Source organism: Caretta caretta, chromosome 9, assembly GCF_965140235.1.
Source record: "Caretta caretta isolate rCarCar2 chromosome 9, rCarCar1.hap1, whole genome shotgun sequence".
Lineage (NCBI taxonomy): Eukaryota > Metazoa > Chordata > Testudines > Cheloniidae > Caretta > Caretta caretta.
Window position 1 is genome coordinate 98514137 of NC_134214.1, and position 268736 is coordinate 98782872.

The 268736-nt window shown below is 43.7% G+C and overlaps 6 protein-coding genes, 2 long non-coding RNA genes and 2 other non-coding genes across 12 annotated transcripts; 7 read left to right on the top strand and 3 right to left on the bottom strand.

The window, feature by feature from the left end:
* The first annotated feature begins 20557 nt into the window (after window positions 1–20557).
* On the top strand, window positions 20558–22577 carry LOC142073314 (uncharacterized). Its single transcript, XM_075132670.1, has 2 exons — window positions 20558–21447; window positions 22036–22577. The coding sequence occupies exons 1-2, from the start codon at window positions 20865–20867 to the stop codon at window positions 22575–22577; spliced, it is 1125 nt and encodes a 374-aa protein (XP_074988771.1). The 5' UTR covers window positions 20558–20864.
* Window positions 22578–43202: 20625 nt separating this feature from the next.
* LOC142073253 (uncharacterized) lies at window positions 43203–47621 on the bottom strand. The gene is made up of 3 exons (XR_012670046.1): window positions 47277–47621; window positions 46055–46411; window positions 43203–43336 (listed from the first exon to the last, which is right to left on the bottom strand). It is a non-coding gene; the product is annotated as an uncharacterized LOC142073253 (long non-coding RNA).
* Window positions 47622–47754: 133 nt separating this feature from the next.
* MOSPD1 (motile sperm domain containing 1) lies at window positions 47755–100956 on the top strand. 2 transcript variants are annotated; one of them, XM_075132575.1, is made up of 6 exons: window positions 47755–47891; window positions 60533–60790; window positions 60984–61059; window positions 66442–66665; window positions 77535–77696; window positions 97172–100956. In XM_075132575.1, the coding sequence occupies exons 2-6, from the start codon at window positions 60637–60639 to the stop codon at window positions 97186–97188; spliced, it is 633 nt and encodes a 210-aa protein (XP_074988676.1). In that variant the 5' UTR covers window positions 47755–47891; window positions 60533–60636; the 3' UTR covers window positions 97189–100956. The 2 variants fall into 2 exon arrangements, with proteins under 2 accessions (XP_074988676.1, XP_048721244.1); XM_048865287.2 differs by lacking the exon at window positions 97172–100956 and adding an exon at window positions 86150–86706.
* LOC142073251 (SCAN domain-containing protein 3-like) lies at window positions 66672–72861 on the top strand. The gene is made up of 2 exons (XM_075132574.1): window positions 66672–71961; window positions 72647–72861. The coding sequence occupies exon 1, from the start codon at window positions 71184–71186 to the stop codon at window positions 71907–71909; it is 726 nt and encodes a 241-aa protein (XP_074988675.1). The 5' UTR covers window positions 66672–71183; the 3' UTR covers window positions 71910–71961; window positions 72647–72861.
* On the bottom strand, window positions 100735–130166 carry LOC125643126 (P2R1A-PPP2R2A-interacting phosphatase regulator 1). 2 transcript variants are annotated; one of them, XM_048865286.2, is made up of 10 exons: window positions 129695–130166; window positions 120536–120614; window positions 111693–111749; window positions 109346–109389; window positions 109209–109263; window positions 108557–108649; window positions 107807–107895; window positions 106425–106489; window positions 104642–104738; window positions 100735–102858 (listed from the first exon to the last, which is right to left on the bottom strand). In XM_048865286.2, exons 1-10 carry the CDS (start codon window positions 130147–130149, stop codon window positions 102699–102701), a joined length of 1194 nt encoding a protein of 397 aa, XP_048721243.2. In that variant the 5' UTR covers window positions 130150–130166; the 3' UTR covers window positions 100735–102698. The 2 variants fall into 2 exon arrangements, with proteins under 2 accessions (XP_048721243.2, XP_074988674.1); XM_075132573.1 differs by having other exon boundaries at window positions 106425–106486; window positions 129695–130109.
* Window positions 130156–134181, top strand: LOC142073252 (uncharacterized). Its single transcript, XR_012670045.1, has 2 exons — window positions 130156–132649; window positions 133579–134181. It is a non-coding gene; the product is annotated as an uncharacterized LOC142073252 (long non-coding RNA).
* Window positions 134182–140193: 6012 nt separating this feature from the next.
* LOC125642716 (PABIR family member 2-like) lies at window positions 140194–156330 on the top strand. The gene is given in 12 exon segments (XM_048864427.2): window positions 140194–140246; window positions 140248–140272; window positions 140274–140740; window positions 142415–142493; window positions 144324–144380; window positions 144873–144916; window positions 144997–145051; window positions 145263–145364; window positions 146155–146243; window positions 147958–148022; window positions 152975–153071; window positions 154342–156330. Coding segments are annotated over 12 exon segments (1284 nt in total). The 3' UTR covers window positions 154493–156330.
* Window positions 151272–151402, top strand: LOC125643257 (small nucleolar RNA U109). The gene has a single exon (XR_007358655.1). It is a non-coding gene; the product is annotated as a small nucleolar RNA U109 (small nucleolar RNA).
* LOC125643256 (small nucleolar RNA U109) lies at window positions 154109–154252 on the top strand. The gene has a single exon (XR_007358654.1). It is a non-coding gene; the product is annotated as a small nucleolar RNA U109 (small nucleolar RNA).
* A 34543-nt stretch (window positions 156331–190873) lies between the features above and the next one.
* On the bottom strand, window positions 190874–199561 carry LOC142073257 (uncharacterized). The gene is made up of 3 exons (XM_075132641.1): window positions 199557–199561; window positions 193203–193308; window positions 190874–191544 (listed from the first exon to the last, which is right to left on the bottom strand). Exons 1-3 carry the CDS (start codon window positions 199559–199561, stop codon window positions 190930–190932), a joined length of 726 nt encoding a protein of 241 aa, XP_074988742.1. The 3' UTR covers window positions 190874–190929.
* Between the last annotated feature and the right edge of the window lie 69175 nt (window positions 199562–268736).

Genomic DNA, 268736 nt, shown 5'->3' on the forward strand with positions numbered 1-268736 from the left:
TTTCTGTACCTTCTCCAACTTTAGAACATCCTTTTAAAAACAGACACCAGAACTGAACAGTGTTCCAGTATTGATCTCACCAATGCCCTATAGAGGCAAAATCACCTCTCAACTTTAGATCTACTGCTGCTGGGATGACTAGATATTGGATAGAACTGCACAGAGCACTTTACAAGAACACATTAACAGCACCTTCAAAGAAAAAGACAACTTCCCAGCCTCTTACAATTAAAAACTTAATTCCATTTAAAGTCCTCCAAGATAAAGGAAATTATCGTTAATTTGGAAAATTGTTCAATTTACTTGTAAGAAAATAGAAATAATATATGGAGTCAGAGTGTCATCTCAAAAGACAATATACAAACTCTGGCCCCAATTCTGAGCTGAGGGTCTTTAAGCAACCTTTACACATCTCTGATTCTGGACCTGGCTGCTGGTGTTACTTATGCTACCTACAAACTTCTCCCTGTCAAGCCACCAGAGAGTCCAGAAGAGCAAGGATGCAGAATGCTCTGGCCCACCCCTGCATTGCATGAGAGTGGTTATAGAAGGCTATTATGCCAACCTTCCAATAACCCAGTGAACCCTTCTGCCCTGCTAGAATTCATCTTGGTTTCAATCACTCTCTTCTGTTGGTGTAGTAAAGAAGCCAGACCCTGGCTCCAAATTAAGGTCATTAACTGTGTGCTGGCCCATTAACATGACCACAGCAGTTGAACTAAGCACTGGATTTCAGGGCCACTGGATTTCTGGACTCTAAAAACTTTAAAGAGTCCTGAATCCCTTACCCCTTCCATTTGTTACTGTTTGTTATTTGTAGTATAATGTTCATCTAGGCTACCAAAAGTTGCCACAGTTACTGCATGTACTGAATTTATGCATGCAAGTGGCAACTAATGATACCAAAAAGCAAGGAGATGCAATTAAAAGGAAGGAAAAAACCTCCATCTGCAGGAGAAAGGATGAAATGCTCTGGATCAAAGAAAGGGAAAAATGCTACTGAGGCCTCAATTCTGCAATAAGCTCTGCACAGGTGGACCCCTGTGCATGCAGTCCCCTGATTTGAACTTATCAGTAGTTCAAACCCTGGTGCTGCCATATACCTACTACCAGTGTAGTGCTAACTAGCATGCATAGCTTCCACAACGAAGCCAAAGAAGCTACGTAGTACTTTGCCCACTAGTAAGTGTTTAGTATTTTTTTGCAAAGAGGTACTGTCAACAATCGCCTTTTAAAGAGATAATTCAGTTATTAATAACACTTTCCACTGAATGGAAACAATTTTTAGAGATAAATATTAATGTCACAATATACGTCCCCTTACTATTTGCACATTAAAAAAAGGAGTACTAGTGGCACCTTAGAGACTAACCAATTTATCTGAGCATAAGCTTTCGTGAGCTAACGAAAGCTTATGCTCAGATTAATTGGTTAGTCTCTAAGGTGCCACTAGTACTCCTTTTCTTTTTGCGAATACAGACTAACACGGCTGCTACTCTGAAACCTATTTGCACATTATGCAGCCTGAACAATTAAAATAGATCAGTCAGTTTCTCTGTTTCTAGTCCATTTCAGTTGACTTTTCTGATGTATTTGATCAATAATGTTCCCTTTCACCAACACTGACAGCATGGGAGAGGGGAGTTAAAATCCCTTCCAAAACGTTTTTAATTGAAAGTAAAGACAAAAATTGTTCATGAATATACTTCTACTCCTACTGATCAGAATCATCTCCGGTGTAACTCCATTGAATTCAGGGATGAATTTGGCCTGCTAGGTATTGTAAATACTCTCTTCATCCCTTCACACACACAAGATCTACATTTTGAACCTAAAACTGGTAAATGTTATTCCTGTCTCTATACTGATTTTATAAAAGTCCCCCCATACCTTTTTAATAACTAGCTTAATTTCTGTATTTATATTTTACACATAATTTAGCAAATTATTTAACAGTCATGGACTATAAAGGGAGAGAACCATTTAAAAAGCTTGTATGATGAAAACAAAAAAACAAAGTTATATTCAAACGTGTGACTTGGCTGCTCCATTTTCAAGAGCCTGACCCAATAGTCACATCTGTGCAATAGAAGTACATCTGTCATTAGGGCTTCTGAATTTTAGCAATTATGATGAAAACACTGAAGGGGGTGAAATATTTTAAAGCAAATTTAGTGCACATGAATGGAGCCAGATTGATAGAATTAGAATTTGAATCCCAAATTATCCAGGCAAGGTACAACACAAGTAGTGCATACTTTCCCACAGTTCCCTGCTAACATGTCTCAGCCTTGACCCTACAAGGACAAATTCTAGGTATGAAAAGGGCACTTCAGTCTTGATTCAGTCCTTCTCTAGAAGATGTCAGCTAACACCAACTGCGATGTACACATTCATCCACCAAGAACTTGTCTGTGACCCTATAGTAATTGCTCACACCAATGAATAGCGATCAGATCAGAACAGATGGTAATCTTTGATCACAGATGAGCTGGAGCAATTCAAACTAACAACCTAGTGGTCAAAGGTTCTGTACCTGCAATGATCCATTAGGCCATGTAAGAGGCTAAAAGATACTACAAACACATAACTCTCCCATGATTCCTTTGACTTGGAGTGGACAGGAACCCAGTTATCTCAGAGTCCTTTCCCACCCTTCCTCATCACAGCAGTTAAAGGTCGAGACAGAAGTATCTTGCTTTCAGTTTCTGAGGTTGATATTTCCAGAAATGGTGGCAGGCAATGCGCTCTCAGATGAGAGCTATGGCTTTTGGAATTTGTTCCAGCTGGAGTCCACCAGAGCTCTCTGAAGTCTAGCAATACTCGGGGCAAAATGCAAGACTTATTTTAGTTTAGATTGATGTGACTTTGATAATGGTTGAAAATAATGGACGCCATGGTTGCTAATGTGCACAGAGACAACAGCAGTATGTGGATACTCTATTCCAGAATAAAAATCACTTTATTCCGGAATAATTTAGTGTGCTTTAATCTGATCCATTTTACCATGCAGACAAGCTGTTATTTTTCTATTCCCTGTCCTGACCTAACTTCACATCTAACAAGATTTTAGCTCTAACAACCTTTGCTTCTTGACCTTTGTATTGCTTCATAGGATACTTTGTTCTCAGCTAGTTTCTATCTGACAGCAACACCAACAAGATCAAAAGATCTGAAAGGCACTAGCCATGCACCCTTGAGCATTAAAGGAACCCAACTTTGGCACCTGATGAGCAGTTAGAGTTTGAAAAGCATTTGATGGATCACTCAGGAAGAAATATTCTAATTTAAATCTCCTTTTGCTGCCAGTTCCTGGACAGGTAAATCCTTCAGTCCACGTTCTATGCTCCCAATCTTGGCCTTGCAATCCAGCCACCCTGACCACTTGTTTGATCCAGCAGCCCTAAATAATTAACACTTAGATCATTTATGTAGAACTTTTAATCTTTAAATCACTGTAAAAATATTAATTAATCCTCACAATGCCTCCCTGGGGTAGGTATTATTCCTTTTATGTGGATGGGGAAACCAACAGAAAGGCTAAATGACTTGCTCAAGGCACTGGTGTCAGTGCCAGAATTAGAATTCAGAAGTGTCTCGCTCCCAGTACTATTTTCATACTAGACCTGCCTCCCACTCTATTTCCTCTCTAGGAGGATGAAATATATTTACAGGAAGTGAACTAAAACATTTGTTTGTGGCTGAACAAGCTTATCCAATTTGAGGAGCAAGAAAAAATTTAGCTAGTACCTCTTTCCTCAGTTCCAGCAACCAGGGGAACCAACATGGCAGGAGCAGATTCTGGAATGTTTAAAGCCTGCAAGGAAGCTACTGGTGATGTTAAGCAAACCAAAGAGGAAGGATGCTCTTTTATGACACTAAACTGTGTCTCAGCACATCAACATTCAATTCTTGGGTCTGCCACAGATTTCCTGTGTGACTTGGGGAAGTCACTTAATTTCTCTGTGCTTCTGTTCCCCCATCTGCAAAATGGGGAAAATATTTTCTCATTCTTTGTCTGTTTTGCGTATTTAAACTATCAGCTCTCTGGGACATGAACTCTGCATGAACAGCACTAAGCACAATGGGACCTTGCATAAATTGTGCGCATGTCTAATCATCTTCTTGCATGTGCTATCAGCAGGACTTGACCCCAGAGCCTATAGCATTAAAATCACAGAGCCTTGCCATTTGAAATTTTAATAGTGTTTTTGTGTGGATAGAGCACTGGACTGTGACTCAGGGGACCTGGGTTATAGTTCCAGCTCTGCCACTGGCTTGCTGAATGATCTTGGGCAAGTCACTTCACTTCTCTGGGCTTCAGTTTCCCTATCTGCATAATGGAGATAATGGATACTGGCCTCCTTTGTAAAGTGCTTTGAGACTGACTGATGAAAAGTGCTATCTCCTATTATCTAGTAGCAGTAGTAGGCAGTTAGCCACTTGTAGACCAGACAGTTGAAGGGGACATGACACGTTATGCCAGTGTATTCCACAGATCCTATTAAAAATCAAGCCCTTATTTTTGCTGTGTGTTGCTGGACTGTGACCCCAGTCATGCTGACTGCACTCATTTTTACTGGCTTTGTAATTACATTATAGACCTCCACACAGTTATTGTTCTGCTGCTAATTTGGAAATACACTTATCCTTTTAAAGATTTTCACTCTCCGTTACATGCTTCATATCTTTGCCTCACCCACAATCTGTACAGTGGTTAAGAACTCAGGGCCTGATCCAAAGCCCATTACAGTCAATGGGAGTCTTTCCATTGACTCCAATAGATTCTGGATCACCTTACATAGCAGTAACTGAAGGCTGGAGATAAATCCCATATTAACTTGATCCTGAAGACTTTTCACATGCAAGTGTCCCATAGACTTCCATGGGAGTTATGCATACACTGCTGAGTTTGTTCTCAGAAGCTCAAGTAAATTAATTTTCAGCACTGAATTATGATGGAGATTATACTACAGGTTTAAATATATCCTGAATTCAGCACATTTCACACTGATTTATAGGCAGTTCATAAATTTGATGCCTACAGTTGGTAACTGTCATATTTATCTATAAATAATGGAAGCAATATATAACAAGTATAAATAATTCAATATAAATAATTCAAAGAAAGACTGGGATTTTCATATTGGCTATCATCCCTTCCACACACTAGTGAAAATGAAGCCTAAAACGGTCATAAGTACAGGAGTAGGGGGATCAGAGTGCACACAGCATTATCCCCTCTTCCTGTCCCAGGCATACTGGAAGCCATTTATGTCGTGTGGTGTGATGTCAGGTGCATGTCCAGCTGATGCGGGGCTGAAGTTAAGAGGATCTGGCAAATTAGCAAGGGGAATGGGCAATATGCAGCTGTAACCACTCTGCTAATGACAGCACAGTCCCTGGAGAGCTACTAGAGACCAGAGGAAAATATGGATTAACATTGCCCAAATAGAGATCCATATGTTTGAGAATAGATTTGACCTAAGTTTCCTGCATTCCACAGAGTTAGGAGAGGAGTCATGACTGACCTTGTTGTATAGCTGCCAACCCCTTCTTCCACATGAGATACCGCAGTAGAGAGTTTTCCTATGGCCCATTCCCACATATTTTTCACATGAAAGGGGCTGACATTGCCTATGGCCCAAAGACAAAAGTCAGATCACTTCAGCCTGCATAACAGCAAACAGTCTAATTTCCAGTTGGCTTTAAAGACCTGAATCAAGGGGATGGGGAAGAGATTGGCTGTCCATGTTCTGAGATCATTGTGCTATAAGGGCAGACAAGCAAAGTCTCAACCAAATATCCCAGAAGAGATAAAAAATTAATCAAAAAAGCAGGATGTCAAAACACGCAGCAGCTGCCCAGACATGGAAAACTTTGTGTGAAGAGTTAGTCTCAACATTCAAGAGAACATCCCCTCAGGAGGAAAAATAGCATTTAAAAACATTGCTGGGAGTTGATGAGAATGGAACAACTGAAAAGTTCAGTGGTTTCTTGACAAAAAGAAATTGAAACCCTCCTTAGTAATTATATTTAACCAGGTTGCCAGGTGTAAGAAGATAAAAGACGAGACACAGGAACATACAAAATTAAACCAGAAGGTGTTTGTTCCAGTTGTACTATATCTTCGTTATCTGATTGCACATAATGCCAGATAAATGTGTCGCTTCTACTTCCGCTCAGCCACTAACTCTATATGTCTCACTCTGTGTCCTTGTGTAAAAATGGGGACGTAATTCCTACTTATCTCTCAGGGACATTGGAAGACAATGGACCCAATTCTTGGGTCCACTGTGGTCCTTTTACACCACTTTACCAACAGAAAGGGGCTGCAAAGCCAGCAGATCTGGACAGTTGGGAATTCCTCCTGTGTACAAACAATCCTGCTCGGTGTAGCAGATCTGTGCCACCTCCCTTGCAGCCCTCAGGGTAAGGAGCACAGAACAGTCAGGGAAAGGGAGCATGGCCAGAGTATGTCTATGCTCCAGCTATTCTCAGCTGTTGGAATGGTCCTTTGGAACCACAGGAAGCAAGGCACACATTATAGTAGTCTTTAGGCTGCCAGGGTATGAACTGACCCCCAGCCGCATTCAGAATTGTGTGAAGCCACTTTTACTTCCTACTCTCTGGTCCTATGCCAAGCACAGCTCGGCCAGTCTTGAGATTCAGACCCAATGAGCTTTGGCGTACTTGGATGAAAGGCGTAGTAGAAGCATGAAGTATTGTTACCCACTGGAAAGCAACCACTTAAATCAAATGAATTTACAGAGTAGTTTTTGGTGACATTATTCAAGCTACGATGTAAGAGATGACTCAATATATCCTGTGGTGATAAAAGCTACATACTTCTCTCCATATTCTTGAGTGGGAGACACACAACCTGTAGTACATCAGTACCCTAACGGATTTCTGAAACTAGGAAAGATTCTTTAAAGAGCCTACAGTCAACAGAGCTCTGTTGTCTAGAGTTGGAAGAGGCATTTCCCTTAACCAGAGCTACAAAATTCAAGGCATAGAGTGACATCATCATCATTATTCAACATTTATATCACAGCAGTGCCTAGCAGTCTCAACCAGGTCAGGGCCACATTGTACTAGAAACTGAAAAGGCATGTAGCAAAGGACAATCCTACCCTACCTTGATTGGATTGTGTTTCCACACGACTGAGCAATGTTGTGCTGTAAATAAGCCTTATGAATAGTACAAATGCTCCTTCATGGAGTCTGAAATTCACTCCAGGGGGAAAAAAAGGTATGTAACCTGCTCGTCAGCATATGTTACACATCCCCTTCTGTAGCTGATTGACAGAGGATATGGGTTTATTTGGGTACATCTACACTGCAGCTGGGAGCTAGTCTCCCAGTCCAGGTAAAGAGACTCACACTTTGAGCAGGGGATTGAACTAGATGACCTCCTGAGGTCCCTTCCAACCCTGAAAATCTATGATTCTAAAGGGACTCGAGTTAGCTAAAAATAGCAATAGCAATGTGAACATTCCAGCTTGGGAGAAAGCTCAGGCTCCCAAGGCCACCAGAAACCCTAGACTGGAAAGCCTGAGCTCCAGCCTGAGACAGATCATCACATTGCTATATTTAGTGTACAAGCTCAAGCCCTGCTAGCGCAAATCTGTCTACCTGGGCCAGGAGGCTTCCTCCAGCAGTAATGTAAGCATACCCTTACAGCTCCCAGATAGAGAGCTTAGCTCTTTAGCACAAGCTGTTGAGACTCATATTTCAGCTCTGGACATTACAGAGATTCCAGATTGAAGAATTGCAGCCAGAGAGAATATGCAAATATCTAACCGCATTTTAGTATATCAGTCTCACAAAACAAGATATAGACAGACACAAAACTCACACCAAAAACCTGAAGGCAAGCCATAGGGGTAGGTGTTATCTGAACATATTCTGGGTGGTTCTCAAATTGAAAGATTCCTAGTCTGATATCAGAAAACTGTTGCATGAGTTAAATTAGGGATGAATACTCCAAATTCTCCAATACCATATCAACAGGCAATGTCGGGATTCAATGAAATGAAATCCTTGTGACCACAGCAATAAATATATTTCATCATCACTATGGTTGCAAGAAAAATACCCACCATAAAAACCAACGTTCAATAGAACTGTGATTTATCATAAGCATTTATTACAAAAGGTCTCTTGGATTAAAATGAGATTATTTTGGAAAAAGAACATTCTTAGAGGATAACAACAGCTGAGAGAATTAATTAATGGTTAGAGCACACATCTAGGAGTCAAGCAATCTGAGTTCTAGCTCTGACTCTGCTACAGACTTGCCACGTGACCTCAGCCGAGTTACATACCCTCTGTACCTCAGTTTCCCCATCTGCATAATGTTATTTATCATTTTAACAACACTGTGTTGGGAACCTCCCAATAAAGACAAAAGACATGAGACCTGCCCTAAAGAGTTTATAAGATAATTTCAGACATGATCGAATGGATAGGTGCAGGGAGGGACAAGAGAAAAAGGCCCATGCAACATTAATAGGATAAAGTGGAAACTCAGCAAAGGCTAGTGCACAGGATAAAAAAATGGTTTTGCTCTATTAATTTATTTTTAAAATATTAATAGACAAAGAAGAAGCAGTTTCTTGAAGCATTGTAGAAGAAATGGGTCTCCAGGAAGAATTTAAATGAGGAGAGGGTGTTGTCTTATTGGAACAAGTTCAGGGTCTGCGTTCCACGTGTGGGTTGAAATGTCAGAAAGGTTGCCGGAGAAGGAATTAAACAGGGTGATGAAGCTGGCATCATTAGAAACAGAGCAGGTAGGGAGGATCAAACTGGTAAGGGACTAAGGTAAGCAAGGAGGGAATGAGTTATGTAGGGCCCTAAAGACAACTTGAACCTGGTATCATATAAAAAAACGGAGCAGCAGAGGTGCGGAGGTAGGTATCATGAAAGGGAAGCAAGATGATCTTACCAGATACTTTTTGCATAGATTTGAGAAGAGATACAATAATACTCTCCTACCCCACAGAGGCATTGTAAGGAGGCCTAGTGTTTATAAGAATCCTTTGAGATGGTTAAAGGAAACAGCTATATAAAAGCAAATTGTGTTTAACCTAATCAAATACACATTGTAATTGGGTCTGGTACCAAGACAGTGCTTTGGAGTTGGGGTCATTACAAATATTTTATGAATTCTTTAAGGGACCATGACAATTGCCTCTACATTTGGAAGGATGATTCAGCAAGAAGTTATCTTGGTTGCAAAAGCCTTTTACGGTGCCCCATACCCCAGAGGGGGAAGAAATGCTCTTTTTCCTGCAGTCCGTACCACACCGCTAAACAAACCTTCTCTCCAACATCCAATTCAAAGACACGTGCAGATTCTTTTCAGCCTCAGTATTTACTCTAGCCCGTCTGGAGTATCTCACTTGAGGTGACACATAGGGGAAAAACAGCAGACTTCACAGCCTGTCTTCAAAGCATACTTTTAACTGTTGGAAGTCTGAAAAGGTCTTTTCTGGCTCATTGACCCATCCCTTCCCGATGTCAGCTAGGGAGAACTGTGTGTGTAACTAAGAACTCATGGGCCTGCAGTCGCCTGTGCTGAGTCTGACTGGCATCCCACCTATCACTTCCATACATGCCTTGGTACTATATATTATTTGTATTATTGTAATGCCTAGGAGCTCTACTCATGAACCGCGGCCCACTGTGCTAGATGCTGTACAAACACTGAACAACAAGATGGTCCCTGCCCCAGAGAATTTACTAGGTGCATCAGTCCTGAACCAGCTTACCTCTTACCAGAGCTACACAAGCTTTCTCTTCAATTCTCATTTTGGCACAAGAATGTGTCCTCCTGAGGAGAGCGAGAGTTTAATATACAACCTAACAGCACGTCACCATGGTGAGATCACACCCATCCCTGTAGGAGAACACACTGGCTCGTTTTCTCTGCTCTCACTTTCTCCCTGATCCTGCTGGTTCCCTCTCTAACTCTTTCCTCTCTCTTACCCCCTTGGCCCCTATGCTGTTTTCCTCACACACTCTATCCAGCTTCCTAGTGCCTTCCATCAGGCTTTCTATCTCCTCTGACCCCCTGGGTGTCTTGCTGCTTTCTTCTTCCAGACACTAGCTCCTACCTGTCACGGAAACATCTGATCCCAGCAGTCCATTGTTCCTCCTAAATGGCCATCACACAGAAGAATCTGTTCAGCTCTCTGTCCAAAGAGCAGCAGAGGGGAAGAATATCACTCTGTGTCTACCCCATTAGAACTCCCCTTACCTGGTATAAGTGGTCTCTCACAGCTGCAGCTCAAACTTCTCCACTATTTTAACTTTAAATTAAATACACAAAAGTTTTCAGAAGGGAGTGTTTCAGGCATCTTTCCTTGGAGCCTTTTACCCCTCTGAACATTAAAGTCTCAAAAGCTATAGCTCTCTGCTACTTTGTCATGATAAGAGAAAAGGAGTACTTGTGGCACCTTAGAGGTTAGTGCCACAAGTACTCCTTTTCTTTTTGCGAATACAGACTAACACGGCTGCTACTCTGAAACATGATAAGAGAGTGACTACCCCTGGGTCTGGAGGTCCTGGGTCACTCCTGTGTTTTAGATTTATGTAGCTGTCTCACTGAGACACATACATGTCTAGCAGTGTCACTGGAGGGTATCTGGGCATCTGCTTTCCAGACACCAGGTCTCAACCTCCTATTTTATCATTTGTGTGTAATTTTTCTTCTTTTAGGAGTTACTGGAGAGTGAATACCCCAGGTGAGAGCATTCACCCTCATACTGTGAATAAGTGCACCTAAGCTATACAGTACTCTATACCTCCTATGACTTAGATAAAACTGAAAAATGGACAGTTAACAAGCTATTGATCCAAACTGTGCTGAACAAAAAGAAAAGGAGTACTTGTGGCACCTTAGAGACTAACCAATTTATTTGAGCATGAGCTTTCGTGAGCTACAGCTCACTTCATCAGATGTTTACCGTGGAAACTGCAGCAGACTTTATATACACACAGAGAATATGAAACAATACCTCCTCCCACCCCACTGTCCTGCTGGTAATAGATTATCTAAAATGATCAACAGGTGGGCCATTTCCAGCACAAATCCAGGTTTTCTCACCCTCCACCCCCCCACACAAATTCACTCTCCTGCTGGTGCTAGCCCATCCAAAGTGACAACTCTTTACATAATCAAGTCGGGCTATTTCCTGCATAGATCAAGGTTTTCTCACATCCCCCCCACCCCCATACACACACAAACTCACTCTCCTGCTGGTAATAGCTCATCTAAACTGACCACTCTCCAAGTTTAAATCCAAGTTAAACCAGAACATCTGGGGGGGGGGGGTAGGAAAAAACAAGAGGAAACAAGGGGAAACAGGCTACCTTGCATAATGACTTAGCCACTCCCAGTCTCTATTTAAGCCTAAATTAATAGTATCCAATTTGCAAATGAATTCCAATTCAGCAGTTTCTCGCTGGAGTCTGGATTTGAAGTTTTTTTGTTTTAAGATAGCGACCTTCATGTCTGTGATTGCGTGACCAGAGAGATTGAAGTGTTCTCCGACTGGTTTATGAATGTTAGAATTCTTGACATCTGATTTGTGTCCATTTATTCTTTTACGTAGAGACTGTCCAGTTTGACCAATGTACATGGCAGAGGGGCATTGCTGGCACATGATGGCATATATCACATTGGTGGATGTGCAGGTGAACGAGCCTCTGATAGTGTGACTGATGTTATTAGGCCCTGTGATGGTGTCCCCTGAATAGATATGTGGGCACAATTGGCAACGGGCTTTGTTGCAAGGAAAAGTTCCTGGGTTAGTGGTTCTGTTGTGTGGTATGTGGTTGTTGGTGAGTATTTGCTTCAGGTTGCGGGGCTGTCTGTAGGCAAGGACTGGCCTGTCTCCCAAGACTTGTGAGAGTGTTGGGTCATCCTTTAGGATAGGTTGTAGATCCTTAATAATGCGTTGGAGGGGTTTTAGTTGGGGGCTGAAGGTGACCGCTAGTGGCGTTCTGTTATTTTCTTTGTTAGGCCTGTCCTGTAGTAGGTAACTTCTGGGAACTCTTCTGGCTCTATCAATCTGTCTCTTTACTTCTGCAGGTGGGTATTGTAGTTGTAAGAAAGCTTGACAGAGATCTTGTAGGTGTTTGTCTCTGTCTGAGGGGTTGGAGCAAATGCGGTTGTATCGCAGAGCTTGGCTGTAGACGATGGATCGTGTGGTGTGGTCAGGGTGAAAGCTGGAGGCATGCAGGTAGGAATAGCGGTCAGTAGGTTTCCGGTATAGGGTGGTGTTTATGTGGCCATTGTTTATTAGCACTGTAGTGTCCAGGAAGTGGATCTCTTGTGTGGACTGGACCAGGCTGAGGTTGGTGGTGGGATGGAAATTGTTGAAATCATGGTGGAATTCCTCAAGGGCTTCTTTTCCATGGGTCCGCTTGTAGAAACTCGTGTTGGAGAGCTGCCGAGCAGCCTCTTGTTCATATTCCGACCTATTCATGATGACAACAGCACCTCCTTTGTCAGCCTTTTTGATTATGATGTCAGAGTTGTTTCTGAGGCTGTGGATGGCATTGCGTTCCGCATGGCTGAGGTTATGGGGCAAGTGATGCTGCTTTTCCACAATTTCAGCCCGTGCACGTCGGCGGAAGCACTCTATGTAGAAGTCCAGTCTGCTGTTTCGACCTTCAGGAGGAGTCCATCTAGAATCCCTCTTTCTGTAGTGTTGGCAGGGAGACCTCTGTGGATTAGTATGTTGTTCAGAGGTATTTTGGAAATATTCCTTGAGACGGAGACGTCGAAAATAGGATTCTAGGTCACCACAGAACTGTATCATGTTCGTGGGGGTGGAGGGGCAGAAGGAGAGGCCCCGAGATAGAACAGCTGCTTCTGCTGGGCTGAGAGTATAGTTGGATAGGTTAACAATATTGCTAGGTGGGGTGAGGGAACCATTGCTGTGGCCCCTTGTAGCATGTAGTAGTTTAGAAAGTTTAGTGTCTTTTTTCTTTTGTAGAGAAGCAAAGTGTGCGTTGTAAATGGCTTGTCTAGTTTTAGTAAAATCCAGCCACGAGGAAGTTTGTGTGGAAGGTTGGTTCTTTATGAGAGTATCCATTTTTGAGAGCTCATTCTTAATCTTTCCCTGTTTGCTGTAGAGGATCTTGATCAGGTGATTCCGCAGTTTCTTTGAGAGCGTGAGGCACAAGCTGTCAGCATAGTCTGTGTGGTATGTAGATTGTAATGGATTTTTGACCTTCAGTCCTTTTGGTACGATGTCCATCTGTTTGCATTTGGAAAGGAAGATGATGTCTGTCTGTATCTGTACAAGTTTCTTCATGCAGTTGATAGATTTCCACTCCATACGGCTAAATGCAGTGCCTTGCATAATGACAGGTTTCAGAGGAACAGCCGTGTTAGTCTGTATTCGCAAAAAGAAAAGGAGTACTTGTGGCACCTTAGAGACTAACCAATTTATTTGAGCATGAGCTTTCGTGAGCTACAGCTCACTTCATCAGATGTTTACCGTGGAAACTGCAGCAGACTTTATATACACACAGAGAATATGAAACAATACCTCCTCCCACCCCACTGTCCTGCTGGTAATAGCTTATCTAAAATGATCAACAGGTGGGCCATTTCCAGCACAAATCCAGGTTTTCTCACCCTCCACCCCCCCACACAAATTCACTCTCCTGCTGGTGCTAGCCCATCCAAAGTGACAACTCTTTACATAATCAAGTCGGGCTATTTCCTGCATAGATCAAGGTTTTCTCACATCCCCCCCACCCCCATACACACACAAACTCACTCTCCTGCTGGTAATAGCTCATCTAAACTGACCACTCTCCAAGTTTAAATCCAAGTTAAACCAGAACATCTGGGGGGGGGGTAGGAAAAAACAAGAGGAAACAAGGGGAAACAGGCTACCTTGCATAATGACTTAGCCACTCCCAGTCTCTATTTAAGCCTAAATTAATAGTATCCAATTTGCAAATGAATTCCAATTCAGCAGTTTCTCGCTGGAGTCTGGATTTGAAGTTTTTTTGTTTTAAGATAGCGACCTTCATGTCTGTGATTGCGTGACCAGAGAGATTGAAGTGTTCTCCGACTGGTTTATGAATGTTAGAATTCTTGACATCTGATTTGTGTCCATTTATTCTTTTACGTAGAGACTGTCCAGTTTGACCAATGTACATGGCAGAGGGGCATTGCTGGCACATGATGGCATATATTATATATATATATATATATATATATATATATATATATATATATTATATATATTATGGCATATATATATATGATGGCTGAAATTGTGGAAAAGCAGCATCACTTGCCCCATAACCTCAGCCATGCGGAACGCAATGCCATCCACAGCCTCAGAAACAACTCTGACATCATAATCAAAAAGGCTGACAAAGGAGGTGCTGTTGTCATCATGAATAGGTCGGAATATGAACAAGAGGCTGCTCGGCAGCTCTCCAACACGAGTTTCTACAAGCCATTACCCTATGATCCCACTGAGAGTTACCAAAAGCAACTACAGCATTTGCTCAAGAAACTTCCTGAAAAAGCACAAGATCAAATCCGCACAGACACACCCCTGGAACCCCGACCTGGGATATTCTATCTACTACCCAAGATCCATAAACCTGGAAATCCTGGGCGCCCCATCATCTCAGGCATTGGCACCCTGACAGCAGGATTGTCTGGCTATGTAGACTCCCTCCTCAGGCCCTACACTACCAGCACTCCCAGCTACCTTCGAGACACCACTGACTTCCTGAGGAAACTTCAATCCATCGGTGATCTTCCTGATAACACCATCCTGGCTACTATGGATGTAGAAGCCCTCTACACCAACATTCCACACAAAGATGGACTACAAGCCGTCAAGAACACTATCCCCGATAATGTCACGGCTAACCTGGTGGCTGAACTTTGTGACTTTGTCCTTACCCATAACTATTTCACATTTGGGGACAATGTATACCTTCAGATCAGCGGCACTGCTATGGGTACCCGCATGGCCCCACAGTATGCCAACATTTTTATGGCTGATTTAGAACAACACTTCCTCAGCTCTCGTCCCCTAAAGCCCTTACTCTACTTGCGCTATATTGATGACATCTTCATCATCTGGACCCATGGAAAAGAAGCCCTTGAGGAATTCCACCATGATTTCAACAATTTCCATCCCACCACCAACCTCAGCCTGGTCCAGTCCACACAAGAGATCCACTTCCTGGACACTACAGTGCTAATAAACAATGGCCACATAAACACCACCCTATACCGGAAACCTACTGACCGCTATTCCTACCTGCATGCCTCCAGCTTTCACCCTGACCACACCACACGATCCATCGTCTACAGCCAAGCTCTGCGATACAACCGCATTTGCTCCAACCCCTCAGACAGAGACAAACACCTACAAGATCTCTGTCAAGCTTTCTTACAACTACAATACCCACCTGCAGAAGTAAAGAGACAGATTGATAGAGCCAGAAGAGTTCCCAGAAGTTACCTACTACAGGACAGGCCTAACAAAGAAAATAACAGAACGCCACTAGCGGTCACCTTCAGCCCCCAACTAAAACCCCTCCAACGCATTATTAAGGATCTACAACCTATCCTAAAGGATGACCCAACACTCTCACAAGTCTTGGGAGACAGGCCAGTCCCTGCCTACAGACAGCCCCGCAACCTGAAGCAAATACTCACCAACAACCACATACCACACAACAGAACCACTAACCCAGGAACTTTTCCTTGCAACAAAGCCCGTTGCCAATTGTGCCCACATATCTATTCAGGGGACACCATCACAGGGCCTAATAACATCAGCCACACTATCAGAGGCTCGTTCACCTGCACATCCACCAATGTGATATATGCCATCATGTGCCAGCAATGCCCCTCTGCCATGTACATTGGTCAAACTGGACAGTCTCTACGTAAAAGAATAAATGGACACAAATCAGATGTCAAGAATTCTAACATTCATAAACCAGTCGGAGAACACTTCAATCTCTCTGGTCACGCAATCACAGACATGAAGGTCGCTATCTTAAAACAAAAAAACTTCAAATCCAGACTCCAGCGAGAAACTGCTGAATTGGAATTCATTTGCAAATTGGATACTATTAATTTAGGCTTAAATAGAGACTGGGAGTGGCTAAGTCATTATGCAAGGTAGCCTGTTTCCCCTTGTTTCCTCTTGTTTTTTCCTACCCCCCCCCCCAGATGTTCTGGTTTAACTTGGATTTAAACTTGGAGAGTGGTCAGTTTAGATGAGCTATTACCAGCAGGAGAGTGAGTTTGTGTGTGTATGGGGGTGGGGGGGATGTGAGAAAACCTTGATCTATGCAGGAAATAGCCCGACTTGATTATGTAAAGAGTTGTCACTTTGGATGGGCTAGCACCAGCAGGAGAGTGAATTTGTGTGGGGGGGTGGAGGGTGAGAAAACCTGGATTTGTGCTGGAAATGGCCCACCTGTTGATCATTTTAGATAAGCTATTACCAGCAGGACAGTGGGGTGGGAGGAGGTATTGTTTCATATTCTCTGTGTGTATATAAAGTCTGCTGCAGTTTCCACGGTAAACATCTGATGAAGTGAGCTGTAGCTCACGAAAGCTCATGCTCAAATAAATTGGTTAGTCTCTAAGGTGCCACAAGTACTCCTTTTCTTTTTGCGAATACAGACTAACACGGCTGTTCCTCTGAAACCTGTGCTGAACAAGAGTCAGTATCGCTTTGCATTTAACAATGTTCGATGTGGGGAATAGTTTGCAGCCACCACACTTTTGGAGGAGGCAGACTGGACAGGGCTCCCTTTTATGCCGTTCCTCAACTGGCCAGAGAAATCACTGCAGAGTGATGGAGCACACTCCCATGCCCCAGGGCTAAGCAGGCTACTTCCTAGCAACATTCCCATCTCTTGCCAGCTTTCAGAGCAAGAGACTGGAACTCATACCTTAGCTTTCCATTTGTCAAGTAAGAGCTCCATCACTTAGACAGTGGACAGGCCTCTCTGAGAACTTTTTAAGTTTACAGTTTACAGTTAATAAATATATGGACTTTTTAGGCTAGATTCTAAAATCCTTACTCTACTGACTTGAGTGGGAGGTTTGCACGATGTATGAATACAAGACTGAACCCTCATGGCCGTATTGTCATACCAGTAATGGCCCCAATTTTGTAAAGCCTTAGGTACATGATCGTTTTACACAGGTGAGGAGTCCTGGACTTTTTTACAATACATATTTATCTGACAGACTAAAATACTACACACTAATCACCACTTCAAACACAGATTAATTTTTAAAAAGCAACCAAAAAAACCAGAGCTTTCCACCCTGGCTCTTACTGGCTTCAAAACCGTAACAGCAACCAAACAGTTTAAAAAAAATACGGACCTTACAAGCATACTAGTCCGTATAAACTTAATCTCAGTTGTTTTGTCCATCTGGTTTAAAACCACTCCATAAATGTGCTCCTCAAGGGTTCAGATTTTCTGTATCAAATATAAGTTTTTTCAGCACATAAATCCTTGTTTTCAGGAATTTATAAATAAAAAGAACACTGACTCTGGAGGTAACTCTGTAAATCAGTATCATTCCAGCAGTGTGGGAGCATAGGATTCTCCTCTAGGATAGGTGACACTAATTAAGACTAACTTCAGCATTGCTTTCTGCTATGTCATTACAAGGTAAATTCAAACCTGAAAAATAGTTAACGTTAACTGTTCACATCTCTTCCTGTTGGCCTTTCTCAATACAGAATGAGTTACTGAGCTTTCCACTCTATCACAGTTCTCTTGCTTTTTGTCTCACCCTTGCAACCTTTAGATTTTTATGCTTCATTATTTCCTATTGCTGGCAAAATACAAGAGCTTTGCAGCCAGGTTCTGCTTTTCGGTTACATGTGTGCAACCTCAGTGAACTGAACAGGGTTGCAAGAACAGAATTTGTCTTTTCACTTCCTTTCTGAAGCTTTCAACAGTTTCCAAGAGCTAAATGCTAGTTATTTCTGTACAAATAGGCAATAACGAATCTTGTAAACTCTGTCATTGTTGGGTAATATTCTTTGATGCTTTTGTCTAAAAAAAGCAAGAGATGTTTGTAATAACAATTAAAAAACAAATAAACCTCTTGGCTGTTATGTACCACCTTAACAGAGTAAAATGTTCTTCACTAGCCAGACCAGTTGTTCTCTGATGTTTTTCTTGTGGACTATTTGTGGACTACTTCTTAAGTTAGAAATACTTTTCGGGAGAACTCCACCATCCAATCCCTCACCTGCCCTGCAGCAACCAAATTGGATGGTTACATAAAAAGGTAATATTATGGTATGTCCCTAGCTTTAGTTACATTGACGGTTGCACTTAAAGCAGGACTAAAATCCCTCTGTTTCACACTTCAGTGTTTGATTTTAGTCTCCAAATTTAATATATTCATTCTTCCTGAGACAATTGAATTCTCTATCATATTTTCTTGGTTAAATATTTTTCTTTAGATTTGTCATTAATAAAGAAAACCCATACAAAGCTCTGAGTGCCCTGACAATAATTAAACTTACATACCCACTCAACAGCAAAAACACAAATAGATTAAAGCCACCAATCAGCAGCCTTCGATAACCAAGTGAAGGTAATAATTTACTTGAGCCAACGGAAAGTAAAATGAAAATAACCCCCAGAAGAGCCTCTCTCAGTCAAATCAGATGCAGGAAAATATTTAATAACTTGTAAGAGGAAACAATTACTAATGAGCCCTTAAAAATACCCCAATTGTATTTTTTTTCCTGGACTCTAGGTAACAATCATAGTTCCTACATACAGTCTTCCCTCTCCCTTTCTCCCCTCGCCCATCTCTCTGAAACACAAACACACACACACACACACACACACCCCACACACTTTCATAACAGCTCAGGGATAGGACAGTTTTAGAACTTAGTGGAGCATGAAGGAAGCTATTCCCCTTATTGAACACAGCCTATTTTGTCTCTGTAAGGAAAAGCCAACTGTAGTGTCAGTTTGTACCAGCTACCTCCAATCTCTGTCATTACTGACCACTTCCCCGATTCTCCTGCTCTGTGCACGCACCACACAGAACCTGAGAAGCCAAGGAAGCAAAGTGGACCTTCTGTGCTCCTACATTCCTGCTCCCTTCAGCCCCATTTAGGGTTGCCAATTTTGAGTGGACGTATTCCTGGAGGTTTCTTCACATGACATAATCTTTAATTAAAGATTAATCTTTAATTCCTGGAGACTCCAGAACAATCCTGGAGGGTTGGCAACCCTACTTCTCCTCCCCACCTCACACATACACATTTACAGCTTCCTCAGTATCTCATCCATCAGCCAGGAGGCAGCAGACATGTACCAGGACATAAGGAGTGATCAAGGCTGGGAACTGAGTGGAGGTGTGTAGGAGGAGAAATGGGAAGCAGGAGAGCTCCAAGCAGGAGACCACAGCTGTAATGGGGACCTGGGATTGGGGGGAATTCAGTGCTTGTAAACCAACCCATTGATGCTTCAAAGGCTTTCCTGACACTGCTGTTACAGGGCAACAGTGCCAGGAGAGTAGAGTGTCTCTACGCTAAGGAAGCAGTGCTTTGAGAGTTCCCCTCAGTGCAGCTACCAGTTTGTTGTACTGGGGAACAGAGGCAATGGTGCTGGAGCAAGCCCTTCAAGTGTCAGTACCTCAGTTCAGATGGTTGCGGGCTCTCCTATATCATGGATTCCAGAGTCCCTGCCTAGCTAGCTTGCGTCATCCAGCACACTGAGCAGCAATGCCATGGGGAGGAGTGAGAATATACAGGAGAATGGGGGTGTGGAGACAAAATGGAGAAAGAGTTTTGTAGGGTAGCATTGAGAAGTAAGAAAAGCAGAGAGGAGAGCAACTCTACTCTAACAAGTCTCCTGTGGGTCATCTGGGAGGAATTGTATTGCACATGATATGTGATTTATTCAAATGACATTGTCACCGTTACCTATGCATACACACAATGACAGCCAAACTAAATGTTGCCCCACACTGTTGTAATGGACAGAAGGATGGAAGCCAAAAAGAACATTTCAAATGGATTTGGTACCAAATAGTTCCACTAGAGTTCCCATTAGACAGCTCATATTTTTCTTTTAAAATATTTCATAATGGTATGTCATATCATAGCACACACCAGTACTCTCAGTCAGAATGAGTTACTTTCTGGAACAACAAAGCAGGAAACAAAGGATGAAGACTCCTCAAGAGAGCACACAGGTCAATCTTCAAAAATCAGCTCTGATTTTGGGTGCCTCTGTTTTTGGGTATCCAAGTTGACACATCTTGGGCTTGATTCATTGGTGCTAATAACTCAGAACTTCAAATGAAGCCACTGGAATCTGCAGTTTCTCAGCATTTGGGAATCAGGCCCAAACCGGACACTCAAACACTGAGACACAAAAAGAATCTAAAATCCACTGAGAATTTGACCCACAGTGTCTCCCCTGGACAATCTGTAAGCCCTGGTCTACACTAGGACTTTAGGTCGAATTTAGCAGCGTTAAATCGATTTAAACCTGCACCCGTCCACACAATGAAGCCCTTTATTTCGACTTAAAGGGCTCTTAAAATCGATTTCCTTACTCCACCCCTGACAAGTGGATTAGCGCTTAAATCGACGTTGCCGGCTCGAATTTGGGGTACTGTGGACACAATTCGATGGTATTGGCCTCCGGGAGCTATCCCAGAGTGCTCCATTCTGACCGCTCTGGACAGCACTCTCAACTCAGATGCACTGGCCAGGTAGACAGGAAAAGAACCGCGAACTTTTGAATCTCATTTCCTGTTTGGCCAGCGTGGCAAGCTGCAGGTGACCATGCAGAGCTCATCAGCACAGGTGACCATGATGGAGTCCCAGAATCGCAAAAGAGCTCCAGCATGGACCGAACGGGAGGTACGGGATCTGATCGCTGTTTGGGAAGAGGAATCCGTGCTATCAGAACTCCGTTCCAGTTTTCGAAATGCCAAAACCTTTCTGAAAATCTCCCAGGGCATGAAGGATAGAGGCCATAACAGGGACCCGAAGCAGTGCCGCGTGAAACTTAAGGAGCTGAGGCAAGCCTACCAGAAAACCAGAGAGGCGAACAGCCGCTCTGGGTCAGAGCCCCAAACATGCCGCTTCTATGATGAGCTGCATGCCATTTTAGGGGGTTCAGCCACCACTACCCCAGCCGTGTTGTTTGACTCCTTCAATGGAGATGGAGGCAATACGGAAGTAGGTTTTGGGGACGAAGAAGATGATGATGAGGAGGAGGTTGTAGATAGCTCACAGCAAGCAAGCGGAGAAACCGGTTTTCCCGACAGCCAGGAACTGTTTCTCACCCTAGACCTGGAGCCAGCACCCCCCGAACCCACCCAAGGCTGCCTCCTGGACCCAGCAGGCGGAGAAGGGACCTCTGGTGAGTGTACCTTTTAAAATGCTATACATGGTTTAAAAGCAAGCATGTGAAAGGATTACTTTGCCCTGGCATTTGCGGTTCTCCTAGATGTAGTCCTAAAGCCTTTGCAAAAGGTTTCTGGGGAGGGCAGCCTTATTTCGTCCTTCATGGTAGGACACTTTACCACTCCAGGCCAGTAACACGTACTCAGGAATCACTGTAGAACAAAGCATTGCAGTGTATGTTTGCTGGCATTCAACCAAAATCCGTTCTTTATCTCTCTGTGTTATCCTCAGGAGAGTGAGATATAATTCATGGTCACCTGGTTGAAATAGAGTGCTTTTCTTCAGGGGACACTCAGAGGAGCCCATTCCTGCTGGGCTGTTTGCCTGTGGCTAAACAGAAATGTTCCCCGCTGTTAGCCACAGGGAGGGGAGAAGGTTGAGGGGGTAGTCACGCGGTGGGAGGAGGCAAAATGCGACCTTGTAACGAAAGCACATGTGCTATGTATGTAATGTTAACAGCAAGGTTTACCCTGAAAGACTGTAGCGACTGTTTTATAAAATGTGTCTTTTTAAATACCGCTGTCCCTTTTTTTTTCTCCACCAGCTGCATGTGTTTCAATGATCACAGGATCTTCTCCTTCCCAGAGGCGAGTGAAGCTTAGAAAGAAAAAAAAACGCACTCGCGATGAAATGTTCTCCGAGCTCATGCTGTCCTCCCACACTGACAGAGCACAGACGAATGCGTGGAGGCAAATAATGTCAGAGTGCAGGAAAGCACAAAATGACCGGGAGGAGAGGTGGAGGGCTGAAGAGAGTAAGTGGCGGGCTGAAGAGAGTAAGTGGCGGGCTGAAGACAGGGCTGAAGCTCAAATGTGGCGGCAGCGTGATGAGAGGAGGCAGGATTCAATGCTGAGGCTGCTGCAGGACCAAACCAGTATGCTCCAGTGTATGGTTGAGCTGCAGCAAAGGCAGCTGGAGCACAGACTGCCACTGCTGCCCCTCTGTAACCAACCGCCCTCCTCCCCAAGTTCCATAGTCTCCACACCCAGACGCCCAAGAACGCGGTGGGGGGGCCTCCGGCCAACCAGCCACTCCACCACAGAGGATTGCCCAAAAAAAAGAAGGCTGTCATTCAATAAATTTTAAAGTTGCAAACTTTTAAAGTGCTGTGCTTAAAGTGCTGTGTGGCATTTTCCTTCCCTCCTCCACCACCCCTCCTGGGATACCTTGGTAGTCATCTCCCTGTTTGTGTGATGAATGAATAACGAATGCATGACTGTGAAGCAGCAATGACTTTATTGCCTCTGCAAGCAATGATTAAAGGGAGGAGGGGAGGGTGGTTAGCTTACAGGGAAGTAGAGTGAACCAAGGGGCGGGGGGTTTCATCAAGGAGAAACAAACAGAACTTTCACACCGTAGCCTGGCCAGTCATGAAACTGGTTTTCAAAGCTTCTCTGATGCGTACCGCGCCCTCCTGTGCTCTTCTAACCGCCCTGGTGTCTGGCTGCGCGTAACCAGCAGCTAGGCGATTTGCCTCAACCTCCCACCCCGCCATAAACGTCTCCCCCTTACTCTCACAGATATTGTGGAGCACACAGCAAGCAGTAATAACAGTGGGAATATTGGTTTCGCTGAGGTCTAAGCGAGTCAGTAAACTGCGCCAGCGCGCCTTTAAACGTCCAAATGCACATTCTACCACCATTCTGCACTTGCTCAGCCTATAGTTGAACAGCTCCTGACTACTGTCCAGGCTGCCTGTGTACGGCTTCATGAGCCATGGCATTAAGGGGTAGGCTGGGTCCCCAAGGATACATATAGGCATTTCAACATCCCCAACAGTTATTTTCTGGTCTGGGAATAAAGTCCCTTCCTGCAGCTTTTGAAACAGACCAGAGTTCCTGAAGATGCGAGCATCATGCACCTTTCCCGGCCATCCCACGTTGATGTTGGTGAAACATCCCTTGTGATCCACCAGAGCTTGCAGCACTATCGAAAAGTACCCCTTGCGGTTTATGTACTCGGTGGCTTGGTGCTCCGGTGCCAAGATAGGGATATGGGTTCCGTCTATAGCCCCACTACAGTTAGGGAATCCCATTGCAGCAAAGCCATCCACTATGACCTGCACATTTCCCAGGGTCACTACCCTTGATATCAGCAGATCTTTGATTGATTGGGCTACTTGCATCACAGCAGCCCCCACAGTAGATTTGCCCACTCCAAATTGATTCCCAACTGACCGGTAGCTGTCTGGCGTTGCAAGCTTCCACAGGGCTATCGCCACTCGCTTCTCAACTGTGAGGGCTGCTCTCATCTTGGTATTCATGCACTTCAGGGCAGGGGAAAGCAAGTCACAAAGTTCCATGAAAGTGCCCCTACGCATGCGAAAGTTTCGCAGCCACTGGGAATCGTCCCAGACCTGCAACACTATGCGGTCCCACCAGTCTGTGCTTGTTTCCCGAGCCCAGAATCGGCGTTCCACAGCATGAACCTGCCCCATTAGCACCATGATGCATGCATTGTCAGGGCCCATGCTTTCAGAGAAATCTGTGTCCATGTCCTGATCACTCACGGGACCGCGCTGACGTCGCCTCCTCGCCCGGTATCGCGTTGCCATGTTCTGGTGCTGCATATACTGCTGGATAATGCGTGTGGTGTTTAATGTGCTCCTAATTGCCAAAGTGAGCTGAGCGGCCTCCATGCTTGCCTTGGTATGGCGTCCGCACAGAAAAAAGGCGCGGAACGATTGTCTGCCGTTGCTCTGACGGAGGGAGGGGCGACTGACGACACGGCTTACAGGGTTGGCTTCAGGGAGCTAAAATCAACAAAGGGTGTGCCTGTACATCAAGGAGTATTTCAGGCAGGACTGCACGGAGGGTTCCAATAAGAAATGGTGCACCTAAGTTATCATTGTTATTGGAACAAGGAGGTTAGCCCGGCCTCTGATTGATACATGGCTAGATTTACCTCGCTGCACCTTCTCTGTGAGTGACTGCAGTGTGATCTAGACAGGGGAGGAGGCAAATGAGTACAAAACAAATCTGGTCTATTTCTTGTTCTGACCCACTCCATCTATCTTTTACATCTTTGGCTGGCAGCAGACGGTGCAGAAGGACTGCATGCCATCCACATCTCATGGCTGCTCGGCAGAAGATGGTACAGTACGACTGCTAGCCATCTTCATCTCTTGCCTGCCTGGCATAAGATGGTACAATACGACTGCTAGGAATCCTCATCTCTTGCCTGCCTGGCAGAAGATGGTACAGTACGACTGCTAGCAGTCCGTATCGCCTGCCCGCTCACCATAAGACGGTTCAATAGGACTGACTGCAGGACTAAAGAGAATGACCTGGTCAAGTCACTCCAAATTTAGTCCCTGCGCCCATGTCTGCCCAGGCACTCCCAGCCGACGTGGCCAGGAGCACCTCGGACACGACGAGGACGACTACCAATCGTATTGCACCGTCTGCTGCCAGAAGGCAATGGGTTGCTGCTACTGTGCAGCAAAGCCGTACCGGGTCTGCCAGCACCCAGGAGACATAGGGTGACGGTTACCTGAGCTGGCTCCATGCTTGCCGTGGTATGGCGTCTGCACAGGTAACTCAGGAAAAAAGGCGCGAAATGATTGTCTGCCTTTGCTTTCACGGAGGGAGGGAGGGAACGGGGGCCTGACGACACGTACCCAGAACCACCCGCGACAATGTTTTAGCCCCATCAGAGTGCTCCATTGTGACTGCTCTGGACAGCACTCTCAGATGCCCGATTGTTTGCCATTGCTCTGACGCTGGGAGGGGCGCTTACAGGGTTGGCTTCAGGGAGCTAAAATCAACAAAGGGGGTGGCTTTACATCAAGGAATATTTCAGGCAGGACTTCACGGAGGGTTCCAATAAGAAATGGTGCACCTAAGTTATTGTCCTTATTGGAACAAGAAGGTTAGCCTGGCCTCTGATTGATACATGGCTAGATTTACCTCGCTGCACCTTCTCTGTAAGTGACTGCAGTGTGATCTAGAAGAATGAGTCCCCTAGACAGGGGAGGGGGGGAAGCAAATGAGTACAAAACAAATCTGGTCTATTTCTTGTTTTGATCCACTCCATCTATCTTTTACATCTTTGGCTGGCAGCAGACGGTGCAGAAGGACTGCATGCCATCCACATCTCATGGCTGCTCGGCAGAAGATGGTACAGTACGACTGCTAGCAGTCCGTATCGCCTGCCCGCTCACCATAAGACGGTTCAATAGGACTGACTGCAGGACTAAAGAGAATGACCTGCTCAAGTCACTCCAAATTTAGTCCCTGCGCCCATGTCTGCCCAGGCGCTCCTGATCGACCTCACAGAGGCGACCAGGAGCACCTCAGACATGACGATGACGGCTACCAGTCGTACTGTACCGTCTGCTGCCACAAGGCAAGGGGTTGCTGCTACTGTGTAGCAATGAGAAAAGGAAAAGGAGTACTTGTGGCACCTTAGAGACTAACCAATTTATTTGAGCATGAGCTTTCGTGAGCTACAGCTCACTTATGAAGTGAGCTGTAGCTCACGAAAGCTCATGCTCAAATAAATTGGTTAGTCTCTAAGGTGCCACAAGTACTCCTTTTCCTTTTCTTTTTGCGAATACAGACTAACACGGCTGTTCCTCTGAAACCTGTGTAGCAATGCTGTACCGCGTCTGCCAGCACCCAGGAGACATAGGGTGACGGTTACCTGAGCGGGCTCCATGCTTGCCGTGGTATGGCGTAACTCAGGAAAAAAGGCGCGAAATGATTGTCTGCCCTTGCTTTCACGGGGGGAGGGAGGGAACGGGGGGCTGACGATATGTACCCAGAACCATCCGCGACAATGTTTTAGCCCCATCAGGCATTGGGATCTCAACCCAGAATTCCAATGGGCAGCGGAGACTGCGGTAACTGTGGGATAGCTACCCACAGTGCAACGCTCCGGAAGTCGACGCTTGCCTCGGTACTGTGGAAGCGCTCCGCCGAGTTAATGCACTTAATGCACTTAGAGCATTTTCTGTGGGGACACACACACTCGAATATATAAAACCGATTTCTAAAAAACCGACTTCTATAAATTCGACCTAATTTCGTAGTGTAGACATACCCTAAGTGAGCAATGACAACTAAATGGCTGCTAAACTCTACACCAGTGGTTCTCAAACTTTTTTTCCGCAGACCACTTGAAAATTGCTCAGGGTCTTGGCAGACCACTTAATGATATTTCCAAATGTTGTTTGTACCATTAGCTAACTATTGTAAGGTTTCAGAGTAACAGCCGTGTTAGTCTGTATTCGCAAAAAGAAAAGGAGTACTTGTGGCACCTTAGAGACTAACCAATTTATTTGAGCATAAGCTTTCGTGAGCTACAGCTCACTTCATTGGATGCATACTGTAGAAAATACAGAAGATGTTTGTTTTTATACACACACATCATGAAAAAATGGGTGTTTATCACTACAAAAGGTTTTCTCTCCCCCCTCCCCCAAATTCTCAGTGGATTTTAGTCTTTTTGTGTCTCAGTGTTTGAGTGTCCGGTTTGGGCCTGATTCCCAAATGCTGAGAAACTGCAGATTCCAGTGGCTTCATTTGAAGTTCTGAGTTATTAGCACCAATGAATCAAGCCCAAGATGTGTCATCTTGGATACTCAAGGGAGTGGGGGGGTGGGGGGTTAGGAAAACAAGGGGAAATAGGCTTGAATAGAGACTGGGAGTGGCTAAGTCATTATGCAAGGTAACCTATTTCCCCTTGTTTTCCTAACCCCCCACCTCCTTCCTCAGACGTTCTTGTTAAACCCTGGATTTGTGCTGGAAGTGGCCCACCTTGATTATCATACACATTGTAAGGAGAGTGATCACTTTACATAAGCTATTACCAGCAGGAGAGAGGGGTGGGGAGAGAGAAAACCTTTTGTAGTGATAAACACCCATTTTTTCGTGATTTGTGTGTATAAAAACAAACATCTTCTGTATTTTCCACAGTATGCATCTGATGAAGTGAGCTGTAGCTCACGAAAGCTTATGCTCAAATAAATTGGTTAGACTCTAAGGTGCCACAAGTACTCCTTTTCTTTTAACTATTGTAAAGCGCTTTGGATAAAAGCGCTATATAAAAAAAACCCTTAATAATTAACTTGTTTTGTTCTACAAATTAAAGCATACAACTCATATTTTAATATCAGTAGTCTTACCTTTCTAATGCGATGGATGTGCCCTCTCTCCCCCCGCCACAGCAGCCCCCGAGCTGGGGCTGGGAAGGATGGGGGCGTATATCTCCCTCTCTCCCCCACTGCAGCAGCCCCCGAGCTGGGGCTGGGAAGAAGCGGGTCTCTCCGCCACCACAGTGCTGAGGCTGGGAAGGAGGGCTGTCTCTCCCTGGCAAGTCTGTGGGAAGTCACCTCTTTCTCTGACTGCCACAGCCCTGCACATCCCAAAATCCTCCCCCTTCTCACCTTACTGCCCCCTCCCACCTACCCTCTATTCCCCCCAGGGCCACCACTTCACCTTACACCTTCTCCAGGGTCCAGGCACCTAATTAGTGGAGCCACGCCTGCGCAGCTCCACTAATTAGATGGGTGGCCCTTCATTCATCCATGGACCACTTTTTGAGAACCTCTGCTCTACACCCAAGGAGCAGTGTAACTTTTGAAACTTTAGAAGAGCAGCCACCAATTTCATAGCTACATGCGCCACAATTATATGTTTTAAATGTGGCACAAGTCTCAGCACGCAGTGCTCTGGTTCCAAGAAAAGAGGCCTCTTGGATCAAGGCAGAGCTGCATGAGGGTATCTGTAGTCTCGGAGGGTCACACCTCTGTGTTAAAGGGAATGCAACTGCAATCTGTTGCGTTACATACAAATGTATGTACATAAATGCAGCCCTCGGGCACATGACCAATTACCAGCACAACCCTCAGCTGGCAATTTGGCTGTCTATGATCAAATGGAAGATTTTTGGAGAGTAGTAAAAACCAAAAACCCTCAATTAGAATTTTTTTTTTAAAGGGGATGCTAAAACTCCCTGGAGTGTACCCTCTGCACTTTGGGTTCCACCAAAGTGGAACGGTTTGTTAGGAGACACACAATCAACAGTGGATAGACCACCAAACTAAAGAGCTAGTTCCAAACTATTATTTCCTTTAGATTTAGAACAATAATTAGTGCACATTCACAGGCTCTGAACATACTCCTAATTATTTTAAATTACAAAAGTAAATACACAGTACTTCATAATCAAATAGTATTATGAACTGGTCATACCTTTGTTATGGGTTAAGACCTCATTGAGATTAGTAGGTGTAAACTAACACTTCAATTAACATAACTGTAAGTATAAACCCTATCTAAGAAAGATCTCACAAAAACTGAGGTCAGACAAGGACAGAGTGAGAGAGGCAGCCTGAACAAGCAGCTAAAAGTGTGAAAAAACATGAGACCAGTGGCAGCAGATGGCACACATATCCCAATTTTGGCCCCGGACCATCTTGTGACAGAGTACTTCAATAGAAAGGGCTTGCTATGGTATTGCGGGCATTTGTGGGTCGTTTCACTGATATCGTCACAGAGCGGTCAGGGAAAGTGCATGACACATGCATCTTCAGGAATGCTGGCCTGTATAGAAAGCTGCAAGTAGGGACTTTCTTTCCAGATCAGAAGATTCCAATGCAGGATGCTGAAATGCCCATACTGATCCTGGGAGACCCAGCCGAACCCTTACCCCCATGGCTCATGAACTCTGACACCAGAAACCTTGACAGCAGCAAGGAGTGCTTCAACAGGCTGAGCAGGTGCAGAATGACTGTTGAACGTGCATTTGGCAGATAAAAGGCTCGTTGGTGCTGCCTTTAGGGCAGGTTAGACCTCCATGAGGAAAATATTCCTGGGGTTATAGCACCCTGCTGTACTCTGCATAATATTTGTGAAGCTAAGGGAGAAAAGTTTCCCTAGGGTGGAGTGTCAACAGCTGGTGGCTTATTTTGAGCAGCTAGATACCAGGACTATTAGAGGGGCTCATGGGGGGCTATTTGAATCAGGGAGGCTTTGACGCAGCATTTTGACAATGAGTCCCAGTAATATGTCTTTATGTAATGCATTCAGCCAGGCCTTGTTTACTTGCCACCTGGAATGACCCTTGTGATAATTGCTTCCTGAGCATAATTTGTAGTCTGCAAATGTGACAATAGCCACTGTGTATGAATTCCACCATGTGTAGGAGAAAAATAAAGATTAATTTTCTTTTTATAAGTTCATTTTTATTAAACACCGATAACCAGCACACAGAATTCAATTTCTTGAAAGGGCCATGACACTGAGGAGCACTCTCTTAATGGACGCTCTCATAGATAAGTCCATCTGTCAATAAGTAACCTGTCTGAAGGAGTGGAGTGAAAGGGGTACTGTGATTGGCTGCGAACCTGCAAGGAATGTGTGGGGGGCGTTTGGGAGGGGCATGGCACACAGTTCTGTATAGGTTGCAAGGGGAGGCGAGCATGCATGTGTTCTGACTGCAGTGCAATCAGGGACTTCAGCATCTCTGTTTGGTCCTCCATCAGTTTTATCATTCGCTCCTTGCCCACTAAAATATGCTCCTGGCCCTGATTCCTCTCCCAGCTAATTTCAATTTTTGTCTCTCTCCACACTCTGTGTTCATGATCTGCGGTGTCCAATGATTGGAGCACCTCCCTAAACATGTCCTTACTCCTGGGTTGCCTCCTTATCTGACAGAGCCACTCCGCCGGTGTGTTTGGGGTTCCCCTCAAAGGACACATCTGCAGAAGCACAAAAAGCAATAAATAGATGCAGTATTGTGAGTGCACTCACAACATTGGATCATTACAGTTAAATACACCTCTTTCTCACTCACTCTCCCTTGGCAAGCACACAATTCAGCAAGCACCCTAAACTTGGTGAGTTCAGCCCCGAGTGTGTGAGTGGGGAGGAGATCCAAGATGGGGCTAAAGGTCTAGGTAGCTTTTTAAGGGGATCACTGCAAGCTAATAGGGACACTATTGTAAATGCTGCCACTATTTTCCACAGGTGGGGATCCTTGAAACTGATATCTCACTCCTGAGGGTAAACAAGGATGCAAGAGTGCATCTCCTGCATGCGTGCGGCTTCAGCTAGTTCCCTATCCTGCTTGCCTGTGTGCCACTTTGGTCCCTGCACAAGTAAGTTTCCTACAGTGGGAGAAGAAACAAAGCAGCTCTGCCGAAGAACTGTCAGTACAGGATTGGCAAATACCTCCAGGAAAGTTTCCTAGAGAGCTCTCTGAGGGATTCCTGTGAAACCTCAGTGCGAATTAACAAACTTTTCCACAGGGCCCCCACTGCGTAGCCGCCCTGGGGAATGGGAAGTGGACACAAACACTGCTAGTCTTGTACATTTCTATCCCTTAACCCATTTCTAGCACATAAAACAAAAGAAAAGCCAGCTCTACCTCATGTAACCAACCAGTAGCAAATCAAAGTGAGCACTTACCAAAGCTCCCATCTCCAGCATCATGCGTGCCAGTACTGGGACTGCCCTGCACCCTCCAGACTCAATAAAAGGTCCCGGATTGCCACACGGCTGGACAACCCAGGCGCCTGTTCCACCTCATCCTTCAACTCCACTTCCTCGTCCACCACTTTGTCCTCGGGGTTCAGTCCACTGGTCACTATCTCCAGTCCCCCTGAAGTATCACAGGGTTCTTGGCGGTGAAGGGGGGGGTTGCCACCGAGGATGGCAACTAGCTTCTTGTAGAAGTGGCAGGTCTTTGGTGCAGCACCAGAGTGACAGTTTGCCTCCCTTGCCTTCTGGCATGCCTGTCTCAGCTCCTTGATCTTCGCATGGCACTGATGCATGCCCCGTTCATGGCCCTTCTCCAACATGCCACAAGAAATCTGTCCACAGGTATTGAAGTTCCTACAGCTGGAGTGGAGCTGGGACTGCATAGCCTCCTCTCCCCAGAGACCCAGAAGATCCAACATCTCTGGTGTACACCAAGCAGGAGAGTGTTTGCTGTGTGGGCCACCATGGTCAGCTGGGAAGAAGCGATGTGAGCTCTCCACAACAAGCAAACATGAAGTGGAATTTCAAAAATTCCCAGCCTTTTAAAGGGGAAGGGGCGGATGCCTGTGTACCTGGCTGCAGGACAACAGAGTTTGAAATGCTAACCCGAGAGGTCAGGATGGGCATTGTGGGACAGCTCCTGGAGGCCATTTATAGCAACATAATCAAGTGCAGTGTCTATACTGACACTGCATCCATCTAACTTTGTTGCAAAAAGCTCTATGCCTCTCGTTGAGGTGGTTTTATTTTGTCGGCATAGCTGCAGAGTTAAATCAGCAGGAGGAGCACTGCAGTGTGTACACCTCCACTGTTTTGTTGTCCAAAACTTGAATCTTGAGGGGGGGGGAGACGGAAGGTGTTTAAACAGTGTTTTTTATTCTGTTTCTCCCCATTGGTCTGAATTATCCATCACATCAAGTCCAAATCATTAGTGGAATACCTCTGCTTGCACTGACCAGAGGATGTTTGGATTCTGATGTCAGCCCAGTTCTACAGTCTGACAGGAATCAGGTGGTGTCCCCAGTGTACAAAGAATTCTTCTTTGCAGCCAACCTAGTCTAACAAATTTTGTTAACTGGAACTGGAGCAGCAAAACAAAGAAAACAAATGCTTCCAGCTTTGTGGGTGAGAGAACTATAAGTGAAGATTATAATGCTGGACATTGACAGCCTTAAACCAGCTGCCTCAGGAATCTGCCAAGAACTTTGCTGAAAATATGTTCCTCATCTTAGCAACGGAGCTAAGACTTATCACACATCTGCCCACCTTTATTCAAATGAAGCTCCTTCTGATCTGACAGCTCAGGCATTGTCAATTTCATCCAGAACAATTTACAAACTTGGAACCTAATCCTGTAAACCCTAAATCATTTGCTCAATCCCATTGAAGACAATGGGACTATTTGCATGATTATGGACCACTTATGTGGACTGGTAAGAATTTCAGGAGTCTGTTCCTATAAAGGAAGTTGAATCCCCTCACTGAAATGCAATGTTGGGGTACAATACCATAAAGCAGTTTAGGATACAGTTCTACTTAAAATTTGTCTTTTAATAAGTCATACATATGCTGAAATGGCTCCTCACCCAACTCCCATATTCCATATAAACAGACTGAATACTACATATTTGTGGAGAAAGTGAGTAGTTAAGCATATTGATTTTTGTATATACAAAGGGGGGTGTCGGAGGGGACGGGGAGAGCGTGGGAGCCCTGGGCTGGGAGCAGGGTGGGGAGGAGTCACGTGTCCCCCTTTGTGTCCCTCCCATGAGTACAGTACCAGTAAGAAATGATTTCTACTTGCACCACTGGCTTCACATATGGTGCAGGAAATCCAGGCTTGGCTATCTCCTGGTCCTCATGAAAGAAGGGTGAGTGTCACCTCTGGGTCATTGCTGCTCCCACTTGGTATCTTGCAGCCAAAATTATCCTAAAGCCAGGTGTCAAGGTTCCTTCCCCACTCTGAACGCTAGGGTACAGATGTGGGGACCTGCATGAAAACCTCCTAAGCTTACTTTTACCAGCTTAGGTTAAAATTTCCCCAAGGTACCAACTATTTTACCTTTTGCCCTTGGACTTTAGCTGCCACCACCAAACGTCTAACCAGTTTTATTTTATTAGGAAAGAGCCCGTTTGGAAATGTCTTTCCCCCCAGTATCCTCACCAAAACCTTGCACCCCCCTTCCTTGGGAAGGTTTGATAAAAATGCTCACCAGTTTGCATAGGTGATCACAGACCCAAACCCTTGGATCTTAAGAACAATGAAAAAAGCATTCAGTTTCTTAAAAGAAGAATTTTAATAGAAGAAAAGTAAAAAAGAATCACCTCTGTAAAATCAGGATGGTAAATACCTTACAGGGTAATTCGATTGAAAACATAGAGAATCCCTCTAGGCAAAACCTTAAGTTACAAAAAGACACAAAGACAGGAATATCCATTCCATTCAGCACGGCTTATTTTCTCAGCCACTTAAACAAATCATAATCTAACGCATATCTAGCTAGATTACTTACTAAATTCTAAGACTCCATTCCTGTTCTGTCCCCGGCAAAAGCATCAAACAGACAGACCGAGACCCTTTGTTTCTCCCCCTCCGGCTTTGAAAGTATCTTGTCTCCTCATTGGTAATTTTGGTCAGGTGCCAGTGAGGTTATCTTAGCTTCTTAGCCCTTTACAGGTGAAAGGGTTTTTCCTCTGGCCAGGAGGGATTTTAAAGGTGTTTACCCTTCCCTTTATATTTATGACACCAGGTTTTATAATCTCAAAGCATCTTGCAGAGGCACATGAGTCTAAAGAGAACCGTCCACTATGGATGGAGCTGTGCAGAACCTCTTAGTTGAGCATTAGGAATAGAGATCTCATAGCAGAGTCAAATCACTGTCTCTTACTATGAGAAACCAAAGGAGACTGTACCAAAAGAGAGCCCCATACTGAACTTCAGATCTTGTCCACATGAGACATTACTATGCGGCAAACTGGTGCAGTGTAGATTCACATCCTGGCTTGCCGCACAGTAACTTGACAAGGAGACAAGCCTTCAGGCTGCATTGTAACAGCAATCTTGGTATCAAGATGTCTAGGAGAAAAATCTATGACATTAACTAAGTATAAAGTCTTTTCTATCCTAAACAATCAAAATCTCAAAGGGGGTTACCTATGAAATTAGAAAACAATGAAAACCAAGGAAAACGGTTACATAATTTCCCAAAGAGGTGCACTGAAGCATCAAGGAGCGCAAATATCTACAGGAGGAGTGCAAGGTGGCCAGCCTGATTCTACAGTCCTTACTCAGGGCAAATTCCCATGTGAGTTATTGGGAATTTCTATGAGAGTTCGAGCTGAGTAAAGGCTGTACAAAAGTGCCTCGTGTGTCTTGGACAGAAACAAAACAAAGAAGCAAAAAGGACTCAACAGCTCTTTCCTATTTCCTGTGCGCTTGTCATTATTTTAGTTTAGCAACATAAGTTAGTTCTATCTATTAACTTCAAATAAAATAATTTGGATTTATACAGTGCTTTTCATCCAAGAATCTCAAGAGGCTATAGAAAACTGGTTTAATTTGTCTATACTCATTTTACTGATAGAGAAACTTTAAAAGTGAAATCAATGGATGTTACAGTTGCTCAGTATCTCTGAAAAACAGGCCCCAGTTTCCTACCAGTAAAATTAGGATAATTGTGCTTACCAATCATTATAAAACTTTCTGAGATTCTCAATTGAAAAGTATTGTATCGGTGCAAAATGTTATTATTACTTCAATGTAAGGTATTTAAGGTAGTAGCAGCTCCTTGACATCTCTGAAAATCAGGACCTAAGTGACTTTTTCAAGGTCACACACAGAGTATAAGGCAGAACCTAGCTTTCCTGACTCCCAATCATGTGTTCTAACTATTCGACAATGCTGTCTCCCATACTGAAATTATAAAATCTGACAACTGAAGGTGGTTCCGGTTTTCTGATTATGTGACCCCAACCATCCTCTTTTGTTGTTGTTCACTCATCCTTTTTATGTAACTGTTCTCCTAGCTGTGAAAACCAAAAAGGTCAGCTTGACAATAAACTGCATCATTTGAAAATGTTAACACTGTAGACATAGAATGGGAGGTTGCCTCCAATTTTCTTGAATTTTGGGAGACAATAGCCTGGCAACTTTGTACTAAACAAAATGGATGTAATGAGCAGAACCCAAACCCCCTCTGCAATCAAATTACTGCTTTACATTTAGTGCAAATCTGGGGAAATTGTAAATAAACTGGAACACTCAGGCTAGTGACTGTACAACCGCAGAGAGAAAAAGTCAACTGTCAGTACCCCTACTTCTTTCAATAAATTCTGTGGGCCAGATTCTAATCTCACATTGATGTAAATCCAGAGTAACCTCGATGGAATTACTGTGGGTTTACACTGGGATAAATGAGACCAGAATCTGGCCCTGTTTTTTTTCTATCCTCTCAGAAAAATTTTTTAGCCTGTGTGACAAGAGCCAGTAGGATTCTACCAATACAGCTATTAAAAATATGGAGAATGCAAAACTCTTGATAGGAGAGAGCCCTAAATCAATGCATAGGTTTTTATGTCTGAATTGCCTGGATCAGATTTTGTCACTAGAGCACAAGCCTGTGTTAAGAGGGCAGGGAGCTGCACTGCCCTGGAGAATTTCTTAATCCTAGTCTAAACTTAAAATTTAGATGTACCTACCTATGTTGCTTAGGAGTGTGAAAAATTCACACTTCAGAGTGCTACAGTTAAGCACTGTGTAGTGTAGATGTGGTTGGGTTGATAGAAGAATTCTCTCAGCCTGGCTATCACCTCTCGGGGAGGTGGATTACTTTGATGAAAAATCCTTTCTATTGCTATAGGAAGCATCTACACTGAGGCACTGCAGTGTCATAGCCGCACTGCTGCAGGTGGTCTGCTGGAGCGCCCATGGTGGAGATATGCCCTGAGAGGCACTGTGTCTCAAGTACAGCCGGTCAAAAAAAATTGAGGAAACAGTTCCTATCAGAAAATACATTTCCATCAAAGTCAAAACACTTTGTGAAAGTCAACGCCTCCCCAATGAAATGTTTCAGTTTTCCGGTCAAAATGAATGTTCATTTTGAATTTTGTATTATATTGCTTAAAATAAAATGCTGAAATTGAAACAATGATTCAATTTTGTTAAAGTGTCTCAATCATTCCTACATTAAATTTGTTCACATTATCTTTTGTGGAGAAGTTTTAAATTGTTGGGTTTCACTCCAAAGTTTCAAAATTTCAGAATTCACCATGAAATGAAATTTCTGTTCTCTGCACAGCTTTAGCCTCAAAGGGCTTTGATGAACTGGCGTTTTCTATTATATTTCTGTATCTGTCTTTGCTGGTTTGGGCACTGGGTGGCGGGCAGCTCTGGAAGTAGACAGAATAGAGTACTGCTCTTGGGCCTGCCTTGGATGGGGAGCCAGGCAAAGCTGAGACCAGCTAAATGCCACCTTGTTAACCCTTGCGTTTACATGCAGCCATCTTTATAGGTTACAGAACCAATGCTCTTAGCTGTCAAAGCTGTCACTGAAGGGTATGTAAAAGCCCTGGGAAGTATAAGTGCACTGCTGTAGCTGCAGCACGGCCAATTGTTGACTAAACTGGCATTGCAACAAATCAGTTAGCTTCCCCAGAGCAACCAACAGTACTTGCAATTCCAGGGCACAAAAGGCAGTAATTTTGTGTGCTGTGTTAACAGGCATGCTAGGAAGCTGAAATAGGGATTACCACACCTAAAATCTCTAGTGTAGACAGGGCCCTCCTGAGATTTATTTTCCAACTTGGTCACAGCTAGTACTGCCCTAGCGAGGTTTTTTGTTTTTTAAACATCCATGCTAACCATCCATGCTAACAAAATCATGCTCCAGACTACACTTCAGAAACTATATCTACACTGGTCTATAGCATGGCTAATGAACACCATTGCAACACAATTTTGCAACTGTTACACCTTAGTTACAACAGCTGTCAAGTTTGAAAACAGTTTCAAGCAGTTATAAATCCCAGTATGTTGAGGGCTTTACATACCATACTCGACCCTTGTCAGGGTTCCTTCCCCACTCTGAACTCTAGGGTACAGATGTGGGGACCCACATAAAAGACCCCCTACACTTATTTCTACCAGCTTAGGTTAAAACTTCCCCAAGGCAAAAAGTCTTTGTCCTTGGATTAGGTAAAACGCTGCCACCACCAAGTGATTTAACAAGCAACCAGGGAAAGGACCACTTGGAGTTCCTCTTCCCCCAGCAATCCCCCCAAGCCCTTACACCCCCTTTCCTGGGGAGGCTTGAGAATAAACAAGATGAGCACAGACCAGACTTCGATTTTTAAGACCAAAAAAACCCAATCAGATTCTTAAAAAACAGAACTTTATTAGAAGAACAAAAAAAGATAAGACAGCAACTCTGTAAAATCAGAATGGAAGATAATCTTACAGGCAGTCAGATTCAAAACATAGAGAATCCCTCCAGGCAAAAACCTTAAGTTACAAAAAGACACAAAAACAGGAATATACATTTCCTCCAGCACAGCAAATTTCATAAGCCAAAACAAAGACAACCTAACACATTTTCTAGCTAGATTACTTACTAACTTTACAGGAGTTGGAGGGCTTGCATCCTTGATCTGTTCCCAGCAAAGGTATCACACAGACAGACAAAAGTCTTTTCCCCCTCTCCGGATTTTAAAGTATCTTGTCCCCTCATTGGTCATTTTGGGTCAGGTGCCAGCCAGGTTACCTGAGCTTCTTAACCCTTTACAAGTAAAAGGACTTTGCCTCTGGCCAGGAGGGATTTTATAGCACTGTTACCCTTCCCTTTATATTTATGACAACCCTATTCAGTATTCCTTACTCAGGATAAACTCTCATTGTCTTCAAAAGGGGTTAAGACTGAGTAAGGCTAATGGCTGGTCTACACACAAACATGCACCAAAATAACTAAATCAGTTTTAACTCACACCTTTTGCTACATCGGTGCAAGTATGTGGACACCCTTATTTTGGAATAAAATTGTCCAAATGCAAAATTGCACCAACATAATAAAGATGTGAATTAAAATTGATATAGATATTTCAGTTACAAGTTTGTATGTGGACCTGCTCTAAAAGACTGAGCCTGAATTGGCTTTTGCTGCTATTTAACTAAGGACTCAATTCTGTAAACGTTACTCACATCAAGTAGTACTTCATCCCACAAATAGTCACACTAATTTCAAAGACATAAATGCTACACAACATGAATAAAGATCATAGAATCAGGCCTTAAAAGAGACATATCAAAAACACCATTTGAAGGATCTCATATTAATATTGTCAGAGCTTCAAACGGAACATTTTTCTTTGCCATTCATTCTGGCAGGTCGTCCTACCTCTAGTGGTAGTACAAGAGAACTGCTGAATAAGTCTTGTTTGGAATTAGTATGTTATAAGTAAGCAGTTTTTACATCCTGGAAATATTACACAAGTGTCTAATGTATATTGTGTGTGAAAAATGAAAATGTAAAACAATTCATATGTTGGTATTCTGCAATTCCCAGACTCTTAAAATCAGGTACTAGATATGAGAAGGCTTTCCAAGTCAAGTGCTATGATTTGCCCAAAGGAGCAAGTAACAGATTTTGGGCATGATCCTGTCTTCCTTATGTACCTACAATGCTCACTGAATCTAGAGAATAAGGCCCAACTGTCAAAAAAAAGTTATAAAAATCCAGGTCCATGATTCATCTCTACAGCCACTCTGGGACTGGGCAAATTGTATGCTATTGTGATGGAGAAGTTATTCAACCTTGGGAAGGATAGACAGCAACACTGTGATTTCTGGTGGGAGTGCAGCTAGTTAGCCTCCCTTATCCACTTACCAACATGTAACATCACTTACATCACCTCTGAATTTGGCCCAAGGTGATTTATTTTATTATCACTTCCTTAATGACCATTGCCACATCCTCATCACTCAGCAAAGACAGTGGGAGCTCCATGTGCAGAGAGCTTCCTGGAATAGGCCTTTACTCATGTGACTCAGAATTTGGTCATCATTTTGTTTTCTTGGAGACAAATTGTTCCCTCCTTTGGAAAAGACCCATGGGAAGAAGTAAGTACACTGGAAACTGTGCAAGATTCATTACATCCCGAAGACAGATTGTTTTCTGACCTCATACGATGGGGTTGAGGGCATCACCTGAAAGGCTCTCGGGGGAAGTCAGGCTCCAACCCCCATCAAAACCCTAGGCAGTAAAATGGGCAGCAGAACACACTGTAATACTACCTTGCTTCCCCCTCCAGATGGCTGCACTGATCCTGAAAGGCCCATAGGAGTTCCACACTTGGAAGGTTTGAAGTACTGAGATGCAAGGTGAATTATATTAAGTGAAGCCTTTAATTCAGTCACTTTTTAATAAGGTTTTGATAATTTATTTTATGTGAATCTGCAGAGTTTGCTTTTATAACATCTAATTGATAAATATATAATCTGGTTTTAATTTAGGATCTGCAGGTATTTCCCAATGGTAAATATTAGATTCTTTATTGCTTTCTTTATTCAGTAATGATAGGGGAAATGTCTGTAAGGTTCCTAGCATCCATTTGTATGCAGATAAAATCATATTTTATGATAGTCGTAAATCTGACAGAATAGCCTCTTGCATTCAAGACAACACAATAAATATCGTGTTGTGGCTGAAGTAAACATGTTTGGAAGAAAAATGAAATAAAGATGTTATTAGAGGTTTAATGAAACAACCATAACTGCTTATTTACAAAAGATGTGTGTATACATCCCTGAGAGGTGCAAAGCCCATGCTGAGTTTGCAGCTTCTTGATGAGCAGGACAATGGAGATTCTCAGCAGGATCCTACAGACTCTGCAGAAATGGGCTTAACACTTCTCAGAGATGATGGCTGCCTATATAATGCTAAACTATCTCTGTCTATCTCAGGTTTTTAAAAGATGTCTATTACCATGGTACCAAAGCATCAATTACAGTATGGCTGCCTTTGTACAGGTGTGCCTGAGCACCCCTTCCCCCAAGCACTGCTGCACATGAGGTAGGCATAATACCAGACACCCAAGCACCACTGAGGGAAGCCCTATACCTGTGTAAGGCATAATACTTCTGTACTCTGAATGCAAAATTGATCCCATTGTAGAAGGCCCATACAAGGACTAAAGAGGGGTTTAAGTGGTAACTAGTCCTTGTGCTGGCCTTGTGACCAAGGGTGAATTTCACCCTGGAAGCACAAGAGAAGAGGTTGACCTGCATTGTCTCCAGTGCAGTAATCTAGAGAGGGCAATGCTCTAGGCCAGTGGTTCTTAACCTTTACTGCAGCCTGCACCCCTTCGGGTTCTCAAAATATGTTCTTGCACCCCTTATCCAAAATCGTTGAAGTAGGTCAGTTCTTTAAACCTAGATATATTTTTTGTTTGTATATTGCAGTAATCGTTAAAAATTTATAATGTTAATCAATACATAGATTTGATGAAACAAAGTACTTGTACTTACGTCTCTGTGCTTAATTTGTGTTTTCGATGATTTACCTTCTAAAAAAATCCGGCATGTCTCGCACCCCCAGAAAGGGCATCTCGCACCCCTAGCGGGTGCGTGTACCCCAGGTTAAGAACTACTGCTCTAGGTTGTATTCACCTAAAGTAGTTTTTGCATATTGCAGCAACAACTGATGCCCAGTATACTGTTCCCCCTCCTCCACTTCTAAGAGGTATTATGCCTCAAACAGAAAGCAAGCTTCCCTCCATTGTGCTTGGGTGCCTGGCTCTCAGGGACCACATTATAACCTACAGAAAACATACACATTGTACCAAAAGTTAAAATTATTGTATAACTCACAAACGACAAAGACCTGGATGTGTGGGAGGCCATCACTGGTGGCTGGAAACTTCACATGCTGCAACATGTACAAGTAAAAAATAAGAAACTCTTAAAGTAATGTTTTGGGTTTCTAAAATGAAAGAACCCTCTATTGTGAATACTACCAGTATTCATTGACAGAATGTACTGGAACAGCTCAGATCACTTTCTGCAGGCATCCAAAATAAAAGAGAATAACACAAACCATTCCCTCTTCCCTTCTGTCAAAGAGAACAAGAAAGATACTGATGCTCTTTCTTCTCTCTCCATCACTGCTATTTGCAGGGAAGAGTGCATTTGTCATCTTGTGCTGCAGAATAGAAAAGAAAACAGAGGACTGCTAAGAAAATGTAAACTCCAAGGATTTATGGCAATATGGCAAAATTCCAAACATAGGGCCTTTTATGATTTGCAGGGAAGAAGCACAAGCTTCTACGGCTTGCACAACAATTAAGAACTAAATATAAAACTCTTGTAAGAGAAATAATATTTAAGTCTTCCCTCCCTCTCCCACAGCTCCCTGCTTTCCCCACCCCAGTTTATAATTCTTTAATTCTTGCCATGTCTCTCGTGTAATAGCCCCAGCTGTTTGCGTTCCATCTCTTGAAGAATAACTTCCCAAGACTCAAAGCATACTTTAAGAAGGCCCTCTCAAAACCTGTAAGATGTTTCACCATCAAGCATTCCAGCTCTTTTGCCACAATGAGTTTCACCCACATCAGAGATGTATAGCATACTGATAAATTCAATATAGGCCCTTTCTGGGGGTTTGGGTGGATCCTGTTTGTGAATCTGTAGTGCCACTTCCACTATATTTGGATGCTGAAGGATTTGATATCCCATTACATACAATAAGTCCTTTTGCCATGACTGACAAAGACTGGAATAAGGGCCTTGCTATACAAGTGTGAAAGGTGGTAGAAGAACTGAGCACAATAGACTATTTCTGACAATGTAACAGAATACTTCACACAGAGAAGTAGTAATGGATCTCCATAATTTTAGACTGTATAAACAAGTGTGTAGTCACCACAGCAATGAAAAAACATGCATGGTGGGATCATTCGGGAGCCTTCTGTGTTTTCTGTCTCCACTCTCACATTTCTTACTTTTTCTACTGTGACCAGGATACGATACTTCACATGCATAGGTGGCAAGTTATATGGGCCCACGGTGTCCGTGCTTCTCGCTCCACCAATGTTTGGGCTTATATTTTCAGAGCCATCCCATCCATAGGACGGACTGGGGCAACTGCCCCAGGCCCCGTGCTTTGGAGGGCCCTGTGCTTCAGGGGGACACAGGGTCCAGGGTGGCCTGGTGCCGGCAGCAGCAAGCAACCCGGCCCCAGCCCAGCCCAGCCCTTTCCCCAAGCCCCCACCCTGCCCCGCCTCTTCTCACCCCTGCTCTGCCCCCCTCCGTTCCCATTCCACCCCTTCCCCTAAACCCTGGCCCTGCCTCTTTCTGGCTTCCGCACCCTCCCCCAAGCCAGCAGAGTGGGGCAGGGCGGGCTGGGTCTGGGTCGCTCGCTGCTGCTGCTGGGGCTGGTCGCTCGCTGCTGCCGGGGCCAGGCCCCCCGCTACTCCCCCAGGCCGCCCTGGACCCCGTATTCCCCAAAGCACAGGGCCCGGGGCGGTTGCCCTGGTCTGTCCTATGGACAGGAGGGCTCTGCTTGGACCCGTTCTCAGTACCACCAAAAATTATACAAACCTGGCACCCTGTTCACATGGCAAAAACAGGCTAGTGCTTTTAGGCTGCAAAATGGCAGTCCCAGAGACATCTCCAAGATATGAGATCAGCAAGGATTTACAGGACCCAGAACTAGATACAGAAATAAAGTTTCAACCCTCACAACCTCATGAACACTGACCTGCACCCCCACAGGTCCCTTGTCTTTGCTCCCCTCTCCACTATTTTTCTTTTACCCTCCACTATTTGTAACTGATTCCCACTTGCCCAACTGATTTTCTTTCAATTTCCTTTATATCTGCTCCTAATTTTGCCATTCCCCTTTCTTGCCCTATACTTTTACTAGGTACAGGCTCCTTATACTGTCTCCATGATATTTTCAAAACACCTTCCTACTGCTGACTTCCCTCAGCAGCTAGGCAGGCATGACCAGACATGGTGCTGCATTGCACAATCCCAGTCACTGGACATTCCCAGGCCTGGGCTCCCATAAAGCATGGGACAACTGCCCTAGCTGTCCCTACTGGCACAGACCTGGCATAGATTTATTAAGTATATTGCATAACACAGCAAGAGACTGAACTGGATGTCTTATCTTTAATTTGTGCTCCCAATGGACAAAGTTTACAGAGAAAATATTAGGAGAGTGCACTGCGACGTTTCTGTTCTCACTTCTTCATTTGACCTGCAGTCTGGGATTAATTTTCCCATGCACCAAAATGGGCAGTCACTTGATGTAGTCTTCACCAAGTACACTTCTCTTATCTTTATGGTAAACCACAAACAATTGTCGCCTGGAACAAACATTGGGAGAAAGTCAAAATTAGCCTTTATAAGGGTGTTAACTACCTCAAGTTAATTCATAGAATCATAGAATATCAGGGTTGGAAGGGACCTCAGGAGGGCATCTAGTCCAACCCCTTGCTCAAAGCAGGACCGATCCCCAATTAAATCATCCCAGCCAGGGCTTTGTCAAGCCTGACCTTAAAAACTTCTAAGGAAGGAGATTCCACCACCTCCCTAAGTAACGCATTCCCTCCTAGTAAAAAAGTTTTTCCTAATATCCAACCTAAACCTCCCCCACTGCAACTTGAGACCATAACTCCTCGTTCTGTCATCTGCTACCACTGAGAACAGTCTAGAGCCATCCTCTCTGGAACCCCCTTTCAGGTAGTTGAAAGCAGCTATCAAATCCCCCCTATTCTTCTCTTCCGCAGACTAAACAATCCCAGTTCCCCCAGTCTCTCCTCAGAAGTCATGTGTTCCAGGCCCCTAATCATTTTTGTTGCCCTCCGCTGGACGCTTTCCAATTTTTCCAATTTTTACCCGTTGAGCCCGACAATCTAGCCAGCTTTCTATCCACCTTATAGTCCACTCATCCAGCCCATACTTCTTTAACTTGCTTGACACTTTCCTTGACTTTCTTCTTGTTACTAACATACCTGAAGAAACCCTTCTTGTTACTCTTAACATCTCTTGCTAGCTGTCACTCCAGGTGTGATTTGGCCTTCCTGATTTCACTCCTGCATGCCCGAGCAATATTTTTATACTCTTCCCTGGTCATTTGTCCAATCTTCCACTTCTTGTAAGCTTCTTTTTTGTGTTTAAGATCAGCAAGGATTTCACTGTGAAGCCAAGATGGTCACCTGCCATATTTACTATTCTTTCTACACGTCACGTCAGGCTATAACCTCAATAAGGATTCTTTAAAATACAGCCAGCTCGTGTTATTCTCCCAGGGGATCCTGCCCATCAGTTCCCTGAGGGAGTCAAAGTCTGCTTTTCTGAAGTCCAGGGTCCATATTCTGCTGCTCTCCTTTCTTCCTTGTGTCAGGATCCTGAACTCGACCATCTCATGGTCACTGCCTCCCAGGTTCCCATCCACTTTTGCTTCCCCTACTAATTCTTCCTGGTTTGTGAGCAGCAGGTCAAAAAGAGCTCTGCCCTTAGTTGGTTCCTCCAGCACTTGCACCAGGAAATTGTCCTCTACACTTTCCAAAAACTTCCTGGATTGTCTGTGCACCGCTGTATTGCTCTCCCAGCAGATATCAGGGTGTTTGAAGTCTCCCATGAGAACCAGGGCCTGCGATCTAGTAACTTCCGTTAGTTGCCGGAAGAAAGCCTCATCCACCTCATCCCCCTGGTCTGGTGGTCTATAGCAGACTCCTACCACCACATCACTCTTGTTGCTCACACTTCTAAACTTAATCCAGGGACTCTCAGGTTTTTCTGCAATTTCATACCAGAGCTCTGAGCAGTCATACTGCTCTCTTCCATACAATGCAACTCCCCGACCTTTTCTGCCCTGCCTGTCCTTCCTGAACAGTTTATATCCATCCATGTCAGTACTCCAGTCATGTGAGTTATCCCACCAAGTCTCTGTTATTCCAGTCACATCATAATTCCTTGACTGTGGCAGGACTTCCAGTTCTCCTTGCTTGTTTCCCAGGCTTCTTGCATTTGTGTATAGGCACTTGAGATAACTTGCTGTTTGTCCTGCTTTCTTAGTGTGAGGCAGGAGCCCTACACTCTCGCGCTCTCCTGCTCGTGCTTCCTCCTGGTATCCCACGTCCCCAATCAATTAACTTAAAGTAGAAAACCCAAGCAGACATACCATTTGAATCAGTCCTCTTTCTAGGATCACATATCCAGGCTGTATTTTGCTGCTTCTTCCTCCAGAATGTCTCTAAAATATGGCCTTTCTTCTCCATTCCCATAGGTAAACTTTTATCCAGACCCTCATCATCTCTCATCCCAACTACTCCAACTTCCTCCTTTCTGGCCTTGAGAAATCCCACTTTGTCCCATTTATATCCATTCAAAATGCTACTGCAAAGATCATTTTCTTGTCTTCACTTTTAAGTCCCTTCAAAGCCTACTTGTTATCTCTTATACTATATCAAGACACTGAAGCCTGCCTCTATTCTGCAAATGATGTCAGTCTGTCTTGAATGCCCATTTATAAAATTTTCCAGCAAGCATCTTCTGCTTTCTCCTGTGCTACCCCTTATTCATGTGAGGAGCTCCCTGTAAATATCCAAAAAGCCACCAAATTGTCCTCCTTCAAATCCCTTCTTAAAACTCTCCTATACCATGGTGCCTACAAAATATTCGAAAATGGTTAGGCAGATGGGGTGCTGTGACTGCTGCTTATGTAGTCTAACTAGTAGCATCTCACAGTCGTCTTGTGCCTACTTTGCAGAGCATACAATTTAATTATAAGATCAGAGAGTAGCCATCTATTGTCTCTCCTTTTATTAGGCTGTAAGTTCTTTGAGGTAGGTACTAGGGTCTCTTTGTTATGTTTATACAGCATGATGGGGCTGTGGTCTTTAGGTACTACCACCCTACAAATAAAAAATGACCAGTGAAGTTAGCTGTTCCAGACTTATTTTGTGAAGTTACACTAGCTAGAATAAAGATATATAAGGAGTAAAACCCCTCATCATGCTTCAAGATGTAAGCCAGTCACTAGGGTCCAGATCCCTAATGGAAGTTAGGAGCCTAAATACCTTTGCAGAACTGGGCCTAACTGCCTGGAGTTAGCAGGAAACCTCCCGAGGAGAAAGTTACTGCACAATTGTCCAATATGTGAGTTTTTTCACTTTTCTCAGAAGCTTCAGGTATTGGCCACAGTCAGAGACAGGATATCAGACTAGACAAACTACTGGTCTCACCAAGTATGGTAATTCCTGCAACCCAATAGACTCAGTACAACATCGGTAAACAAAATAACCTAGTACAAGCAAGCGTCATGGTTGGGAAGACTAGGCAGGAGATGAACACGCATTTCAAATTTGCAGCAGGTAGTCAGTGGAGCCAATTGTTATTCAGTATGTGAGGTGGCCTGGGGAACCAGAAGTTTTATCCTGAAAGAGAAATGAAAAAGAAAACGCATTCTTATAATAATCCAGGGTTTTTTTTTTTTTATAAATGAGCTGTATCAGCTTTTGAAGCATGTTCTTGACTACTGCATTAGGGATCTTCTGCTAAGACAGGTTTTCAAACAAAGAAAACATGGTACATTTGATTAGTGCATAATACAAGGGTCCTAGCTTTCCAAAAGTATTCTGAATACTTAAAAGTCTGCCAGCATAAATGTTCAACAATAATTCTTCAGCTAATTTTTAACAGACTGAACATTAAGCTGTTTTGGCTCACTTAAGTCTCTCAAAGAGAAATATTACGTATTACCAGAATATTTGCCACTATTATACTTTCACTGCATAAATTTTCAGAGATTTGGAAAAGATTTAAATTTGTGCATTAAGAATTAATGATAAACTGAAAAAGCAAATAATATGTGGTTCTAAGATTCCAATTCCTGGTGCAGACATTAGTGACTGTATGACACATAGGAGACATTTGTGAGAGGATGGGTGTTAGCACTATCATCTTGGCTAAGTTTCACTATAATGCCTTTCTTCCTATTTTAAAATCCCCCTATAATTACAACTGGACAAAAAGTCACTTCCTGTCCTGAATTGTTGCATATTGTTATTGTGAAGTATTAAATGGGTGCGGTGCTCCGCATCAGAGGTGGCGGTATTTCAGTGGTCAGTAGAGTGACGGCCATGATGTAACTTCTAAAAGATTCTGGAATCCTGCTCTTTGAAAGGCCAATATAAATATAAATCATTCAACTGTTTTACTTATATTCATTGGTACTGAAAACAAACGGCAGGGTGTTCATCTGACCGCCTGGAACGAGCCGGCAGGATTAGGCGTTCGTACCGTAGTGCATAAGGGCCCAAATCAGACTCAAACACTTGGCGTGCTGGGCACTGACACACACAGGAAGACGCGGTCCCACCAAAACCAGTTCCATTTGACAAAGCCAAAATACAACAAGGGAAGGCCACAATCCGGGGGGGGGTGGGCACAGGGACGCCCAGGGTAACTGGCAGGCACACAGGTACCTAGACAGTGTGCACCATTTGTTTCCGAGTCCCTGAGGTTAGCGTGGGACGAGGTGACATGCTGGCTGCGGCCCATTTATCACCACAGGTCTGTGACCCCCACAGAAAAGGGGTCAGCCCGGCAGGTTGACCAGACCCGGCCAGGGGCGAAGAGGCCCACGAGAGGGGGGGGGGGAGGGGGCGTGTCACGAGCCCTGGCAACCGCCCGGCCCCAGCCCCGGCGCGAGGCGAACGCTCAGAGACAGCGGCGCGAGCCGCAGGGCGCGCGCGCGCGCGCGCGGTGGGCGGGCCGTGACGTCACTCGGAGACGGCGAGTCAGCCACGATCCCGGCGGCCATAGCGACGACGCTCCCTGCAGTGTCGGGCGGGGGGGTGACAAAGGGGCTCCGCACAGGCAGCCGGCGAGCCAGGACCCGGCGGGCCCCGAGGGGTGAGTGCGGGAGCCGGCAGGGGCTGAGGGGGGTCCGCGGCTCCCCCGGCCCCAGCAGGGGGGCTCCGCGGCAGGCTCGGGGTCCGAGGCGGCTGCGAGCCCCGCTTCTGACAGGCCGGGCGGGGCGGCGGGAACCCCGGCACCCGTGAGTGGGGGCAGGGACGGGGGCTCCCGGCCCGAGGCAGCTCGGATCCGGGCCCAGCGGGGGGAAGAGCCGGGCCCTGAGGCGTGTCCTATTCCCCCCGGGTTGGAGCCGGGCGTAGCCGCTCTGCCGTGGGGTGGCAGCGGCAGCGTCGGGCCTCGCTGGCGGGTGCAGAGGACCGGGACCGCTGGCAGCGCGGGGTCGGGCTCCCGCCGCTCCCCCCCTCCCCCGTTGACAGGTCCCGGCACATCAACCGTGTCCGGCCGCTGTAAACACGCTCACGTGAGCTGCGCCACGTGGTGCAGCCGCAGAGCCGCCGCGCGGGGGAGCTGCGGAGCCTGGCTGCCCCCGAGCCGGCGCGGGGACCTGCGGCCGGCCCGCCGGGAGCCGTACCCTCCCGGCCACAGGCGCCCAGCGGGGTCCTGCGAGCAGCCGCCAAGCTGGGACGGGCCTCCCGGCCAGCCGCCACTTGCCTGGGGTGAAGGAGGAAAGGGCTGGGAGCTCACCCCAGCCTGCCCGCTCATCATGCAAGGGAGAGGGGCTTGGAAACCCTCCTCCTCAACTCGCCCTTCCGCCGTGTTCGCCCCTGTCTAGAAAATCAAAAGCTGCGAAGTAGGGCAGGGCTCGAACTGGGGTGGGGAGCATCGAGGGGCGAGCTGATTATGACATAGCTTTACTGCTCACGGCTGGAAAGTATTTTGAAAAAGTTAGGGTGTGTCAATGCTTCCCCTTCTCTTTGTCTCATTAGTACGTTTAGGAAAAACAGATATTTTTCCCAGCTAGCGGAACTCAAAAGTCAGTTTCCAACAGATGCTTGGATTTCTTTTTTCCTGATTTGACAGCTTTACCTGACCTGGAGAAAAACAACATTCAGTATTAACATACCCAGTTTCCATTTAAAACTATTGTAAGCACCACAAAAAATAAGGAAATTCAGATTGAGATTGATTTACATTATTGAAAATTCTGTATTACCTAACAAACTGAATGGATCAGAAACTGTGCACAAGTGTTACTTAGAATTTCCTTGTTTTTGTCTTTGTGACCTACCTAGTTTTAGCCAAGTATAATTTTTGCATTCATTATTTAAAATATCTTTCAAGGGAAAGAATTCCTGCAGAAACTTATAAAATTAGACGCGAAAAATCATGCTTCTTGTATCTCATTAATATGATGTAATAGATAATAATACAGTACTTTGAAATTATGAGATCTCAAAGCACCTTGCAAGTATTACTTGCATTTCACAGTGCCATGTGAGGTAGGTAAATAGTAGTACAACCATTTTGGCTCCTCTTCTGCAAAATATGCTTCTGAGTAGTCCCATAGATTTAAATGGGACAACATACATACTTCAGTACCTTGCTAAATTGAGGCCTTTATAGACTAAGGGTATGTCTACACTACGGAATAAGGTCGAATTTATAGAAGTCGGTTTTTTAGAAATCGGTTTTATAAATTCGAGTGTGTGTGTCCCCACAGTAAATGCTCTAAGTGCATTAAGTGCATTAACTCGGCGGAGCGCTTCCACAGTACCGAGGCAAGCGTCGACTTCCGGAGCGTTGCACTGTGGGTAGCTATCCCACAGTTCCCGCAGTCTCCGCTGCCCATTGGAATTCTGGGTTGAGATCCCAATGCCTGATGGGGCTAAAACATTGTCGCGGGTGGTTCTGGGTACATATCGTCAGCCTCCCGTTCCCTCCCTCCCCCCGTGAAAGCAAGGGCAGACAATCATTTCGCGCCTTTTTTCCTGAGTTACCTGTGCAGACGCCATACCATGGCAAGCATGGAGCCCGCTCAGGTAACCGTCACCCTATGTCTCCTGGGTGCTGGCAGACGCGGTACGGCATTGCTACACAGTAGCAGCAACCCCTTGCCTTGTGGCAGCAGACGGTACAGTACGACTGGTAGCCGTCATCGTCATGTCTGAGGTGCTCCTGGTCGCCTCTGTGAGGTCGATCAGGAGCGCCTGGGCAGACATGGGCACAGGGACTAAATTTGGAGTGACTTGACCAGGTCATTCTCTTTAGTCCTGCAGTCAGTCCTATTGAACCGTCTTATGGTGAGCGGGCAGGCGATACGGACTGCTAGCAGTCGTGCTGTACCATCTTCTGCCGAGCAGTCATGAGATGTGGATGGCATGCAGTCCGTCTGCTGCCAGCCAAAGATGTAAAAGATAGATGGAGTGGGTCAAAACAAGAAATAGACCAGATTTGTTTTGTACTCATTTGCTTCCCCCCCCTCCCCTGTCTAGGGGACTCATTCTTCTAGATCACACTGCAGTCAAGGTGCAGCGAGGTAAATCTAGCCATGTATCAATCAGAGGCCAGGCTAACCTTCTTGCTCCAATAAGGACAATAACTTAGGTGCACCATTTCTTATTGGAACCCTCTGTGAAGTCCTGCCTGAAATACTCCTTGATGTAAAGCCACCCCCTTTGTTGATTTTAGCTCCCTGAAGCCAACCCTGTAAGCGCCCCTCCCAGCGTCAGAGCAATGGCAAACAATCGGGCATCTGAGAGTGCTGTCCAGAGCAGTCACAATGGAGCGCTCTGATGGGGCTAAAACATTGTCGCGGGTGGTTCTGGGTACGTGTCGTCAGGCCCCCGTTCCCTCCCTCCCTCCGTGAAAGCAAGGGCAGACAATCATTTCGCGCCTTTTTTCCTGAGTTACCTGTGCAGACGCCATACCACAGCAAGCATGGAGCCCGCTCAGGTAACCGTCACCCTATGTCTCCTGGGTGCTGGCAGACGCGGTACGGCTTTGCTGCACAGTAGCAGCAACCCCTTGCCTTCTGGCAGCAGACGGTGCAATACGACTGGTAGTCGTCCTCATCGTGTCCGAGGTGCTCCTGGCCGCGTCGGCTGGGAGCGCCTGGGCAGACATGGGCGCAGGGACTAAATTTGGAGTGACTTGACCAGGTCATTCTCTTTAGTCCTGCAGTCAGTCCTATTGAACCATCTTATGGTGAGCAGGCAGGCGATACGGACTGCTAGCAGTCGTACTGTACCATCTTCTGCCAGGCAGGCAAGAGATGAGGATTGCTAGCAGTCGTATTGCACCATCTTCTGCCAGGCAGGCAAGAGATGGGGATGGCTAGCAGGCGTACTGTACCATCTTCTGCCAAGCAGCCATGAGATGTGGATGGCATGCAGTCCTTCTGCACCGTCTGCTGCCAGCCAAAGATGTAAAAGATAGATGGAGTGGGTCAAAACAAGAAATAGACCAGATTTGTTTTGTACTCATTTGCCTCCTCCCCTGTCTAGGGGACTCATTCCTCTAGGTCACACTGCAGTCACTCACAGAGAAGGTGCAGCGAGGTAAATCTAGCCATGTATCAATCAGAGGCCAGGCTAACCTCCTTGTTCCAATAACAACGATAACTTAGGTGCACCATTTCTTATTGGAACCCTCCGTGCAGTCCTGCCTGAAATACTCCTTGATGTACAGGCACCCCCTTTGTTGATTTTAGCTCCCTGAAGCCAACCCTGTAAGCCGTGTCGTCAGTCGCCCCTCCCTCCGTCAGAGCAACGGCAGACAATCGTTCCGCGCCTTTTTTCTGTGCGGACGCCATACCACGGCAAGCATGGAGCCCGCTCAGCTCACTTTGGCAATTAGGAGCACATTAACCACCACACGCATTATTCAGCAGTATATGCAGCACCAGAACCTGGCAACGCGATACCGGGCGAGGAGGCGACGTCAGCGCGGTCCCGTGAGTGATCAGGACATGGACACAGATTTCTCTGAAAGCATGGGCCCTGCCAATGCATGCATCATGGTGCTAATGGGGCAGGTTCATGCTGTGGAACGCCGATTCTGGGCTCGGGAAACAAGCACAGACTGGTGGGACCGCATAGTGTTGCAGGTCTGGGACGATTCCCAGTGGCTACGAAACTTTCGCATGCGTAAGGGCACTTTCATGGAACTTTGTGACTTGCTTTCCCCTGTCCTGAAGCGCATGAATACCAAGATGAGAGCAGCCCTCACAGTTGAGAAGCGAGTGGCGATAGCCCTGTGGAAGCTTGCAACGCCAGACAGCTACCGGTCAGTTGGGAATCAATTTGGAGTGGGCAAATCTACTGTGGGGGCTGCTGTGATGCAAGTAGCCCACGCAATCAAAGATCTGCTGATATCAAGGGTAGTGACCCTGGGAAATGTGCAGGTCATAGTGGATGGCTTTGCTGCAATGGGATTCCCTAACTGTGGTGGGGCTATAGATGGAACCCATATCCCTATCTTGGCACCGGAGCACCAAGCCGCCGAGTACATAAACCGCAAGGGGTACTTTTCAATAGTGCTGCAAGCTCTGGTGGATCACAAGGGACGTTTCACCAACATCAACGTGGGATGGCCGGGAAAGGTGCATGATGCTCGCATCTTCAGGAACTCTGGTCTGTTTCAAAAGCTGCAGGAAGGGACTTTATTCCCAGACCAGAAAATAACTGTTGGGGATGTTGAAATGCCTATATGTATCCTTGGGGACCCAGCCTACCCCTTAATGCCATGGCTCATGAAGCCGTACACAGGCAGCCTGGACAGTGGTCAGGAGCTGTTCAACTACAGGCTGAGCAAGTGCAGAATGGTGGTAGAATGTGCATTTGGACGTTTAAAGGCGCGCTGGCGCAGTTTATTGACTCGCTTAGACCTCAGCGAAACCAATATTCCCACTGTTATTACTGCTTGCTGTGTGCTCCACAATATCTGTGAGAGTAAGGGGGAGACGTTTATGGCGGGGTGGGAGGTTGAGGCAAATCGCCTGGCTGCTGGTTACGCGCAGCCAGACACCAGGGCGGTTAGAAGAGCACAGGAGGGCGCGGTACGCATCAGAGAAGCTTTGAAAAACAGTTTCATGACTGGCCAGGCTACGGTGTAAAAGTTCTGTTTGTTTCTCCTTGATGAACCCCCCCGCCCCTTGGTTCACTCTACTTCCCTGTAAGCTAACCACCCTCCCCTCCTCCCTTTAATCATTGCTTGCAGAGCCAATAAAGTCATTGCTGCTTCACAGTCATGCATTCGTTATTCATTCATCACACAAACAGGGGGATGACTACCAAGGTATCCCAGGAGGGGTGGTGGAGGAGGGAAGGAAAATGCCACACAGCACTTTAAGCACAGCACTTTAAAAGTTTACAACTTTAAAATTTATTGAATGACAGCCTTCTTTTTTTTGGGCAATCCTCTGTGGGGGAGTGGCTGGTTGGCCGGAGGCCTCCCCACCGTGTTCTTGGGCGTCTGGGTGTGGAGGCTATGGAACTTGGGGAGGAGGGCGGTTGGTTACAGAGGGGCTGCAGTGGCAGTCTGTGCTCCAGCTGCCTTTGCTGCAGCTCAACCATACACTGGAGCATACTGGTTTGGTCCTGCAGCAGCCTCAGCATTGAATCCTGCCTCCTCTCATCACGCTGCCGCCACCTTTGAGCTTCAGCCCTGTCTTCAGCCCGCCACTTACTCTCTTCAGCCCGCCACTTACTCTCTTCAGCCCTCCACCTCTCCTCCCGGTCATTTTGTGCTTTCCTGCACTCTGACATTATTTGCCTCCACGCATTCGTCTGTGCTCTGTCAGTGTGGGAGGACAGCATGAGCTCGGAGAACATTTCATCGCGAGTGCGTTTTTTTTTCTTTCTAAGCTTCACTAGCCTCTGGGAAGGAGAAGATCCTGTGATCATTGAAACACATGCAGCTGGTGGAGAAAAAAAAAGGGACAGCGGTATTTAAAAAGACACATTTTATAAAACAGTGGCTACACTCTTTCAGGGTAAACCTTGAAAGTTAACATTACATACATAGCACATGTGCTTTCGTTACAAGGTCGCATTTTGCCTCCTCCCACCGCGTGAACGGATTTTGGTTGAATGCCAGCAAACATACACTGCAATGCTTTGTTCTACAGTGATTCCCCAGTACGTGTTGCTGGCCTGGAGTGGTAAAGTGTCCTACCATGAAGGACGAAATAAGGCTGCCCTCCCCAGAAACCTTTTGCAAAGGCAGAACCGCAAATGCCAGGGCAAAGTAATCCTTTCACATGCTTGCTTTTAAACCATGTATAGCATTTTAAAAGGTACACTCACCAGAGGTCCCTTCTCCGCCTGCTGAGTCCAGGAGGCAGCCTTGGGTGGGTTCGGGGGGTACTGGCTCCAGGTCTAGGGTGAGAAACAGTTCCTGGCTGTCGGGAAAACCGGTTTCTCCGCTTGCTTGCTGTGAGCTATCTACAACCTCCTCCTCATCATCTTCTTCGTCCCCAAAACCTACTTCTGTATTGCCTCCATCTCCATTGAAGGAGTCAAACAACACGGCTGGGGTAGTGGTGGCTGAACCCCCTAAAATGGCATGCAGCTCATCATAGAAGCGGCATGTTTGGGGCTCTGACCCAGAGCGGCCGTTCGCCTCTCTGGTTTTCTGGTAGGCTTGCCTCAGCTCCTTCAGTTTCACGCGGCACTGCTTCGGGTCCCTGTTATGGCCTCTGTCCTTCATGCCCTGGGAGATTTTCAGAAAGGTTTTGGCATTTCGAAAACTGGAACGGAGTTCTGATAGCACGGATTCCTCTCCCCAAACAGCGATCAGATCCCGTACCTCCCGTTCAGTCCATGCTGGAGCTCTTTTGCGATTCTGGGACTCCATCATGGTCACCTCTGCTGATGAGCTCTGCATGGTCACCTGCAGCTTGCCACGCTGGCCAAACAGGAAATGAGATTCAAAAGTTCGCGGTTCTTTTCCTGTCTACCTGGCCAGTGCATCTGAGTTGAGAGCGCTGTCCAGAGCGGTCAGAATGGAGCACTCTGGGATAGCTCCCGGAGGCCAATACCATCGAATTGTGTCCACAGTACCCCAAATTCGAGCCGGCAAGGTCGATTTAAGCGCTAATCCACTTGTCAGGGGTGGAGTAAGGAAATCGATTTTAAGAGCCCTTTAAGTCGAAATAAAGGGCTTCATTGTGTGGACGGGTGCAGGTTTAAATCGATTTAACGCTGCTAAATTCGATCTAAAGTCCTAGTGTAGACCAGGGCTAACAATCCGAGGCACAGAGAGGTTAACTAATTTGCTCAAGATCACACAGTGAGTCAATGAAAGCTAGAAATAGTAGAACCTAGCTGTCTTGGCTTCTGATTCTGTCTTCTAATCACTAGATAATTCTCTCTCCCAAGTAATTACAGGAAGTTTAACATGTAGATTGTGTAGGTATATATTAAGGCCATCTAAAATTACCCTAATAAACAAAAAAAATTGATTGAGCTGTTGGAATCTCATTCTAATACTTAACTTTAACATCAAACTGTATTGATTTCTTGACAAATCTGAAAGGACAAGAATTTCTTACTGGTCTTTTAGTCTGTAATGATTCTGAAGGGGACTGTTTCTTACTGTGTGTATATACATAATGAAAACATATCAATATCCTGATCATATTTTGGAACTTGACATACTTTGAGTATACCAATGGGGAAAACTTTTACAATAGTCATTATTTAGCTATTACAGTGATTTTCAATCTTTTTTCATTTGTGGACTTCTAAAAAATCTTGAATGGAGGTGCGGACACTTTTGAAAATCTTAGACGTAGTCTGTGGACCCCAGGGTTGAAAAACCACTGAGCTAGTAGATGATAGCTCCAGTACAATGCCTTGTACATGTTACATTGTAACAAGACTTCTTAAATCAGAGATGTGCAGTTTAAAATCTCAGAAAAGTAATGTACATACAAAGGCCTTTTTCAAGATTAGCTCATTGTTCTGAATAAATTGCTTACCCAATTTCCCCCTTTTAAAAGAAGCCATTTGTAGTCCTGAATACAAAAAAGGAGTATAGACTGTGCTCAGAAACCATGGTGATTAGCTGGTTATAAGAACATGAATAGAACAGAATCTTACATTTGAAAACTTCCTGATTTTATTTTCACTTTTTTATTAAACTAAAAAGTATCCCAAAATCAAAATTCTATGCTTGGAGAAATAAGTTACATTTTAGTCCAGCTTTTCTCTGCCAAGTTAAAACTTCTTGTAAAAAGGAGTTTCTAAGGGAAATGCTGGCAAACCAGTGCTATCATGACACAAGCAGCGTACTTTTAGGTACCTTATGGAGGAAGATTCCTTTATTGACCTGAAAAGTCATCACTGTAGAGTAGCTGTCCTACTGTATAGTCTGTTGGCAAAACAGCTAATACTGCTAAGATGATATGAGCTGTGTGCATGTGGATCGCTGCACTTACAGAATCTCATTGTCATCACTGAGGCTCCATACAGGTGCAGGAGTCCACCTGTGTTGATTAGTTTGCAGGAGGCCTTAGGCCCTGATCCTGCAAAGATTTATGCCCATGCTTAGCTTTGTGTGTTGTTAATAGTCCCTTTGATTCTAATGAGCTTTCCTGTTATAGACCTCTTTTATAAAGCACTTTGAAATCTACTATGAAAAGTGCTATATAAGACGTAGGTATTATAGTTACACAGCAGACCCTTCAGTATAGATGTAGCTTATAAAAAGTGCTTTTGCTAGTATAGTTTATAGTGATTCAGCAAACATAATAAGTTATACTGGCAAAAGAACTTTTATGCTGGTATAACTATCATCATAAAGGCTTTTGTCAATAAAGCATTGTCACAAAAATAGTCACATTCCTAGCTGATGTTGCTATGATGCAAAAGAGTCTAGTGTATGCTGTCCTTCACGTTGGTGAAAACTTACCATTTTCCATTGATACCAGTTTGAATAATAACTTTTTACCCAGCCAATAAATGACAAGTGGAAGCAACCGCATGATACATATGTATATTTAAAAAAACAAACAAAAAAACATGACATTTGGAGTTGAGGTAGGATTAGGGAATCTGCAATGAATCCAATGCATGTGTTAAAATAAAAAGAAACAATAATAAAATGTAATATTGAAGAATAAAGAATCACATTTATTGGAACTTCAGTAATCCAATAAAATATTTCAAAATATCCAAAAATATCTCTTCTGTTAGTTATTCACTAATGTAGTAAGTATGTTTAAAACCAGGAGTGGGCAAACTTTTTGGCCTGAGGGCCACATCAGGGTTCCGAAACTGTATGGAGGGCCGGGTAGGGAAGGCTGTGCTTCAAACAGCTTGGCATCCGCCCCCTCCCACTTCCTGCCCCCCTCTGAACCTCTGACCCATCCAACCCCCTTACTCCTTGTCCCCTGACCGCCCCCTCCCGGGACCCGCTGCTGCGCAGTCTAGAACACCGGGGCAAGCCGGCGGCTCTCGCAGCTGCGCTGCCTGGCAGGAGCTCACAGCCGCGCTGCCCACAGCGCTGGTGGCACGGTGAGCTGAGGCTGCAGGGGAGGGGCCAGGGGCTAGCCTTCCCAGCCGGGGGCTCAAGGGCCGGGAAGGACGGTCCCGCAGGCTGGATGTGGCCCGTGGGCTGTAGTTTGTCCACCTCTGTTTAAAATAATCATTAGAAAAAAATCTTTTGTGCAGTTTAGCCAAATGCATATATAGAGATTTTATATTAATGAGAGCTTTTAGTATCTTATGTTCTTTAATTCCTTACGGTATATTGCACTGTAATTAACTTTTCCTAGAATTCTCTCTTCTTCTATTGCCTGTAAGAAATAGTTTATTTAAAAACAGTTTTGTATTCCTGTGAGCTGGTGTCAAGGTTCCTCCCCCACTCTGAACTCTAGGGTACAGATGTGGGGACCTGCATGAAAAACCTCCTAAGCTTATCTTTACCAGTTTAGGTCAAAACTTCCCCAAGGTACAAAATATTCCCCCCGTTGTCCTTGGACTGGCCGCTACCACCACCAAACTAATACTGGTTACTGGGGAAGAGCTGTTTGGACACGTCTTTCCCCCCAAAATACTTCCCAAAACCTTGCACCCCACTTCCTGGACAAGGTTTGGTAAAAAGCCTCACCAATTTGCCTAGGTGACTACAGACCCAGACCCTTGGATCTTAAGAACAATGAACAATCCTCCCAACACTTGCACCTCCCCTTTCCTGGGAAATGTTGGATAAAAAGCCTCACCAATTTGCATAGGTGACCACAGACCCAAACCCTTGGACCTGAGAACAATGAAAAAGCATTCAGTTTTCTTACAAGAAGACTTTTAATAAAAATAGAAGTAAATAGAAATAAAGAAATCCCCCCTGTAAAATCAGGATGGTAGATACCTTACAGGGTAATTAGATTCAAAAACATAGAGAAGCCCTCTAGGCAAAACCTTAAGTTACAAAAAAGATACACAGACAGAAATAGTTATTCTATTCAGCACAGTTCTTTTCTCAGCCATTTAAAGAAATCATAATCTAACACGTACCTAGCTAGATTACTTACTAAAAGTTCTAAGACTCCATTCCTGGTCTATCCCCGGCAAAGACAGAATATAGACAGACACACAGACCCTTTGTTTCTCTCCCTCCTCCCAGCTTTTGAAAGTATCTTGTCTCCTCATTGGTCATTTTGGTCAGGTGCCAGTGAGGTTACCTTTAGCTTCTTAACCCTTTACAGGTGAGAGGAGCTTTCCCCTGGCCAGGAGGGATTTCAAAGGGGTTTACCCTTCCCTTCATATTTATGACAGCTAGCATTCTTTCAAGTTAGACCCTGATACAGTTCTTGTATGTTTGAATGAAACAGTGAATATTATTTAGCAATAGCACATTAAGATGCTCAAGTCCTACTAATTAGACTTGCTGTGCAAAATAATTGCAGAGCTTATTCATCTCTTCTGAAACAAAAAGTATTTACCAAAATTCTGAGAAGTGCACAGAATCTAAATTGCCATTTGCTGATATGTAGCCTAGTTAAAAAGTGTTCTGAAAAAAAAAATAGAACATCAATCAGGAATATCATCATTAGGGATTTGTTATCAAAAGAATATAATTAACATTCTAGTCTACTGGAAAGTAATTCTGGATTTTGAAAGGAGATTGGATTTTAGGAAAAAAGATACTGGAATAAGAATAGTTAGCCCTTGGGAAGGACAATATGTACCTACTCTTGGAGAATTTTAAAAAATAAATATCTTTTAAAAAGTGTTTACATACATCTTGAACCAGAACTAGATTCTGTACATCTGGTAGAGCATGGACTAGTGCTTTTAGTCCCTTTTGGATGTTTAGGTATCAAAAGCCTAAGTTTTGTGAAAATTAGCTCTCATATAAAATATTGGCACTTTGAAATTTAATGTAATGATTTAAAACAGAAAATTAGGCATTTATTTACCATCCATAGCATTAGGGCTGTGCTGTGTCTGCGCTAGGGAATTCTAGAAACAAAATTACCGCTGGTGCAACCACCAGTTAGGCTGCATATGAGTAACAGGTTTCGTCAATGCGGTGGTAAAATGCTGGAAACCACTAGGAGCTTCATCTCCGTGGGTGACAGCACAAGTGGGATTTTTTAAAATGAACATTTCCTAGTGTACACCCAGCCTAAGAGTCTCCACTCAGACTCTTGGTGTCCTCCTAGGACTATTAACCTGTAGAAAACATAGTGAAATACTATTTTAGGCCACAATCCTGCAAAGACTTAAACACCTGCATAACATCATGCACTGTGAATAGGCTTGTTCACTACAGTGGAATTACTTAGTGCATAAAGGCAAGCATCTGTATACGTATTTGCATGATTGCGGCTTTATTTTTATCTTATAAATTACATTTGGGAGTGTGATATGAACAGGTTTTGGAGTTTTGTTTTTTGTTTTATTTGGATTGAGATTCCAGAAATGAACCTGAAAAATCTCGGAGGGGAGAGGGGGGAGATTTTGGTTACACACTGGGGAAAACAATCATTCTTAACATCAACTTAAATAATAACTACAGATTTAGCTTCAGTAAATGTGATGGAAAAATCCAAAACCTACCCTGTACTATTGAATAATGACAAATATCTTATACATCCTACTTGATTTTTAATTCACTGCCTTTACACTGAAATCTTATTATGATCAGACTTCAGAGATGCTATTAGACAAAGAATTAAGGTCTTCCTGATTCTTTTGTTCTGAATGTTTGCACTGTGACCTGGCTCATATCCAAACATGACATACATAACATATTGTACTGTACCTTGGGATGTTTCAGTTAGGCCACTGGTGTGCTGTCATGCTGACCAATATTGTCTCATTGTTTCCTTGTACCCTCCTGTCTGTCTTGATCCACCTGTTGTCTCTTGTCTTATACTCAGGTTATAGGCTCTTTGCTGCAAGGCCTGTCTCTTTGTTCTGTGTTTGTAGAGCTGTTAGCACAGTGGGGTCCTGGTCCGTGATTGAGGCACGAGGCACTACAGCAATACAAACGATCATACCAATGAAAGGAAGACAGAGTCACTTACTTTACTGCAGTTTTTAAAATGAACGAAAACAAAATGTCAAAGTTATGTTAGCTTAAACATTTTTGAAGGCGCTTAAAATAATTATAAACAAGCTCAAAACCAAATGTTAAGTGCTGTATCTATGTATCATCTGCTGCCTGATTAGGTTCTATGGACTTGTGAAAACAAACACTATCATCATTCCATTTCCTTTCTTCTGCAGAATTGCCAAAATGCGTTGGAATTCTTAAATGACTCAAAACCAGAAATCTGTTTGGGATACAAAATCATAAGAGCAGAAGAAGCAGAAGGAAGGATTCGGTGCCAATGCAGCAACAAAAAAGACAGCCAGAGTTAGTGGAAGGAAATCTTCCTGTTTTTGTGTTTCCTACGGAGCTTATATTTTATGCAGATGACCAGTCAACACACAAACAGGTGTTGACTCTATATAACCCCTATGAGTTTGCCTTAAAATTCAAAGGTGGGTTTCTTAGGTTCAGTTTCATTTAAGGTTTCCTTTATCAGTCTACCTGTAGCTTGTATAACAAACATAAGTTATGAAAATTATGGTGTTATGCAAAAATTCAGATTTGTCTTCTACCACAGTCTGTTTATTAAAATTTCTACTACTGCTGGTTTATACCATGTAACCACCAGTGTCCTTTTCATTTCAGTTCTTTGTACAACTCCAAATAAATATGTTGTTGTCGATGCTGCAGGTGCAGTGAAGCCTCAGTGTTGTGTTGATATGTAAGTAAAAATAGCTCAATTCTCCTTAACTGTTAAAGATTTGAATAACTACATCAGCTAATTGTATGTCTAAACCTCAGCTAGTATTTAAAAGGCATATTTTAAACTACACTACAGAAAATGTTAACCTCTAGTCCCACTTCATCATTCACATTTTATTGAACATTAAAATATCGTAGTGCTTATGCAAGTTGCTTGGTAATTCTGAATTAGCCAGAGAAAATTAAATACTTGAATATATAAAGTGAGTTCCTGATTTAATCTGGTCGAACCTCAAAGTTATATTAATGAGCAGAAACACATTGTATGGTGCTAAACTTTATGAATTAGCAAGAAAAGTAAACAAACAATGAATATAGGACAATGAATCACAAACTGTATGTTGTAAAATTATTTTGGTAAGTGTACAGTACTCATTTAACAAGATCATAGTTCTGGGTTCTACTGGCTCTTTCTCCCCCTTTTTTTGTAATTTATGGCAGGAGCATTGGATAGGTGCCCCTTTTTACTTGTGTAAATATGAATAAACAATAGTAGAGTGCTAATACATAGATCCTGTGGTATAGTTTTAAAAGTAAGTCTTTCTGATATGAACCACACTAGAATACTTTGCTATAATATAAGGTTTTTTGCTAAAATGGGTGAGATTACCAGGCTTGGGTGAGAATTATTTGCAGATTGGCAAAGTGAGAATCTGTAAAATTCTAATATGAATGCTTTCCATGACCATGTAACATAGCGAGTATACTTCTGCTGTCCTGTTCAGTGAAGATACTCTTGCCTACCATTTTTTAAAAAAAAATCTCTCTTCTCCTTCCTTGACCCCAACTCACTCACAGAGAAGGGCTGATGGCCAGTTAAGTGTTACCTTTGAAATCCCCAAATGTTAAATAAGGCTTCTAGTTTTTTGCTTTAACCGTGATTTACCAGTATTGTCTGCTGTAATTCAGAGCAGAACAAATTGGTAAATATTCATTTAATTCAAAATAGCATGACATGTTTCAGCTTCTGTATGTTAGCTTCATGCTGACCTACATGACTTCAAGGCTGCAGTGTGTGCTTCATGAGAATGAAGTATCCAAATTAAATAAATAAAAATAAAAAGGAAATTGGGTTTTCTGATTAAACATTTATTTACTCCAAAAAGCATTATTTATATTTTCTGGCCAATACATGCCATTAGCAAAAGACCTACTTTTAATGAACTCTTGGTTCTCTGCAAAGCAGATGACACTACTCTGTTATGAGGAGCCCATCTGGTACTGTGGCATTGGCCTCATCAGGACTGATTGGGAATTTCAAGGGTGTAACCAACTAGCACTTCCCATAAAAAGCATAAGTGGGTAGGGACAGCAATATTGTTAAAAGCACAGAAATGATCAACACATACCAGTGCACAGAAAGTTTATATTACTGTAATTCAGTGACAGGTTTCAGAGTAGCAGCCTTGTTAGTCTGTATCGCAAAAAGAACAGGAGGACTTGTGGCACCTTAGAGACTAATTTCAGAGACTACAAATTTATTAGAGCATAAGCTTTCGTGGGCTACAGCCCACTTCATTGGATGCGTAGAATGGAACATATAGTAAGAAGATTATACATGCAGATAAGTTGGACGTTGCCATACAAACTGTGAGAGGCTAATTAGTTAAGATGAGCTATTATCAGCAGGAGGAAAAAAACTTTTGCAGTGATAATCAAGATGGCCCATTTAGACAGTTGACAAGAAGGTGTGAGGATACTTCACTTAGGAAAATAGATTCAATATGTGTAATGACCCAGCCATTACCAGTCTCTATTCAAACCCAAGTTAATGGTATTTAGTTTGCATATTAATTCAAGCTCAGCAGTTTCTCCTTGGAGTCTGTTTTTGAAGCTTTTCTGATGCAAAATTGCCACCCTTAAATCTTTTACTGAATGGCCAGAGAGGTTGAAGTGTTCTCCTACCGGTTTTTGAATGTTATGATTCCTGATGTCAGATTTGTGTCCATTTATTCTGTTGCATAGAGACTGTCCGGTTTGGCCAATGTACATGGCAGAGGGGCATTGCTGGCACATGATGGCATATATCACATTGGTAGATGTGCAGGGGAACGAGCCCCTGATGGTGTGGCTAATGTGATTAGGTCCTATGATTAGGTCACTTGAATAAATATGTGGACACAGTTGGCATCAGTGAGTCATTCTGGTCTCTAGCTGATCTTTATGGAATTTTGATTGATTATCTTTGGGTCCATCTCAGAAAATATTAATTTCTTTAGTTAGGTCTTCAAGAATATATTTTCAGCAGCCAATACCCGACCCCGTTTTGGCGGATAGTAGTCTCAGTATGGGTAACAGATATCAGAGTAGCAGCCGTGTTAGTCTGTATTCGCAAAAAGAAAAGGAGTACTTGTGGCACCTTAGAGACTAACAAATTTATTTAAGCATAAGCTTTCGTGAGCTACAGCTCACTTCATCGGATGCATTCATTGGAAAATACAGTGGGGAGATTTATATACATAGAGAACATGAAACAATGGGTGTTACCATACACACTGTAACGAGAGTGATCACTTAAGGTGAACTATTACCAGCAGGAGAGCGGGGGTCGGGGGGGGGGAGGGGAAGCCTTTTGTAGTGATAATCAAGGTGGGCCATTTCCAGCAGTTGACAAGAACGGCTGAGGAACGGTGGGGGGGGAATAAACATGGGGGAAATAGTTTTACTTTCTGTAATGACCCATCCACTCCCAGTCTCTATTCAAGCCTAAGTTAATTGTATCCAGTTTGCAAATTAATTCCAATTCAGCGGTCTCTCGTTGGAGTCTGGTTTTGAAGTTTTTTTTGTTGAAGAATTGCAACTTTTAGGTCTGTAATCGAGTGACCAAAGAGATTGAAGTGTTCTCCGACTGGTTTTTGAAAGTTATAATTCTTGACGTCTGATTTGTGTCCATTTATTCTTTTACGTAGAGACTGTCCAGTTTGACCAAGGTACATGGCAGAGGGGCATTGCTGGCACATGATGGCATATATCACATTGGTAGATGTGCAGGTGAACGAGCCTCTGATAGTGTGACTCATGTGATTAGGCCCTGTGATGGTGTCCCCTGAATAGATATGTGGACACAGTTGGCAACGGGCTTTGTTGCAAAGATAGGTTCCTGGGTTAGTGGTTCTGTTGTGTGGTGTGTGGTTGCTGGTGAGTATTTGCTTCAGATTGGGGGGGCTGTCTCCCAAGATCTGTGAGAGTGATGGGTCGTCCTATCCTGAAGGATAGATCCTTGATGTGTTGGAGAGGTTTTAGATGGAGGCTGAAGGTGATGGCTAGTGGCGTTCTGTTATTTTCTTTGTTGGGCCTGTCCTGTAGTAGGTCACTTCTGGGTACTCTTCTGGCTCTGTCAATCTGTTTCTTCAGTTCAGCAGGTGGGTATTGTAGTTGTAAGAATGTTTGATAGAGATCTTGTAGGTGTTTGTCTCTGTCTGAGGAGTTGGAGCAAAGCAGTTGTATTGTAGAACTTGGCTGTAGACAATAGATCGTGTGGTGTGGTCTGGATGAAAGCTGGAGGCATGTAGGTAGGCATAGCGGTCAGTAGGTTTCCAGTATAGGGTGGTGTTTATGTGACCGTCACTTATTAACACGATAGTGTCCAGGAAGTGGATCTCTTGTGTGGACTGGTCCAGGCCGAGGTTGATGGTGGGATGGAAATTGTTGAAATCATGGTGGAATTCCTCAAGGGCTTCTTTTTCCATGGGTCCAGATGATGAAGATGTCCTCAATGAAGCGCAAGTACGGTAGGGGCATTAGGGGACAAGAGCTGAGGAAGCGTTATTCTAAGTCAGCCGTAAAAATGTTGGCATACTGTGGGGCCATGCGGGTACCCGTAGCAGTGCTGCTGGTTTGAAGGTATACATTCTCCGCAAATGTGAAATAGTTATGGGTGAGGACAAAGTCACAAAGTTCAGCCATCAGGTTTGCCGTGACATTATCGGGGATACTGTTCCTGACGGCTTGTAGTCCATCTTTGTGTAGAGGGCTTCTGCATCCATAGTGGCCAGGATGGTGTTTTCAGGAAGATCACCAACGGATTGTAGTATGGGTAACATTCTTGGAACTATGTTTATTGCTGTGAGGTTAGATATGAACTGTGCTGTATACATATGGCCCTTTGCCAGATAAACCAATATTCTACAGAGCTTCTAATTATGCAGTGCTCTCCAGTAAGAAACAGGAGAATGTATCTGTTTATATGGGTCTGTAGAGAAACATCTCTTTGCTTGACAGTAACTGTGTATGCTCAAACAGAAACTTTACATAACACTGTGCTTATGCTGATGCATAGAAGCATGGTACTAACAATAGAAAAGAATTTAAAGCAACACAAGAAGTCTTCACATAAAAATCAGAGGCTTGAAGCTGCAGCTCTGACATAAGCAAAAGTGCATGCCGAGTAAGGACTTCAGGCTCAAACCTTCATTGCTCAGTGATCTACTCAAGACAGAGCCCACTCTTCACCAAATGGTAGTTGACTTGCCATGGGTGAAATAAATTTACTTGATGAAACTCCATCATGGCCTAACTCATTTGCTTCTGAGGTTACGAAGAAGCTCCTATGTTCAATAAGCATATGGTTTACAGGCTGATGTGTTTCAAACCTTTGTAATTCTCTGTTCCCTTTTGAAAGCCCTACTTAAATTACATGTTAATTTTAGGCATACCCAGTATTTTAATAACAAGCCTTTGTGAGTATCTTAATGTGATCACAAAATCCAGTCTCTTAAAATTCAGTCCAAAATGCAGAAATCATGGGCTTTTTTGTGCTGAAGTGATCAGTTTAATGCTGAAGTGATCAGTTTCCTGGAACAATGTTAAAATGGCACTACCCAATGCCAGTGTAGTTAGAAAGCTTTATTCATAGGAGTTTGCAACTTGCTCTGGACTGAAACTTGTCAGACTACACATTTCCTGAAGCTAACTGGCTTAAATATGGATTTTCTCTTAATATCTCTCAAAAGGTTTTTATGGTCATTCAAGTAAATAATTTGCATTTTGGAAAAAAGCAGTTACAATACCCATTATGGTGGCTAAATATTGTGGGATTTTAAAACTAGGTACACATGCATTTTCATAATTATTTATAACTACAGTGAAGACCCAAGTGAACAAACTACTGTTCATAAAAGAGAGGTACGGAAGAGATTTAGTTAAGCTTTGCTATTTATGGGTCCTATATGAGACTTGACATGAAATACTATAGAACTGCATAATTTTGGGTGCTCAGATAGTGGTCGTGGGCATAATATAGGTATCCTGACCCCAACCCTGCAGTTGAAACCATGCAGATGAATCTCTTGAAAGGGGCGCTGCATAAAAATGTTGATATATGTATTTTTTTTATCTACAGTGTGATTCGTCACAGAGACGTTCGGGCTTGTCACTATGGTTTGATAGACAAATTCCGTCTCCAAGTGTCTGAGCAAAGCCAGAGGAAAGCATTAGGGCGAAAAGAAGTCATTGCTACACTACTTCCATCTGCAAAAGAGCAACAGCAAAAGGAAGAAGAGGAAAAAAGAATAAAAGAACATCTGGCTGAAAGTGTCTTTTTTGAGCAGACTTTGTGTCAACCAGGTAGTTAAAGTCTTACCTAGCCCTCTTCTAGATCAAACAGTTTGGTATAGCTGAAATGACTGGAAAGAGGTTAAACTATAAGAAAGAGAGTCTAAATTAACTCAATTTTTACTTTCCTGTAAGAGTACCCTGGTTATTTGTTAAGAGTGGTTATGGTGCTCCAAAGCCCATGCTATTGCTGTGTTGCTTATATCCTCTTTAGTCAAATGAGAGAGCTATAAACTACCATGTGCCCCTAAAGTTACATTTGCTATCCAGAGTTTTGTTCATTTGAGTAATGGGTCTTTTAAGGGGCCAATCCTTCTACACAAGCAAATTCCCACTGACTTCAGCAGGAGATGTGGCTACAAAAGGATTGCAGGACCATGCCCTTGGAGACTAATTTGTTCTATCAAAGTGTGTCTCCAAGTGTATTTTTGTCTGTGTCAGAACTTTAATTCTCCACCTCCTGACCAGCAGCAGATACTTTCAGACACTTTCCACACATGGCACTTCTTTTGTGCCATGTTCCTTTACCTCTGAAATGTACAGAAAAGTGGAGTTACAAATATCTGCTATGCACATGCAGTAGTATAGAGAGTAGCTGATGTACCAACAGCCATGGCTGAAGCATGAGCTCTTGCAAATTAGGGGTGGCAGGGCGAGAAGGCTTAACTCCTTAATTGTTTTGTCTTCTAAAACAAAATTCTAATCTTTACTTGCCTGGCTGAAAATGCACCTTCCTCCCCACCACCCCCAATCTCTCTGACAGCTTAATTCCAGAAAAGGCAAGGGGTGGGATTCACAAGGGGGACTTAAGTGCTGAAAGTGGCAATTAGGCACCTAAGTCCAACATTTAGGCACCACTGGCTTGCACAAAAGCCCTGCACAGCTGCCACCTAACCCTATAGAGGTGCCTAGAATCCAATGGCTCCTATGTTTCCACCATTAAAGTACTGACACTGCCCAACAGCTGAGTGCCTAATTCACCTAAGTCCCAGCAGGATTCACAAAATAGGCATTCCCCTGCCCCTCTTGCCTTCAGGGTCCAATCTGGTAGGTGTGCTTAGGGTAGTGGTTCTCAACCAGGGGTACACGTACCCCTGGGGGTATGCAGAGCTCTTCCAGGGGGTACATCTAGATATTTGCCTAGTTTTACAACAGAATACATAAAAAGCACTAGCGAAGACAGTACAAACCAAACAAATTTCATACAGACAAAATGAGACAGTAAGCAATTTTTCAGTAACAGTGTGCTGTGACACTTTTGTATTTTGATGTCTGATTTTGTAAGCAAGTAGTTTTAAGTCAGGTGAAACTTGGGGTACACAATACAAATCAGACTCCTAAAAGGGGTCTAGTAGTCTGGAAAGGTTGGGAACCACTGGCTTAGGGCATGTCTAAACCCACACAAAATGGTGAGGGCAGTGTCCCCCTTATGACCTTTATCCCAGGGGTTAGAGCACACAGGGTGTGGGAGACCTGGATTCAAGTTCTCCCCGCATATGGAGCAGGGATTTGAACTTCGGTCTCCCACTTTCCAAGAGAATTGCCTAGTCACTCTGCTGTGGAGCAGATCTCTCCTATTGAAGCTGCCCACTTTGTATAAATAATTAACTATACAGTGGCCCAAAGAGAGAATGACGAAGTCCCACGTGTGAATCCCACCCTAGGTAACTTTGCATAGAATTATAGAAGAGTAGGACTGGAAGGGACCTCAACAGGTCATCTAGTCCAGTCCCCTGCACTCATGGCAGGACTAAATATTATCTAGACCATTCCTGACAGGTGTTTGTCTAACCTGCTCTTAAAAATCTCCAGTGATGGAGATTCTACAACCTCCGTTGGCAATTGGTTCCAGGGCTTAACTTCTCTGACAGGAAGTTTTTCCTAATGTCCAACCTAAACCTCTCTTGTTTCAATTTAAGCCCATTGCTTCTCGTCCTATCTTCCAAGGTTAACGAGGACAATTTTTCACCCTCCTTCTTGCAACAACCTTTTTTGTGCTTGAAAACTATTGTCATGTCTCTCCTCTTCTCCAGACTAAACAAACCCAATTTTTTCAATCTTCTTTATACTTCATGTTTTCTAGACCTTTAATAATTTTTGTTGCTCTCCTCTGGATGTTCTCCAGTTTGCACACATCTTTCCTGAAATGTGATGCATGAGAGAATTCCTCTTGTTAAAACAAAATAGTGACCAACTGTCTCTACATAATGTAAGTCCCAGATTGGCAGGGGAGTTGTGTTCTTCAGTTGAATGTATTTTGGAACAGTTTTAAAAAAAGATATTGTAACCATGAGTGTTCCCACTTGATAGTGTAAAAAAAAATAACAGGTTTAGGGTCTGATCCCAAAACCCAGTGGTGAGTTTCCATTGACTTCCATGGGATTTGAATCAGACACATACATGATCTCTTATGCCTCTGGTTTTAAATCAACCACTAATTGATGGAGATTGGGAAGAAACTTTGCTGTGGTCACGCTATTTCATTACGGGGTTCCTTGTACCTTCCTCTGAAGCATCTGGTACAGGCCACTGTTTGAAACAGAATATTAGATTATATGGACCAGTGAGCTGATGCAATATGGCATGCCGGTGCATAAGAATTTAGTTTGTTACCATAATATGTTTGCTGACAAGAATGGAGCAGACAGAGCAGAGGAACAGTATAACGAGTATACAGACATGCAAACTAAGAACATCTGATTGGTAGGGTTAAAATGGGACCAGCATTGCTGGCATCCCTCTCAGAACTGCAAAATCAATTTTGAAAACAGGAGCCATTTTCATGTATGCTTTGAATTCATACTTCAAAAAACTAGGTATAAAACTTGGCTAAATGCTAATGGCTCTAAAGATTCTGTGGGAAGATCTTTCAGACTCCAACATATCAGTAACTCTCTTTTTAAAAAATGGGGGGGCAGTAATACTAAGTGTTTCTAGAGCCTTTGAACAGTTACCTACTGTACTACAACCAGTAAGGTGTGCTAAGAATGGGGTTCTATCCTTGTCTGCATTCTCTTTTGGCAACATTGGACCTTGTGTGTTATTAGAAAATGGGCTCTAGTGGCTGAATCACTGTCCCCTACTGGGTTAGTGGTGTTCTATAGCCGTAGTGCAGGTGCAGCTCCATCATGGAAGGAAGACAGTGCTGGGATTTTAGTTTAAAATCCAAACCTTTTATGCAGGGGAGGGGCCTCTTCTACCCTGAGCACTGAAAAGGGACAGTTGTCAGGGATCCTACCCATTTAGGGTTGGGGGGCAGAGATGGGGACGTGCCAATTCTACTTTTCTCCCTTGATTGCAATTGAGAAGGGGGGAACTTTTTGGCCTAAGGGAGCCTGCTGCCTATCCCTGGCTGAGCTCTGTTTTGGAGCTGTAAATAAAGGGAGATTTCTTCAGGCTGTGCAGCACCTTTAAATATTCTTCCCTTGCTGACTGTCAGCCATGGAAGATCCTGTGCCCTAATAAGCCAGGGAATAGAGTCAGTGTGCTTGGCACATCCCCAAGCATTGCTGAAACATCCCATTGCCAGGTCGATAGTAATTAGCTGTCAGACTGCACAGCTGGAGAAGGGATGGACCTGGGCAGCTCTGTGAAGCCACATTCCAAGTGTCTGCCTCAGACCAGGGAGCAGCCTCCCCAGCTGCAGAACAGGGGGTGCTCGGGGAGTTTTTGCCCTTAGGTACTGTGACGGGGCAAGGCCAGATGGCTATAGAAAAGTAGTGGGAGATAGATATATTTGGTCCAGACTAAACAAATCCCTGGTGCCAGGTTAAGTGAAATGTAAGCTGCTCCAGGTCAATTAAGACACCTGGGGCCAATTAAGAACTTTCCAGAAGGCAGGGAGAAGGCTAGGTTGATTGGGACACCTGAAGCCAATCAGGGGCTGGCTGAAACTAGTTAAAAGCCTCCCAGGCAGTCAGGTGGGTGCGCATGTCAGGAGCCGTGGAAGGAAGTTGTGCTGTTGGAGAGGCTGAGTAGTACACACCATATCAGGCACAAGGAAGGAGGCCCTGAGGTAAGGGTGAAGTGGAGCTTGAGGAAGTGAGGGCTGCTGTGGGGGAAGTAGCCCAGGGAATTGTACATGTCATATTTCTAAAAGGTCAGCTACCATAGCTGATACTATTAGGGTCCCTGGGCTGGAGCCCGGAGTAGAGGGTGGGCCCGGGCTCCCCCCCCACCTTTGCCCCCTGATTAATCACTGAGACTGGGAGACAACAGAGACTGTGCAAGGAAGGATAGCTTCTCCTCACCTCCCTTGCTGGCTTATGATGAAAGTGGCTCAGTAGACTATGACCCTTGTCTCTAGAGAGAGAAGGGTTATGTGGAGGGTCACAGTGAGCCTCTGAGGCTAGCGAAATCCGCCAGGAAACGCGGGATCCACGGAGGCAAGGACAGAGCTTTGTCCCAACTGGTGTTAGAAGTGGGATTTCATTCACAGCGTGGCAGAAGAAAGAGGTTTTAAAAAAAAAAGTGCACTAGGGTTTTGGATTTTTTTTTTGTTTTGTTTTTGTTTGTTTGCTTTGTACCACAATGGAGGAGGTGGTCAGAGCTCTGGTACAAGCCATGGCAGCCCAGCAGGAGGCCACCCGGGTTCAGGCAATGGCACAACAGGAGTCTATGCGGCTACAGCAGGAAACCAATCAATTATTGATGAGCCAGGCAACCCAAGACTCTGCCCTCTTGAGAGAGGTGGTGGACCAGCTGAAGATCCTCACCACCCAGGCCCGGGGGTCCGACGGGATGCGAACCCTGAGGGCCAGTGGTTGTCTTCCAAAGATGACGTCAGGAGATGACGTAGAGGCATATCTCCTCTCATGCGAAAGAACTGCTCAGCATGAAGTGTGGCCCCAGGAGCAGTGGGCCAGCATTGTCGCCCCTTTTTTGTGTGGAGAGGCCCAGAAGGCCTACTTTGACTTGCCCGCCACGGATGCCACTGACTATACCCATCTGAAGGCAGAGATCCTAGCACGATCAGGGGTAACGGCAGCAATAAGGGCCCAGAGGTTCCATGAGTGGAAATACCAGGAGAACAAACCCCTGAGGTCCCAGCTATTCGACCTCATACACCTCGCACGGAAGTGGTTACAGCCCGAGGTGTGCAGGCCAGAAGAGATTTTGGAGACCCTGGTCATTGAGCATTACATGCGGGGACTGCTGCCAGATCTCCGCAAATGGGTAGGCCAGAACAATCCATCCACGTACGACGAGATGATCACACTGGTAGAAAGACGGATGACAGCCAGGAAACTGACCTGACTACCCAAGGAAGGCTCCTTTCGAAGCAAGCACCCGACCGCAACCCTGGAAGGTTGGGCAGCCAAACCCCTGGGGAGTCCTAGGTGGAAGAAGGGGGGGGGGGCGAAAACCAGTGGGGACCCCAGAAGGAAGGGATTGGCCTGAGTGGGGGGAACCCTGGGACTCAACCCCCTAACCCCTAGGATAGGGGAGTGATTAAAAGAAATTACAGATGTTATGCATGTGGGAAGTGGGGACACGTAGCAGCACAGTGTACCAGCACCGAGGAGCCTATGCAATGAAACCTGGGGGATTGGGAGGTCCCATGCGCCCTTATCCACCTCACGGGGGTCGCATTAGCCCCGCATAATTACACCAGGCCAGTGAGGATAAATGGAGCAGAGACTACAGTGCTTGTGAACTCTGGGAGTGCTATCACCCTCATATTGGGTAAGCTGGTAAAAAATAGTCAGCTACTACAAGCCAAACGCGTAGCAGTGACATGCGCGCATGGGGCCGTGAGCCATGACCCCACCATCCCAGTGGAGATAGAGGTTAAGGGAAACCCCATTGAGATGACCGTGGGTGTAGTTCCTAAACTTCCATATCCTGTAGTCATTGGGAGGGACTATCTAGGGTTTGATATTTTACTCCCCTGGAGAGGCTGGAGGGAGGTGGGGATCCTGAGGACAGCGATTCATCACCGGTGGAATGTCAACCCCCAATGTTCACTGAGATTTCTCAGGATCTGTTCTCAGCCCCCCGAAAGACCCAGAAGACAAAAAAAGAGAGGAAGGCTGCAAAGGCCTTGGGAACCCGGATCCTGACCCGGGGCCAGAAGACCTCCCAAGTAGGCAGATGGACGCGAGCGGCCAACAGAGAAACTTCCACCACAGAAGATGAGCCAGAAGCTGCCCCCAGCCATGACGGCGGCGAGCTGTTGGAAGAAGCAGAAGCTGGCCCCTGGGAGCTTGGGCAGGTTAGTCCCGGGAGAGAGACTTTTGGGCAGGACCAGGCAGAGGACCCCAGATATGATAATGCCAGGAAAGAGGTGGCCGAGATCAATGGGATACCCGTGGATGGGAAGGTATGGGGGAGGGATAGCTCAGTGGTTTGAGCATTGGCCTGCTAAACCCAGGGTTGTGAGTTCAATCCTTGAGGGGGCCATTTAGGGATCTGGGGCAAAAATTGGGGATTGGTCCTGCTTTGAGCAGGGGGTTAGACTAGATGACCTCCTGAGGTCCCTTCCAACCCTGATATTCTATGAAGGTCCGGAGTCCCGGACCTTACTTTATAGTGAAGAAAGATCTCCTATACTGCGTGGTGCAAATACAGGAGCAAGAGATACAACAACTTCTGGTGCCACAAAAAATCAAAAAGCCATATTGAGTCTCGCCCACAGTCACCTGTTTGGAGGACACCTGGGGTAGAGAAAACCCAGGCACGGATCCTGCGGAGGTTCTTCTGGCCAGGATTACATGAAGATGTCCGGCGACAATGCACCTCTTGTCCGGAGTATCAGTTACATAGCCCTCGCCCGCACTTGCGGGCTCCTTTGATATCTCTTCCAATAATAGAGGTTCCTTTCGAACAGATAACCATGGATCTGGAAGGGCCCCTAGAGAAGACAGCTCGGGGCCATCAACATGTGCTTGTTGTACTGGACTATGCAACCCAGTACCCGGAAGCTGTTCCCCTGCGCAACATGGCTTCCAAGACAATAGCTAAGGAGCTAGTACAGATCTTTGCCTGGGTTGGGCTACCCAAGGAGATATTGACTGATCAAGGGACACCTTTCATGTCCAAGTTGATGAAAGATCTCTGTTCATTGCTCCATGTACAAGCCCTACGGACCTCTGTATACCACCCGCAAACAGATGGCCTTGTGGAAAGGTTCAATAGGACCCTCAAGGCCATGATCAGGAAAGTGGTGAGCCAGGATGGGAAAGATTGGGATACTCTATTGCCTTACCTCATGTTTGCCATCCGGGAGGTTCCGCAAGCCTCCACGGGTTTCTCTCCATTCGAACGTCTATATGGGCGCCACCCTCGGGACATATTGGATAGAGCCAGAGAAGCCTGGGAAGAGGAGCCAAATCCCGGAAGGAACATAGTTGAGCATGAACTGCAGATGAGAGATTGGATAGCCTGAGTTACGCCCATTGTATGGGAGCACTTGGAGAGAGCACAGGAGACCCAGCAAACTCATTGTAACCACTAATCGAAGCTTCGACAGTTCCAACCAGGGGATCGGGTGATGGTACTGGTGCCCACAGCAGAAAATAGACTGTTGGCCCAGTGGCAGGGGCCCTACGAAGCCGTGGGAGAGGTGAACTATAAGGTGCGGCAGCCAGGCCACCGAAATCAGAGCAAATTTACCACATCAATCTTCTAAAACCTTGGCACGATCGAGAGGCATGCTTCGTCATGCAGGAGACCCTTCCCCAGGAGGATAACTTACACAAGCAAGTGAGGATATCATCTGACTTGACGCCAATCCAAAAGATCAAGACAGCCAACATGATTAATCGCAATATAGATGTGTTCTCTAGAAAACCAGGGCAGATGACTGAGACCTATCACCATATCCGCACAATCCCCGGAGCCAAGGTAACATTGAGACCCTACCGAATCCCAGCAGCCAAAAGAGAAGAAATCAAGGCTGAAGTAAAGAAAATGTTAGAATTAGGGGTTATTGAAGAATCTTACAGTCAGTGGTCCAGTCCCATTGTTCTAGTGCCTAAACCTGACGGTACCATGAGATTCTGTAATGACTTACGCCGACTGAATGAAATATCCCAGTTTGATGCATACTCCATACCACGCAACAACGAACTGGTTGACCGACTGGGTAGTGCCCGATTCTTGACTACACTGGATCTGACAAAAGGGTACTGGCAGATTCCTCTGACCAAAAAAGCTAAAGAAAAGACAGCATTCTCCACCCTGGATGGGCTATTCCAGTACACCATCTTCCCTTTTGGGCTACATGGGGCCCCAGCCACATTCCAGCGCCTCATGGATAAGCTGCTGCGCCCCCATACTAGTTATGCAGCTGCATACCTAGATGATGTCATCTATATGCCAGACTGGGGAACCCACTTGGAGAAAGTTGAGGCAGTACTGCGCACCTTAAGGCAGGCTGGCCTCACTGCTAATCCTTCTAAATGCGCCAGAGGGCTAGCAGAGGCTAGGTACCTGGGATATATTGTGGGAAGGGGCATAGTGAAGCCCCAAACGAATAAGCTAGAGGCAATTCAAAACTGGCCTTGGCCGACCTGAAAGAAGCAGGTCCGTGCGTTTCTAGGCATGGTAGGATACTACCGATGGTTGATTCCCCACTTTGCCACTAGGGCAAGTCCCCTAATGGACCTGGTGAAGGCCCGAGGTCCAGACATGGTAAAGTGGACTGACGCAGCAGAGGGGGCATTTACAGATCTTCGGACGGCCTTCTGTAATGACCCCGTACTCATAGCCCCGGACTTTAACAGGGAATTTATTTTACAAACAGACACTTCCAAGGTTGGGTTGGGAGCAGTTCTGTCGCAAATGGTGGGAGAAGAGGAACACCCAATCCTCTATCTAAGCAGAAAGCTTCTCCCAAGAGAACAGAAATACGCAGTAGTCGAGAGAGAATGCCTTGCTGTCAAATGGGCTATTGAGACGCTGCGTTATTACCTCTTAAGCCAGCGATTTACTCTTGTGACAGACCATGCACCCCTCCAGTGGATACAGCGGAATAAGGAAAAGAATGCAAGGGTCACCAGGTGGTTCTTATCCCTCCAACCATTCCAGTTCCGCATATGGCACAGGGCTGGATGCCACCATGGCAACGCTGATTGTCTGTCATGAGCATACTGCCTGGCGTCCCAAGTTGCCCAACTCTATGGTGTTGAGCAAGGGGGGGGGGAGGGCGGATATGTGACGGGGCAAGGCCAGATGGCTATAGAAAAGTAGTGGGAGATAGATATATTTGGTCCAGACTAAACAAATCCCTGGTGCCAGGTTAAGTGAAATGTAAGCTGCTCCAGGTCAATTAAGACACCTGGGGCCAATTAAGAACTTTCCAGAAGGCAGGGAGAAGGCCAGGTTGATTGGGACACCTGAAGCCAATCAGGGGCTGGCTGAAACTAGTTAAAAGCCTCCCAGGCAGTCAGGTGGGTGCGCATGTCAGGAGCTGTGGGAGGAAGTTGTGCTGTTGGAGAGGCTGAGTAGTACACACCATATCAGGCACAAGGAAGGAGGCCCTGAGGTAAGGGTGAAGTGGAGCTTGAGGAAGTGAGGGCTGCTGTGGGGGAAGTAGCCCAGGGAATTGTACATGTCATGTTTCTAAAAGGTCAGCTACCATAGCTGATACTATTAGGGTCCCTGGGCTGGAGCCCGGAGTAGAGGGTGGGCCCGGGCTTCCCTCCCCCCCCCCTTTGCCCCTGATTAATCACTGAGACTGGGAGACAACAGAGACTGTGCAAGGAAGGATAGCTTCTCCTCACCTCCCTTGCTGGCTTATGATGAAAGTGGCTCAGTAGACTGTGACCCTTGTCTCTAGAGAAAGAAGGGTTACGTGGAGGGTCACAGTGAGCCTCTGAGGCTAGCGAAATCCGCCAGGAAATGTGGGACCCATGGAGGCAAGGACAGAGCTTTGTCACAGTACCCTCAACATAGCTGAGCAATCCGTCACAAGTGCAGCAGTAAAATTCAGTATAATCCACCAACAGCAAGCTGGGCAGCTTCCAAGCTCCAATCCTCCCCCACCCTTTTCAGCACTTTCCCACCCAGAAATGCCTGGGGAAAAGATGAGTTTGCAATGTACCCTGAAGGCATTTGATCCAGGACCAAGTGGGGCAGTGAATTCCAATGCTGCAGAGCCCTCGCTGAGAATGTTCAGCCAGCAGACCCCTCTCATTTATGTATGGCTGCAGCTCAAGGGCTTCTCCTGGTCTCAGCTATAGTAGCACACAGAGGGAGGCACTTTCTCATCTCCTAAAACATTTAGGGCTTTGTAAGTCAATATTAGCACCTTAAACTTCATCCAGAAACCAAGAGGCAGCCAGTACAGATCATGGTGTGCTGGTCTAATATGTTTGAAGTAAGGTACTTCACTTACCAAGTGTCTGCTGCATTCTGCGCCAGCTTGCATTTCTGGATGGCTTTAAAGGATCATAAGCAACAACATTTTCTAATATATGTCCAAAACAGCTCTTCTGTAAGTCATAATGTTGTGATTACGGTTGATATCCAAATATACCAGTGCTAGAAATAAATGTCTTACATCAGTGGAATGTATGGATTCCCAGCTCTCCAGCGATATCATGGGCTATTAGACCATAATCGTGCCATGGGATCAAAGATCCTGCACCTCCCACTAGTGTAACTTGAGCCCTGGAGATAGGGAAAAGAAGGAAACATATTTGTAATTGTAATCCTTCAGGAAAAAGGATGTTTGAAAGTGGGCTGATGATTTGAAATGTTAAAATTAATCCCAGCAGAGTTGGAGAAATGGGCAGAGTGTAGATGAGGTGACCATAGGGGCATGACAAATGCAACATCTCTCACACATGCGCTATAAACATTTTTCCAGAATGCAAAATATTTACATTTGAAGTGCTGCAGACTTTCATTGCAATGAATGCCATTTTTGTTTTTCAGAAAACAGATCTGCCTCATCGGGACCTAGTTTACTAACAGTATTCCTAGGAATAGTATGCATTGGAGCACTAATGCTACCGACACTGGGGGAAGTGGAATCCGTGGTGCCTCTCTACCTCCATTTAAGTGTGAATCAAAAGCTAGTAGCTGCTTATGTTTTAGGTAAGTGTTTTGAAAAGGATTTTTTAAACAGCTTTTTTCCAGTCTCTACTGGCGTCAAAATGTCGATCAAAGGAACTTCTGTGAAATACACTGCTGGCTTGATGAGAAGATGTACTTTCGTGTCTCAGGGCCAGGGTCAAGACTAATTTCATTCTGTTCCATCTCCACTTGTACTTAGCATAGAAGGTCACAGTAGTATTTGACGGAGATGGAAGCCCTCACCATTAGAAATAAAAGTGTTCTGGATAAGTGTCTTATTTGATCCTCAAAACAGGAACCTGGCATATAGGCGTCTACTCCACCTCATTTGTCAAAGAAAGCTACTGAAATACATTGCTGTTTCCTACGTATTCTCAGCCAGGACTTCTACACTGTAAAATTGTAGTTCAGTCATCTTATCTGTTGATACTGGAAATTCCTTCTCTTCATCCCCTCTAACCCAGAAGAGATCTAATGTGAAGAGCTGTCTCCTTTTACCCTAGCTTTTAGTCATGAGAAACAGAACCGCACTTAAAGGGTGAATGGACAGGGGCAATACCTGCATCTGATTCCCAAACCTGTGACTTACTCCTTAAAATGAAAGGAGTGAGAAGGCAGCCACTTATCTCATGGAGAGAGCGCCTTGTGTTACTGATCAGCAACCAGTGCTGACTTAAAGGAAAGTAGCGTTGGACTCGCTCTCTGCTTTCCTATTGCCTGGCTGAGATCAGGACTCAAATGAGGATGAGCAGCCTGAAACTTAGGGTATGTCTACACTACGAAATTAGGTTGAATTTATAGAAGTTCTAGAATTTAGAAATTGTTTTTATATAGTCGATTGTGTGTCCCCACACAAAATGTTCTAAGTGCATTAACTTGGCAGAGTGTTTCCACAGTACCGAGGCTAGCGTCGACTTCCGGAGCGTTGCGCTGTGGGTAGCTATCCCACGGTTCCCGCAGGCTCCGCCGCCCCTTGGAATTCTGGGTTGAGATCCCAATGCCTAATGGGGCAAAAACATTGTCGCAGGTGGTTCTGGGTACATGTCGTCAGGCCCTCCCTCCGTGAAAGCAATGGCAGACAATCGTTTCGCACCTTTTTTCCGAGTTACCTGTGCAGACGCCATACCACGGCAAGCATGGAGCCTGCTCAGCTCACTGTCACCGTACGTCTCCTGGGTGCTGGCAGACGCAGTACTGCATTGCTACACAGCAGCAGCTCATTGCCTTTTGGCAGCAGACGGTGCAATAGGCTTGATAACCATAGTCATCATGTCCAAGGTGCTCTTGGCCGCCTCGGTACGGTCGGTCAGGAGCGCCTGGGCAGACATGGGCACAGGGACTAAAACAGCAGTGACTCGACCAGGTCATTCTCTTTAGTCCTGCCGGCAGTCCTATTGCACAGTCTTCTGGCAGCCAGGAGATGAGGGTGGCTAGTAGTCCTATTGCACTGTCTGCTGCCAGCCAAAGATGTAAAAGATAGATGGAGTGGATCAAAACAAGAAATAGACGAGATTTGTTTTGTATTCATTTGCTCCCCCCTCCCTCCCTCCCTGAAATCAACGGCTGACAGTTGTTTCGGTGTGGTCTGTCAGGGGCACCTTGAAAAGTTTAATGGAGATTCAGTCCTGCCTGGAATACCGCGGGGAGGGATAGCTCCATGGGTTGAGCATTGATTGGCCTGCTAAACCCAGGGTTTTGAGTTCAATCCTTGAGGGGGCCATTCTGTGTGACAGTTGTTTTTGTTTCTCCTTGATGTAAAGCCACCCCCTTTGTTGATTTTAATTCCCTGTAAGCCAACCCTGTAAGACATTTGGTCAGTTGCCCCTCGTCCGTCAGAGCAACGGCAGACAATTGTTCCGTGCCTTTTTTCTGTGCGGACGCCATACCACGGCAAGCATGGAGCCCGCTCAGATCGCTTTGGCAATTAGGAGCACATTAAACACCACGCGCATTATCCAGGAGTATATGCAGCACCAGAACCTGCCAAAGCGAAACCGGTCGAGTAGGCGACATCAGCACGATGATGAGAGTGATGAGGACATGCACACAGACTTCTTTCAAACCACAGGCCCTGGCAACGTGGGCATCATGGTACTAATGGGGCAGGTTCATGCCGTGGAACGCCGATTCTGTGCCCGGGAAACAAGCACAGACTGGTGGGACCGCATAGTGTTGCAGGTCTGGGATGATTCACAGTGGCTGCGAAACATTCGCCTGCGTAAGGGCACTTTCATGGAACTTTGTGACTTGCTTTCCCCTGCCCTGAAGCGCCAGAATACCAACATGAGAGCAGCCCTCAAAGTTGAGAATCGAGTGGCAATAGCCCTGTGGAAGCTTGCAACACCAGACAGCTACCGGTCAGTCGGGAATCAATTTGGAGTGGACAAATCGACTGTGGGATCTGCTGTGATGCAAGTAGCCAAGGCAATCAAAGATCTGCTGATGTCAAGGGTAGTGAGTCTGGGAAATGTGCAGGTCATAGTGGATGGCTTTTCTGCAATGGGATTCCCTAACTGTGGTGGGGCCATAGACGGAATCCATATCCCTATCTTGGCACTGGAGCACCAAGCCGGCGAGTACATAAACTGCAAGGGGTACTTTTCAATAGTGCTGCAAGCACTGGTGGATCACAAGGGACGTTCCACCAGCATCAACGTGGGATGGCCAGGAAAGGTACATGACGCTTGCATCTTCAGGAACTCTGGTCTGTTTCAAAAGCTGCAGCAAGGGACTTTATTCCCAGACCAGAAAATAACCATTGGGGATGTTGAAATGCCTATAGTTATCCTTGGGGACCTAGCTTACCCCTTAATGCCATGGCTTATGAAGCCATACAGAGGCACCCTGGACAGTAGTCAGGAGCTTCAACTACAGGCTGAGCAAGTGCAGAATGGTGGTAGAATGTGCATTTGGACGTTTAAAAGCGCGCTGGCGCAGTTTACTGACTCGGTTAGACCTCAAGCGAAACCAATATTCCCACTGTTATTACTGCTTGCTGTGTGCTCCACAATATCTGTGAGAGTAAGGGGGAGACATTTATGGCGGGGTGGGAGGTTGAGGCAAATCGTCTGGCCGCAGGTTACGTGCAGCCAGACACCAGGGCGGTTAGAAGAGCACAGGAGGGCGCGGTGCGCATCAGAGAAGCTTTGAAAACCAGTTTCATGACTGGCCAGGCTACAGTGTGAAACTTCTGTTTGTTTCTCCTTGATGGACCCCCTCTTGGTTCACTCTACTTCTCTGTAAGCTAGCCACCCTCCCCTCCCCCCTTCGATCACCACTTGCAGAGGCAATAAAGTCATTGTTGCTTCACATTCATGCATTCTTTATTCATCACACAAATAGGGGGATAACTGCCAAGGTAGCCTGGGAGGGGTGATGGAGGGAAGCACCGGGTGGAGTGGTGGACGAGAGAAGGACAAGGCCACACAGCACTTTAAAACTTATTGAATGCCAGCCTTCTGTTGCTTGGGCAATCCTCTGGGGTGGAGTGGCTGGGTGGCTGGAGACCCCCCGACTGCGTTCTTGGGCGTCTGGGTGAGGAGGCTATGGAACTTGGGGAGGAGGGTGGTTGGTTACACAGGGGCTGTAGCAGCGGTCTGTGCTCCAGCTGCCTTTCCTGCAGCTCAACCATATGCTGGAGCATATCAGTTTGATCCTCCAGCAGTCTCAGCATTGAATCCTGCCTCCTCTCATCACGCTGCCGTCACCTATCCGCTTCAGCCCTCTCTTCAGCCCGCCACCTCTCCTCCCAGTCATTTTGTGCTTTCCTGAACTCTGACATTGTCTGCCTCCACACATTCGTCTGTGCTCTGTCAGTGTGGGAGGACAGCATGAGGTCAGAGAACATTTCATCGCAAGTGTGTTTTTTTTCGCCGTCTAATCTTCGCTAGCCTCGGGAAGGAGAAGATCCTGTGATCCTTGAAACACATGCAGCTGGTGGAGGAAAAAAAAAAAGGGGCAGTGGTATTTAAAAAGACACATTTCACGGTAAACCTTGCTGTTAACATTACATATATAGCACGTGCTTTCATTACAAGGTCGCATTTTGTCTCCCCCCACCACGTGGCTAACCCCTTCCCCCCATGGCTAACAGCAGAGAACATTTCTGTTCAGCCATAGGCAAACAGCCCAGCAGGAACGGACACCTCTGAATGTCCCCTTCAGAAAAACACCCTATTTCAACCAAGTGACCATGAATGATATCACTCTCCTGAGGTAACACAGAGAGATAAACAACGGATGTTGTTTGAATGCCAGCAAACATACGCTGCAATGCTTTTTTCTGCAATGATTCCCGACTACGTGCTACTGTCTTAGCGTGGTAAAGCGTCATATCATGGAGGATGGAATAAGGCTGCCCTCCCCAGAACCCTTTTGATAAGACTTTGGGAGTACATCCAGGAGAGCTTTATGGAGATGTCCCTGGAGGATTTCCGCTCCATCCCCAGACACGCTAACAGATTTTTTCCAGTAGCTGTACTGGCTGCGAATGCCAGGGCAAATCAATCATTAAACACATGCTTTTAAACCATGCATACTATTTAAGAAGGTACACTCACCAGAGGTCCCTTCTCCACTTGGCGGGTCAGTAGGCAGCCTTGGGTGGGTTTGGGGGGTACTGGCTCCAGGTCAAAGGTGAGAAACAGTTCCTGGCTGTCGGGAAAACTTGTTTCTCCGCTTGCTTGCTGTGAGCTATCTACAACCTCATCATCATCATCTTCCTCGTCCCCAAAACCTGCTTCCGTGTTGCCTCCCTCTCCATTGAAGGAGTCAAAGCACACGGTTGGCTGAACTCCTTAAAATGGCGTGTAGCTCATCATAGAAGCAGCATATTTAGGGCTCTGACCCGGAGCGACTGTTTGCCTCTCTGGTTTTCTGATAGGCTTGCCTCGGCTCCTTAAGTTTCACGTGGCACTGCTTTGCGTCCCTGTTATGGCCTCTGTCCTTTATGCCCTGGGAGATTTTGACAAATGTTTTGGCATTTCAAAAACTGGAAAAGAGTTCTGATAGCATGGATTCCTCTCCCCATACAGCGATCAGATCCTGTACCTGCCATTCAGTCCATGCTGGAGCTCTTTTACGATTCTGGGACTCAACCATGGTCACCTCTGCTGATGAGCTCTGTTCTCACCTGCAGCTTGCCACGCTGGCCAAACAGGAATTGAGATTCAAAAGTTCACGGGCCTTTCCTGTCTACCTGGCCAGTACATCTGAGTTGAGAGTGCTGTCCAGAGCGGTCACAATGGAGCACTCTGGGATAGCTCCCGGAGGCCAATACCGTCGAATTGCATCCACACTACCCCAAATTCGACCTGGCAAGGCCAAGTTCAGCGCTAATCCCCTTGTAGGGGGTGGAGTAAAGAAATCTATTTTTAAGAGCCCTTTAAGTTTGAAAAAAAGGGCTTTGTCGTGTGGACGGGTGCAGGGTTAAATCGATTTAACGCTGCTAAATTCAACCTCAACTCCTAGTGTAGACCAGGGCTTAGGCTAGATCTAATTGAGGTGATGGTAGTGGGATGGTGGGGAACAACTCAATTGTGTGGTGGACCCTGCGCTTTCTGGAGGTGGTTTATTCACCCTTTGTCCAAGTCTGTAATGTGGGTGTGCATTTTAACTCACCTGGTGTCAGTAGCCAAAAACATCTTCATATGAGGCTGTGGTGATAGGTTTTTCAGATCTGCATCCAGTAATTCTTGACTTTGTAACTTCTGGATGATTGCAATATGCTCTGTTCTTGAAAACCACTCAGAAGCTATAGCAGGTGCAAAATGCAGTGCTAGAAATGGGATAATACATGATTTTTCAGACAGCTGCATTAGCTTCCTTGCTTCTGGATACAATTTGAGGTGTTTGGTTTTTATGTGGTTTGGGTCCTGGTCTCTTCCCCTCTGTACCATTACAGCAGCTGATCAGATAAGGTGCTTGAGCTAATAATCTCAAGATTTAAAAGTCCAACGACTGGGTGTTCTCCCGGGAGTGAAAAGATTCCTAGTCTGGAATGTACTTTGCTTGCTTGTCCAAAGTGCACATCTGTTGACATGGAGAGAGGATGGTGCATCTTCTCTTCTCAGACTTATACCTGTAGTAACTAGGTGGGTTGGTGGGAAAGAGAAAAGTGTCTTTGCTTTTAGTTCATAGTCACTTTTTTATAGTTAAATGCTTTACATGGTCCCCTGACACATGGCATAAGTGGCCATTATGCACTATTTAATAAACCCAGTATTTGGTGTTGTGAAATGAGTTAGATAAGCTCAGGTTCTCTCCAATTCTGGTAGTCATAACTTTCTATGCTAGGGCCTGCCAGAGGGTGTGTTTACACTAGAAATATAAGTCGACCTATATTAGGTTGACTTACAGCCACTACAGTAATTACCATGGTGGTGCATGTCCACACTACCCTTCTTGGGTCAGTGGCTCACCAGGAGCGCTTCCATGGACATAAGAGGGGCAGTGTGTGGAGCTGAGAGCCTGGTTCCTCAGTTCTGCTGGCAGCTCCTGCTGGGCTCCCGGCAGGCTGCCCCCTCCCCCCCTCCCCGTTCCACAGCAGGAGCAGGGCGGGAAGCCGCCTGGGGCTCCTTAGGAAGCCGTGAAATTGATAAGACTGCCTGGCTCCTGGCAGGGAGTGGCCAGGGCCTCCTGGGTTCTCGCCCCGGCTTCCAGCTGGGAGTGGGGTCCAGCCACGCAGCTCTCCAGAGGAGTGAGAGTGGAGCTGGATTCTTGTCAATTTCACAGGTCCTGCCAACAGTGATGTAAGGAACACACAGACACTGCGTTGCCGTAACTACACCGACATAAGCCCTACGCCTCTCGTGGAGGTGGAGTTATTTTGTTGGTGTAGTAGACCACTTACATCGGCTGGAGCAAGACTGTAGTGTAGACACTGACATCATCAGGTCAACATAAGCTGCCTTATGTCCACCTAACCGTGTAGCGTAGACTAGACCATAGTATGAAGAACAGGTTTGAATGGTTGGAATGCTGATCAAAGGGAAAGTACTCCTGCAACTTTGCTCCATGAATTCTCTATCCTGGACCTCTTAAATAGAACCTGCAATTTAGGACATTGAATGGCAGCAGCAGGCCAACACCATCACATTAATTTTCCATTGTGACCTACCTGCATTGAGGCTGACTATGCTCCAGGTGCAGAGTATTAACCTCCTTTGGTACTTTCACATGAGCAAGGGTTTTTTTAAGCTATTGGTTAACTAATTTTAAACCCTGGATGATGTGAAACTCTCAATGGCCAGCAGATTTTCATTTGCCCTGTACAGTAATCTCAGAGTTAACTGTGGACTTCCACTTTAAAGATGTGCTGAGGGAGAGGATATCATGAGCATTCCTGTGGAAGGATATTTTTCGGTTCAGGGAGCACTACTTTACTTGCAGCTCTGTGTTTAGCTGCCTTTGAACTCAGTTCTCTCCACCACCTATCAGTTACTACGGAACAATTACAGGGTTCACCACAGTGCAGCATTAGGTGCTTCTGCGCTTGCAGGCCTGGACTCTAATATATTATCTGTTTCAGAATCTGGGACAGTCAGAAAATTAGGGTCAAGCAAACCAAGTCAAACAAAATCAATCACTCAGTCTGCCCAACAGAGTAGGTTCATTTCAGGTTTAAGTGGAGTGTCGGCAGTTCAGTGTTAATACTGGGGGCAGGTGAAGGATGCATGATTAGGGCTAGAGAATTTATTTGTAAAACACCAAGTTTGACACTTCTCTTAAATCTGCTCCCCTGCTGATAGGGGAAGGCCTTTGGCAGTGGAGGCAGCAAGTGGATACAAGAGCAACAGTGCCGAACACCTGTAGGCCCCTCCCCTTTCAGTGTAGCTCTACTGCTGGTTGCACACTCTGATGGGTGCTGGGGAAGAGTCCGAGGGAACTTCCCACACTGCGTAAGTGATGACAGGAAGTCAAGCTGCCCAACACGAATGTCTATAAATAAAGGTGCTGTTAAATGCATTGAGCTGAAATGAAAACAATGTTTCAGTTACTTAGTTTAGGTGGTGCCAGCAATATTTATATTAGAAAAGCACCTAAAGGCCTCAGCCAAGATCAGGACCTCATTGTGCTAAGTACTGCATGTGCAGTGTAAGACAGTCCCTGCCCAGACTCTGACTAGCAACAATAGGTTAATTTCCAGACAATCTGATCCATAATTGTTCACTGAACGTGCATCGCTTCTGCCACTAAAATCTCTGGATCTGTTCAGACTGGATGATCTAGACATGATTAGTTCTTTAGAACTACCATTTTAAACAATCATTGATTCTGATTAAGCCAAACTTTTATTGAGTAATATTTGAAAGTTATTCCTATAAAATAATTTAAGTGAAATCTGTGTAAATTTTCACTCTGTAGATTTATGCACTCTTATCTTGTTTTCTGGCCTGTGACAGAAAACTGTTAGACCTTTACTTTGAATGCTTTATTCAGTTAAATTAAACTGTTCTTCATTTCTCATCTTTCAGGTCTTATCACCATGGTTATCTTGAGGACATGAGTAATGATTTAATTGGATGTAAAAAAAGAACCCCAACCTTATGTTACTATATATTTACATCATGAATGTGGACTGCCTTTTACTCTCATGTGATGCATTAAGATGCTAGAAAAGCTATTCAGTGATTTAAAATACTTTCAAAAGTGTAATATATATTTTATCTATGTATAACTATAAATAAACAACAAGACTCTTAGGTGCTTCGGTTACAGCTATGGAATGTTTAGTGATATCCGTGAAATTATTTTGAAGAAACTTTTATATCTACATCTACTGTACAAAAGACATATTAAAGCAACATTTGTTATTTTAAATCCATGTTCACATCGGTGTTTGATCACTATAAAAGCAAACTGTTCATTCTGAAAGGTTCATTTGTTTATTCCATTGCTGTAAGTACAGAGGTTACTACATAACATTTTATGTATAAATACCAGCATGATCAGAGTTTACATAAGGCTTGTCAGTTAAGATGAAATTTGAAATTCCATCACTAAAAACTATGAAATAAATACATTAAGTTTAGATGGAGAAGTAATTAATTCTCATTTCCTGACATCATTAACAAATATATGGGATATAGGGCTCTTCTTAACTGTGGAATCAGTTATAGACTTTTTTGCATCATAACTGTAAATCATAAAACATTTTTGTAATTTTTTTATAAATACATGTAACATACAAATGTAGCAAGATATTTAAGTATAGATACATAACATCCAGCAAGAGAAAACTCACATGTCCAGGACTCCCACTTCAAAGTAGTACGGAAATAAACCTTGCCACTACGTTGGTAATGACCTGAATACGTGTAGCAACATAGCCAAGGTCCTCTATGTACACGTGTTAGACAAATATACTTGGTTTTTGTTTTGTAAGAAACTGAAGTTCAGCTTTGATTTTTATAGTTTGGAAGAATTTATACATTTCTGTTTTGTCTCATGCTGGAAAAGAAACAAGCTCTCTTTGACCTCCAAAGTAAGTATCTGTCTACTTTGAAAGACAAGCTGAATGTTCCCTACCTAGGGCCCAGTAAGAATGTGCTTGGTTCTTTCACAAAAATCTTACATTGCTTATTTATGAAAAGCCTATATACCATGCCTTGAGCTGGGTAAAAACATTTTGGAAATTAAAACCTTCTTTCCCCCTGCATATAATTCATTACCTCTCTGTTTATGTATAGAGGGGGCAGGAAAAGACCACGTAGAGATGAAAAGTTATTTAACAGTGATTGCACAAAAGATGGTGAAGTTGAAGTACTTAGGTGAGAGCTGCCCTGGATATTAATTTACATAATGAGTCTTTGTAGGAATAGTCAATAATAATGTTATTACTTTAGCTTAACTTCAAGGGGAGCTGAGGGCATGTACCATCCTGGAATAACAGAAATGTAGGACTGGAAGGGACTGCAGTGGGTCATCTAGTCCAGTCCTCTCCACTGATGCATGACTCAATATTATCTAAGTCAGTGATACTCAGTGGTTCAGGAGCCAGATTCATAGAATTGCAGAATATCAGGGTTGGAAGGGACCTCAGGAGGTCATCTAATCCAACCCCCTGCTCAAAGCAGGACCTAATCCCCAACTAAATCAGTAATCAACATCACCCGAAAGAGCTACAATAGTGTGAATTCATTGTTTCATTTACTCTAGTACTATATAGTCATACTGAAACAGTCTGACAAGGAAATATTTAGTGTGTATACATAATTCTCACAGTAAAGTGACTGACCAAGTAGTATTTTATCAACTACAATTGGTTAATAACTTAGGTTAATAACTAAATCATACAGTGTTTTACTATCATGTGCTGCAAAGAGCAGCAGGAGACAAATTTGTGACTAGAGAGCTTCAGTCTGAGTATCGCTGATCTAGATCGTCTCTGACAGGTGTTTGTCTAACCTGCTCTTAATGCTCTCCAATGACAGAGATTCCACAACCTCCCTAGGTAATTTATTCCTGTGCTTAACTGCCCTTACAATTAGGAAGTTTTTCCTAATGTCCAACCTAAACCTCCCTTGCTGCAAGTTAAGCCTATTGCTTCTTATCCTTTCCTCAGTGGATAAGGAGAACATTTTATCACCTTCCGCTTTATAGCAATCTTTTACATACTTGAAAACTTATTTCCTCCCCCCCTCCCCCGTCTTCTCTCCTCACTAAACAAACCAATTTTTTTAAATCTTTCCTCATAGATCAATAAGTGCTGGAATAAATTGCCTACGGAGGTTGTGGAATCTCCATCATTGGAGATTTTTAAGAGGTTAGATAAACACCTGTCAGCAATGGTCTAGATACTTAGTCCTGCCATGAGTGCAGGGAACTGGACTAGATGACCTCTTGAGGTCCCTTCCAGTCCTGTGATTCTATGCTTTCTAGACCTTTAATAATTTTTGTTACTCTCTTCTGGACTCTCTCCAATTTGTTCATGTCTTTCCCTAAGTGTGGTACCCAGAACTGGACACAGTATTCCCTTTGAGGCCTTGTTACTGGTGAGTCTAGTGGAAGAATTAATTCTCACATCTCGCTTACAACACCACTGCTAATACATCTCAGAATGATCACTCTTTTTTTGCACCGGTATTACATTGTTGACCCATATTTATTTTGTGATCCACTACAACTCCCAGACCTTCTTCTACAGTACTCCTTCCTAGGCAGTTATTTCCCATGTTGTATTTGTACTCTTAACTGAAGTACTTATCATTTGTCCTTATTTTCATCTTGTTTAATTCAGACCGTTTCTCCAGTTTGTCAAGATCATTTTTAATCCTGTCCTCCAAAGTGCTTGCAACTCCTCCCTTCCTGTAGCCTTCTTCCTGCCCTTATTCTACATGTCATCCTTTTATTACCAAGCAGCACAAGTTTGGCTCCTTTTTTAATCTACTGCTGTAGTCACCCTTCTTCAGATTCAACATTAACGTCTTCTCAAATCACTTCACTTCTTTCTTCTGATTCTTCTCTGTAACAGAAGGTAGACGTGGATAGAGGAGAAAAACAACACACATACTGTTGTGTATTACCCTGTCCATTTTTATTGTGTGTGAAGACAATCTGTTAAGTTTTGCTACTGTGTGCGTAACCATGGCAGCTCTGACATCAAAGGTGAGGTGGTTAATCTCAACGCAATCACTGAACTGTACCTTTAACATGATATGTTCATCTTTTTTTGTACTGCAGTAGCCTCAGAGCTCAAGTCATGGACCAGGAGGATCCCACTGTGCTAGGCATCGTACAAACACAGAACAAAAAGACTGTCCCTACCCCAAGGAGCTTACCATCATAGAAACCAAGTCTCAGCCCTATCTAATGTTCTCAGTTGTGCATAATTAGTGTATTAACATTTCCAGGATTAGAAATTAACTGAAAATGCAGGACAGCAGTGTGCCCTTGTTGCCAAGAAGGCCAATGGCATTTTGGGATGTATAAGTAGGGGCATAGCGAGCAGATCAAGGGGCGTAATCGTCCCCCTCTATTCAACATTGGTGAGGCCTCATCTGGAGTACTGTGTCCAGTTTTGGGCCCCACACTACAAGAAGGATGTGGATAAATTGGAGAGAGTCCAGGAAAAACTTTTTCACTAGGAGGGTGGTGAAACACTGGAATGCGTTACCGAGGGAGGTGGTAGAATCTCCTTCTTTAGAAGTTTTTAAGGGCAGGCTTGACAAAGCCCTGGCTGGGATGATTTAATTGGGGATTGGCCCTGCTTTGAGCAGGGGGTTGGACTAGATGACCTCCTGAGGTCCCTTCCAACCCTGATATTCTATGACAACAGGAAATTCCAAGGCTCTGAAAAGGAATGTTGGCAGTACAGGTTTCTTCATCAAGGAAATTATAGAGGTGCAATTGTTTTACAAAAATAGGTTGACTCAGAACAAAGCACTGACAAAGGAGGTAATGTTATAGTAATTGTCTCTCAGAAATAATAAAGAAAGCATTTCTCTTTCCAGGAGTCACAAGAGAAGGAGTCAGCTAGTACACCGATAAATGGCAAGGTTAAACCGTGTATGCAAGTCCAACATGAAGTGCAGGTGACACACTCTGACTTAAAAGAAATGAGCAGAAAATAAGTGAATCTTTAACTTCATTATATTCAAGAGAGATTCCTGAGGGTTGTACAGTCCACATATATAACTCCAATATTGAAAACAAGACATCAGGAAATTAGCAGGTACTTTGGCATTAGTTGAGGGGAGATTTACAGAAACTGTTTGAAGGGAATGTGGCGGCAGCAAGAGATAAACAGGATTTTATGTGAGCAGATGGATAGATTCAGAAAGGCAATATAGTATTAGAAGTACCCGAGAAGCCCATCTGGAATCGTGTGTATAGGGCACAAGGGATCCTTCCTGGCTGGCAGAGAGATCTGGACCTTCCCTTTGTTTTAGTGTGCTATGTTCCAGTAATCCAGGCTCAGTGAAGAGCCAAGAAAAAGAGAGAATCAAACCCTGCTTGATGTAATTTAACTTCAAAACAGGACAACTGGGCCCGTAAACTTCGTTTCATTAGGAGTGAATCAGAGCATGTAGACTCATCCCTGCCATTTAGATTTAGAATTTCTAACAGTTGAGTAGGGGTCACTGCATCAGAGCACCTTTGAGTAGCGGGGTGACAGTTCTGGCAGGAACTGTACGAGACGATGTATTGGTAGCAATCAGTGTAGAATCACAGTGGGAGTCAGCCCCATAGTTCATTTTAATCACATTTCAGGTGGTCACCAACCCTGTGTGAAATCACTTTATTTAAGAAAATGGGGGCGTGCATTTCCTGATGCGATCCAAAGTAGATGGAAATGAGCTTTTCAATTCAAAATGGAGCTGAGAAAAGAAGGGAATATGTAGGGCATTTAACACCCAGAAATGCAACCTGAGAAAGTGAATACACCCCCCGAAAAAGTGTTTGTGCCATTTCCCATTCCTAGTTCCTGACGCAAACCAGACAGCCTTCTCTTCTGGAAACAGATAAATGCTTTGATCACAGAGCTAGAACTGCTTTAAATGTTTATTAGTAGAGACTGAATCACCCTGTTCTTTCAGCACCTGCTATACGAATATAACTCTCTCACACAATTGTAAGTGAACAATCCTATTGGGTACTAAGTGATGAAATACCTTTATCAATGTTGTCATCACTTAATACCTGATATGGTTGTTAATTTACCACTGGCTGTAAGCTCTGCATTATGTGCTTGTGTCTAATCTGGATCAGTGCTCTGGATCAGGAAATGCTTGCAAGCCCCTATTTTCTCTAAAAGAAAATCATAAAATGTGTATGCCTACAATAGAAAAGTGTAGATAGTCAGTTAACCAATGTTCCACCCTCAGTAAATCAATGTAAGTTCCACAGTTTGCCTATAGAACACTTAGAACACAACATGTGATACTGGAACAGATTGCTGGGCCATCTTAGCCCTGTATCCTGCCTCTAGAAATAGCTCATCCCTTGTGTTTCAGAAAAAAACTTCCCACTTGCTCCATATACTAACCCCATGAATCTGTTTATTCAGCAAGAACATTTATTATGTACAATGAACTAAATAAAAATAAAAAATAAAACAAAAAGCTACCAGGAATCCCAAGAGCATCAAAATGATGCTATCTTGACATTGGCTGCGGGCATGAGTTAGTGTATGATTGTAGATATTTAGTAACAGCTCTCCAGAAACAAATGCAATTTATCTGAGTTGGTGGGTGAGAAGGCCCAAATTTTATAACAGCTGTTCACAATACACACACACAACCTACAGGTTCATAAAAAAACTTAACAGCTCTAATGTAATTCAACAGTTCTTATCCTCGACTGTGCATTTAGAAATGAATTAGGAGGACAAAATATCAAAAAATGGAAGAGATGTACCCGAACACCAACTACTAAACACACTGCATTGCCCATGTTAACGGCTTCCTACCTGCCAGTCATCCCGCCATGCAGGATGGTAACTGCTTAGCTTAGAATTTGGTAGCAGAAGTTTTACATACCTAAAAAACCTTTGAAATAATTGACTTACTTCCAGAAGTCCTCTCTGTCTCTGGATTCCCAGCCAGAACATCAGCCACCTGGTATTCAGCAACAGGTAACTGCCATACATTAACTATGCAGACACCAGCACATTATTCACTAAAACGTTATCGCAGAACAGGTCCCAGGGAAAATGACCTTCGCATAACATGTGTGACCATCCTTCTGAAAGGGAAGAACAAAGCCATCTCTTGCTCAGAAAGGTACTTAAAGGTCATATTTGTTTCCCCAACTAAATCAAGAGTTAGTCTAGGTGCAGTCTACGTTTCAGCGCACAGCTTTCTGGCTTGTTACATGTAACCTAACGAGAAATGCAGAGTGGCATCATTGTGAAGGCCGTAGTGTTGAATGAGGCAAAGTCCTTTTACTTGCTCTCTGTAGTAAGGACATTTCACACCTTTGGGGGTTTGGTGCCTTAAGCTGTAGTTTTATCTCTTTCATGCCAATTCCCGTCTCCCCCCACCTTTGAACCCTCTCTAGAAATAAAGGCTTTAAAGAAGAACATCTATATATGGCCTTCGTAATAAGAAACTTATCCACAAACAAAGGTAGCTTAGCTGAAAGCATATCCAGTGTCCAGCTAACACCTCTCACCCCCCAAACCCACACACCACACTGGCACAAATCTAAGACAAAAATGTAACAATTCTGGAGATCAATGGTTAAAGAATGCAGCCAGTTCCCCACTGTCATCTAATGACCCTTTACCATGCACTCGCACCTCATCCAGTATGCACCTAGGCCCCTTGTTTTGTTCTGTAATGGAAGTGTGCTGCTGGAGGTATGCTGCTGACCTGAATATATTGCTTATTAAGTGCACAGTAGACATTTTAAAAGGAGCAGAGTTCCCAGGGGGCACTAAGGTGTGTCAGAGTTCTGTAAGTTCTAGTGTGAAGTGTAGACTCAAGTATTTGTACGACTAGAAATGGGACAAACGATCTATCTGGGTTATAAAATGTGTTGATTATATGGTGGTGTAGGGCATGTGGCACCAGGCCTTCCCTGTATGTATTTTAATGACATTTTTTCGCAAATACCAGTTTTTGGTAGTAATTCATGTTGTAACATGTTAGTGTATTGACATGGCTCCCTGGAATAGGAAATGCCTGTATCATCTCCAAGGCTGAACACTCAGTGTCTCCAGAGTGAGCTGTTCAGACCCCATTAACTGAGCAAACGGAGCACTTGAACCATGGACCCAGCGTATAAAAGACCTCTTGTCCCAGTCCAAAACAAATCAGGGAAGCTGTACCACAAAGGAGACAGGTTAAGTTTCTTAGTGCTTTTATGATGCATCATAAACAATGGAATTGCTGAACAGACGTGGAGTTGAGGCATGTGGTACAGAAGTCTGTGCCAAATGTGACTACTGACAACACTGGCAGTGATGTTGCACACTCTTTGGGGATTAGTAAAGAAAGCCTTTCTAGTTCTATACACAAACATACAATGGGGGCACAGAGAAAAATCCATCAGAGAGTCACAAGCATACAAGATAGGACATGGATGCTGAAGTTGCATACAGGTAGCACTTGTGATGGGAATAACTATGGCCAAGAAGGGAAAGTATCAAGGAAATTCCATAGGAATTACTAGTCTGTCTTTTCTAAACCATAACACCATATCCTGAACAGAGCCCCCTGCTGTAAACTCATTTCCTGCTGCCTCAAAACAAGAAATTGTAGTTAATGAAAACCATGACTTTAGAAGCACTATCAGGTACTGATGACCTCTTTCACATGGAAGGGAAAAGGCTAACCGAATAGCAGGACTGCTTTGCTGTGCTATGGTAATGGACTATAAATACAGAAATAATAAGTAACTGCAGTCATTCTGAGTCACATTGCTCTTATGCTTAAGAGGGAGGAGATAGAGGCAGAAGCAAACAAGACCAGTGCTTCAGAAATGCTGTTGCAGAAGAAATGTAATCAAAGGCATCTTAAATGGTCAGTGTTTCCCGTTTTACACACACGATTAGACAAAGAAGTAACAAACAGACAATTAACATACTGTACGTGGGTGCACTTTTTCCACTCAGGGAACTATAGATACAGCCAGTAGCTTATCAGGCAAAATTAAGGCATCAGCACTGGGTGTCATTCAAGAAACAAGTAAACAGCATCATTTGGAAAGCCAAATTCTACAGTGGGGCACTAGAATCTCAAGAGTCCATCCTCACAAAACAAATTAACTCCTTCACCTCAGGAACCTGCCAATGGTCCACAGTACAACCTCCACTGCTGGCACTTGGAACCATTCAAATGAAAGGATTCTTGTCATTAAAATAAATTACAATGGAAACTGCAGTGATGACGGTGTTAGAGTCTGGATGGGCTCAGTTACCCTTACTGATTCTCCCAACATGGTGCATGGTACTATTTATAATGCAAAAAAGCACACAGGCACTGGTATTACCTGAGCATAGATGCTATGTGAGGCTTGCCTATGTAAAGTTACACTAGGTGACAATTTCAGGATTAGCATAATATTTTTCAAGGACCATAATGAACACATTTCAATAACTTAAGCAACTGAAAGTTCAGACAGGTTCAGAGATCACAGATCAAAATAATACATAGGTTTCATAATACGAGAGGCTGATTCTATGTATAATGTGTGAAGAGACATCAAATCCACAAGGGGAGAGAGTAATAATTAATCAGGGCCTACATTACATACAATAGATTTTTTTTTTTTTAATTTAACACAGCCTTGAGAGAGAGAAGTTTATATGATGTCAACCAGGAAAATACTCAGCAACTTTTATAGTACTATGTATCTTTGAAGTAAATATTAGCTAATGAATCCTCATAATATGGTTATGAGGCAGTTAAATATCCACATTTTATGGAGGCACAGAAAGGGGATGCTAACTCAGGCATGCCAGGCTCCCAGCTCAATACTCAGGAATTCCATGCTCACAGAAGCAGATCAGTCTGATAGGCCCCTTGACAGGCACAGGTGATTACTGTGGAGATGATTTTTTTTTTAAATGTGCACAAAAAATTAAGCACAATCAATCAATAAGCCCATCACCCAGCTAGCTATTCATGCAAACAAGGTCATCGTGCTTAACCCTCCCATATTCTCTGATTCATCTATCACAAATACCTGTGGCCACAGAGAGCATAAGCCCTTCCCATCCTTACAAACAACTTGCCCATTTTATGAGTCTGCATCTTCTGGTATTGGAGGTATTTGACCTTATTTGCCTCATGATGTGAATGGGGGGTTGGGGGGGACTCACATGGGATGGGGGCTACCTACCTGGCCCAGAAGTAATCTTGGCTGCCTGCATTTGTAACCCTGTCCTGTTTGATGATTTTGCTGCTACGGTATCTGTGTTCACTCACACACAAGCCTGCAGGTGGGCCCCAATTCAATCAGGATTGGAGTAGAACCATGCTGCCATTCTCACCTCTACAGTCAACATTAAGGGTTCTTGTAAATCTTGTAAAGCATTAGTTAGGCTTCCAGCTCAGTTACTAGAAAAGGAGTACTTGTGGCACCTTAGAGACTAACCAATTTATTTGAGCATGAGCTTTCGTGAGCTACAGCTCACTTCACTGATTGAGCTGTAGCTCACGAAAGCTCATGCTCAAATAAATTGGTTAGTCTCTAAGGTGCCACAAGTACTCCTTTTCTTTTTGCGAATACAGACTAACACGGCTGTTCCTCTGAAACCTGAGCTCAGTTACTGTATATCGAAAGCCATGAAATTATCTTTTCCAATTACTAAAATTAGAATAAATAGGAAAAAAATGCACCAACTGGAATTCATACTGCCACCTGGTGACCAGAAAGGGATCTTCTGAAAACAGGATATGTTTAAGGTAATTATGATTCCACCACCATAAGCCAGTGGATGCAGGGATACAAAAACAAGGAGCATGAAAAGCACAACATTTCAGGAGTGACCACTGCCAAATGGTGCATGAGCAGTAACTGAGTGTAAAGACAGAGTTGTAACAGAATAGGGGGCTGCTCCTGCCCTCATTTACGTCAATAGCAACTGGCTTCATGGCAGCAGGTTTAGACTCAAATGCAGAATTCATTTTTCCGAAATGTTACAAATACTTACAAATCAAAGTACTGCATCATTCAAACAGTGATGCAACTATAGTTAAAGTTATGGATGGAGGTGAGCAACAAACGAACACCTGCACAGATGTCGAGTTGATCTTTTCACCAGTCTGGGGAATTCCTCACTTGTACAGAAACCATCATCTGTCTGTCCAAGGTGCATCTGACTGTAGAATAGGTCATTCTGAGCCAGCCCTGGAAGCCGTGGAGGCACAGCCTCGCGTGATCAGTCACAAAGGTGCAAACTGATGTGTGTTCCAGGAACTGAAGACAGTTCCTTATTGTGGTCCGAGAGCTCCCCTGAATTACCCATACCACACTTGACAAAGTTAGGAATCTAAAAGAAAGTGGGCCCTGGCTGTCAACGAGTCCGAAGGCATGCCTATAAACTGTATCTTCTGTACAGGGGTTAAATTGGATTTTTGACCCAATTCCTGAGACAGAGCAAGAGCTATCTGGATGGAAGATAGGGCTGCTTCATAGGAACGGCCTTGAGTACCAGTCATTGAGGTATGGGAAGACCAGAATTGTAAAGGACTGAGTGACATAAAATGGACAATACAGCCCGATTTCATGACCCCTTGATCCACATGTAGGTAGCGATCCACCTCCAATCCTGTTGGAAATGGGAAAGGTGATCTCCAAAGGGGGGCAGGGGAGCAAATGGACACAGCTGTAAAACCAGAGGTGCAGGACTTGAACCTTAACCAGCCTGTCAAAACTTGAAAGCTTTGAAGATGACTGGGTGGTTGTACAGGGCGGGTGAGCAGCCCTCTTTCTCTGAAATTTGTGTCATTTCCTTGGGGTGTCCAGTGGATCTATAGAATCCAGAGAACTGAGCAGGACACGCTCTCTGGGTAATCTGTGACCGACAAACTCTCTCTTATTTGTAGGTGGCCAGGGATCATAAAGTAGCCCTACAGTCCTTCAGCATGTACACAGACGCATCCGTGGTCTCCGAGAAAAGCTTACAACCATTGATAGGGAGGTCCTCAACACAGTGTTCTGCACGTCTCTTGGAAACCCCAAAAGTTGGAGCCTTGATGTCCTGCGCACAACCACCACTGTGACAGTGTCCCCGGCAGTAGTGTCCGCAGCATCCGAGGACATTTGAAGAGCAGAGTTGTGGCCAGTAATTGGCACTCAGATGATGGACTGGAATGGCTCTCTATGTTCCTGCACCAGATGTTTAATCAATGCTGTACATCTAATATTGTTTGTAAAACATGACTCCTTGATAGTTTGCGATCCTGAAGTGTAGGGTTGCTGACCAGTAGGACTTCCATCCAAAGAGATCCAGTCTTTTTTGGTCTTTGTCATACTGAGTTCACTTGCCACACAGTCTTAGCTGGATCCAGGAGCACCTCATTAATGGGTAATGCCACCCTGGAGGGTATCGCTGTCTGCAGAATATCCAACAGTTTATGCTGCGAGTCCTTGACTTCAAGTGCAATTTGAAGAGTGTCAGCTACCCTCTTTCTGAGGTCTTGAAATTGCCAAAAATCATTAGCCATGGATGGTGGCAGAGGCATAATTACCTTGTCTGGAGACAAGGATAATATAGGTGTTTGAGGGGTGCCCTGGCCTCCTGTTCCTCAGACGTCTCTCATGTGGGGGGTGGGGAGGAAGGTGGCTGGTTGGAGAAGATAGGACTGTTCAGGTCTAGGCTCCCTATGAGATGGTACCATTGGGCTGGTGAACTGTTGTCAATAGGCAGCCCAGAGGTCCCACTATGGCCAGTGGTGAGAGAGGGGCATATGGGAATGGGGATAGCAAGCAGGGTTGATTCCACCATCCTTGCTGATGAGCGTAATCTTCCCTATGACTGTCAAAGAATGCGTTCCTGAAAGGATAAGTTGGAGAATCCTGAACCTAATCAGAAGAGACAAACTGGAAGTCTCATTCATCCTCCTCAATATCATCCAATGCAGAAGCACCTGCAGAAAAGGGTGGCAAGTTCTGTGGTACTGGAGGAAGTTGGCAGTCTGGAGATCAGTCTCAGGAACGAGAGATTCTTGGATACCCAGGAGGAGTGGGGAGTCTGGTTCGTCCATTACAGACAGATCCTTAGTATAGCAGAATTCTTGTGGTATCATGTAGGGGATCAGTACTGATGCGGCAGCCACGGATGCAGCAGACAACATTAATATTACTGTAATGAGGGGTGTACGGATGCATGCACCAATAGTGTCTGGTACCACTGAGTGCTTAGTAGAGCCCTGCAAATCTGCGGATATCCACTTTATATCCATAGATATCTGCATCCACAGACCATTTTTGTGGATCAGCTGCTGACACAAAATTTCTAGAGCCCTGCAAATCTGCAGAAACCTGCTTTATATTCACGGACCATTTTTGTGAATCACGGATCAGATGTGGATACAAATTCTGTATCTATGTAGAGCTCTCATGCTTATGCTTGCCATCTTTGTCCCTGGTAGAAGGTACTGAGGCCCTTTTGGAGCTGTTCGTTTTGGGACTTTCTGGCCCTGCCAGTACTGGAGGAGGAGTCATTCAACTCAACAGTACCAAGGCAAGAGGTTGAGGCTTCAGAGACCATAGTTATCACAGGGGAACTGGGTTTTTTTAGTGCTGGCTCCTTAAGATGAGTCTACACTCTCGTCTTTTTGGATGTCTTCTCTGAAGCCTCCAAGGTCTTCCCTTTCTTAGGTTGAAGGGGTGCTGTATATGTCGAGACAGATGTACGGGGGGTCTCCTGACCTGACTCAGAAGCTGGTCAAAGGAAGCATTCCATCATCAATAGTCTTGAGTTTCATATTCCTGTTTTTCCTTGCCCTGGATTTGATGGCCAGGTAGAAGTGGCACTTTTGGGAGACTTGAGGCTCCCGCAAAGCAATGGACACACTTGGAGTGGCCATTGCTAACCTCTAGGCAGGGGAGGGGCAGTGTTTAAAACCTGGTGAGCCAGGCATGCCTGGCCAGGAAAATAAGGCTCCCTAAGGGGAGAAAGGAACAAAACAATCCTCTTACTACTTACCTCTAACTATAACTATCACTAACAACTTACTGTACTCCCTGATCCTAATGAACAGCTATAGAAATGCAGAATAAAAGATAGCTGAGGCACACTCAAGGTGGACATGTTAAGGCTCCATCTCAGGCAGAGATTGAGAAGGAATTGAGGGCAGTTTGCCCCCCTCATCCTTATATAGCCTTGGTGTCCAGTATGAGGAGACATAGGGAACATATGCAGGCCAAATGGACACTAAAGGAAAATCTCTGATCAAGGTCTTGAGAGGTGCATGTGCACCTGAAGTAGGAGCACCCATAGGGACTCAAAGAAGCTTTGTTCCTATCGCTAAAAACAACATTTTGTTTTAAGAAGGCCGTCTAATTAGAGTTTATCACTGGTCACAGACTCCTGAAAGTTGGAACTCCAGTGTCCAAATTCAGTTGGACCTGCAGAATACTATAGTCCTGGCCCAGACTATGAGTGGGAGAATTACAGAATTACACTCTAGGATAAGTAAAGGCATTAGGCCTGACACCTGAGGGAGTGCATTCAGAGACCAGAAATGGGAGAGAGGTGAAGCTAGCCCTATACCGATGAGATTAGTTAAATCAAGCTTTAAAATTCACAACGTTCATCTGTTTTGGTATTTACATGGAGAATTAGTAAAAGGTAACTAACACTATATGGGTTAACATGACTATTAACCACTGACTGAAGCCGTGTATGTAAACACAATTATGTGGCCATGCAAATTAGCTCAATCTGCTTATTCTCTGATCTTGCAGCCTGGTTGCTTTCCAGATTTTAATCTTTCATTTAAAGGGAAAAAAATTCTCCTCCCAATGTTTCCAAGGTGTGTTGCAGCTAGCTGATAGCATGGACAATGAGGAATCCAAGCACCTCTTTCCTCACAAATTGGAAGTGATTTCTGCTTTTGTACAAAGTGGGATGGAGGGGGAGCACACAGAGAAGGGGAGATTTCTCTTTTCCTCAGTACCAAAAGTATTAACTGCCTTCTGAATGCCAAATCACAAAGACTTCCCCACTCCTTCCTGGGAGCCAAAAGCCCCAGTGTCTATTACCTAGCTGTTGAAACTTCTAGAATGAGTTATGCATTTTCAGGACAAACATCTCCAGCACACTGAACATGGATAATTCTGGGGCAGCATCACATGCATTTTACTTAATATCTAAATAAGGAAGAGACTGTGCTTTTATATCTCTTCAAATCACTAGAACCTAGTTTGTTTTTAAATATACTTAATTCTGTCGAGAACTTCCAATCTTCTGTGTGGGAACATTGCAGAAACTAGGAGAAAGTGTTGTAGAATTTAGGTCCAGGTTGCCAAGAAGAGGATGAAGCATTGACTGAAATAATCACTTTGATTGAAGGAAACAAAAACACCAATGCTCCCCAGGTGAAAGTAACAAAAATATCGTTAAAATCCTGGACACAGTGCACGTTCCAGAAGAAACAACAGCTTTACTTATTTTTTCAGTTCTCTTTATTGGCACTTATTTGGAAAACCAGCATAAATATTTAATAGAGAAGAGACATGTTGACCCACACACAATATAACTACCGTAATTACCTTTCTGTTCATGCATCTTTTAAAAGGATTGGCAATCAGATATTGAGGCCCGTTCATGAAAAATGAGATAAGCAAGATAAAAATCTATAATTTTGCCTTTATCACAGAAGAATGAATGCACAGTAAGTCTTTGGCATATGGCTGAGATTATAAAATAAAGCCATGCTGTATTAAAGCAAGCAAGCAGATGTTATACACAATTTTGTCTGTCTGTCATTGGGAAAGGTAAGCATGAGTCTCAGAACTTTATGAAAACTGATCTGTGGAGTAAGGAAGCTCAGTTGACAGTTGCAATAATTTAGATAAACATGGAGAGTCAACAATAAACCATGTTCACAGTGTTTGAGCTAAGAGTGAGACCACCACACAGATTCCATATCTCCATATTATACAGGAGAAATAAGTCCTTAGTTCTCACTCATCCCAGATTCTTCACATCTTCCGTTTCCTAACCTTGTATGCTGCTGCCCTGTCAAAGTTCTTCTCTGTGAAATAGCCATATGACAGGGTAGAGAACTACCACCGTACCTTGTTTTAGGAAAGGCTCACTACATTCAGTGCCCACCTTTAGCCCTGCATTACAGTTTTACTGTTTAGGAAGGAAAAGCTTTGCTTCATTATTAAGCCCTTGGGGGCTGGCAGACTCTTGCTTCTGTCTTGGGAGTCTTCTAGGTTTGCTATCATGGTGCTTCTGGATATACTAGCTTCTTTCAAATCCATTATAGGAATTCTCCAACATCTCTAAATTGATCGATTCTACACTTGTGATCAATAATTTTTCACTTTATAACATCAGAAATCTCTTTATGCTATGATACTGAGGAATTGGAGGCTGCTTCTACTGAGTTGCTATTACTCTACAGAAGAGATTAAAACATGGTATGTGGTCCGTAGCAGAGTTAAATGTTCATGGATTATCACTTCAGTCTGGACATACTCACTCAGGGTCCCTCCTTATGGCTTCCTTTCTCTCCAACTAAAACCCATTGTTAAGACTCTACCACCTCTAATTTTCTTATCTGAAGCATTTAATTTAGGGATTTTAAGCATTTCATGCACTGTCCCAATACACTATTCAAGTTCCTTCTGTGGGAAAACAGTGCTAGGAGAATGCCTATCACTCTAGATAGTCACACAGGGGGGAAAAAAGGAAGCTGGTGATTTTGGCAGGCAATTTTTTCCATGTTAAGTCTATTTCGTCACACCAGCAATTATGATTACAAATAAAATGTAACATATGGACAATTCATCCATTCTGGTTCTTTTCATCCAATCAGAACATAACATTGATTAACAGCCAAACAAATTAGGACTTAGGCACCAATTATATGTTGATACCCACATTTACCTTTTAAAAACAGCAAATGAAATACCCAAAGCTTGTGGAGTAAAATTAATATTAATCAACTGATCCCGTTGATTAGCTTGACAAAAAATGACAGAATCCGATCCGATAAAGGCTATCTGTTACCTAGATCAGCACCATTACAAACTAGTGACAACTGAAAAGATGTAGTTTAAAATGCCTTGTTTCCTCTTGTAGAATAATATATGTATTTGCAATTTATTATGCCAATCAAGATGATCTATTGTAAGTCAAAACATGTATGCAGATATTCGCATATTAAAGAGAACGTTTGGAGTTTAAACACGAACTGTATTTAGTAAAATGTCATACAAATCACTATAAACTTCCTCAAGGAACTATTATGGAAGTTTTCTAGAAATAAAGACATTTCTGGAAGTTCCTATGAGGAACAGGATCAGATAAGAAACTCAGTCACACATTGTAGAACGTTGTCTTTTTGCTCTCCAGCTTGGCTGTTTACCCTCCAGCAGAGGAGTAATAAAGTCTCAATTTGTGGGTAATTTAGCTGAAAAATCTATGGTCTTAAATGGAGATCTGGAATTGGAAAGTGAGGCTGGAGAATCTCTGGTGGTGACAACTTCAGCTGGTGAATCACGGGAAGAGCCAGCACTGCTTTGATTGCCGTCAAGAGTACCTGAAGTCAGACTGAAAAAAAGGGGAATGTAACAGGAGGATATGGAAAATACAAGAGCAGCATTTTTGGGGCAATGCATTAATTTACACAGGTTTATTATTCAACATCTTTAACATATATATGTGAAACAACTAGCTTTAAACATGCACTTAACTGTCTTTTAAAGTAACCTAACTATTGGCCCTGCTTTGAGCAGGGGGTTGGACTAGATGACCTCCTGAGGTCCCTTCCAACCCTGATATTCTATGACAACAGGAAATTCCAAGGCTCTATAGACTCTAATTTTACCTGATTGCCACTAAATAGGGTTTCATGGGACTTACTGCAGCTTGAATTCCAGGAAGGAATTTTACATTTTAAATGATATTAAACATGTCCTATGGAAAAATAACTGAAATATTGATTGCTTTAAGATAGTAGGAGCAGGTCTATTGCTAATGCAAAGCAGTCTAATTTCCACAAAGCAATCATCTGCATTTTAATTAACCAAAATGAGATATTCTAATTCTTACTAAATTTCAGATGTTTAAAATTCTGGTTTTGATTAGCTATTAAGTCGCTTTAAAAGCAAATATTAGTCATCTTCAAAAACAGTTTTATATTTCATATAAAAATACAAAGAAGTCTACAATAATTTTGCTCTCCAGTCAAACCATAATATTTTATCAAGTAGTTAATTCATTCAGCTGACTCAAAGAATTGCTTATACATTAGAAACGGTCAGACAATGGAACATATACAAATAAAGAAATGACAATCATTCAGCCAACTCTATCATCATTTTTATCTTCTATTACAGGAATTCTCCAACTGGGTGCCCTGACAACACAACTGCCAGCAGGCTCAGTGGCAATGGCAACTTATACTGCACAATATGTGGTATTATTAAGGCCCTACTTAACTTGCAATATTGTGGAAATTGCAGATTCCGCAATATTAGGCTTCTACCACAAATTTGACAGCTGAAGCTCAGTCCCAGGCGGCCAACCGGGAGCCCCCTGGTGGCTGATAGCGGAAAATCATGGAAAAGTAATAATGGTCTTTATTATTGTAAATAATAAGGTCCATCATTATTTTTCCTCAATCTTCTATGGCCTGTTCAGAACTCGGGCACAATTTTTTTACAATCATCCCACAATTCAAGTAGGTGCTTAAGTATTAGGGAACAAGTGCATTAAAACGTATCTACCGATTACGTTTTACAGTATCTATCATAGCAAAATTATAACTATGTAGGGTTATTACTATTATTTTCTCCTCTAAAAAACATTCAAAAAAACAACTTCACTCTTTTCTTTAAACCAGATGTTCACTATAATTTGCTGCATAGTTCATTTTCTCTATCTTAGCACAGTCACAGATCATATGCAGAGAGATCAGACGAGCATTCACCATACATAACTAAGAGCAAGAGTATAAAGAAGTGACAATTTGCATTAATCTGCAAAATTAAAGGGCAAATGATCTTAAGATCTGAAGCTATTTGCTCCAAAATAGCCAGTAATTTGGGAGGTCTAGTTACGAAACATGCTTAACTCCCATAAATGCTAAGCATACCAATAGGAGAACAGAAATCATTTATCTGTTTTTGAAGTCCTTAAATTATAGGCACTGGTACCCAAATATCCAGTTTGTTTGCAATACTTACCTGGATATGCTGAAAAAATCCAAGGCTTATTATATATAACACTGTTTGACTTCAAGCATGCCCACCCATGCCTGATGTCTAGAAAAAGAGACTGAAAACATTTGAGCAGTTTCTGATGAAAGTTACAAGGCACCAGTAATGCTTACCATGCACCAAGGTCTGTCAGATGTGAAACTTCAGGAGAAAGCATGCTAGTAGTTCCTTGAAAAAATCTCTTTGGCTCATCTTCAGTATCCATTTCACCTTTAACAAAACCATGCAATCAGATTCATATTATGCATTAACACTTAAAATACAACTCTGTCCAGATTTAGAGGGATCATTAGCATAGCCACTTTAGATAAACTTCTATCTTAGATCTGGCGCAGATGAAAATATATTGTGACACATTCATACACATTCTTAACATTCAGGTGTTTTCCCCCTTCTCTAAAATACATATTAATTTGAATTTTCCAAATACACCTCAAGTATGGGTGGGATAAAGGTGCTTTACTATGCCACAGTAAAGATATTAACCTAAATATAATTAAACACTAACCTCAAAGGATAACATTAACAAAGAGACACAGACAATGACAATTTGAAATGCCCAGTGGATTAAAACTGTCAACCCCATTAACAATTACTAATTTGAACGTGTAACTACTACAAACACAAATATTAAAATATTTACCTACTTCTTAGTTTCATTAATTGAGTAAGCAAGCGCTTTGAAAGTCAGTGAAAAAGCATCCTCCATTCAAATAGTTCTTAAGTTATCGTACTGAGATCCTCTCCTCAACACCCCCGAAAGTAATTTGTAAAACTCCCTCAATAACAATAATTTATTTTCTCATTGAAGTCCATTTTGAAATACGTGCAGTTCAAAGAGGCTGGGATAAATGAGAAGGGAAGGTCTCCCAGCAGCAACTTCCAATTCACAGATTCTCTCATAGAGAGAGAGAGATGCATCTCAAGAGTGTTTCACACACAACCTGGCCCACCACATTCCCTTCCTTCTATGGAACAGTACAGCTTGGTTATCAGTACTTGAAACATGACTTAATGAGCCAAAACGTTACTGTTATGGAAGTGAAGGGTGAGAAAGCTTTTAAAAACAGATGCAATACAATGACTGTTGAAATGGAGGCTAAGAGAAGCAAGTGGAGGTGTACAGACTGAGGCACACCTTCCAAAACTTAAACAACTTTCAAATAAAATTACAAGATGAGATGGCTATGCTTTTTCTGCGCATCTAGATGTTGAATTTTGAGGCCTGTAGTGAATGAGAATGCAGAGGTTTGTATACCTATAACAGGGCTCAAAAAAGAACTACATAAGTTAATGAAGGATAGGCCCATCAATGGCTATTAGCCAGGATGTGCAGGGATGCAAAACCATGCTCTAAACTAAAGTTTCCCTAGCCTGTTTGCCAGAAGCTGGGAATGCGTGACGGAATGAATCACTTGATGATTACCTGTTCTGTTCATTCCCTCTGAAGCACCTGGCATTGGCCACTGTGGGAAGACAGGATACTGGGCTAGATGGACCCAGTATGGCCATTTCTGTATGGTTACCAAGAAAACCGTATGCTTGTGATTTTAACTCGACAGCATCTCTGTGCTTCAATTAACTGGGACCTTTCTATAAATGAATGGAATTGTACCAATATCTTTATATTAGAGATTCCATTGGTTCTTTACCAAATGTGTAATCTTGCATCAGTGGATGGGTAGTAGGACAGAGTGACCATTTTAATTATAGATTTATTAAACAGTTAATTTTTCAAATATTGTACTTCAACAGTCCAAACTCCTGGCCATTTCTTTATAGCATATCTTTTGCTAAAACTCAATTGTTTCCTAGCAAGTATCAGTCCGAAAACAGGACGATCAAGAAAGCTATTTGAACGATTTAAAAGTTAACAATTAGAAACACATGCTGTACCTTTTCTTTTCATTGGCCCAAGAACACTTGGGCGAATGCAGTGAATAGGACTCTGACTTCTCCTGCTAAAAGAGTATAAACAGTATATTGGTACATGATAACTGGCATAAATAGCATGAAAAACAACTAAAAGTGCAGAACAAGCATGTTCAGTGCAAGCTGCTCTCTTTAAGGCCAAACACCAACATAAAGGGAAGTAGACAATAGGGATAGCCCCAACAAAAAAAATATTTTAAAAAACAAACACAAGACATGACTGACCCTTAAAAGTTTAACCACAAAATACTTTTCCAGAAAACCTGGTTTACAGACTGAAGTTTTCAAAAAGCATTCCCAACATTTCCTCTAATACAGACATCTATATGAGCCAGCAAGTTTCTCTACAATGTACTTTTAGTGCTTGCATCCAACTAAACCCATGAGCACACAAACCTGGTCAGGTTCTCCGACTCCTACTAAAGGTGGGTCCATGAGTAACTGAAAGTAAGCCACCGCTCTAAACACAAACCTAGCAGAGTGCTGTCCTTTGTGAGGCTGTAGATTAGTAGCAGGACTAGTTAGTTTCATCATCTGTTTGCATTATGTTGCTGGACAAAACACGGAGAGCCAAAATATTTGGTCTTGCACAGACTGGTGAAGATTGTGAATGACCCAGGAATTTCAGGACAGAGAGGCAGCCCTGGCCACTGGTAAAGAAAATTAAAAATGCCCAAGGTCCCTGCAGTAACAGTCATTTCTGCCAGAAATACAAGGTCACTTACAGCAACAGATTTGGCAGTTAAGTTCCTTTTCACCTGCACTCAGAACCATACTCTCCACAGCCCAAAACAGTGTCTTCCAGCAGCCTGACCACCCAAAAAAGTTATCCCATTTCTGGCAACATTAAATTAAGGTGGGAGAAAGACAGTAATAATAAGCCTCTCTGACAGGCAACCCATAACACCATGAGGCCATGATCTCTAATTGGGTCCTATAGATGCTATTATAATTTAAAAATTTTAATGTTTCCTCTTAATACTTTTTGCTAATCTACACAGGCTGGTATTGTCCCAGTTTCAAAACCTGGGAATTAATTCATCATCATCTTTTAACAGAAGTTCATTCTACTCTGTATGTGATTACGTGCTAAACAAAACCTATTGAAAAAATCTGATACAGGCTGCATTGTAACCCAGCTTCCTGATGTCAGGAATATATATTTTGGTACTTTATAAACTCTAGAATTTAAGTTGTATGGATTTACTATGCGAGTTGGAGATCTGAATCACCAAAAACATGGTTTAGATTTACTATGTATCAGTTAAGTCCTGATATTTCAGATACCTCAAGTGAACAATCCATATTAACAGTATGCAGAGTCAGTTTTACAGACTTGTACGTACTTTAAGAATCGTCTTGTTGGACTGGGACTAGGGCTTGGAGGTAATCCACTGCTACTCACCAAACTTTGCAAAGACGGTGAGAAACATTGCTGAAAACAAAATATATTGCAATATTTAAATATAAACATCATGCTTCATTCCTATTGCATCAAACTAATAATTCTTGACATACAGAGAACTAGAGGGACTTGAGGAACACAAGTAGGGCCTTAATGAGATAATTTTACCATTTTAAAACAAGCACCTCATCATTCATCTAAAATGACTACTTGAGCTATTTGACTGGGAAGGTATCACTTTTGGTTAAGTCTTGAAGAAAGTTCTAGAACAATTTAGACTGATTTCTCATGTACATACAGAGTGCATGCAAGTTGGTAGTATTATATTGATCAGAATATGTATGTATCTCTTTACCTTGGAACAAACCAACTGATTTAGTTCCTAAAAACCCCACTTTCCCCCAAAGAAAGGTAGACAAAGAATATGGCTTTTATTTATCACCAATGTACCAACAATTTATCAATAAATATACCCACTACGTATTGACATTTATGAGATGTTCTGTAGATAAATTCATGGGATGTACAGCTGTTAGCGTGCCTTTTTAATATTTTAGTTGTCTGTCTGCAGTGAATGCCCATGCAGAAGTCAGGGATATGGGAAGTTTCATCCCTTGCTAATGTTAGTGCTAACAAAAACCTAACTATCGGTACTCATGAAGGAAGATCTCTACCACTTTATTTTTCTTACCTTCCCTATTCCTTTGGTGGGTGAAGGAGCTGGAGAAACTGGGACAAAGTCTATTTGCTTGGGAGAGGATGATTTCTGAAAATCATTGTCACTCTATAAGTATAACAGATCATGTAATTACAGCCAATTGCTTTAATGCAATATTTTCAAGGGCCAGGATATACATTAAATATTATACAAAGCATAGCTTTGTTGTGGAATGGAACCACATGATGCAAGTCAGCCTCACAAATGGCTACATGTAAGAATTGGTTACTATGACTACATAGAAGACAAATTTCATACTTTTGACAAAACAAAATAATGTTAAGCGTTATGTGCCGATATTAAAGTATCTATAAAACAGAAAGATATAGATGTGAATGGAACTACCTTTTGACACATCAGGAAAAACTATGTCCAATAGCTGTAGTGACAGCCATGTGTCATTGAGCTACTGGTGATTTCATACCTTATTAGTACAAAACTTGTTATAAAGGCAGCAATAAAAAGTGTATTACTAGACAGAAACAATTTGATGTTGAACAGCAAGCCTAATCTGTTTGATTTTCCTCTAAAAGAAATTTAAGATACTATGGACAACAAAATGCACCAATATGAGATGTCAGAATACTGAAGACAGAAACTCAAATCTAAAGCATAAACACATTACCAGGCTCAAGCTTTCCTCCCACGACTGGCTGATCTGCATTGCTGTTTGCACTTCACTGTAAAGAAGAAAAAAAAATCCATCATCACTGGCCTAGAGACACAGAGTTTAGGTATTCTCATTTGTATACTAACACTCACCGTTCATGTACTGTTTCTCTGTTCATCAAATCCATTCCTTCTTCCTGAAAAATATTAATATAAGAGAGACACAGTTAAGAGTTGTTTTATAGAGCTTTCTTTTGCTAAAACGATTCAGACAAACTCTTCCTCTTCAGGTCACAATCCGGATGGGCATCTCATCTCATTCCATACACCATTAGCATACCCAGTGAGTGTGCAACTTGTGCAGAACAGAGCATTTTACTGATGGTTAGCAAATTGTTCCACATTATGGAATTTTTTATTGTTTCTTCTAAGAAACTAAGAAATTCTACAAAAAAAACTTGTTAAAATGTATTAAGATAGCAAAACAAAGCATTTTTTTTTAAAGAAAAATAAATTGCATGCACAAACTTAATTCACTCCTTGTATGTACGCATGCATTACAATACTGTTTTTAAATACACAAGCATGTACCATTCCTCAGAACTCATTCAATGCATAGATTGGACAGTGTGCAGTGAAACATGGTAGGAATCCACTTATTGAACAGAGGAGGAATAAATATATGTTAGATGATTCATCCACTGCTTGCTGGCATCCTAGGTATTGAATGATGCAGTCTATGTAATTGAAGACTATGAAGAAGGTTTTTTTTAAAAGGCACCAAACGGATGCTAAGTGCCTAACACCCATTAATGCGTTTGTCAAGCTCCTCCTATCGTAATACATATTTTCAAGGAGTGCAGCTTTAACTCTGACATATCCTGATTTAACTTTAACCTTCAGTGATTCACAAACTATTTTAATGGAGTTTTTATATGGAATAATTTCTATGACTATGCAAAAATGTAGGATTCAAATTCCCCAAAATCTGAAAGTTAGCAAACAATTACTATACCATTTTATAGCTTGAAGTTTTAATAGAAATACAGTGTCAAATATGAAGTAACATATATTGTGCCATCCCTGCACCTCCCTTCCATCCCATTTGTGTGTACATATTAACATTAGTCCTTTCCTATATTAAGAATAAAAGGAACTCTCTGATGACTCCTTGTCCTTGTTAATGCTAGTAAATGAATAAATTACACAATAAAAATGAAACAGGCAGTGCATTTCTTCAGGATTACTATATGCCTCAAGTGTTTGAGGAGGCAGGAAGCTGGAGACCAAGTACCTTCAACCACTTGCAACACGTACCCTGGAAATATAATGCCTGGAGAGTTAAATTGCTTTTACAAAGTGAGAAAAATAAAAGTCACAAGATTTACAAGCATTTGGAAATCATGTGTTTTCCAAAATGAGACTTTAAAAGGGAGTCTATCATATAGCACAGCTTTAACTAAACATTTATTTTAATAGCTTAAATCCCTATAATAGAGCTTGTACTATTAGAGGTTTCCTTCTGGAAATTTACATTTTATGATTCTTCCTCTTCTTCCAAAAGAAAACCAAGATAACTGTTTTTGTATTAAATCTAACTGTACTTTGAGAAACAGGCTTGTATTCAAAATAGAAGTGCATTCTTACTTCACCATTTTAATACACTTACTGCATTAATACATTTGGGGAAGGTATGGTAACCAGGGTTTTTTTTTGTTTGTTTGTTTTTTGTTTTTTTTAAACAAAAAGTGGACAACTCAGCACCACCAATGTTTCACAAGAAGGAAGATTAGGTGGTTCAGAAAGTGTGAAGTTGTGGGACTGTATACCATTATCCTGATATCCCTCAACTTCACTTTAGCTTGTCAGCTTTGAGAGTCTCCAAGCTTAACATGCAGCAATCAGCAGCAACCTTCTTACCCTGATGGGTGCTGCACGCAACTGCTTTTGTACTGAACATTGGTATATCTCCTGTCAGTTTCTCTGACTGATTAAATACAGCGTGCCGTGCTGCACTACACAAAACTTTTAGGTTTGCCCAATCATGGAGACTGAGATTTGAACACCACAGACTCCAATGAATATCATTTATGGTTATGCACAATTCAGTTGGGAGGAAGGCAGACAGTATATCTGAGCCCAGAAAAATGCAACTGACTCTAAGTTCTAGATTGGAAACGGGGCTGCAAGAGATAGGGACCACCAGCTTTCTTTGTGGGGAGAAAGATGTCTGATGGCTAACCACTTTTATAAATAGGACAAAATCCTGGTTTCAGTATAATATATTAGGACACATTCTATATTTTCTGTAAACTTTTGTATCTCTGGAAACTGATTCAAACTGCACCTTGAATAGACAGATTTTTGCTGAACACTCTTTACAAATCAGCTATTACTTCCAAGTGAAGTCATCAGTAGGATACACCAGCTTGTGTAAAGCCAATAAAGCAATCTTTTTATGTCTTGTTATTTACAGAACAGAACTAGAATCATCTCTTACCTGTTTGATTTGATGAAGGCGGCTGCTAGGAATACGAACAGGAGATGATGGCACCAACTGCAAAACAAACACCATACAGCTGAAACATTTTTAAAAACTGCAAAATCAGGGAGGTTAGACACTATTTTTTTTTCTAATATGTTATTTCATTCTCAAAAAGATAACAGCCACTTCAATATCACCAAAATAGCATCTAACACACTTTGCATATGTTAAATGCAATACATTTTGCATACAATTATAAGTGTATATTAGTTTTATAAGTGAGAGCACTAGACTATTTCATTATGAAATTGCTCAGCTTAGAAATGACTCCTAATTATTGCGTGCCAACCTCCATCCCACTTCAGTCTCACACTACTAAAAACCCTCACCTTCCATGAACTGTATTGGCAATACTGGCCACCCATCGTGGTTGCAACAGTACAATAGGTAAAGTAGCATAAGCACTTCCATCTTAAAGCTGTTGTACGTTGCTCATAATGCTAAATATAAAAATCTATTGAGCAGGAGTTTTCCAGGGCTGGTCTCTGCCTGCAGATGAATATTTTTGACATGGAAGAGCAAGAGAGATTCGGCCACTGAAGTGTAAGGAGAGTGAAAATATTTCTCCAGCTCTTCTGCCCTCAACAGCTTAAAATGACAAAGTTAAAATAGGAGAGTGAAATGGCTTCACTGAGTAGGAGTGCCTTTGAGCACTCTGTTACCATTTTCTCCCTTGCTGCTGCATAGGACAAATAAAAAACAAAACCCATAAACATTTTCTATTAACAAGGAAAAATCTGAAGGATCAAGTACAAAATCAATCTGGCAGAGACATAAGCCACACTCTAGGGGCTCTAGATTCTTTAGTTTTATACTTGAGTTGACTGCTAGTTTGATAAAAATGATAAATGTATTAACTCCTAGGTATTGAGCCAACAACTTACTGTGTAGTTCATCAAAGAAAGCAAAACTTTCATGATGATTCTCAGCATAGACATTCTCAAGTTGTGGGACAGGTCTTACTTATTAAATCTTTTTATTGGAATTTCTTAATCCACCACTATATACTACAATTAGTTACAAGCAAATTTATGTTGAATCAATTATTGAGTCATTCTCTTTCCCTTACCATTACACATTTGAGTAATTTATGGTGCTCATGACCATCAGGGACCAGAAGGCTTAGGCATGAATCACACAGTTCTGCTAATGACTTATTTCTTTTGAACAAAGATCAACTTTGCCACGTTGTATTGTGGCTTTGTAATGAGGATGAGTGTTACAGGGGTGAGGGCTTCATTCTTTCAGACTGCATGGAAACTGCCAGGTGAAAAGTAAACGGAATCACATAGCATAAATTACATGCACTTTCTAGTTAATTAAACTCCACCCTGTAGATAGTGGGCTTCCTCAGTTTCACACAAAACATGCCTTAAGTTTTCTACAAGTCCAATGCTACAGGATGTGGATCAGCATTCAATCACCAGCTAGCTGTATCCTACTTCAATTAGTGCCATGGAGAATGCAAATTGATCCTCCTAGGAAGACAAGGTGAGTGAGGTAATAATATCTTTTATTAGATAAACTTCTGTTGGTCAGAGAGACAAGCTTTTGAGCCAGACACAGCTCTTCTTCGGAGATCCTCCTGTTTTTAGAAAAGTCACACAGAGAATAGAACTTTTACTGTTTGCTTTATAAACTTGGACTGCATACACTCAATCCAAGCAGCATGCACTACTTGCTTGGGGAATGAGCATATTTAAGAGACGGTCTCTCAAGACAATAAGCTGAACACAAGACCAACAAAACAGCCTGCTCACAACTAGTCCTGGAAGCAGGACTCAATCAACAAAGAATTAAAGGAAGGTAGCGTAATAAATGCCAACAAACATTTCCACAAAAGCATTAATGGTAATCTGGGTTACCACTTGCAACTCTGAAGCTCCTGGCTGGTGAAAGATGCAAAATCCTGCTACTAACCTAGAATTTAAAACCACTGCTCAGTGCAACTGACTTCACAAATTACTGCCCAGCATCTAACTTTCATTTTCAAGTTAGCTGGTCACAGAGTTCACAGAGAAAAGTCTCCAGTTTCAACTGTCAGCTCAGTGCTCAGAACCACTCACTCTCAATCATCACATTTTAGGCCAGAGAACAGACCAGTGAGTTATGAGGAACTCCAAGGTGAGGGCTCCAGAGGTGGAGGAACCAGTTTCCCATTATAATCCTTTGGGCTGGGTTTGAGAGGAATTAATGGATTCATGTCAGGGTGTCCTATCCACCCTGTGACCTTTTGATGTTCAGACAACAATAGTATCAAATGTTAAAGCTGAATTCAAGCATTATGTAAACGTCTTGGTCTTCTCTTTTCGGATGTATAGTGCTGGTTTACTTGTTTTATACACTGGAACTTAGAATTTATTTGGTTTGTTATAAGAAAAAATGATTGAAAGAGTTTAATAATAAATAAGAGCTCCTTTTGGACTTCAATACCACTGAATTTTCAAATAGCTATGTCATAAATATAAAGGGAAGGGTAAACCCCTTTGAAATCCTTCCTGGCCAGGGGAAAGCTCCTCTCACCTGTAAAGGGTTAAGAAGCTAAAGGTAACCTCGCTGGCACCTGACCAAAATGACCAATGAGGAGACAAGATACTTTCAAAAGCTGGGAGGAGGGAGAGAAACAAAGGGTCTGTGTGTCTGTCTATATGCTGGTCTTTGTCGGGGATAGACCAGGAATGGAGTCTTAGAACTTTTAGTAAGTAATCTAGCTAGGTATGTGTTAGATTATGATTTCTTTAAATGGCTGAGAAAAGAATTGTGCTGAATAGAATAACTATTTCTGTCTGTGTATCTTTTTTGTAACTTAAGGTTTTGCCTAGAGGGGTTCTCTATGTTTTTGAATCTAATTACCCTGTAAGATATCTACCATCCTGATTTTACAGGGGGGATTTCTTCATTTCTATTTACTTCTATTTTTATTAAAAGTCTTCTTGTAAGAAACTGAATGCTTTTTCATTGTTCTCAGATCCAAGGGTTTGGGTCTGTGGTCACCTATGCAAATTGGTGAGGCTTTTTATCCAACATTTCCCAGGAAAGGGGGGGTGCAAGTGTTGGGAGGATTGTTCATTGTTCTTAAGATCCAAGGGTCTGGGTCTGTAGTCACCTAGGCAAATTGGTGAGGCTTTTTACCAAACCTTGTCCAGGAAGTGGGGTGCAAGGTTTTGGGAAGTATTTTGGGGGGAAGGACGCGTCCAAACAGCTCTTCCCCAGTAACCAGTATTAGTTTGGTGGTGGTAGCGGCCAGTCCAAGGACAACGGGTGGAATATTTTGTACTTTGGGGAAGTTTTGACCTAAGCTGGTAAAGATAAGCTTAGGAGGTTTTTCATGCAGGTCCCCACATCTGTACCCTAGAGTTCAGAGTGGGGGAGGAACCTTGACAAGCTACAACTGTGAAAGATTTTCTTCCATCTGCAGAGAACCGCAAGACAACAGCTCATTTATCAAATTTGGACCTGGATAAGTGGAATACATTTTTGTGACTTCACAGCTTGAAACTCCTACATAGAAATGTAGCTACTTGCCCTGAAAAAGTTTCAACTGGTACAGAATACAGAAGCCCACCTGCTGAGCAACATAGGATGCCACGAGCATATCGGCTCAGTGCTCTATTTCACTGTCTCCTAATGACCACTCCAGACTGAATTAATGAACTTGCAATTTATTATTTACAGTTAAAAACTATGAACAAAACTCTGGTCCTAATAATCTGGATGAGCCCACTGAACATAACTCAGGGCTGCCGATGTAGTCCTGGTTAGTATCTGGGAACTGCAGCCCAATATGCCTGGTCTAAGAGTGTGTTCCACCCTAAGAGAGACGATGGCTTGAGGTCTGAGAGCTGGAGGTGGGTGCAGGCAAAGAGATCAGGAGAGGTCAGAGGGTGTTGCAGTTAGCCTCCTAGCTGTGGTATCTCCACACCCACAGAGATGGGACTGGAATTTTGTATGGAAGCACAATCAAAGCATGAGAAGCCCTGATTATAATTCTAGACATACTCCCAACTGTTTCCTTAACAGCAGACTAACACAAACTAGGCAGACAGTGTTACTGACTGCACCTCAATCAGGAGGAACTTAAATCTTCTTAATATGCCAAAAGTGTTAATATAGTATTAAAAACACATTGACTACATGATTAAAATTAAAATACAGTCACATTCTCAGACCCACTTTTCCCTCACTACTAAAATTTAATTTGCATGAAACCTTGGATGAACTTTTCTGAATTCCAAAGGTTAATTTTATGAAAGGAAGAAAGTACTTTTTAAAAAATCATTAAACACCCCATTAAAGTTAACCCTGTATAGTATTTTTAAAAAAACATTTCCCCATGCAACATAAGACTATACCTACGTCATCTACTATTCTCAACCACTGTAATAAGCCACCATATGATGCAAGTTTCTACATTACTGGTTCTGCCATTAGAAAAGTACATTAGTAGTGCTTTAATGCACACCCTGGCTGGTTTATTAATAGAATATAGCTCCTTCATGTTATGCTTCTTTTTCAAATCTTTTTAAAAACACAAGTTTTAGGGTTTTATGCAATGTCCGCTGAAAAAGATTACTTCATAACAGAACAATAAGAGTGCTAGAAAAAAGGATGAACACTACTCTTAATAACTTGCTTTTTTTCCTTTAAAGTATTCTGGATTAGTTGAGTCCCATCTTTATAGACCTGAGATCCAATGACATTTCAGTAGCAACATTGATTAGCTACTGATCTGATTTTTGTCCTAAAAAAGGGGAGTTTAATCAGCAGTTTCTGGCCACCTATTGTCATCTGGGATTCTCTGGTAGGGACAATTTAAAACTGCAATTGCCCCCCACTCCCTCCTTTTTTTCTCCCTTCTCTTACTTTGCCAGCAATGATGCTTCTCTTGGGAGTTTTAAAATGTTAATTTTACTTAAAAGCCAAATTGGTAGCCCTAAACCATACCCCAATTCAGCCTACTTCATATCAAAACAGCCTGACCCACTTAATTAGAGCTGTGGACCTTCACAGCCACACTGTTTCTAAGGGCATGTCTACACTACAAACTTAAGTTGACTTAATTCCACATACAGCCACCACAGTAATTACTGTGGTTTTTCAGGTCAACACTACCCTCCTTCTGTCAGTAGTACAGTGGTACACTACCCTCCATCTGTCAGTAGCACCAGAAGTGCTTGCACTGACTAAAGAGGGGCATCATTGAGGTCTGAGAGCTCGGGCTTGCAGCTCCCCACTGGGAGCTTGCTGTCTCAAGGTGACAGTCTGAGCTGTGAGCCCCATGTAGGGTTCACAGCAGGGAGACAACCAGCCTTTCTTGACAATTTCACTGCTGCCTCAAGCTCAGAGAGAGGGGCTCACAGCTGAAGCTGTGAAATCAACAAGAAAGGCTGGTAGGCTCCTGCTGTGAAATTGAAAATGACAGCTAACAGCACGCAGTGTCTACACAAACACTGTGCACCCTAATTACACCGACATAAGCACTATGCTTCTCATCGAGATGGAGTTAATATGTTGGTATAGTAGGGCACTTATATTGGTGGGTGCAAGGCTGTAGTGTAGACACTGACATAGTTAGGTCAAGCTGCCTTACGTTGAACTAACTCTGTAATGTAGACCAGGCCTAAGACGATGTATACACAAGAAAAAAGCTGGGAATAGCTATTCTGCACTTGTTTCTTAGGGCAGTAGCGCCTCTGGTGAAGATGCTCTATGCCGACGGGAGAGCACTCTCCCGTCAGCATAATTACTCCACTTCTGCGAGAGGTGGAAGCTATTTCGGCAGGAGAGCATATAACTTGCATTACTCGGGGGGGGGGGGGTGTCTTTTTCACACCTCGAGCGATGTAAATTACATTGACTCAAGCGGTAGTGTAGACGTGCCCTTAATGCAAAATAAGAGTGTCCACATAGGAAAATGGTGTAGAATAGCTGTTCTGCTCTAAATTTAAACCCTAGCTAATTTCCTGAATAAAAAAGTCCTAAAGTGAACAAGGAATTGCTTTAGGGTTCCCACCTCAACCTTTTAAGTAAGATTAACACTTTAAGATTATCAGTTTATGACAAAAGGCAGGTTGAGGGGAGGGGTGAAGGAAAGAGGAAACTTTATCGAATGGATTTATAGATTTTAGATTCCTTTTAAACTAATACCTTTAAAATAAAGGGTAATATTAAAGATGTATCTCCACTGAAACAAATTAAATGCTGACAGTCTGAATTTTTTTTTCTGATGAGCAGAATCAGACATTACTGCATTACTGACAGCTGGTGAATTGTCCTAAGATCAAAAAGGCCCAGTTAGCTGATCTGAATGGGGCTTGGAAAGACAGCATACAGTGTCATACTGACAGGTTTCAGAGGAACAGCCGTGTTAGTCTGTATTCGCAAAAAGAAAAGGAGTACTTGTGGCACCTTAGAGACTAACCAATTTATTTGAGCATGAGCTTTCGTGAGCTACAGCTCACTTCATCAGATGTTTACCGTGGAGACTGCAGTACACTCAAGTGTGCTCCACCACACACTACAAGGACTGCATACATCTTAACCAACTCCCATGATTTCTGAGCTAGATTCCACCCAATTCCTACTGTGCATGGCCAGACTGGTAGAGCATTATGAAAGGGGGTGAGGCACTCCTAGTGTATGGCACTCTGAAGGTGTAAGGAAGGATGTGAGATCCCCAGCAATACCAGATGTGCATGACTGGAGAGAGGATTCTTCAGCTGAATTGGTGACCTGCTTTAGACCTCTTCTCTGGCCATGATGTAGGCTATTGGCCTTAATAAGGAGTACTTTATGCCCTTTTCCTGCAAGGCTACTCTGCTCCCAGCCAGGGAAATGGGCTCTCAATCCAAAGAACAATGACGTGTTTCCTTGCCTTTCACAGTTCTTTCTTGCATATACTCTCAATTATCATCTCCCCCTTTCCTGGGAAATATCTGTCTTTTACTAAGTAAGCAGATACCTCATTCTCTGGAATATTTTTACTACTGCTGTTGGTGTGACGGTCCATTGCTAACAGTCACTTTTCTTCGCTCCCCAACCTTGTTTATATTGCCTGCTTCATCTTCATGTTTTGGGTCACTTGTGAGGGCAACAATACCCTTTTCTAAACCACTATAGATCTTATTAAAAAAAAAAGTAACAAAATCAAAAAGGTAACTTCTATGAAGTACATGAAATATCTTTAGTTCAGTTAATCTTCAGGACAGACTAAGGAACTAGATCACCCCACTTGCGCCTCTTTGGCTTTGTATCCAGGTCAACCGAAAAAGAACCTTAGTGTTTCAAAACTGTTTTTCTTAAAGGGCTACTGCCCTCTTTGTAAGTGCTGACTCTTGCTAACCACTGGTTAAGTGAATCTCTTCAATACCATAGGAAAAACAAGTGAACTGCTGGAAAGGAAAGCAATTTATCTTTGGTCTGAAAGCAAGGATAGAAATTTCAGCCTAAAATTTAACTTCAAACAAATGCCTGAATAGAAAAGGCTTCTGACTAAATGTTTCCTCAACCATAATTACAGTGTTACTGGCACTACATCATGTTTTGTTTCTTAAGCAGCAGGCACGTTGCTTTTATGTTATGCTCATCTGTTGAGGCCTTTAAATAAAGGATCTCAAGACTACTACAAAAACAAATCCTCTCCAAACCAGTTGTTTGGCCTAGTTTTGAAATGGAATTTTAGTTTTTTTGTGGGCAGAGAGGCTGTATGGAAGGGGTGGACAGGAATTAAAAGTTATCTCCACTTAAAGTAACCCAAATAGCAACAAACAATCATCAAGTTAGCATATGTCTGAGCATCTTGTATACTGTATGTAAGAAAAAGAGAAACTGACATTAACACAAGACACTCCATCGGTCCAGTACATTAGTTGTGAACTGTATGCAATCAACATGTAACTATACTTACGCCAGTTTCTTAAAATTAGAACACATTTCAGGAGAAATGTAACAGTTTTTGGTTAAATTTTTTAAATCTAGGCAAAAATTCCTCTTGGTTAAAAAAAATGAGAACTGTTTTTCCTTCCCAGGCCCCCCAGAAATGCATCAATTTATGTATCTGTGGTTCTTTCAATATGGTCAAGAAATCCTTTAATATGCCAGCACTGACTCCAAAATACTACTGGAGCAGTCCAAACCACTTTTTGACCATAACTCAGACTATAATGATTTACTTAAAAGAAACTCTATTTGAAAATAGAAGTTGCATCTTCTTTGGGTTCATAAATAAGTATTGTACTAAATTTTGAGGCAGACATTTACTAACAAAGTCATTTAAGTTTACAAAATTGTGATAGTGGAAATTTGTTAATTAAGATTGGATGGTTTTCTAAGATATATACTCTAGTTCAAACAGGCATTAATTCAGTGAAGTCCTATGGCCTATGTTTTACTGGAGGTCAAGGACAAAAATATTTCAGATAAATTATCATAACAGTCCTTTCTGGTTTATAATCTACGATGCAATATAAATGTAAAGTCAGTGGATTTATTTAAAAACAAACATTCAAAGCAGAGATTATTGAGACCTAAGAATAACTGACTGATACTTCTGAATATACCAATTCTCTTTCCAAATTGGTCTTCTTATCCAATCTTAGAATATCTGCTTAAATAAGTTATGAACTAGGTTGTCTTCAGAATGACACAAATGTGTTTTCTAAAGCTAACTGATCTTTAAAAAGAATTTCACTACAGCTGCAAAATATGTAGTGTTAATTTTCAATTTACACTCTTATCTTTAATCCTGTTTAGACCCAAAGAACAAGTGGGCAACATGTTTGCGCTAAGCATTTTCTTACCAGACTATGACGATTCATCACTGTTGTACTGTTTCTGCGGGTTCGCAAAATGTTGGCCTGGAACACCTGTGAATTATCACTGTGAAAAGAAACACTTGTCAAATTTAAGAGCCATTTCCCTCTCCTTCACCTCCTAAAAAAAAAAAAAGCCTCAATATAAGCTATGTAAGTGTGTGCTTTCATCCTCTCTTAACCCAAAGTCTCTCTCCCCAAAACAAGTTCCAACTACCACAGTTAATGACATTAATCATGCTGAGTCCTCACTAGAGTGGCTGCAAATTTTGTATGGATATGTGTCTTCTATGGAAATGTATGAGTTTAGAGTGTAGCTCTCTATATGCAGTCCTTAGCACCAAACACAATTCATTCACTAGAATTTGAGACTACGCATAATCAATAGATGGACTGACGCAAGCCTCCATACCAGTGGTACCAAAGACAAATCACACTGCAGGTCAGAAGTTTTGTCACTGGGAGCACCTTATAAGTTACAACCCCTCTTCACCAAGGTGCTGATACAGCACTCAAAATGTAAAATTAAGCACTCAGTATATCCATTTAGAAAGTTCTAATTATTTTTTGAAGTGGTATCTCAGTAAAGATGAAGAGGAGGTTACTTACCTGTAACTGGAGATTCTTCGATATGTGTGGTCCCCATCTGTATTTCAGCGTGGGTTGTGTGTGCGCACCATGTGCCTGGAGCCGGACAATCTGAAAGTAGTGTCCACTGATCCACGATCACACCCTGGATCACCTCATGCCTCTGACCAAGGGATAAAGAGAGGGGGAACTCTCCAGTTCCCTCTCTATTGTGAATCAGAGGCAATCCAAAGCAGAGGAGGAGGGCAAGTAGTGGAATACAGATAGGGACCACATATCTCAAAGAACATCCAGTTACACGCAAGAAACCTCTTCTTCAAGTGATGGTCCCTATTGTTTTCCACAGTGAGTGATTAACAAGCAGTAAATAAGAAGCGAGGATGTACACCACGGGTTCTCAAACTTTTTTTTGCTGGGCCCCCACTTTGAAAATATTGCAGTTAAAGGCACTGAAGCCTTTCAAAAAGTGTTAAAGTAGGGTGACCTTTGGAGCAGGGCACCCGGCCAGCAGTCACCACTCTCTGGCCAGCCAGCTCTGAAGGCAGCACCTCTGCCAGCACTAGTGCAGAAGTAAGGGTGACAACACCATACCATCTCGTGACACCTCCACAATAGTCTGGAGACCCCTTTTTGGTCAGGACCCCCAGTTTGAGAAACATTGATGTAGACAGTAGGGTTGAGCAAAGGAGTCATCAGCAGAGGAGTCCTGGACTAAGGCACAGTATGTCTCACAAAAGTGTGAACGGAGCCCCCACCTGGCTGCTTTACAAGAAGGGATACTTCCTGAAGCAATGCCATAGTTGCTGCTTGTGCTCTCATTGAATGAGTTCTTATTCTATGGGGAGCAGGGAAGGTTTGATAGTTGATAGAGTAGACGGAGATCCATTTGGATATCCTCTGAGTGGAGATTGCTTGTCCCGATTCTTTCTGCTATAGTGATGAATAGTCTCTGGGACTTCCTGATTAGGCTTGTTTTGTGTAGGTAAAAGGCAAAAGGCCCACTAGACATCAAGAGCATGGAGTCTCTGTTCCTCTAAGGAAGCATGCAGTTTAGGGAAGAACACAGATATGTGGATTGATCGGTTCCCATCACCATCACTCCAAGCTCATCAACCCTTCTGGCTGAGGTGATGGCTAAAAGGAATGCAACCTTGATGGAGAGAAGGGACATTGAGCAGGAAGATAGGGGCTCAAAAGGGTGGCCTTGTGAGTCCTGAGAGAACAAGATTCAAGTCCCATTGAGGAACAGGCTTGTGAACAGGTGAAAAGGTTCTGATTAGGCCTTTTCAAAATCTGGTGGTCAGAGGGTGAGTGAAGACAGAGTAACCCTGAGAAGGAAGATGGTATACATTAATCACTGTCAGGAGGACTCAGAAGGAGCTAAGGGATAGGCCTGATGCCTTTAGAGAAAGCATACAGACTAAAATGAGAGGAGTATCTGCATTTTCTGGAAGAATGTTCCTTTGATGTGCCCAAGAAGAAAAACATCTCCACTAAGTCCAGGTCTACACTACAGACCTGTATCAGTATAACTGCATCATTCAGGGATGTGAAAAATCCACACCACAATGATGTAGTTATACCGACCTAACCCCCCATGTAGCTAGCACATCGACAAGAGAGCTTCTCCCACTGACATAATCTACCTCCCCAAGGGGCAGTAGCTAACTACATTGAGGGGAGAAGCTCTCTTAAAACTGCCTAGTGGACTCCTTCCTATTATTAGAAAGTATGTCTCATACGGCGGTGGGACATGACCATTCTAAGGAGGATCATCCAAAAACCAAGCCCTGAGGTAAAGTGAACATGGATTGGGGTGCTTGATCTTGCCATTCCTCTGGGTCAGTAGCTTGGGAAATGTTGGGAGATCATCAGTGCTCAGGATGACATGCGCAGGAGATTTGAAAAATAAAAACTGTCTGAGCAATAGGGGGAGATCAGGATAACCCATGCCCTGTCCTGATGGTAGGAGCAGTAGCAGAGAGAATGCATAGTTCAGGTGATCTGACCAAGGAAAAAGTAGAGTATTGCCTGGAGAGTGGTGACCTAGGGCTCGTCTGGAGCAGTATGCGACGCATTTTCTGTTTGTTACGAAGGTGAACAGATCCCTAGATGGGATTCCCCATAGATCAAAGACTTTGTGCAGTACCAAGTTGTGGAGTTCCCACTCATGGTTGACTGCAGAATGTCTGCTGAGAGTGTCTGGGAGCATATTTCATTTTCTGGGAAGGGAGGCTGCTGATAGGGTGATTTTGTTGCCAATGACAGACAATGAAACCAAAGCATCTGGCATGATCGGTCACTACTGTGAATACTTTGGTGAAGACTCAGCGGATGAGGGGGAGGAAGAGGGGTGTCTCTATGCTGAAAGAGAGCACTCTGTACTGAAAATGGTCGAAGCCCATCATGAATATGAGAAAGCATCTGTGAGTGGGATGAATATCTACATGAAAGTAGACATCCTTGATATCGAAAGCTGTAAACCACATGTCCTTTTCTAGGACTGGTATTATAGAGCCCTACATGATCATACAAAACCTGAGTGAACTTGAATGAAATGAATGGGGTAGCAGAGGTTGAGAATCGGTCTTCATCCATCCTTCTTTTTGGGTATAAGGAAAGAGTAAAAGCTGCTCTCTTGGCATTGAGGAGGGACACGTTCTATCACTCCTTGCTCTAATAGGGAGTCCAATCTCTTGCTTGAGAATAGTTTCCTGAGAGTGCTCCTTGAAAGGTGGAGGAGGCAGGGATGCAAACTTGATCATATAGTCAGAGTGGATGAAGTTCAGTACCCACTGGTCTGTTGTCACTGTACTCCAGGTGTTGAGAAAGAGTGCTAGACGACCTCCAAATGGTGTGTAAAGGTGGGGCAACGTTGGGCTTAATGCCTCACAACTCTTGAGATCCTATCAAAAATAGTGCCTTGCCAGTAGGGTTGTGATTGGGGTACTGAGCCGGTTGCAGAAGGTGCGGGGAAGCAGGTCCTTTGAACACTTTGCCTTTTGTGTGGTGGTTCATAGGGCCTCTGATAAAAAACTTGTTGAACCCATGGGTCTAGGTCTAGATGACTGTCGATGGAATTTCTTCACAGGGACAGGTGTATATAACCCCAGAGAGCGGAGGGTAGCCCTAGCATCCTTCAAGATGACTCATCTGACTGAATAACTGTAATTCATTGAAGGGGAGGTCCTCCATGGTATTCTGGACCTCATGAGAGAACCCTGACACAGTGAGCCATGACCTTCTGTACATAACAATGGCTCTGGAGGATGTGTTAGTGGCATCGACTGCAGATTGGAGAGAAGTCTTTGTTACTAGTTTGCTTTAGTCTATCAAAGCCTGGAAACAAGCTCTGTCCTGTTGTGGAAGTCTGTCAGTTAATTCTGCAAACTTGGGTAGTTCAGAAAGTCATACCTGACCATAAGTGCCTGGTAGTTGTCTGTCCTGAACTGGAGGCCAGATGATGAGAAGACCGTTCTGCCCAGTAGGTCTAGGTGCTTACCCTCCTTGTCCACAGTGGTAAACCAGGGGTGTTGCTGTCTAGCCCTTTCAGAAGCTGCTTGAACCACCAAAGAATTGGCAGAGGGGTGAGAAAATAAGAAATTAGCCCCTTTGGCTGGCACATAAGAGTTTTTCTGCCCTTTGAGGGGTGGGAGCACAATGGCTGGGGTGTGCCAAATCTTGCTGACTCCAATATAGCTTCATTAACAGGGAGTGCTATTTTGTTGGATCCAGATGGGTGGAGGATGTCAAGGAGCTTGTGTATGGATTCCTTAATCTCCTCAAGAGGAATCCGTAGTTCACCTGCTATTCTACAAAAATGATCCTGGAACTGCCTGAATTCTTCTGGGGGGAGGGAAAGAAGACATAGGGGTTACCGCTTTGTCTGGACACAAAAATGGTAATCTTGCTGGTTCCAGTGGAACTGCCAGATCCAGTGCATATTGTTCTTCCTCCTCTGAAGGATCCTGGGGTGATCTGACCGCCTCCTTCAAGGGGAAGCAAGAAGAGACTCCTTATCGACTCTGCAGGGTGGGTGTCAGTCCCAGGACCCACAATGTGGCTAGCAGGAAGTCTCGAAAGGGAGAAATGGTGGCCCCCATGACATGAGGTGCCAGCAGCTCCAAGCTAAATGTAGAGTTTGGTCCCAAGTTGATGTAAGTCTTTTGGGAAATGGAGGATATATAGGGTAAGGAAACGAAGGCTCCTTGGGTGGATCACTCTCCTGATGAGGAGAAAGCTGAGTTCTGTTCCATAGGTGGTACCGTTGGTACTACTGAAGGAAAGCTGTACCTCGGGGAAGGAGCGGGTGATAAACTTCTCCAAGTGATCGACTCCCCAGGTGGTGTTATGACATCTCTAGAACGAAACAGACCCAATGGAGGGGATTCCAGATCAGGGGGAAGCGAAGATGTTCTGTGGAGCAGCATGGGACCCAGGTCTCTCCAGTGTGAGAGGAGTTGTCTTTGCCCAGATCATTGTAGCTGGAGAGGGTGCTAACAAAGATGGTGCCAGGGGTAGGCAGTGAGCGGTCTATGTCGGTGCCTATAGATCGCATTTTGGTACTGATGGAGCCCAATATTTATGGGCTTTCTTGTCAAGCCTCTGGGACTTAGGACATGCTAAGTCCTCTTGGGATGAGGTGCCAGGCTTGCTCAGAGCTGAATCCAACTTCTTCTAAATGGATTTCGAGGAAGACTTAATCTCATGCATATGAGAGTCCTTCCTGGGTTCCTGAGAAGATCTCGCCAGTGGTTCTGTAGAGGTAGATTATCTGGCACCAGTGTTGGAGGCTCACTCCTTGCTGAGTTAGGCCAATGCAAATGTGGGTGGGTGGGAAGTCCCAGCCTGGGTCCGATTGAGACCTCAGGCCCTTTTCCATGAGGTGTTTTTGAATGGAGAGTTCCTGCCCTTGTCAAATATGGCTGGGGAATGAGTGGCAGATACTGCACTTCACTACGATGTGTGCTTCCCCAGGGCAGTACACAGTGCTGGTGGTCATCACTAACTGAGAAGGATCATGGGCAGGAAGTGCAGAGTTTGAAGCCAGAGTCCTGGGCATAGTCTAGTACCAGCATGGGGCAGGGGGATGTGAGGGGAGGGAGTGTTCCCCCAACAATTAATCTAGCACAAAAAACTATGAAAACACTAAAACTATAAACTGTACAAGATGCTAAAAACTATTTACAAATCTAAATCTTATCTTAAGGGATGAAGACGAAGCTAAGGACACAGAGAAGTTCCAACCTGGACCATGCAGCAGTGAGAAGGAACTGGAGAGGCGGTCAGTCTGCCTCACCTTTTATCACCTCAGTCAGAGTCATGAGGTGAGCCAGGGCACATGCACAGACCAATGGACATTACTTTTAAATTCCCCAGTTCCGGGTGCATGGAACACAAGCATAACCCACAGTGGAATACAATAGGGACCATCACTCGAAGAAAGGGCAGATTAATTTAAGATTAGTGGACTGGATTATTTAATGCAAAATGCTCTCTTTTTAAATATACTCTAGTAGCAAGTTTTTCTGCCATTTCCTACATTCCTGATAGCCAAAACGTTGCACTTTATGAATAATCAGACTGTATGAACTGAACACATTTTTACAGTAATTAATACTATAGTTTAAAGCCCAGTCCTACAATCTGGTCCACATGCCCACACACAGTCCCACTGACTTCTGAATGTGTCAACCTGATTGCGAGATTTGTATCAAAGTGCAAAAAGTGACCTACTTTATCTTTTGCTATCTTAACTAATTTCTGATCTCAAATGGATGGACACAACTACCACCTTATAAGAAGCTTTTCGTCTTTAAAAATACAAGCTGGACAGTGGCATTAGCTTGTTCTCCAAGGTGGGAACTGAGCTGTAGTTCAGTAGAGAAATTTTCAGAAGCTGAAACTCTCATAGTTCAAAATGCTTGTTGTATCTGTTAGACAAAAACAACTTTAGAATATTTTTAGATTGTTCAGTCATACGATCAGTTGTCCTTTAAAAAATTGTAAAGATTTAAGATTCAAACAGGGATCGTTCCATATTGATAAATTTAATAATCTAAATGTTTGATGATGACAACTATTCCAACTGTAGTAAACAACATACAAAACAAGAATTTTACAGCATTACAATTTATACACCCATTTGTTTTCCAGCAACTTTCAATGACATTATGTTGGAAATTAATATAAAATAAAGCTACTAAATAAGGCTTTACATTCTGCAGGAAAAAGCTAGTATCAACTTGTTCACAGAAGCTATTTCAGAAACTTTCCATTCTTCATTAGGAATCCAGTACAGGCCTTTTCACCAAAATTATACCCCATCTTTATTTGCCCATATTTGGCAATCGCAATTCTTGAGGAAATCATGAAGAAAATCTTCTCACCGGTTTCTCTTGCATGTGCTAATTATTTATCATCTGATACAGGAAGTGGGTCAGGGAGAAGTTGAAAGAGGCTATGACCCAAAATTTAGAGATGAGCTTTTTCCTCGGCTGAGATTAGTAGTGAAGAATTATCTATGGCATCTAATTTATAGGTAGACAGACAGCGGTCATAAAGAATACATCCTAGATTTAGGAATGGAACCAAAACGCAGAGAAAAACAGTTAAGGGGCCATGGAGGGCCCAAAGAGTGGCCACGGTTGGACAATTCCAACTACTCCTCTTTTACTGACTTTGTTTCTTTAACATGTAAATGCTAAACAGAAGACTAGACACAAAGGCCCTGATCTGCAAACTCTTTCTGCACAAGCAGCAGTGCTGGTCAAAACTCAGAATTTCCCTTTCATGGGAAACATTTTAGAAACTAGTAAGAGTCCAACACTTAAAAGATGATATTCACTTAACATTAATGATGACTGGGAATAAAAAAAAATGAGCACAAAATTCTTTACTGTTCTTTTTAAACCAGTTATAGTAACTTTTGTCCTTAAGAGTAGAAAGATTTACACCATTCTCGGAGCTAGCCATCTACTAATAGCTTCTTATAAATCTCATGTTTATAATCTACAAAATGAATTTAGAAAAAATACTAAAGATACATGTACAAGGCTGCATTTTAAGTAGTCTAATGTCTACAATATAGTTCCTGAATCTCTCACTATAGTGTTCCACTTGCCAACACAAGCTACAATTGTCCAAAGTAAAATTAACAGGCCTGTTACCACACACAACTGTCCTCATCTTTAATGCAGAAGTGAAACCCCTAGAGGTTAAAGGGCCCAGTAAGTAATTTTCCCTCATGATTTGACTAAACTCTTCTCAGATAATTTATTATTCTAACGTTTGTATAGTGCCTTGCATCATGAAGGATCTTAAGAGCGCTTACAATCTTAAACTGAAACACAAATAGAGTGATTACTGTTCTATCCACCGCTGCCACCACTGCCACAAGTGAACGCAACAGCTGTTTTAACTCCACGTATCACCACTACAAAATAGTTTAGAATAAGAAGTAAAAAATACAGTGTCTAACTGAAACATCAGGGAAAGTCTAGTCAGGCAAATTCTAACTAGCTACCTACATATTTCCACACATACAAGGGCCAAAATAGTGGACAAGGTCTCAGTTTTACATCTTATCCAAAAGAGAACAGAGCACCAGATACCACTCTGAAGCATTAGTAGTAGATCTACAGTTTCATATGGAAAAGCATACCAAATCATAATACCACTTTCTACAGCATCAGCATATCTCATCCAAATATTAATTAACTCTGCTTAGCTACTGAGATGCAACTGGATACAAAACATGCTTCTGTTTTAAGTATGAGAAAGGCTGTATTCCACTACATTTTATAGAAACTCAAGCTGCTGTTGCCTCAGAAACAACAAAATCGAAGTATGGCAGTGGGCAGATACCTTGACATAAGGGCCCAGTTACATCAGCTAAGGTGGAAAACTGCATATTAAATCCAGTCCAGGAATCCACTGAGGATAGGTCAGCCAGTTGGCTCTTTCCATCTCTGGCTCTCACAGAAAAACTAATTTGGTGATGATGCAGTGGACATATGCTCCTGATCCCTGGTGAATGGTTATGTATTTGACAACATATGTGTCAGTGAGAAGTGCATTAAAGCACACTCCAAAGGGAAAGAGTGTTTTAAACTTTCATCAGGAAAATCAAACCCTGCATTCAACCTGAACAACTATGATCAAATATCAAAAGTGAGCTTGCTCCCAACAGCCACTTTAGGGAGGCAAGGTGAAGATGGAGACCAGCCTGGGCACTTCCTCAGTGCATTAGCTCCTGGGGAAGGGACTGGAAAGCACGCGTGGACCAAAACCTACGTCTCCTGCTCTGCCATGCAAAAAGGAGGCAAGAAATCTGTGTCCAGAGAATAGGCCTCTTCATTTCACCTGGAATATGACAGGAGGAGTCTGTGGATGAGGTGAGGAACTCTCACCACAGTCCAGGCCTGGGGTTGGGGGGGTGGAGGGGCGCCAGGCCCGGGTCTCGCTCGCCCCTCAGCCCGGGGGATGAGGGAATGGGGGGGGAGGGGCGGGCCCGGGGTTGAGGGAACGGGGGGAGGGGCGGGCCCGGGTCTCGCTCACCTCAGCCCGTGGATGAGGGGGGCGCTGTTCGATCTCCTCAAGCTCCCCCCGTCGCTCGGGGCCGGCGCGCTGCCCGCCGGCAGCTCCAGGTCCAGCTCCATTTTCTCTTGAGCCATCGCGGCGGCTCCGGCTGCTCCTGCTCCGCCGCGGGGCCCATTCACTGGGGGCGGCCGCAGCGGCTCCTCATGCCGCCCCCCGCCCCGATCCGGCCCGGCCCCCCCTACAGGCCCCGCAGAGGCCGCTGCAGGCAGAGCCCGGGGGCGCTGCGAGCCGGGCGAGGGGGGCGGCACCAGCAGCGCCCCATGCTGGGGAGACGAGAGGGGGCGGCCCCTTCCCCCCTCCGCCGCCGCCGCTTCCTCGGCCCCTCTCGGCTCCCTGCGCGCGGCGCCGGCCTTGCCGCCTCCTCGGGGAAACAAGCGACCGGGCCCAGGGAATCGCTGGGAAGCAGTACGCATGCGCCATAGCGACCCAGAATGACAGACGCAGCAGAGTCAAGAGGTGTCAGCACATGCGCAGTGTAACTGTAGTGAGGCGCCCGGCGCCTGAGTTGCCATTGCGCCTGCGCAGTACATCAACGCCCGGAGAAAGCGGTTAAGAACCTCGGGACTGCCATTGTGGGTCACATCAACGATCCAGGCAGCCGAGTATCCTGTCTTCTGCTCGCGGCCGGGGCCAGAGGGCAGGAAGGGAATAGCACACGTTTCAGATCTGCGGCACTGCTATGGGTACCCCCATGGCCCCACAGTATGCCAACATTTTAATGGCTGACTTAGAACAACGCTTCCTCAGCTCTCGTCCCCTAACGCCCCTACTCTACTTGCGCTTCATCAATGACATCTTCATCATCTGGACCCATGGAAAAGAAGCTCTTGAGAAATTCCACCATGATTTCAACAATTTCCATCCCACCATCAACCTCGGCCTGGACCAATCCACACAAGAGATCCACTTCCTGGACATTACAGTGCTAATAAGCGATGGTCACATAAACACCACCCTATACCGGACACCTACTGACCGCTATTCCTACCTACATGCCTCCAGCTTTCATCCAGACCACACCACGATCCATTGTCTACAGCCAAGCTCTACGATACAACCGCATTTGTTCCAAACCCTCAGACAGAGACAAACACCTACAAGATCTCTATCAAGCATTCTTACAACTACAATACCCACCTGCTGAACTGAAGAAACAGATTGATAGAGCCAGAAGAGTACCCAGAAGTCACCAACTACAGGACAGACCCAACAAAGAAAATAACAGAAGGCCACTGGCCATCACCTTCAGCCCCCCAACTAAAACCTCTCCAACGCGTCATCAAGGATCTACAACCTACCCTGAAGGACGACCCATCACTCTCACAGATCTTGGGAGACAGGCCAGTCATTGCTTACAGACAGCCCCCCAACCTGAAGCAAATACTCACCAGCAACCACACACCACACAACAGAACCACTAACCCAGGAACCTATCCTTGCAACAAAGCCCGTTGCCAACTGTGTCCACATATCTATTCAGGGGACACCATCACAGGGCCTAATCACATCAGCCACACTATCAGAGGCTCGTTCACCTGCACATCTACCAATGGGATATATGCCATCATGTGCCAGCAATGCCCCTCTGCCATGTACATTGGCCAAACTGGACAGTCTCTATGTAAAAGAATAAATGGACACAAATCAGACGTCAAGAATTATAACATTCAAAAACCAGTCGGAGAACACTTCAATCTCTTTGGTCGCTCGACTACAGACCTAAAAGTGGCAATTCATCAACAAAAAAACTTCAAAAACAGGCTCCAATGAGAGACTGCTGAATTGGAATTAATTTGCAAACTGGATACAATTAACTTAGGTTTGAATAAAGACTGGGAGTGGATGTGTCATTACACAAAGTAAAACTATTTCCCCATGTTTATTTCCCCCACCCCCTACTGTTCCTCACACGTTCTTGTCAACTGCTGGAAATGGCCCACCTTGATTATCACTACAAAAGGTTCCCCCTGTCCCACCCCACTCGCCTGCTGGTAATAGCTCACCTTACCTGATCACTCTTGTTACAGTGTATATGGTAACACCCATTGTTTCATGTTCTCTGTGTATATAAAATCTCCCCACTGTATTTTCCACTGAATGCATCTGATGAATTGAGCTGTAGCTCACGAAAGCTTATGCTCAAATAAATTTGTTTGTCTCTAAGGTGCCACAAGTACTCCTTTTCTTTTTGCGGCATAGCACAAGTATCAAGTGGTCTACTGTGCAGGGGACTGCTGCTGCTGCTGTGTGTGCATGTCCTCCTTCCCATTATTGATGGGCTGTGCTTGACCCATGCAGTTCCCGCGAGCTCCTGCTCCCTGCCTGTAACTTCAGAAGGTTGGATCCTTGGGGACTTTGTTGTGGATTGTTAGCTGAGAGCCCCTGGGCTGGAGGCAGGAACTCAGTGGCCTGGGAGCTGCTGTCTCACGAATACTCTTTAATTAAATTAAAGAGTGGGAAATTCAGAACCTGTAATGGAAATACTTTTTATGCAATGTGTAATTTAAGCAATAAGTAATTAAACACAGGGCATGAAGGACAGAGGCTACAACAGAGATACACAGCAGTGCCACGTGAAAGTCAAGGAGCTCAGGCAAGCCTACCAAAAGACAAAGGAGACAAACGGTCATTCCGGGTCAGAACCCCATATATGCCGCTTCTATGATCAGCTGAATGGCATTCTAGGGGGGGACCCTACCACTACCCCACCACTGTCCGTGGACACCTGATAGGGGGGAGTCTCACGCAACATAGAGGAGGATTTTGTGGATGAGGAAGAGGAGGAGGAGGAGAATGCGCAGCAGGCAAGGGGTGAATGCGTTCTCCCCGGCAGCCAGGATCTTTTCATTATCCTGGAGCAAATACCCTCCCAAGGTGGGATCCCCAACCCTGAAGGCAGAGAAGGCACCTCTGGTGAGTGCACATTTGTAATTAAGGTACAGGGTTTAAAAGCAATAGTATTTAATGTGTGATTTGCCCTGAAGACTTGGGATGCATTCGCAGCCAGTACAGCTACTGGAAAAGTCTGTTAATGTGTCTGAGGATGGAACTGGAATCCTCCAGGGACATCTCCTTGAAGCTCTCCTGGAGGTACTCTGAAAGCCTTTGCAGAAGGTTTCTGGGGAGGGCTGCCTTATTTCATCCTCCACGGTAAGATACTTTACCATGCCAAGCCAGTAGCAAGTAGTCTGGAATCACTGCAGCACAAAGCATGGCAGCGAATGGTCCTGGGTTTTAGTCGCATTCGAGCAACATTCAGGCTATATCTTTCTGTGTTAGCCTCAGGAGAGTGATATCATGCACAGTCACCTGGTTGAAATAGGAGACTATTTGTAAGGGAACAGTAAAAGGACCCCATTCATGCTGGGCTGTTTGTGTTTGCCTAAAAGGGATCATCCCTGAGAATAGCCACGCGGCAGGGGGAGGGGTGAAGGGATCATGCCAAATAGCCACGCAGAGGGGTGGGGGAGATGTGTGCTGCACATCCACCCAAAAACCGCAGTCCCTCCTTTTAAATGGCAAACCCAACCAGCATTGCTTGCTATGGGAAAGGAGGGCGCTACAGTTTGAAAACCTTCCCACATGTTATGAAGGCGTTAGAAGCCAAACCCGCGTACCTTTTGGCTTACCATGGCTGCCTGGAAACTGAATTCTGTTGCCCAGCCATGTGTGATGTGTCACCATACTGGCAGGCACTCAATATAAAAGGGAATATGCAACCTTGTACCTAAAGCACATGTGCTGTCTGCTGTGAATTGCTTGATTCACTGTGAAAGAGTCTCCCTTTTGTTCTCAGAAATGTATCATCTTAAATTTTACTCTCTCTTTTTATCCCTCCACAGGTGCAAATGTTTCTATGCTCCCCCTATCATCTCCGTCCCTGAGGTTATCACAGATTAGAAGAAGGAAAAAAACACACTCGCAATTACATGTTTTCCGAGCTCATGCAGTCCTCCCGCACTGATAGGGCACAGCTGAATGCATGGAGGCATTCAGTGGCAGAGTCCAGGAAAGCAATAAGTGAGCACGATGAGAAGAGGCAGGATGCAATGCTGAGGCTGAGGGGAGCAAACGGACATGATGAAGCATCTGTTGGAGCTGCAAGAAAGCCAACAAGAGCACAGACCACTGCTGCATCCACTGTACAACCGCCTGCCCTCCTCCCCAAGTTCCATATCCTCCTCACCCAGATGCCCAAGAATGCGGTGGGGAGGCTCCAGATACCCAGCCACTCCACTCCAGAGGATGGCCCAAGCAACAGAAGGCTGTCATTCAAACAGTTTTGATTGATTGAAATAAATTTGTTTGATTTGTAGTGTGGCTACAATAAGCAATGTGGCCTTGTCCTTCCCTCCTCTCCTCCTCCCTCACCCCACCTGGGCTACCTTATCAGTTATCTCCCCTTTCTTTAATTAATAAAGAAAGAATGCATGGTTTCAAAACAATAGTGACTTTATTTCCTTTGCCAGCTATGATTGAAGAGGGGAGGGTGGTTGGCTTACAGGGAATTAAAATCAACAAAGGGGGTGGGTTTGGAGCAAGGAGAAACACACACAACTGTCACACCATAGCCTGGCCAGTCATGAAACTGGTTTTCAAAGCCTCTCTGATGCACAGTGCGCCTACCTGTGCTCTTCTAATTGCCCTGGTGTCTGGCTGTTCAAAATTGGCAGCCAGGTGATTTGCTTTAATCTCCCACTCCACCATAAACGTCTCCCCCTTACTCTCACAGATATTATGGAGCACACAGCAAGCAGTAATAACAATGGATATATTGGTTGTGTTGAGGTCTAACCTAGTCAGCAAACAGCGCCAGCGAGCTTTTAAACGTCCAAAGGCACATTCTACCACCATTCTGCACTTGCTCAGCCTATTGTTGAACTGCTTCTTACTACTGTCCAGGCTGCCTGTGTATGGCTTCATGAGCCATGGGAGCAAGGGGTAGGCTGGGTCTCCAAGGATAACTATTGACATTTCAACATCCCCAACAGTAATTTTCTGGTCTGGGAAGTAAGTCCCTTCCTGCAGCTGCTCAAAGAGCCCAGAGTTCCTAAAGATGCGAGTGTCATGCACCTTTCCCGGCCATCCCACGTTGATGTTGGTGAAACGTCCCTTGTGATCCACCAGTGCTTGCAGCACCATTGAGAAGTACCCCTTAGGGAACCCCAGAGCAATAAAGCCATCCACAAAGGTCTGCACATTTCCCAGAGTCACTACCCTTGATAGCAGAACGTCAGTGATTGCATTGGCTACTTGAATCACAGCAGTCCACACAGTAGATTTGCCCACTCCAAATTGATTCCCGACTGACTGGTAGCAGTCAGACGTTGCAAGGTTCCACAGGGCTATTGCCACTCAACTATTGCATCTCAACCATCAGGGCAGCTCTTATTTTGGTATTCCTGCATTTCAGGGCAGGGGAAAGCAACTCACAGAGTTCCAGGAAAGTGGCCTTACGCATGAGAAAGTTTCACAGCCACTGGGAATCATCCCATACTTGCAACACTATGCGGTCCCACCAGCCTGTGCTTGTTTGCCGGGCCCAGAATCGGCGTTCCACTGTATTAACCAGCGCCACTGCTGCCATGATGTCCCAATTGCTAATTGCGTGCTTTCAGGAACATGTGTCCATATCCTCCTCACAATCGTCCTCGTGCTGCTGTCTCTTAGCCAGGTTCTGCACCTACTGCAGTATAATGTGCGAGGTGTTTACAATGCTCGCAACAGCAGCAGTGCGCTAAGCGGGCTCCATGCTTGCCGTGCTATGGCGTCTGCATGGGTAACCCAGGAAAAAAGGCGCAAAATGATTGTCTGCAGTTGCTTTCACAGAGGGAAAGAGGGAGGGGAGACTGAAGACATGTACTCAGAACCACCCATGACAATGTTTTTGCCCCATCAGGCATTGGGAGCTTAACCCAGAATTCCAATGTGCAGCGGAGACTGCAGGAACTGTGGGATAGCTTCCCACAGTGCACTGCTCCGTGAGTTGATACTAGCCACGGTAGTGAGGACGCACTCCGCTGACTTAATGTGCTTAGTGGGGACATACACAATCGACTATATAAAATAGATTTATAAAAATCTACTTCTATAAAATTGACCTACTTTCATAGTGTAGACATACAGCTGTGAAGCTATCTTCCAGAGATTAGACAAATCCTGACTCTTTTATTAAATGCTCAAAACTTTTCTGTTTAGTAAACTTCTTCCACCATAAACAAAACAACACTCACATCAACCACCTACCCCTAATGCAGCTACCTAAATAGATCTTCCTATAATCTGATAAGGAAAAAGAAGTAGAGACTCCATTAAGTCCATTAGGAACTTCATCATTGATAATCTATTTCATATGGAGGATACTCAGATACTACAGTGATGTTTGGCAGTACAAACCCCTTTAAAATATGTATTTATGCCAAACTTATTTTTCTATATATTGTGATACTTACTCCTGTATCTATATGTACCTATCATCTTAAATATCCTTATAGCTATTTATCTTCTTATTACCATAAATATATACTCATCCATGTATCTATGGTCATACATAACCGTCTATGTATCTGTCTATGAATCCTCATACCATATTATTCATATTCATATGACACATATTCCTTTTTGTATATAGCTATTTGTTGGATCATATTAAAGAAGTTCTGTATTAAAATCACGAATGAGTTTGATTCCCCATAGTTTAAATTCCAGAGTATTACTAATTAAGAGGTCTCTTGGGTTTTGGTACTGTTTCTCTCCCTCTCTGTGTGAAACTTGCAAGCTGCTAATTGTGTTAGTACATTCTAAGACAGCGTCTGTTCTCAAAGCAATTATTTGTAAGAACAACTACTCACACAGAGAGCGACTCAAAGCAATACTCTGTAACAACAGAAACAGCACTCAGAGACTCCCCGCCCTTTTGTTGTATTCATCTCGCTTTGTTAATAATTGTGATTAAAATAGAGATAGAGGATGTATGTGGATGGATGCTTGGTGTGGATAATAACTGAATGATCAGGGAGGTGCCAGCCTAAGAATCCAGTGTCCATCGGCTGAAGAAGGCGTCAAGTGGAAATAACCAGAGGACCCCCGGAGGGCAGACTGGAATCCACCCAACAGCCTCAAGAACGGGAGAACCAAAGAACAAGATAACATCTGGCAGCACGGAGCCATCAGGAATGTGCCATCTGCTGATTGATTCAGCAACAGCATGATGAAGCAATTCCCACAGACTGGCATAGGAAGAAATTCCTATAAAAAAGGACTCTTGAAAGTGACAACTTTGAGGTCTGATTCTGCAAACCAACTTCCAGGAGCATCAGATGTACATCTGACAAGGCCCTGCTCCCTCCTCATGTCTAGGCCACCTGGCCAGTGGCTTGGCATGAACAGCTCTAAGGCTGGTGACTATGATAACAACCTTGCAGAACCTCTGTGTGTGTGTGTGTGTATGAATGAATGTGTGAATAAATATGAAATTGAATAGAATGTTATAGCTATAACTAACTGCTTACTATGATTCTTTCTGTATTCACAATAAATGTGGCATTTTGCCTTTTCCCCTTTAATAAGATCCTGCTGATTTTTATTTTATTGGTATAACATATTGTCATGGTTACTTTATCTATATATTTAATACAATAGACATGCATAGAATCATAGAAATATAGGGTGCACCTATTTCAATACAATCCTGTCTGTAATCATACATACTTATCTCTCTCTCTCTCTTTATCTAGTGCCACAGTTTTCCATCTGTCTTTTTAAAAATCCTGACCCATGTCAGAAGATAAATATTTTTACCAGCATTTCTATGTATCACTTCCTTATTATAAGCTATCTCAAGTATATATATCTGTCATAAATATAAAGGGAAGGCTAACCACCTTTAAATTCCTCCTGGCCAGAGGAAAAAACCCTTTCACCTGTAAAGGGTTAAGAAGCTAAAGATAACCTTCCTGGCAGCTGACCAAAATGACCAATGAGGAGACAAGATACTTTCAAAGCTGGAGGGGGGGAAAACAAAGGGTTCTCTCTGTCTGTGTGATGCTTTTGCCAGGAACAGAACAGGAATGGAGTCTTAGAACTCAGTAAGTAATCTAGCTAGATATGCGTTAGATTCTGTTTTGTTTAAATGGCTGATAAAATAAGCTGTGCTGAATGGAATGTATATTCCTGTTTTTGTGTCTTTTTGTAACTTAAGGTTTTGCCTAGAGGGATTCTCTATGTTTTGAATCTGATTACCCTGTAAGGTATTTACCATCCTGATTTTACAGAGGTGATTCTTTTACTTTTTCTTCTATTAAAATTCTTCTTTTAAGAACCCGATTGTTTTTTCATTGTTCCTAAGATCCAAGGGTTTGGGTCTGTGTTCACCTATGCAAATTGGTGAGGATTTTTATCAAGCCTTCCCCAGGAAAGGGGGTGTAGGGTTTGGGAGCATTTTGGGAGAAAAGACATTTCCAAGTGGGCTCTTTCCCTGTTATATATTCGTTAGACGCTTGGTGGTGGCAGCAATAAAGTCCAAGGGCAAAAGGTAAAATAGTTTGTACCTTGGGGAAGTTTTAACCTAAGCTGGTAAAAATAAGCTTAGGGGGTTTTCATGCAGGTCCCCACATCTGTACCCTAGAGTTCAGAGTGGGGAAGGAACCTTGCCAATATCCCTTATAACGATACCAGCAAACCCTTTTTACTGTAGACCAGTGATTTTCAACCTTTTTTCATTTGCGGACCCGTCAAAAATTTGAAATGGAGGTGCAGAACCCTTTGGAAATCTAAGACATAGTCTGTGGACCCCCAGGGATCCACACACCACAGGTAGAAAACCACAGTTGTATGACAACCTTTTATAGACACCTTATTAGATATAGTCTGCAGACCAGCAGGGGTCTGCAGACCACAGGTTGAAAACCACTGCTGGAGATAAGGCCTGAGTTACACCTCACTGAAATAAATGGGACAGTTCACACCTAGGGTTGCGAATACCAACCCTCCCAGTTTCGCCGGGAGACTCCTGGAATCGGGCTCTATCTCCCAGAGGTTACTGAAGCCAAACCAGGAGATTTTAGGCACTAAAAGTCTGGCGGCGTAGCGGGGCTAAGGCAGGTTCCATGCCTGCCCTGGCTGCGTGCCGCTCCCGGAAGTGGCTGGCACATCCCCGCTGCCCATGGGGGAGGGCAGGGGGTCTCTGTGCGCTACCCCCTCCCTCATTCCGCAGCTCCATATTGGCTGGGAACTGTGGCTAATGGGAGCTGTGGGTGCATGCAGAGCACTCCCAGAGCTTGCACCCCACACCCCTTTCCCCAGCCTCAGCCAGGAGCCCCCTCCCACACTCCAAACCCCTTGGCCCCAGCCCAGAGCCCGCACCCCAACCCCCTGCCCCAGCCTGGTGAAAGTGAGAGAGTAGGGTAGCCAGTTTTGGTTGGATGTATCCCTGGAGATTTCATCACATGATATAATCATTCATTAAAGATTAATCTTTAATTCCTGGATACTCCAGACCAATCCTGGAGGATTGGCAAGCCTAAGTGAGGGTGGGGAAGAGCCCACGACACAGGGAGAGAGGATGGAGTGAGAGGGTCAAGGCCTGGGAGAAGGAAAGAGGTAGGGCAAAAGTGTTTGGGTTTGTGTGATTAGACAGTTTGCAACCCTATCAGAACTATTGTTCCAAGCTTCCTGCAGATTCAGAAAAAACCCCCAAAACCTGAGATTCTGGAGAAAAAGACAGCATCTTCATAAAGGTGCTGGTAAACCATACTGTTGCATACTAGTGGATGTGACGTTTCTCACTTACTATGTTACAGGGCAGGCAGACAAAGACAGAAATGCAATCAAGTCGAGCGTTTGACCTTGCTTTGCTTGGCCAGCAAAGGATAAGATCACATACAGCCAAACGCTACGTGAGAAATCCTTGCAGGAATCATATTGTACAGATTTGGGCAAATTTTTGTAGCAAATTCCTGAAGATAAGGGTGTAAATTGTGCACCGATGGTGCCCCAAATCCCAGATGATTTCCTTTGTCTTTGGCAATCATATAAACACCTAACAGATTGGATGGATACACAAAGATGCTCCACCAGACTATGTGATGTGGTTATGGTCATATTCTAGTGTACTAGAGCAAACCATAGGAAAGCGGCTATGAGGTGTTGCCACCATGGATAATATAGTAAATATATAGCACAAGCAGAACCCGTAATTAACAGGTTCCAAGAAAATTCCACAAGGCGCTAGTGGTTAACAGGGGGCCTCGAGCCCACAGTCCCTACATCCAAAATTCAAAAACTCCGGCTCCAACCATTGCATACAACGTCAAATTTCTTACTGCCTATTGGGCCATTTCAAATACACGCCCTCCCGGTTCAGCCAATCAGCGTACCCGCCCTTCCCTGGCGCCCGGGCTTCTCCTTGAAATCAAAGCTCTCCGGATGAGGCTCCTCCACGCATGCGTATTAGTATGATGCAGCTACAGAGCCCATGCGCGTTTCCAGCACACCAGTTTCCCCCACCCCGCCGGCTGCGTGTGGCGCATGCGCAGCGCTTCCAGTAGCGGCGCGTTCTGTGTGGTGCTTCTCTAGGCCCGGTCGCTTGGTTCCCCGAGGAGGCGGCAAGGCCGGCGCCGCGCGCAGGGAGCCGAGAGGGGCCGAGGAAGCGGCGGCGGCGGCGGAGGGGGGAAGGGGCCGCCCCCTCTCGTCTCCCCAGCATGGGGCGCTGCTGGTGCCGCCCCCCTCGCCCGGCTCGCAGCGCCCCCGGGCTCTGCCTGCAGCGGCCTCTGCGGGGCCTGTAGGGGGGGCCGGGCCGGATCGGGGCGGGGGGCGGCATGAGGAGCCGCTGCGGCCGCCCCCAGTGAATGGGCCCCGCGGCGGAGCAGGAGCAGCCGGAGCCGCCGCGATGGCTCAAGAGAAAATGGAGCTGGACCTGGAGCTGCCGGCGGGCAGCGCGCCGGCCCCGAGCGACGGGGGGAGCTTGAGGAGATCGAACAGCGCCCCCCTCATCCACGGGCTGAGGTGAGCGAGACCCGGGCCCGCCCCAACCCCGTTCCCGCCCCTCCCCCCCCGTTCCGTCATCCACGGGCTGAGGTGACCGAGACCCGGGCCCGCCCCTCCCCCCCGTTCCCTCATCCACGGGCTGAGGTGAGCGAGACCTGGGCCCGCCCCTTCCCCCCATTCCCGGGCCCGCCCCTCCCCCCGTTCCCTCATCCACGGGCTGAGGTGAGCGAGACCCGGGCCCGCCCCTTCCCCCCATTCCCGGGCCCGCCCCTCCCCCCGTTCCCTCATCCCCGAGCTGAGGTGAGCGAGACCCGGGCCCGCCCCTTCCCCCCCATAGCAAGGGCACTGGAACAATTCCTGCAGTGGCGGTGCTGAGAGCCATTGAAGCAAACTGTGTATATGATGGAAACGACTTCAACCCTGGGAGTGTGGTAGCCGCCAGCCCCCCCCCGTGGTCCATAGGCTCGGGTTGAGGGACTTGGGCCTGGGGTGTGCCCATTCCTGGGCTCAGATGGGATGGGGGCCCGGCTGTGGCATCCTCCTGCCATCCTGTGGCTCCTCTTCCCCATGTCTGAGAGGAAGCTGTGGGTTTTGATGGTTGCTGCCCTGCTGTTAGACGTAGAAGATCCATCCCCTTACCTATCAGCCCTTCTTTCCCCATAGAATCATAGACTGTCAGGGTTGAAAGGGACCTCAGGAGGTCATCTGATGCTTATCCAACTGATCCCTATTCCATCTTCGGTACAGTCTCCAGCTGGGAGAATGCCCACAAGGGGCTGCTCCCCAACCATGATGCAGTGCGTTGTGCAATCAGGAGTTCCATAATCCATTGGGCTGGCCCTGAAATGGGTCTATTATACAGCCTTTTTGTCGGGTGCACGAAGTCTTTGAGCAAGCAAGACAGGCACTCCCCTTCCATCCAGTCAGTAGTTGCTTCACTTCTTGTTGATGTTTATGGACAACTAATTCCATATAATTCTGCAGGTTCTCCATGTAGGTTAGGCTCAGTTTAACTGTCACCTCTTCAAACCTTTTGTGGTTCTTTGCAATGCTAGAATTGTGTTAATGGTATAAACCCTAGTTGGGGGAAGCAAGAGTGTGGATGCCAGTCTGTCTGCTTGCTAATCTCAGTCCAAGGGACTAGTCTGCTGAATACCACACACTAATTGGAACTGTGCAACCAAACCTTTTCTGAAGATCATATTTGTAGCTGGTTTTAAAACAAATTTTTTTTAGACTTAAGGAATATGGCTGTCTACAAAAGGCCCCTGAGCAATCTATCAAAAAACACTAGCATTTCAGATACTGAAAAGTAGAATGAGACCATTAATTTCACTCAGCTAGAGAGAAACTTGAGTCAAGCTCTTCAAAAAACAACACTTAAAGACTAACAGGTTTTTTTGAGCATAAGAAGTGGCTTTTTTTTACCTACAAAAGCTTATGCCCAAATTAATCTTTAAGGTGCCACCGGACTCCTTGTTTTTGTGGATACAGACTAACACTGCTACTCACTGATACTTAGCTATTCAAAGGTGACAAGCTAGTATCCTCCATGCCCTTACCTTCTCTAGTTTTTTGAAATAATATGCCAAATAGAATGGGAACATGTCAGTATCTTGAAATATGTAATACAAAAAGATTGTATAACTGATGTGTGCCTTAAATTAAAGTAACTATTGTAATCTCTTTCAGTGATAATTCACAGGTTTTTCAGCCTTATGTGTTGCGAACCCGCAGGAACAGTACAACAGTTATGAACCGTCATAGCATGGTAAGTAATCTTAAACGCAGTGTTCACACCTCAACAGTGTGTAATTGAGTGAGGGGAAATAAAAAGTTTAAACTTCATTTAAAGCTGTACTGAAATATTCTTACAGACCTCTTGGCTGCAAAATGGATTTCTTTAAATTACTTGAAAATTTCCTCTGAAAAATCAAGAAATTTTGTAGATATAAGCAGGATACTCCACAAAAGCATATTACTGATTACTAACCTGCCTTTTTGTTTTGGTTAACATTGCCCATAGTTGGGATACCATAGCAGAGTGGAATCCAGCATCTCTTCTGGTCTCAAAGCTCAATGCATGGAATTTGCCTGTGGGAAAGAGTAATTGCAGTCTCATTTTAAAATAACCCTGCACAGTTGAACTGTCTAAAAAAAAAAAACACCACAAACCTTCTACTTACTTGACTCTCTGATAGGGTGATGAGAGCTGGAGGTGGACAGCAGGCTTCACAGCAACAGATTAAGAGAAGTTAATTTTAGAATAATTCATATGCTGAATGTTACTCTACTCCTTACTGTTTAGGGTTTTCAGCATACAGTCCTGTAATTATTTCACTTTTCAAAGATGTTTGACTCTTTAAATGTTTCCCCATCAGTTGTTAACTTGGACAAATCATGGGAAATAGCATTACTGTTTTTCAGCTAAAATCATTTTATTCCTGTCTTTTTATAGGAAGTAAAGAGTAGGTCTTGGCTCTTTAAAGAGGTTATGGGACTTGAAAGGTCCTAAAATAAATAAAATATCTATTGCCTCTGTCTTACATAGCAAAAGAATGACAGAATTCTGGGTCTAAACTTTTTGTTATGGAGCTGTCACTTCACTGTCTTCCCCATGCCTAATGTTGTTGTTAGTTATAGTAAACGCTTATTTTATGGTAGTGCCCAAAGCCCTAAATTAGATCTATGTGCTGTACAGACCTAGCTATGAGACAATCTTTGCCCCAAAGGGGTTAAGTTTATTGCAAAGGGCTATTTCCAATATTTAAATTCCCTACAACTTTTCCTGCTGGCACTTCTGAAAATTTGTGATACCATTATAGCTTAAGGTATGTGAATAATATCTTACCACTTAAGTACAAAGTTAGATTTTTGTAATGTTCTAACTAAATGGCTCTCAACCTTTTCAGACTGCTATACCCTTGTCTTGCATGCTCCCAAGTTTCACCTCACCTAGACTTCTTGCTTACAAAATCATACATAAAAATATAAACGTCACACCACCCTATTACTGAAAAATTGCTTTTTCATTTTTACCATATTATAGAATAAATCATTTTGGAATATAAATATTGTACTTATATTTCAGTGTATATAGTACAGAGCCATATAAACAAGTCATTGTCTGTTTGAAACTTTAGTTTGTACTAACTTGGCTAGTTCTTTCTATGTAACCTGTTGTAAAACTAGGCAACTACCTAGATGAGTTGATGTACCCCCTGAAAGACATCTGCGTACCCCCAAGGATATGTGTACCCCTGGTTGAGAACCACTGTTCTAACTCATGCTCACATTCTTATTCCAGTACCCTACCTTAATTGTTTATATTATTGCTACTACATTTGAGGGCAATAGCCAGTGGCTTCCTACAGTTCTGAGAACTGTGCCATCCACTGATTAATGGAATGAACTTCGTAAGAAGAGAGCACTAGCTATACTAAGGTCAACTATCATCTTACTACAATATGGTCTGAGTTCTGAGCACTTATTGACACCTGGTTATCTTAATTCTAATTTAAAGAGAACATAGGTAACTGAGAATAAGTTGTATGCAGACTACTGATTTATGATTGAGAAGTGGATGTTTACTCTTTTCTAGTTGCTGTCATCATCTCCCATTCGAATTCCTAGCAGCAGACTTCATCAAATCAGAAGGGTAAATTGCATTATTCTACTCCACATGTGATATTTTATCAAAATATTTCACTCTCCTTCTCTTCGTGAAGTATTTGATATGGAAATGATACTGCTGGCATTTCTTCTCCATTAAATCATTTAGCTCTGTTTCATCCCCTAACCTAGAGTGTTAGTCTCTAAGTTGCCACTAGTACTCCTTTTCTTTTTGCAAATACAGACTAACACGGCTGCTACTCTGAAGTCTGGAGTGGTGTCCTCATAGGGCTTGTTCTTTCTTCATATTGAAGTGCTTCAGTACTTTCAAAGCTACTATTATGATCTACGTATTGGGCTCTGGGATGAACAGGGAGACATGGTGAGTTGGGATGGATGACAGGCCTTTCCTTCTGGAGTGTTACTCTGGCTTGTTTAAATTCTAAAGGCAGATGACTGAACTAGGAAGAGTTCATTCAGCTTTGAGTACCATGATGAACTAAATATTATGAAAGCTTATAGCACTTATCTCCTGCAGGAGGAAGGAGTGGATTTAATGAACAGAGAAACAGCACATGAAAGGTGAGTGTGACTGAAATAAAATAAGAAAGTATCCAGACTTTTCATCTTTGTAGCCACTGATGGGATTTTTTGTGTTTTAGGGAAGTGCAAACAGCAATGCAGATAAGCCAGTCATGGGAGGAAAGCTTGAGCCTGGTAATCTCTTTACAGATGTTTAAATTTTTAATTCTACTTCTACGCTTAACCATTGGCTTTAAGGAAAAAGTGGAAATGACTTTGGAAATAATTTTAGAAAACATAAGTTTGGTGTTCGAGTTGTTCCACTGATTTGGCCATTGAAATGTTGTGGCTCGGGTTCTAAAGATATGTACTATATCAGCGTAAGGGCAACATTTTGTATTTACAGAGTGACAATGACTTGGACAAGTCCGAGAAATCTTCCTCTCCAAAGAGAATAGACTTCATCCCAGTTTCCCCAGCACCTTCACCCACCCGAGGAATAGGGAAGGTAGGATAAATGAAAAACAAGGAAGAAAACACAAATTTCAGATTAAGATGAACTGCAAAGGATTTTTTTTTAAACTCCCAAAATAATTTACTCTTTTTAAAGAAGAAAGATTTAACAATGGTTATAGACTAACTACTGTTGACTTTTCTCAATATCTAAAACTTACTACCTAACCCTGCAAAATCTGACCTGCTGACTTCCTGGTTCCTTCACCACGTTGAGTGACTTCAGCAGCTGCATTTTGTGTGCTTTAGGGAGGGGAGGTGCTAGGGAGGCGGCTGTGGTAATCAAATTGAAAGATGAAGGCCTGGATGAGATTTTAAGTTGCCTAAAAAGAAAGAAAAGGATGGATCTTAGAAATACTATGGAGGAAGCAGCAAGATTTGGATACAAGCTGTGTATGTGTGGAGGAAGAGAGGGAGGAGTGCAAGACCCCAGTGAACAGGTCTGAGTGCTGGGAAAGATGGTGTCAGCAGTGATAGCTTGGGGTCATTGGAGCCTTTTTGGGAGGAAAGATTAGGAGTTCACCTGTGGCCATGTTAAGTTTACAAGGATGGCCCTTTCCCTTTATTCTGTGTTGCTCCTGGGTCTCTTCATTGCAAACCCGGGAAGGGTGCAGTGGAGACAAAGACCCTCCCCCAGCACCACTTCTTCTCCCTCTCTTACCAAGCTTCCAGTAGGTGGTTGTTGGCCTTGTTACTTTCACTGGGGATTTTGGTTGGGGTGGGGAAAATATTGATTATTTAAAAGCAAGTTGCAGAAGTATTTTATTGTTTAATTCTTTTCCCAGCAATGTTTTTCACCATCCTTACAAATGTTTGTGAGTAGTAATGGATTACCTCCAAGTCCTATTCCTAGTCCAACAAGGCGATTCTCAAAGTAAGTCAATTTGTCTCAGTAACAAATGCATACTGACTTAGTTTCAATAATAATCTGGCAGTTTAAGACAGTTCAGTATTAAAATTCAGGCCTGGAAATTGATTTGAAGCAATTTTCATTTGTAATCTCAACTGGAATCCATTAATAAAATGACTTCTGGATGGTTCTAGTTTTGTCCTGCTTTAAAAGGTGGCTGAAGTTTCCTTTAAAAATGGCTGACAAAATATTGAAAGCTTTTTTTCTTTTTAAACTGCCCTGATGTTGAAATTAGAGACCCCACCATTGCCCCACATCCCCCAAAATTTTGAATGTTCAACTTTGCAAGAGGAAGTTGAATGCTAGCATTCTTTGAATTCTCTTTAAATTTAGATTAGACTGGGTCCTTCATAGAGAATCTCCTAATGCTTATGAGGCAAACTTTTTAAATCCCTCAGATGTATACAAGCAGTATACCTAACTTACAAATGGATAAAATGAGACTGACATTCCACAAGTAAAGAGAAATTAAATGATCTACCAAAGATCATATGGTAGATATCCTTGTTAGGGGGCTTATTCCTTCACCCACTTCCTTCCCTGGTCCTTCTTGCATGAACAGAGAGCAACAATACCCGAAGTCCAAAGGTGCAAACAATTCGATGTTTATTGGGGTGAACTTCCAGCAAGCATGATTCCAGTTTCCTTCCTTAGTGTCCCCCTTCCCAGCTCTGACACCACAGAGCCTTACACCTGTGTTCTTGTTCCCATTCCTGCCCTTAGCCAAACATGATTCCAATTTCCTATATCCTATATCCATTCCTTGTTCCCATTTCTGCCCTCCCCATACCCACCCCCTCACTTCCTGATTGACTGCAGACTATATAGTAAAACTTGAGTTCTGCTTTGCTATACCTTAACCAATCATTTTCCTGAAATTTAACTAACCAATCTGAACATATTGTAACATGTTTAATCAATTATATCCCACCACCTTAATTAGTTTACACCCAGCAAAATTAATTATACAGCAGACAAACAATCACAGAACCAGACTTTATACAGACAAACAATGGCAAAGTGGGAACTATAATGACAAAAAATACAGAAGTGAGGATTTCACATCCTAGCTATTGATAAGTGAGTTCTTGCCAGACAGGATGCTATCAAACTAAGTTTCCTTTTACATCTTCTAGGCACTTCCCTTTCTCTGGAGGTGACAGGCATTATCAGGACAGGAGTATATTCCTAACAGCCCAATAGCACCTTATTTCAATGTGACTAGTTTGGAGTGTGAGGATGTGACCGGTCGCTTCCCAGCTTATGGCTGCCTCTGCTGCTTAGCCAAAGGCCTTAGCCTAAGAACAGGGCCTCAGACTGTCGCAGTAAGAGAAGGACCTTACACCGGCAGACAGTGATTTTGATTCTTTTATACCTCTATAACTAGCCAAGTGATAAAAATACACCTAAATTCTTAGAGTACAGGCCTTTACTGACAGGCCTGAATATCTATATCCTAACAATCCTTCTCTAACGAGACAACACCATTCAAAACCTAACTTTTCTGTTTAACTACAGTATCAGACTCCCAATTGCCTACGTATTTGAACTGTACAGAACTGTTTTAAAACAGGAATTCACTTTTTAAAATGTGGTTGTATATTGATGTAGTATATAAAACATTTAGTTCAAGCTTAAACTTTTTAGAATTTATTGATACCAGTATTGGCTCTTTTAGCAGGAGGAGTCAGAGTCCAATCAACTGTATCAGGCCCAGTGTTCTTGGTCCCATTAAAAGGAAAGGTATGTTTAAATACTTCTGATATTGTAGAGATGATAGACTTTCTGCCTTTAAATCCAAATGCTAAGCTAAGCAGTAGCCTTTCCTCAAAATATAGTGCGTGCTCCTCCATGATGTATTGGAATTTGCCAATCCAAACTTCCAGCTGTAAAATAAAACAAAAGGGCGTGCCTAAAATACTATAAATCTGACTTCTACTAAACTTTACAATTACTTTTAAAATAGTCACTTGTATTTACTATTTAAAACTTGGAATGTTTTTCACCTTTGACTATTAGTAAACATGGGCTGGAAACTGGAAAGATTGACTTGCTAAAAATCAGATGTACATAAAAATCTATGCTAGATGGGCAATCATTTTTAGCTGCAGGAAGCTGTAAATTAAGATAAATATGCTTCACCTTTAAAGTTTTTTTAGATTCTCTGGCAAGGTGGATCAAAACAGTTTAAAAAACATCAAAATTGGATTTTGATTTAAATTAAATAAAGGTTTGTCTTTAAAGTAAACCTATTTAAAATTAAACTTGAAATTGACAACCCTATGTTTTACTAGGCTACTTTATACGCTAATGTCATTTAAACTAAATACAAAAATTATTAAGCAGTACATGTTTGCTGCCACGTTTTAAAGACAGTTATACCACTGAACTGGTGGAAGTCAGTTTAAGCACCTGGAGCCAGAGTCTAAATATTTAAACTAGGTTTGGACTCGCTCTTCTGAGGGTATAGAGAAAATATTTTCTTCTTTTCAGTTTATGCATCCAGTTCAGTTATTACTTCATTCAAAGTTAAGAAACCCATTGGGAGTTGAAAAAGCAGGAAAGCTTGTTTCTTAAACTCTATGAACAAAATATGTGAGAGCGCATTAGGTCTGCTAGTTCTAAAACCTTGAAGGACATGGTGACCAAAACCAATCAGTTCAATTCACTAACTAGAGATAATACTTCCTTTATTTTAATAAACCAGTTAGTGTTAAATACAAAACATGTTTTGATTTCTTATATAGCCAATATTTTAAGGTAGTTTTATTTTTTAAAATACTGTATTTATGCATTTAATTGAATTTGAATTTCTAGCCAAATAGATCTTGACACAAACCACAAGTAAAAAGTTAATCTGGTAAATAGAAATTTATGAATTATGCATTTTTAGCATAAAATGTAATCTGAATAAATAAATTCAGCTATATAATTGCTTAAATATAGAGTATCCTTCTGGTTAGCAAAAAGAAATTTAATATAAAAAGCTTTATTTAGTTGCATATCACCATGGTTCAATGGATACCAGCTAATGAGAACTGGCCTGTCCTTAAGAAAATAACAAGTACAAACGCAAAACATAATTAAAATCAGTGATTTAAATCAAGGTTTCCGGCTTGAGTTTAAGGTTGAGGGTTGTAAGTTCAATCCTTGAGGGGGCCATTTAGGGATCTGGGGCAAAAATTGGGGATTGGTCCTGCCTTGAGCAGAGGGTTGGACTAGATGACCTCCTGAGGTCCCTTCCAACCCTGATGTTCTATGATTAAAATTGGCGTCTGCCTTGTATTCTGGGATTACTATATTACTGTGGCTCCCTCTGTATTTAACCATTTTTGTTACGTTAGAAATATATCTGGCTTCCATAAATGATGTTCTGAAGGAAATAGATTGTATAGTGGTACATTTCAAAAGTTTATTCTAATTATGGAAGTATTCCCTTTTATATGTTTACTGAATATCTTTGAAATTTTATACCCAGTGTTTGTTTTATACTATGAAAGTTCAAAAGATGGATATTTTGAGAATTAGAGGGATGGAAGTAGCATAGAGTACATGATAGTGTTTTTCCTTTGAAAAATCTGCTTTTCTTAACAAGAAATATGGTGGTGGTATGGTGTTTGAAGTAAAATTTATATAAATTCTCCATATTATTATTAATGGACACTACATTAAACTGAGGGATTAAAAAAAAACTATTTTCCAATGCTTATGCGGCAAGTACTTCTCCACCTACCCCATCCAGTTCTGTTGATCTTTCCTTACTCAACCACACTAGTGACATCTCCTTTTATTCTCCCTAAGTGTGTATTTATGAAATTGTGAAGTTGGTTGTTTGCTTTTAAAAAAAAAAGTGGCAAAATAAATTGACCTACTTCCAATCTGTCAAATCTGGTCTAATTTATTTCAAATTTGATTTTAAAAAAACCCTGCCTTTACTGCAGATGCCACTTATTTAGTTGAGGGGATTCCTTTGTGGATTTTAGAGCGTATGCAAAAAAAAAAAAAAATCAGATTTCTAATAGAAACTGAGTTGCAATATTAAATGTGAAGCAGCTTTTAGCACCCATAGTGAAACTCACTGAATGTAAGATGCCAAAGTACATTAAAGTGCACCACTTAAAGCAAAAGCACAGTACAAGTAAAGTCCAAACTAGAGCCTGCTTTCCCATTCCCCACTCCACTTTGGTGCTTTTTGGAGCAGTTCTCACAGATAAAGAGCAAACTCATTTCTACTTTTACTGGAAACACAAACCAGTTTTAATTATGAATAAGGCTATGATTTGGTCGCCAAAGTCATGGGAATCCGAGACTTCCAGTGACCTCCGTGACTTCAGCCTGCAGTGGTTGGGAGCTGCAGGGTCCCCCGCAAGGGCAGGGAGCTGTTGGGTACCCTTGTGGCCTCTGGCAGCTGCCACAGAGGACCCTAGCCACCACCCAGCTACCCCACTTTAGGCGGTGTGGGGACCTGCAGATGCAGATCCCCATTTTGTCACAGATATTTTTAGTAAAAGTCAGGGACGGGTCATGGGTGCAAAAAAAAAAATTCACAAAAGCCATGACCCGTCCCTGACTCTTACTAAAATATCCGAGACAAAATCTTAGCCTTAATTATGAATAGTCCTTAATCATAAATGTCACTAAGTACACCTAATTCCTTCATATCCTCCTGAAATACATAATTCTGGTTGCTTTAATTTTAAACTCTTGAATTGCTTAGCGGTCCTTAGTCTGCATTTATTACATGGTAACATGTATAGTCATAGCCATAAACTGAAACAATCCCTAATAGGAAAGTCTCGGCATATCAAAGTGTTATATTGTACAACTGTGAAATGCTAGCTGTTAAAATATCTTCTAGTGGTAAAAATGATGCATGTTACTATGCAGCCTTCCTGTAGAATTTCACATTTCTTGAAAGAGTTGTCCGACCTTTTTCTTCTCAGTTTGTGTGAGGATCCAGAGTATTTTACATCTATGTTCTTTAGCTTCAGTCTGTGTGATGGAAGCCATCATTATTTCATCAAAGGAGAATGAACATATTCCTTGCATGCTACAGAAAATGAGTTTTCAGGGCTGCCAGTCTTGGAGTAAAGGCTGAGTGGTAGTGTATTTCTCCTACATTATGTACACAAAGTTCATTTATAGTATGTTTTTAATGTGAAACCTTTCAGTTAGTTCCCCAAGTTGACACTAGAACTGCTATAAGTTAACTGGAAGCTGAAAAAGTAGTGCCCAAATTTCAAATACACTTTTGCTGGTAGACTATGAATTAAACTACATCTGAAAACTCTCATGAACCTGGCAATAAAAATGAAACTGAAAAATACTAAAGTATCAGATAACTGAACTTTATATAAGAAACTGATAAATGAACTGGGTATCGTCCCACAGTATAAGACAGTGGTGGGCAACCTGCAGCCTGTCAGGATAACCTGCGCTGCTTCCTGCAGCTCCCATTGGCTGGGAACAGCGAACTGCAGCCATTGGGAGCTGCAGGCAGCTGTGCAAATGTAAATGAAGGGTCTGACAGCCTTCCAGTGGATTACCCTGATGGGCCATAGGTTGCCCACCACTGGTATAATATACTAAACATATGGGACCCAATTCTGCCTTTCACATTACAATCCCAAAGAAGTCCATAGGTTTACATGGGGGGGTGAGGAAGTAATCTGTCTCACAATGAGGAAGCAGAAGTGATTAGATGTTGTGCCTAATGTTTTTTGTGTAAGGCTTTGTGAGTGTGCTTTCATGTTTGTCAATATTGGCATGAATATCCAAAAGGGCATCTTTGGGTCCATTCTTGACCCATGCTGTTTAAATTTCTCAAAGTTACTGATATTGTGACGATACAATTTTTTTTTTAGTGAACAAAATGGGAGTGATTGCCTGCTCTTAAATATTAAGAGAACGATATGCGGATGGCCAGAAAATGGTCCATATAGCAGCCCAGTTTTAAACAAGTTATACAGCTGGCTGTAAAAATGAGTCCTTTTAAAACCACTTACATTTGACATTTATATTGCTTTTAAAAACATATGTTTAAAGCATATACAAGCTATATAATTCTAAATATATAACAATTTAAGCTTAACATCTCTGAGAAATAACCTTTTAAAATATTGAGTATGAGACACTGCACAAGACGCAAACTGCTATTCAACATTTCAACAAACACTGCAGAGTGCTCACTTCTGGGTTGGAACCCGGCACCTATTTAATAGCACAGAGCAACACTACACATTACTTCAGGACAGGGAATGAAGAATACAGTATGCAAATGAAACTGCAAAAGGAGTTGATATAGGCAGAATGAAATCAGGGTTTGAATTTGGCAAGACACTGGGTCTAGATCCCAACTCCTATGAAAAGTGCTGTGAGATCTTCGAGTGACCAGAACCTTTGTTTTACTGCACTTTCGGTAGCATCATGTCCCTTAAACAATGTTGAAGCATAAGTTCAGTACATACTCAAAGGTTGGACTGAATAATCAAATCACTTCCTATAGCTTTAGGGGTGTTAGGGCTCTTACCAAGCTTAATTAGAGATCTGACCAGATCACAGTGCAAGATGTTATGCATGTAATTACTTACTATATGGGACACCCAAAATAGTCTTGGATAGAAAGAACTTTGAAGTTACTCTGCTGAGATATTTCACAGAACCAAACAAGTTTGACTGTTAATTACTTTTCTCAGGTGAAATGGAAACTGAAAGTCAGCCAAAGAGACTTTTCCAAGGAACTACCAACATGCTTTCTCCTGATGTTACACATCTGACAGATTTCAGTTCATGGTAAAATATTGTATTATAAACACTGAAACACCAAAGCAGAGGTCCTTTAGATATCTTCAGCACCTTGGTTTTTCAGAGAAGTTTTAACTTGTGCTAAATAATTTGCATTTGCAGACTAGTAGAAACTATACTTGGCATTTCATCACAGCAATAATAAAGCTTCCCCAACTCTCTGGAATTAAAGTTTTCTTGCTTGCTGTTTGGCTGATTTGACGAGCTGCCCATAAGTGGTTCACTCTTCTTGGTCACATCTAAACATCTCACAAGAACCCTTTTTGATACCTGGAATAGGCAGGGAATCCTTGCTGCTCACAGGTCAGATGCTTCATAGTAAATGAAATTATTGTGTGGTGTCCTTACTTTCCCTCAAAGCAGAAATCACTCACTATTGACTATAATTTGCTGTCTGCAGCACCTGCTAGGTGCCCTTCTGTTTCAGAATGGTATAGTGAGCAGAATGATATTTTTGGAATTATAGTATCACATATCTCCTGTGCATTCCCATAGGCTAATAGTTGATATGAAGCTAAATTCTTATGATATTCCACAGTTAAGATTATATTGATGTCACTCACATCTTAATTTGATGCATCTGTCTGTTTCGTAGAAACAGGAAGGTGACTTGTCTGGCTTGAATCTTGTCTCTTTCCAAGGAGACACATCAGATTAAGTGGTTCTAAAATAACAAACTTCTTCCTGAGTTTTGTAGAATTGGAAAGCCACCTACAATCAGTGAGAATTGTCATTTTTTCAACTCTTATGAAGTTCCAGTTTGCAAATAAAAATCTGGAATCATGATAGCCTTTAAAATCCAAGTGTGAGAGAATTTTCTTAAGGAAAAAAAACTATTTTGCAAGATCCTGCTTTGAAAGATTATTTGAGAGCAAACTGGCTAATCAGTGGCATCAGAATAGCTATGTCATTGGAATCTTCATCAGAAAAAAAAATTCCTTATTTCCCTTGTAATTGTTAAAGGCACTACTTCTGTTAACTGACTTTTCTATTCTACAGCTGGTTGAAGTTTGTATCAATTTATAATGCATGTTTTTAAAAAAAAATTCTGCTCCTCTTTCCCTTAAGGAGCATGAATGTATCCATAACATGCTAGAGCAAAATAAGGAGTCTTCAGGGCTGCCAGTCTTGCAGTAAAGGCTGAGTGGTAGTATGTCTCTCCTACATTTTTTTTTTAATTTTTTTTCCAAGTGCATTAACTTGGTATGCCAATTCATAGTTCACATGTTCTTAAGTAACCATTTTCCTGTGTCTCCAGTTTGTCTTCAGATATTCTCGATAGGAGTAGCAGCAGTATTGGTTCTTCCTCTGATTCACTGGCTAAAGGCAGCATTACCACAGAATCTCCAGTAACATGCTCAAACTCATGCTCTTCATTCATTTTGATGGATGATCTCTCACCTAAGTGACTTAATCTGTTCTGACTCAGTGTTTAGCTGTGCTGTACATTTGTACAGAGAAATGAAGAACTCCGATCCTTGAGAATCACTAACATGAGGATTAAAATACTAATGGAAAAATTAATGTAATCTTATTTCTTGACAACTCTTCCCAGTGGTTTTGATTTAGCCTTAATGGACACTTTAGACCATATTAATGTCTGGTTTTGATTATTTTACAAACAAGATGTCTGTTCAGTTTATACTAACTCTTCTTTTTTTTTTAAAAGAAAAAACCTTTTGATTCCTGAACAGATATCTTTTTACAATATTAGTGTTATTTCTACGACAATACTGGGTACTGTTACTGCCATGGTCACTTTGTCTGGAGAAACAGGCGGTGGTTGCAGAGATGTTTGGAAATGCTCATTTATTCGTTGACAGATTCTTTTTAGTAAATTAGATTTTTATTTCATAAACACAATTTCTGGTTGGGGTAAATATCTAATTTCTCCCACTAACCCAAAGTAAAATTATTCCCCCAACTCTGTAGCTGGGAAGAAATGCTTGGCTGTCTGTAGTGCTACTGGCAATTGCTTCATTGCAGTTGAACACTATGGTTCTAGAAGTTGTTTGTGTTTAAAACAAAATGCAGACCCTTCTAGGGTGACTAGCATATTTATCAATAGGGGAAATACAAATACCCTGTGAAATATGGTTAACATAACTGCATAGTTCTCTCCCCACCCCCTTCATCCAGTAGATTCTATGGAATATGGTAAATATTCATAGTTATTTGGCCAACGAGAAATAATCCCTGCTTTGATCTAAAATGTATGGTGCAAGTAACTAAGTTACTTAAACTACTGAGTAAAGAAGAATGTGTACGGCGCCATCAATGTCTCCTGTGGCATTGAGGCCATAGGTATTTTTGTGCCTTAGGGGACATTGTTAAAATTAAGGAATGTAAAACTGGTGGGTGGGCAAAGGACGTTGTTTGTAGAGTGCTTACCAGATGCTGTCTTCAGTGCTGCTTTCTCTTAGTGCTTGCTGTTTTTCAAGGTGTTTCTTCTATTGGGAGGTGCTATGGAGAATCCCAATTATTTTGTAAGATAGCAGTGTGTGTGTTCCTGTCACAGCTGCTGTATAGCTTTATGCCTTTGTCTGCCTTACAGAGGGCAGGCCACTAAATTAACTTTAATTTCTAGGAAAAGGCTTTAAGGTTGGATTGGATACTAGCTCTGCATATCATTTAAGGAGTTACATTTGAGTAGTAGTCTTGATACAATACCTTGGTCAGTCTGAGGTAATACAGTAGTATACTTTTTAAGAAGACCTTACTGGGCTAAAGTAAATCCATTTGTAATCTACTGTTATTTATTATTTATAAACTATGTAAAAAAGTCTGTGGTGGTGAATTATAGTATTTTTTTATGATTGAATAAGGTTTTTTATGTTCAGTAACAATTGCTAGTTGGTTTCTATTTAATATGCAACATTGTCTGCCAGAATCTTAAGCTTCCAGTTTGAATGTTTGTAAGGTAACACAAATGCTTTTGTCATCTAAAAGTACAACTTCTGATTTCTGAAAGAAAATAGCACTGAATGTAAAGTAAGTGTGCTTTAAAGATGAGCACAGTCTCTGGCAATACTGTCTGGCTAAGAATGGGGAGGGAGCACCATATTTTTTCCACGCTAAAGATGTTTAGTTTCCAATAGCCCTGTCCTACCTAGCATTTTACTTTTCAAGTGTTTGTTTTAAATTGTACTAAGTACCATAAATGGCCAATCGAGGCACTTATCTGTATTATCACTTCACTTGTGGAGCACTAGTTTCCCTGCCTCAAATAAATGTGCATATTGTAAAATATTGTCCAGTGGTGCCATTTTTAAATGAGCTCTGCAGTATTCCATGTTTGTGTATGCACAGTGCTATTTCTTGCATTTTGGCTGTATCTTGGATTGCTTTAACTTAATGAATTTTTATCCATGTTAATACTTTGCAAGGCTGTTCTGACATTTTGCAAAGTATTGATCAATGGTCTCTGAAAGTACAACTTATCATTGCCCCAATTTCATTATACCATGCGTTTATTGGTACTATGACTTAGAAATCTGCACAAGGGGTAGCAAAACAATAAAGCTTCTGCATGCTTTCTTATAGCTGAGAACACAGCTATTGCTTTTGGGGTCGGGGGGGGGGAAGCTGACTAATCTATCTGTACAAGTGATTGTATTCAAGATTTCTGTTTTTGTTAGTAGTGGGGAGTCATAAAATGCTGGCCTTTGTAGAATGTAATCTTCATAAAACAAATGCACAACTATTCCATTTTGTTACAGCATTTTTTTAAAAATGGTCTGGCTGTTCTCCACTCTTTGGAGGTCTCTACTGCTCACTAAAACTGTGTTAAGATACTGTCTGCTTGTTCGATGATGAATGTTATCTTGTGGTCCTGACAGGCCTAGTCTCAGATACTCGATTTGTTTCACACAACTAGCTATATGTAAAACCACTTCCTTTTAAAACTAGACATGTCAATCTTCCTTTGAAATACACTTTAGAATAAATTGCATCTGAGCAACCAGCATATACACATCCAGTTATGAACCAATTTTGAATCATATGTACTCTAAAGCTATTAAGGAAAAGACACCCCAAACTGTTAACCCAGCCCCAACTATAGAAATCCAAAAGGTGTATGGAAAACAAATATAGTGTATTACTTATGCAGAGTACCTTATTTTCTGTATTCTCATCCATACTTCTCAGAATGGTCAGGGTTAGCTGTAATAGTTGAAAGAAAGTCCACTAATCAAAATATCTGAAAATGTCAAGGTAGGTCTGATTTAAGCAGCCTTCTGGATACTCTGTCTCAGAACATATAGTTATACACAGGCCAATCCGGATGTGGCTGGTTGGTGGTTATTCTTAACTGGATGCTGCCCTAAGAACTATCAAGTGGACTAAGCCCCACTCTAAGAAGTGGATCATCTTTATTCTGTTACCCCTTTTCTGATTTGGTGACTTGTGTGTGTAGATACCTCACCTCACTGTTTCTCATGCTAATACTGATTTTAAATGTGGGATCATGGACGAAAGCCTGTGCTTAAATGTCTTTTTCTGTCTGCATTCTGTATGTTTAAACAAGCTTCCCTACACTATTTGTATGTAAGATAGTTGGATGTGAAAATGTCAATAGTTGGTGGTACAGACTTCACTGGGGAAATCTAGTCTTACCATGCATAAGACAAATGAATCCTCCTGCTGAGTGGTGTAGAAACACTGAAGGGAGAAAAGTTGGTCACTGACTAAACTGAAATGTGTTTGTAAGCACTAACCAGCATATTTCACATTTAAATATTTTTCAGAAAGTCTAAGGTCTCGGTCCCCCAGTGAGAGCTGTGGGCAGACTCCTTTGCCCTCAGAGCCTTAATTAAGTGTATGGGGCTCTGTGTAGGCTTATTTGAGCAAATCTCACTGCAGGATTGGGACACAAGATTTTTTTGTTGTGTCTGTAGATAAGATGGAATCATCTGCTTCATGTTCACTAGTTTGCAGATGCAAATTGTGAACATTCTTGTAGAGCCAAACACCAATCCATTTATCATGCAAAGGCAGAGATGAGGGATCCTCTTTTCCCTGAAGGAATATCATCCACCTACACTCTTCCTGGCAACTCCATAAAGAAGTAATTTTGTATTAAAGTTGCATAATCCTTTTATGAAGTTACTATCCGAAGTGGATAGTACAGCTGAATTTTTTCTCTTAACTAAGCTTTTGCAGCCTTTGATTACTTTGCCTTTAGAGTACGAGCTAAACTATATTGCTTTAGAGCTATTTGGTAAGATTATTGTAAGAAAAGCTTGGTTTACAGGATCATTATACAGCCAGTGTCAATAGTAGTGTTGCATTTCTCATTTGTCTTAAAAATAAATATTCCACCTGTGTCTTGAGAAAGGCCTTTTAGACTGGGAGGATATTCACTTTTATGCCACTTAATCTCTGGCAACCACCAAAAAAGCCCTTTTTTCTGTCTGTAACAGAGTACATACTTTTGTAACAGGGTGCCTCTTCTGGCAAATAGCATTTTTCAGGGCCAAAGCCCCCTTCTGTCACTCGTTTGCACACTTACAGTTTCTTTCTCTCTGCAGTTTGGGGTGCTCCTGCTTCATGACTTGGCCCTTTGGCCAAGTCACTGTGTGCTTTTCTCCTTTCCAGGGTATCAAAGTTTCTCCATGTAAACTAAATCAGGCAGCCTCCTCATGCTCTGGCTCGGCAGTTAACACTTCCCCAATGCTGGTAGGGGAACCTAGGCCTGCCCTCTACTCCAAGTTCCAGCTCGGGGATCCTCTAATCAGTGGCCAAGGTCTGCACCATCTTAAACCTTACTGCTATTCCCCTGAGCCTTTTCCTATACCCTTTCCTTCTTAATTAATTAATTTCCTTCCTTCCTTCCCTCTCTAATGTCCAGAGAGGGGCTACAGCCCTCTGCTTCTGGCTTTATCCTAGCTGTGCCTGTTCCTTCTCAGCTGGGCTCCATCAGTCAGGGGTTACTTAGGCCACAGCTGAGGGGAATTAAGTTGTCTATCTGATTAACTGTCCCATATTTAGCCTCATTAACACCTTCTAGGCTAGTGTGGGGAGAAGGCCCCATCACATTTGTTTAGCAGCCTAATGTTTCAAGGAGACAGGGTGCTTTTGCCTTGAATTTTTGAGGTTCTCACCTTGGAGTCTCTAAAGAATGGTTTAAAATGATCTATTCTAACTCAATGTTAATAGCATATCTCAACTGGGGAGACTTAACCCCCACCCCCTAAATGTCAAGGGCTCTCCCTCCAAACCAAGTGGTAGGCCTGCAGCAAAATGGTGTTTGACCTCCCAGTGTGTAGTTCAGAAGTAGCATGTGATGTAGGGTGTTGCTGTAGGGCACTATTCAAAGGTCCTGCTCACTTGTAGGATTTTGATATTCTCCTCCCACCCCCCTTAAAAACAGAAACCTCACACCATCTGAAATTACCTTCTCCAAACCTACATTTTTATCTTGTCGTCGGTGGTGGCGATATCTCAGGGTCGAGGATATCTTTCACAGGTTTTATTTTTTATAGGTCCTTTGGTTACAGAGGAGTCCAATCCTTGAGCTGCAAATTCATTGCCACATGTTGCAGGTGATGTTAGAAGGCAGGGCTGGGCTTCTGAGTTGCTGCATGAGAGTCATCTATCCTTTCTTTTCTGGCAAGTTTCTGCAAGCAGAGCAAAGCAATTTTCCTCAAAAGTGGTAGTTTCTTCTCTGACAAGTCTTCACCAGTTAGCCCTGTCCTGGGCTACTGTCTCCCAGTGTGTAGTATCGATGCCACATCTCTTGATGTTTGTCTTGAGGGTGTCTTAGAAGTGTTTCTTTCCTTTCTCCTTTAGTGAGTTGGGTGTACAGCAAGTGTTGTGGTAGGTGTGCATCAGGCATGCACGCACAATGCCTGCTCCACCTCAGCCGGTGCAGGATAATCAGGGTCCCAACAGTGACGGTGTTGGCCTTCTGACGACAGTATGGTGATACTCCCACTTTATGTTGACGATCTTCCAGAGAAAGTGCTGGTGTTCCAGGTTTGTCAGGTATTTTCTGTAGGTCACCCAAATCTTGCAGTTGTAGAGGACAGTTAGGATTACCACCGCTTTGTAAATAGGGTTGGTTCCCAGAATTGGCCTCAATCTCCCGGCAGCTAATGAAAGCCAGCCGGGAGATTTTAATAGGCCGCTAAAAGTCTGGTGGGCAGCACAGTAGGCCTAAGGCAGGCTCCCTGGCTCTGCACGACTCCCGGAAGCAAAGGGCACATCCCTCTGACTCCTAGGTGCAGAGGTGGCCAGGGAGTCTCTGTACGCTACCCCCACCCCAAGTGCGGACTCCACAACTCTCATTGGCTGGGAATCCCGGCTAATGGAAGTGGCAGGGGCAGCATGCAGAGCTGCCTAGGAGCCGGACATGCTGGTTGCTTGTGGGAGCCGCCTGAAGTAAGCGCTGCCTTGCAGGAGCCTGCACCCCCTCATGCATCCCAATTGCCTGCTCCAGCCCTGAGCCCCATCCCCTCCTGCATCCCCACACTCTGAACCCCTTGGCCCCAGCCCAGAGCCTGCACTCCTGCCCCAACCTGGTGAAAGTGAGTGAGGGTGGGGGAGAGCGAGTGACGGAGGGAGGGGGGATGGAGTGAGCAGGGGCAGGGCTTCAGGAAAGGGGCAGAGAAGGGGCTGGGGCAAGGTGTGGGTGTTTGTGCGATGAGACAGTTGGCAACCCTATTTGTAAATTAAAAGTCTAGTGTGTGTTCTGATGATGTGGTTGTTGAACACCCAGCAGGACACTTTTATCTTGTACGCAGCAGCTCAGACACCACAACGGAAGTAAACTGACTCCTGCCAACTGGACTGATCTTGCTGATAAAGGACTCTTCAAGGGCAAGTGGAAAACTTGCAAGGCCCTGTACTATCCACCTCTGCAGGAAAGAGCTACATGGGCTAATCCCAGGCTCTCCATAACTTTTCAATGAATCTAGTAATCTCCTGCAAACATGCAGAAAGGGACCCCTTTTTCAAAGGCCCTAAACCAGTAGTCCCCAAATAGGGGCACACCCCCATGGGGGGTGGGGAGAGAGTGCCATTGGCTGGAAATGGGAAACCGTAGCCACTGGGAGCTGTGGGCAGCCATGCAAATGTAAATGAACGGTCTGGTGGCCCACCAGCAGATTACCCTGACGGGCCGCAGGTTGCCCACCACTGCTCTAGGAGAAAAGAAATTACACTCGATGTAGCCAGGACTTTGCTTTATTACGTTAACAGAACGAAACCATTCAAACTACTATTCCATCTCTTTGGCTATAGTTTGGCCTTTAATGCCCTGATGTCGCCCCACACAATCTCAAAATGGATCACGCAGTGCATCTTTGTACCTTCCCACCAAACATCAAGGCTCACCCCACCACAGTGCAAGCAACTTCTTCCGCCTACTTCAATAGCTGCCAATATCAGAGATCTGCAATGTGATGTGGTGGACTAATCCACTGTCCTTTGCCAAATGCTATGCTTTGGACTTAGCTACAAGGCCAGATACTAGGTTTGGGGGAGCAGTACTGCAGTCACATTTGGACTATTGCAAATGAAACTCAGCATCTCCTCAGGCTGGTGGGAATGAGATCTGCCAGTCACCTATAATGGGATCCACACTGACACAGTCCTGAAGAAAGAATAGTTAACTCCAGTTACTTTAGGGTGGTTCTTTGAGATGATGTAGTCAGTGCGAGTCCCATGACCTACTCTCCATTCCTATTTTTTGGAGTCTTTACCTACCTTGGATTTCTAATTGCAAAGGAACTAAGGGAGGGCCACGGCAGCTCCACCCTCTATGCCCTTGGCCCTCACATGGTGCACCAAGAGGCACAGGCTGCATGTGTGGCTCCAACAACCAAGGTTATTTAAAAAAAAAAAAATCTCTCACTTACATGAGGCACATGCCCACCTACAATGAGATCCATACTAACTACAACCTCTTGAGGAACCACAGTTACTGTAGTGTGAGCAACTGCTTTAACCAATTGAGGGAGTTAGGGTCCATTTGTTTTTCATTACTGTGTTGCTCTTTGGAATAATCTTGCAAGATGCAGTTTTAAAAGGAGGGAAGTAAAAGAGGTGGTGGGGAAAAGAGGACAAACATCTGCTTTTAGAAATACAGACTGGTTTATTCTTTGCTATCAGGCTCCTATTTATCTAAGATGTAGGAAATAGTTTTTTCAACGCATTCTTAGCATCCCAGGAACAACATCCATTATGGTCCCCCTTATTGTAAGGTAGCAGATAAGAACTTTTTTGGTCACTACAGGGCCACAACAGTTTCATTTAGAACAAAAAGAGGATGTAGTCAGTCTCAGGTCACTGAGTAATACTTTGAAGTAGCAATCCCCTATGATTCAATAAGTCTGGTAATTATGCTGAGCTGTCTCAGACTTCCTCTCCTTGTGTTTTCTGTGGTTCTCTTGGACGCAATGGCAATACAAGAAAATAGTCTCATCTGTTTTCTCGTGGTGTTTAACAATTTAGCGCCCCTTCAAAGCCGCTTGGTTCTGATTTTGGGGAAAGGGGTTTTTCTGATTTTTAATATAAAATCTATCTACGGATTTTATACTGCTGCCCGTCACTGTAGTATCAAGCTGCCTTCCATATAAAACCAATAGCAAGGTCCCTAGTGAACTCCATGGATTCTGACACTTCTCCCTTTTGGGGTAGGGTTTTTGGTATTGATTGTTTTTGAAGATAATATGATGGCATTGCTCTAAAAGAGAAGGTTAAAAAAAATTCTCCACTGTGTACTATGCAGTGTGAAGTTTAATTCTGTAAAGCATAGGGACATATGGCTTGTGCCGAATGCTATATGAAATCCAGGCGCGCTGTATTTATCAAACAATGTGAGTTAAATGAACTTTGGCAGCAATGACTTGACCTTTTTTCTACATCTGAATCTGGTACTGAATGTTACCCTGTATGTTGCTCCCAAGCCAGCCCTACTGGCTCCATCACTGACTAATTTGCCCTAAAACTAGTTGAATGAGTAGAAGTGCCAGAGTACTACTGGGATTGCCATAATCTAGTGAGTTGGGACAAATGTATTTCAATAAGAATTAAGGATGTTCTGGGTGTGGTGTGTGCCATGGTTTTCATGTGAAAACAGACTAGGAAAGAAACAGCTTTGTGCAGGAGAAGCAACAGCAAAGAGCTAAAAGGAACTGGAATCATACTGAAAACCAGCTGCTTTTAAAAAGTGTTACTGCTACTGGTCACTCAATTTACTGTTTTCAAAAATATATATATTGTCCTCAGAGGCAGTGATCCTGGCAGTGGGCCTGGGAAGAGAATAGGGGGACAGATGTCATTGTTACAAACAAACAGCAATCTAATCATGCAATAACCAAGTTCACCTGCTTGTCAGGATTCCCCAATTACTCTAGATGTTTGGAGACATTTTCAAACATTTTCACTAAATGGTACTATGATACTGTCTTCTTATTTCATTACAGTTAGCTCCTTTGATTGGAGCAAGTAGTTAATCATGTTATTTATGTGACCACATGGGGGCGTACCACAGTTTGCAAAGCACACAGTAGCATCTTAAAATGTCAATAGCAGTGTCCAAAAAGTACAGCTAAGAGTTGTGTTCATTTTACTGTTGTGGGATTGTCTTAGGCCAGTTTGATTCTCTCTCATTCAGAATTTTAGCTGCTTCTTTCTAGAAAAAATGACAATTTCAATAGCTTGGAATGGATTTACTTACAGTGAAGGGATTCAAACTGATCAAAATTAAAGGGTAGAAGTTCTCTGTACTAAAAATAACAGTTTGGCTCCAGGGGAGATTACGCTCAAATTTACTAGTGATTGAATTAATTGGAAGGCTATTAATTAAAAGGCTCTATTCTGAGACTGTGAGCCTGGCTGTGAATGTGCTGTATATTTGTTCTCCTTGAACATGTTTAAAGCACTGTGAATAGTTTTTTAGAAGTCCACTCGTATACTTCAATGGTTAACCCGTTGGTATATCAATACAAACTGATGTGTGTTGGAGGGTAAGTACAAGCTTAGATTTTATCACGAGTACTTTTGCTCCATAGCCTCTGTTTGCCTGAAGCTGGGAATGGGCGACAGGGGATGGATCACTTGGTGATTACCTGTTCTGTTCATTCCCTCTGTGGTACCAGGCAGTGGCCACAGTCGGAAGATATTGGGCTAGATCGACTTTTGGTGCGACTCAGTATGGCCAGTCCTATGTTCTTATGCTGCTGTTTCCCTACCTTGGGCGTGTGACCCCCTTCTGCTCCCAGCTCTCTCCCTAGATGCATACAACACCATATCATTCCTCCTACTTTTTAGGCTAACTGCACTGGGTGGGTGTCCGGTTACAGGTGTGCACTGACCACCGGTCCAATTCTGGCTGCCCCTGCATGGAACATGAGCTGAGTGCTACTATTTGTGATGCCAAGATTTTTGTTGTTGCAAGTTTAGGTGCAAAAGGAGCTAAACTCTTACCCGTCATCCTGTGCTCACCAGCCCAGCAGGCCTGGCTAAAGTACAGGTTCAGGCTATATCTTAAAGGGTCCCAGTCCCAATTATTAATAGTCAGACTGCTTCCCTTCCCTTTTACTTTCTCCATTCCAAGCAAGTCTCCTTTTCAGGTTGGTGGGTGATGGGGGACCGCAAATGTGGGATTTGGGCTTGCGGCCCAAGTCAAGGAACAGTCCTGTTGGCCCTCAGTGCAGCTTTAGCTTGGGAGTGGCTCCTCTACTCTTTCACAGCATACCTTCTCCTTTGCACGTCTATGCCTGGACGTGCAGATTCAGCAGGCATTGTACACTGCAGCAGGCTGCCAGCTGCCTCACCAAAGTTAATTCACAATTCAAGTCACTCCTGGTAAGTTTGAAAATAATGCAAAAAGATTTCTGAACTAGAGAGTGACTGAGCTGAGCTCTCTGTTTCCAATTCACCAGCCAAATGAACCTAAATGTTTACCCCTGAGAGCTCACAGCTATAACACTTTGTCCTTTTCTAGCACCTTTTGTACACAATCAATCTTCACAAAAGTCAGTGTTTTTACTTTATAGAGAAGTAAATGGAGCACAAGGAGGGTAAGTGGATGAGAGGCCTAGGAATTGAACTCAGGAGTCCTGACACCCAGTCTGTTGGTCTGATCACTACACACCACTCTGCATTTAAACTCTTCCCCTTTCAAGGTAACTGTACATGGTAACTACTGAAAGGGAGTACATAAGGAGCGGGCCAGGGCTGACTGCATCCTCAGGTTGCGGGATCATGAGCAGGGTTAGACAAGCAGATCCAATTCAGAAGCAGTTTAAAAGTTGGTGTATGTCTAGTCCAGCGTGGTTTCTGAATTTGTTTTAAGATGATCTCAGAGTCAGATGGAAGGGATGTGTGAGATTTTTAGCTCCTCTTTTGACATGCAAATAGCTTTCCTTAGAAGAAGGGATCTATGTAAAATCCAAACTGGGTTTACCTGCTGTACGTAACCTGTGTTTGATATTACAGGCCCAGCTGATAGGTTAGTTTTGTTCAGAACTTGTAGATTTATAAGGGCAAACAAATCTCTAGTGTAAAACCACAGAGCCAATAGAATCACACAGATGAATTAGGCCATTCCACGCTAAAACAAACTATATTAGGTATTTCTACTTCTGGCAGTGTGGCTGATTTTGCTGCCTGGTGGAAGCAGTATCCTACTGGCTTACACTTACAATCTCTGTATATTGTACGTTTGTAGAAGTGCAACCTTCGCTGTTGTCAGGCCCGCCAAATAGCATACATTGATGGTAGAACTCGTAGTTTCATTGTGGAGCATCCATATTCCTTTCATTCCATAGAATTTCTTTCCTACTTCCTTGACTGATAGTTCAGCACAGGTGGGTGCATATTAAAAATGGAAATTAAAGAGGAAAAATGTAAAAGCAATCAGCCAAATCCATCCTTGTTGTAGCTCCTCTGTATTTGATGGAGTTGCCCTAGGGATGAATTCAGCACATTATAGCCAACTTGCCCCAAAGTTAAAACTGGCTAAAGTTTTACAGATGATCACAACTTTCCAAGCCTCCTGCCTAATCAGCTAAAACTTTCTAGCAGAGGAAATGTCCCTGTTCTGTGGAGACTCTGAGTTATTGAATCCAGAGCAGTGTTCTGTGTTCTGAACCATTTAAATTTTATCAATTATTATATCTATTAGAACAACCTGAATGGAACTCAACTGCTGCCTCACTCTGGTTGGAGTGAAACCCCATAAGGTCATTCATTGGCGATTCAAATCTGCATTGGCCTATCCTCTGAGATGCGAATGTCAGGCTGCCTGGAGCAGCTCACGAGCGTGAATACCAACTCCAGGGCAGACTGTCAAGAAGCAGGGCCCAAAGCCAAAACTGGTTGTGAGTTCTATACTTAGATTTCACCAACCAAGTTTCAAGTGTGAACTCCTCAAGCACTATAACAGCCTAACCATAGAGTCACAGACAGGCCCCTGGGGTACTCCAGTCTCTCTTGCCACACAGGCAAATTTGCCTTTGAGAGAGATGGTCACTTACACCCAAAATCACAATAATATTCAGGTTACTCCCAGTCCCAAAGGACTGGTGCATGCATGCAAGGGAAGGAGAGGGTGCAGTTGGCTTCCCTATGTCCCCCTTTGTGTTCCTGCAAAGGCCAAGACACAATCAATGTTTGTGTTCCCAGAAAGGGCAAAGATGGGGCCTCAGCAGTGCAGAGCTGGTGTGCACAGGGGCGGTGAGTTATATGGGCCCGTGGTGTCCGTGCTCCAGCAATTTCATTCATCCCCCAGAAAGTATGTGCTAATACAGCTGTTTCTGCTGGGCCATCATCAGCTGTTGATACTTTGATTATTGGCTGAAAAGGGGGAGAGAGGCTCTGTCTATATCATAATTTGCATGCTTATGGAATGGTCAGGAGTGCTTACAGCAGGGAATATGTGCTCTCTTTTATTGCATCATGTGTATAAATCAAAATTGAATGGAATGCAAGGGGCTCATGCGAGGAAAATTGCGGGCAGGCACTATTAGGGTTATTTTTGAACGGACTATTATTGTTCATCAATACAAGTATCTATGCACCGTGGGGGCACTTGACCAAAGGCTGAGTATTTCCACTGATCGGCAGCTGAAAATGGACCTTTGCTTCCACACAGCAACCCCCCTGGACGCAAAGGTCTCATTCTTTACTGCAAGGAACTTTTCACTAATAATTGTCAGAGCTTCTCAGACCTTTACAAAACTGCTGGAGCGGAGGGCACCTTACGCCAAAAGAATGAGTGGTATATGGCCACAGGAGCAATGAAGGAACAGACTAGGAAACACAGCAATTGAGAGAAAGAAGTTAAGGGGATGATGGATGGTCTTCTGGTCTAAACACAGGATGGGGAGTAAGGAGATCTGGGTTTATTCTTGTGTGACCTTGCGCACAGCTCTTAGTTGCCCTGTGTTTTAGTTTTTTATTACTATACATGACTTAAATGAAGGTGGAGTTTAGCCACTGGACATCAGCTTAAGAGTGTTTAAGAACATTAGTTCTCTCTCTTCATTACTTCATAACATGAAGCAACAGTGTCCCAGATCTTCCCCATTTTCCATTACCTCCGCATAGCAACAATGCCTAACAAACACTTATAATGTGCACCAATCTAACATCCCAAGTCCCTATATTTTGAGACCACTAGGGGGCTTGCTAGGACTTTCCTCCTCCCCCCCCCCCCCCCCCCCATCACAGTTTTAAGAATAAAGGCAGCATGGCATGCACTAGTGTGTGGAAGGCTCTCAAGTCATAGGTTTATAGTCGTTAGAGATGAGAAAGATCCAGATTTACTAGAGTTAGGTCCTATGCAGTCTGTCCCCCAATGGAGACTGTGAATGATTATATTTGCTCTTACACAAAAGGCTGAGAAGACAGGCTGCGAGTCCTCCCATCTCTGTGATGCGATGCCCCTGTGTACACCACCCAAAAAATCACGTGGGCAATGGCAGCAAGAAAAGCCAGACTCATGTTGCATTTGCTGTAAGCAAGTCTCTTTCAGAGCAACTGCTGGAAATGGCCCACCTTGATTATCGCTACAAAAGGTCCTTTCCCCCCCAACCCCCCCCCCGCTCTGCTGGTAATAGCTCACCTTACCTGATCACTCTCCTTACAGTGTGTATGGTAACACCCATTGTTTTATGTTCTCTGTGTATATAAATCTCCCCACTGTATTTTCCACTGCATGTATCCGATGAGGTGAGCTGTAGCTCACGAAAGCTTATGCTCTAATAAATTTGTTCGTCTCTAAGGTGCCACAAGTCCTCCTGTTCTTTTTTCAGAGCAAAAGGAGCACAGATGCTCACTGTGACCCAGCTGTAAAGGGATAATCAGCCTTATTACATTTTCATTTGTGAATAATTGCAAGTTGGCCATCTACCTGTGTAAAGGGGGGGCTGAGTCACTATTGATGCCAGCTCCTTTACGCTGCTCCTGTGGTTTAAGGGGCACAGAAGTGGCTCCTGGAAAACAGCACAGAGCTGGCACAACAGTTCCATGCTACTCCCCACGTAGAGGGCATGCCAAGAACATGGAGGGCTGGGGCCCGGCTGGAGCACTCTGCACTTTGGCTGTTCCAGGCTCATGGATGGTCCATAAGGTGCCCTTGAAGCTAGAAGTTAAGTTAGAGCAGTCCTAGGAACTTGTCCTATGTAGCCATACCACTAACCAGAAACGTTCAAAAATCCTGGGCTCCCTAGAATCAGGAGGTTGGCTTAACCCTCATGGGGATTTAAAAACAATTGGGGTTTCATTTTATTATCATTAATAATTATTATTTGTATTATTGTAGCACCAAGGAGACATAGTTATGGATCAGGACCACATTTCTTTGCCTGCTGGTTACTGAGCCTTCTGTGCACTTGGGTCACATAGTCAAACTTTTCTCTCCTACCCTGAGGGCTAGAAACTTGCTTCAAAAAAAAAAAAAAAAAAAGAGAGAGCTGATTGTCTCAAGTAATCACTTGTTGGACTACAAGTAAAAACATTGAATATTGCAAGACACACGATAAAATCAAGAGAGTTGGCAAACTATGGAATGCTGTGTTTTCCTCCAACAAGCCAAATCGTGAGTCAGTGGCAAAACTCCCAGTGGCTTCAATGGGATCAGGATTTGGCCTAATTAAAAACAAAAAACAAAAAACAAAAAAAAAAAACATGTGGGTCTATGTGTTAGCAAAACCCTGGCAATATCTCTTCAGGCATTTTCCTCTTTTCTGTCATGGTGCTAAAGCCAGCTTGACATCACAACAGCTGAGGGGCTGTTTAATGCAAAGAAAACAATGCCTAGACTCCCTGGGCCTGCTCTCATCAGTGCTAGTGCCTAGAGAGGGCCATGGCAGTAGAGGAGACAGAAAGGGTTAATACAGGTGGAAGTCAAAGTGGAAAGCCAGAAGCAGTGTCCTGCAAGCTTAACAACAGCTACTGAATTAAGATAGGTTTCAGAGTAGCAGTAGTGTTAGTCTGTATTCGCAAAAAGAAAAGGAGTACTTGTGGCACCTTAGAGACTAACAAATTTATTTGAGCATAAATTTTTCGTGAGATACAGCTCACTTCATCGGATGCATTCAGTGGAAAATACAGTGGGGCGATTTATATACATAGAGAACATGAAACAATGAGTGTTACTGTAAAGGATTCTGGGTGGACTCCTCCTGAAGGTCGAAACAACAGACTGGACTTCTACATAGAGTGCTTCTGCCGACGTGCATGGGCTGAAATTGTGGAAAAGCAGCATCACTTGCCCCATAACCTCAGCCATGCAGAACACAATCCTATCCACAGCCTCAGAAACAACTCTGACATCATAATCAAAAAGGCTGACAAAGGAGGTGCTGTCATCATCATGAATAGGTCGGAATATGAACAAGAGGTTGCTAGGCAGCTCTCCAACACCACTTTCTACAAGCCATTACCCTCTGATCCCACTGAGGGTTACCAAAAGAAACTACAGCATTTGCTCAAGAAACTCCCTGAAAAAGCACAAGAACAAATCCGCACAGACACACCCCGGGAACCCTGACCTGGGATATTCTATCTGCTACCCAAGATCCATAAACCTGGAAATCCTGGATGCCCCATCATCTCAGGCATTGGCACCCTGACAGCAGGATTGTCTGGCTATGTAGACTCCCCCCTCAGGCCCTACGCTACCAGCACTCCCAGCTATCTTCGAGACACCACTGACTTCCTGAGAAAACTACAGTCCATCGGTGATCTTCCTGAAAACATCATCCTGGACACTGTGGATGTAGAAGCCCTCTACACCAACATTCCACACAAAGATGGACTACAAGCCGTCAGGAACAGTATCCCTGATAACGTCACGGCAAACCTGGTGGCTAAACTTTGTGACTTTGTCCTCACCCATAACTATTTCACATTTGGGGACAATGTATACTTTCAAATCTGCGGCACTGCTATGGGTACCCGCATGGCTCCACAGTATGCCAACATTTTTATGGCTGACTTAGAACAACGCTTCCTCAGCTCTCGTCCCCTAATGCCCCTACTCTACTTGCGCTACATTGAGGACATCTTCATCATCTGGATCCATGGAAAAGAAGCCCTTGAGGAATTCCACCATGATTTCAACAATTTCCATCCCACCATCAACCTCGGCCTGGACCAGTACACACAAGAGATCCACTTCCTGGACACTATGGTGCTAATAAGTGACGGTCACATAAACACCACCCCATACTGGAAACCTACTGACCGCTATTCCTACCTACATGCCTCCAGCTTTCATCCAGACCACACGTGATCCATTGTCCACAGCCAAGCTCTACAATACAACTGCATTTGCTCTAACCCCTCAGACAGAGACAAACACCTACAAGATCTCTATCAAGCATTCTTGCAACTACAATACCCACCTGCTGAACTGAAGAAACAGATTGACAGAGCCAGAAGAGTACCCAGAAGTCACCTACTACAGGACAGACCCAACAAAGAAAATAACAGAACACCACTAGCCATCACCTTCAGCCCCCAACTAAAACCTCTCCAACGCATCATCAAGGATCTACAACCTACCCTGAAGGACGACCCATCACTCTCACAGATCTTGGGAGACAGGCCAGTCCTTGCTTAAAGACAGCCCCCCAACCTGAAGCAAATACTCACCAGCAACCACACACCACACAACAGAACCACTAACCCAGGAACCTATCCTTGCAACAAAGCCTGTTGCCAACTGTGTCCACATATCTATTCAGGGGATACCATCATAGGGCCTAATAACATCAGCCACACTATCAGAGGCTCGTTCAACTGCACATCTACCAATGGGATATATGTCATCATGTGCCAGCAATGCCCCTCTGCCGTGTACATTGGTCAAACTGGACAGTCTCTATGTAAAAGAATAAATGGACACAAATCAGACGTTAAGAATTATAACATTCAAAAACCAGTCAGAGAACACTTCAATCTCTCTGGTCACTCGATTACAGACCTAAAAGTGGCAATTCTTCAACAACAAAACTTCAGAAACAGACTAAAACGAGAAACTGCTGAATTGGAATTAATTTGCAAACTGGATACAATTAACTTAGACTTGAATAGAGACTGGGAGTGGATGTGTCATTACACAAAGTAAAACTATTTCCCCATGTTTATCCCCCCCACCCACTCCCCACTGTTCCTCAGATATTCTTGTCAACTGCTGGAAATGGCCCACCTTGATTATCACTATGAAAGGTTTCCCCACCCACCTGCTCTCCTGCTGGTAATAGCTCACCTTAAGTGATCACTCTGGTTACAGTGTGTATGGTAACACCCATTGTTTCATGTTCTCTGTGTATATAAATCTCCCCCTGTACTTTCCACTGCATGCATCCAGTGAAGTGAGCTGTAGCTCACGAAAGCTTATGCTCAAATAAATTTGTTAGTCTCTAAGGTGCCACAAGTCCTCCTTCTCTTTTTGTATCAGATTATGCATTATATTACCTTGGACCAACTGCTTTTTAACCTGCTTTCGAGACTAACAAATTTATTTGTTAGTCTCTAAGGTGCCACAAGTCCTCCTTTTTTTTTTTTTTTTTTTGTGGATACAGACTAACACGGCTGCTACTCTGAAACTTAACCTGCTTTGAGATACACAGTGGGTTCAGGTCAGAGCCTAAAGAAGCTAAGGGAAGTTTTGCCATTAGATTCAATAGGAGAAGGAGAAGCATGACATGTAGGACATAAAACCAAAATTTAATTCTATGCTGTCAGCAAAGATGGAAATAAAGGTGTAGGAATGTGTAAAACCAATTCATAAGGGTCTCCTATATGCTAAAATACCTGTTCCATAATGTCTGCCATTTATTGTATGAACATATTGCGTAACAGCATTGGCAGTATTTAATTTTTTATAAAGTATGTAAAACAATAGATTAACAAAACAGTCACTGCTTAATTAATCCTGAAGCAAATAAAACACCCACGGAGAATAGACTGACTTGTAGAAATGTTATTGCCAGTTGAGACAAGCATCAGCGATTTATTACAAAATGTGCAGTTTGCACATACAAATTTACTGATAGTTTAATCTGTTAAAAAAAAAATAAAACCCTGTATTTGTCAAGCCCACGTTATGTCTGCAAACAGCACTGATAGTTACTAATCCAAGGAACTATGCCCTACAGTAATTTCTGAGGAGATACTGTATCTGCTACTTAGATTTTTTACTTGGCTGATCATATCAAATAGCCTATACAGAATTACGGTTAGAAGGTTAACTTCTATAAGACATTTTTGGTATTATAAGAGTACAGCAACAGCAATGATGTTTGTCCTCTATGACATCTTCCATCCAAAGATCTCATCGTTTAACTTCACATCACCTCACAATACCCCTGTGAGGGAGGTATTCATTACACCTATTGTATAGATAGGGAACTGAGGCAGAGAGAAGGTAAGTGACTTTTTCTAGGTCATGCAGTAAGTCTGTGACACAGCTGGAAAAAGAACCCAGGAGCTTTGGTTCCCATTCCTGGGCCCTAATCACTGCCTCCCTTTTAGATTAATATCAAACATGCTCCTTGGGGAAGCAATGCTTATACTGGTGATTGTAGCACGTTATGCTGCCAGCACTGGTGTGCAAACTATGTTGTATTTTCACCTCAGTGGAATTGAATTTGGTTATCTCTTGTAACAATCAAAAAGTACGTTCTGCCATTCTGGAAATACATGTGTTTGGGGGGAGTCGTGTGGTACAGAGCCATTCTGTGCACTAATGAGTTAGGAGAAGAGAGGTGAAATGGTGCCTGAAACTTATAAGCACTTACAAAAGATGCACTAAGTTCTTACATATCTGGCGTTGCCAACTTTACATGGGGTGCACTTAGCTCAGAAGGGTGCTGTGGAGAGGTCCTCAGAACGTTTGGATTCAAAGAGTGCATGTTCAGTTGGGGATGTGCTGTTTGCAGTTATTAGTTGGTATTGCCTTTGGCCTGTGTAGATTTTGGCGTCTCTGTCTTTTTTACTTGCCTCCCTCAATAAATCTTTCAATTTTGCTTCTATTTGTGTGGTACTCTTGACTCCCTGGAGCCATTAACAGCCATTCATGGCTCTTTAATTCCTCATGCCCTGCAGGGTGAATGCCACAGAATAACATTGAGTTCCTGTAAAAAAACAAAAACAAACAAAAACCCACCAAAAACAAAACAACCCCCCTTCCCTCAACTTCCTTCCTGTAGGACAAGAAGATATTTTAAAGGGTTGGGATGTGTCTGTGCACTTACACTGGATCTGGTGCTCGTGTGTTTGCACACACTGTGCCTTTCTGAGGCGGGACCATTCCTGAAAGAACCAGGACAAGAATTTCAGCTGTGCTTCAAAAGGAATGCCCCATACATCTCTCCTCCACCCACTACAAATAAATCTAGGATCCCTGATTCAGAGAAGAGATTCAGTGTCACAGCAGAGACAGCTCCCAACAACATTGACCTACCTGGGGCTACCCTTATAACCGAGAGGATTTCACTGAAAAAAGCAGAGTTAGGAGATGTAACAGCAAATTTGATCAATTATTAGCTGGAGGGAAAAGGATGATCTTTTGGACTGGAACTCAGGAGACCGGGGTTCCATTCCCAGCTCGGCCACAAACTCTCTCTGTGATCCTGGGCAAGTCACTTAGCCTCACCTTGCCTCAGTTCCCCAGCCATTCAATGGGGATAATAATATTTCCACTCTCACACCCTTCATGGGAGGTACTGTCTCTTACAGTGTCCAGCACAATGGGGCCACGATCTCTGCTGAAACTTCTAGGCACTACAGTAATACAAATAAATAATAATACTATATTAGAATATACTGATTATTGTGTGGATGTCTATAACCATCTTAAGATATAATATTTACTGAACATAAGATGGATCCTTTTTTGAACTTGAAAGCTGATTTCAGGTTGTTGCTGGCACTTTTTATTTTAATCTATATCTTGCCTTTATCATTGTCCAAACTTTAGTGCGATGGCTGACAACAGAAGAGGCAATGCCTTTGTGACTGTGAAATGATGTAACTGAAAAGCATCTCCTCATTGCCATTATTTCTGTTCAAAACAAACTCCAAGATGTCAATTAACTTTGTTTTCCTTAAAAAGAAAAAAATTGGTGTTCAGCATAGAGCTGTGGAAGGAAAGCAGATGAACTTCTTCTACAGGAATCAGGAAACAGACACAAAAATGGGTGGAAATGCCCAAAGCGAGAAACTTACATAGATTTCCTCTTCCAGAAAGTGAACAAACAAGAAAAAAAAAATTCTGGTACATGATTTAAAGCTGCCCTTTGCCAGATTTAACTTCTGTGAATGGTTAGCTCTGAACTCACACGTGTCCACCAAAGGGTGCCCACCAGTAGCCTCCCCTCTACTGCATGTGTGGCCATCAAAGGATATTTCAGAGTTATTCATCTTAAATACAAATGCTCTGCAATGAGTGCATTATTATGGCCACAGAGAGGATTTATTCCAGGGTACCACACAGTGCCACTTAAATGAATAAAGTAAAAATGTAGTGGTTGACAACACTTATTATTTTGTCTGTTGCTAGGACATACGATTTCTGCAGACGGAAGGCTGTGCCCCCCTGAAGCATGGCTAATACAACTTTCAACTCTTGGCAAATGCCACGCTGCTGGAGGACAGAATATTTATCCCATGCGCGTTAACAGAAATCTGACTGTGTGTGCATTCCTTTGGTCTCAGTAAGCTAGGTATGCAGCCAGCTTTGGATCAAAGGAAGATTCTTTACACTGGCACCTAGTCACATGTTTCTAATCCTGATGCTGGAAAATTGATGCCTGCTCTTATTTCTAGCTTGTTCTCTGAACAATATTGGGAAAACTTTCAGTTTCTGGAGAGGAGCCCACTGGAACCGCACATACAGCATCAGACCAGCAGAGAGCAAGAGAATGGGGAGAAGAGCTGGAGATTTAAAAACGACCCAGCAGAACAGTGACGTAGAATGCCTTCACCTCCCCGGTCTGGTTTGTTGCTGGCCATTTTATTGTTTGGTGTAGCTGGATACAAAGAGCTTGGGCTCTGCTGTGCAAACAGATTGTTACATAATACATCAAATGGCAAATAAAGGGCGGCCTTGTTTACACAGGAAGTTTTACCAGTTATACCAGTGTAATTAAACTGCAAGAGTTAAACCAGTATAAGTCCCTGTGCAGACACTATTCTTCTGGAATAAGAGTGGCTTTTTTTGGTTTAGCTTAAACCCCTTCCCAAGTGACACACAAGAAACTGAAATAACCCATTTATTCCAGAATAAGTTTCTGCACAGTGGAGCGGATAACCGTATCAGTTTAAATTCACATTGTAGCTTATACCAGTAGAACATTCCCATGTAAACAAGTCCACAGCTGACTAAAGTCTAGCTACAGCAGTTGCCTTTAAAAAGCCAGTTTATGCCAACATTTGCCCTGAGTGGCATTTGAGATACCACAGGTCTCCATTATACTAAAACAACGAGGAGTCCTTGTGGCACCTTAGAGACTAACAAATGTATTTGGGCATAAGCTTTTGTGGGTTAAAACCCACTTCATCAGATGCATGGAGTGAAAATACAGGAGCAGGTATAAATACATGAAAGGATGGGGATTGCTTTACCAAGTGTGAGGTCAGTCTAATGAGATAAATTAAATCTGATGGTATCCAGTGTGCCATCAGATTAGGCCTGAATAGAGACTGGGTGTGGTTGGGTCATTACAAAACCTAAATTTAATTTCCCCAATACTAATTTCTCCCTACTGTTATTCACACCTTCTTGTCAACTGTCTGTAATGGGCCACTCTCTTACCACTTCAAAAGTTATTTCTCCTCCCTTGGTATCATGCTGTTAATTGATTTATCTCATTAGACTGACCCCACACTTGGTAAAGCAATCCCCACCCTTTCATGTATTTATACCTGCTCCTGTATTTTCACTCCATGCATCTGATGAAGTGGGTTTTAACCCATGAAAGCTTATGCCCAAATACATTTGTTAGTCTCTAAAGTGCCACAAGGACTCCTCGTTATTTTTGCTGATACAGACTAATGCGGCTACCACTCTGAAACCTGTCTCTATACTAAAACAGGAAGACCTTGTGTGGGAACAGCTGTTAAATAGTGAACTTTTTGAAGAGGAGATATATTGAACTATTTTACCTTAATGCAATACAATATTGTCTGCTATTACAATAACATTCTCCACCCCACTGTGGTGATAAGAGAGGCAATGACTGAATTTCTTTGTTACTTTCACCAGCAGTCATCTTTCTGGTTGCATGCATGGGACCAGCAAAGTTAGATGACCTCACCGCTTGCTAATTAATCAGGGTTAAGCGTTCATTAAGGCATGGTCAAAAGATGAAGTAATTCATAAGCCATGATAACATTCATGAGAAGAAACATCACAAACACATGACAGCAGAGTTTCTTGATTTTACATATTGTGATTCTACAAGTGTCTTTCAGAAACGTAGGTGCTGGAAGTAGGGGTTCTGGGGGTGCTGCCACACCCCCTGACTTGAAGTGGCTTCCATCATATATAGGGTTTCCAGTTTGGTTCAATGGCTCTCAGCACCCCCAGTGTACAAACTGTTCCAGCACCGCTGTTCAGAAATAAACTTTATTTGATTTTTCAGACATGTAGACTAGAATCTTGGGTCCTGGTATCTTGTTCTGAATCATGGCTCAACACTAGTTTTTACTTTTTTTCACTGCATGCAGTGTAATATCTATTTAACTCTACAGAAGTATTATAGATGGTGGGAAAGTTTTGCAAACTGTTCTTAGAGTAGACCCTACCCAGTGTCTCTTCTTTTCTATTTGTGCATCATATAATGAGCATTAGAAACATAAAGATAGTCATTGACATTAAATATGAGCACCGTATGCCTTGCTATAGCACTAACTCCACCTCTGACTTCAATCCACTTTCAGCCATGCACAGCTGTAGCCTACTTCAGAAATGACCAACTTCCATCCATCTCAAAAACGGAAGAGTTTCTAAGATTTTAAAAGTAATAAATGAAATTTTCTTAATGATGAATAAGATTATAAAATATGCTCAATTCTCACTGTGCTTAAAACATTAGTGAGTATTAGTATGTTTTTCCATTCAAGTCTCAGTCCAAAGAAATATCACTAACATCTATTCCATTCATCACTTTAAAAACACACACATACAAACTGCATTTCATCAGGTTCACGTTTTAGCTGTCGCAAACAGTGTATCACCACCCTGCCTTGCCTGCCAGTATTTTAGTGCAGGGGCTATTGTTCTAAATGCTAATCCTAGTAATTAGAGAAAGGCAAGTTTAAGAAAGGAAACAGCTGTGATTCCTTTGCTGAGCGCTCACTCATATTCATCCCTCAGCTGTATCCTAATATAAATAACCTTTTAATATCACCACACAAAGTCTCTGTTAAGACTGGGGGTTGTATAAATGTAATACTTTATCTGCATGTTTGTTTTTTTCCTTCTGCATCGGTCACTATTTTACTGCTTAGGAAAGGAAATCAGATGGCTGTTAATTAGAAAGCATTTATGATGGTGATGGCACAATAGATGCGAAAGTACATCAGATTTTCAGCTTTCTGGCATTTACTAGCATGTTTTTAATAACTGAAAGCCTTCTGTAATGGATTCCGGTTTACTGTGAACCACCCACAGCACCATGGGAGAGAAGTTTCCTGTGATTTGTATCTCAATAGTAAGAAAACAGAACAGACTCCTGGTGTGTTGTACAGAGAGAATAACCAGGCATGTTGATGAATCATCCTTTACAGGAAAAAGTCCTAGAGAATTTAATAAAATGTGTGTTTTATTAAAGGGTGAGTTGTTTTTTGGGACCATCCTATATAATTTAAAAGAATAATACAATTCTATCAGATGGCTCAGAAAACCTACAGAAAAATTATTATTCTCTATCATATTCTATAGGACTATAATACTTCTATAGAATCCTATTTTATATATTTTTATCTAACAGCTTTGGAGCCAAAGGGTACCAAATACATTTAAATAAGGGAGAGATTCTGACACCAAAGGATTATTTTCCTTCAGTTGGTTCATTATAATTTAGACACGGAATGAAAGAAAATGTTTTGTTAAAGGGCAACCACTCTCTCTCCTAGTTGTTCAGGTAAGGGTTATCCTACGGTGAGGTTAGGGAGAGCTGCAAACATTGAAACTGAGGAGAAGATACCGCAGTGATGTGTCAGGTCCACAAAGTGCAGTGGGAATGAACTTGAACCCATGAGCGGGGAAAATAGAGCAAGCAGTTTGAAATCAAGCAGGGAACCAGGTTATATGCAATTTTGGAAAAGGTCCTACACATAAAAAGTTTTTCACATATGGAATTAAACAGCCCAAAAGAAAACAAACAAGTGGAATGAATCATTTCAAGAGCATTTATTGAGCTTGCCGGATTTCTGGAGGGGTTTTTCTAGGGCTTTTTTATGGATGAAGCACCTGACCTTTGGATCTGTTTGTCTCACTCTCTTGCTCTCATACACATAAGTACAGAACACAGCTAGGTTTAGCTTCTTGAGTTACACAGGGCGTGATATATGAAGACATGACAAATCACATTACACTGTGCTTGGAGTGCAGTGGATGAGTGCAACTGCTGAGGACAAGTTGGTGTAACTTACACTGAAGGGACAAGAGCAGGGTTGTAACAGGAAGAACATGAAAGTGTTAGAGTACGAGAAAGAATGCTCCCACTGCTTTCATTGGCCTATTCATTTTTTACACCCTTCCATATCCCTGGCCTGGAACTTACACTAACTTGGTGGCATAAGACTTACACCACTATTTATCATGGGCCAAACTGGACAGTCCCTTCGTAAAAGGATAAATGGACACAAATCAGATATTAGGAATGACAATATACAAAAACCTGTATGAGAACACTTCAATCTCCCTGGACACACAATAGCAGATTTAAAGGTAGCCATCCTGCAGCCAAAAATCTTCAGGACCAGACTTCAAAGAGAAACTGTTGAGCTTCAGTTCATTTGCAAATTTGATATCATCAGCTCAGGATTAAACAAAGACTGTGACTGGCTCGCCAACTACAAAAGCCGTTTCTCCTCCTGTGGTGTTCACACCTCAACTGCTAGAAGAGGGCCTCATCCTCCCTGATTGAACTAACCTCGTTATCCCTAGCTTGATTCTTGCTTGCATATTTATACCTGCCTCTGGAAATTTCCACTACATGCATCCGACGAAGTGAGTATTCACCCACGAAAGCTTATGCTCCAATACATCTGTTAGTCTGTAAGGTGCCACAGGACTCTTTGCCACTTTTACAGATCCAGATTAACATGGCTACCCCTCTAATACTTACCACTATTTATGTCACTTCTGAATTTGACTCAGTGTTTCAGCTTCTCTCTGAGGGAACAAATCAGTTACATTTCTGTACATCAGCCTAACCCTAATGATTTATAAATCCTAGGCAAACCAGAAGAGTTCATTTGTCACCTGTTCTCTTTCTGCCATGTCAACCAAAAGGAAGATCCACTTAGCAGTAATCCAGTCCAGCTTACTTCACACAGCCATTTAGGAAATTAGGGCTGGATTTTCAAAAGTATCCGAGACGCTCGGGAGCTTGAAAAAAAATCAGTGGGATTTGTGCTCCTAAATCTTTTCGAATCTCAGCCTTACTCTCTAACGATTCTACCGCCAATTATGGTAAATGCCGGAACACCTGGAAAGGTTCATAGGAAACCCCAGTTTGTTTTTTGTGTATTTATTACTACTCATTTTATCTTTGTAATGGCTTCCAATATAGCCCTAGTAGTGACTGTGACAAGGAAATCTGCTGGGTTGCCTTTTAAAGGACTTAATTCAAAACAGAGCTATTGCCATCAGATCAACTCGCATTTTTCGTGTAAACCAGAGTCAGGGCTAAAGATACTCTTCCCTCTAAGATGTTTGGCAGTGTATTTTGGAGGTGTACAGTTTAGGCCTTTTCTATGCTGGGGGATTTTGTACATCAGTGTAGAGGTTATATCTAGCCAACTAACACCTTGTCAGATGAAAGGAGACGGAACAAAGTTGGTCCATCTTTCCACAGTGGCTACAGGTCCACTCACCAGATGGAAGTTGAAGCATACTCCGCTTCCTGGCTTGCCTGCAGGCCTCAGCCTGGGCTCTCTGATGGCTCTCTGCCATGACAGCACCAGTCTTAATCTGGCTTCTCCAGACTCAATGATTTTGGACAGAATTTTCCCAGTTGTCAATGGAAATGCTGAATTTTTTGAGGCCTTGCTTGACCTTGTCACTGTATGGGAGCTTTGGCCTTCCTTGGTGCTGTGGGCGGTTCTTAAGTTGCCCATAGGACACAGCCTTTGGCAGATGATCTGGAGGCATGCGCTCCACGTGTCCCAACCAGCAACATCCAGTGTAGTCTGTAGGCCAGTTCTCAATTATGCAAGCATTTTTCTAACACAGGGGAGGTGGAAATGGTTCAATCTCTGCTCCTGCTTGTAGTATGTAACCCAGCTTTCACAACCGTAAAGGAGGTAGTAAGGACAGAAGCCTGAACACAAAGGTCTCTGTTTGTCATGGTTAGCAACTTGTTGTTCCAGACACGTGAGGTAAGTTTGCCAAAGGTAACAGAAACTTTGCTGATTCTAACATCAGGTTCCCTATCAAGGTTAAGTGAACTGGTAAGAATTGAGCCGAGATAGCAGAAATGATCCACGCTGGCCAGAGCTTCATAATTGACACACCACACAACAGAACCACTAACCTAGGAACCAATCCTTGCAACAAAGCCCGTTGCCAACTGTGTCCACATATCTATTCAGGGGACACCATCACAGGGCCTAATCATATCAGCCACGCTATCAGAGGCTCTACCAATGTGATATATGCCATCATGTGCCAGCAATGCCCCTCTACCATGTACATTGGCCAAACTGGACAGTCTCCACGTAAAAGAATAAATGGACACAAATCAGATGTCAAGAATTATAACATTCAAAAACCAGTCGGAGAACACTTCAATCTCTCTGGTCACTCGATTACAGACCTAAAGGTCGCAATATTACAACAAAAAGACTTCAAAAACAGACTCCAAGGAGACACTGCTGCATTGGAATTAATTTGCAAACTGGATACAATTAACTTAGGTTTGAATAAAGACTGGGAGTGGATGTGTCATTACACAAAGTAAAACTATTTGCCCATATTTATTCCCCCCCCCCCCCACTGTTCGTCAGACGTTCCTGTTAACTGCTGGAAATGGCCTACCTTGATTATCACTACAAAAGGTTCCCCCCCCCCTGCCCCCGCTCTCCTGCTGGTAATAGCTCATCTTAAGTGATCACTCTCCTTACAGTGTGTATGATACCCATTTTTTCATGTTCTGTGTGTATATAAATCTCCTCACTGTATTTTCCACTGAATGCATCCAATGAAGTGACCTGTAGCTCATGAAAGCTTATGCTCAAATAAATTGGTTAGTCTCTAAGGTGCCACTAGTACTCCTTTTCTTTTTGTTGGTGCCTTGTGACATGACAACTGTTGCTTGATACTGATTACCAGGCCGAACTTGGTGCATGCATCAGAGAACTTATTCATCATGATCTACTGTTCATCAGGTGAGTTAGAGACGAATGCAGCGTCACCTGTGAAAAGTAGATCCTGAATAGTAGCCTGGGTGACATGCCTTCTGCTCTGGAATTGTCTGATGTTAAACACGCTGCCATCCATCCTCGATTTAATTAATATGCTAGATCCATCATTTCCAAAGGTGTACTTAAGGAGAATAGAGAAGATGTCAAAGCCAGTGAGTGCTAAGTCGCAGTCTTGCTTCATACCAGTATCAATACTAAACTTGGATAATGTTTCATTTTCATAGTGGATGGTTGCTTTCATTCCCTCGTGGAATTCCTTGAATAGGGAGAGCAGCTTTTGTGGACAGCCAATTTTCAACAGGATCTTATAGATGCCATTCCTGCTAACTGTGTTGAAGTGCAGAGGTGCTGTACAGGAAAATCTCATTGGTAAAGCTCTCTCTTGCATTGGTGCTGCATGCCTGCATTAGGGATTTGCACTGGTGCAACATAGTCTATGTCAAGTGCAAATTTCCCTGTCTAGGCAGGCCCTGTGATTTTCCCCTTTCCCAATTACTGTTTCAAAGACTGAAGACAGCAACCACTTATGAGTAAGGGAGGAGGAAAAGTCAGTAAAGGTATTTTCAAGGCAAAGAAAAAACTGTGGACTAAGTATCTGCCCACATAGGAAAGTGAAAGAATAGTGAATGGTTTTCAGAAATAACTCTGAAACCTGACAGTCCCAATCCACAAGCACTAACTTATCAGTACCATACAAAAGCTTATCTCCTCAACAGGATTCCTGTGCTAAGTGTTACACAGCTCACAACCCCTTTCTCTAGGAGCTGACAGTCTGCTACCCCCGTAGCTTTCCAGCGCCAAGACTCTTAACTTTTTTGGTTAGGACAACTGAGTCTTCCATCACTATATCCAGCTGATCAGCCCCATCCCTGGGCAACTCATATCCAGCCTCAAAATGACTTTACCAAGGGGAGTATCCCAACAATGAGACTCGTTCCATGCCTCGTTGCCTGGTTGTCATGCCAAGTCCAGGAGATCAAACAAAGAGTCCACTGCATCTGCCCAAGATAATATTGGTGATCAGAAGCTAGTGAGTCAGCATCATTAAATGTCCAACCGGCCATGCCTCCTGGCTAAAAATAAGGCACAGTCTTTTCTGCAAGAGGTTGTGGCTCCTAGTTTTTGAAGGAAAGCCCTAGCTGCTCACCACGTTGTGCTTGGCCAGTGTATGCTCAGCACACCTATATGCTTTACATAAACTACTTTTCCTGTACATTTAAAACACGGCACCTGATTCTCTTTTCACGGTGCACTATTTTGCTTTTTAAATCTTTAGGTACGAGTCACTCAAGTGATGGTACGCACTAGACAAGAGCTGCAACATTCAGAATGTTCGTGGTGGGCTGAGACATTGGGGCTGGAAGAAGTCACATGGCAAGACAATGTTCATTTTGTATCTGCTACACACACAGATTGTTTTTAATGTGAATGTTATTGTCTCAGGCAGACTTTGCCTCACCAGTGTGTTGGATTTCAGAATGCTTTAAATAAGTTCTGGAGGCTAAAAGTGTGTTAGTCATTGTCCACATTACTTGGGGGTGGGGGGGGGCAGACTCTGCATTTATTGCTAGTATCCAGCAGCTGTTTTGTGTTTATAAAGATTTATTCAATGACAGGAGGCAGGTAAGGAACCATAGAGGAAGACAATCTAGACCAGAGCAGGGTTTTCAGAGCTCTGGCAACCATTGTTAAATCAAAAGTTAACTACCTTAAAAAAAGGGATCTATAACACAAATAGGTTTTTAAACCATGCACAGTTCTCACACGCTTGGCAGATAATATTCTTCCATTTAAGGTAACTCAGAACCAATTGAAGTGTTACACTTAGCAAATGCCTATTTTAGAGATGCTAGGCCAATGCTATTCTTTAAAGAATGCCTGATGCCTCCTGGAAAACATTACAAAAACACATTACAAAAACCCTCACCCTGGTTCTGGGCATTGTACACCGTGTAAAAGGGCCAGAGCTATGTAAAAGGGCCCTAAAAGCCCCACATTTGGCCAGGGCAGGATTCCACCGGCGCAGGTGTGGTAGAAAATAGCTACAAGGCTGATTTCTGAAGACCCCTTCGTAAGTCCCAGTGTAGAGGGATGTGCTGAGGCAGGGCAGTTGCTGTAGAGCACAATGCTGTGAAAACAGCACTGCAGCCCTTAGGGACTCTGGTCGAGGGCTGTAATAGACTGGCCCCCCAGAGCTCTCTAAATCATGCTGTGGTCTCGTCAGCCCCTAGAATAGCCCTGGATTGTGCAGCTGCAAAGCTGGTTTAAGTCTTTCCTCCTCTGGGCTATGAGTCCTGTGGTGCACCCTCATGTCAGAAACAACTGTAATACGTTCTGTATTTCTCTTCTCATCTTATATATCATTAGGGGCATCTGCATAAAAAGAGAAACCCTGATTTTTTAAGAGTTGGTTTGTTCTGGTGCTTGTTCCCCTCCTGAATCTGTAATCCTCTGACATAAAGATGAGCAGCTCTGGAGATCATCATAATATTGCAAGGATCTTCTATGACTCTATGTCTGTGAGAAAGAGCTGATGAATTCCCAAGGGATCTTTGCTTGGTTTTCCTCTAAATACGGAGAGTCATTAAAAAAAATCCATAAATTATGACAACTTGGCAGAATAATTTCTAAATAAATTCTCCATTAGTACCTACATTGGTACAGAGATAGTTGTACAAATACCTCTGACAGACAACTAATCCAGGAGGTGTCAGCAGGGTGAAACACCTTTCAGGAGCTGAAGATGCCAACAGTCCATATCCACCTCACATCAAACAGGAATGACCCAAGTACTGAAATTCCATCCTGAGCACCAATCAGATTCAGGTCTTTAGCACGCACAACTACACACTCATTTGTGACTCTGAAGGGCTGCCAAGGGACCAGGAGGACTGTGTGGTGGTGCCATAATACTTAGTCAGTGGAAGGTGTTGCAAAGCTTGTGTATCTTTCTGCAGTCTGCTGAGGTCATTGCACAAATGGTGAGCAATGACAGTGAGGGTCTAGCTACACCATCACATGTATTTTCCTGTTGAAGAAGATACATGATGTCTCTAAAACCACTTTGAAACAAATGATGATCCAACGGTTGTGTATGTGGTGGAGAATATATTAACCATGGTGAGTCCCCTTGCACAGAGTAAAAGGAGGAGTTCAGGAGACTGCTTCCTTATGGCATTTTTAGCATCTCAGCTGAGAGACAACATGCTCATGTTTCTCCCATGAGGCAAGGTCAACAAATTGTCAGAGATAAGCAGCTCAGCCAAATTACAGAGGTGTCTCTAATCAATCAACGACCTCATTTCTTATTAGGGACACAGGGATTGTCAGACTGGATCAAAGCCAAGGTCCATCTAGTGTGGTAGCCTATCTCTAACAGTGCTCAGAACCAGCTACTTCAGAGGAGGGTGAAAGAACCTCATGATTATGAGATAACCTGCCCACAGGGAAAGTTTCTTCTTAATCCCCCTGTGACCGGGTGCCGAAGAGCCACACTGAGAATGCCACACTCAGGTCAGACTGCAAGAAATAGGGCAGATGATCCTCAAAAACCAGTGGTTTATTCCAACAGTTCTCAACCAGGATTCCGGGGCCCCCTGTGGGGCCGTGAGCAGGCTTCAGGGGATCCACCAAAATAAACCACAGAGCAGGGCCAGTGTTAGATTCGCTGGAACCCAGGGCAGAAAGCTGAATCCTGAGCCTGCGGCTGAAGCCGAAGCCCGAGCAACTTAGCTTCATGGGGTCCTGTGCAGCATGGGGCCCTGGGCAACTGCTCTGCCGGATACTCCCTAACACCAGCCCGGGCTATTAATCTATTGAAAAACGGTTGTGGCAATGGTGGGCCATGGAATTTTTATAGCATGTTGGAGGGAGTCTCAGAAGGAAAAGGGTTGAGAACCCCTGATTTATTCTATAATTAGATTCACCAAGCCAGTAGCAAAAGAGCTTCTGCAGTACCACACTGGTTAAGCAGAAGCCAAACAAACAGAGTCCTCTTTAGGTATTCCAGGCCTTGGCTCCCATCTAGATAAACACGTCTAATACAGTGAGAGGTTATTGAAAACCCATTTCACCATGTGTGAGGTTCTTTCTAATCCCAAAGAATCAGACACATACCCCAGGTCAATACAAACCTCAGATCTTATCCAAATATCATACAGTCAGCAAATCCTTAGTAAACCAACTAAAGATTTAATAATAAAAGAAAAGAAGAGTTATAAATGGTTAATAGCTCATATACATAAAAATGATCACAAAATCCTTATATCAGGTTTGTAGCAGTGATGGAATCGACTGCTGGCTCGAACAGTCTCTTTGGTAACTTCCAAAAGATTGGAAGGTCCTCAGTCCTTAGTTCAAGATGCTGCTTTTTAGTTGTAAATCCACTGTCCAGAGAATCTGAACAGAAAAGAGGCAAAATGGAGATATCTCAGGGGTCTTTTATATCCTCTGCCATGTGCTTGGAATTTTACAGCCCCTGTACACAGAAAGTTACTGGCCCAAGATGGAGTCCAGGGTCACATGAGCAAATCACATGTCCATACATATTTTGCTGAATCACAGGGGGTGGTCATTGGTTCCTCACTGTCTGAGGCGTCCTTAGGAAGAGCTATCTGGACAGGATGAGTTTCTTCAATGGCCCATTGTGAGCACTGAGTGTCCTTAATGGGCCATCCACACGTAACTGTCTAGCCCTCATGTACATTCTATCTGGTGGATCTCACCCAGGAACAAAACGCACGTTGGAGATACCAATACACAGCCAATATTCATAACTTCAGATACAAAAATGTCACATGGATTTAATCAGGATGATCACACTTGATAAGCTGTAACTTTTCCATTGACACCTTACATGATATATTCGGTATGTCTACACTACGGAATAAGGTCGAATTTATAGAAGTCGGTTTTTTAGAAATCGGTTTTATATATTCGAGTGTGTGTGTCCCCACAGAAAATGCTCTAAGTGCATTAAGTGCATTAACTCGGTGGAGTGCTTCCACAGTACTGAGGCAAGCGTCGACTTCCGGAGCGTTGCACTGTGGGTAGCTATCCCACAGTTCCCACAGTCTCCGCTGCCCGTTGGAATTCTGGGTTGAGATCCCAATGCCTGATGGGGCTAAAACATTGTCGCGGGTGGTTCTGGGTACATATCGTCAGGGCCCCGTTCCCTCCCTCCCTCCGTGAAAGCAAGGGCAGACAATTGTTTCGCGCCTTTTTTCCTGAGTTACCTGTGCAGATGCCATACCACGGCAAGCATGGAGCCCGCTCAGGTAACCATCACCGTATGTCTCCTGGGTGCTGGCAGACGCGGTACTGCATTGCTACACAGTAGCAGCAACCCATTGCCTTGTGGCAGCAGACGGTGCAATACGACTGGTAGCCGTCATCATCATGTCCGAGGTGCTCCAGGCCACGTCGGATGGGAGTGCCAGGGCAGACATGGGTGCAGGGACTAAATTTGGAGTGACTTGATCAGGTCATTCTCTTTAGTCCTGCAGTCAGTCCTATTGAACCGTCTTATGGTGAGCAGGCAGGCGACACGGATTGCTAGCAGTCGTACTGTACCATCTTCTGCTGGGCAGGCAAGAGATGAGGATGGCATGCAGTCGTACTGTACCATCTTCTGCCGAGCAGCCATGAGATGCGGATGGCATGCAGTCCTTCTGTACCGTCTGATGCCAGCCAAAGACGTAAAAGATAGATGGAGTGGATCAAAACAAGAAATAGACCAGATTTGTTTTGTACTCATTTGCTCCCCCGCCTCCCCTGTCTAGGGGACTCATTCCTCTAGGTCACACTGCAGTCACTCACAGAGAAGGTGCAGCGAGGTAAATCTAGCTGTGTATCAATCAGAGGGCAGACTAACCTCCTTGTTCCAATAAGAACAATAACTTAGGTGCACCATTTCTTATTGGAACCCACCGTGAAGTCCTGCCTGAAATACTCCTTGGTGTAAAGCCATCCGCTTTGTTGATTTTAGCTCCTTGAAGCCAACCCTGTAAGCCGTGTCGTCAGTCGCCCCTCCTTCCGTCAGAGCAACGGTAGACAATCGTTCCACGCCTTTTTTCTGTGCGGACGCCATACCAAGGCAAGCATGGAGGCCGCTCAGCTCACTTTGGCAATTAGGAGCACATTAAACACCACACGCATTATCCAGCAGTATATGCAGCACCGGAACCTGGCAGAGCGATATCGGGCGAGGAGGCGACGTCAGCACGGTCACGTGAGTGATCAGGACATGGACACAGATTTCTCTGAAAGCATGGGCCCTGACAATGCATGCATCATGGTGCTAATGGGGCAGGTTCATGCTGTGGAATGCCGATTCTGGGCTCGGGAAACAAGCACAGACTGGTGGGACCGCATAGTGTTGCAGGTCTGGGATGATTCCCAGTGGCTGCGAAACTTTCGCATGCGTAAGGGCACTTTCATGGAACGTTGTGACTTGCTTTCCCCTGCCCTGAAGCGCATGAATACCAAGATGAGAGCAGCCCTCACAGTTGAGAAGCAAGTGGCGATAGCCCTGTGGAAGCTTGCAACGCCAGACAGCTACCGGTCGGTCAGTTGGGAATCAATTTGGAGTGGGCAAATCTACTGTGGGGGCTGCTGTGATGCAAGTAGCCCACGCAATCAAAGATCTGCTGACATCAAGGGTAGTGAGTCTGGAAAATGTGCAGGTCATATTGGATGGCTTTGCTGCAATGGGATTCCCTAACTGTGGTGGGGCCATAGATGGAACCCATATCCCTATCTTGGCACCGGAGCACCAAGCCGCCGAGTACATAAACCGCAAGGGGTACTTTTCAATAGTGCTGCAAGCTCTGGTGGATCACAAGGGACGTTTCACCAACATCAACGTGGGATGGCCGGGAAAGGTGCATGACGCTCGCATCTTCAGGAACTCTGGTCTGTTTCAAAAGCTGCAGCAAGGGACTTTATTCCCAGACCAGAAAGTAACTGTTGGGGATGTTGAAATGCCTATAAGTATCCTTGGGGACTCAGCCTACCCCTTAATGCCATGGCTCATGAAGCCGTACACTGGCAGCCTGGACTGTAGTCAGGAGCTGTTCAACTACAGGCTGAGCAAGTGCAGAATGGTGGTAGAATGTGCATTTGGACGTTTAAAGGCGCGCTGGCGCAGTTTACTGACTCGCTTAGCCCTCAGCTAAACCAATATTCCCACTGTTATTACTGCTTGCTGTGTGCTCCACAATATCTGTGAGAGTAAGGGGGGAGACATTTATGGCGGGGTGGGAGGTTGAGGCAAATCACCTGGCTGCTGGTTACGCGCAGCCAGACACCAGGGCGGTTAGAAGAGCACAGGAGGGTGCGGTACGCATCAGAGAAGCTTTGAAAACCAGTTTCATGACTGGCCAGGCTATGGTGTGAAAGTTCTGTTTGTTTCTCCTTGATGAAACCCCCCACCCCTTGGTTCACTCTACTTCCCTGTAAGCTAACCACCCTCCCCTCCTCCCTTCAATCATTGCTTGCAGAGGCAATAAAGTCATCGTTGCTTCACATTCATGCATTCTTTATTCATTCATCACACAAATAGGGGGATGACTACCAAGGTAGCCCAGGAGGGGTGGTGGAGGAAGGAAGGAAAATGCCACACAGCACTTTAAAAGTTTACAACTTTAAAATTTATTGAATGCCAGCCTTCTTTTTTTTGGGCAATCCTCTGTGGCGGAGTGGCTGGTTGGCCGGTGGCCCCCCCACCGCGTTCTTGGGCGTCTGGGTGTGGAGGCTATGGAACTTGGGGAGGAGGGCGGTTGGTTACACAGGGGCTGTAATGGCAGTCTGTGCTCCAGCTGCCTTTGCTGCAGCTCAACCATACACTGGAGCATCCTGGTTTGGTCCTCCAGCAGCCTCAGCATTGAATCCTGCCTCCTCTCATCACGCTGCCGCCACATTTGAGCTTCAGCCCTGTCTTCAGCCCGCCACTTACTCTCTTCAGCCCGCCACCTCTCCTCCCGGTCATTTTCTGCTTTCCTGCACTCTGACATTATTTGCCTCCTCACATTCGTCTGTGCTCTGTCAGTGTGGGAGGACAGCATGAGCTCAGAGAACATTTCATCACGAGTTTGTTTTTTTTTTCTCTCTAATCTTCACTAGCCTCTGGGAAGGAGAAGATCCTGTGATCATTGAAACACATGCAGCTGGTGTTTCAGGGACAGCGGTATTTAAAAAGACACATTTTATAAAACAGTGGCTACACTCTTTCAGGGTAAACCTTGCTGTTAACATTACATACATAGCACATGTGCTTTCATTACAAGGTCGTATTTTGCCTCCCCCCACCGCGTGGCTACCCCCTCAACCCTCCCCCTCCCCGTGGCTAACAGCGGGGAACATTTCTGTTCAGCCACAGGCAAACAGCCCAGCAGGAACGGGCTCCTCTGAGTGTCCCCCGAAGAAAAGCACCCTATTTCAACCAGGTGACCATGAATGATATCTCACTCTCCTGAGGATAACACAGAGAGATAAAGAACGGATGTTGTTTGAACGCCAGCAAACATACACTGCAATGCTTTGTTGTACAATGATTCCCGAGTACGTGTTACTGGCCTGGAGTGGTAAAGTGTCCTACCATGAAGGACGCAATAAGGCTGCCCTCCCCAGAAACCTTTTGCAAAGGCTTTGGGAGTACATCCAGGAGAGCCGTGAATGCCAGGGCAAAGTAATCCTTTCACATGCTTGCTTTTAAACCATGTATAGTATTTTAAAAGGTACACTCACCGGAGGTCCCTTCTCCGCCTGCCGGGTCCAGGAAGCAGCCTTGGGTGGGTTCGGGGGGTACTGGCTCCAGGTCCAGGGTAAGAAACAGTTCCTGGCTGTCGGGAAAACCGGTTTCTCCGCTTGCTTGCTGTGAGCTATCTACAACCTCATCATCATCTTCTTCGTCCCCAAAACCTGCTTCCGTGTTGCCTCCATCTCCATTGAAGGAGTCAAACAACACGGCTGGGATAGTGGTGGCTGAACCCCCTAAAATGGCATGCAGCTCATCATAGAAGCGGCATGTTTGGGGCTCTGACCCGGAGCGGCCGTTCGCCTCTCTGGTTTTCTGGTAGGCTTGCCTCAGCTCCTTAAGTTTCACGCGGCACTGCTTCGGGTCCCTGTTATGGCCTCTGTCCTTCATGCCCTGGGAGATTTTGAAAGAGGTTTTGGCATTTCGAAAACTGGAACGGAGTTCTGATAGCACGGATTCCTCTCCCCATACAGCGATCAGATTCCGTACCTCCCGTTCAGTCCATGCTGGAGCTCTTTTGCGATTCTGGGACTCCATCATGTTTACCTCTGCTGATGTGCTCTGCATGATCACCTGCAGCTTGCCACGCTGGCCAAACAGGAAATGAGATTCAAAAGTTAACGGTTCTTTTCCTGTCTACCTGGCCAGTGCATCTGAGTTGAGAGTGCTGTCCAGAGCGGTCACAATGGAGCACTCTGGGATAGCTCCTGGAGGCCAATACCGTCGAATTGTGTCCACAGTACCCCAAATTCGACCCGGCAAGGCCGATTTAAGCGCTAATCCACTTGTCAGGGGTGGAGTAAGGAAATCGATTTTAAGAGCCCTTTAAGTCGAAATACAGGGCTTCATCGTGTGGACGGGTGCAGGTTTACATTGATTTAACGCTGCTAAATTCAACCTAAAGTCCTAGTGTAGACCAGGGCATTGTCATGTACATTGGCCAAACAGGACAGTCTCTACGCAAAAGAATAAATGGACACAAATCTGACATCAGGAATCATAACATTCAAAAACCAATAGGAGAACATGTCCATCTCTCTGGTCACTCAATAACAGACCCCACAGTGGCAATTCTTCAACAAAGAAACTTCAAAAACAGACTCCAATGTGAAGCTGCAGAACTGGAATTAATTTGCAAGATACCTAGATACCATCAGATTAGGCTTGAATAAAGACTGGGAGTGGTTGGGTCATTACAAAACCTAAACTTAATTTCCCCAATACTAATTTCTCCCTACTGTTACTCACACATTCTTGTCAACTGTCTGTAATGGGCCACTCTCTTACCACTTCAAAAGTTATTTCTCCACCCTTGGTATCCTGCTGTTAATTGATTTATCTCATTAGACTGACCTCACACTTGGTAAAGCAATCCCCATCCTTTCATGTATTTATACCTGCTCCTGTATCTTTTACTTCATACATCTGATTAAGTGGGTTCTAGCCCATGAAAGCTTATGCCCAAATAAATCTGTTAGCCTCTAAGGTGCCACAAGGACTCCTCGTTTTTTGTATGTGTGCAAGATTGGTTGCAACAGTCTAACAGTGGTAACGTCAATGATATATAATAGTCATCTTTAACCACACATCATCACTCCCACCCCAGTTAGAGGCAGGTTTATGCCCTGAAGCAGGAGGGTTTATCCTTTCCAGAACTCTTGGGTAGTGTTTTACATCATTACTATTACTAAATGCAGGGTCTGACTTCAGTGGGAGTTCAGGTGCTCAGTAGCTGCTCACTTTCTCTCTGGACTAAGACCAGGTAAAGGAGAATGTAACAAAAATCCCAAGCAGCAATTCTGACTCAGGAAGTGCTGACCTTCCACAACTGCACAATTGTCTACCCCACACATCCAACACATTCTGCTGAAATGCAAGAACGGTCACATGGAACAGGCTCCCTCCTTTTCATCTAATGATGGTGACAGAATAAGGCAAAGATGGCTGAGGAAGCTACCATCCCAGCACCCCAAATACTGGGGCCCTACATTCAGGAATAGTGTAATCCTTCACTATGTCAAGACTCTTCTTTCTTGGCATGCCAAAAATATAATGGGCCAAATCCTCACATCTTTAATCAGTCCTTATCCAGGCAAAGCTACCATTGAGGGATTGAGTTAACACTAACTGAGGACCTCAGACTTTGGCTGTACGTTTCAGTTGTACTAGGAGATCCTAAAGTGCTTCTTTTGGTTGAGTCTTGAGGATCTAGATTTCTAGAACAATTGCATATTCATCTTGTTTACCTTTTCATCAAAAATGCCCTCTTGGCTGCAACGGTAGTACCCTGTAGGCCTGATTACAGGGAATGGAAACCCAAAGTTCTTCTCCACATGCTTCCTAAATTTCTCCCTACAGTATAAAACAGATAAGATATTCTGCCTTATTTCCTCTGTCCTCAGGACAACTGCTGTTTAGTTTTGTTGCATACTGTCAATCAGGTGCCTCGGAGATGGCAGGTGAAGTAACACCTGTATATGTACAGACAGTGAGATTCACCAGTGTGTTTCAGCTGCCAGTTAAGTTTGAGGCTACTTTGCATCACTGGAACACCACAAAACAGCCAGAGCCTAGCAATGAATGTTGTTCACTGTTTGGGAAGCACTCTAGAATCCTGCGGGACAAAAGGCTCTACATAAATGGAATTATGTAGGATCATTTTATTATTTAATTTGTTTTGTTTTCCAAACCTATCCCAGAATCAAGGGGATGACCCAGACACAGTCCAGCACTATCCAGAAGAGGAAATTTAGATCAATTCTGCTTTTGGGGCCAAGGTTTTAAATGTACATTTTAAACTATCAGAGTTTGCCAGGCAACCAAAGTCTAAGGAGTCCACAGACAGCTTCTTCAAGGCTCTGTTACAGATGTAATGCAATTTTTAGCATGTCTGTACTTTTGAGTGTGTGCAAAAATAAATGTATATATCACACAATTCAAAGACCATTTTTTGTAGAACTGTCTCCTGCCATATCTGATGGTAGGTAGTGGTAACTGGAGATAGTTCTCATAGGCCTTATTTATGTAATTTGCTCCAATTCCAATAATCAGTGGCCAGACACCAACGTAGCTGCATGGGGCAAGTGCCCAGTGTAGACAAGAAAATCCATGATTTGCACTGGTGTAGTTTACCAGCTCGACTGATACTTCTGCACCTTTGCTGTCCATATCAGTGATTCAGCTAAACCAACAAATTAAACTGGGACTAATTCCCATTGCAGATGAGGCCTGAGAAGAATTAAAAAAAAAAAAAGTATGAACAACTAGTTCAGAGGTTAATAGAAGCTGAAAGACTCCAAGTGACGTGCCTGAGTGTGATGTTTGCAGTGAAAGGAACAAGAAAACTCACAGTGTGGGACGTTGTAAAGATCCTGAAGCTGCTGGAAAGTAGCCAGAAGTCCATGTCTGCTCAACTCAGAAAAGTGTACCAGACCTAGATCCACCCACTTAGACAAGAACGGAGCTGTCTGGCCAGACGACATGCCTGGATTACTATCCAAGGTGGCCAAGTGCCAAAGAGGATTTTTAATCTCCAGATGCTTTTAAAATAAAAATAAAGACCGTGCAATAAGTTGCCCTTGAATGGACAAGCCAAACAGCTGGCTGATATGGGCTAGATGGCTGGGCAATAAAATTTTTAATTTCAATCTGGTTCATTGTGAACCCCGGCAAGCTCTCTTCTAGCCAAGTGTATAGCTCACTGTTCAGAATGCAGTCATGCCCTCCTCTGCTGCGAGGCAGGCAAGGTCTGCTGAATCTTAGCCAAGAATTTCCTTTTTTCCATATCAAATTGTCTCACCATTTTTGTATGCTTTGGGCAAATGAGCTGGCAACTACACAGATGGAGTCAAAGGGTTTGGGGGGAAATGTCATCTACATCACATTGACTATGCTTATAAATGCATTCCACTTTGATAAGGAGGAGAATAATGCACTGCACTTGGATCTGAATACTGTGCATTCAAAGTAAATTCATTGTAATTACGCTGTTAGATAAGACTTATTTCATTAAAATGCTTTGGAAATACCACACACTCCCAAATGCCAGGAACGTTTGGGGTCCACACTGTAGCAGTGCCTACAGAGTTTGCCTTTCCCTCACCAAACACATCAGCCTTTGTGATAAATGAGCGGGGGGAGCTCCCTTTTATGGACACTCAGCCAGCCAGTAGCTATAAAATCCCTCTTAGTAACTGTTCTCCAATTGCTCTACCTGTAAAGGGTTAAAAAGTCTCACTGCTATGCATAGGTAAAAGGAAATGAGTGGGCACCTGGCCAAGAGAGCCAATGGGAAGGCCAGAACTTTTTAAAATTGAAGGAAGACTCCCCTTTTGTCTGTCTGTTGTCGTTCTCCCGGGGAGAGGCAGACAGGGCAACAGCTATGCTGTAAGAAGCTTGGGCCAGGTGTGAAAAAATCATCAATATCATACCTAGAATGTACTCATTTAAAACCCCAGATATGTAAGTAGATCAGGAAATGTCTAGGATTACGCGATTAGGTTTATCCCTTTTATTTTGTTATGGCTTGCGGATTCCCCTGTGCTACTCACAGGTGCTTTTGTTTTGCTTGTAACCTTTAAGCTGGACCTCAAGAAAGTGATTCTTGGTGCTTAATTCTTGTAGTTCCTCTTTTAAAATCTAGCAATAGCCTGAGTTCCCAGATGTATTTTCTTTCTGTTTTTTTAATTAATAAAATTTACCTTTTTTAAGAACAGAATTGGATTTTGTGTCTTAAGAGGTTTGTGACATTGTTTGATTAGCTGGTGGCAACAGCTGATTTCCTCCCCCCCCCCCCTCAGCTCTTCCCCGGGGCGTGGGTGGTGAAAGAGCTTGAGGGTACCCCACAGGAAGGAATTCTCAAGTGCACCTTCCTGGACTCTAAAAGGGGTTCTGCACTTGGGTGGTGGCAGCATCTACCAATCCAAGGTCAGACAAAAGCTGTAACCTTGGGAGTTTAATACAAGCATGGAGTGGCCAGTATTAATTTTTAGAATCCTTGTGGGCCCCCACCTTGTGCACCTGAAGTGCCAGAGTGGTGAATTAGCCTTGACAGCCTTAAACACACTGATCCTATGAACATTTATTTCAAAATTAGGAAAGTTGGGTCTTTTTTTCCTTTTCAAAATTGTGCTGGTTTAACTAGAGGTGTGTTTCTAAATCAATATAGTTAAGGTAGTACTTAACCTAGTGTGGACTCTCTTTGTTCAATTTAAACCTGATTTATACCAGTTAAACTTAATTCAGCTACAGAGTAGCCACACTGGGTTTTGCGCCACTTTAACTAAACTGATTTAAACACACATCTTTAGTTAAGCTGATGCATCTTTGAATAGAGATGAGGCCTCAGCCAATTCTCTGCTCTCTGTACTAGGTGTGAATTAGAGGGACCCGACTGCAACTCCTATTGTTGAGAAGTAACAAGTTCATTTTTCTAAACTGGCAGTTTTGGTTGTGTAATTCAGGGACCTCAAAACTCTGATGTGTGTATGCAAATCGGGTTCTGCATTTAACTTCCTGATCTGCCTACACAAACGCTGTTTGCATGAGCAAATCAGAGGTGTGGGGCAGCCAGGATATTTGGTTGCCCAAAACTGCAAACCCAGGAATATTGTGCGCATTCAGATTTAGAGACCAGGCTGAGGTCACATTGAAAATATGTTCCATATTACCTAAGCTGAGAGATAAGGTCTCTGGACAGAAGGGAGAAAGTATACTAGCTTCCCTAACTGAACCAACCCCTGTCCTACCTTCCCTAACTGAACCGCCCCCTGTCCCACAAGAGCAAGTGCTCTGAAATGGGGGAAGGAAAATGGACTCAAGCCCATCTGCCCTGGGAAAGAATATCTGAGTTTGTTACAGACAGAGACCGTCAGTACCTCTCTGGGAAGAAGCTGCTACTGGCAAAGACATCCTCAAAAGACAACACTATTGGCCTTGTCCATGACAAAATAAAGATGCATGTAAACTTCACCCAGAAACTAGGAGGAGTGACCTTGGGAGCCAATGCAAAAATCCTACAGGCCTCTTCATTAGCCCTGTTTATTCTGTCACAGAGCATTGCTCTCTTGTCTGGACATACAACTCCCACACATCACTCGTCAATTCTCATCTTAACACCACCATATGGATCATTATGTGCACAGAAAAATCAATGCCACAACTATGGCTTTCTGTACTGGTGCACATCTACCAATCCCAACTTCATTGTGACCTGAGACTCCTTTGGGAGTTCCATTGTATTCAAGGGAACAAATATTTCCCAATACATGAAGACCTAAATAATGTACCAAGATTCCATCTCAAATATAGAAAACCTTTTTGGCTTTCAGTGCAAGAGCTTGAAGACTCAGGGTCCATCCCACCTGCCCAAAGATCAATGGCGAGCAAGCTGAAAGGATGACAACATCTCAAACAAATATTTCATCAACCAGAGAACCCAATTGCCTTTCCCTCCTGTGGAAAATATGGTGCACTTTGAACCACATCTGCACATCACATGGCAGATGCACCTACCTCCTCCATAAATGGGGACTGAGACACAATCCTATTTGCGACTGCAGAAATGGACTTCAAACTACAGAACGTGTTGTCAATCAATGTTGCAAATAATCGTATCCTGGTGGTATCTTTGTCATCCACTCTGTGACACCTGAAGCAATCTAGCTTGAACATCGAATGTTGCTGGTTTTAAGTGATACAAAAGAAGTGCCTTGCAAATTATTACCCACTCTTTAACCTCCCTTTCTTTGATAAAGTAACAACAAAAGTGGTAGGAGATAAACTGCAGTCACTATCTGTTTTAGCTTTTTTATAAATATAAAAATTTCACTCCAGCACTTCACTTCCACAGTGAACTGATTACTTCATCTGAACGGATCTTTTTAATTGCTTCATTCTCTGTGGAAATTATTGCCTCCTACTCACTCTTTGCCGACTAGTTGTATTTCTGTAGTAGATTTTTATTCTTTAAAAGGCATGGTATAATCCTTCATGGAAAGGTGACTGTTATGAGGAGTGTCATTACCTGATGGCTACTAAGATTCCAGTTAACAAAGGATTCAGATTATAGGAACTACAAGGGAGAGGGGGAGGGAGAGAGAGAGAGAGAGAGAGAGAGAGGGCCTTTGATCTAGTCTAGTGAGGTCATTTTCTCTGTACATGCAGAGGAACATACAATGCTAACCTGGATGCCAGGTGATCAGTGCATTAGATATGCCTAAAATAGAAAGGCTGATTTACCTGCCTGCCAGGTTAGAGGAAGGAAAATACAATCCTTCCTAATCTCAGAGATTTGGATTACAGGGAAGCTGAAAAGAAGGTTTATCATGTGGTTTAGTCTTTAAAATCTAAAATTCCAGATGCCAGGCTAAGACAGGTAGGATAGGTTACCTCTACATATCTTTTGAAACTAAGTTTTCTGCCAGATTACCAACATTTCAGTAGTTTACAATCATGCATTTTTTCCTGTATTCACTTATTCGGCATGTTCCCTGTATTGATTTTCACCATGTACCTAGTGTGCCATACACTGTTTGAGGAAACACACTTAGGTCCTTCTGTTGGTCAGTTTTCTTCCTCACTAGCCTAAGGACTCCCAGTATTTTACACACATTACAAGCCAAGGAGTTTGTGTTGCTGTGGTATGATCTTGCATAGCCATTAAAGGTTTCTGATTGTATCATACAGGCATGATTGGGGGACTGGGAGAGATGTTTGGAAGGGATTAATGAAATTATCTTGTGCAGGCAAATTGTGAGGCACAGCCGCACGACCTCCCCCATGCAGTTTGGCCTTAATTCTGCCTGGAAACATCCCTGCTATTTTAACTTTAGGCCTCTCACAAGCAGGAACTACTAAAATCATGCAGAACTGCGTGGCTCCATGAGGAGACTACGCAGTTACTCTGATGAGCTCATCAATCTCATTTTCACCTGTGACCAAAGAAAGGATTTGAACACAGGACTCCCCAGGTGGAAAGGCTAGTTCATTAACTTTCTGCAGAGAAAATTATTTCCTTCTTGCCAGCCTTGCCTTCCAATATCCTCCATATATCATTGGTCTGCATCACTGACCCTGTAGGGGTTTCTAATCTCTGTTTCTCTTTGAATTTCCTTCAGCTCCTCAGGGCATGTTAAAAAGAATGAATGGGCAGCATGCATAAAACCAAGCTAGGCTTACTTTGGGAAGACTAAGCTGACCTGACTCCACAGTCATCTGCCTGGGCAGAAGATACCACCTGTCTCTCATATATGTCAAAGGATTTTAAAATGTGAGACAAGGAATTGCCTAAATCTTTTTCCTCCTGCTCAGAAACTCTGAAGCACTGAACACCCATCTGTACTGATCTGCATTACTCATTTATTCCTGACTTGACATGTCTTCAGAGTCAAAACCACAATGAATCTTCCTTTTTTGTGTGTGCGTTTAGCTTGTTAATTATATGGACTGTACCCTATACACTGGCCTCAATTAATCCATTTGTGATGCAGCTGAGACATACATACTGTAGCATTAGATAGCAGCATATAATTATTTACATATGAATGCTGTCAAACAGTTTAATCAGACACAAAGCTGCCTGGTTTTGTGCCCTGTCCTACCTCATTGCGATCTCAGAAAGTAAGCCCAGCTTTCCTGAACAAAGAATGATTCCGGCGAGTCTCTGTGTGTACTCTCTTTGCATAATTTCTTGGACCTTGCCCTGTTCCACCTGCTTAATAATGTTAAGCTTATTTATGGATAATTTATATGCAGCCCACTCTGCAACTGCATTCTGGCAGGAGGTATTTCAGAACTTTGGGAACAACCTTCTTCTGCAGCTTTCTGCCCTCAGTTGGTATGACCCGCTAAGTGCGAATGTTTCATCAGCACTTCCTTGGACCCTGCATGAAACATCAACATGCAAAACAGTAAGCACTCTTCTGTTCCTCACAGCTGTATTCTATCCTGTATTCTATCCACCTCCTAAAAAACCCTCTTTCCACTGAGGTGGATTAGAAACTCTTTGTGTTTGCCACAAATCTGGTTGTTGTTTTTTTGGTAAATAAAATTGGAATGATAGCTGAGATAAACACTCACCCTTCTAGCTCCTCCTTTCTTAAAAGAGCAGAGTATTTCTGTAGTGCCCAGGGGCCCTGGAAGCTCTCAACGGAAGTGAACTGTTATTGGAAAGCATTGTTCATTCCATTTGTTTGTTCCACATCTTCCTAGAAGCAGCATCTAGCAAGAAAATGAAGAGCGGGGAGTGTAAAGGGAGTTCTGTATGTGGCTCAGTTGGAAGCATTCCAGTTGGGGAAAAATACACTTATCTGTCACAAATCATTTTCTTGTGTATATATTAAGACATACACACAGAGAGAGTCCTGAATGGCCTTGACAAACATACTTACCTTATGATACACTTTTCCTGTGCGTAACTGTGATACAAGATGTTACAGGTACTGAAGTTTATGGACCAGATCCTCAGTCTCACTGAACCTGATTTAAATGATCTGTTGGGGGATCCACAGTGGCTCCGACACCACTCCATCCCTGGCCTTTTGTGACCAACAAAAGTAGGTGTGGCCAGAGTGCACTCCCTGAAGAGCCGCGAAGGGTGACTGAGGAGCCCGCAGAATTGCTCCATGATCGCAGAGAGTTCAGCTGAGGATCTGGACCTTTGGCTGTAACTCAAAGGGCAGCTAACACCATCCAAGGACCAGAGGAGAAGGCTATGCAGAAAGAATAAATGATCTCAATCTATCCTATGAGAGAGAGCACGAGAAGGAATTTGCTACTGCTGTGGAAATGCCTTCTTGGAAATAATATCAGCGAACGGAGGGGATTTTCACGTTACTGGCAAATAGTTAAACAAGCTGCAATGGCCCTAAGCCCATAATGAAATCACTGAGGCTAGACACGAGGTAAGCAATGACACACGGCAGTGACATTCCACTGTCAATAGACGCACAACTGGTTGTGGCAAGGAGAATCAAATCATGTCCCTTGTCCACTACCTCTGCACAAGGCTTGTCCCTTCCAAGGTGGAGCCACAGTGGACTTACTAATGGTTCACATTGGTGCAAGGGATGTGGTGCAAAAAGAGGCACAGACTGTGTCCTGGGTCACTGGTTTGTCCTTCTTTGTTTCCCAGAAGCAAACATAAAGCAATATGAAACAGTTCAGTGACATTGCAAAAGCCAGTGCTTTACCAAGAGAATCAACTGGCCCCAGCCAGACAGAACAGGGACTAGTTTACATAGTCCATAAAGCATATGCCCTCCCTGCTGTTGTGTTTGTCTCACTTAGTTTTATTTTAGACTGATGTGATAAATTTACAAGGCCTCTTGAGTGCCTGGTAAGCATGGGACTGGGTGGAAGAGTCATATCTATACAGTTAACATACTGGATTAGATCTCTGGCCTGGTGTGAATTAATGTAACCCTGCTGACTTCAATGGAGCCAGGCTGACTTTGGCCCAGTATAATCCACCCTCTGCCCCACCAGAGTGCTAAACACCCACACATGGTGTGTCTAAAATTGGCTCACAAATCTGGCTCCAGCTAGAAAAATTACTAATTCCCAGCCATTCAAGCCCTGCTGTTATGAGCTGGGTTAAACCTTGTCATGGGCCGAGTTAAAACCTCATTGAAACTGACGTGTGAACATGTCCTTCACTTAAGATCGCTGTAACAGACAGTAAAGGGGCCACACCTGAAATGAGGCCTCATAGGGTATGTCCACACCGCATTTTGGAGCAAGGTAGAGCAAACCTCCAGCCCGGGTTCACAGACTTGGTGTAGCAGGACTCATGCTGAAGCTTGGGTCTGAAGCCAAGGGAGAGGTGGTGAGCTTCAAAGCCTGACCTGCAACTTCCAAGGGCTGTTCACACAGCTATTTTAGAGCACTAGCTCGAGCCCTGCTAGCTTGAGTCTGTGACCTGGGCTGGGAGGCTTGTTCCAAAATGCTGTGTAGACATACAAAGAAAGTCTGCCCAGAAACTAACACCATGTGTGCAGAGGGTTCAATGAGGCATTATTCTGCCCAGTGGGTGGCTGTGTCTGCAGGTGTGGAGAACGTCTACCTGGGCAAGCAGAAAAGGATCTGAGAGAAGAGAAGCTAAGAAACTCCTCCTTAAGCTTTTGGTTCCTCCTGTGTTCACAGACGCAGTACTCTGCACATTCCTTGTAAATAAACAAGATTGTATTAAAAAAAACACTAGACTCCATCATCAATTAGTATTCCCAGCTGAAACATTCCCAGGGCCTTGAGCTTTGACTAACTGCCTGGGTCAAGAAGAGTTGATATCTCCCATCCCTCTGTCTCTCTCTTCACCTGTTGAAACTCCCTGTTAGCGGCCCCTGGTCGCAAAGTTCCCCAGTCACTTGCTCACTGCTTTATAACGCCCTGGCCTCCTTTATAGCCCCGCCCACTGCCTAAGGCTCAGCCAAGGAACAGAGGCTTCTAGATTTCAAACCTTGTTTAGAAGCTCACAGCTTCCAACTGCCAGCCACAACACATGGTCCTTCAAACAAACAAACAAACAAACAGACAAACACAAGCTCAGCACACAGCACATAACCCCCAAACACAAACACACACTACAGACAGTCACTTACCCCAAGGGTCCCGTATTTGCTCCTCCTTCACCTGGAGAACTCCCTCTCGAAACGCCCTGTTAGTGGCCCCTGTTCGCAAAGCTCCCTGGTTGCTTGCTCACTGCTTTATAAATGGGGAGTGGGAAGGCGAAAAGGTACACTTGCCATTCTTTAAAACCTTTGCACTAAACTATTATCAAAACTTCTTGATTTAATCAAAAACCCTATCATTAACCTAGGTAACCGTAGGAGAAAATGCAGACAGAAGCCTAGCAGCAGAATGGGGGCTATCTTGTTTATTGCACTCAGTGTAGCATGTATGATTATCTGCCCTGTGGGCCGGTGGCATATGTGTGCATCGGTGCAAGGAGCTCCTGGCCCTCAGAGACCGTGTACGGGCTTTGGAGGCCAGGGTGGCAGAACTGGAGGAGCTAAGGGAGGCAGAGAGGTATGTTGATGAGGCTTCCCGGGACACCATAGATTTGTCCCACCTCCGGTCAGACAGCCCCTGCGCTGTTAAAGAGGATGAAAGGCCCAGAGAAGGAGAGCAGTCAATGGGAACAGAGAGAAACCTTCCCATAGTTGGGACCCTCCTTCCAGATGATGTCAGGGTATCCTCTCGCACTGACGTTACCTCTCCAGGGGAGAGAACTCCAGTCATTAGGAAAAGGCAGGTGTTAGTAATGGGAGATTCGATCATTAGAAACATAGATAGCTAGGTTTGTGATGACCGGGAGAACCGTATGGTGACTTGCCTGCCTGGTGCGAAGGTTGCGGATCTCTCAAGGCATCTAGATAGACTTATGTGTAGTGCTGGGGGGAGGAGCCGTAGGTACCAATGACGTAGGGAAGGGGAGGAGAGATGTCCTGGAGGCCAAATTTAGGCTGCTAGGAAAGAAACTGAAATCCAGGACCTCTATGGTGACATTCTCAGAAATGCTTCCAGTTCCAGGCGCAGGGCCAGGTGGGCATGCAGAGCTTCAGAGTCTCAATGTGTGGATGAGATGATGGTGTAGAGAGGAGGGATTTAGATTTATTAGGAACTGGGAAACTTTTGGGATGGGGGAGCCTATACAGGAAGGATGGGCTCCACCTAAACCAGAGTGGATCCAGGCTGCTGGCACGTCACATTAAAAAGGTTGCAGAGCAGTTTTTAAACTAAGAGATGGGGGGCGGGGGGAAAGCCGATTGCTCCAGAGGCACATGTGGATTGGATGGAGACTTCTCTTTGAGGAGAGTCTATTGATAGAGATTCTCTAGGTTTTAGTCAGGAGGAGGGGATGAAAGAGGACAAAGTATGGGCCAGATCAGACAAGAAACATTCACATAAAGAATCTGACACATCAGAAAAGGGCAGACAAATAAACAGTGACAAGTTTTTAAAGTGCTTGTATACACATGCTGTAAGTCTAAATAATAAGATGGGTGAACTAGAGTGCCTCGTGTTAAAGGAGGATATTGATATAATAAGCATCACAGAAACCTGGTGGAGTGAGGACAATCAATGGGAAACAATCATTCCGGGGAACAAAATATATCGGAAGGACAGCACAGGTCGTGCCAGGGGGTGGGAGGGAGGGGCACTATATGTGAAAGAAAATGTAGAATCAAATGAAATAAAAATCTTAAATGAATCCACATGTTCCATAGAATCTCTATAGATAGTAATTCCATGCTCTAATAAGAATATAACAGTAGGGATCTATTATCGACCACCTGACCAGTGATACTGATAGTGACAACGAAATGCCAAGGGAGATTAGAGAGGCTATCAAAATAAAAAAAACTCAATAATAGTGGGGGATTTCAATTATCCCCAAATTAACTGGGTACATGTCACCTCAGGACAAAATGCAGAGACAAAATTTCTCGATCCTTTAAATGACTGCTTCTCGGAGCAGCTGGTCAGGAACCCAGAAGGGGAGAGGCAACTCTTGACCTAGTCCTGAGTGGAGCGCAATCTGGTCCAAGAGGTAACTGTAAGAGGACCACTTGGAAATAGTGACCATAATATAATAACATTTAACATTCCTGTGGTGGGAAGAACACCTCAACAGCCCAACACTGTGGCATTTAATTTCAGAAAGGGGAACTATGCAAAAATGAGGAGGTTAGTTAAAGAGAAATTAAAAGGTACAGTGACTAGAGTAAAATCCCTGCAAGCTGCATGGACACTTTTCAAAGACACCATAATAGAGGCTCAATTTAAATGTATACCCCAAATTAAAAAATGTATACCCCAAATTAAAAAACACAGTAAAAGAACTAAAGAAGAGCCACCGTGGCTTAATAACCAGGTAAAAGAAGCAGTGAGAGATAAAAAGGCATCTTTTAAAAAGTGGAAGTCAAATCCTAGTGAGGTAAATAGAAAGGAACATAAACACTGCCAAATTAAATGTAAAAATGTAATAAGAAAAGCCAAAAAGGAGTGTGAACAGCAGCTAGCGAAAAACTCAAAAGGTAACAACAAAATGTTTTTTAAGTACATTAGAAGCAGGAAGCTTGCTAAACAACCAGTTGGGCCCCTGAATGATCGAGATACAGTGATCATAACCAGGCCAATGGAGCCAAAGGGAAAGAGTAAAGGGGTTTCTTCTGGCAAGAAATCTCTCTGTGCTTGTACTGTTCCTGCTAACTGCCAGCTCAGTCCATGCCAGGTCTGGAGCTGAAAGACACTCTGCCAACTTGGCACCTTACCACCATTCTCCAGATTGCCTGTCACTTCTGCACTGACCTACAGGGCAAGTGCCAAACCTCTAACCCCTCAAATGAGTGACCAGCACACCCACTTCCTCTTGTTCCCATAGCTCTGCTGGCTATCTCCCAGGGACGCCCACTGCTCATGTCTTCCATCTTCCCTCTCTGGGGAGGGGCTGCTATGTCTTGTAACATACAGCCAGTCAGTTATGTCTCTCACTTTGATTACGATAGCGCCAGAAAGCACAGTGGATCACCAGGTAGCCAAAGTAGCCCAGCAAGAGGGCCCTGGTTACAAGTTACTTTGCACTTAGGTTCAATCTTCAATCAACCCATCTGCCACTCTGATAAATCCGTGAAACCTGGCCACCCAGAAAGATCCAGAGGCTAAAGGTGTACCATCCGCAGCTCCAAACAGCAAAGGGGTACTAGGCAGAACCGCCCCCACCTCCCCAGGTTCCAAACACTGAAGGGACACTATCGTAAACTGTTGGGTAGTGAGATGCAGCAGTAGAGCTGGAAACAGTCCCTCCTGCTCTGCTATCAGCTCTGTACTGTGCCTGGGATCTGAGACACCCCAGAGTCTCTTCCATTGGGTAGCTAGGAAAAACAATACTGACCTTTCTTTAGTGATATCTTAAGTCCAATGCAGTAACGATCCTTTCCCTAGGCCAGGGAAGCGCCTTCACTGTAGGTTTTCAAAAGGAGGCTGGACAGCCATCTGTCTTGGACAGTTTAGATACAACAAATCCTGCATCTTGGCAGAGGGTTAGACCAGATGACCCTGGCAGTCCCTTCTCACCCTATGGTTCTATGATTCTGTGACCTCCCACACCCTTCCTCCCCTACAGAGTTCCTGATCTTTTCCCCACACCTGCCTTCTTGAGACACCTGTTACTTGCAAACTCCCAGATCAAATCCAGATTCCTTTTGCAGCGAATTTCTTCACCATCCCAGAGTAATTTTTTTTAGGTGGAGTGCTGCCTGTTACAGAAGTAGTAAAGGAACACCACCAAACGACACCATGTGTAGGTCACAGGCCACAATATACTGCTGGGAGAACAACAAAACTCTGCTGTCCTATGGAACTGCAGAGTCAAAAATGTCAGCATATCTTGGCGTATGTAACAATGCATTGTACCAAACCCAGAACTCCCTGTTGTAATATTATGAAAACATGTTCCATATCTAAATCAAACTCTATGGGTCCAGCCAGGCCAGCCTTCTATCACTTCTGTCATTATTGCAGTAAGTGCTTCTGTAGATGGTCCTGTGGCAAATAGTTACATGATACCTATATAAAATCAGTTCTGGGACTTCTTGTGCCTAGTTACTGAAACACAGGATTTGCCATACCGGAATGTACCAATAATCCATTAAGCCTGGGTCCATGACTCAGCTGTTAAGACTATGCCAGAAGAAGGCAGCCCACCTCTGCTCTACAGAATGCACCTGGCCTACTGAAGCGTGTTACATGGGAGGGCAGGACCCTTCTGACCCCTCATCTATGGTACAATACAGACACTCAGAGGGGGTGGGGGGGGGAAACCAAGTTCCATTTATTCCTGTGCCCCTGCAGCCCTAAATAAATTTAGCACACATGAGCCGTAATCACCTTAAATCCTCTCTGACTATGTTTCTCATTCAGTTACACATGAAGCAAATATGTTTTTACATGTAAGTACTTACATGGTTACGGCTGTTTATTTAATGCGACAGTAAATGGTACCAAAAAGGTCAGAGGACAAAGCAGGAAAAACATGTTAAAAGAGGAAGATTAAGAAAATAGTAAACACAGGAAAAGCTACAAAGCTCAGGCACTTCCCCAAATATTTAAGCAACATTATTATTGATTAAAAACGTATATGTTTGCAGAAACATTTAAGAAATTGACTACATCTTGCATGACAATATTAGAGAACAAAAAAAAGGCACATAATGACGCTGTCTCTGGTGCCTATAATAATAGCAGCTCAGTCATTATGGAGCAACTTCACACTGTAGCTCTCAAAGCATTTTTAAAAGGGACAAAAAGAACAGGAGGACTTGTGGCACCTTAGAGACGAACCAATTTATTTGAGCAGAAGCTTTCGTGAGTTACAGCTCACTTCATCGGATGCGCTCAGTGTAGCTCACGAAAGCTTCTGCTCAAATAAATTGGTTCATCTCTAAGGTGCCACAAGTCCTCCTGTTCCTTTTGCGAATACAGACTAACACGGCTGCTACTCTGAAACCTGTCATTAGAAGGGACAATTATCCTCATCTGACAGATGAGAAAACTGAACCACAGAGCAGAGAAATGATTTGCCTAAGGTCTTATCTAACAGGTCGGTAGCAGAGCTGGGAATAGACCCTCGATCTCCCAGGGCCTAGTTCGTACCCTACGGTCTTCCTATCTACACAAAGCTCTTTAAAGGCCATTCTGCAGTGACTGGGAGCCAATACATACAAAGAAAGCTTTGGTTGTTCCGTATTTCCCTGTGTTTACCTTGCATTGGACCAATGCAAAGTGCCAGAGCTCATGGCCTCATTCCTGCTCCCACTGAAGCCACTTGACTGAAAAGGGAGTGGGATCAATCCCAGAGCAACTGTTATGAGTGGGATTTTCAAAAGTGCTCAAGCCTTGGCCAAACTCAGTAAAACTCCTGTTGACTTCAACAGGAACAGAGGCAGGCCGCTGCCAAGTGCTTTGGAAAATCCTGCCCTTGAAGCATGTATTGGACAGAGGTGACATTATCGTTTGCAGAGGAGAAGCCACTGTAGTAAGTAACGGTCACTTTACTGAGAGATGGAGTCTGTCCTGTCTGCTGGGACAATGTTTGTTTTAAACGTGGGTAAGAGCACCCGTATTCCTCATGGCTCTTTATCAACGGGAAGGGAGGGAGCAGGTCTCCCCCATCAAGGGAAAAACATTTTCCCATATGGTTTACTTCTGAGTCCGTCTCCTGCAGCCACTGTACCTCTCACCCCATCTATTGCCATATACCAGATCACCCCAGACCAAGAGCCCTTGACTTTTAAAAGATAATGGGGAGGGAAACTGGGAACAGAGAAAACACCCCATATTCATTCATAGAAATTCACTTCTCATGTATGTCTTCAGCTATAGTCATATACAAACTACAAGAACTGGGTCTTTATTTAGTGAGACTGACCTCAGCTATAAAGTAAAGGGGTTTGCCCAACGCAAAACCAATCATTGATGGTTGAGCCCAATCCACACCCATGAGAGTCAATGTCAAAACTCCCATTGGCTTCAGGAGCAGACCCACTGAGGGCTAAGTCCTGCATGACCAGGTAATAGCAAGTGAGGGACAGGAATAGTATGTCAATGTGAGCCCAGGCCTGGGCTGCAGGAACACCTGGGTTCTTCTAACCCTGGCTCTGCTAATAATTCACCCTGGGACCTTGGACTAGTCGCTATTCCAATTCCCTGTCTGGAACATGGAGATATTTCTTTCCTGCTGTGAGGCTGAGCTAGAGCTTGTGTGCATACAAATTCAAACTGGTTCAGCCAAACCTGCTCTAGACTAACTGCAGCTAAACTGAAATACGCCTGCTTTAAACCAAAACGAGGGAACTACTGGTTTAAAAATCACCCTTTACTTCAAACTGGCACAACTGTGTGTGTAGACAAACCCTTCACGTGTGTGTGTGGGAAGGTGCTGAATGTAGATTCCAATACTTGTACACTTGCTGAGAAGCAACTTTCGCCACACTTAGCCCATAGATTTGGGGCTACAGGGCAACGACCCACAAGGACTACTTAGGTGTATGAGGTTCAGCATACACACGAGTGTTTGCAAGATTGGGGGGGTTCAATGATATTCATCTGCATCATTACACTGCAGCACGGGTTGTCACTTTAAAATAATTAACCACAGGCTTTACATGTCCAAGGCTCTGTGCTATCTCACCTTACACAGGTTCTGAAGTAGTCTCTTTCTACTGAACAAATTTCAAACCTCTAGCAGGGCGATGTACTGTGTTTTGTGACTCAGATTACACCATGGATGAAGCCCTGTAGTGCAAAGGGAGTGAAGTGTCAGCTGGATTTGGTTATCTTTTGAAACTCCCACTCTTATGTCTTTTCAATTAGAGACATGAATAGGAATTTAGAGGGGTTTCTTAAGGAATCAGAAAAGCATCTTGTTCCAAGTAATTACTGGTCTGCCATGAATAAAATGGTTCCTTTCTCTCAAATGCCACAAAGACTATTAAAAGTATTACTGATAAAAGGCTAGAAGCTGGGGAAATGACTAGACTAGACTATTTTTAGCAGCAGTGGCATCTGGACAGCATGAGAATTGCTTGTTACAAATTTAGCACAGCTGATGTTTGAAGAAAATGTTTGCTAGACAAACTGAAGTCACACAGAGCAATACCAGCTTAGCTCAAAATGCTAACTCAGAAACCAACAAGAAAAACATGAAACCGGCTATTACCGAGTCCCATATAAAAACAATATTTTCTTTGTCAGATAAATATAAAAAAGTAATTATGTTTTAGTCTGATAGCTAGAACTTGGTAACGAGCACTTTGAGTAACACTTCTTTATGACTATGCCCACCTTGAGAGCAGAAGGGATTTGTAGGTACCCAGGAACTAAAGTGAATGGAGGTTTTTCTAGGAACAGTGCTAGGCAAACCATGTTCTAGACAAAAGTAGGAAAGAAAGGACGCCTGCTCGCACACTCCCCCTCTGCTGTTAGTTAGACTCTCTCTCTCTCTCTCTCTCTGCTGTGTCAGCTGCAGTTTATGCCAAATGCCAGCTGCTTAACTTCAGGTCGATTAAGAGAGGAAATCTATTAAAAAGTCCAGTGTGTTTAAACAAACAATGTCAATATTTTAAATACTGAAACTATTTAAAAACATGCAATTAATTTCTGACCTGAGATATTTTATCTGAGCACATGTTAAATAGATACTTTATAAACCCTTAAAAAAGTAGTTTCACAGTGTAAAGGCTCACAAAACCTTTGCAAGAGTCAGACCAGCTACAAAAGGAGCTTTGTGCAAGTTGCAGAAAATATCCACTTCTGTCATTAGGCCAAATCCTGTCTTATTTACTCACATGAGTAGCCACACTGAAGTCGAAGGGTTAGCAGGCCCCAAAAGAATATTTGAAGGAGGGGGGTGGAGAGGTGTAATTCACTATTAGTGTAACTCCACTCTGTGTGTGTGTGTGTGTCCCCTACACCTGCAGTATCCAAAGAGTTCCAGACATTTACCAAAAAAAATACCATGCAAGAGAGTAACAAAATGCTATAAACTGATTGTTTCCCTTTTCTGCTTTTTGTTCAAAGCACCAGCCCGTCTTGGTAGAGCGAGGATCTCAGGGCAGTTACAAATTAATTAATGAAAACGGTTTGGGCTCAGATTTAAAACAGCATAAAAACAAAAGTGTTTCGCTCAAGAAAGAGTTGGGGTATGGTGTGCGGGAAAGCCCCACCACCCACCCATTTCTGTAGCTTGAAATGAAACTGACACCCCTCCCCTTGCTCCTTCCCCAGAACGACTTATTTCTGCACCGCAGCACTTCTGCCTGTCCTGGGACTGAAAGCTTTGAGTCATAATAGAAAGCAGCCCACTCGGTGCAAACTGCACTTTTTAAATTGGCAGCAACCATTTCTGTGCAACATATTCAAGAAATGACATTGGATCAAAAGCATTTCTCAGCCATGAAAGTGAGAAAGGGAAAGTTAGCCACCCAGTAAAGAGATGCAATAGGTGTAAATCAAGTCCACAGCAGCCATTTAAATTGCCAAGTGAAACAAGGCACAAATCAGGGATATATTTCCCACACACACACAAAGAACCCCAGCCCCCTGCATTCTTACAGATTCTCTCACACACACTAATGCTTCTGATTTGAAATTAGCTCTTGGATGAAGAGCTGCTGTCTTAAGTTGGGCTCAGACAAGACCAAGGTCTTTCACCTCCAGCTTGCTAGAAAACGTCACCCCTTCCTCCAGTGTGAGAAGCTGGCCACAGGGACATGCGCGTGTCCCCTGCAGGCTGGATCACTGCAGCTCATGGTACTGGAAGCTATGTGATGACAATGCACAGAATCCAGGTGGTACAGACTGCAGCTGCTCCCTTCTCCATGGCTCTGTCTGCCGTGAGCCCACCAGGCCTGCGCTCAAGTCCCTCTGCTGGCTCCCCGTCAGCTCCTAGTACTTGGTCCTAACATTCAAAGCAATTAATAGATCAAGCCCCAGCCACACCATAGACTGAATTTTGATTTATGAACCTGTGATAGCTGCGCTCCTCTGGGATACCCCAGATCACAAAGCCCCAGCCTAGACAAAGCCTGTGAGTGCAGGGGACAAAACATGCCCTGTCCAGGGGATCTGGCAATAGAACAATCTTCCAGAGGAGATCAGGCCAACCCAGAGACTATCTAGGAAACACTGCAAAAACTTCCTCTTTGAAAAGGCCTTTCTACCAGAATGACACTCACAACACTGACATTCTCTTCTCTCCCTAAAGACACACCTACAAAAAAGTGAAAAAAACCTCTCCGCAAGAGGGAGAAGTGCTGGAGACTCCATGAAGTCCACCTGGCACTTGGCTGTTGCTATTGATTTCATGTGGCAGGTGCCCAGATAGTATGAGGAGAGGTAGCAGTGTGAAACCATTTAGCTATATTGATTGTTTGATAGTAATAATCAATAATGGACAAATCTATTATCTAAGGTTATTAGCTGGGAATCAGCATTTCACTCCAACGGGAAGGGAGGGGAACAGCTAGGCCCAGAAACACTCAACCAGGAAGCTGAACAGTCTGCTAAGGTTGAAAGGTCGCAGGCAGAGGTGTCATGTTGCCAGGGAAGTTCTGGGCATCACCCTGGTACCTGAAATCTAGGACTTTGTGAGGGGGGGCAGAGGCAAAGGGGGGGGGCAGGTCTGAGGGGGGGTGTTGAGAGGGGAGGGGCAGAGCTCTAGTACTGTAAAATTTAGCACTAAATCATTGTCCCAAGGCAGGTCTGTAATTTCCGGCTCAGGCAGACCTCCCCACACTAATTCCGATCGAAGCAGTGTGCTAACAGACCAAGTGTAGTCATGGAAGCGCAAGCAGCAGGATTTGGGGGGGTGGGGGTTGGCCATCCCATGTACGATCTTGTTCGAGAGCCTAGGTACATCCGGAAATGATGCCTTCCAACTCCACCATGGCCATACCCAAAGTAACTCCTCACACAGCCTCCATAATGCCCCTGTTATGAGCATGAACTATGTCTGTATGTAGGTAAACAGTCAACCGAGAGAGGACCAGTAGGGGCTCAAGGATACATGTCACATTTCCTGGGCTCTGTTGGCCCGATACAAGTTGTTTCCTGCAAATGGCTTTCTCTGGCAGTTCTTTGCAGCTCTCAACAGGCTGGGTGCTCATCTCTGCACAGAGTTCTTCCCAGCCTGCCCTTGCCCTGAACTCCCTTCAGATCGGCCTTCTCTACCTGCCCCCTCGGTCACCCAATAACGGGGTAGAGTCCCCAGGGTGGTGAAGGGCCCAGTTTTCTCCCCCACCCTTACTAGCTTCCTCTTCCCATATCAAATTTCCTGGCCCCTTCCACTCTCTAGAGCATGGCTGCTGGTTTGCCAGGCAGGACTTACAGCGAACAGCTGCCCCCAGTCTGCCAGTCTGGGCCAGTCCCTCCCATTTGCACTTTCCCTTTTGACAAAACACTCCGTGTAACATGCTCCTAGCATGAGATTGTCCCTCCACTCCACCTAACGGACACCAGTTCCAAAAACCTGGCCTCATTCTTCCATGGCCCTGCACCAGCTATATGCTCAGCGCTGTACAGAAAACAAGATTCATGCATCTATAACAGTAGTTCTCAAACTTTTGTACTGGTGACCCCTTTCACTTCGCAAACCTCTGAGTGAGACCCCCCCTTATAAATTAAAAACACTTTTAAATATACATAACATCATTATAAATGCTGGAGGCAAAGCGGGGATTGGGGTGGAGGCTGACAGTTCACGACTCCCCAGGAAATAACCTCATGATCCCCTGAGGGGTCCCAACCCCCAGTTTGAGAACCCCTGATCTATAGTCTAGGCTTGATAAATAGGCTGTGATTCCTAGTTGGGTCACTAGGTGGCACTGAGTATGAGATGAAGTGAAAGGAAGCTGGGACAGCTCTAGTTAGAGTAAGTGCAGTAGAGAAGCTTGTAATGGCTGCATTGCAATAAAAAAATAGTGCTAGAGTGAAACCACTGCCATCTGTCTTTGTTTTGCTAACCCACTTCTCTGGTCTGCGTTGGCAGTTTGATACTATGTTGGCTACAGACTCTTTTCCTAAGTTTGTTGAAGGCAGCACGAGCTGGCTTGATATTGCTGAGGGCTTCCAAGTGTATTATTTCTCACTGGAAAAAAGTTTTGCCCAAGTACTGTACATGTCATTTGGAAATGGGCAAAGCAGGGTGGTTTTGCAACACTGAAATGAAACTGGGGCGGTTTGGATCTGGATCTCATTTTATCTGAAGCCCCAGCATTTCAAAATTGGAGCAGTAGGAACATGCAGGACCATAGTGACAGTCTCTCAGGTGACCTGTTAAAGAATCGGTGAACAGGAGTCCTCAGTGACTGGATAATAAATGTCTGACACTACAAAGAAACCAGTCAAATAGGCCCTGAAGATGTGAAGCACCAAAGTTAGAAAGGGATATGACTTATCAGAGTGAAATCTTGGCCCCTGTGAAGTCAATGGCGAAGCCCCTACTGACTTCAGTGGGTCCAGAACTCCACCCTATAGTTTCGAAGCTATACCCTGCCAATGTAGGATTTTTCCCTAATGAACATTTTTCTTGTCCTTTGTCCTGTTTATTGTTATTTGCTTTAACAATTATAATGCAGAAGTGCCTAGAAGCCAACCGGGTCAGGCTTCCATTGTGCTAGGGGCTGTACAAATGGTTAGTAAATATATGTCTCTGCTGTCACAGTTTCAGGGTAACTGCACTTGTATTTCCCCTCCATGGTCCCTTGACAGAACCTACTTAATGTCTCAGTACTCCAGCTGTCACCTCCCTTGAGTGAAGACCTGCATCCCTCTCTCTCTTGACTGGGGATTTTAAGGTTGCACAGCCCCCTGCCACACACTGTGATATCCCCAGCAAGCCAGTCTGTGTAACGGCCAGCGCATGGGCTGTGATTTCTCTCAGAGAACAATGCCCAGCATGTGCCAGCAGTAACAAATTACCATACAGCTCTTTCTTAGCAGAGAACATTTATTCTGAGGATAAAAGCATCACAGAGAAAACATAAAAAAACAATAAAAATTCCTACACACCTACTACCTCCACCAGAAACCGATCATCTTCCACCTGTGGAGTCTGGTAGGCTAATGTCCTTTCAGCAAGGGGTAGGGTCCCCTTGGGACCATAGGTCCTGTCTGTGTGCTGAATCAAAAAGAAGACCCTGTGTCTGTTTCAGCTCAGCCCAAGTTCTTTCTTCATCTCTTGGTCTCTGGAAAACCCAGTTTGAACCAGTACATGCAAACCACCTGAGGAGGTGGCACCTCCTTGGAATTGTTTATAATCTTCACAACTCGCCTTAATCATCGCCCACTGTTTTTAGTTTCTGGAGGAGCTGTGGTAGCCCTCCCTGCATAGAGTAGAACACAGTCATACATAAACCACTCATAAGTTTAATACAATGGTCCTCAAAGATACTGCATGGGGTTGCAATATCGGCCACAACTACCTTGGAAAGCTTTCAATCCTGTCTAGATTTAAATGTCTCAAGTGGTATGTCTTCTATCTATTCCCTTAGCCTATTCCATAGTCTACTGCTCAGTGGTACAAAGGGGGAGAGCACAGAATCGGACTTCCAAGTTCAGTTTGCTGAGGTCTATGTAGTCATGTTATTCATTATTTGTGATTATATGGACAAACTACTAGGTACTGGTGCAAATATTTAGGAATCCCGCAAGTCTCATATATTTCAACACCAATCATTATTCCTCCAAAAATTCACACCAGAGCATGTTATTTGTTATTCTCCTGTTTAAAATGTTTCAGCCATCCAATCAGGGAGCAGAAACAATATCATGTGACTTCAAAGCCCAGACAACACAAAAAAAAAACCAAATTGTCAAAGCAAAGTTGGAGAAAACCCACAATCTGAAAATGTTCTGTCTGAAATATTAGGTGACTATGGACATATAATGAAGATGTTTGGAGCAAATCAGGCTCCGCTCACAAACAACCCACTACCCAGAACAGGGGCTACGTTCATGACAAGTATTTACAACAAACAGCTCTGCCAGCTAGCCAGAATTAGCCTTTGAAGATCTGTTCTCGGCAAAATGGGATATCTGGTCACCCTGATCTAGGGACCTGTGCATTTTGTTCAGTTTCTTTTTGCTGGGTGCCCATCTAAATGTATACGCTGCTAAAACAAAACAAATTAAGCACATACTGGGGCAAATTCACCTCAGGCACCACGCTCAACAGATCTCAGCAGGGACGATTTTTGCCCATTATTTTTAAAATGAATTTGAACAGGAGATTCTGCTTCTACTGCCCACATCACCACCCTCATTGTAATAATTAAAAGGAAATGGAGCCCTACCCCTCCCTGCTGCATGGAAGTGACCACTATTGGATTCCAGCCCCTCCACACGTTGAAAATCCAAGAACAGGGGGGTCTGAATGACTTTGTCTTGCTGAACTGGCACAAGCTGATGGAAAAAGAACAGTGGCAGACATTCATTTTTACTGTATTGAGCCTATAGTGGAAATGTACTTTCTTACCACCAATGGGTGTTACGCAGTATGAGCAGCTCACTTTGAGGGGAACAAATGTAAGAAAGATGTAACCAACTACTCTCTCTTGCCTTCGTTGCAGATAAACAGTGAACGCTGTTAAACTTTTTATATACCATTTTCTAAAGATTAAATAAGAATGCATCCTAAGTATAACTTCATTATACTGCCTCAGGCTTGGTAAGGTAAATACACATACCTGCCAGCAGCATTGTTGGAGTCCATTCCAGGGGGCATAAAAAGCATGTAACTGTCTCAGATGAAAAGTGTTAGCTAATGAATTATCCCAAGTAAATACAGAGATTGAAGACTGCTCTGTCTATCTGATATTAGTGCAGACTTTTATTGGGTAACAGATCTCAAGTGGTACAGCCTGTTATACAGATAATTCCCAAGGTGGATTACACTGCACTAGCAACATTCCTGGGTTCTGAGGTCCGATGTGTTAGGTTATATGGTTAATAAGGGTATTGGGGTTACAACTTACTCACCTTCTCCTGCAGAATAGTTACCTTTTTGCAGTTTGCACTTGAGTAAAATACTAGAGTTGGTTAGTGGTGAATGACCTAATTGAGCATAGTTGGCTTTGAATCTGAAACCACCATCCCTGCTGAGTGATGGCATCATCTTTCTTGCTAACTGGCACCTTTCCACACCTTCTATTCTTGCACTACTGCACACAGGCTAACACTGTTAGAGTGAGATCTAGAGAGCCAATGCTCAACAGGATTGATCAAGATACCTCTGAGAGTATTTGCTGTGTTTGTACTGACACTCACCTGCACTGTTTCTCAAAGGGCTCTCTGATTCAAGAGCAGACATGAATTTTAATAACCTTAAGTTAGTTACACAAACTCAGAAAAACAAGGACAGTTAAAGCAGAGGATCAAGCTACACACTTAATGCACTGAGTTTAGCCTACATATTGTCATACCATATGTATGTCCATTTTCACTGCTCAGCATATAGTACTGCCACAAAACTGGTATAAACCATGATGTTGCTACTTCAAAATAAAACATTTAATACAGCAGCAGCTACATTTAAAAAGTGATTCAATCAAGAGACAGACAGACTATGGCAGAACAAGCTTCAAGAGGTGATATGCTGACCTTCTGAAAAGAACTGCCTCTCACCGGACAAAATAAGCATTTTCTCAAGAATCCACCCCATGCATCTGGACAAACAGAACTTACAACCATATCTGTAACACCAGCATCTGGCAACTTATATACCATTACAAAAGGAACAAAGTCCACAAAATGCTTCGTTAACTTAAATAAATATGGTTCAGAGTGGTAGCCAGGTTAGTATGTATCAGCAAAAACAAAGAGGAGTCCTTGTGGCACCCTAGAGACTAACAAATTTATTTGGACATAAGCTTTTGTGGGCTAGAACGCACTTCACCAGATGCATGGAGTGGAAAATACAGTAGCAGGTATATATATACACATAGTACATGAAAAGATGGGTATATATTTAAATAAATATGTACCCAATCCTGGAAGACCTCATTGTTTCTAAAACTCCCATTGCTGTCCATGGACTGCACTATTAGCCCAAAAGGTAAAATTCCTCCCTGTGCAGAGGGCCAGCACAAACTCAATGTACCATATAAATGTTCAATTGGCCTCATGCTAACCCTTTACACAGAGGTGAATTTCAACCAAAGTAAATCAGGCCACAACCTTTTTTCCCCCCGAGACAAATATGGGGATGCCCTTTAATAACAGTTGTGACTGTATCTTGGCCTGCTATGGGCCATGGCGTTTTCTGACCGTATAAAGGAGTGGATACCTCACCCAGGGAAAGCAGGAGGAAACCCTTTCTAATAGTCCCCTTACAATTTAAACCTAAGGCTTGTTAAGAGATAATACCAAAGCAAGTAGTTTTTGGCTCTAGCCACAGTGGAGCCCTGAAGTCAGGTTGAATAAGGCAGACAGAGCCAGACAGAGCCATGCAGGAGACTCTGGGCTTGTTGGGAGAATGTAAGTTAGTTCTGTAGTTCTAGACGGGACAAGAAGGCAGGCGTCACTGCATTCATCTTTCCTGCAAATATCAAAAGGAAGAGAGGTGCCTCAGGTCAGACCACTTCATTTGAATTCATTCATCTGACAGTAGAAACCAGAGCCAAAGCGAATAGATTTTGTTCATTTACAGACCACCACAGAGAATTCAACATGTATATCAACAAGGCAATAGACACAAAAGCTCCAAAACTCATCTCCTCACTTGCCTCCCTAGGATTTTCACAGGTCATCTCTGGTCCAATCCACACAGCTGGGCACACCCTAGACCTGATCTTCGGCCTAGATGTTAAGGTAGAGGACATCACAACACAGTCACTCTCTTGGACAGACCATCATCTCATTAGAGAAATAGTCAGAGACCTTCTATTGCCCAAGCAAAAAGACAGACCATTGATCTTGATTCAATCATGATGACTCAGACTCCAACAAATTCAAAGGACAACAGCACCCTGCCTACAGAACAAGGAGTCCAGGCCCTGGTGAATCATTTACCTTTCAACACTAACCGCAACCATTAACACGCTACCCCCCCAAAACAGCCCCTGCCTCCCCATCGCCCACACAGGTCTCCTTGACTTTCTGACACCCTGAACCAGATGAAAAGAGAGGGGTGGAAACCTGAACACTGATGGCAGAAAACAAAGGCTGATTCAGACAGGATGACGCATAATGAATTCCTCAAAGTGGATGCTGAGGCTGTACTATGGGCCAAGAGAACCTTCCTATCAGCCTCCACTAGGCTGCCAAATCCTGCCCCGAGGAGCTATCCAGGGGGCAAACCACTTCAGCAATCCTGAATGCCTACAGACTGCATCAGAGCTGAGCATCTAGCACTGCAAAGAACTAGCATCTGACTGCACTGAAAAGATCACATACGTCTGAGAAGCTCTCTCCAACAGCCTGGATCTGCTCCACCTGAATTGACCAACCCACAGCCCACCTGCACTCCCAGAGCTCAGAACAGTCACTCATCAAGAAGTTCTAGAAACTCTAAAAGAGTCTCAACCCCAGACTTGGGAATCCAGTCTATGCACTTCCTGACTTTTGAAGAGTTGTGAACAACTGGTGCCACTCCTGACCGAAATAGCCAATGCCTCATTCAGAGAAGGAATTTTCCCTTCCTGCTTCAAACATGCAATAGTCCAAGTAACTCTTAAGAAGGCCCCTGGATACTTCTGTCCCAGCCCCATGTCAAACCTTCCAATCCTGACCAAGCTCATAGGGAAGCTATTGAAAGGCCAACTACAAGGTCACCTAACTGAAGCTTACATTCTAGAGCTAATGCAGTCTAGATTCAGAGAGCTGAAACTGCTTAAGTGGCACTGATGGATGATCTTCTGATAGAGGGCAGACATCCATTCTCATCCTCCTGGACCTTTCTGCTGCAGACAACAATATTGACTATGAGATTCTGTCTCACCTGAAAGAGGTGGACGATATCTAGGGTAATGCACTAAAATGTTTTGAGTCCTTCCTGGAAGGACACTCCCAACAAATAGTGATGCTCTGCACCTCCACCACTAGACTACATATGAGTGTACATATTTGTTGTTCAAAACCCCCTTTTCATTTAATGGTTTGTTCCAACTGTAAATCTCAGCAAATTTGCGGATGATACTAAACTGGGAGGAGTGGTAGATACACTGGAGGGGAGGGATAGGATACAGAAAGACCTAGACAAATTGGAGGATTGGGCCAAAAGAAATCTGATGAGGTTCAATAAGGATAAGTGCAGGGTCCTGCACTTAGGACGGAAGAACCCAATGCACAGCTACAGACTAGGGACCGAATGGCTAGGCAGCAGTTCTGCGGAAAAGGACCTAGGGGTGACAGTGGACGAGAAGCTGGATATGAGTCAGCAGTGTGCCCTTGTTGCCAAGAAGGCCAATGGCATTTTGGGATGTATAAGTAGGGGCATAGCGAGCAGATCGAGGGACGTGATCGTTCCCCTCTATTCGACATTGGTGAGGCCTCATCTGGAGTACTGTGTCCAGTTTTGGGCCCCACACTTCAAGAAGGATGTGGATAAATTGGAGAGAGTCCAGCGAAGGGCAACAAAAATGATTAGGGGACTGGAACACATGAGTTATGAGGAGAGGCTGAGGGAGCTGGGATTGTTTAGCCTGCAGAAGAGAAGAATGAGGGGGGATTTGATAGCTGCTTTCAACTACCTGAAAGGGGGTTCCAAAGAGGATGGCTCTAGACTGTTCTCAATGGTAGCAGATGACAGAACGAGGAGTAATGGTCTCAAGTTGCAGTGGGGGAGGTTTAGATTGGATATTAGGAAAAACTTTTTCACTAAGAGGGTGGTGAAACACTGGAATGCGTTACCTAGGGAGGTGGTAGAATCTCCTTCCTTAGAGGTTTTTAAGGTCAGGCTTGACAAAGCCCTGGCTGGGATGATGTAACTGGGAATTGGTCCTGCTTTGAGCAGGGGGTTGGACTAGATGACCTTCAGGGGTCCCTTCCAACCCTGATATTCTATGATTCTATGATTCTAAATGAAATACTTAGTTTAAAAAAGGTCATTGGTCACTATATCACTGGTCACAGGCTCCCACAAGGAGGAGACACAGGTGCCTGAAATCCATTTGGATTTGCAGGGTGGTATATGGTTGGTACGTAGACCAGACACTGGGGTCACTTCCCTAAGTGGAAGAATTGTAAGAGTCCACCACAAGATAGGCCCTTTTCTGAGGAGGTGCACGTGGAAACCAGAAAGGCAACAGGGGAAGCTAGCCTTGTAACCATGCCAGGCACCATCAGAGTCAGGCTGCCTAGCTAAATTTGGTGGAGAACCTAACATCACATTTATATGTGCAGCATTAGAAAGCTTGACACGGAATCAGTAGCTGCTGTCAACACTTCAGTAAAAATAAAAAATGTGACTTAGGCTATCACTTTAGAGTCCCCTGGAAAAGGTGTTTGAAAAATTCATAAACACAGGATATTCCAGTAAAGCACAACAGAACTATAACTCAAGAGTTTTCTATAGGACGACTAGTGCGTTGGCGTGTGAACTGAGATAAACAAGGAAAACAGATGTTAGTGTGTTCTGAGTTATAATAATTGCTTCATGTGTTATCAGATAAAACCCAAGTAAGGGTGTTCTGAAGGATCCTTTAAGATGATATATATGGATTTTCCACCTGTCTCTGTAGTTTACCTAATTGCTGTCATCTGTATGGATTGTTCAGAGTTTATTTGAATAAACTAACACCCTGCTTTCTCATACCATTTCTGATTGCTATAAAATGCGCAGAGATCAATTCCGTGAACACATTTAGGCTACAATCAGTCGGAGCAGTAATTCATCCTATGAGTTACCTTTATAGAAACAGTGAGTCAAGTTTACACTGTGCATAAGTAGAACACTGTGTGTAGATTCACACAGAGTAGCTGAAAGCAAACCAACCAAAGCTGGTACTTTCAGGTATGTACTTGTAACAAACTTTCACTGCAATCACACAAACCCCATGATCACTGATAGGAATCGAACTCCAGACCTTCCACAGCAAAAATCACACTTGAGCTAACAGTGAACAGCTTTCCCCATGAATAGCTGCTGGGATCTGCCACTAGAGGGAGACATGATCACATGTGCTAGGCCTGCATAGTCCCGTTTGTGCAGCTCTTTGAATAGGTAAAGTTCTAAATAAATGCTTTTATGATGATTTGTGAATCCTGGGCTGCCGTTGTGCAGGAAGAGGTGACAGCAGCATCCCTCACTAAACACCCTAAGACTAGCGGAAATTACTTTTCTAAACCTTGGAATCCCAGTGAATATACCAATCGGTCTTTACCATACAAAAATATCGACAAGCAACATTTGAGGCCCTGCTGATGTGGAATTTCAAGACAAAATACTTTATATTAGTGAGATCATTGTTTCCAGCACATTTTAATTATTTTCTATAAGAAGATGCTCTGCAGCTGTGGTTGGCAGCATCTACACAAGATAACATAGGCTTCAAGAAGACCCTAACAACCAGCTACACCTCACCCATTGCAGGGCAGAGTTGCTTTGCAAGTCTATTCACTGACCTCTGTTTCAATCGCTTAACAACTAGGCCCTGCACCAGGGATTATTGACTCACCCTTGTGATGTTTATTATCTTCAAACCTACTTGATATATTTCAAAAGGGGAAACAGATCCTTAAAACCACACCAGGAAAGAGAATCAACCTAAGCCTTACTGGTTTCAGAGTAACAGCCGTGTTAGTCTGTATTTGCAAAAAGAAAAGGAGTACTTGTGGCACCTTAGAAGACTAACCAATTTATTTGAGCATAAGCTTTCGTGAGCTACAGCTCACTTCATCGGATGCTCAAATAAATTGGTTAGTTTCTAAGGTGCCACAAGTACTCCTTTTCTTTTTGCTAAGCCTTACTGTAAACGAGCAAGAAGTGCAACCCTGATCTCAATTGTTAAAGGGTGTGAGCAGTTTCCTGCTTTCTGTGGAAGCCAATAATGACCTAGAGTAACCCCACACCTGTAGGATGGGTTTTGGTCTTTCCGACAGTGAGCAAGATTGCACATTGTCACAGCAGTGTTTCATAACCAGCAATATGGATGATTAAAATTACCATGCAAGTCATCTGATAGCAGGTGCTCCACATAAATTATTGACTGTTTTGGGTGAGCTTTGTTTTTCAAATACCATGCCCGTGGCCACATACACAGCACCGTTGCTGGCTTGACAGCACTTCCTCAAATGCTCTGCTGTTAGCAACCGACAAGGGCAAACAATACGTCTCCCTGGGTTATGCTTATCTATAGTCACAAGTTAAGCAATACACTCTCAACAAGAGGTCTCAGTCCGGACCATAGACAAAATGACTCTCCCTTGTGCAAATCATGATGATGATGAAGATTTTTAATATCGGGACTCTATAGAGGCCACCACACATCCCCCAAGCCAGCAAGAACGGGTAGTAAGTAATATGCTCTTGGAAGAAATTATTGGTGGAAGTAGGAGACAAGTTCTCTTGCTGGTGGGCCAGTTCTCTGGGTAGGTGGGTAGGTAGCAGAAAACCTGTTTTTCTCAGCCCTTAAACTGTTAAACTTTCACCAGTTCATATGGTCTTCAAGCTCCTGTGATAGTGGATCATTCTCCCTCCTTCCAGCAGCAAGATGAGTTACTGAAATGGAATTTGAAAAAGTGCCATTAAACAAATGGCAAAGCCAGTTGCATAGGAGAGGCTCACAGGGCCTCCACTTCATTAGGTAAGAGCACAAAAACCTGGCCATGCTGCCGTAAACTCTTGGAACAGGTAACTATGCCCATACCTACAGAGGAGCCTAAAATGGGACCTTTTTGTTTTTGGGAGCTCTAGATCTGAGCTTTGCCTATCTCTGCTAATGACCAAGAGCTCGATCTCTGCATTCATGCTCTAGCTGATACAGACAGGCGGAAACTCACTGCCTCTCTACTCCAAACATTCCTCTCCTCACAAAATGGAGGGTGCTCTCCAGAGGGTGCAGGTACACAATCTTTTTCATGGGAAGCTCTGAGATGATCTCTCTTTACAAAGGACTCTCCTAACCATATTCTGCAGGGAAATACCAGACACCTTGGTATAGCTCAGTTTTCTGCATAAACACACCAACGATGAAATTCTGGCCTTGCTGAAGGCAATTGCAAAACTCCCATTGATTTCCTTGGGGCTAGGATTTCACCCCAGTTATCCTTAGAATGAAGGTAGGCATAATCCATTGTTCTTGAAGAAGCACAATCTATTTTAATCTTCCACAATACTGCTGGGGATAGTGCACTGAGGAACCACACAGCACCAGCGTGAATTTCCTTAACAAATTGCCTAAATTTTATTAAATCAAAGTTTGCAAAACAGCAGTCCAATCCACACACAAGGCAGACCACCTCTACTATCAGCTCTTAGCCACTCTTCTGTGCAGTCAAGTCCAGGTTCACCAAACACAGCTGCAGACTAGAACACCAGGTGCAACGCCATGTCCTTTTGTCCACTTCTCCATGCCCCAGCCTTTCTAGCCAATAAAAACAAAGCAGGCACCTGGTGCTCCAATAAAACAACGTGCAATAGAAGCTGATAATTAACTCTTTAGTTGCTGGAATAACATATCATAGAATGCACTATGGATGGTACATATCATAGAATGCACTATGAACCTAGCAACGGAGATAGATGGAAGATCATGGCAAAAAAAAATTTTAAATGAAAATGTAGTATTGATAATTGCCAGAATGGAAATGCAGGAGTAGTCAGAGAATTAACTAAATGCTACTTACAAGATATTAACGGCTACATTCTATTCTATGCTGATTTACAGTGCACTTCCATCACCTTCGGTGAAATTGCCTGGTGTAGCCTTAGCGCTGGGGAGTAAATTATGCCAACAAACAAAAATAAAGGTTGTTATGACACACTAGGGAATAGCATTCATGTGTTGGGTAAGTGGTGCTCATTTCTACAGTGCTTTAATTTAAGCAGACTGAAGCTAGTGGTGTAAGCATTTGAAAAGGAATGTACTTTCTCCAAGGGCTAAAGTGGCAGATTTACAGACAGCCATGGTGTGTGTGTGTGTGTGTGTGTGTGTAATAACCTGATGAATTTTGGGGAGAAGGTTTGGATTTTTTGCCGCGAACCATGAATGAACACAAATGTATGGGAGAGAGTTCAAACTCTAAAGGGACAGGTAAATTTAGAAAGAGACTGCAAAAAAAAATGTTGCTTTGTCGGACTACCTAGATTGCCAAATCTGTGTAGCTGAGCTACTGTATCTTAACAGTTCCAGGCAAAGGCTGGCAGCTGTCCATAGACTGAATGTCTGATAAGAAGGCTCGGCCAAAAGAGAAATCAGAGTGATTCCTTCTGCTGAATGCCACAGCTGAAGCTCCGAGACCTGAATGCAGTTTGGCAGAGTTTTCCCCAAATTAGGCCTGTTTTACGGAGATGCTTACATGAATATTTGCATTGATGCAAATGAAAGGCTTGTCAGCTCTAGCAAGTAAAATTGTAGCAGACTGGGTGCCATTACTGGCAATCTCTGCAAACAGTGCAAGGCTGTACTGACTACATTCATATTTTTCCTAAGAGACTACATTCCGTAATACCAATAAAGAAATGGTTTTTATAGCTCAAAAATGCTTGTAATGTGACTGAATCATTTCCAGGATTATTTAAAAGGGTGTGCATGTGAGAGAGAATGAAAGTAATAAAATAGTTTGTAATAGTAACCAAATTAAGCTAAGTCTGTAGCAGCCAGGTTTAAATCGATTTAATAGTGTCCACACACAGGTTTGTACCAGTTTAACTAAACCGATTTACAGAAAAATCTGTAGTTCAACTAGTGCCACATTTACATATAGACAAGGAGAAAGTGACCATACAGGACAATCCTGATTTTTCACAGGCTCTCCTATTTTCCCAGTGTTTGGGACACTTGAAATGTCCTGTTTTTTCATTTAATCAATCAAAACTTTTTAAAAAAATATATGAACAAAATATCTGTCCAGACCCTACTGTGATTGTGGGTGACATTTGCTCAGTGCTTATTAACAAGCAAACAGTACAGCGGGATGAGTGTTCAATGCAGTGATCTGTGGCTAGAGTGAAGAGAGAAGTCTAATGAGTGCAGGCACCATCAGAGCTGTTCTTTTGTACAGTAAATTAATCACACTTGTTCGGTGTTCCATGATAAATTCAGACAGACACATTGTATACTGTAAAAAATATTTATTTATTTTGCAGCAGTGCCTAGAAGTAATGGAGCCCTATTGTTCCAGGCATTGTATAAACACAGTAAGAGACAGTCTCTACTCTGAAGAATTTACAATCCAAATAGGGGGAGAAATGAAGTATTATTATCTCCATTTTACAGATAGGGAACTGAGGCACAAAGAGGTGGCTAAGATTTTCAAGAGTGACTGGTGATTTTATTTGCCTTAATTGTGATGGCCCACTTTGGTGAGAATGGGCACTCAGCACCTTTTGCAAATCAGGCCTCTTCAAGGTATTACAAGCTGGGCATCCAAAATCACAAGTCGCTTTGAAATTCTTGGCCTAAATGTCTTACCCAAAACAATGACAGAGATGAGAACTGAACTGAGATTGCCTGAATCCCAGGCTAGTAGGCTAACCACAAGGCCAGCCTTCCTCTCCTGCTTCCTGAGAAATCTGCACATGTGGCTGTTGACTCAGAAGTTGACAGTAGTGACCCCAGATCACATTTTAAAAAGTGTCCTTTTGTTTCTTGCACAATTATTTTGAGACGTTTTTAAAAAAAAGGTTGCTCAAAACAATCCTGTTTTTTTCTTTTAAAAATACAGTCACTTTTCCCATTAAAGGGAGTTTTATTATTTGGAAAATAAAACCCAGTGTTTTGGTGAATTGGAAATCCATCCTCTGGGATCATTTACACCGATACTTTTCTGAAACGTGCACAGGCGCCAAGGTGTTTGCTTTTGCAAGGCACTGAAGTGCACTAGACCCTCGGGAAGGCCTTTGGGAATGGATGAGTGACAGAAGGCCAGGAAAGCTATTAAGCAAAGCAACTGAAACTTTTGCAGCTGAAAATAAGTGTCTTATTACTGGCAGACTGCCCAGGGCTCTTTGTGTAGGCAGGTCTTTACACAGCCCCACACCATGTTGCAATCCAAAATTAAAGAGGTGCACACTCATTTTCAACTTACAGCTCCACTAGTATAGCAACAGTTACAGTAGATGGTTTTGCACCTTTAGAGTTCACATTTTCAAACTTTTTTCTTGACTTGAGGGCTGGAAACTTACCTTTTCTTAAAAAAAAAAAAAAAAGATCTGAGATTCTCATAACACACATGACACCAGGAGCTGGGGCTTTAAGAAAACATCAACTATCATGAGACTAGCAATAAAATCCATGCAAATAGACAACAGTGCTGTTACTTCACATAGCAATTCTCCTGGATGAAATGTGAAAAGGTCTTCAGAGCAATGGCTAGCAAGGAGAGTTGTTGCACACAAATTTTCCTCACTAGGGGTTCCATCCTGCTGAATGTGCTGGCCCTGACCCATGCTATTATAACATAAGCAAGCATACTATGCTTCTATCAGATGAAAACTGTACAGCCAGGAAAAAATGCCAGGATACGTATCCAGGGTGAGATCCTATCCCCACTGAAGTGAACTGGAGTTTTAATACTGACTTCAACGGGGATAGAATTTCACCCTCGTGTATTTATTATCAGGAGTCAAGGAGTTTAGGACCACATTTGTCATATATATGTTTAAATACCAAAACCTTATATGGATGGAAATATTTATGTGAGCTTTTTTTTTTTTAAAAAAAGTCAGTGAAAGCAGTTTTTTGTTTGTATTAAAACATTGCTCGGCCTAGAGTACTAGCAATGCTCACGCCCACCACTGTTCTAGTGCATAAGAACAAGAACTGGGGGTTCTCCACACAGGAAACTGTTACCAGTGACATCAGTATAACCCCATATGGGCACTCTTATTCTGGTAGAACCATTGCTTTTTTTAGTTTATCTGAAACCCCTTCCTGAGTCACATAAACTAAGCTGAAAAAAAGCAACACTTATACTGAAATAAGAGTGTCCACATGGGGGGGTTATACCAGTGTAAATTCACACCTAACCACTACCAGTACAATTTTCCCATAGAGACAAACCCTGGGTTGTTTTAATTGTCCAAATGGACTGAAATGGAAAAAAGAGACAAACAGCACAGATGGATAAAAAGTGAGGTTGGTTAAGTTTACCACTGTAATAATCTATTACTTAGCAACATGGGTAAAGGACAAGTATATTACTTCTAACCTGGCAGTATCCCTTTTAAATAGCTAATGTCAATATACCAATGTTATATAGTCTACCAGTATATTTTAAATGAGTATGTATATCTATGTGTGTATGTGTACACAATATGTGCTGCAGGTAGCAACGCCTGTAGTTAAGATTGCCTAACACAGGGGTGGCCAACCTGAACCTGCGAAGGAGCTGGAATTTACCAACGTACATTGCCAAAGAGCTACAGTAATACGTTAGCAGCACCCCCATCAGCTCCCCCACAGCTCCCAGCGCCTCCCACTCACCAGCAGCCCTGCCAATCAGTGCCTCCCCTCAGCTGTTTCCTGGCATACAGGAGGCTCTGGGGGGGTGGGGGGCAAGGAGCGAGGACACGGCAGGCTCTGGGGAGGGGGCGGGAAGGGGTGGCGTGGGGGCAGGGTCTGTGTCAGGGCCTGGGGTGGAGCAGTGAGCATCCCCCGGCACATTGGAAAGTTGGCGCCTGTAGCTCCAACCCCGGAGTCGGTGCCTAGACAAGGAGCCGCATCTTAACTTCTGAAGAGCCGCATGTGGCTCCGGAGCCACAGGTTGGCCACCCCTGGCCTAGCACTTTGTGGTCGTGTAATTAAAGATGGTATCATCATGCATATGCACAAGGAAACAGAATACAGGTTGCACAAGAAACCTTAAGTCAGGTGTTTTCTACCTTTTTGAGTACTTGACGTTGCAACCTTAACGTTCTTAACTGCAGATTTTTTTTATTCTCTCTCTCTATATATTTGTAATTCTAGGACCCCTTGTATTCAAGCCTTAGGGTTAGGGTTTCACTGTTTCAGAAGAACTGTGTTGTACTGTCACAAAGTATTATTGCTGGTGGAAAAACAGTTTGTTATTCACTCAAGAAAAATAAATCCTTGACCCTACTCAAGACCTGTTCAGTAGTGGCGCCGTTCACTCCTTGTGAAAGTGAGTGGGTGGGAAAACAGTCTACTCTGACTTTTATCCTGGCTATGTGAACTGTGCAAAGCATACAGCCTTTCAATAGATGGGTGATAAAGCTCAGCTACTCCTCTACTTGCAGTTTGCAAGCCCCTAAAGAAGCACCAGTTGCAAACATGAAACTAGAGTCTCCCACTCACTGTTTGAGAAGGACATACCCTTTCACAGCCTCTATTTGCTTGGGGGAAACGTGCTTATCTGTATTCATGATTTATTTCTTTAGATTAATGCGTCAAATTGGCTTGCTACCAAGCTCACAGTAAAGTCTCTGTTTTCATGGGACTATCCTAAACCACATGGAGTTTCGCTGCTTGTTTGTTTTCTGAAGCTGGATTTTTATCTAAATTGTAAACTATAATTTGGCTTTACTTTGCAGATGTAAGGCAGCCCACACTGTTTTGATCTGCAAGCAAAATATAGCCTTCTTAGAGTTCAAGGTGGACTATTAAATCAGGCCTTCTGGAGCTAGAGAAACAAAACCAGACTAGTCAAGGGAGTACATTAGGAATGTTTCTATTCATCTATGCAGGCATGTAACCAAAGCAGGAGAGACAAGGTAATAATAAACAACAACTTGAGGGAATTTGCTTTTACATGGCATTGGGAAATACAAGAGGGTCAGATCATCGATCCATTCTTTCCATAACTATGAATACACAGTAATAACATTTAAATCAAACTCCCTGAGATAATCAATGCAGAAGGTGGATGAGAATTCAAGATTTGCCTCTCCCCATTCTGCTAGGACATGTCCCTCTAGCAAGAGTTCAATATGCCACTTCAGCTACTTATTTAGGATTATACATATCAGAATGCTCTAGTACTCAGTAAAACTGCATGAAGATCATTGTGATCTTGCCTCTGTCGGTATTGCACAAAGGATACCCAAGCAATACATCTTTCCTACCATACTTGTATCTACAGTTACATCAGATTCTTATAGGTTTCAGAGTAGCAGCCGTGTTAGTCTGTATTCGCAAAAAGATGCATCCGATGAAGTGAGCTGTAGCTCACGAAAGCTTATGCTCAAATAAATTGGTTAGTCTCTAAGGTGACACAAGTCCTCCTGTTCTTTTATCAGATTCTTAGTGCTATCCATTTCAGAACGGCAACAATTTTCAACCTCATGATTGGTGCATATTGCAATGGCATGACCATTTATTGAAACAAACAAGGTGGTGATGCTGTTAGCAGAATAGTCAGAGTTACACTCAGTCATAAGGACTCGAATCCGTCAGGACAAGCTACCTCAATATGGAACATTAACTAACAATTATTAATGAAAGAAATTCATTAGTGTCTTCACCTAAAAAGAGCAACATAAAGAACATTTTATTAGGTCAGATAATAGAAGACAGTAGGGAATCCAGAAAAACTAACATGAGTGCTAGCTGAATAATTAATAACAAATGATTATTAGACTAATTTCACTATTTTTTTCTGTTTGTCAATTGCCATAAGCAGATCCCTATATTCTCAAATTTGTTATTGGAAATTAAGTTTCTGCCCATATTTCTTGACCTCCAGTTCATTTGTAAGGAGTGTTTTGAGAGTATTCAGGGCTGAAAATTTAAAATTCAAGCTGTTTCAACTAGACACATAAGTCATACATTTTCTTTCCTGCCAAGGATACCTCGGGAATGTTTATGCACAAATTTTCACTATTTTAGTTAAACTGGTGTAACCCTGTATTGGCACGCCCATTTCAGTTTAAACAGACTTATCTAGCTTAAACCAGTTTTAGCTTAAACCAGTTCCTAACCTACTTAAACCAACTAGAGGAAGCTTGGTTTAAACCATAACAAGAACATCCATACAGGCTTTTGCACCAGATTAAAAAAAAAAAAATCACATCTTTAATTGAATCAGTGCAACTCTGCATGTAGACACCTCCTTAGGCTTAGGTGTCTGGTGCAAATACTTACATTTAAGAATCTAAAATTCACTTCCATGAGTAGTCTCCAATATTCACTTAAAATTCCATGTTTTTGATAAATGGTCCTGCAAAGTCATATGCTAGAATATTTGTAGAAAAAGTGAAATTCTCTCTCTGCAGAGGATTAGCACAGGTTCTATGCACTAGTTACACTCTATTTTGGGTGGAACTTAATTGGCCTTTTGAAGGGGTGAATTTCACCTTAAGTGAACACAGTAAGGATGTGTACAGAACATTGTTAAAGACTGCCTGTTTAAAAATTGGAACATGTATTTTCAGAACATTTTTGTTCGGGTTCTGCTCAGCTCTAGCAATGGCATCTCCCCAATCCTGAACCTGCACAGCCCCATGCCAAACCTAACGCAAACCCATGTCATTGATGTTCATGGGACTGAGAGAGAGAGAAACGGTTGTTAGCTCTATGCTGCTCCTGGCCTAGGGAAAGTGAGTAATGCCTTAGCTTTCTTGAGTGCTGGCTTGTGTCGTAATATTACTGGCATTTCATGCTCACGTAAAGATCACAGTTGGACAAATAGTGGAAAATTTAATAATGAATTATTATGCAATGAAAAAAATGCCAAAATGTGCAAAGAGCATTAATCACAACAAATTATACAACCAGCTCCAATCAAAATTGGATGCTAGAGGTTTTTCTATTGAAATTCACACAATATTCCGTCTCTGTTCATTGCACATTAAGTGAGCCAAGACTTCTTTGCTGTATGGATTCCCCAATGTTTTGGAGACAGTCACTGCTCTAGTGCACCCAGAGCAGGCCTTTCTTTAAATAAGGAGGTTCACAGGAAATAAGAACACAGTTTGCATGTGTCAGCAATTTTATCTTTACTGTCAAATCCAAGCATGACTCATGCATATTCCTCACATGCCATTCTCTCCAAACTGCTCTGTTAGTTCAGTCCTTTTCCTTCATGAGAAATTTTAGATTACCATGTGTGTACTGGTAAGACTGGAGTCACACACGTTGTTTAGTTTTTGCTTACGATCAGTTACACTTTGTCTTCTTTTTTCATGCAGTGCAAAGAGGGCAAGTGTCAGTGTGTACTAGCACTGAAAGACTAGCATACCAATCTCAGTGTCCTAAGAAGGATGAACTAGTCTTCAACCTGCACTGGAGAAACTGGTAAGTATTTGCAGTGTGTATTATCTAGAGGAGGGCCCAAACCAGTGCCCTAGATCTGCATACCCTCACACTTTGGGGAAGCTTAGATCTTGATTGCATTCCCTGTCCCTAATTCCAGTTCTGAACACCCCTGAACTTTAGGGACGTTTGGACTGGATCCAAACTTTGTGATTTAGACTCATCCATAATTTTATCTAAACTCTGTAAATACAGAATGTTTTGGGGTGAAATCATCATATAGGAAATATGAGGAAAGGGTCTGATGAGCACACTGCATAGAACACATTGATTAGGGAAGCTAGAACGGCCTGCTGGTACACCAGTAGCTGAGGGGAAGTCTCCATAACTCTAAACTGCATCTGAGTCACATGAGAATATGAAGAGCTGGTCTTGTAGTTAAGGCACAGGACTCAAGAGATCTGGTTTCAATGACGATGTTACTGTGAGCAAGCCACTTAATCTCTCTGCACTTCAATTTCTCATCTGTAAAATGGGGACAATATTTCCTAACTATGGCTGTCTTTGTTGAGTTTGTATTTTGTTCAGGGCAGGGAGTCTCCCTTCCTATGTGCCTAGAATAGCAATCTCAGTTGACTAGTTAATCATCAGTGTGACAGTGCTAGAAGGAGTCATGCTAACTTTTCGATACAATTTAATTCCTGTTCTGGGATGAACACCAGTTTCACCGCAACAGACTCTAGATATCTCTCCATGGAAATGAGAGTCAAACTGTGCGGCGCTCCTGAAAGAAAGATAACTGGGACTAGGAGGAAGCCATCAAGCACGTTTTACTTTTGACTTGCACGAGGATTTATACTCCTCCCCAGAGGTTGAAGGACAAGCTCACTGTGTGCAGGTCTGCTTTTGTAAGCACTACTCAGCTTGAGCAAGGGAGTAGCTAAACCGCTCTCAGAGTACTTTTTTTTTTTTTTTTAAGACAATTCTGCAAATCATTAGTTGGGACTATTTGCGTATTTTATTTGTTCAACATTTAGGAAAGTCGGTTTTAATTGCTCAGTCGGTTTAAGATCTGTACAAACTAAGGACCCAAATAGCCTTACTCATGCAGGTAGCCTCAAGTGAGTAACGACTGCAAGATCAGGCCCTACACAGGAATCACATTACAAAAGGAGTACTACATACCTTAGTTAATAGAAACACAGCACCACTGCAGTCTACATGCAAGAACAGATTTCCTCAGTGTGAATAACCCAGTGGAAACCACAACGTATGGAATCTTTGGTTCTTGGAGAACAAGCACCGCATCAGAGAAGGAAGCTGCTGATTTCTCTTGTCTATGACACAGCATGGCTTGTGGCAAGCTATGATGGCTTGTCTGCTTCCATTCAAACATAGTATTATATATTAACACTTCATTATGACACATCTGCAGACTGAGCCGCCAATGAAAGCTGTTTTCCCATGAGTGGATACTGAAGCCCTCTCTGCATGGTGTAGGTGGGCTACACTGTAAGCACATCACTTCTGACCAGCAGCGCAATAAGCCTGACTTGTTACCTCTTTCACTTCAAGTTCAAAGGCATAGACTGGAATTGTGTTAGGAGGGGATTATTTGTTCAGCCCAATAGGGCCTTTAGCGCTGCACAGAACGAGGAGAGACAGGCCCTGTTCTCAAGAAGATGACAACCGATCCAAAGAGCCAGCCAACATCACTCCAGTTTGACGCTGATGTAACTCCCCTGAAATGCTTTACAGTCAGAGAAATACAACAAATTCACTAAAACATACAGATCATTTTCCTAACACACACACACGGTACAGAAAATGTTACTGACTCCTTTGCAAAGCACTTTGAGATCCGTGGATGAAAAGTGCTATATAAAAGCTTTCATTATTATTAGTGTATATGATGTAGGAGGAGTAGGGTAGAAAAGGCTTTATTTGCACTCATTTTGGATGACCTGCATCACTTTCTCATGGCTTGTGAATAAGTAGCCATGATAAATGTGTGCTAGCAAAACAGTTATATACTAAAAAGAAAAGGAGTACTTGTGGCACCTTAGAGACTAACAAATTTATTTGAGGATAAGCTTTCGTGAGCTACAGCATCCGATGAAGTGAGCTGTAGCTCACGAAAGCTTATGCTCAAATAAATTTGTTAGTCTCTAAGGTGCCACAAGTACTCCTTTTCTTTTTGCGAATACAGATTAATACGGCTGCTACTCTGAAACCTGGAGTTATATACTACATCATCTTATATTCCATTTTACACACACAGACACACACACCTTTCTCACTCAGACATTAACAAATCACAAAAACAGCTGACTCACTGTGGGTCTGAACTGCAGGTCTTATGCAGGCAAAAGTCCCTTTGAAGTAAATGGGGCATTAGCCAGCATATGGACTGTAGGATTGGGTCCCATATTTATAAGTAGCTACTTCTGTTGGATGTTTTGTGCTCTCGTGCTCCCTCTTGTGCTCTCATGGTTTATTACCATACTGCAGCCAGCCATCATGGATCTCAGAAGGCTACATATTTCTGCTGAACTCATCTGTGATGCAATTGCATTCACAAATGGCGTAGTCAAAAAACAAGAAGTTAATTTCAAAGCTATTAGAGAATGCAGAAGAAAATATGAATATCTGCGAAACAGGAAAAAGACAGAGGGGCATATCCTGGCTTCAGTGGGTGTTTCACCTAACAACTGCAGGATTAGGCCCTAAATCAACAGGGAAGGGTTTCTATTTCCAATCATCTTGAAGGGCTAAAAAGTGAGCTAAAAAAATTAAAACTGGCGAAGTCCCAGGAAGAAGTGTAAGTATGAAAATTAAACAAACCTCAAAATATTGGCTGGAGAATATTTGCATAAAATTAAATAGCCTAGGGACACAAACAGGACACTGGTTACTTATTGACTAGTAACATTTCAAGCCCAAATGTGCACCGCCTCCACCTTGTGTTGTCACCTTGTGTTGTCATATGCAAAGGGAGGTAATATGCTGCTGTGTTAGCATGGAAGTGCTTTGCACAGGTATAAGGGACGCTATAAAGGCACTCAAGTGGAGAATCAGGCCCTTTGTATGTAAAAGTAACAAAGGCCCAAATTTTGTTCAACCCCCCAGTGAAGTCAATAGGAGCTAACAGAATTTGGGCCCAAGAATTTGAATACAAGATCTAATTTGAAGGAGCACAGATTGTGCTCCCTATTCTGCACCTTTTCATTTTGTCCATGCTGATGAAGTCACTTGCTGATAAAGTCCTGCTGCTTTTTGTTTTTAAATATTGACCAGTTTTAGCTGTGAGTCTAAAAAAAAAAAAAAAAAGAGCTACTTCACTGTTAACTAGTGACTGACCTCTGGGGAGTTCCACTCTCCGTTCAGCAACGGACAGCTGCCAAGATGCCTCCTCGAATGACCAAGGTAAAGCGCTTTTATTGCCGGAGTTCCCTTGCCTCAGCCGAGCATTCAGGGAGGGGTGAGTTGGAAATGGAGATTGATCTCACGGCTAATTCTCCCAGGCTAACGTGCTGTTGAAAAATGCTTCTGTTCATTTTCCATTGTGCTGTCAGGGTCTGACTCTCCAGCTCCTCCGGGTGCTGCCATTCAGATGTCTAAGCTGTCCCAGAGCAGACATATGAAGACTGTTTGACAGGACTGATTGGCTGACAACACACCCACCGTTAGCAAGGCGGTAAAAATAATACCTGTGTGTTTCCTCCACACACACACTCATTCTTCCCCCAAACTGGCAACAAGCCCTAACTAGGGGTCTGGCTGACACAAAATGCTGTTGTTCTAAACTCATCTGCTGCTAGCTTGTGCTCTGAGCCCAGCCCCTATAGTAATGACGAAGTGCAGAGGGACCAGGAGGCAGGTGGTAGTGGGGGAAATAATTTATTAGACCCCTTTTGCAGTGTGCTCCCCATCCGGCATGGCCAGGCACGACTGCTTCCTCCCTCCCCTCCCTGCCCAGACACGTGGAGCATCATGGGCCCAGACCCAGCACTCCCCTAAACACCAGTGACTGTAAGTATGGCTGCTACTTATGCAGGCTATATGAAGTGGAGGGCAGTCTGCACCCTCCTGTGCTGCTGCAGAAGGGCAGGGCACAATCCAGCCGCTCAAGAGACAGAAATATTTACTTCCATAAGGCACTGGAGCAGGGCCCCCCCAGCTGGAATATGTCAGCGTGGTAGGGTGACCAGACAGCAAGTGTGAAAAATCGGAACAGGGGATGAGGGGTAATAGGAGCCTATATAAGAAAAAGGCCCAACAATCAGGACTGTCCCTACAAAATCGGGACATCTGGTCACCCTACAGCGTGGGGCTGTGGAAGCCAGCGGACCTAGGTCAATTTATGTCAGCTGGCCCCAGGGGTCCCAAGTCACCATGAGTAGCTGTAAATACACATTTCCCCTCATTCTGACAGTATTCCCACTTGTCGAGAAAAGGGTTTACATTCTCCCGCCCCAAGAAAATAAAGCCCCCATCACAACCTCTCAAATGTGCAATGAGAACCACACCAGAAATGGTTTCAGATTTTCTTAAAAAAAAAAAAAAAAGCCAAGAAAGGACCTGATCCCACAAACTCCCCCACAAATAAGCAACCCTTACTCCGGTGAGGAGTTCCAGAGAAACCAATGTACACCATCAATAGGCTACTCAAGGGCCTGAGCTAAGGCCGCTAGAGTCTGTGTAAAAACTCCCATTGGTTTCGGACCAAGCCTCTAGGGAGTAAGGACTATGTGGGTTTGCAGCACTGGGCCCAACAAGATTACTGCTTCTCACTGTTAGCCTAATCACATGCCCATTGAAATGAACAGGAGTCCTGACACTGACCGCTGGGTGTAGGGTCTGGCCCTACGAAGTTAAGACAGAGATTTCCAATTTGCAACGTTTCTGAGTAGCAGCACTGGCCTGAGCAATTGCTATTAATGGTGGCTGCACATGCTTGTGCTTAAGGATTCATCCTTCTACCCACATGCATTCCATTTTCAAGCTGTTTTTCAGAGCATACGGTTTATCTTTCAAACAAGTGTGGCGTGCTCCGAAAATAACTAAATTCAATGGTTCAACTGCACAACAAAGCCTGCTCTTCCTGTGCACTCATGGCTACCTGCCCACTGCACTCCCAGGGGTGGAGAGGCAGAGACTGCCAAAAAGGAGGTAAGTAACTCCAGTTTGTCAACTGCAAGTGCTGGAACAAGAAAAATAGAAGGCTTTTGAGAAGTTACAAACTCAGCTGACGTCTCTGCAGACGTGGGCTTTTTATTACATTTCCCAAGACAAGCCCCATTAGAATGAAGGCACGTAAAACACTGACTTCTAACTCCTCCCTACCCTCCCTACCAAAACAGAGACAGAAAGTGATCTATACGGCCTGATTTTCATTATTAGCAACATTCATTTCATGTTTCAGAAGGGCAGCCGTGTTAGTCTGTATCAGCAAAAACAACAAGGAGTCCTTGTGGCACCTTAGAGACTAACAAATTTATTTGGGCATAAGCTTTCGTGGGCTACAACCCACTTGCATCTGATGAAGTGGGTTTTAGCCCACGAAAGCTTATGCCCAAATAAATTGGTTAGTCTCTAAGGCGCCACAAAGACTCCTCATTGTTTTTTCATTCATTTCATGGTAGCATTCAAAGGCCCCAAGCAAGACTTCTGGGTGCTGTACAAACCCAGATAAAAGACAGTCCCTGTCCCCAAGGTCTTACAGTCTAAATGACTCAAAACAGAGCCCAGGTGGGGGACGGGGATAGAACACACAAGCAAACGCAGAGGGAGGCGGAACTGGGACAGCTTGGAGAATTACGTAGTGTGTTACTGGTGTTTGGGTTTTAATGGAGGTTAGGAGTAAAGCGATGGAAGGCAGGCATAGGGGAGTTAGAAACGAGGAAGGGAAAGGAGTAGCCATAGCTCACCACCTGCCTAGCTTTGGGCAGCAGGGAGCGTTTTGTAGGTGTCGTGACAAAGGTGGGCCTTAAGGAGGGATCTGGAAGCTCAGTGCTGCCTACCCCAAGTGCTTCAGAATGGAGCCAGGACCCCCAAACTCAGTTTTAAAAATAATACATGTTTGGCTCATTTGATTTGCCTCCTGCTTTGTGCCCCTTTAGGGTACACGTGGGTGATGTGTTCAAGCTTTTCTCCTCAACCATGAAAGCCAGAACCCTTTCTTAAAAGGAAAGCTGAGATTCTCATCTATTCAGGGGCTTTATTTAAAAAAAATAAAATAGCCAAATATCGGCAGGCCTGTGATAAAAGCGAAAGAACTGGCAACACTGCTTTTCTAGTTTTACCAGGGAATTTTTCCCATGCACAAGGGAAGGCAAAGGACACAGCATGGAGGTGTTCATGGGTGAAGCTGACAGGGGAGGGCGTAGAGGCTGCTGGAGCAAAGTTGGGGTTGATGTTGTGCGGGGTTCCTGGAACACCTAGGTAGGACAGGGCTAACTTGCGTGAAGGGCCTTAAAGGTACAGCCAAGAAGCTTGTGTGTGATGCAGAGGTAAAAGGGGAGCCGTTGCAGGGACTCGGAGAGAGGGCTGGTGTGGTCGGAACTGCGAGCCAGGAATATGAGCTTTGCAGCAACATTTGGAAAAGACGTGAGGGGACCAGGCTGCAATAGTCAATGCCAGAAAGGAGGAGATGGCAGTAGTCAAGATGTAAAACAGTGAGGGCCTGGAGGAGAGTTTTAGCTATGTGGCCAGAGAGGAAAGGCCAGGCCTCAGAGATGTCGCACTAGAAAAAAAAAAACACTGCCTGGGTGTCTGGACCTAGAGATGTCACTTCGGTTCTAGGCCGAGTGACTGGGAAGATGGTTGTGTTGACCACAGTGACAGAGAAATGGGGCAGAGGGCAGGCCGTTGGAGGGAAAAGCTCCAAAGTGCAGTTTTGGCCATGTTGAATTTGAGATGCTGCCTGGACATTCAATCAGAAAGACAGGCTGAGATGATGGATTGCCTGGAGGAAGGGAACCCACGAGGGGTTAATGGAAATAAATCTGCCAAACTGGATATTTAAAGTTGGTAATGTTTTTAAATGGTCTGATCCAGAAATAGTTTTGAGGTTAAGTTCCCTTCTTCAGCCCCATTCCCGGGGAATAGGCATATCCACTAGAAGAATGTATTTCAGGATCTGTGACTGACAAGCGAGAGTGAGAAATCAATGATAGTGGTAAAGAGGCAAGATAAGGGCTGGCTGTCACTCTGTTACCCAGTTATCTGCCAGAGAACTGCAGCTCACTCTAGTTGTTGCCACTACCATGAAAGATTAGCTCAGAGCTGTCACAGTAGAAATTCAGGATGTGTTAACATTTCAGCAATAGATCTTCAAATGCAGTGAGACAGAAAAGATATTTAGCAGCTAAGGGAAAATCAACGACTGCTTCTGAGTGTGGGTCCTTAACCTTCCTTTGTTTAAAGATGAAAAAATACTAAAATGTAAGAATACAGGTTAAGGCCATAAAAAAAACACTCACACTTTTTGAGGCAGGGATGGTCTCTCTCTGTGTTTATACAGCACCTGGCACAATGGGACTCCAAACTCAGTCAGGGCTTCTAGATGCTATTGTAACACAAGCAACAACAACTGAAAATAAAGACCTTGGCACTGACTAGGCAGTGGCTGCTTCTGAGTAACTCCCTTTGGTTGGAGTTGCTGATATACAGCCCCCCACCACACCACTGCTCTGCCCCGCCCAGCATCTTGTCATTTACAGTCATGCAAAATGGGCCAGTTCATGTTGTTCACACCAGGGGGGCTGTTATTTAATTAGAACTGGACTAAACTCAGCAAGGCTTATGCAAAACTGCTCTGGTTTTGATTCATATGGATTCCTATCTTAGTTCATGCTATGGAATTTTTACAGATGGTTTGGGGTTCACATCATGCAAGTATGCCCTGCACAGAATGACTCCCAGTGAAGTCAACAATGAGGATTGCACGTGCAGAGAGTTTGGAGAATCAGGCCCTTTTTAAACTATACTGATTTAGAGCAGGGAGGCATAGAAAGGCAAATTAGGAAAAGGTTCCTTTGCCATGACTGGACAGCTGGTCTGTCAGTATCATGTGAGCTAAATGGTACTGTACAGGGCAACCGTACAGGGGTTAGTTCATGTCAACCAGCCTCTCTGTTAAAACTAGAAAGTTCAAAGTTCTTCCCTTTGAAACTGTGATTGGTTTCTCTGCACCATAATGCAATTGCCATTAAAATAATGCCATTTGCATTCTAAGTCTTCATGAACTGTATTTATTTTGGCTCAACTTTTGGTTGATTATGTCTGCTCTTGTGGCTCACTGGCACATGCGGCTACATTTCTTTTAGCAACCAAGACTGGAGTTGCATCTGTCCTGAAAGGGATCCTAGCTCTCATGTATTTGGCTAATTGTTGTTTGTCTAGAAGATGAAACATGACATCTGAACTATGTTGAAGGGGGTCTTTACCAATTATAAGAGCCAAGCCAGCAACCAAAACAACAGTGATGTTTCAATAGATTTCAGTTTCAGGTTAGAAATATAAAACTAGTTTTATAAAACCTGGACAAAAACGTTATTTGCTTAAGAAGATTGCTTCCCATAACAGACTTTTAGAGCCTGTTTTTCAGGGCTGGACCCCTGGGTTCTCTGGCATTATTTTGCAGCTGTAAATACATATTTTTTTTTAAATAATTTAGTTTTCTCCTAAATTATCTTCTTTCAGCAGCATCAATAGCACAATAGTAATGAACCGCTTTCACTTTTCCGTTTTTTTAAATGAGGACCTCAGATAGTGCAAGAAACCACAATGGCTGAAATAACTGAAAGTGTAAAAGAAACAGGGCACTGATGGTAGAAGTTTTCCAGTTAAAGGCTTATAAACTGAAACAATATACGCTTTTTACATCCTTTAAAATAGCCCCATTATCTCTTAGGGAGGTACACCTCAGTTTCATTCCTCCAAGAAGCAACGTAGAAGTAAGTAAGTACTTATTCCTAAATCAGCAATCAGACAGCTATACTTTCCTTTGTTTTATGTTCTTTGGACCTACATTTTCCTGCTGCTTTTTGTGGTAAGATCACAGGGAAAAAATATTATATATTATGACGATATTGCTGTATATTGAGTTGAGAGAAAGAAACAAATAACTTTTGGGGTGGGAGTGGGGATTCTGCAATGATTTTCTTTCTCCAAAACTTGCCAAAACCAGATGTAGAAATGCTTCTTTCTCTCCCCCACTCCATCCCTATCTCCCAGTCCTGTGCAAAGTGTCTCTTCGTGGATCAGAGAAAAGGGAAAGGTAGAAACCCTGTCTGGTTTCAATGAAACTCATAATGGACTTCTCAATTCATAGTATCATTTACTAACATCATGAAACTAATTAGGGCTTTTCCTTTTGCCTCTTTAGAGTTAGGTATTTCCCCCATGAAGCTAAAATCTCTTTCTTTCCTGTAAGATGTAAAGAAATGCAGATCCTGTTCCCAGAATCAATGTTTCATTAACTATTTTTTATTAAAATGTTTTTATTAGGAAGTGGTCATAGCACTCTTGCAAAAAAAGCCAGCCACTTTGGTAGGCTAGCTGGCAGGCACTGTATGTCATAAATTGCATAATCAGACGGCAAAGTTATTCCATACAAAATAAAAGGGGGTTATTTTGTGTCAGTAATAATCTTTGTCACTTAGCACATACATAGTGCTATTTGTCTGTAACTTTCAAAGTGCTTCCACCTTGCCGGCATATTCTTAAACAGCCAAGAACCTTTTGGAATAGAAAATAAAGGCTTCTGCTAGAAGGAGTACTCAGTTTCCTGTAAGCTATGAATGCCTGTAATAGCCTACTGTAGCCAAACCAAAACCAGGCTTGGGATTCAACAGCTCCGCATGCGTGTGAGTGTGTGACAGAGCAAAACAACACGAGTGTGTGCACAAATGTATGCTTTCAGTTCTGTCTCATAGCAATAGAATCAGATCATTCTTGTACAGAGTTGCAAGTTATAGGTCATTAAATGCTTGTGACTTGGACTATGTGCCCACGTGGGAAGTAAGAGGGAATAGTGCATCTCCTACTCCTTCACTTCTGCATGGGCTGCCTGGACCTTGCTATGCACCTACATACTTCCCAAGCCCCGCACCCCAAGCAGGAGGGGTAAGTGGTCTTAATCTTAGCTCCACCCTTCCACCACACTGGCCAGTACGGCTGAGCCACTGTAGGGGGTGCCATAATTTGCTGCTGTTATTTATCCTCCTCCTCTACGTTATTCCTCTTGCTTGGAACAAACTATCCTTTGTAAGGTGAAAAACTACTAAAGGACACAAAACTGACTTGAGCTTTGGCATGCTGACTTTATAAGGCCAGATCCCACTCCACTGAAGTCAGAGGAACTTTTGTCACTCACTTGGGTGCAGGATTGGGCCCATATCATTGCTCACTTAACTAGCAACCCGTGTGTGTGAGTCATTTGTACAAGTGGCAGTGAAGTTCAATTATTACAACTGAGCACTGCAGGGCTGAGGGAAGCCACTGGATGTTTTTGACAACATTCTTCATGAATCTGGTTCTTGCACATTTCTGAGTCCTTCAAATTTCACTCTCTCCCCGTCCCCCCCAGTGAAATTTCAAGAGCTCACACATCTTTTGGAACTCGCAAAATCCACTTCTATAGCACCCTGCAACATCGGACACTGGAAATCTTATGCACAACAGGAACGCTGTGGAAATGATCTCCCACAATGTGTGGGTTGAGAAGACAGGCAGCAATAGAGCAACACACAGTCAGCCACACACACAAGCGATTATAACACCATCACCTGCACCGTACACATAGACACAGGGAGGGAAACAGCCAGGGGAATATACATTCAGGTGCCACCTCTAGAAGTAGCAAGGATTTGTACAGGCCCTTAAATCCCTCACAGCATGATCCGGCCAGGGCAGAGTGCCAACCTGAGGCATCTGCAGCTGTAAAGGCGGGAAAGGAGGGGCAGCAGCTAGCAAATCTTTCCAGCAAGGGTATGTCTATACTTACTGCAGCATGTAGAGTACCGACACCGCATGCCCAGCTAGCACGGGTATAAACAGCGGTGTAGATAGTGAGCCATGGCTTACACACGTAGACTAGAGTGCCCAACATGTGTACCCTACATGGCTCTCTACAGGACCAACCGGTGCCTTCCATGTCTACACTGCTGTTTTTAGCGATGTACAGTCCTTCCCCACACAGTGAAAGACGCTTGTAACAGGGAAAGAAAAGCCACCTGCAGCTCCCTGCTGCCTCCGTGTTGCTGAAGCCTGTTACTGCAGCACGTAGCTACACGCCGCAGCGACAAGTGTGAACAGTACCTGCCTTCCCCTGCGGCGCGTAGCTACCCGTGTAGTGCCTGTACTCCACATGCTGCTGCAAGTGCAGACACAGCCCAAACAGGAGCAGGCAGTGGCCTCAGTGAGGTCACGGTGACTTCCGGGCTGCTACGCTGGAGGATTGTGAACAGGCCAGGGAAGACTGGGAGCTCCAGTTGCTCAGTGGGAGACAGGCCCATCCGGCTGCTGTGCAGACAGAGGGTGAAACCCTGCAGCTAAAATCCATGGCAGGCCTCTGCTTCTCAGCCAGTAGCTGGCTCCCCCTAAGCCCTGCCACTTCGAAATCCCCCATGACTTTAAACTGGGATTTGGACAGTGCATAAAGTGGCCAGAAAAAAGTGTGAGGGGACTGAGTGGGGGGAGGGATACTACCATCATCTGATAGCAGCAGCTTTGGTAAGACAGTGCATAAAGCGTGGCCCTCAGCAACCTGGCTCGAGTTTTCTTTTCTTTTTGCTGGGTCTGCAAGCCCTTACGGCTCCCCTCTCTAAGCCGTGGGGTGGGAGGCAGCCCAGAAGAAGGTCTGCAGCTGAGGGGCCGCTGTTGCAGACTGGCAGTGGATAACCACTGCCTGCCTGATGTGTCACTGAGCCCTACACCCTGGTGGACACACCCACTGCGATGGGAGTTAAATTGTTGCAGCCGGCTGCCCTGCACAGGGTGACTGTGTTAAACTGGCCTCAGCAGGGCCCAAAGAACCACAGCATGGCTGCAGCTCCAAACTTACGCAGGACACCACTGGGTCACGTAGCTATTGGCCCCACATGCCACCCCCACCCCTTCAACCTGCCCCACCACCCCCTACCTGGTAGCAGGTTCTCACAGCGAAAGGGTGGTGCCTCTGGTATGTTCGGTAGCTGGGCGCTTCCTTGTCCATGGCGTTCAGGTACCACCAGACGTGGTGGTCCCTGATCCCCGCAGATGCTGCATTGTCCTCGGGAGAGGGTAGACATGAAACGAGTCCCTCTTCCCCTCCGTGCCACAGGGGGCAGCACAGAGCCATTCCCTCCTGCTGCCCCTGAGGGCTTTCCTGATGGGCAGAGAGACATCACACAAAATGGGGCCGCTGCCTCTGAGGGGGAATCCAAAATGGCTTCTGCCTGCCCTGCTGACCCCATACAAGAAGTTTAGCCCGGAAGGGAGCCAATCACAACCAAACACCCCACCCAGCATGGAATCCCCAAAAGTAAAACTGCCCCAGATTTAAAAGTAAATTTCATATAAACCATTCGAACATTTTTGCGGTCAGGGGCAGAGCATAATTTTTTTAAACAAACAAACAAACAAACAACTTCCTGAGCGATTTAATTACAAAATTTAGAATGTTCATTACATTGCTCCGATTTCATGTATGTTTTGCAAAATGAAAAAGAGAGAAATTTTTATGGGGGGGGGGGGGGGAACCCCACACAAAATGAAACTTTGTTTTAAATATTTCACTCAGCTCTCATATTCAGACATTTGTAGTTAACAGTTCAGGAAACCTGGGCAAGATCTCCTTGTTAAGGGACAAAGCTGCATTTACAATTATTTCGCTACATTTTTGTGCTATTTATCAGCATTATTTCTTATTGGTATTACAGCATCCAGATCAGGGCCCCGGTGTGCCAGGTGCTGTAGATATATATAGTAAGAGACAGTCCCTGTCTAGAAGAGCTCACAGTCTAAATCAACTAACGGTGAAAGAAAGGAATTATTATTCCCAGTTTATAGAAAGGGAACTGAACCACATCAAGGTTAAATTATTTGCTAAATGTTACAGCGGGAGTTTGCATCAGAACCAGGAACTGAATTAATATTTCCTGAGTGCCAGTTTAATCCTGGAGCCATAAGACCAACTCTCTTCCCTAGGAGATTAATATATGTATTAGCTATATAGTATCAATTTCTGGTGTTCATTTCAAAACTAGCATTTTTACTATCCAGATTCCCCTAACAACAGAACAATATTTCAGGTATATTATTTTCAAACTAGTCTGATCTATTGAATCACTGTGACATTTCCTTTCTTCCCTGCATTTTGTTGTAAAGTGGCAAATTGTAATGTTGAAGTGAGTATTTCACGTACACAGGCTCGGGTAAACGATAGCAGCTTCCTACTCTGTGTATCAGACCCTGCTCGTGCAGCAGGAATGGCTCGTTCTACTGCTGAAGACAAGATGAAATGTCATTTTTGCTGGAGAGGAAATGCAGAAACCCAGTGGGCTGTTTCAATATGTGATTCTGCTGGTGAAACCACAGCAGCGCAGAGCCTGGTGTTTGCTTCCTTACACTCACTGCCTCTGAAATGACTTCAAGAGATAAGTTAAGCGAACAAGAAAAAAATACAGTGACATAAGCACCCACTCCCCAGTAGCCTTTCTTACAAGCTCCTGCTGCTGACCAAAGGCAAAATTCTGTCCCTTTGAACTAGATGTGGATTCCAATATTTTGCTCTACTGTTGGGAGAGCCAGGCAATGGGATGAGGGAGAGCACACCAGAGTTTTGATCTATGGCATGCATCTAAAACTAGTAGGTAGTCTCAACATGGCAGCTGCCCCTTCCCAACCAGCCGTACCTCCTTCCACCCTTCTGGTAGGTTCCATGGTCTGACCTCTCCTAGCTTCCTAGGACATCCAACCTTTGACGACCTTCTTGCAGGGTCTGACCATCTTGTTGGGTCCCAGCCATGCTTCTGTGACCCTAGAATGTGCCAGATTTGAATTAATTTAATTATTAGCAGCAAGGCCTAGAAAATAAGTGACTCTGAACCCAGATTCCCTGACTCAAGTAACACCGCTACCCCCTCACATCTTTTCAGATCTGCTGCAGCCAACACAATGGCCACAAAAATCACTCGGGGACCCAAATCCCACAATCCTTTGCACTCACACAGGACTGTGGTAGATAGAGAGATGATTTTTCAGCTGTTTTGGGGGGCATGGACAAAAATAGGATTGAGGCCCATGGCTGATCACAGCTTCTACAAAATTATCCAAGATGTGTTCCTGGATTCATTCACTGCTCTCTTCTGTGTTTTAGTCTTTCCACACAGTGACTTAGGGCGTAGGGTGACCAGATGTCCCAATTTTATAGGGACAGTCCTGATTTTTGGATCTTTTTCTTATATAGGCTTATATTTCTTATATTACCCCCCACCTCCTGTCCCGATTGTTCACATTTGCTGCCTGGTCACCCTATTAGGGCGACACATTCTTGAGCTGCATCACCATGTAACAAAGGGAACTTAACCATGAGGCAAACACCATGGCTGTTCTCACTCTCTGCCTACCCAGGCTGAAGAGCCAGCAGCTAACCACAGGCTAAAGATAGTAAGATCAAAGCTGAATCTCAAAAATGACTTTCACGTGAGACCTGGTTCAGGGCTGCCCTTGTCACTGCTCTTTTCTCTCTTTTTTTAATTAACTAGGTGAAGACTACAGGATGACAGGAAATCCAGTCAACATGCTCCCCATCGCTATCACAATACCCCAAATTGAAGCAAATTAGGACCATAATCATAGAATCATAGAATCATAGAATATAAGGGTTGGAAGGGACCCCAGAAGGTCATCTAGTCCAACCCCCTGCTCAAAGCAGGACCAATTCCCAGTTAAATCATCCCAGCCAGGGCTTTGTCAAGCCTGACCTTAAAAACCTCTAAGGAAGGAGATTCTACCACCTCCCTAGGTAACGCATTCCAGTGTTTCACCACCCTCATAGTGAAAAAGTTTTTCCTAATATCCAATCTAAACCTCCCCCACTGCAGCTTGAGACCATTACTCCTCGTTCTGTCATCTGATACCATTGAGAACAGTCTAGAGCCATCCTCTTTGGAACCCCCTTTCAGGTAGTTGAAAACAGCTATCAAATCCCCCCTCATTCTTCTCTTCTGCAGGCTAAACAATCCCAGCTCCCTCAGCCTCTCCTCATAACTCATGTGTTCCAGACCCCTAATCATTTTTGTTGCCCTTCGCTGGACTCTCTCCAATTTATCCACATCCTTCTTGAAGTGTGGGGCCCAAAACTGGACACAGTACTCCAGATGAGGCCTCACCAATGTCGAATAGAGGGGAACGATCACGTCCCTCGATCTGCTCGCTATGCCCCTACTTATACATCCCAAAATGCCATTGGCCTTCTTGGCAACAAGGGCACACTGCTGACTCATATCCAGCTTCTCGTCCACTGTCACCCCTAGGTCCTTTTCCGCAGAACTGCTGCCTAGACATTCGGTCCCTAGTCTGTAGCTGTGCATTGGGTTCTTCCGTCCTAAGTGCAGGACCCTGCACTTATCCTTATTGAACCTCATCAGATTTCTTTTGGCCCAATCCTCCAATTTGTCTAGGTCCTTCTGTATCCTATCCCTCCCCTCCAGTGTATCTACCACTCCTCCCAGTTTAGTATCATCCGCAAATTTGCTGAGAGTGCAATCCACACCATCCTCCAGATCATTTATGAAGATATTGAACAAAACCGGCCCCAGGACCGACCCTTGGGGCACTCCACTTGATACCGGCTGCCAACTAGACATGGAGCCATTGGTCACTACCCGTTGAGCCCAACAATCTAGCCAGCTTTCTACCCACCTTGTAGTGCATTCATCCAGCCCATACTTCCTTAACTTGCTGACAAGAATACTGTGGGAGACCGTGTCAAAAGCTTTGCTAAAGTCAAGAAACAATACATCCACTGCTTTCCCTTCATCCACAGAACCAGTAATCTCATCATAGAAGGCGATTAGATTAGTCAGGCATGACCTTCCCTTGGTGAATCCATGCTGGCTGTTCCTGATCACTTTCCTCTCATGCAAGTCATCAGAAACTAACAAACCGATGTAGAGAAGTCAAGAGTGAGCCTCCTTACTGGTACTCTTTTCATTATTTTTCGTATATAGCTGAGTGCAATAGAGTCTCTATTTTTTTAAACATGCTTGTATTTTTCCGAGAGGCAGTGAGGAAGGGGGTATCTATGGCAGACACACTGTTCTGACTACATGATTATAGATAGCGATCGTATTTCCTCCCGGTCAAGCTATTTTAATCCAAGAACTTGGGGCCTGCAACTGCAAAAACATCCATGCGTGAGTAAGCTGGGGGTACTCATCCGAGTAAAGCAACTCATGCAAGTAAGGGTTTGTGGGATTGGGCTCTGAGCAGCTCTGTGCCTGATTCACTGGTGATGTGAAGGGGTCCTGTCTTCCCATGGGGCATGAAAGTGGGATAGCCAGTTCCTACACCATCTTCCCCCAGCCCCTGGTGTAGGGCACATGCTGGCGGGGGCGGGGGGAAGGGTTAGGAGCGGTGGCTGGAGAGCTCTGTATTCTGGCTGTTTGCAGCTAGGCTGTGCCCAGTTGGCACATTTTAGGGCAGCCAGAGGAGCTAGGCAGAGAATCAGAGAGTTGTCATTGACGACTCTAAGGAATCCAGTGGCACCTTAAAGACTAACAGATTTATTTGGGCATAAGCTTTCGTGCATAAAAAAAACACTTCTTCAGACGCAGGGAGTGAAAATTACAGATGCAGGCATTATATACTGACACATGAAGAGAACGGAGTTACCTCACAAGTGGAGAACCAGTGTTGACAGGGCCAATTCGATCAGGGTGGATATAGTCCACTCCCAATAACTGATGAGGAGGTGTCAATTCCAGGAGAGGCAAAGCTGCTTTTGTAATGAGCCAGCCACTCCCAGTCCCTATGCAAGCCTAAATTAATGGTGTTAAATTTGAAACTGAATTTTAGTTCTGCAGTTTCTCTTCAAAGTCTTTCAGAGTAGCAGCCGTGTTAGTCTGTATTCGCAAAAAGAAAAGGAGGACTTGTGGCACCTTAGAGACTAACAAATTTATTTGAGCATAAGCTTTTGTGAGCTACAGCTCACTTCATCGGATGGTTCGCATCCGATGAAGTGAGCTGTCGCTCACGAAAGCTTATGCTCAAATAAATTTGTTAGTCTCTAAGGTGCCAAAAGTACTCCTTTTCTTTCTTTGAAGTGTGTTTCTGAAGTTTTTTTGTTCAAGTATAGCTACTTTTAAATCTGTTATAGAATGTCCAGGAAGATTGAAGTGTTCTCCTACTTGCTTTTGTATGTTACCATTCCTGATGTCTGATTTGTGTCCATTTATTCTTTTACGTAGGGACTGTCCGGTTTGGCCAACGTACATGGCAGAGGGGCATTGCTGGCACATATCACATTAGTAGACATGCAGGTGAAGGAGCCCCTGGTGGTGTGGCTGATGTGGTTGGGTCCTCTGATGGTGTCGCTAGAGTAGATATGGGGACAGAGTAGGCAACGAGGTTTGCTACAGGGATTGGTTCCTGGGTTAGTGTTTCTGTAGTGTGGTGTGTAGCTGCAGGTGAGTATTTGCTTGAGGCTCGGGGGCTGTCTGTAAGTGAGGACTGGCCTGCCTCCCAAGGTCTGTGAGACTGAGGGATCGTTTTCCAGGATAGGTTGTAGATTGTTGATAATGTGCTGGTGAGGTTTTAGCTGGGAGCTATACGTGATGGCCAGTGGTGTTCTGTTATTTTTCTTGTTGGGCCTGTCCTGTAGTAGGTGATTTCTGGGTACCTGTCTCACTCTGTCAATCTGTTTCCTCACTTCCCCAGGTGGGTATTATAGTTTTAAGAATGCTTGATAAAGATCTTGTAGGTGTTTGTCTCTGTCTGAGGGATTGGAGCAAATTCAGTTGTATCTTAGGGCTTGGCTGTAGACAATGGATCGTGTGATGTGTCCTGGATGGAAGCTGGAGGCATGAAGGTAAGAAGACTCTGGCTCTATAATTTTTGGTGTCAATAGAGAAAGCAATTACAGACATTTTCTCTTCCAATGAGGACCATTTGCAAATTTGAGTTTCCCCAGTATCTTCCTTTATTAACTGTCTATAAAGGATGATCAGAATGGTCCCTTCTGGCCTTAAACTCAATGAATCTATTAAATTCCTTCTATGTCTGATTTACTTTTAAGTGACCGTTCAGTTTATCAGGCAGGAATAAAGATATACCCCTCCAGAATCATATTAAGTCTGGGACCAATCCTCCATTGAAGGTGATGGGAATTCTGTCTACAGTAGGATTTCAGGAATAGGTCTTCCCTTTCTTCTGTGATCTGTAACGCCTGTACTGGAGTAAATTCTCTTCTCGCAAGTCCAGCAGCAGCCTCCCGGCAGGCACGCCATACAGTCTGAACGTTTTTGCTGGTTGTTTCAATCTAAGACATGGTGTAGATTTTTTGTTACTATTCTGTATCTTTCTCTTGTTTTGCTTAGTCACTGACTCAGGCACATAATTCCTTACTCATCTGTAGAGCATGTACAGTGGTACGTGATAATAGCCATCTGTAGATTGATAAAATACAATCTTTGGTTTTAAAGCAGAGGCGGGAAACTATGGCCTGCATCCGGCCCATGGGACCATCCTGTCTGCCCCCTGAGCTCCCGGCCGGGGAGGCTAGCCCCCGGCCCCTCCCCTCCTGTCCCTCCTCCCCTGCAGCCTCAGCGCACCACACCGCCAGCACTCTGGCCCACTGCTCCTACCGGGCAGCACTGGCGGCGTAGCTGCGAGCTCCTGCCGCTCGGAGTGGCATGGTAAGGGGAGGAAGCAGGGGGGTTAGATAAGGGACAGGGGGTCCTGGGGCAGTCAGGGGATGGGGAGCAGGGGGGTTGGGTAGGGGGTGGGGTCCTGGGGGGTGGTTAGGGGGCAGGGGTGTGAATAGGGGTCGGGGCAATCAGGATGGGGAACGGGGTGGGTTGGATAGGCATGGGAGTCCCGGGGGGGGCTGTCTGGGGGCGGGGGTGTGGATAGGGGTCAGGGCAGTCAGGAGACAGGGAGCGGGGGGGGGGGTTGGATGGGTCAGGGGTTCTGAGGGGGGCAGTCAGGGGGAGGGGGAGGATAGGGGGCCAGGGTCAGGCTGTTTGGAGAGGCACAGCCTTCCCTACCCGGCCCTCCGTACAGTTTTGCACCCCGATGTGGACCTCAGGCCAAAAAGTTTGCCCACCCCTGTTTTAAAGGATTTCTAAGCATTTTAGAAGCTGGTGTGGTTTAGTAATCTCATGCTATTCCATAGCCATTTGTTAATCACCTGTTTTATCTCTGAGCACAGCCACTGCTAGACTCCCCCCCCCCATCCCAATTAAAAGCCTCTCTCTATTTCAAAAAGGGTGTCATACATTCTTTTTGGACTGTTCAGTGAATGACTATCACACCTCTGGCCAAGGAAGCCACTGGAGATCTAGAGATATATTTTTAATTTTCAGTGTCAAAAGCTGGTTTAATTCGGACTGTGACTTTCTGCAGATAAAAGCCAGATTGAATAGCTCCCTATATTTCTAAGATTGTTTAACATTTGTACATAGCACCCTAGGTCTGCATGATGATTTACAGAGGGACTGAAGACATTGGGTAAAATTTTCAACAGTGTTTAAGGGACTTAGGCATTGAAAATCAGTGGGAGTGAAACATCAAAGTCATGTAGGTGTTGTGAACAATTTACTCACTGTCTCTCTTTAAAGGCGCCTGCAGAGTGGGTTAGACAGAGAGAGAGACAGAGAGTGAGATGTTTCAGAGGAACAGCCGTGTTAGTCTGTATTCGCAAAAAGAAAAGGAGTACTTGTGGCACCTTAGAGACTAGCCAATTTATTTGAGCATGAGCTTTCGTGAGCTACAGCTCACTTCATCAGATGTATACCGTGGAAACTGCAGCAGACTTTATATACACACAGAGAATATGAAACAATACCTCCTCCCACCCCACTGTCCTGCTGGTAATAGCTTATCTAAAGTCACTTTAGATAAGCTATTACCAGCAGGACAGTGGGGTGGGAGGAGGTATTGTTTCATATTCTCTGTGTGTATATAAAGTCTGCTGCAGTTTCCACGGTATACATCTGATGAAGTGAGCTGTAGCTCACGAAAGCTCATGCTCAAATAAATTGGTTAATCTCTAAGGTGCCACAAGTACTCCTTTTCTTTTTAGAGAGTGAGATGACACCGGACAGCAGGGCGGGAAGGGGGTTTACACCAAACAAGGCTCTGAGGTTGCTGATTTCCATAAGATAAGCATCCTAGTAGTTCCTTTTTCATGTGTGTTTTAACAAGTTGGGCAGGGCTGGGAGTGACTGTAACACTGGCTGCTTCATGCAGCAGAAAGGGGAATTGTTCTTGCACATTTTTCCTCCAACCATACTCACATTTTGTTCTTTAGCCCATTCACAAATGGGCTGAGAAATAGTAGGTGCCTATGTTATTTTGGCCGATTTCTGTTTTTTTTTATTGACAAAGGTGACAGAGAAGAGGTACTGAGTAGCAGCTGTGTTAGTCTGTGTACACAAAAAGAACAGGAGGACTTGTGGTACCTTACAGACTAACCAATTTATTTGAGCATAAGTGAGCTGTAGCTCAGGAAAGCTTATGCTCAAATCAATTTGTTAGTCTCTAAGATGCCACAAGTCCTCCTGTTCTTTTTTTGGAGAAGAGTTAGTGGGCCTGCTTGTGTGCTGCCCTGTATGTTGCATAATCATTTGTACCCCTGTAAGGTGAGTACAAAACATTATCACATCAGAGTAAGAGCTTTATCCTCTCTTTGTGCAGGTTAAAATCACACTAGAGTCGGTGCAGAGAAATATTGATTGAGGGCTAATGTTGGGAGGACACTTTGAATCATAAAAGTGTAATAGAAATACTAATTAATTAAATATGAATTAACATTAGTATCGTGGGAGATCCCATTTGCTATCTTTCCCTCTGTCTCCCACTGCTTCTCTTTTCAGCAGTTTCTCTCTTTCTCCCCCCTTGTCCCACCCAACTTTCTTGATTTTGCCTGTATCTCTGTTGCTTTCTTTGCAGGGGATTGGGTGTGAACACCTGTGGGACCTTCTGTCTGGGTCACAAGTTCTGGCAGCCCCATCTTATGCCATCACCCTAGGGTGCAGCTCAAGAGTTTAACCACTTTAACAAACCCTGATTTTTTTGGCTGTACTACCTTCTACTCTGCCTCAAGAGGCCTGCATTCATAATAAACATAGAATTCAGTGGGGTCACATCCTATGCATGAGCCACGTTTGATCATGTCCACAGAAATACAGAGGCATCACAGACGGAAGAAATGACTGCAGCTCCCCAGAGACCGATCAGGTCCCACAATTAAGTTAAAAACAAATGATTACTGCAAAAGCACAGGACTTTTACAGTGCCATATTTCTTTCTTATGCTGGTTCTTTCTCTATAAATATTGCTCTAGTTTGTGTTTGCAATGGAAAAGTCTGAGCCGCTTATTAGATTTCACTGGAATGAGGCCAGTTTGTACCAGCTGGGAGTCTAGCCCCCTGTTCCAACCTTACCATTTGAAACTGATTTGGAACATGGTATTTAGCGTGATAAAAAGAAACCGCAATGTGATATATGGTATAGAGTCTCCTCCTCCCCCTCTTCAGGGTTCCTTATGTTGCTGCTTTTCTCTGCATCTGGGCAATATGCAAAATATGTTTTTATTTATGCCTTGCTTTATTTCTTTATTGTGCACAGGCCAAAAGTCATTCCTGGTGTGAGTCAGCAGACTTACATTGGGGAATGAATTTGGCCTGATAGGGGTTAAACTCCAGCTCATTCCTTACTCAGGGTGAAATCCTGGAGGCCCCAGCAGGCCCATAGCACAATGGAACTCCTGATTCTGCTGTTCAGAGAGGAGCCAGGATAGAGAGGGCATGCACAAGCTGTGTGCACAGAACCACTGCCTCATCTGGTATGCTCCAGAGGTGAGTTCTGCAGGTGCATGGAAGGGAAAGGGTATGGAGCAGCTAGCCAAGGTTATGGTGACGGGTGAGTAGAATGCAGGGATCCACTAGCCCACAAAGATGCCTAGAGGGGATATAGCAGGTTAACCTGCAGCAGTGGTCAGGAAGAAGGTCTGCCAGAGTCGCCTGCTGGTTAAGGCAGAGGAATCTGTACCTCAGTCCCTGCGTGGGTGCATGAGAACACAGCCCATTTTCTCAGTGGTGAGTCTTTTGCTCTTTATACAAACAAATGTAACCGTACAAAGTGGGGCCCAAATAACTATGGGTGATGCACAAGATCTAGCTCCCCATACGCACTACTGCTTTGGCCGGGTTTCCTGAACACAGTGAGCGCCATTGGAAGGCTCATAACAATTTAAAGGGATACTACCCAATTTCTATACACTACACTCAGGCTGGGTGCTCTTCTCACTCAGTCCTTAGTCAGGCAAAACTTCACTGAAGTCACAGCAGCCTCCCCAACAATACTTAGGGGATCCACGTTTGGATATTCACAACTACTGCATTTTCTTTTCCATCCAGAAGATGATTTTCCTGCTGGGGTGGGTAATGAGAGACCCGGTGGAGGCTGCTGCCATGTGTTTTTTCTTTTCTGTTCACCTGGTAGGCCCCTTCATGCCACTAGAAAATTTGACTATCTCCGCAGCTGGAGAGTCCCCTAGTTTGGAAGAGGCAGCATAGGTGCAGGGAACATGCAGGACAGGGCGTGAGCAGCACTATGCTCTGGCTAGCCTCAACTGGCAGATGGTCCCTTGGGGACCATTTCCAGCCGGCTCATGTTCGAGCAGCCTCCAGATGGTGAGTGCAACTTGACATGGTAGGTGAATTTTGCAAGTATGTAAGATTTTGGCCTACTAGGGAGGAGGGTTGTGGCCTGCAATCCTGGAGCGGCTAGCAGTTGGGATTCACTCCTCCCGGGAATCAGAATTAAGTCGACCCCCAGAAAGTGATGGAGTTTTGTCCGAGGAGAGTCAAGGTTCTCACCCCAGACATGGGCCACATTCATATCAGTCCAATAAGGGATTTTACCATGAATCTCCCAATGTTTGGTGTTTTCATTAAGTCCCAACTGATGGAATCAGGATTATGGGAGAACCTCTATTTTCTTTAAAAGAAAAACAAAACTAAGCCCCCGTGGAGACACACCTGAGCCAAGCACACCCCTGAGACTCAGAAACAAGAAGGCAAATAAAATGACACACACAGAGAGTATTTTTAAGTCATTCATATGATTTTGGGGACCTGACAGAAGATTTTTCAACACTTGGGGTTGGCAATACTGTGTCTGGCAGTTTAGTAGCTGCCCAAGTGCGGTGTGCCAGGAAGGAGCTGCTCTTGGTAGATGTAAAGGGAGGATGATAAAAGCACCCACAGGCACTGACTGTTGTTTTTCTTGGTAGGTGTGCCACCCCTGCTCCTCCCTAAGGCCCCACTCCCGCTCGGCCTCTTCCCCCGAAGTCCCACCCTTGCTCTGCCTCTTCCCGCCCCACTCCCCCGAGGCTCCCCCCAGCCCGCTGCTCCCTGCTCTCTGCCCCCAGCTCCTCCTCCCCAAGCGGCTCCCACTCACTGATCCAGGGCCAGCCCTGGGAGCTGCCGAACAGCTGATCTGTGGCCAGCCCCAGGGCCGTAACCACTGTGGCTGGTGGGTGCTGAGCACCCCCCTATTATTTTCCATAGGTGCTTGAGCTCCAGAGCACCCATGGAATCCGCACCTATGAAAGCACCTCCCCCCACAACCATTAGCTTCCCAGGACTACCAGTGTTAGCCATATATACCATGGCTGGCCCCAGATAAATGGGGTAGGTCGAGTACTCTTATACTAGAGTAATTGCTCCCACTTTGGCCAATGCAGAGAGTGGGGCAGCCCCGGGGGGCTAGAAAGGATCAGGGAACAGCTGGCTGGGAGAAGGTGTCTGAAGAAAGCCAGGAGAGAAAAGAGAAGAGGGGCAGCTGGGAACTGCCAAAGACCAGGGCACGGTCTAGGGAGGAGAGCAGTTGGGGCGGGGCTTGCTGGCTGATCTCCCTAAACTGCAGAGCCGAGGGCTGAAGGCAGAATACCAGCAGAGGAGCTTACCAGACCTGACATCTCCAGAGCTGGACCCAGAGAAACCATAAGGGCCAGGTGGAGGGAGAGGTGTTTCCCTGGCCTGGATGTTCTTAGCATGTTGGGGTTCCTGCTGGGAGGAGCAGGGTTGCACCCTAGTGGGAAGGCATGGGGTGGCTGTCGTGGTCCAAGACCAGGAGAGGGGTGTGCAGGGGAGCAGGGGCCTGGGGAGGGATGGTGTGGGTCTGTGTGTTCCATGTACTGTTTAGATTATGCCAGGGCCTTCTTGCACTATGGCATTTGAGCTCAACCATAGACATTTAGGGCTAGAAGGGCCCTGGAGAAGTTATCAAATACAGCCCCCTGAACTGTGGCAGGACCAAGTAAAGCTATTTTGTAATAACTCACGTACATGGGACTTTAGCAATAAATTAACCCCTCTGGGGTATTTCTGGGGAGACTGCAGGAGGGAAACTGAGGCAGGCATGCCATTATGCTGTAGCCTGCTGCAGAAGGGTACTCCAGGTGGGGATGCCCTGGGTCAATACCTCTGTAGACACTTTTCAGAGTAACAGCCGTGTTAGTCTGTATTCGCAAAAAGAAAAGGAGTACTTGTGGCACCTTAGAGACTAACCAATTTATTTGAGCATAAGCTTTCGTGAGCTACAGCTCACTTCATCGGATGCATTCTGTTTTTCCACAGTATGCATCCGATGAAGTGAGCTGTCGCTCACAAAAGCTTATGCTCAAATAAATTGGTTAGTCTCTCAGGTGCCACAAGTACTCCTTTTTTTTTTTCTGTAGACACTGTGTCTAAGAAGACATGAGCACTGGACTGGGACTTAGGAGACCAGGATTCTATTCCTGAAATTGCTACTGGCCTGTTGAGTGACCTTGGGTAAGTCACTTCACCTCTGTGCCTCAGTTTCCCCATCTGTAAAATGATGATGATACTGCTCTCCTTATTAAAGTACTCTCTGATCCGCTGACACACACTGCTATGGAAAATCCCTACAAGGTGGGGGGAACCTGAAGAAAATCTCTGTGGAGCTTGAAAACTTGTCTCTTCCATTACCAGAAATGGGTCCATTAAAAGATATTACCTCACCCACCTTGTCTCTCTCATCCTGGGACCAGCCTGGCTGCAACACCGCTGCAAACATACGAGATCTAAGTACTATATTGTTATCATGCTATGTGAGTAGGGATGAAGGTATCACTTCTTCCTCTAAAGCTTGTATGTTGCATTATGGCAGGAGCAAATATGGGGGGGGGGGCTTCCTAATGGGGTGCACCCTCTCCCAGCCTTAAATTCACACCACAGGTGCACACAGAGTAGTGAGAGATGGCTGCCAGCATCAGCAGAATGAACCTTTGTATGTTAACTGAAATCTCAATACAGGAATGGAACAAGTGATACACTCCCCTGTGAGCGGCTGGGCTGCCCTTGAGCGAGAGAGCTCACTCTGCCACAAAACACTTTACTCCTATAGACATCACAATGACCAGCTCCTGGGGTCTGGCTAAACTCCAGAGAGCTCAGGTTTGGGCATCTGTGTGCAAAGAGGAATTGAGGGGGGAGGGATAGCTCAGTGGTTTGAGCATTGGCCTGCTAAACCCAGGGTTGTGAGTTCAACCCCGAGTTCAATCCTTGAGGGGGCCATTTAGGGATCTGGGTCAAAAATTGGGGATTGGTCCCGCTTTGAGCAGGGGGTTGGACTAAATGATCTCCTAAGGTCCCTTCCAACCCTGATATTCTATTGTATGATGTGTGTCACCAGAAAGCTGATCTTCCTGCCCCCCGCAATGCTGCCTGGCTGTGAGTGTGGCTGTTCCCACTGCCACGGGTCCCTGCGTGGCTGCTCTACCTTCCAATGGCCAAAACTTCAGCTGAGGCTCGCACAGAGAAGCGTAGAAGGCCATTGCAACCCAACCTCTTTCCCCTACTATGCCAGCTGCAGCTGGAGAAGTCCTTAGACTGGCTCTATGCCACTAGGAGAGCCTCCTTTCCCTGGGAAGCTCCTCCCAGCACTTGTTAAGCAGTAGCTTTAGGTGCAGAATACAAGGGTGGTGCATCACAACGCACCCATAAGACAGTGGAGAATCTGGCTCAGACCCTCAAGTTTCTTCAAAAAGAAGTCTTCAGCCTTGGAGCAGGGCCTGTCCTTCATAAGGGCTTGGAAAGCATCTTGCACGCAGTAGACGCATCAGCACATAAATCATCAAAAAGAGGAGAAAATAGCTGTGAAAAATACATGGAAATTATGGTGCTTACTGGCTCCATTGATACTGCAATGGAGTTTTCAGAAAATAGATTGCGTACAATAGGGGAAGCATTTCTATACTTCTTCCTCTCTACTGTCTTCAGGCTACCAGAAATGACTGAACAAGGGGAAGGTAGCAAGGACTAATTCAATTTTAGTTCCAAGTCAAATCTAAGGTACTTGTATGTCCCCCATCACCATAATATCGGAGCATTTTGCAGTGCTCTTAGCCCCATGTTGCAGATGGGGAAATGTGGCACAGGCGCTAAGTGACTTGCTCAGGGTCACAAATTCAAGGCTGTGGCAGAGCACAGAATTGAAAGCAGGTCTCCCAACTCCTAGACTAGTGCCCTAGTGCCCTGGCCCATCCTTCCTCTCAAAGCCTCTTTAAGTTAGCCAAGCATTTAAAAAGGGCCTTCCATGTAACTTGAATTTTTGCAAAATAAATTTGCTTGGCCTGAGCCCATACATGCCACAACTTTCACCTGCATCAATTTATTTTTGACGGTCAGAACCCTTCTCTGCTCTCAACAAAGGCTTTCTAGTGGAAATCCTGCTACAACAGGGCTGTTCTACTTCAGTGGGAAAGGCATTGTTGTAGAATAGGCACATGTCATTAAATCATTTTGGAAAAAAGGCGTATGTCTATTACAGAGGCAATTTAAGGTTATTTTGCATAGCAACTTTCATCCCAATTAACATTAATCCCTGAAACCAATGTTTGATTGCCTGTTAAAATGAGGATAATGAGTTGACTGGCTCAGAGATGGCTTGTTCTTTCAGGTTTGTGATTTCCTAGGGTTATTTTAACATAAGAAGAAAACAGCTTGGCTCAGATGTGTTTGCACAAAGTAGCGACAACATCTTAGCTACAAGGCTTATTTAAATCTCTGTTGGTCACGTGCACCGATGCCGTACCACTCCTTGCAGTAAAGGGGCCTCAATGGTGTAATACCAAAGAACTGAAAATGGCTAAGTGGGTGCCATTTAGCCTAACAGCTGCACCGGTCACCATTTTCATCCTCAGAAGAGCAGACGACGACAAGCTGCCACCTGACTGAAGAGACTCTGGTGGGAGGGAGTATGTCACAAAGCTGAGGTAGAAAAACAAGTGATGGATGTACAGTCAGAAAGTCTGAACTTACAAGGCAGCACATAGAACACATCTGCCACTCATTCCAGCCAAAGTCGCCACACAGTCCATCGGCTTCTGGCCTCCAGTCCTCCCAGGTTATGGACTTGCTTGAGCAGGGCAGCTCAGCAAACTGGTTTGTTATAGTTCTCTCCAGGAAAACTTAAGTTGCAAATGAAAAATTATGCTTTAGGGTTTTCATTGGCACACTGAAAGGGAGTTAAGGGAGTTAAGTACCCAAATCCCATTTCAAAAAATATCAGTGGGCACTTGGAGTACAATTTTCAAAGGTGGCAATGACTTGGGCTGCTAAGTCTCATCAAAAGCCAGTGGCACTTAGGCACTTTTTAAAGGTCTACCCCTACCTCCCTTAGGCTGCTTTGAAAACCTCACCTTTATACCAGTTGTATTTCTACTAGGGCCACTGTTTTCCTGAACTGGCTGAACAAACAAACGGATTTGCAGGGATTAAGTCATAGGAATACAGTTTGCCAGAGATTTACAAAGGTTCCCCCTACTGGATTTGGGCACCTGATTCCCTGCCCTGATGGGTGGCTTTGAAAGCCTTTATTTCTACAGCGCACCTCTGCTACAAGGTGCTTGAAGCACGATCCAATAGTGAGAGCTTACAGAGTGCAATGAAAGATACCATCAAAATAAAAACATGCAACGGTTAACCAAGGAACAGTAAGCAAGCAATTAGAAGTGGTAGCTTAGGGTTAGGAAGACTGAGCCAATGACTGAAACCATGTCAGGGAGGAGTAAAATTCCAGGCCTTAAAGGCTGCCACTGCAAAGTCCAATCACGTGCTAATGTGAGGTGTGAAGATGAACTCCCCAGAGGACAGATGGTGCCCGGGGGCAAATTGCAAGCTTGTGGGGGAAGGGCTGAGGTTGAACTGACTAGAGGATTTTGCCACCTGAAATTAACGGAGAGTGGGTGGCTGTATTTCTGAGTTGTTTTTGCTAGTCTCAAGCTCAGCTTTTGTTTTTGCTAGTCTCAGCTCAGCAAGGCGTTTAGGTGAACAGTGCCTGAAGGAGCTTCCCTGCTCCACATGGCAGGCTCAAAAGGGGTGGGAAGAGGCAGCCGTTGCTCTGGCTGGCATTCCACAAACCAAGCAGCACAGCTGGAAGGAGAGCAGACAGTATACTGCCCTTCTCAAAGGGGTGTAGCTCAGCGAACCCAGAAAACCAGGGGCATCTTTGGCAGAAACTGAGTTGAACTCATCAGGGTGAAAGTGAGCAAGGACAGGACCTAGTCCCCAGCACTCCAGCTTCACCTTGCCCTCCTCTTGTGCAGATGCTCTACAGAGAACATATCAGAGCTCCACAGCCAGGGTCTGAGCCCACCTCGGTTTTGGAATCCTTTCGTTAGGGCAACTCATGTTGATTTATGCTAATAGAGATTTGCTCCTGCTTGATCCTTGCTGCTTAATTGCTGCTCAGTCATCCCACCACATTATGAATCCCACGTCAACTAATGGCTCTTCCAGGTACAAGGTCTGGAGCCTACTTCTTACCTGCAAAGAGTGCAGCAAACTCAGCCATTGTTTATCTATCTAAGGCACCTCTCACCATGCTGCCTCAGAGCCTCCCATGGGGGAATTGTCATGAAATGCACAACATGTGCCCTGTTGTATAACATAGTCTAATATTGCATGGTCTATAGTAAGAACCTTTGGGCTGGGCCAGGAATGTGCTACAAGAAATATTAAGTGAAAATATGTAGCTACTTTCCTACATCAGCATAATATGGAAGTTTGCAAAGGTCTAATATACATGTTGATTTGTATTGCAGATATTTCTGTCTTATCAACAATACCTTATTAAACATCATACTATAATGGTATTTTGCTTTGCCAGTAGAGAATATTTAAATACACATGCTTATCGTACTGTATTTCTGACAGGCTCCCATATTAACTACAACTTGTAAGTTGTGGTAGCAAAACACACACACACAAAGGTTTTAAAACTACAGGCTTTGGAGAAATATACGAGACTGAATTGACACTGCAAAAATTATAAGGGTAGATCAAGTTATCACATACTGCATAAATAATGTACATTTTGAGTGCAATAAGTCATAGCAGCTTCACAATTAGAATAGTAGGACTAGTGTATTAGAGAATCTCTTCATTCTGTCCAGCTGTCTCTCAAAAGTAAGGCTGAAAGTGGCCTCCAGTTTCTAGACTTTAATCCACAGTCATTCTGCTGGCCTGTCCTTGTTTCAGCTTTGCCAAAGACATATGCTTGAGTTTTTGAAGTGATTAGATTTGTCTGGGCTGGAGCCTCAAGGGGAGAGAACGTGAGGTTTCTGTGTATATTTCTTTTTACACTTCTCTACTGTAGTTTTAACCATGTTTCTGTGTTGTTTAAAGGGATAGTACCAGGATAAAAAACTCCCTTGCAGAATTCTTGCTGGGCCTTTTATGAATGATTTGGCAAGAAGAGAGGCCAGCTGCTACCCCCCAACTCTGCGGAACGGGCACACTGCAGCTCCTTTGTGCGCCTGCTGCAAATCTACATAGCTCTGCTGAAGACGGTGGAGCCACGCTAATTTACACCAGGTGAGGATATGGCCCATCATGCACAAGAGGCTCACTGCAGAGGGGTGATCTCACCTAAGATGAGACTACAGGAAGGGACTGGTAACTATCGCAGGAGGTGGATGCCTTCTCTCTTTGACTTACAGTTTGGCCTCAAATAGGAAACTGGTTGGTTCTTAAAACTGCTGTGCTAAGAACTCTTCCCATGCAGTAATTTTCCTTTTAACTGTTAAGGAAGTGAGCAGCTTCACACTGAAACATGCAGTCATTCTCCTCTCTACTGCAGTCCCACCCAGTAAACTCAGGAGAGGTCCCATCCTGCCCCCACTGCTGCCAGCGCTGACAACCCGTGGCCTCAATGACGTAAGATTGAGCCCATTGTTTAGGGCACTACTTGGTCAATTCAGACAGAGCATAACACAGACTGTCCCCTGACCTCCTCCTCACTCCAGCTGTCACAATGCCTACAGGGCTCAGGAAGCTGGTGGGCTGGGATGGCTGCTTATCATGCTGACCAGCAGTGTCTGTTTCCTTGTGCTCCCCTGTTTGTCGTATTCACTTGTGGTCTCTCATCTTCCACTTTGACTGTAAACTCTTTGGGGCAGGGACTGTCTTTCTGTTCTGTGTCTGTTCAACATCTAGAGCAGTGGGGTCCTGATCCAGGAGAGTGGCCCCTAGAGGCCACCATATTTCTGGCTCCCTCCTGTGCACACTGTGCTCTTGAGTGTAATTTTCCTTGCTTGTTGTCAGCTTTGGGGGTTTAGGTTTGTAAAAGGAATCCAGTTCACACAGAAATAGAACATTTCAGTTCACACACACGCAGCTTGTTCCCCTCCACATTAATTGCTGGGCAAAAATCATATTCATGAGTAATTCTGTTTCCCTGATGCTCAGACTCCTTACAGAGTGGAGTGTTTGACTTGCTTGTTGTGGATTTGTTCAGTTGAAAGAACAAACATCCAGCAAAACGGTGGAAGTTGTTCAGTTTGAATTGCTTCCCCCCCCCCCCCCCCAGACATCACATGCTATCTATTGAGAGAGATTATTTTTAAAAATAGTTTCTGGAATTTGGCCAGATCCTGTATATTTGTCAGAAATTGGGAGAGCGGGAAGGGAAATCCAACTCAAAAGTGTTGGGTACCACTACGCGACCAATCGGCTGGGGGGGGAGGGAGCATTGACCAAATTAGAACAGCAAAATTTGGCTCTTAATCAGTTCCCTGTTTGCTTTCAGTAGCAGCAGCTGATTTATTCCAACAAAGTAAAACTGACCTCCAGCCACACTGCACTCCTGTGCTCACCTCACCAAACTATTGACTTATGCCTTGTTATTCCATGAACTATCTTCTCCTTTGGAAGCACTGAATAACTGGACATTCTGCATTTACCTGAGACAAAAACAAATGAACTCAAACAAATGAACTCAAGTATTAGGTGAGGACTGTTTGCATTAGGACAAAAGCCAGAACAGATTTCCATGCTCAGTGAGATTGTGCTGCTGTTTACCCTGAGGAGAACTGCAGGCTGACTTCTGCTTTGTGCTGCAAAGAAAACAAAGTATAAAATGCTCTAGCCCTTTTCTCTGTGACCTTGAAGCGTGAGCCTCCTTCCCCTCCCCCTCCGCTCTGTTTTTTGTATCCTGCCACTGTCCCCTGTCTCAAACTGGCTCTAAACCTCAGAGGTACTTTCATATCTCAGCTCACTCAGTAGCACTTCCTCCTTTCTCCTCCCTCCCACTAGATGCTGCAACGCTCTCCTCCACAGACTCAGTTTAAGCTCACAGGATGTGATTCCCAGCTATTTGGAGGTTAAAGTCCCTCCACTTGTGACAGACCTCCACCTGCCCATAACCGTGCCCCCCCCCCCCCCTTGGCCCCGTCAGCATTGCCATAGCCATCCTAGCCCATGGCCATCTTGCTCTCTGCTCTGCATTTTTGCAGGGTTTGTTCTCTATTAAATTCTTACATTTGTTCTTTGTGTTGAGTTTGGTCCCTGCCTTCTCCCTCTCTCCCCTTTCTTGCAGCTCCCCCCTCTTCTTTGCAGTTCTTCATCTGCCTCATCTCCCCACCCATTTCCTTTCCTTTCCAACCCTAACCCCACTCCCTCCGCAGTTCCAGTTCCCTTTCCCCGTTTCCTCCTCTGCACGTTCTTTCCCCCTTCCTTCCCTGGCTTTGCTCTCTTCTTCTGTCCCACTCCTTTGCTGACTTCCCTGCTCTGCCCCCCTTCACGCACGAAAGAGGGCCTGTCACTGCCTCTGTGCCGATTGAATGCTCTAGTATGTTGGGAACTGGGCCTTAAAGCCAATGGGCATGTTTTGCCACCAGTTTCAGTGGGAGCATGAGCCAATGGTAGATTCCTCACCTTTTATCTGGCCTCACTGGGAAGCAAATGAGACATGCACAGGTGCCATCACATTCAACGTCTGCCCCCTGAATGCTCACTACATCTTAGCTCCTGTTACCTCTTAGAAAACTTGGTCCTATTACTCCACGGATGGGTAAAAGGAGACAGTGATGCAGTCCATACGAATGGTACAATAGTTTCCTTCTCTCAGACTGGTCCTCAATACAAAGAGAGGCTTCCACGGGGAAGTACCCACCACACTAGAACTGAGCACAGCAGGTGAAAGCATGATCCCTGACTCTGCCTTGGTTGGTGATCTGGAATCTACTAAGCCTCTGGGTACTAAACGAGGGAAATTTTCATGGTGAACTCTCAATTTTACTAAATGTTTCCCTATGTCAGTATTATATGAGAGATGAACCTAAAGTGAAAACTTGATAGCTGGAGCCAGGCAGACAGATACTAATGGGATGAACATGATGTTAACATGTACACTGGCAGATCCAAACTCACACAGATTTCAGAAGTTGTTCAGATCAGGGACTCCAGAGAGGCCCAGGCTTGTATGCAAACTTCTAAAGGGGTTGGGTCTAACGCTACTTAGGAAATGGGGGTTTCCCTCTCTTTCCCTCCACCCTCTGAAAATGTTTGAAGAAGATGAAAACAATTTCTATGAATTACTTGTGTGTGTTTTTTTAAATCAAAACTCCTCCAAAAATTCAGTTTTACGCAACCACAAGTTTCAGCCAGTCAGGCAGAAAATTTCAGTAAAACCAAATTTGTGGGTCGCCCCCCCAAATCGACCATGGTTTTTTTGTGTGTGGCCAAAAAAATTAATTATTTACCCCCGATTAATTAAAAAATGGACATTTCACCTGGATTTTTTTTTTTCAGTAAAATAGCTATCTTCTATTAAAACAGACCTTTTACAGAAAAAATTTGACCAGCTCTAGTTAGGTCTCTATTCTTGGCTCAAGCCCCTTTCTATTTTACATGTAGAACTCAAAGCACATCTCAGTGCAGGGACACTGAAACGCAACCACTTCTAGGGTAAAGACAGGCAGCCAACCTCCACCAACATGTGGCACAACTGTAGGTGAAAACACAATGTTGGTCAAGGTCACATATGAAGTTGATCTACGTACCAAACAAGTAGCCTGTATATGAATTGCCTGGGAAATGCGACTTCAGTGAAATATAGAACACATATAAAATATGTGTGATCAATTGCAATGACAAGGTTGTGTTGGCAGATTGTGCAGCCGGGTAATGAAATCCCTGTCCAGAATTCATTGAGCCTTGAGAGGGAAGCGGATGTGGCCAAAAAAGGTCTGCACTGCGACCACACCCAGCTTCTGCACTCAGATTAACAAACAAGACCTTTACAAGTAATAACAATGCATGAAACCCAAAGGCTGAGACCTCTACACAATGTACAAAAGTGAAATACTGTAAGATGTTGAGGCAGGTGCAAAAAGTCACCAGTCAGAGGACTATAACTTTGAAGGAGGCCTGCAAAGAACATGAAAACAATACTTGGATCAGGCTCTTGCAAGGCCAAGAGCTAGCCACCATATAAGAGGCAACAAAAAGCTGGGTGTCCAGGATGGGCACAATTTTACTGGTCTATGTGGGGGTAATGCAAACAAAACAACCCGCCTCCCCTCTACATCCTGGGAACCAAGAATTGCTGCATTGAAAAAAAACCCGAACAAAACCAAACAACCAATTGATATGGCAAACCTGAAAAACATTTCAGCTGCAAAACTTTCAGCTTCTCTGCACTTACTCAGGCAAAGCTCCTGTTGAAGACTGGAAATTTTGCTTATGCAAAGAGAGCTATATATTCACAAGTTTGCTCCTTCTACCTTTATTGGCAAAGCCATCCATCCCCCCTGCCTCCTTCAGGCATCTGCTCAGCCACTTTTCCTCTCCCACCATTTCAGGTCATAATCCTTAGCCTGTGAAATCAATCATTTCTCCAGCCATCAATTCTGATGTCACAGCCAGCAAAGGGTCATCACTTCAGACAAGGAATAAGGAGCAGGAATAAGGATGAACTCTCAAGAAGCAAAGATCCAGTTTTTCATGCAAATGTGTCCCCAGCACAATGCTGGGATCTAGTTTGGGAATGTGTTCATTGGGCCCACCTTTTAATTAAGAGCTCAAAAACTGAATAAAAGGGACTGAACTAGCCACAGCATCCTGGGTAAAAGTCAGGAACTGAGAGGCCAGAGAGCGGACACAAGAATTCCCCTCCTCACAGAGAGATATTGTCATTAGAGGGCAGGATAGCTGTGCTGTACTAGCAGACTGCCTATTTCAAAAATCCACCCAGCTACCCGGCAGAAGTGATATTTGTCTTCATGGTCACTGGTCCCTCCATTATCACCTGTTCCATCCTCAGCAACCTTCACAGGTGAAATAAAGTCACAAAGAGTTTTGCCTTGTCCTTTTCCCACCCGCTGATAGAAAACATACACCCACTCTGGGCTGACACATTGACCCGCTGGCGAAATAAAATAATGCCTTAAAAAAGGAAAGTTTCATACACTTTTCCAGGAGACAGCAGCACTTCAACTTAGCGCTGCTTGAGATCAGGAATTCCAGAAATTGGTAGTGCTGCAAATGTAGCCACCTAACAAACACACAAGAAAACTTATACCGTTACTTCAGAAATTAGTCTGGCATACAAAATTTCCTACAGGCTGGTCACTTCTAGACTATAAACTAATGCCACGACGTTTATTGGATAACCACAGTTACATTTATAAAGATGGCAGATGGATATCACAATATTATGTTATACATAAATAAAGATTATTTTATTCAAGACCTAGGCTTCAGTTAAACTCCCATGCCCAGCGGGCACGCAAAAAGTGTGTTTGAAACTATATTTTAGACCTATCATTTATTATAGAACGCCCAGGACCACAATCATGAACCACAACCTCATTGTACTAGGTGCTGTACAAACAGAACAAAAAGAACTAAAGAGCTTACAGACCCTTTTCCTCTAGCACCTGATGGGCCAGATCGCCGCCGCCTGCACCTCTCCACCTGTTCAGTTCTTTACACCTGTGTAACCGACACCAGAATGGTTCCCATACAGTCATGTATTGCCCGAATTTTTTCCTCTTTAAATGCCCAGTTGGCAGAAGGCTCTGGTTTCAGCGTGTTCCAGGTGCCAGCTGTTAAGAGAGATGGAGCAAGCTACATTGAACGGAAGGACAAAAGACTGGAACAACCCTGTCACTCATGGAAGTGTCGTTTGAGTTGCAGACAGTGTTTGTAAAGGGAGGGGTGCTGAATGCGGGGAACTAAGCAATAGCCTGGGTCGATTTGTATTCTCCAGGGTAGGAAAAACCAGCAAGTCTTGTGCTACATTTTCAACTTTAACCGAATGAGAAACTGCGAGGTGCCAACAGTCTTCCCACAAGGATAGGAGAAGCAATTCAGCTTTCTCACCATCCACAGAACAGTCAAACCAGTCCATCCCAGAGCAACAAATCAAAGCTCAAACAGGTGTGCTTGGGGCGATGGGCCAGGGGAGAGGTTAATATTTTTCCTTGGTATTTTGGATTTTTTTCAGCTTGAGCAATCTGTAGCTATTCTCTTTGCTTTAGGTCAACACTCATAGAGCATCCACTTGAAAAATATCGTTTCAGACATTTCCCTCTTTCTTCTGCTAACAGTATTCATCCTGCAGTCTCTCTGTGAATACCATGTGCCGAGTCCTTTCTCCCCAGGAGTATTCTCCCTTTACAAAGCAAAATCATAACACGGTGACACGATTCAAGCTTGGCAAACTCTTTTGCTGATGTTAAACCAGTGCCTTTCAGGGCTCTCACTGCTGCTTTTTAGCCCTCAATATAGATGGCGCACCCAGCTGACCACACGTGCAGGAGCCTCCCACGATACCATTACATATGAAATGCTGACATTTATATTTGATGTCCCAATGGGTCTGTGTGTGTGTTTTAACAAATGTTAGTACTTGCAAAGGGTGCTGGATTGACAACCCTATAAACTGAAATCCTCTATTCTTCCACTGAATGGGTACAGTACAGACAATACCAGGACAGCTTCCCCTGCCAATGTAGTTTAATCTCCCTGCTCATTCAGTCCCTGCACATTTCTGTTGAGACCCTCTCCCCCAATAAATGCCAGTGATAAGATCAGGGATTTTGAAGCTGAAAATCACCAATTATTTTACACTGACACCAAAGGGTTGTTCGTTAGTGAAGACAAGTAGTAGTAAACTATAGTAATTTAAAAACAAAAAAAGAGTATAAGATGCCTCAATGAAGAGGTGTAATTGTTGACAAAATGTATCATGTTTTAGCTTATGGGATGTACAGACTCTTTTTTAAAGGGATAATTCTTGCTATTAACTTAATAAAAAAGTTTGTATCAGAAAACTCCGGGTGTAACAGGCAGAAATCCAGAAATAATTAAGAAAATAATAGTA

Excerpts from the sequence above, each read along its gene's own strand:
- LOC125643126 (XM_048865286.2), bottom strand. The coding sequence starts at position 130,149 with ATGCGTACTGCTTCCCAGCGATTCCCTGGGCCCGGTCGCTTGTTTCCC. Across the intron at positions 111,750-120,535 it reads TGATGAATCGTCATAGTCTG|TTGGTGCCATCATCTCCTGT; the intron begins GTAAGAAAATGC and ends TTTGTTTTGCAG. Across the intron at positions 109,264-109,345 it reads AGAGAAACAGTACATGAACG|TGAAGTGCAAACAGCAATGC; the intron begins GTGAGTGTTAGT and ends TCTTCTTTACAG.
- LOC142073314 (XM_075132670.1), top strand. The coding sequence starts at position 20,865 with ATGCAGAGCTCATCAGCACAGGTGACCATGATGGAGTCCCAGAATCGC. Across the intron at positions 21,448-22,035 it reads AGGCGGAGAAGGGACCTCTG|CTGCATGTGTTTCAATGATC; the intron begins GTGAGTGTACCT and ends TTTCTCCACCAG.
- LOC142073257 (XM_075132641.1), bottom strand. Across the intron at positions 191,545-193,202 it reads AGGGCATTTTTGATGAAAAG|CGTGGCAAGCTGCAGGTGAT; the intron begins GTAAACAAGATG and ends CTGTTTGGCCAG.
- MOSPD1 (XM_048865287.2), top strand. The coding sequence starts at position 60,637 with ATGCAGCAACAAAAAAGACAGCCAGAGTTAGTGGAAGGAAATCTTCCT. Across the intron at positions 60,791-60,983 it reads GTTTGCCTTAAAATTCAAAG|TTCTTTGTACAACTCCAAAT; the intron begins GTGGGTTTCTTA and ends TTTTCATTTCAG. Across the intron at positions 77,697-86,149 it reads AGTAGCTGCTTATGTTTTAG|GTCTTATCACCATGGTTATC; the intron begins GTAAGTGTTTTG and ends CTCATCTTTCAG.
- LOC142073251 (XM_075132574.1), top strand. The coding sequence starts at position 71,184 with ATGGAGGAGGTGGTCAGAGCTCTGGTACAAGCCATGGCAGCCCAGCAG.